Below are 282,246 nucleotides of genomic sequence, written 5' to 3'. Positions count from 1 at the left end.
TAGTAGCAATAGGAATCTCTGAGGTACCTGCCATTATGGAGATTGAGTCCGTTCTCCAAATGCTGAGGGATACCGTTGGGTTCTCGGGGCGCAGGATGGTTGCAGTCTTCAGTCCAGGGTCTGCTTCAAGGGGTGGCAGGGTCCCCTCAACCCCAACCAGAAGGACGCCGGCCACGGAGATCAAGGCCTCCGGTGCTCCTCAGTCCTGATCCCACCCCTCGGGCCCGGCGCCACATTAGGAGCCCCTCCAGGGAACCTCCGGTTCAAGCTGCGAGCTGTAGGCCTGGAGCTCGCAGGCAAAGAGCCGGGAAGAATCCTGCCTGACGGCGGGGCCCGCAACGGGGGGAGGCATCGGCTCCCCCTTCTTCTCATACCACAGCAGGGAGTCAGGATCCGGTGCCTGGTATGGCAGGAGCCCACCCCGGAACGGGTCCCACTCGGCACGGGAGAGGAGACGCAGGGAGTCGGCGGGAGCCAGCGGCTCAGACCTCTCAGCATGGATCCAGCCGTGAGGTGAGGAGTCGCAGCCCTGCCCACCGGCCGGGATCACAGGCCGCGGGAGGAAGAGAGTCTGATGGCTGGGACAGGTGAGCGGCGGGACTGCAGGCTGACGCTGCGCCCGCTCGGCGCAGACCGCAGGAGGTACCGGGGGAACGGGGGCCAGGATCGCTGGTGCTCCATGGCAGCAGCTGGAGCGGTAGTACCTCCGCCCACCCGCTTAGGCCTCTTTCACACTTCATTTTTTTGCATCAGTCATAATCCGCTAAAAGGACGGATGGCGGATCCGTTGTAGAACTGATGACAACGGATGCCACCCGTCCGTTTTTTTGATGGATCCGACAAATGAAGAATTTTGAAGGAATCGCAGCCTGGAAAAGGAGAGAGAGAGAGAGAGAATTTTTTTTGTCCGGCACCCAGAAAGAATTTTGGGTTAAAACAGTGTCTGGAGGATCCGCCAGAGAAAAAAACGTTGCAAGCTCCGTTTTGAAATCTTTGAGGATGGTGACGGACAGCAACTTTTGGCGGATCCGCAAAAAAAAACGGATGCAACGGACGGCAATCCGTCACAATCCGCCAATAATGGAAGTCAATGGGGAAAAAAACGGATCCTCAAAAAAAAATTGCGGATCCGTTTTTTTCAAAACCTGGCGGATTGTGACTGATTGTAAAAAACTGAAGTGTGAAAGAGGCCTTACAGCGGGGACTTCTTCATCTGCTGCTGCCTGTCAGGACTCAGAAGCCCCGGGGGGAGAGAGCGCCGGGGCTGCTGCCATCAAGGAAATGCGGGGGTTGAAGGGCAGTGGTCCGCTGTGCATCCAGGGGAGGGCGGTAGAGGATGCAGTGGTCATGGGAGCGCAAGGGGACCTGGAGAGGACAGGCAGCATTTAACTGTCCCGGGGAGAGGAGGAGAAAGATGCCATGTGCTGCATGACAGCTCAGTAGGAGCTCAATATCACGGGCAGCATTTGGCTGGCCTGGGGGGGAGGGGAGAGAGGCTATTATTGATACTGCGGCTCAGGAGGAGCTCAGGACCACGGGCAGCATTCAGCTGGCCTGGGGGGAAGGGAGGTTCGGAGCTGCACTGGGTTTAGCAGCCTAGGGGTTGTCCGGGATGACAGTCAGCAGCAGCCGGCTTCTCCATGGGGGAGGGAAAGAAGAGGTCCGCATGGACGCGGAAGGATTTCAAGAAATCGGGCAGCAATCGGCTGGCCTCACAGGACTCGGTTTGGGAAGCCGGACGACGTCGCAGAGGGAAACATCTCGGTGGGATTCTATGGATGACGGCGGCCTGCCAAACGAGCCCTCGATCGGCCCAGGGATGGGTGCGGTCTCGTCTTGTCTGGACCCCGGATCTTCGGCTGCTGGGACCACAGCACCCAGGCAGCTAGGTGAGGCAAATAATGATCAAAATGTTAACCCTTCTTTGTCTTTTATTGATAGCAGGGGTAGCGTCGGGTTGGCTGGGGAAGCTAGTGGGGGAACAGGGTCTTTTTTACACGGCTTACGAGAGCTAGTTCGTTCCTGGGATTTGAGTAACGTTCGGGGTGGGGTCTCGCCTGTGTCAGCTTGGTTGGGTGGTGATAGGGAGTCCGTGAGTCAGGGTCAACTTATGGGGTCAATTTTACCAACCTGACTACCAACCGTGACCCACCAACATCAATAGCTTACTTTCCTCGTCCAACTCATCGTTCAAGGAAGACTTCCATTCTTCCCAAATGCTCCAAGATTTCCTGTAATGGGCCCAAGTGCCTTCCGACAACGATCTGGCTAACAATTCCCTTACCACATCAACGGGAGGTTCCATAACTCCGCAGGACACCTCAACCCCCCTGGTGCCGATTGGGGTGCCAGTTCCCGGAAACGATCCCACTGTGAAGTAAAAAGAGCATCAAGAATAGGAAACTTGACTCCAGAAACCGCCTCCGAAATAATCCACAAATTATTACTCAAACCTAACCAAACCAAATGTTGCAGCATCCTCACGACAGCACCCTCCGAGGAAGATAAGGCGTTCAGAGCCCTCACCGTGCCCACCGATTCACACCTGAAGCAAATCTTTTTGTTCTGAATTCTCGACCCCCATAATGACAATGCGACAATTATGAGGAATATCTCACGAACCACCTGACTAGATGACAAACCCAACTCCTTCCATGTTTGAGGCCAGGCCTCCATTAGCCATTCTCCCTGAAGAAATGCACAAAAACCACTGCCATCTGATAGGCCCACCAAAAGACCCAGCTCCTCAGCTAGTGTGACCAGTGCAATTCACATAGACCTGCTGTCACGGGGTCCTTCTCTGGTATCACACAATCAACAGAGCAAGCGAAGAGTGAACAATTCCAAGACCTTTATTCAGGCAAAAATACGAAAAGGTCCATATTCAGTCCACCACAGTCAGGATAAGATAGTCCAGAATAAGAATGCAGTCCAGTATCAGGATAAAATGTCCAGGGAAACGAGATTCCAAAACTCTAGCACCAGAGGATAAAATGGGTCCTTTTCTCTCTGAAGTGCACACCGGAACTGACTTGTCCAGCTGCTGTTCTCCCCACCCCCTTCCTTGTCCAGGGGTAGTCAAACAAGTTGGGGGCGGTTTCCAAGCCTCCCAGAGGAGAGCAAAGGGCCTTAGGGATTAATGCACTACAGGGGGTCATCAAGAGACAGATACAGTGAGGCTGTAGACTTACAATGTAATAAGAAAAACACTGTGAAAATAACTGAAATAGAAAAATAGGAATATACAAAAAATGATATCCACATAACATATCACACCATCACAACCTCTCCCCCCCCCATAATAAGTGAGCACGCCATGAGGTCTACCCAGACCTCTGGCCTGCTCACTTTAGTCCACATTGCTCAGTTATTTATAGTTCCTTGTACAGTGGCAGGGGTAGGTCGGCCTGGGGAGCCTATGGTTCTTCTTGTCGAGACAGTCCATCGGCGTTCTGGTGTTGACTTCCCCGCTTGTATTGGATGGAGAAGCTGTAGGGTTGTAAGGACAAGCTCCACCGCAGCAATCTTCCATTGTCCCCTGATACGCGATTCAGCCATGTGAGGGGGTTGTGGTCTGTATCAGTCGTAAAGTCTCTGCCATACAAGTATGGCTGCAATTTTTTAAGCGCCCATACGATGGCAAGGCACTCCTTTTCAATAGTGGCATAGGCAACTTCCCGATCCAGTAGTTTCCGACTGGCAAAAGCAACAGGATGTTCTCCGGCGGCATTCACTTGGCTAAGTACTGCCCCAATCCCAAAGGTGGATGCATCTGTCTGCTCGAGGAACCTGCGTTTATAATCCGGGGAAGCCAAGACAGGAGCAGTTACGAGGGCAGTCTTTAATGCTGAAAAGGCATCCTCGCATGCCGTCGTCCACGTCACATTCCTAGGCATGTTCTTGTGGCTCACGTCGGTTAGGGGCTTGGCCAAGGTGCTGAAGTTAGAAACAAATTTGCGATAGTAACCAGCAGTTCCTAAAAATGCTAGTACCTGCTTTTTAGTCTGGGGTCTACACCAGTTGCTAATGGCTTCCACCTTGGCAGGCTCAGGCCTTAGTGTCCCACCCCCTACTCTATGCCCAAGGTACTGCACCTCAGCCATCCCTATTTGGCACTTATCAGGGCAAATGGTCAGTCCTGCAGTAAGGATACAGTCCAGTACTATGCCCAAGTGTTTAAGATGTTCCTCCCAGGTTGTGCTAAAAATGGCGATGTCTTCTAAGTAAGCACAAAGTCCTGACATTGTTGTAACAGTCGATCCACCAGTCTCTGGAAAGTAGCGGGGGCAGTTTTCATCCCAAAGGGCATTCCCAGGAACTCATAAAGCCCAAATGGAGTAATGAGGGCTGAGCGCTCCCGGGCGTCCTCCGTTAGGGGTATCTGCCAGTACCCCTTGCTCAAGTCTAACGTGGTCACAAATTGGGCACTGGCCAGACGTTCCAATAGATCATCCATCCTGGGCATGGGATAAGCATCACTCTTGGTGGCATCATTTAGTCGTCTGTAATCAACGCAGAATCGTGTTGTACCATCCTGCTTGGGGACCAGGACGACAGGAGAGGCCCAAGAACTGTGAGATGGCTGAATAACTACCAGTTGTTTCATCTCCTCCAGTTCGTTCTTTTTCATGCCTTGAACAGCCTCTGGAACCCGGTAGGCAGCCTGCTGGATGGGGCGTTGTCCGGGGGTTTCCACATGGTGGCTGGTGAGAATAGTCTTCCCCAGCTTTGAGGAGAAAGCAGCAGCCCTCGGCCTTAGTACGGCGACAATATCGTCCTTTTGTATATCCGATAAATGGGAGCCCAGGGGCACTTGTTGCAGTGATCCTCCCGCTTGGGCAACCTGGAGGAGATCTGGGAGATACTCGTCGGCGGCAGTATCACTAGGGGTTGGCAGACAGCTAGAACAGGCAGAGATCGGTCGTGGTAGTCTTTCAGCATGTTAATGTGGACGGTTTTCTGTCGTCGACCGCTAGAGTCCAGGGCAATAACATAGTGTCATTAATTTTCTTGACAACCTGATAAGGGGCCTTCCCACACTGCTTGAAGCTTGTTGGCAGGGGAAGCAGTAATCATGAGCACTTGCTGTCCTTCCATAAATTCCCGGTTCCTGGCATTGCGGTCATACCAGGTTTTTTGTCTGGACTGGGCCATTTGCTGATGTTCTTTAGCGAAGGTAGCTAGCTGGGCGAGACGGTCTCTGAGCTCTAGAACATAGGGAACGATGGGCATTCCGGTATCTGAGATGTCTCCCTCCAAATATTCTTTCAGAAGAGTGAGAGGCCTACGGACCTTCCGGCTAAACAGTAGTTCGAAGGGAGAGAACCCTGTGGACTCTTGGGGAACCTCCCGATAGGCGAAGAGGAGATGTGGCAGGTACTTTTCCCAGTCTTTTTCAACGTCAACAAAAGCCCTCAGCATATTTTTTAGGGTTCCATTAAAGCGTTCACATAGTCCGTTGGTCTGCGGGTGGTATGGGGTGGTGCGAATGGCTCGAACACCACAGGTATGCCATAGGGACTGGACCAGATCTGACATGAACTGAGTGCCTTGATCCGACAATATTTCACTAGGAAACCCTACCCGGGTAAAGATGGTAACAAGGGCCTCGGCTACCTTTACTGCTGTAATACTGGACAGGGCCACAGCTTCAGGATACCTAGTGGCATAGTCCACCACGGTCAGGATATATTTTTCCCCGACCTTCTGGGGTGGGCCAGAGGACCTATGATGTCAACGGCTACACGTTGAAATGATTCCTCGATTATGGGCAGGGATTGCAGGGATACCTTATGTCGAGCTCCTGGATGCCGCATTCGCTGGCACACATCGCAAGTGCGGCAATAATGGGCTACCGACTGCGAGACGCCCGGCCAGTAAAAACTTTGGGTGAGTCTCTTTTCAGTCCTTTTTCTCCCTTGATGCCCAGCCAAGGGGATGTCATGGGTCAGTTGAATTAGCTGTGCCCTGTACTTCTGAGGGACAATGAGTTGCCTGGTCTTTGCGTCAGGGTTGCCCTGGTCACTGCCCTTTGTTACACGATAATACAGTCCGTTTTCTCGAGTGAAGCCATCCCCATTATGTCCCATATGCCCAGTTTCTGCCTTTCGCCTAAGGGCTGCTAAGGTAGTGTCACCCTCTATTTCTCTCCTAAACTCCTCTCTGTCCCAAGACTCTCCCAATGTAGTAGCAGCGAAAGTATTGCTTACCGACTCTGATGCAGTTCGTGGTGGTTGCTCCCCGGTGGGGTCCGGAGGACGTAGTGCTTGAAGGGCCTGTAGTCGGGTGACTGCTCCCACAAATTGGCACTGTAACTCCCCAATGTCGTTCCCAAGGAGTATATCTGCAGGAAGTCCTCCCATAACTCCAATCCAACACAGTTTCAATCAAAATCAATCAAATCAAATTTATTATCGCCAAGTACATATTACATATATACAAGGAATTCTTTGTGGCAAAGAGGCAACATAATATATAACAACAGATACAACAAGTAACATCTAACAAGACAGATACAGTATATAGTCTACACATGACGATTTAATTGTTGAACAGAGAGTGGATAGAAGCTGTTCATATGGCGGTTGGTGCTGCATTTGGGGACTCTGAAGCGACGTCCTGAAGGGAGTAGTTGGAATGAGGAGTGTCCCGGGTGAGAGGGATCGGATGAAATTTTCAATGCGTGGGATCGAATACTCTTATCATAAAGATCCTGGATTTTAGGCAGGGGGGAACCTATAATTCTCTCTGCTGTTCTGAAAGTCCTTTGTAAGCGGAGTTTGTCATGCGCAGTGGCTCCCCCATACCAGACTATCAGAGAGGAACAAATCACAGATCTGATGACAGCATTAAAGAATAAGATCAGCAGATTCTTAGACAAACCATATCTTTTCAGCTGACGCAGGAAGAACATCCTCTGTTGTGCTTTTCTTATAACAGCATCCACGTTTTTCCCCCATTTAAGATCATGAGAGATGATAACACCAAGGAATTTGGTCTCTGTGACCCTAAGAGCCACTTCGTCATGGATGTAGATTGGAAGTATCTCATGTTGATCTTTCCTAAAATCCACAACCATCTCAGCAGTTTTTTTAGTGTTGAGTACAAGATTATTGGCTTTACACCAGTCACATATTCTTTCCACCTCACTCCGATACAAGTCTTCAGCATTTCCCCTGATGAGACCAATCAGTGTCATATCATCGGAAAATTTCAAGATTTTTACTGAGTCTGCTGAAGAGATGCAATCATTCGTATAGAGAGAAAACAGTAACGGGGACAAAACACACCCCTGAGGTGCCCCGATGTTTGTGACCAAGGTGTCCGAAGTGAATGGTCCAACTTTTACACTCTGTATCCTGGCTGTCAGGAAGTTATAAATCCACAAGCATAAGTTGAGAGGGACTCCAAGAGCTACCATTTTCTTATGAAGTAAATTCGGATCAATGGTATTGAACGCTGAGCTAAAGTCCATGAAAAGAATCCGGACATATGAGTGCAGTTCATCTGTATGATCCAAAATGTACTTCAGTGCCAGATTGACAGTGTCGTTTGCCGAACGATTCTCCTTATAGGCAAACTGAAGCGGGTCCCATAGCTTCTGCGTGAATTTTATCAGGTGGGACATCATAATTCTTTCGAAGACTTTCATAGCTACAGATGTGAGTGCTACTGGTCTATAGTCGTTCAACTCAGAGGATCCCACTTTCTTGGGGACAGGGATAATTGTGGAATTTTTCCAACACTGAGGTACAACGCACTCTTTCAGTGACACATTGTATATATTTGTCAGTATAGGGGCAAGCTGGGTAGCACATACTTTCAGACACATTGGAGATACACCATCAGGGCCAGGTGCCTTTTTGACCTTAAGTCCCTTTAGGATGCGTATCACCTCTGCCTCGGAGATCACTACTTGGGTGTTGCACAATGAATGATCTTTATATGAACAGACTGAGCAGCTTAGAGATGAATAGCCACTGTGTGTAGAGCTTGCCTCAAATCTGCAGTAGAATTCATTTAACTCTGCTGCCAGACTTCTGCTGGGGTTCACTATAGTGGGGTGGCTTTTATAATTGGTGACCTCTCTTAATCCTCTTCATGCAGATCTAGTATCTTTTGATGAGAACCTTTCCTCCAGAATCTTTGCATACTCGTGTTTGGCTAACTTGATCTCTTTAGATAGCGAGTTCCTAAGTTTCTTGAATTCAGTAATATCGCCTGCTTTATAAGCCTCCTCTTTTCTCTTACGGATCAACCTGACTTTATTTGTAAACCACGCTTGTTGTTTCCCCGAAAGTGGACAGATTTGGATGGAATAAACGTGTCTTCACAAAAACAGATATATGAGGACACTGCATCAACCCATTCATCCAGACCCGAGCATGTTTCCTGGAATACCTCCCAGTCCGTGCATTCAAAGCATGCTTGTAGTTGCAATTTTGCCTCCTCAGACCATGTCTTCTTTGTATAAACTGTAGGTTTGGATGTTTTCAACCTTTGCCTGTAGGCTGGAATTAAATGAATTAGACAATGATCTGAAAAACCCACTGCTGCTCTCCTCACTGCCCTGTAGGCCCCTTTTATGACTGTATAGCAGTGATCAAGCGTATTGTTCTCTCTCATGAAGCAGTTTATATGTTGAGTAAATTTGGGGAGATCCAGGTTGAGTTTTCCTTTGTTAAAGTCCCCCATTACGATCACAAATGCTTCTGGAGATCCTTTCTCCCATTCTGATATTTTGCAAGCTAATTCACCAATAGCAGCTTTAACAGATGCTTGAGGGGGAATATATACTGCAACCAGAACCATAGATGAAAACTCTCTTGGAGAGTAAAATGGTCTACAATTGAGTGCAAGGTACTCTAGATCTGGAGAGCAACCTTTTCCCAGTATGTTAACATCACAGCACCAGCTAGTGTTGATGTAGAGACATACCCCACCCCCCCTTTGTTTACCTGAAGCTACACAATCAGGGTCAGCTCTGTAGGTAACAAAACCAGGTAGATCCAGACTACAATCAGGGATGGTCTCATTCAACCAGGTCTCAGTAAAACAAAGAGCAGCTGAATTGGCTATATCAGATCTCATGTTACAAAGTAAGCTCAGATCCTCCATTTTGTTAGATAAGGAACGGACATTAGCCAAGTGGAGTGAAGGAAGAGCTGTTCTGAACCCTCTCCTCCGAAGGCGTGCCAGGACGCCTCCTCTCCTACCTCTCTTGCAGTACACCTCCACAGGTTTCACAGAAGTAATGGATTTTATGTACTCAATTGTTGAATTAGCAATCATGCTCCAAGAAGGGGAGTCCATGAGAAATTGCGGATGATTCCAGAATAATAAATCGTCCCTGAGTTTTTCTCCACAACCATAATCCAAACGCACAGAAGCTCGCTGTATATATTTGCTGGCACCCCCCGCCAGGACAATGGGAATTCCCGGACCCTGGTAAATTGCCTCGGGTCGAACCACACGGGGGTCAGCGATAGTCAAGAATGCCCCCGTGTCTCTAAATCCTGACACTTTGTATCCATCAATAAAGACATCCTGCAGGTGGCGTTGCCGTTGCTCTGAGTAGCTAAAGTACAGAGGCCCGAGTCCGTTCACTCCAGGAGGGGTATCTATGGTGCCGTGGTCGGTGGTCCACTCTGGTGGGGGTGGTGGTAACTCTTCCTCAGGTGTGGTGGAATGTATAAGATGCACTGGACGAGGTGGAGCTGCGTGGGGCTCAAATTCAAATTCAAATAGGCTTTATTGGCAGGACCAAAATACAATTAGTGTTGCCAAAGCAAGAAAAGAAGTGTGGCAGGGGAGTGGATTAGGGTAGTGGGGATGGGGTGTTGGGGGCAAAATTTGGGGAGTGATTGCCCATTTGGAGGTCTTTAGTTCCTCTCATCTTATGACATGTGGTGACATATTGGGCGGCGACCTCCACCATTGATTCTTCTTCCCCCAGTAGGATGCAGAGTTTCCTCTCCTCGTCCATGGATGGGAAGTCTGGGGTATGGGTGGTAAGTTTCTGGAAGTGGGAGTCCCTCACTGCTGAGTATTTGTTGCAGTGCAGCAGGAAATGCACCTCATCTTCCAGAGCCCCCTGCTGGCAGTGCTGGCACAGTCTGTTCTCTCGTGGCTTGTATGTCTGTCGATGCCACCCTGTTTCCACCTCTAGGTTGTGGGCGCTTAATCTGTATATACTCAGGGTCTGCCTGTCTTTGGGGTGGCGTAGCCTTTCCAGGTATGGAGCCAGTGTGTAGTCCCTCCGCAGTGACCGGTAGATGGTGAGTTTCTGGGAGTTCTCCAATTCACTCTTCCAACCCTCTATGAATTGCATCTTGCAGCTCTCTGAGATCTCTTTTATTTGGGCTTTAGTTAGGGTGTGTTGCTGACTTTGGTTGAGCTGGCTGCCGAGGTTCCTGGCTTGCTCTTGGCTCTGGCTCAGCAGGGCTTTATGATGGTAGGAGCTGGGGTTGCTGTTCTGTATATGCGCCTGGTGTGATAGCGCCCTCTTGTGTATTGTGAGCCATAAGGGGAATCGGCCCAGCTCTGCCCGACAGGCTATGTTTGAGGTGCTGCGATGTACCTGGAGGAGATATTTGCAGAGCTCCAGATGGAAGACTTCGGTTGGGCTGGAATCCCACTTTTTCTCGTCTGGATAGGTTGCTGGACCCCATACCTCGCTGCCATATAGCAGTATAGGTGTGATGACGCTGTCGAATATCTTGAGCCAGACTCTCACCTGTGGTTTGAGGTGGTACATTTGTCTTCTGATGGCATAGAAGGTTCTGCATGATTTCCCTTCAGGGTCTCTGCTGCTTGCTTGAGGCTCCCGGTTTGGCTTAGCTCCAGACCGAGGTAGTTATAGCTGCTTGTCTTCTCTAGCGTGGCACCATTTAGTGTGAGGGAGGAAGTGGAGGTTTCTTTAGAACTCCTCTTTTGAAACACCATGACTTTGGTCTTCTTTTGGTTGATGGGCAGCGCCCATGTGGTGCTGAATGTTTCCAGCACGGCCAAGCTATCTTGGAGGCCTCTCTCGGTTGGGGAAAGCAGCAGGAGGTCATCTGCATACAGCAGGATCTTCACCTCTCGGTCGTGCAGGCTGAGACCTGGGGCAGAGGAGGATTCCAGGGCCGCTGCCAGTCCATTTATGTAGATGTTAAATAGAGTTGGGCTCAGGCTGCAGCCCTGTCTTACCCCACGGCACTGCCGGAAGAAGGCCGTCCTCTTTCCATTCACCTTCACGCTGCACCGATTCTCAGTGTATGAGCTCTTGATGACGTCGTAGGTTCTGCCACCTATTCCGCTCTCCAGGAGTTTCAGGAACAGACCTGGGTGCCACACTGAGTCAAAGGCCTTCTTGAAGTCCACAAAACATGCAAATATTTTCCCCTGTTTTTTTCTATGGATGTGGGTCTTGATGAGGCTTTGCAGGGTGTAGATGTGATCCATGGTGCGATGGTTTGGCATGAACCCAGCTTGGCTTCTGCTGAGGGTGTCCCGCTGGGTGAGGAAGGTGATGATCCTTGTGTTAATAATGCTGTTAAATAGTTTTCCCAGAATGCTGTTAACACATATTCCTCTGTAGTTTGCTGGATCATATCTGTCTCCATTCTTGTAGATGGGCGTTATGAGACCTTGATTCCAGCTTTTTGGGAAGTAGCCAGCACTCAGGATGTGGGTGAATAGTTTTGCCAGTGCTGCATGTATATCTGGGGAACTGAATTTGATCATCTCTGGCAGGATACCGTCACTGCCCGCGGCCTTCTTGCATTTCATAAATTTGATACTGTCTTTTATTTCCAGCACACTGATTGGCATGTCCAGAGGATTTTGGAAGTCTTTGATTGTCTCCTCCATGTCTCTGAGTTTAGTGGTTAGGTGCTTCTGTTCTGGGGTTAGGTCTTCTTCTGGTATGTTCTTATAGAGGCCTTTGAAGTAACTGTGCCAGATGTTGCCATTTTGGATGTGGAGGGTGCTCTGCTTGGGCTTTGTGCCGATATGATTCCAGGTCTCCCAGAATGAGTTGTCCTGGAGGGAGTCCTCAAGCTTCTGTAGTTCTTGGCAGATATGCCTCTGTTTTTTCTCCCTGAGAGTGCATTTGTATTGCCTCTGTAGGATGTCATGGGCCGCTCTTAGGTCCCTGTTGTTTGGATCTCTGTGCTTTTGGTTTGAGGCTATCCTTAGGGAGTTGCGTAGTGACTTACATTCTTTGTCAAACCATTTTTGGCCTTGTTTATTTGTTGGTTTCTTGGGGTTGGTTCTTCTGATGCCTGCTAGCTCTGCCATGGTGTATAGGATGTTGTTAAAGTCATTCACTGCCCCGTTGACCCCTTGCTGGTTTGATGCGTAACTACTTGTGTTGAAATTTACAAGTAGCTCTTGGATCTCGGTTCTGTTAGTCATGTTGGTGTATTCAGTGGATAACTGTTTGGGCCACTTGTAGGATGGTGGCAGGTTGTGTAGACTGGTCAGGTGTGGCTTTTCTATGGGTTGTTTGTCCGTGGATCTCATGTACAGCAGTGTCTGGTTGTGGTCTGACAGGTGGGTTTCAGGGGTGACTATGAAGGCATTTATGTTTGCTGGGTCTATGTCCGTTATTGCGTAATCCACCACACTGCTGCCCAAGTGGGAGTTTAGTGTAAATCTCCCTAGTGAGTCCCCCCTGATGCGTCCATTCACTATATACAGCCCCAAGCTCCGGCACAGGTTCAGCAAGGTTCTGCCGCTTTTATTCACCACTCTGTCATAGCTGTTTCTTGCGGTCTGTACTGAGTCATTATAGAAGGATCCATCTCCCATTACATATGTGTTTCCGTCAGGTGACATGTAGTCCTTCTCTATACCCGTCCTGGCATTGAGGTTTCCGCAGAGGAGCACTCTGCCCATGGACTGGAATTGGGCTGCCTCTCTCTGTATGACCTCATAGATGTCCGGCTTATAGTATGGGGATTCTGATGGAGGGATGTAGGCTGCGCAGAGGTAGCTGTCCTGCTGAGAGGTGAGGATGGCGCTGCTTATCCTCATCCAGATATGGCTTTCTCCTCTTTTTACTGCCTTGATGTGCTCTTTGATTTCCTCCTTGTACCATATTAGTATGCCCCCTGAACAACGGCCCTGTTTGATGTTCTTGTTTTTCTGGGCAGAGAGAGAGAATTCCCTGTATCCCATAGGTGTCAGGGATTCCTCCTCTGCCCGGGCCCATGTCTCCAGAAGGATCTGGATGTCAATGTTCTTTAGCTTTTGCTTGAAGTCTGGGTCATTTGTCTTGGACCCAAAGGCTGAGGCATTCAGTCCTTGAATGTTCCAGCTGCTGATAACTAAGGAGGTCATATTTGGTCGATATACCTTATAATGAAGAAAGATTTTCATAGGACGTAACACGTTCTTGTGGTGGGTTTGGGTGGCATTTTTTAAGGGTGTCCCATGAGTTGGCTGCATAGTGTGCTGAGCAATGTCCTTATTTCAGCCATGTTGCTGTTCTCTGTTGCTCTGTGTTGCCATTGTGGGGCATGTTGTCTCCTGTGCCCTGTCTGTGGACTCTCATTGGGGATCGCTGTGCGTTGCCATTGTGGGGCATGTTGTCTCCTTTGCCCTCTCTGTGGATTCTCTCCAGGGATCGCTGTGGTTTGCCATCTGTTTGGTGGGCGTCTTGCTTGTAGTCTCGGAGGTCTGTTTAGAACCATGTCCTTTAGCTCTTTTGCTAGATTGTTGACCCCTTGTTTATTGAGGTGTTTGTCGTCGTATAGGTGACGGAGCGTTATTCTGGGGTGGCTTGCCAGCTGTATATTTGGTGTTGAGGCGATACTGGCAGCCAGCTCTGAGTTGATTTGCTGGATTACCTCTTGGTTTATTTCTTTCCTTGGAAGCAGGGCAGACAGGATTACTTTGGTTCTGGGGAATTTTTGCTGGGCTGCTATTGCGAGTTTTGTTAGGTCCTGAGTGACTGTCTCTTGTTGGATATCGTTTGTGCCGGTGTGTAGTATGAGGTGTGTGGGCTCTGTGAAGTATGGATTACTGATCACCTTCTCTGCTTGTGGGATTGTTGAACAGCGGATTTTTGTGACTTGTGCCCCTGGGAACAATCTCTTAGTGTCCAAGTATTTTCCATTAGAGTCTATTATTAGGACGATGTCGGGGATCGGTGTTCTATTTGGGTCATTTGCTGTTTGTGCATCATTTGGTCCTTGGGTGATGGTTGTCTTTGACTGCTGTGGTGTTGGGGCTGTATTTTTGTTGCAGGGAATGAGGGCACAGTTTTCCTATGTAGGATTGTTGGTTGCTCTGGTTTGCTGTATGGGAGTCTGCTGTATTTTTATTGCTGAGGTTGTTTCGGTCTGGTCGGGGCTGTCGCCGGTCTGTGATATGTCAGGCATCGGGGTAGTTGCTGCATGCGTGGGTTTTGGGGTGTTCATTATACTTTGAGGTGCTATGTCCATGTTTTGTTGCAGATTTGATGATTTTAGCAGGGATATTTCTTCTTTGAGAGTTGAGTTTTCTTCCTGCAGTTTTTTAAGTGACATTTGCATTTCACACAAGTCTATTTTCAACCTCAATAGTTCGTCCTTCAGTTGTTCATTTGCATTTTTCTCACCTTGGCTTCTTTGTAAATCCTCTTTGAATTGAGTAAACTCACTTTCTAATCTGGACAGGCAGTCTCTGAGAATATCCATGGGGGGTTGTGATGTAGATGTGGTGGGTGCACAGCTTGGGACCCTGTCTGCTGTAATCTGAGATGGAATGGTTATGCCTCTTCTCAAGGTTTGTACCTGGGTCCTAATGTGACTGAATTGTTGTAAAAATTCCTCCAGTTTTTGTTTTGTTCCTTGAACCATGATAGTTCCATTATTATAAATGTTTATGGAGAGATTAAAAGTCTCGGGGTCCTCCTCATCCTGTACTCTAATTTGTTTGCCCCTGCTAATGCCCCGTGTTTTGACATTCTTGTAATGGTTTCTGAGAGTCTGGTCCCAGGCTTCATGGTGCCCTGAGTAGAATAACACATTTGTTTTTTCTCCCTGTTCATTAACGTCTATTAGTACTGTCTCTGGAGTTTTTTTGATGTTGGCCAGTTTTATTGCCTTACTGGCTGCCTTGGATCTAGCATTCTCAGGGAAGCTTATCACTAATGTGTCAGGCCCCCTGCTGGGTCCTGGCTCCATGTCTCTCTCCATGCTTACAGTGCAGTTCCTATATTGTTTCAATTTAAAAGTCTTTTATATTTTCCAATATTTTCTAATGCTTAATATACAGTCTATTGTTATCTATTGTTATCAACGGATCCGTTGGACGACGGATGAAACGTGTGGCCATCTGTCACTAATACAAGTCTATGAGAAAAAAACGGATCCAGCATGAAAAAATGATGGAAAGCCAAAATTATAAATATATATATGGTATACCAAATTATAATGTGATGACATAAAAATCTGAATAATAAATATATCAATACATCTTGCCAAAATTAGTATAATATAAACACAAAAAATAGAATAAAAAATATATATCAAAAAGTGCTAAGTGCTAAAATATAAAATCTGAATACATACAATAAATAAATCAATACATCTTGCCAAAATTTGTATATCAGCACCAGAAAAAAATAAATAAAAAATATGTAAAAAAAAAATGCTAAGTGCTAAAATATATCGCTCAAAAAACTTTTTTAAACATTTTTTTCGCTCAAAAAACTTTTTTCTATTAATAATGTGTAAGTTAAATATATAGTGTAGACAATAATATTGTGAAAAGTACTACCATAATATTCTAAAAATTGCACTAAAAAGTGCTATAGTGCTGTAAAACAAAAATTGTGCAAAAGTGAAAAGTATTGCAAGATATAGAATTAAATCCACTGTAAATGATTCAGTACTATAAAGTGCTAGAGGACAAAACATACAATGCACATTGAAAATAAATGAATATACAAGTATAACCAAGAGATAATGTTCTACAAAAAGTACTGCACTGCTATGGATGAATTGCAGAGTACTGCAAAATATGAGGGATAAATACAAATGAGTTTACGTATACTAAAATATGCCAAGATATAAATTACTATAATATGACCCAGTAATATAAGGTGCTATAGTGCTACACCGCCATACACATTAAGTTTGGAGCTGTGACCAAGCTCACCCCAGCGAAGAGCGCTTGACACTGGACGCCAGAGTCCGTGGCTGCACGGGTACAACAGTCCCAGCAGCCAAATCCGGAGGGCAGGAGACTGCAGGCCTCCTGACCCCATCAGACACCTGAACGCACAGCAGCATACCAGAGCCACCACGAAGGAGTGACACCTGTGAAAGGCTCAAGCTGCCTGCCATACAGGCAAGGACTAAAGAACCGTAAGGAACAGAGGACTGAGCATAGCTTTAGACCTCATGGGACAGCGCAGAAAGGAGGACTCCAACCCATCTGGCTTAGTGGATCCTAAATTGCTTCCAGGCTGGCTGGATCTCCATTACCATCTGTACTCAGTGCCCTGGTTTGCAACTCAAAATGTGAGTAAAAGCGTGAAGACTGCACCCTGCTGTGTTCTCCTGTTTATTTGCTGCATCACCTCAGCCCTGCATTACATCCATCATCACCATCTTTTATAATATAATTGCCCTGGGACTTAGCTCTACCTGTGGAGAGCTGTACCAACTCTGCTGCATCACCATCAGCCTCAGCGGTCTTTTTAAGCAGCGTCGGCTATCCCTTGCCGAATACCACAGGTGGTGTCACAAACTACATCTTATATAGGGTCCAGGATCCAGCAGGATGATGAGGAGCTCTCTTATCCAGCGTCCTCTCCCGTTCACGGCATAGCCACGCCCCACCTTGAGATTGTTGATATCTTTCAACAATTTTGGTTCTCAAGTCCTCACAGTTCTCATCTTCTCTTTATGTCCTCCATGCTTAGTGTGGCACAGAGACATACATTGCAAAGATTGAGTCAACTTCTCCCCTTTTTATCTGGTGTCAGGTGTTATTTTCATATTGCCCCCAATTGGTTTTAAATTCTGCCTGGAATCTGCCTTAAAAAGAGCCTCAAAACCTCTGCAAAAAGTGAATATAATCCACAGCAATCCTACACAATGATCCCCCACTTATCGCGGGCATTACATTCTAAACCTCTAACACGATAGTTGAAAATCCGCCAAGTAAGAAACTTACATTTATTTTAGCATTTATATATGTTAAGGATTTACAAACCCCTCCCACACACTTATTTACCATTACCAGTCCCTTATTAATCGGCCCCAGTTCCTTATTAACCTTTTGCACCTTTTTATAAACACTACTTATGTTCTTAAACAAATTCTACATGATGAAGATGATGAATTAGCTGTGTAGTACTGATGATTAAAGGTGATGAAAATGGGATGAATGTACAGTACTGTACTGCACAGCATGGAAGAGCATTACAGCTCTCCTATTGGCACCACTTCATCAGGAGCTTCTTCAGGTGTGGCAGTAGTATCTTCAGCCTCATCCGTAACTTTTACTACCACTAAATGCGTAACCAACCTCTTGTTCGAGTGATGAACATAGTCATGGAGAGATGCTGGTTCTGCTTCTTATGAACCATACGGAGGTCCTATTCCTCAGCCAATCGATGAAGTACATTGCCCATTATGACCATGATTACAAGTCGATCAAGTGTTAGGCCAACCTCCTCCTCTTCTTAAACCCGTTGTTCAAACTGTTCCTCATCCTCTTCTTCACTTGCTGAAGGGTGTTTCCGTCTTCAGTAGTCATGTCACTGAAGCCCTCTCCTCCCGGTATTTTCACCAGCTTCACTGCCTAATCCACCGCAGAGTGATACATTTCATCAAGAGAAAGTCTGACACATCATTTTCTTTATGGTTTTTTGAACATTTTTTCAATATATACAGTGGGGCAAAAAAGTATTTAGTCAGTCAGCAATAGTGCAAGTTCCACCACTTAAAAAGACGATAGGCGTCTGTAATTTACATCATAGGTAGACCTCAGCTATGGGAGACAAACTGAGAAAAAAAAATCCAGAAAATCACATTGTCTGGTTTTTTTTCATTTTATTTGCATATTATGGTGGAAAATAAGTATTTGGTCAGAAACTAAATTTCATCTCAATACTTTGTGATATATCCTTTGTTGGCAATGACAGAGGTCAAACGTTTTCTGTAAGTCTTCACAAGGTTGCCACACACTGTTGTTGGTATGTTGGCCCATTCCTCCATGCAGATCTCCTGTAGAGCAGTGATGTTTTTGGCTTTTCGCTTGGCAACACGGACTTTCAACTCCCTCCAAAGGTTTTCTATAGGGTTGAGATCTGGAGACTGGCTAGGCCACTCCAGGACCTTGAAATGCTTCTTATGAAGCCACTCCTTCGTTGCCCTGGCGGTGTGCTTTGGATCATTGTCATGTTGAAAGACCCAGCCACGTTTCATCTTCAATGCCCTTGCTGATGGAAGGAGGTTTGCACTCAAAATCTCACGATACATGGCCCCATTCATTCTTTCATGTACCCGGATCAGTCGTCCTGGCCCCTTTGCAGAGAAACAGCCCCAAAGCATGATGTTTCCACCACCATGCTTTACAGTAGGTATGGTGTTTGATGGATGCAACTCAGTATTCTTTTTCCTCCAAACACGACAAGTTGTGTTTCTACCAAACAGTTCCAGTTTGGTTTCATCAGACCATAGGACATTCTCCCAAAACTCCTCTGGATCATCCAAATGCTCTCTAGCAAACTTCAGACGGGCCCGGACATGTACAGGCTTAAGCAGTGGGACACGTCTGGCACTGCAGGATCTGAGTCCATGGTGGCGTAGTGTGTTACTTATGGTAGGCCTTGTTACATTGATCCCAGCTCTCTGCAGTTCATTCACTAGGTCCCCCCGCGTGGTTCTGGGATTTTTGCTCACCGTTCTTGTGATCATTCTGACCCCACGGGGTGGGATTTTGCGTGGAGCACCAGATCGAGGGAGATTATCAGTGGTCTTGTATGTCTTCCATTTTCTAATTATTGCTCCCACAGTTGATTTCTTCACTCCAAGCTGGTTGGCTATTGCAGATTCAGTCTTCCCAGCCTGGTGCAGGGCTACAATTTTGTTTCTGGTGTCCTTTGACAGCTCTTTGGTCTTCACTATAGTGGAGTTTGGAGTCAGACTGTTTGAGGGTGTGCACAGGTGTCTTTTTATACTGATAACAAGTTTAAACAGGTGCCATTACTACAGGTAATGAGTGGAGGAAAGAGGAGACTCTTAAAGAAGAAGTTACAGGTCTGTGAGAGCCAGAAATCTTGATTGCTTGTTTCTGACCAAATACTTATTTTCCACCATAATATGCTAATAAAATGAAAAAAAAACAGACAATGTGATTTTCTGGATTTTTTTTTCTCAGTTTGTCTCCCATAGTTGAGGTCTACCTATGATGTAAATTACAGACGCCTCTCATCTTTTTAAGTGGTGGAACTTGCACTATTGCTGACTGACTAAATACTTTTTTGCCCCACTGTATATATACTAATAGATCACAGACTGAATATGAGTCAACATTGTGACGCAGCAGCAAAAAAGGCAAATGCAATTCTAGGATGTATTAACAGAAGCATACAGTCTAGATCACGTGAAGTCATTATTTCCCTCTACTCCTCTTTGGTCAGACCTCATCTGGAATATTGTGTCCAGTTTTGGGCACCACATTTTAAAAAAGACATCAACAAACTGGAGCAAGTTCAGAAAAGAGCGACCAGAATGGTGACCGGTCTGCAAACCCTGTCTTATGAGGAAAGGTTGCAGGATTTGGGAATGTTTAGTTTGCAAAAGAGAAGACTGAGAGGAGACTTAATAGCTGTCTACAAATATCTAAAGGGCTGTCACATTGTAGAAGGATCAACTTTATTCTCATTTGCACAAGGAAAGACTAGAAGCAATGGGATGAAACTGAATGGGAGGAGACACAGATTAGATATTAGAAAAAACTTTTTGACAGAGTGATCAATGAGTGGAACAGGCTGCCACGAGAAGTGGTGAGTTCTCCTTCAATGGAAGTCTTCAAACAGAGGCTGGACAGACATCGGACTGGGATGATTTAGCGAATCCTGCTTTGAGCAGGGGGTTGGACCAGATGGCCCAGGAGGTCCCTTCCAACTCTACGATTCTATGATTCTATATTTTTTGTTTCTAAATATTTGATAGACTCGAAAAAAACAAGAAGTGGGAGAAAAGGTAGTCACTTATTAAAGAGACAAATAGAAGAATATTTACCGTATACACTCGTGTATAAGCCGAGTTTTTCAGCACTTTTTTTGTGCTGAAAACACCCCCCTTGGCTTATACACGAGTCACGGTCCCAGAAAGCCGGCAGAGGAGGGGAGCAGCAGGTCACAGAGGCCACCAGCTTCCAGCACACCATACTCACATGCCTGCACGCCTCTCCGCTCCCTTAGGCGTGCAGCGCATATTCATTACCTTAATGAGCAGTACCACGTGATCACTCGACAGGAAGAGCTGCAGGCTCCGGCAGCCAGAACGAGCTGCAAAGCCACCAGGGAGGTAAAAAGGATGGTTTTACCAGTTATAGGGCGTGCTGGGTCTGCTGGACAATTGTTTCTCCAAGGATCATTGTGGATACAGGGACCTCATTGCCTACTGATCAGGCACCAGGAAGCCCTGGATGAGATCTGGAGTTTCCCCTGTGGAGTCTCTGATACTTGCCTGGAGTTCATCCTGAGCCATGTGATTCATGAATATAATGCCAGTCCTGTAGTGAACATTGGCACTGATGTATAATGAAGCTCTGCAGATTCCCGAGGGCTGGTTAACTCTTCAGCCACTGCACAGGTCTCTGCTGATGTCAGGGGGTGGTCTCACGGGCCCCCTGACTATTGTGCTCAGTGTTATAATTGTGTCCCCTTGATGTTGAGGGCTGGTCCTGGCCTATGAATGGCTGATAACAGGGACCCATAGCTGCAGCACTGGAGTAGCATGGGGGGGGGCGGTCCGCCCCAGGCGGCACGTGTGTGGGGGCGGCGCTGCAGCATGACAGCTCCTCGGCTGCTTTTAGGAAAGGCCCCAGCAGCCGTGTTGCTATGGTAACACTGTAGAGCTACATTACCCATCATGCCTCGGGCGTGCGTTCCTGGTATGACCCCGCTGCAGCGCTGTAGATTGGCAGTCACATGACCGTGGGATCTGCCGAGGCTCCGGCTGTCACATGCCCAAACAGCAAGCGGAGCGGCCGAACAGCACGGAGCATGGCCAATGTGGCCAACAGGGTGTCGTGGTCCGGCCGGGAGCAGCTGGAGGAGGCTGGGGAGAGCACGCCGCTGCTGAACGAAGCCGGCAACCAGCAGGTGAGGGCGGAAGGAGGGATACTGGGAATTGGGGGGCTGTGCAGATAGGTGACCATGGTGAGGCTGTGCAGGGGAGCACATGGGGGGGCTCTGTAGGGGGAGGACATGGGGGGCTGTGCAGGGAGAGGACATGGGGGGATCTGTAGGGAGAGGACATGGGGGGGCTCTGTAGGGAGAGGACATGGGGGCTGTGTAGTGGAGGACATGGGGGGGCTCTGTAGGGAGAGGACATGGGGGGGCTCTGCAGGGAGAGGACATGGGGGGCTGTGCAGGGAGAGGACGTGGGGGGCTGTGCAGGGAGAGGACATGGGGGGCTCTGTAGGGAGAGGACATGGGGGGGCTCTGTAGGGAGAGGACATGGGGGCTGTGTAGTGGAGGACATGGGGGGGCTCTGTAGGGAGAGGACATGGGGGGCTCTGCAGGGAGAGGACATGGGGGGCTCTGTAGGGGGAGGACATGGGGGGGCTGTGCAGGGGAGGACATGGGGGGCTCTGTAGAGGGAGGACATGGGGGGCTCTGTAGGGGAGGACATGGGGGAGCTCTGTAGGGGAGGACATGGGGGGCTCTGTAGGGGAGGACATGGGCTGTGCAGGGGAGGACATGGGGGGCTGTGCATGGGAGGACATGGGGGCTGTGTATGGGAGAACATGGGGGCTCTGTAGGAGGGACATGGGGGGCTGTGCAGGGGGGGTACATGGGGAGGCTGTGCAGGGGAGGGCATGGGAGGCTGTGCTGGGGGGGTACATGGGGAGGCTGTGTAGGGGAGGACATGGGGGGCTGTGCAGGGGGGTACACGGGGGGCTGTGCAAGGGGAGAACATGAGGGCTCTGTAGGGAGTGTACTGTGGGTCTGTGCAGGGGGAGGACACGTGGGTCTCCTTACACTGTTTTATGGTGCGGCTCTATGCAGGGCAGTGGTGGAGGTTCAGTAGGGTCATCAAGCTAATACATACATATATATATATATAGAGAACTGCAAGAAGAAGAAAGTCTAGAAATTTAGAAACAATAACAGCAGAGTTAGTAGTAGACTAAAAATTAGATCTTTGAGTGTAGTGTGGGCTCTTCGGATGCTTCCGGAATATCAACGACCAAAGCGGCGGCAAATTTTTCGACCGCCCCGGGCGCCACAAACAGATGCTACTCCACTGAGCTGCAGGAATGTATAATGTGTATAATGTGCACAGTAATGAATGTTCTAAATATTCACTGTCATTACCAAGAATTATCCGTGTTATATGGCCGGAACAAGATGCAGTGCCACCGACGGCGCGCAGGCAGGTAAATAGGATGTTTTTTTTCTTAACAGGAATCATACATACAAAGATAGGGGATAAGGAGCCATGCAGACAATGACAGGGACGGGGGAACCATGCATACCACGGTAGGGATGAGTGGCCAATGCACACCCGGCTTATACTCAAGTCAATAAGTTTACCCAGTTTTTCATGGCAAAAGTAGGTGCCTCGGCTTATACTCGGGTCGGCTTATACTCGAGTATATACGGTAATAGGTAAAACCTGACAAGAATAAACAATAATTTGCAGTTAGCCCAATCGTGGGGATAAATAGCTGAGAAATAAATAGTGATTAGTATATCTTAATAAATATATTGCAATTCGCCCAGTACAAAGCTGTGAAAAAAATGGTAGTTACTATTTCCATTAAGTATTGCACTCAAACAGTTGATTAACCAAGAGAGATGGCATGTACCGAATAGAATTCTCCTAGAGGCTGCAAATAAGAGCGGCAGGAAGTAAAGGGTTAATAGGTACATAGAAAATATCAAATGGTCATGAGCAATATGTCCCGGCATAAAGAGTGTGATTATATCCTTAGTCCATAGTTAATGCTTGGTATAAACCTGCATTCATAAAATAGTCCAATGTCTATAGCCGTGGGGAGAGCTGCCCCGGCCGATGACGGATACACCAAGTACTTTCTCCAATGAGTGGAGGGCTCGTGCCCTGTGAAATAGCGCGCTGAACAGTACAAGGTGATTTCACCATATATAGTTGTATGTGAGTGTTGCTACTCACAATACCTCCGATGGTCTGCGTAGAATCCGGTGACTGCGTTCTGGCTGGTGCAGTAAAGGTCGGACCTGGGAGATGCGGCGATATGCCGAGGTGTAGTGTGAGACCAGCGCTCCTGCGCTCCAGCTGTCGGCAGGGATCCGGTCACTCTGGTCGATAGCTGCGTCCCGGCAGATGTGCAGTAGGAGCAGGACCTGTGTGACGCGGTGGATCACGTGGAGCCGCGTAACTGCTGCTAGATGGAGATACGGGTGGCAAAAAGGGCCGAAACCAACGCGTTTCGGAAAACTCAGCGTCTTTCTCCAGGTCCGGGACATATTGCTTATGACCATTTAATATTTTCACCCAATTGTGTTCTATGTACATATTAACCCTTTACTTCTAGGAGAATTCTATTCGGGTACATGCCACCTCTCCTTGGTTAATCAACTGTTTGAGTGCAATACTTACTATTTCCATTAACTACCATTTTTTTCACAGCTTTGTACTGGGCGAGTTGCAATATATTCATTAAGATATACTAATCACTATTTATTTCTCAGCTATTTATCCCCACGATTGGGCTAACTGCAGTTTATTGTTTATTCTTGTCAGGTTTTACCTATTAAATATTCTTCTATTTGTCTCATTAATAAGTGACTAGCTTTTCTCCCACATCTTGGTTTTTTCAGCGCGAGTCTATCACAAATATTTATAATCCTTTCGATTTCCTTGTGGTTGGTATCTAGAGTCGCAGCAGCTACAAAACCTTTTACACAGGCGCCACTTTATCGCTCTCCTTCATTTTTTGTTTTTAACAATTTTTCCCTGGATCTGTAGCTGGATATTTCCTGCTTTTGAATTCCCTCCTATATACAGTATGAGCCTGCACATTGCCTCCTATATACAGTATGAGCCTGCACATAGTCTCCTATATACAGTATGAGCCTGCACAGCGCTTCCTATATACAGTATGAGCCTGCACATAGTCTCCTATATACAGTATGAGCCTGCACATTGCTTCCTATATACAGTATGAGTCTGCACATAGTCTCCTATATACAGTATGAGTCTGCACATCGCTTACTATATACAGTATGAGTCTGCACATAGTCTCCTATATACAGTATGAGCCTGCACATTGCTTCCTATATTCAGTATGAGCCTGCACATTGCTTCCTATATACAGTATGAGGCCGCATATAGTCTCCTATATACAGTATGAGGCCGCATATAGCCTCCTATATACAGTATGAGTCTGCACATAGTCTCCTATATACAGTATGAGCCTGCACATAGTCTCCTATATACAGTATGAGCCTGCACATCGCTTCCTATATACAGTATGAGTCTGCACATCGCTTCCTATATATAGTATGAGCCTGCACATAGTCTCCTATATACAGTATGAGCCTGCACATTGCTTCCTATATACAGTATGAGCCTGCACATTGCTTCCTATATACAGTATGAGGCCGCATATAGTCTCCTATATACAGTATGAGCCTGCACATTGCTTCCTATATACAGTATGAGGCTGCATATAGCCTCCTATATACAGTATGAGCCTGCAAATCGCTTCCTATATACAGTATGAGTCTGCACATTGCTTCCTATATACAGTATGAGCCTGCACATAGCCTCCTATATAAAGTATGAGGCCGCATATAGCCTCCTATATACAGTATGAGCCTGCACATTGCTTCCTATATACAGTATGAGGCCGCACATAGTCTCCTATATACAGTATGAGCCTGCACATTGCTTCCTATATACAGTATGAGCCTGCACATAGCCTCCTATATAAAGTATGAGGCCGCATATAGCCTCCTATATACAGTATGAGCCTGAACTTTGCTTCCTATATACAGTATGAGGCCGCATATAGTCTCCTATATACAGTATGAGCCTGCACATTGCTTCCTATATACAGTATGAGGCCGCATATAGCCTCCTATATACAGTATGAGCCTGCAAATCGCTTCCTATATACAGTATGAGTCTGCACATTGCTTCCTATATACAGTATGAGCCTGCACATAGCCTCCTATATACAGTATGAGGCCGCATATAGCCTCCTATATACAGTATGAGCCTGCACTTTGCTTCCTATATACAGTATGAGGCCGCACATAGTCTCCTATATACAGTATGAGCCTGCACATAGCCTCCTATATACAGTATGAGCCTGCACATAGCCTCCTATATAAAGTATGAGGCCGCATATAGCCTCCTATATACAGTATGAGCCTGCACTTTGCTTCCTATATACAGTATGAGGCCGCACATAGTCTCCTATATACAGTATGAGCCTGCACATAGCCTCCTATATACAGTATGAGCCTGCACATTGCTTCCTATATACAGTATGAGTCTGCACATAGTCCCCTATATACAGTATGAGTCTGCACATCGCTTCCTATATACAGTATGAGCCTGCACATAGTCTCCTATATACAGTATGAGCCTGCACATTGCTTCCTATATACAGTATGAGCCTGCACATTGCTTCCTATATACAGTATGAGGCCGCATATAGTCTCCTATATACAGTATGAGCCTGCACATTGCTTCCTATATACAGTATGAGGCTGCATATAGCCTCCTATATACAGTATGAGCCTGCAAATCGCTTCCTATATACAGTATGAGTCTGCACATTGCTTCCTATATACAGTATGAGCCTGCACATAGCCTCCTATATAAAGTATGAGGCCGCATATAGCCTCCTATATACAGTATGAGCCTGCACATTGCTTCCTATATACAGTATGAGGCCGCACATAGTCTCCTATATACAGTATGAGCCTGCACATTGCTTCCTATATACAGTATGAGCCTGCACATAGCCTCCTATATAAAGTATGAGGCCGCATATAGCCTCCTATATACAGTATGAGCCTGAACTTTGCTTCCTATATACAGTATGAGGCCGCATATAGTCTCCTATATACAGTATGAGCCTGCACATTGCTTCCTATATACAGTATGAGGCCGCATATAGCCTCCTATATACAGTATGAGCCTGCAAATCGCTTCCTATATACAGTATGAGTCTGCACATTGCTTCCTATATACAGTATGAGCCTGCACATAGCCTCCTATATACAGTATGAGGCCGCATATAGCCTCCTATATACAGTATGAGCCTGCACTTTGCTTCCTATATACAGTATGAGGCCGCACATAGTCTCCTATATACAGTATGAGCCTGCACATAGCCTCCTATATACAGTATGAGCCTGCACATTGCTTCCTATATACAGTATGAGTCTGCACATAGTCCCCTATATACAGTATGAGTCTGCACATTGCTTCCTATATACAGTATGAGGCCGCATATAGTCTCCTATATACAGTAGGAGCCTGCACAGCGCTTCCTATATACATTATGAGTGAACGTTGCTTCCTATATACAGTATGAGTCTGCACATTGCCTCCTATATACAGTATGAGTCTGCACATAATCCCCTATATACAGTATGAGTCTGCACATTGCTTCCTATATACAGTATGAGGCCGCATATAGTCTCCTATATACAGTATGAGCCTGCACATTGCTTCCTATATACTGTATGAGTGAACGTTGCTTCCTATATACAGTATGAGTCTGCAAATTGCCTCCTATATACAGTATGAGGCCGCATATAGCCTCCTATATACAGTATGAGTCTGCACATTGCTTCCTATATACAGTATGAGCCTGCACATTGCCTCCTATATACAGTATGAGGCCGCACATAGTCTCCTATATATAGTATGAGTCTGCACATAGTCTCCTATATACAGTATGAGCCTGCACATTGCTTACTATATACAGTATGAGGCCGCATATAGCCTCCTATATACAGTATGAGCCTGCACATCGCTTCCTATATACAGTATGAGTCTGCACATAGTCTGCTATATACAGTAAGAGCCTGCACATTGCTTCCTATATACAGTATGAGCCCACATAGCCTCCTATATACAGTGTGAGGCCGCATATTGCCTCCTATATACATTATGAGTCTGCACATAGTCTCCTATATACAGTATGAGCCTGCACATCGCTTCCTATATACAGTATGAGTCTGCACATAGTCTCCTATATACAGTATGAGCCTGCACATCGCTTCCTATATACAGTATGAGCCCACATAGCCTCCTATATACAGTATGAGGCCGCATATAGCCTCCTATATACAGTATGAGTCTGCACATAGTCTCCTATATACAGTATGAGCCTGCACATCGCTTCCTATATACAGTATGAGTCTGCACATAGCCTCCTATATACAGTATGAGCCTGCACATTGCTTCCTATATACAGTATGAGTCTGCACATAGCCTCCTATATACAGTATGAGTCTGCACATAGTCTCCTATATACAGTATGAGCCTGCACATCGCTTCCTATATACAGTATGAGCCCACATAGCCTCCTATAGACAGTATGAGGCCGCATATAGCCTCCTATATACAGTATGAGTCTGCACATAGTCTCCTATATACAGTATGAGCCTGCACATCGCTTCCTATATACAGTATGAGTCTGCACATAGTCTCCTATATACAGTATGAGCCTGCACATCGCTTCCTATATACAGTATAAGGCCGCATATAGCCTCCTATATACAGTATGAGCCTGCACATCGCTTCCTATATACAGTATAAGGCCGCATATAGCCTCCTATATACAGTATGAGCCTGTACATTGCTTCCTATATACAGTATGAGGCCGCATATAGCCTCCTATATACAGTATGAGGCCGCATATAGCCTCCTATATACAGTATGAGTCTGCACATAGTCTCCTATATATAGTATGAGGCCGCATAGAGCCTCCTATATACAGTATGAGTCTGCACATCGCTTCCTATATACAGTATGAGTCTGCACATAGTCTCCTATATACAGTATGAGCCTGCACATTGCTTCCTATATACAGTATGAGGCCGCACATAGTCTCCTATATACAGTATGAGCCTGCACATTGCTTCCTATATACAGTATGAGCCCACATAGCCTCCTATATACAGTATGAGGCCGCATATAGCCTCCTATATACAGTATGAGCCTGCACATTGCTTCCTATATACAGTATGAGCCTGCACATAGCCTCCTATATACAGTATGAGGCCGCACATAGTCTCCTATATACAGTATGAGCCTGCACATCGCTTCCTATATACAGTATAAGGCCGCATATAGCCTCCTATATACAGTATGAGGCCGCATATAGCCTCCTATATACAGTATGAGCCTGCACATTGCTTCCTATATACAGTATGAGTCTGCACATAGTCTCCTATATACAGTATGAGCCTGCACAGCGCTTCCTATATACAGTATGAGTCTGCACATAGTCTCCTATATACAGTATGAGCCTGCACAGCGCTTCCTATATACAGTATGAGTCTGCACATAGTTTCCTATATACAGTATGAGCCTGCACATCGCTTCCTATATACAGTATGAGTCTGCACATAGTCTCCTATATACAGTATGAGCCTGCACATTGCTTCCTATATACAGTATGAGTCCGCATATAGCCTCCTATATACAGTATGAGCCTGCACAGCGCTTCCTATATACAGTATGAGCCTGCACATTGCTTCCTATATACAGTATGAGCCTGCACATTGCTTCCTATATACAGTATGAGTCTGCACAGCGCTTCCTATATACAGTATGAGCCTGCACAGCGCTTCCTATATACAGTATGAGGCTGCATATAGTCTCCTATATACAGTATGAGCCTGCACAGTGCTTCCTATATACAGTATGAGGCCGCATATAGCCACCTATATACAGTATGAGCCTGCACATTGCTTCCTATATACAGTATGAGTCTGCACATAGTCTCCTATATACAGTATGAGCCTTCACAGCGCTTCCTATATACAGTATGAGCCTGCACATTGCTTCCTATATACAGTATGAGCCTGCACATTGCTTCCTATATACAGTATGAGTCTGCACATAGTCTCCTATATACAGTATGAGCCTGCAAATCGCTTCCTATATACAGTATGAGGCTGCATATAGTCTCCTATATACAGTATGAGCCTGCACAGTGCTTCCTATATACAGTATGAGGTCGCTTATAGTCTCCTATATACAGTATTTGCCTGCACAGTGCTTCCTATATACAGTATGAGCCTGCACATTGCTTCCTATATACAGTATGAGGCCGCATATAGTCTCCTATATACAGTATGAGCCTGCAAATCGCTTCCTATATACAGTATGAGGCTGCATATAGTCTCCTATATACAGTATGAGCCTGCACAGCGCTTCCTATATACAGTATGAGGCCGCATATAGCCTCCTATATACAGTATGAACCTGCACATTGCTTCCTATATACAGTATGAGCCTGCACATAGCCTCCTATATACAGTATGAGCCTGCACATCGCTTCCTATATACAGTATAAGGCCGCATATAGCCTCCTATATACAGTATGAGGCCGCATATAGCCTCCTATATACAGTATGAGCCTGCACATTGCTTCCTATATACAGTATGAGTCTGCACATAGTCTCCTATATACAGTATGAGCCTGCACAGCGCTTCCTATATACAGTATGAGTCTGCACATAGTCTCCTATATACAGTATGAGCCTGCACAGCGCTTCCTATATACAGTATGAGTCTGCACATAGTTTCCTATATACAGTATGAGCCTGCACATCGCTTCCTATATACAGTATGAGTCTGCACATAGTCTCCTATATACAGTATGAGCCTGCACATTGCTTCCTATATACAGTATGAGGCCGCATATAGCCTCCTATATACAGTATGAGCCTGCACAGCGCTTCCTATATACAGTATGAGCCTGCACATTGCTTCCTATATACAGTATGAGCCTGCACATTGCTTCCTATATACAGTATGAGTCTGCACATAGTCTCCTATATACAGTATGAGCCTGCACAGCGCTTCCTATATACAGTATGAGGCTGCATATAGTCTCCTATATACAGTACGAGCCTGCACAGTGCTTCCTATATACAGTATGAGGCCGCATATAGCCACCTATATACAGTATGAGCCTGCACATTGCTTGCTATATACAGTATGAGTCTGCACATAGTCTCCTATATACAGTATGAGCCTGCACAGCGCTTCCTATATACAGTATGAGGCTGCATATAGTCTCCTATATACAGTATGAGCCTGCACAGTGCTTCCTATATACAGTATGAGGCCGCATATAGCCACCTATATACAGTATGAGCCTGCACAGTGCTTGCTATATACAGTATGAGTCTGCACATAGTCTCCTATATACAGTATGAGCCTGCACAGCGCTTCCTATATACAGTATGAGCCTGCACATTGCTTCCTATATACAGTATGAGCCTGCACATTGCTTCCTATATACAGTATGAGGCCGCATATAGTCTCCTATATACAGTATGAGCCTGCACATTGCTTGCTATATACAGTATGAGTCTGCACATAGTCTCCTATATACAGTATGAGCCTGCAAATCGCTTCCTATATACAGTATGAGGCTGCATATAGTCTCCTATATACAGTATGAGCCTGCACAGTGCTTCCTATATACAGTATGAGGTCGCTTATAGTCTCCTATATACAGTATGAGCCTGCACAGTGCTTCCTATATACAGTATGAGGCCGCATATAGCCTCCTATATACAGTATGAGCCTGCACATTGCTTCCTATATACAGTATGAGGCCGCATATAGTCTCCTATATACAGTATGAGCCTGCAAATCGCTTCCTATATACAGTATGAGGCTGCATATAGCCTCCTATATACAGTATGAGCCTGCACATTGCTTCCTATATACAGTATGAGGCCGCATATAGTCTCCTATATACAGTATGAGCCTGCAAATCGCTTCCTATATACAGTATGAGGCCGCATATAGCCTCCTATATACAGTATGAGCCTGCACATTGCTTCCTATATACAGTATGAGTCTGCACATAGTCTCCTATATACAGTATGAGCCTGCACATTGCTTCCTATATACAGTATGAGGCCGCATATAGCCTCCTATATACAATATGAGCCTGCGCATTGCTTCCTATATACAGTATGAGTCTGCACATAGTCTCCTATATACAGTATGAGCCTGCACATTGCTTCCTATATACAGTATGAGTCTGCACATAGCCTCCTATATACAGTATGAGCCTGCACATTGCTTCCTATATACAGTATGAGGCCGCATATAGTCTCCTATATACAGTATGAGCCTGCAAATCGCTTCCTATATACAGTATGAGGCTGCATATAGTCTCCTATATACAGTATGAGCCTTCACAGCGCTTCCTATATGCAGTATGAGGCCGCATATAGCCTCCTATATACAGTATGAGCCTGCACATTGCTTGCTATATACAGTATGAGTCTGCACATAGTCTCCTATTTACAGTATGAGCCTGCACATTGCTTCCTATATACAGTATGAGTCTGCACATAGTCTCCTATATACAGTATGAGCCTGCACAGCGCTTCCTATATACAGTATGAGGCTGCATATAGTCTCCTATATACAGTACGAGCCTGCACAGTGCTTCCTATATACAGTATGAGGCCGCATATAGCCACCTATATACAGTATGAGCCTGCACATTGCTTGCCATATACAGTATGAGTCTGCACATAGTCTCCTATATACAGTATGAGCCTGCACAGCGCTTCCTATATACAGTATGAGGCTGCATATAGTCTCCTATATACAGTATGAGCCTGCACATTGCTTGCTATATACAGTATGAGTCTGCACATAGTCTCCTATATACAGTATGAGCCTGCACAGCGCTTCCTATATACAGTATGAGCCTGCACATTGCTTCCTATATACAGTATGAGCCTGCACATTGCTTCCTATATACAGTATGAGGCCGCATATAGTCTCCTATATACAGTATGAGCCTGCACATTGCTTGCTATATACAGTATGAGTCTGCACATAGTCTCCTATATACAGTATGAGCCTGCAAATCGCTTCCTATATACAGTATGAGGTCGCTTATAGTCTCCTATATACAGTATGAGCCTGCACAGTGCTTCCTATATACAGTATGAGGCCGCATATAGCCTCCTATATACAGTATGAGCCTGCACATTGCTTCCTATATACAGTATGAGGCCGCATATAGTCTCCTATATACAGTATGAGCCTGCAAATCGCTTCCTATATACAGTATGAGGCTGCATATAGTCTCCTATATACAGTATGAGCCTGCACAGCGCTTCCTATATACAGTATGAGGCCGCATATAGCCTCCTATATACAGTATGAGCCTGCACATTGCTTCCTATATACAGTATGAGTCTGCACATAGTCTCCTATATACAGTATGAGCCTGCACATTGCTTCCTATATACAGTATGAGGCCGCATATAGCCTCCTATATACAATATGAGCCTGCGCATTGCTTCCTATATACAGTATGAGTCTGCACATAGTCTCCTATATACAGTATGAGCCTGCACATTGCTTCCTATATACAGTATGAGTCTGCACATAGCCTCCTATATACAGTATGAGCCTGCACATTGCTTCCTATATACAGTATGAGGCCGCATATAGTCTCCTATATACAGTATGAGCCTGCAAATCGCTTCCTATATACAGTATGAGGCTGCATATAGTCTCCTATATACAGTATGAGCCTTCACAGCGCTTCCTATATGCAGTATGAGGCCGCATATAGCCTCCTATATACAGTATGAGCCTGCACATTGCTTCCTATATACAGTATGAGTCTGCACATAGTCTCCTATATACAGTATGAGCCTGCACATTGCTTCCTATATACAGTATGAGGCCGCATATAGCCTCCTATATACAGTATGAGCCTGCGCATTGCTTCCTATATACAGTATGAGTCTGCACATAGTCTCCTATATACAGTATGAGCCTGAACATCGCTTCCTATATACAGTATGAGTCTGTATATAGCCTCCTATATACAGTATGAGTCTGCACATAGCCTCCTATATACAGTATGAGCCTGCACATTGCTTCCTATATACAGTATGAGGCCGCATATAGTCTCCTATATACAGTATGAGCCTGCAAATCGCTTCCTATATACAGTATGAGGCTGCATATAGTCTCCTATATACAGTATGAGCCTTCAAAGCGCTTCCTATATGCAGTATGAGGCCGCATATAGCCTCCTATATACAGTATGAGCCTGCACATTGCTTCCTATATACAGTATGAGTCTGCACATAGTCTCCTATATACAGTATGAGCCTGCACATTGCTTCCTATATACAGTATGAGGCCGCATATAGCCTCCTATATACAGTATGAGCCTGCGCATTGCTTCCTATATACAGTATGAGTCTGCACATAGTCTCCTATATACAGTATGAGCCTGAACATCGCTTCCTATATACAGTATGAGTCTGTATATAGCTTCCTATATACAGTATGAGCCTGTACATTGCTTCCTATATACAGTATGAGGCCGCATATAGCCTCCTATATACAGTATGAGCCTGCACATTGCTTCCTATATACAGTATGAGGCCGCATATAGTCTCCTATATACAGTATGAGCCTGCACATTGCTTCCTATATACAGTATGAGCCTGCACATTGCTTCCTATATACAGTATGAGGCCGCATATAGTCTCCTATATACAGTATGAGGCCGCACATTGCTTCCTATATACAGTATGAGCCTGCACATTGCTTCCTATATACAGTATGAGGCCGCATATAGTCTCCTATATACAGTATGAGGCCGCACATCGCTTCCTATATACAGTATGAGGCCGCATATAGTCTCCTATATACAGTATGAGGCCGCACATCGCTTCCTATATACAGTATGAGGCCACATACAGCCTCCTACATACAGTATGTGGCCGCATATAGCCTCCTATATACAGTATGAGCCTGCACATCGCTTCCTATATACAGTATGAGGCCGCATATAGCCTCCTATATATAGTATTAGCCTGTACTTCGCTTCCTATGTACAGTATGAGGCCGCATATAGCCTCCTATATACAGTATGAGCCTGCACATCGCTTCCTATATACAGTATGAGGCCGCATATAGCCTCCTATATACAGTATTAGCCTGTACTTCGCTTCCTATATACAGTATGAGGCCGCATATAGCCTCCTATATACAATATGAGCCTGCACAGTGCTTCCTATATACAGTATGAGGCTGCATATAGCCTCCTATATACAGTATGAGCCTGCACATCGCTTCCTATATACAGTATAAGGCCGCATATAGCCTCCTATATACAGTATGAGGCCGCATATAGCCTCCTATATACAGTATGAGCCTGCACATTGCTTCCTATATACAGTATGAGTCTGCACATAGTCTCCTATATACAGTATGAGCCTGCACAGCGCTTCCTATATACAGTATGAGTCTGCACATAGTTTCCTATATACAGTATGAGCCTGCACAACGCTTCCTATATACAGTATGAGTCTGCACATAGTCTCCTATATACAGTATGAGCCTGCACATTGCTTCCTATATACAGTATGAGGCCGCATATAGCCTCCTATATACAGTATGAGCCTGCACAGCGCTTCCTATATACAGTATGAGCCTGCACATTGCTTCCTATATACAGTATGAGCCTGCACATTGCTTCCTATATACAGTATGAGTCTGCACATAGTCTCCTATATACAGTATGAGCCTGCACAGCGCTTCCTATATACAGTATGAGGCTGCATATAGTCTCCTATATACAGTACGAGCCTGCACAGTGCTTCCTATATACAGTATGAGGCCGCATATAGCCACCTATATACAGTATGAGCCTGCACATTGCTTGCTATATACAGTATGAGTCTGCACATAGTCTCCTATATACAGTATGAGCCTGCACAGCGCTTCCTATATACAGTATGAGGCTGCATATAGTCTCCTATATACAGTATGAGCCTGCACAGTGCTTCCTATATACAGTATGAGGCCGCATATAGCCACCTATATACAGTATGAGCCTGCACATTGCTTGCTATATACAGTATGAGTCTGCACATAGTCTCCTATATACAGTATGAGCCTGCAAATCGCTTCCTATATACAGTATGAGGCTGCATATAGTCTCCTATATACAGTATGAGCCTGCACAGCGCTTCCTATATACAGTATGAGCCTGCACATTGCTTCCTATATACAGTATGAGCCTGCACATTGCTTCCTATATACAGTATGAGGCCGCATATAGTCTCCTATATACAGTATGAGCCTGCACATTGCTTGCTATATACAGTATGAGTCTGCACATAGTCTCCTATATACAGTATGAGCCTGCAAATCGCTTCCTATATACAGTATGAGGCTGCATATAGTCTCCTATATACAGTATGAGCCTGCACAGTGCTTCCTATATACAGTATGAGGTCGCTTATAGTCTCCTATATACAGTATGAGCCTGCACAGTGCTTCCTATATACAGTATGAGGCCGCATATAGCCTCCTATATACAGTATGAGCCTGCACATTGCTTCCTATATACAGTATGAGGCCGCATATAGTCTCCTATATACAGTATGAGCCTTCACATTGCTTCCTATATACAGTATGAGGCCGCATATAGCCTCCTATATACAATATGAGCCTGCGCATTGCTTCCTATATACAGTATGAGTCTGCACATAGTCTCCTATATACAGTATGAGCCTGCACATTGCTTCCTATATACAGTATGAGTCTGCACATAGCCTCCTATATACAGTATGAGCCTGCACATTGCTTCCTATATACAGTATGAGGCCGCATATAGTCTCCTATATACAGTATGAGCCTGCAAATCGCTTCCTATATACAGTATGAGGCTGCATATAGTCTCCTATATACAGTATGAGCCTTCACAGCGCTTCCTATATGCAGTATGAGGCCGCATATAGCCTCCTATATACAGTATGAGCCTGCACATTGCTTGCTATATACAGTATGAGTCTGCACATAGTCTCCTATTTACAGTATGAGCCTGCACATTGCTTCCTATATACAGTATGAGTCTGCACATAGTCTCCTATATACAGTATGAGCCTGCACAGCGCTTCCTATATACAGTATGAGGCTGCATATAGTCTCCTATATACAGTACGAGCCTGCACATTGCTTCCTATATACAGTATGAGGCCGCATATAGCCACCTATATACAGTATGAGCCTGCACATTGCTTGCTATATACAGTATGAGTCTGCACATAGTCTCCTATATACAGTATGAGCCTGCACAGCGCTTCCTATATACAGTATGAGGCTGCATATAGTCTCCTATATACAGTATGAGCCTGCACATTGCTTGCTATATACAGTATGAGTCTGCACATAGTCTCCTATATACAGTATGAGCCTGCACAGCGCTTCCTATATACAGTATGAGCCTGCACATTGCTTCCTATATACAGTATGAGCCTGCACATTGCTTCCTATATACAGTATGAGGCCGCATATAGTCTCCTATATACAGTATGAGCCTGCACATTGCTTGCTATATACAGTATGAGTCTGCACATAGTCTCCTATATACAGTATGAGCCTGCAAATCGCTTCCTATATACAGTATGAGGCTGCATATAGTCTCCTATATACAGTATGAGCCTGCACAGTGCTTCCTATATACAGTATGAGGTCGCTTATAGTCTCCTATATACAGTATGAGCCTGCACAGTGCTTCCTATATACAGTATGAGGCCGCATATAGCCTCCTATATACAGTATGAGCCTGCACATTGCTTCCTATATACAGTATGAGGCCGCATATAGTCTCCTATATACAGTATGAGCCTGCAAATCGCTTCCTATATACAGTATGAGGCTGCATATAGTCTCCTATATACAGTATGAGCCTGCACAGCGCTTCCTATATACAGTATGAGGCCGCATATAGCCTCCTATATACAGTATGAGCCTGCACATTGCTTCCTATATACAGTATGAGTCTGCACATAGTCTCCTATATACAGTATGAGCCTGCACAGCGCTTCCTATATACAGTATGAGGCTGCATATAGTCTCCTATATACAGTACGAGCCTGCACAGTGCTTCCTATATACAGTATGAGGCCGCATATAGCCACCTATATACAGTATGAGCCTGCACATTGCTTGCCATATACAGTATGAGTCTGCACATAGTCTCCTATATACAGTATGAGCCTGCACAGCGCTTCCTATATACAGTATGAGGCTGCATATAGTCTCCTATATACAGTATGAGCCTGCACATTGCTTGCTATATACAGTATGAGTCTGCACATAGTCTCCTATATACAGTATGAGCCTGCACAGCGCTTCCTATATACAGTATGAGCCTGCACATTGCTTCCTATATACAGTATGAGCCTGCACATTGCTTCCTATATACAGTATGAGGCCGCATATAGTCTCCTATATACAGTATGAGCCTGCACATTGCTTGCTATATACAGTATGAGTCTGCACATAGTCTCCTATATACAGTATGAGCCTGCAAATCGCTTCCTATATACAGTATGAGGCTGCATATAGTCTCCTATATACAGTATGAGCCTGCACAGTGCTTCCTATATACAGTATGAGGTCGCTTATAGTCTCCTATATACAGTATGAGCCTGCACAGTGCTTCCTATATACAGTATGAGGCCGCATATAGCCTCCTATATACAGTATGAGCCTGCACATTGCTTCCTATATACAGTATGAGGCCGCATATAGTCTCCTATATACAGTATGAGCCTGCAAATCGCTTCCTATATACAGTATGAGGCTGCATATAGTCTCCTATATACAGTATGAGCCTGCACAGCGCTTCCTATATACAGTATGAGGCCGCATATAGCCTCCTATATACAGTATGAGCCTGCACATTGCTTCCTATATACAGTATGAGTCTGCACATAGTCTCCTATATACAGTATGAGCCTGCACATTGCTTCCTATATACAGTATGAGGCCGCATATAGCCTCCTATATACAATATGAGCCTGCGCATTGCTTCCTATATACAGTATGAGTCTGCACATAGTCTCCTATATACAGTATGAGCCTGCACATTGCTTCCTATATACAGTATGAGTCTGCACATAGCCTCCTATATACAGTATGAGCCTGCACATTGCTTCCTATATACAGTATGAGGCCGCATATAGTCTCCTATATACAGTATGAGCCTGCAAATCGCTTCCTATATACAGTATGAGGCTGCATATAGTCTCCTATATACAGTATGAGCCTTCACAGCGCTTCCTATATGCAGTATGAGGCCGCATATAGCCTCCTATATACAGTATGAGCCTGCACATTGCTTCCTATATACAGTATGAGTCTGCACATAGTCTCCTATATACAGTATGAGCCTGCACATTGCTTCCTATATACAGTATGAGGCCGCATATAGCCTCCTATATACAGTATGAGCCTGCGCATTGCTTCCTATATACAGTATGAGTCTGCACATAGTCTCCTATATACAGTATGAGCCTGAACATCGCTTCCTATATACAGTATGAGTCTGTATATAGCCTCCTATATACAGTATGAGTCTGCACATAGCCTCCTATATACAGTATGAGCCTGCACATTGCTTCCTATATACAGTATGAGGCCGCATATAGTCTCCTATATACAGTATGAGCCTGCAAATCGCTTCCTATATACAGTATGAGGCTGCATATAGTCTCCTATATACAGTATGAGCCTTCAAAGCGCTTCCTATATGCAGTATGAGGCCGCATATAGCCTCCTATATACAGTATGAGCCTGCACATTGCTTCCTATATACAGTATGAGTCTGCACATAGTCTCCTATATACAGTATGAGCCTGCACATTGCTTCCTATATACAGTATGAGGCCGCATATAGCCTCCTATATACAGTATGAGCCTGCGCATTGCTTCCTATATACAGTATGAGTCTGCACATAGTCTCCTATATACAGTATGAGCCTGAACATCGCTTCCTATATACAGTATGAGTCTGTATATAGCTTCCTATATACAGTATGAGCCTGTACATTGCTTCCTATATACAGTATGAGGCCGCATATAGCCTCCTATATACAGTATGAGCCTGCACATTGCTTCCTATATACAGTATGAGGCCGCATATAGTCTCCTATATACAGTATGAGCCTGCACATTGCTTCCTATATACAGTATGAGCCTGCACATTGCTTCCTATATACAGTATGAGGCCGCATATAGTCTCCTATATACAGTATGAGGCCGCACATTGCTTCCTATATACAGTATGAGCCTGCACATTGCTTCCTATATACAGTATGAGGCCGCATATAGTCTCCTATATACAGTATGAGCCCGCACATCGCTTCCTATATACAGTATGAGGCCGCATATAGTCTCCTATATACAGTATGAGGCCGCACATCGCTTCCTATATACAGTATGAGGCCACATACAGCCTCCTACATACAGTATGTGGCCGCATATAGCCTCCTATATACAGTATGAGCCTGCACATCGCTTCCTATATACAGTATGAGGCCGCATATAGCCTCCTATATATAGTATTAGCCTGTACTTCGCTTCCTATGTACAGTATGAGGCCGCATATAGCCTCCTATATACAGTATGAGCCTGCACATCGCTTCCTATATACAGTATGAGGCCGCATATAGCCTCCTATATACAGTATTAGCCTGTACTTCGCTTCCTATATACAGTATGAGGCCGCATATAGCCTCCTATATACAATATGAGCCTGCACAGTGCTTCCTATATACAGTATGAGGCCGCATATAGCCTCCTATATACAGTATGAGCCTGCACATCGCTTCCTATATACAGTATAAGGCCGCATATAGCCTCCTATATACAGTATGAGGCCGCATATAGCCTCCTATATACAGTATGAGCCTGCACATTGCTTCCTATATACAGTATGAGTCTGCACATAGTCTCCTATATACAGTATGAGCCTGCACAGCGCTTCCTATATACAGTATGAGTCTGCACATAGTTTCCTATATACAGTATGAGCCTGCACAACGCTTCCTATATACAGTATGAGTCTGCACATAGTCTCCTATATACAGTATGAGCCTGCACATTGCTTCCTATATACAGTATGAGGCCGCATATAGCCTCCTATATACAGTATGAGCCTGCACAGCGCTTCCTATATACAGTATGAGCCTGCACATTGCTTCCTATATACAGTATGAGCCTGCACATTGCTTCCTATATACAGTATGAGTCTGCACATAGTCTCCTATATACAGTATGAGCCTGCACAGCGCTTCCTATATACAGTATGAGGCTGCATATAGTCTCCTATATACAGTACGAGCCTGCACAGTGCTTCCTATATACAGTATGAGGCCGCATATAGCCACCTATATACAGTATGAGCCTGCACATTGCTTGCTATATACAGTATGAGTCTGCACATAGTCTCCTATATACAGTATGAGCCTGCACAGCGCTTCCTATATACAGTATGAGGCTGCATATAGTCTCCTATATACAGTATGAGCCTGCACAGTGCTTCCTATATACAGTATGAGGCCGCATATAGCCACCTATATACAGTATGAGCCTGCACATTGCTTGCTATATACAGTATGAGTCTGCACATAGTCTCCTATATACAGTATGAGCCTGCAAATCGCTTCCTATATACAGTATGAGGCTGCATATAGTCTCCTATATACAGTATGAGCCTGCACAGCGCTTCCTATATACAGTATGAGCCTGCACATTGCTTCCTATATACAGTATGAGCCTGCACATTGCTTCCTATATACAGTATGAGGCCGCATATAGTCTCCTATATACAGTATGAGCCTGCACATTGCTTGCTATATACAGTATGAGTCTGCACATAGTCTCCTATATACAGTATGAGCCTGCAAATCGCTTCCTATATACAGTATGAGGCTGCATATAGTCTCCTATATACAGTATGAGCCTGCACAGTGCTTCCTATATACAGTATGAGGTCGCTTATAGTCTCCTATATACAGTATGAGCCTGCACAGTGCTTCCTATATACAGTATGAGGCCGCATATAGCCTCCTATATACAGTATGAGCCTGCACATTGCTTCCTATATACAGTATGAGGCCGCATATAGTCTCCTATATACAGTATGAGCCTGCACATTGCTTCCTATATACAGTATGAGGCCGCATATAGCCTCCTATATACAATATGAGCCTGCGCATTGCTTCCTATATACAGTATGAGTCTGCACATAGTCTCCTATATACAGTATGAGCCTGCACATTGCTTCCTATATACAGTATGAGTCTGCACATAGCCTCCTATATACAGTATGAGCCTGCACATTGCTTCCTATATACAGTATGAGGCCGCATATAGTCTCCTATATACAGTATGAGCCTGCAAATCGCTTCCTATATACAGTATGAGGCTGCATATAGTCTCCTATATACAGTATGAGCCTTCACAGCGCTTCCTATATGCAGTATGAGGCCGCATATAGCCTCCTATATACAGTATGAGCCTGCACATTGCTTGCTATATACAGTATGAGTCTGCACATAGTCTCCTATTTACAGTATGAGCCTGCACATTGCTTCCTATATACAGTATGAGTCTGCACATAGTCTCCTATATACAGTATGAGCCTGCACAGCGCTTCCTATATACAGTATGAGGCTGCATATAGTCTCCTATATACAGTACGAGCCTGCACATTGCTTCCTATATACAGTATGAGGCCGCATATAGCCACCTATATACAGTATGAGCCTGCACATTGCTTGCTATATACAGTATGAGTCTGCACATAGTCTCCTATATACAGTATGAGCCTGCACAGCGCTTCCTATATACAGTATGAGGCTGCATATAGTCTCCTATATACAGTATGAGCCTGCACATTGCTTGCTATATACAGTATGAGTCTGCACATAGTCTCCTATATACAGTATGAGCCTGCACAGCGCTTCCTATATACAGTATGAGCCTGCACATTGCTTCCTATATACAGTATGAGCCTGCACATTGCTTCCTATATACAGTATGAGGCCGCATATAGTCTCCTATATACAGTATGAGCCTGCACATTGCTTGCTATATACAGTATGAGTCTGCACATAGTCTCCTATATACAGTATGAGCCTGCAAATCGCTTCCTATATACAGTATGAGGCTGCATATAGTCTCCTATATACAGTATGAGCCTGCACAGTGCTTCCTATATACAGTATGAGGTCGCTTATAGTCTCCTATATACAGTATGAGCCTGCACAGTGCTTCCTATATACAGTATGAGGCCGCATATAGCCTCCTATATACAGTATGAGCCTGCACATTGCTTCCTATATACAGTATGAGGCCGCATATAGTCTCCTATATACAGTATGAGCCTGCAAATCGCTTCCTATATACAGTATGAGGCTGCATATAGTCTCCTATATACAGTATGAGCCTGCACAGCGCTTCCTATATACAGTATGAGGCCGCATATAGCCTCCTATATACAGTATGAGCCTGCACATTGCTTCCTATATACAGTATGAGTCTGCACATAGTCTCCTATATACAGTATGAGCCTGCACATTGCTTCCTATATACAGTATGAGGCCGCATATAGCCTCCTATATACAATATGAGCCTGCGCATTGCTTCCTATATACAGTATGAGTCTGCACATAGTCTCCTATATACAGTATGAGCCTGCACATTGCTTCCTATATACAGTATGAGTCTGCACATAGCCTCCTATATACAGTATGAGCCTGCACATTGCTTCCTATATACAGTATGAGGCCGCATATAGTCTCCTATATACAGTATGAGCCTGCAAATCGCTTCCTATATACAGTATGAGGCTGCATATAGTCTCCTATATACAGTATGAGCCTTCACAGCGCTTCCTATATGCAGTATGAGGCCGCATATAGCCTCCTATATACAGTATGAGCCTGCACATTGCTTCCTATATACAGTATGAGTCTGCACATAGTCTCCTATATACAGTATGAGCCTGCACATTGCTTCCTATATACAGTATGAGGCCGCATATAGCCTCCTATATACAGTATGAGCCTGCACATTGCTTCCTATATACAGTATGAGGCCGCATATAGTCTCCTATATACAGTATGAGCCTGCAAATCGCTTCCTATATACAGTATGAGGCTGCATATAGTCTCCTATATACAGTATGAGCCTTCACAGCGCTTCCTATATGCAGTATGAGGCCGCATATAGCCTCCTATATACAGTATGAGCCTGCACATTGCTTCCTATATACAGTATGAGTCTGCACATAGTCTCCTATATACAGTATGAGCCTGAACATCGCTTCCTATATACAGTATGAGTCTGTATATAGCCTCCTATATACAGTATGAGTCTGCACATAGCCTCCTATATACAGTATGAGCCTGCACATTGCTTCCTATATACAGTATGAGGCCGCATATAGTCTCCTATATACAGTATGAGCCTGCAAATCGCTTCCTATATACAGTATGAGGCTGCATATAGTCTCCTATATACAGTATGAGCCTTCAAAGCGCTTCCTATATGCAGTATGAGGCCGCATATAGCCTCCTATATACAGTATGAGCCTGCACATTGCTTCCTATATACAGTATGAGGCCGCATATAGCCTCCTATATACAGTATGAGCCTGCGCATTGCTTCCTATATACAGTATGAGTCTGCACATAGTCTCCTATATACAGTATGAGCCTGAACATCGCTTCCTATATACAGTATGAGTCTGTATATAGCTTCCTATATACAGTATGAGCCTGTACATTGCTTCCTATATACAGTATGAGGCCGCATATAGCCTCCTATATACAGTATGAGCCTGCACATTGCTTCCTATATACAGTATGAGGCCGCATATAGTCTCCTATATACAGTATGAGCCTGCACATTGCTTCCTATATACAGTATGAGCCTGCACATTGCTTCCTATATACAGTATGAGGCCGCATATAGTCTCCTATATACAGTATGAGGCCGCACATTGCTTCCTATATACAGTATGAGGCCGCATATAGTCTCCTATATACAGTATGAGGCCGCACATCGCTTCCTATATACAGTATGAGGCCGCATATAGTCTCCTATATACAGTATGAGGCCGCACATCGCTTCCTATATACAGTATGAGGCCACATACAGCCTCCTACATACAGTATGTGGCCGCATATAGCCTCCTATATACAGTATGAGCCTGCACATCGCTTCCTATATACAGTATGAGGCCGCATATAGCCTCCTATATACAGTATTAGCCTGTACTTCGCTTCCTATGTACAGTATGAGGCCGCATATAGCCTCCTATATACAGTATGAGCACCCACATATAGCCTCCTGAATGCAGTGTTTACCTCCTATATACAGTATGAGCCTGCACATAGCCTCCTATATACAGTAGCAAAAAAAAAAAGATTGAATGAGAGTAATGGTTTTGGGTCCTTTCTGTAAAAATCGTATGGGTATCTTTTTAGTCTTGGTTTTAGTTTTCTGTTTTTAATTATTTTTTCTGTGCTTATACTCCAGTTCTCTATCTTCGCATTGCAATATATGATCTGGCATGGAATTCATTGTTGAGGGCGTTTCAAGATTTTATGAAGAAACACTCCTCTCACAAGAAATCTACGGCTCTTTTCGTAGCCATTGGGTCTTCAATATTTCATATTATTGTTCACATTTTTATTCATTTTTTCTTTTTTTATTTGTTTATTTCATTTACATTTTTATTTGTTTTATTTTTATATATTTTTTTTCACTCATTTTTTATTTTTTTCACAATTTTCTTTGTGTATTTTTGCTATGTATTATGTATTATACATAATTGTGTGTATAATTACTTTATGATATATGACATTTGATGTATGTATTGAATGCCATGTGTTATTTTTATGTACATTTGTTTTTTAACAGAGACATGATATATAGTTGTTATAGTTATATGATGCACATACACTTTCATATAGCCTGCATACACATTATGCTAATTGTTCAAAAAATTTTTATTGCTTGCATAGTGTGCTTATAATTGACACATATGTGTGTGCCTTTGCACTCTATGTCAGGAATATTCACTTTAATGGTTCCTACACACCGCTATAATTATTTCAGCATCATTATGTTTTATCCCCTCACTTTCAACACTTGCTATCACTTTAAATAGTGATTATTATTCTTCATAATTATTTTATTTTCTTGTCCTCACTTGAGCGCATGCCCAGTTCTGTCCTCCCTAGGAGCCTTCTGACGTGCTCAGTCTGGTATGTGGCTGTCTCTGGCTGTTTTGCAGCTTGAGCCGCTTTCATGCTGATGATAGACTCACTGTTCATAGTGGGGACTCAACAGCGCATGCGCCGATAATGCTGTGGACGTCTAGAACTGGATACTATTGACGTCATTGCGGACACTACAGCGCAGGTCCTGAATTTTACAAGCTTTATTAGGGAAAACGGTTTATTGGTTGACCCCACTATATAAACTAGATCCGGGGCACTTGTAAACCACGCCTCCTGAGGAAGCTGCGGCGTAACACGCGTAGGGGCGGCAGGTTTTACAGCGACATACACAGCACATGTAAGTTGTTACTTTCTAATGCAGTCCTTGTATCTTACTCTGGAATTTGTATAGACAGTTTTTACTCTGTGTACACTTAACGCCTACCAGGCTTATTTCATACAAGGCACTTATGCACTTTATATTCAGCAGTTTACTCTGGGCACTTATTGTATGCAAAACCTTATCTGGGCATACATATTATGTAAATGGGGAGTTTGCTGTTTACTATGCATTCTATTTGTGAAAGGAAAGCAAAGAAACTACATGTTTTATACAGATAAAAACTTTATTAACTGTCAAGGTGCTGGTTTAACCCCTTCACCCCCAAGGGTGGTTTGCACGTTCATGACCGGGCCAATTTTTACAATTCTGACCACTGTACCTTTATGAGGTCATAACTCTGGAACGCTTCCATGGATCCCGGTGATTCTGACATTGTTTTCTCGTGACATATTGTACTTCATGATAGTGGCAAAATTTCATTCAAATAACTTGCGTTTATTTGTGAGAAAAACGGAAATTTGGCGAAAATTTTGAAAATTTCGCAATGTTCCAACTTTGAATTTTTATGCCCTTAAATCACAGAGATACGGCACACAAAAAACTTGATATCTAACATTTCCCACATGTTTACTTTACATCAGCACAATTTTGGAACCAAAATTTTTTTTTGTTAGGAAGTTATAAGGGTTAAAAGTTGACCAGCGATTTCTCATTTTTACAACATATTTTTAGGACCACATCACATTTGAAGCCACTTTGAGGGGTCTATATGATAGAAAATACCCAAAGTGACACCATTCTAAAAACTGCACCCTTTAAGGTGCTCAAAACCACATTCAAGAAGGTTATTAACCCTTTAGGTGCGTCACAGGAATTTTTTTGAATATTTAAAAAAAAATGAACATCTAACTTTTTTTCATAAAAAAATACTTCAGATTCAATTTTTTTTATTTTACCAAGGGTAACAGGAGAAATTGGACTGCAAAAGTTATTGTGCAATTTGTTCTGAGTACGCTGATACCTGATATGTGGGGGGAACGACTGTCTCGGCGCATGGCAGAGCTCAGAATGGAAGGAGCGCCGTTTGACTTTTTCAATGCAAAATTGGTTGGAATTCAGATTGGACGCCATGTCACGTTTGGAGAGTCCCTGATGAACCTAATCAGTGGAAACCCCCTACAAGTGACCCCATTTTGGAAACTAGACCCCCCAAGGAACTTATCTAGATATGTGGTGAGAACTTTGAACCCACAAGGGCTTTACAGAAGTTTATAACGTACAGCGGTACAATTAAAAAATCATATTTTTTCCACAAAAATGATCTTTTCACCCCAATTTTTATTTTCCCAAGGGTAACAGGACCCTAAAAGTTATTGTGCAATTTGTCCTGAGTACGCTGATACTCCACATGTGGGGGTAAACCACTATTTGGGCGCATGGCAGAGCTCGGAAGGGAAGCAGTGCCATTTGACGTTTTTGGCTGGAATTGAGATTGGACATCATGTCGCGACTGGAAAACCCCTGATGTACCAAAACAGTGGAAACCCCCCACAAATGACACCATTTTGGAAACTAGACCCCCTAAGGAACTTATCTAGATGTGTGGTGAGAACTTTGAACCCCCAAGGGCTTCACAGAAGTTTATAATGCCCGGGCATGAAAATAAAAAAATCGTATTTTTTCCACAAACATGATCAATTAGTCCCCAATTTTTTCATTTTTCCAAGGGTAACAGGAGAAATTGGACCGCAAAAGTTGTTGTCCAATTTGTCCTGAGTACGCTGACACCCCATATGTGGGAGAAAACTACTGTATGGACACACGTCGGGGCTCAGAAGGGAAGCAGTGACGTTTTGGAATGCAGACTTTGATGGAATGGTCTGCGGGTGTCATGTGCGTTTGGAGAGCCCCTGATGTACCTAAACTATTGAAACTCCCCACAAGTGACCCCATTTTAGACATTAGACCCCCCATGGAACTTATCTAGATGTGTTGTGAGCACTTTGAACCCCCAAGTGCTTCACAGAAGTTTATAACACTCGGACGTGAAAATAAAAAAATCATTTTTTTTCCACAAAAATGATATTTTTGCCCCCAATTTTTTATTTTCCTAAGGGTAACAGGAGAAATTGGACCCCAAAAATTGTTTTGCAATTTGTCCTGAGTAGGCTGATACCCTACATGTGGGGGTAAAACACTGTTTGGGCACATGGCAGAGCTTGGGAGGAAAGCAGCACTGTTTGACTTTATCAGCGCAGAATTGGCTGGAATTGAGATCAGACGCCATGTTGCATTTGGAGAGCCCCTGATGTGCCCAAACAGTGGAAACCCCCAATTCTAACTCCAACCCGAACCCCAACACACCCCTAACCCTAATCTCAGCCCTAACCCTAGCCCTAACCCTACCCTAACCCTAGCCCTAACCCTAATGTAAAAATGGAAATAAATACATTTTTTTTATTTTATTATTTTTCCCTAACTAAGGGGGTGATAACGGTGGGTTTGATTTACTATTTATGGCGGTTTTTATGTTTGGCAGCTGTCGCACGCTAAAAGACACTTTTTATTGTAAAAATAGTTTTTGCATCACCACATATTGAGAGCTATAATTTTTCCGTATTTTGACACACCGAGTCATGTGAGGTCTTATTTTTTGCGGGACGAGTTGACGTTTTTATTGGTACCATTTTCAGGCACATGACATTTTTTGATCGCTTTTTATTCCGATTTTTGGGACGCAGAATGAACAAAAACCAGCGTTTCATGAATTTCTTTTGGGGGGGGTGCGTTTACACCGTTCCTCGTGCGGTAAAATTGATAAAGCGGTTTTATTCTTCGGGTCAGTACGGTTACAGCGATACCTCATTTAGGTCTTTTTCTTATGTTTTGTCGGTTTTATGCAATGAAAACTATTTTATATAAAAAATAATTATTTTTGCATCGCTTTATTCTGCGAGCTATAACTTTTTTATTTTTTCGCTGATGATGCTGTGTCGCGGCTCGTTTTTTGCGGGACAAGATGATGTTTTCAGCGGTACCATGGATATTTATATGCATCTTTTTGATCGCGCGTTATTACACTTTTTGTTTAGCGGTATGATAATAAATCATTATTTTTTGATTCGTTTTTTATTTTTATTTTTTAAGGGGTTCGCTAAAGGGGTTAACTAATGGGACAGTTTTATAGGGTGGGTCGTTACGGACGTGGCGATACCTAATATGTGTACTTTTATTGGGTTTTTTTTTTATTTCCAAAAAATGGATTTATTGGGGGAATATTTTTTTTTTTTTCTAATTTATTTGGCGATTTTTTTTTTTTAATTATTTTAACACTTTTTTAATTTTTTTTTTAACTTTATTAAATAGTCCCAGGTGGGACATCACTGTCCTGTGACAGATCGCTGATCTGTCACATCACAGATCACTGTGACAGATCAGCGATCTGTCACAGGCAGTGCAGAAGACTTCCTCATGCCTGCGCTTTGCAGGCACTGAGGAAGCTAGCTTCCTGCAGGCGCCCGAAGGCCCCCGTCGCCATCTTGGATTCGGGGGCCTGCAGGAAAGGAGCCCCCCGCAGCAGCGCTGCACATTGCGCTGCCGTGGGGGGCTCGGGGAAGCACGGAGGGAGCCCCCTCCCTGCCGATGCTTCCCTTTAACCCTTCGTACACTGCGATCATGTTTGATCGCAGTGTGCAAGGGGTTAACGTGTCGGGGGCGGTCCGTGACCGCCCCTGACACATTGTGCCGGGTGTTAGCTGTGATAATCAGCTGACACCCGGCCGTGATCAGCGGCGCTCACCACGTGGGCGCCGCTGATCGCAGTAGACGTACTATCCCGTCCATGGGCATAGGGGCCCAGGTCCCATGGACGGGATAGTACGTCGGATGGCAGGAAGGGGTTAATTATATTGTGTTTATGTCTGCTGTAACTTGCATTTAGCATTTAAGCTCTCTTAATTATTCTAAATAAAATATTTAGCTTGAAAAACTCCAATTTTGATCTCTTGTGATGCTTAATAGCTCATTTATGAGATTTCTTTTGCTATTATATTTCCAGTGAGTTGAGCCTTTGAAGAATTTTTTCCAGTATTTGGGATATATTTGTACTTTATCCTATATACAGTATGAACCTGTACATCGCTTCCTATATACAGCATGAGGCTGCATATAGCCTCCTATAAACAGTATGAGCCCACATAGCCTCCTATAAACAGTATGAGCCTGCACATAGTCTCCTATATACAGTATGAGGTCGCATATAGCCTTCTATATACAGTATGAGGCCGCATATAGTCTCCTATATACAGTATGAGCCTGCACATTGCTTCCTATATACAATATGAGCCCACATAGCCTCCTATATACAGTATGAGCCTGCACATCGCTTCCTATATACAGTATGAGGCCGCATATAGTCTCCTATATACAGTATGAGCCTGCACATTGCTTCCTATATACAATATGAGCCCACATAGCCTCCTATATACAGTATGAGCCTGCACATCGCTTCCTATATACAGTATGAGGCCGCATATAGCCTCCTATATACAGTATGAGCACCCACATATAGCCTCCTGAATACAGTTTTTGCCTCCTATATACAGTACGAGCCTGGACATTGCTTCCTATATACAGTATGAGCCTGCACAGTCTCCTATATACAGTATGAGCCTGTACATCACTTCCTATATACAGTATGAGGCCGCATATAGCCTCCTATATACAGTATGAGCCTGTACATTGCTTCCTATATACAGTATGAGGCCGCATATAGCCTCCTATATACAGTATGAGCATCCACATAGCCTCCTATATACAGTATGAGCCTGCACATCGCTTCCTATATACAGTATGAGGCCGCATATAGCCTCCTATATACAGTATGAGCACCCACATATAGCCTCCTGAATACAGTTTTTGCCTCCTATATACAGTACGAGCCTGGACATTGCTTCCTATATACAGTATGAGCCTGCACAGTCTCCTATATACAGTATGAGCCTGTACATCACTTCCTATATACAGTATGAGGCCGCATATAGCCTCCTATATACAGTATGAGCCTGTACATTGCTTCCTATATACAGTATGAGGCCGCATATAGCCTCCTATATACAGTATGAGCATCCACATAGCCTCCTATATACAGTATGAGCCTGCACATCGCTTCCTATATACAGTATGAGGCCGCATATAGCCTCCTATATACAGTATGAGCACCCACATATAGCCTCCTGAATACAGTTTTTGCCTCCTATATACAGTACGAGCCTGGACATTGCTTCCTATATACAGTATGAGCCTGCACAGTCTCCTATATACAGTATGAGCCTGTACATCACTTCCTATATACAGTATGAGGCCGCATATAGCCTCCTATATACAGTATGAGCCTGTACATTGCTTCCTATATACAGTATGAGGCCGCATATAGCCTCCTATATACAGTATGAGCATCCACATAGCCTCCTATAAACAGTATGAGCCTGCAAATCGCTTCCTATGAACAGTATGAGCCTGCAAATCGCTTCCTATAAACAGTATGAGCCTGCAAATCGCTTCCTATATACAGTATGAGCCCACATATAGCCTCCTGAATACAGTATTTGCCTCCTATATACAGTATGAGTCCCCATATAGCCTCCTATATACAGTATGAGCCTGCACATCGCTTCCTATATACAGTATGAGCACCCACATATAGCCTCCTGTATACAGTATGATGCTGCATATAGCCTCCTATATACAGTATGAGGCCGCATATAGCCTCCTATATACAGTATGAGCACCCACATATAGCCTCCTGAATGCAGTGTTTACCTCCTATATACAGTATGAGCCTTCACATTGCTTCCTATATACAGTATGAGCCTGCACATAGCCTCCTATATACAGTATGAGCCTGTACATCGCTTCCTATATACAGTATGAGGCTGCAAATAGCCTCCTATATACAGTATGAGCCCACATAGCCTCCTGTAGACAGTATGAGGCCGCATATAGTCTCCTATATACAGTATGAGCCTGCACAGTGTTTCCTATATACAGTATGAGGCCGCATACAGTCTCCTATATACAGTATGAGCCTGCACAGTGCTTCCTATATACAGTATGAGGCCACATATAGCCTCCTGAATACAGTGTTTGCCTCCTATATACAGTGTGAGTCCCCATATAGCCTCCTATATACAGTATGAGCACTCACATATAGCCTCCTATATACAGTATGAGCCCACATATAGCCTCCTATATACAGTATGAGCACCCACATATAGCCTCCTGAATGCAGTGTTTACCTCCTATATACAGTATGAGCCTGCACATTGCTTCCTATATACAGTATGAGCCTGCACATAGCCTCCTATATACAGTATGAGCCTGTACATCGCTTCCTATATACAGTATGAGGCTGCAAATAGCCTCCTATATACAGTATGAGCCCACATAGCCTCCTGTAGACAGTATGAGGCCGCATATAGTCTCCTATATACAGTATGAGCCTGCACAGTGTTTCCTATATACAGTATGAGGCCGCATACAGTCTCCTATATACAGTATGAGCCTGCACAGTGCTTCCTATATACAGTATGAGGCCACATATAGCCTCCTGAATACAGTGTTTGCCTCCTATATACAGTGTGAGTCCCCATATAGCCTCCTATATACAGTATGAGCACTCACATATAGCCTCCTATATACAGTATGAGCCCACATATAGCCTCCTGAATACAGTGTTTGCCTCCTATATACAGTGTGAGTCCCCATATAGCCTCCTATATACAGTATGAGCACTCACATATAGCCTCCTGAATACATTGTTTGCCACCATATTGCCTCCTATATACAGTGTGAGTCCCCATATAGCTCCTATATACAGTATGAGCCCCTATATAGCATCCCATATCTAACTGCATTTACCTTGGTATCATTCATTTTCTATGAGACTGCTCTGTTCTCATATTGAGCATTTATACATTTAGTAGGGCTTAATGGAATGATTGCGCTTGTTACACATCAACTCTGTAGCTGCGCTCACTTATTAGACTTTGGTTGGGGCAACTTTAAAATATAATAATGATAATGGTCCTGTCTAGTGGCAAGTTTATTTTACTGGCTTCTGGAGAAAGGCACAATACCAGTCATTCAAGGGTTAATTCTTTGGAACACTGAGAGGGACTTTCTAGCCAATGAAACCACAGTTTAAAACACCTGTGATAACTATGGCAACTGCGCTGATGTCATAAACACATACATCTATGATGCAGGAGAAGATTCCAGAACCACAAGTCATTCAGCTGTAGACGGAGCCATACTTGATGTGTCTGGAGACCTGGAGCTTCATCACTCCACAATGGGAGGAAGGGGACACCGCCTAGCCAGCCAGATCAGCCATACCGCCTAGCCAGCCAGATCAGCCATACCGCCTAGCCAGCCAGATCAGCCATAGCGCCTAGCCAGCCAGATCAATGGGGTGACAGATGTTGCAGCCAGATCTCCCTCATGTCCGGTACTCGCCGCCTTCACTTTATGTGTACGGCCTGGAGAGGTCGCATTAGGCTTCTCCAAAACAAATATGACACAATGTACAAATTCAGGTACAATTTGCTGTTACATGTTGGCACTAACCTTCTAAGCCCAAGGGAAGGGCAGTCCTGCAGCCATGGTTCCCTAGAGGTTTCCACCACAGGGGTTTTTCCTCTCCTGAGTGCTGAAGGACGATTCTTCGTGAGTCGGGGGTTCTGCCATTTTCAGTGTCTCTTTCATAGTAATTGGCTGATTCTAAATTTCAGACACTGAAAGAAATAATGATGATGAGATTTGGAATAAAATTCGGTCAATTTAACATCCAATAAAAGTGTTTTGTGTGTTTCTTTCACAATCTTCGGTTGGTGAGATTTTGTTGGGGATCAGGATCCAGCATCTATGATCAAGCCATGAAGCCAGATATGAAGTCAGAGCAATTTAACCCTGCGCTGGAAGACAGGACGGAGCAGAGATGACAAAGTGTGACTGCACAATTAGCACAAGTTCACACTCTTCCTCCCATTCAGATACATTAGGGGATTCAGGGCCGAGTTGGGACTAAAAAGCAGCCCTGGCACACAAAATTCACCAGCCCACATACAATAAGTGTCCTCAACCCAAATCGTAGAACACTGATAGGTCATGTAGGATTTTGCTTTATCCGTTACCAGGGCCGAAACAAAGTATTTTGGGTGCCCAAGGCAGATGAAGCCGAAGGCGCCCATTTTGCATTTCTACCCAGCTAATTCTTCCCTTTTCCATTAGGTCTATGACATCATGTGATTAATAACTGATGAGCTGAATCCTTCTAATTCAGGCCCATATACATTTGTATCTCATGAACCTACAACTCCCAGTATGTCCTTAACAATGGTGAGGAGATGCTGGGAGTTATCAGTCTTTATCAGACTGTGGACTATACAGGAACCATAGTACTGATGAGACGCAGTCAGTACCAAAAGCTAAAAATGTACATCCTGGTACCTTATAGGTGACCTCTTCTCTGATTGAGTCTTTTCTTTCTCTTAGGCCTGTTTCACACTTCAGTTTTCTGGCGTTAGTCAAAATCCGCCAGTGTGCAAAAACGGATCCGTTTCCGTTTTGTGGCAAACGGATGCAACTGGATCCGTTTTTTGTACGGATCCGCTTTAGACGCTAGTGCATGAAATTTAAAGTAAGGCCTGTTTCACGAGAGAGAGAGAGAGATTTAGCTGCCAGAATGGGATTTGGGGTTAAATATCATGAAAGGACATTCATTCGGGCATGCTCAGTATAAAAGGAGGATCCGTTGGCGGATTCCGTCAATTAACGGTTGGCAACGGATCCACCGCCTTTTCTCATCCACATCTCGCTTCTTAAGGCCCCTTTCACACTCCAGTCTTTTGCAATCAGTCACAATCCGTCAAAGTGTTCAGATCCGTCAAGTGGACGGATTCAGCGTATATTGCAAAAAACTGATGCACTGGATCCGTTTTTATGACTGATCCGTTGTAGCAGCCTTGCTGTAGGAATTAAAGAAACAGAATTATGGAGCGAGAGAGAGAGAGAGAGAGGGATTTTGTGCCAGAATAGAAAAAGCAGCCGCAGGGGTTAAAATAAAGGAAGAAAAATGATTCCGGGCATACTCAGTTTTAAAAGACAGAATCCGTCGCTATCCGACTTTTCGACGTACACAAAAAACGTTCATCTGTCCGTTGTCTCCGGCCGACGGACAGAGATTTTCTGACGGATCCGTCGGACGACGGATGAAACGTGTGGCCATCCGTCACAATCTGTCACTAATACAAGTCTATGAGAAAAAAACGGATCCAGCATGAAAAAATGATGGAAAGCCAAAATTATAAATATATATATTGTATACCAAATTATAATGTGATGACATAAAAATCTGAATAATAAATATATCAATACATCTTGCCAAAATTAGTATAATATAAACACAAAAAATAGAATAAAAAATATATATCAAAAAGTGCTAAGTGCTAAAATATAAAATCTGAATACATACAATAAATAAATGAATACATCTTGCCAAAATTTGTATAATATCAGCACCAGAAAAAAATAAATAAAAAATATGTAAAAAAAATGCTAAGTGCTAAAATATATCGCTCAAAAAACTTTTTTAAACATTTTTTTCGCTCAAAAAGCTTTTTTCTATTAATAATGTGTAAGTTCAATATATAGTGTAGACAATAATATTGTGAAAAGTACTACCATAATATTCTAAAAATTGCACTAAAAAGTGCTATAGTGCTGTAAAACAAAAATTGTGCAAAAGTGAAAAGTATTGCAAGATATAGAATTAAATCCACTGTAAATGATTCTGTACTATAAAGTGCTAGAGGACAAAACATACAATGCACATTGAAAATAAATGAATATACAAGTGTAACCAAGAAATAATGTTCTACAAAACGTACTGCAGTGCTATGGATGAATTGCAGAGTACTGCAAAATATGAGGGATAAATACAAATGAAAGTTTACGTATACTAAAATATGCCAAGATATAAATTACTATAATATGACCCAGTAAAATAAGGTGCTATAGTGCTACACCGCCATACACATTAAGTTTGGAGCTGTGACCAAGCTCACCCCAGCGAAGAGCGCTTGACACTGGACGCCAGAGTCCCAGCAGCCAAATCCGGAGGGCAGGAGACTGCAGGCCTCCTGACCCCATCACACACCTGAACGCACAGCAGCATACCAGAGCCACCACGAAGGAGTGACACCTGTGAAAGGCTCAAGCTGCCTGCCATACAGGCAAGGACTAAAGAACCGTAAGGAACAGAGGACTGAGCATAGCTTTAGACCTCATGGGACAGCGCAGAAAGGAGGCCTCCAACCCATCTGGCTTAGTGGATCCTAAATTGCTTCCAGGCTGGCTGGATCTCCATTACCATCTGTACTCGGTGCCCTGGTTTGCAACTCAAAATGTGAGTAAAAGCGTAAAGACTGCACCCCGCTGTGTTCTCCTGTTTATTTGCGGCATCACCTCAGCCCTGCATTACATCCATCATCACCATCTTTTATAATATAATTGCCCTGGGACTTAGCTCTACCTGTGGAGAGCTGTACCAACTCTGCTGCATCACCATCACCCTCAGCGGTCTTTTTAAGCAGCTTCGGCTATCCCTTGCCGAATACCACAGGTGGCATCACAAACTACATCTTATATAGGGTCCAGGATCCAGCAGGATGATGAGGAGCTCTCCTAGCCAGCGTCCTCTCCCGTTCACGGCATAGCCACGCCCCAGCTTGAGATTGTTGATATCTTTCAACAATTTTGGTTCTCAAGTCCTCACAGTTCTCATCTTCTCTTTATGTCCTCCATGCTTAGTGTGGCACAGAGACATACATTGCAAAGATTGAGTCAACTTCTCCCCTTTTTATCTGGTGTCAGGTGTTATTTTCATATTGCCCCCAATTGGTTTTAAATTCTGCCTGGAATCTGCCTTAAAAAGAGCCTCAAAACCTCTGCAAAAAGTGAATATAATCCACAGCAATCCTACACAATGATCCCCCACTTATCGCGGGCATTACATTCTAAACCTCCAACACGATAGTTGAAAATCCGCCAAGTAAGAAACTTACATTTATTTTAGCATTTATATATTTTAAGGATTTACAAACCCCTCCCACACACTTATTTACCATTACCAGTCCCTTATTAATCGGCCCCAGTTCCTTATTAACCTTTTGCACCTTTTTATAAACACTACTTATGTTCTTAAACAAATTCTACGTGATGAAGATGATGAATTAGCTGTGTAGTACTGATGATTGAAGGTGATGAAAATGGGATGAATGTACAGTACTGTACTGCACAGCATGGAAGAGCATTACAGCTCTCCTATTGGCACCACTTCATCAGGAGCTTCTTCAGGTGTGGCAGTAGTATCTTCAGCCTCATCCGTAACTTTTACTACCACTAAATGCGTAACCAACCTCTTGTTCGAGTGATGAACATAGTCATGGAGAGATGCTGGTTCTGCTTCTTATGAACCATACGGAGGTCCTATTCCTCAGCCAATCGATGAAGTACATTGCCCATTATGACCATGATTACAAGTCGATCAAGTGTTAGGCCAACCTCCTCCTCTTCTTAAACCCGTTGTTCAAACTGTTCCTCATCCTCTTCTTCACTTGCTGAAGGGTGTTTCCGTCTTCAGTAGTCATGTCACTGAAGCCCTCTCCTCCCGGTATTTTCACCAGCTTCACTGCCTAATCCACCGCAGAGTGATACATTTCATCAAGAGAAAGTCTGACACATCATTTTCTTTATGGTTTTTTGAACATTTTTTCAATATATATATATACTAATAGATCACAGACTGAATATGAGTCAACATTGTGACGCAGCAGCAAAAAAGGCAAATGCAATTCTAGGATGTATTAACAGAAGCATACAGTCTAGATCACGTGAAGTCATTATTTCCCTCTACTCCTCTTTGGTCAGACCTCATCTGGAATATTGTGTCCAGTTTTGGGCACCACATTTTAAAAAAGACATCAACAACCTGGAGCAAGTTCAGAAAAGAGCGACCAGAATGGTGACCGGTCTGCAAACCCTGTCTTATGAGGAAAGGTTGCAGGATTTGGGAATGTTTAGTTTGCAAAAGAGAAGACTGAGAGGAGACTTAATAGCTGTCTACAAATATCTAAAGGGCTGTCACATTGTAGAAGGATCAACTTTATTCTCATTTGCACAAGGAAAGACTAGAAGCAATGGGATGAAACTGAATGGGAGGAGACACAGATTAGATATTAGAAAAAACTTTTTGACAGAGTGATCAATGAGTGGAACAGGCTGCCACGAGAAGTGGTGAGTTCTCCTTCAATGGAAGTCTTCAAACAGAGGCTGGACAGACATCGGACTGGGATGATTTAGCGAATCCTGCTTTGAGCAGGGGGTTGGACCAGATGGCCCAGGAGGTCCCTTCCAACTCTACGATTCTATGATTCTATATTTTTTGTTTTTAAATATTTGATAGACTCGAAAAAAACAAGAAGTGGGAGAAAAGGTAGTCACTTATTAAAGAGACAAATAGAAGAATATTTACCGTATACACTCGTGTATAAGCCGAGTTTTTCAGCACTTTTTTTGTGCTGAAAACACCCCCCTTGGCTTATACACGAGTCACGGTCCCAGAAAGCCGGCAGAGGAGGGGAGCAGCAGGTCACAGAGGCCACCAGCTTCCAGCACACCATACTCACATGCCTGCACGCCTCTCCGCTCCCTTAGGCGTGGAGCGCATATTCATTACCTTAATGAGCAGTACCACGTGATCACTCGACAGGAAGAGCTGCAGGCTCCGGCAGCCAGAACGAGCTGCAAAGCCACCAGGGAGGTAAAAAGGATGGTTTTACCAGTTATAGGGCGTGCTGGGTCTGCTGGACAATTGTTTCTCCAAGGATCATTGTGGATACAGGGACCTCATTGCCTACTAATCAGGCACCAGGAAGCCCTGGATGAGATCTGGAGTTTCCGCTGTGGAGTCTCTGATACTTGCCTGGAGTTCATCCTGAGCCATCTGATTCATGAATATAATGCCAGTCCTGTAGTGAACATTGGCACTGATGTATAATGACGCTCTGCAGATTCCCGAGGGATGGTTAACTCTTCAGCCACTGCACAGGTCTCTGCTGATGTCAGGGGGTGGTCTCACGGGCCCCCTGACTATTGTGCTCAGTGTTATAATTGTGTCCCCTTGATGTTGAGGGCTGGTCCTGGCCTATGAATGGCTGATAACAGGGACCCATAGCTGCAGCACTGGAGTAGCGTGGGGGGGGCGGTCCGCCCCAGGCGGCACGTGTGTGGGGGCGGCGCGGCAGCATGACAGCTCCTCGGCTGCTTTTAGGAAAGGCCCCAGCAGCCGTGTTGCTATGGTAACACTGTAGGACTACATTACCCATCATGCCTCGGGCGTGTGTTCCTGGTATGACCCCGCTGCAGCGCTGTAGATTGGCAGTCACATGACCGTGGGATCTGCCGAGGCTCCGGCTGTCACATGCCCAAACAGCAAGCGGAGCGGCCGAACAGCACGGAGCATGGCCAATGTGGCCAACAGGGTGTCGTGGTCCGGCCGGGAGCAGCTGGAGGAGGCCGGGGCTGTGCAGAGAGGTGACCATGGTGAGGCTGTGCAGGGGAGGACATGGGGGGGCTCTGTAGGGGGAGGACGTGGGGGGCTGTGCAGGGAGAGGACATGGGGGGATCTGTAGGGAGAGGACATGGGGGGCTCTGTAGGGAGAGGACATGGGGGCTGTGTAGTGGAGGACATGGGGGGGCTCTGTAAGGAGAGGACATGGGGCTCTGCAGGGAGAGGACATGGGGGGCTGTGCAGGGAGAGGACATGGGGGGCTCTGTAGGGAGAGGACATGGGGGGGCTCTGTAGGGAGAGGACATGGGGGCTGTGTAGTGGAGGACATGGGGGGCTCTGTAGGGAGAGGACATGGGGGGGCTCTGCAGGGAGAGGACATGGGGGGCTCTGTAGGGGGAGGACATGGGGGGGCTGTGCAGGGGAGGACATGGGGGGCTCTGTAGAGGGAGGACATGGGGGGCTCTGTAGGGGAGGACATGGGGGAGCTCTGTAGGGGAGGACATGGGGGGCTCTGTAGGGGAGGACATGGGCTGTGCAGGGGAGGACATGGGGGGGCTGTGCATGGGAGGACATGGGGGCTGTGTATGGGAGGACATGGGGGCTCTGTAGGAGGGACATGGGGGGCTGTGCAGGGGGGTACATGGGGAGGCTGTGCAGGGGAGGGCATGGGAGGCTGTGCTGGGGGGGTACATGGGGAGGCTGTGTAGGGGAGGACATGGGGGGCTGTGCAGGGGGGTACACGGGGGGCTGTGCAAGGGGAGAACATGAGGGCTCTGTAGGGAGTGTACTGTGGGTCTGTGCAGGGGGAGGACACGTGGGTCTCCTTACACTGTTTTATGGTGCGGCTCTATGCAGGGCAGTGGTGGAGGTTCAGTAGGGTCATCAAGCTAATACATACATATATATATATATAGAGAACTGCAAGAAGATGAAAGTCTAGAAATTTAGAAATAATAACAGCAGAGTTAGTAGTAGACTAAAAATTAGATCTTTGAGTGTAGTGTGGGCTCTTCGGATGCTTCCGGAATATCAACGACCAAAGCGGCGGCAAATTTTTCGACCGCCCCGGGCGCCACAAACAGATGCTACGCCACTGAGCTGCAGGAATGTATAATGTGTATAATGTGCACAGTAATGAATGTTCTAAATATTCACTGTCATTACCAAGAATTATCCGTGTTATATGGCCGGAACAAGATGCAGTGCCACCGACGGCGCGCAGGCAGGTAAATAGGATGGTTTTTTTCTTAACAGGAATCATACATACAAAGATAGGGGATAAGGAGCCATGCAAACAATGACAGGGACGGGGGAGCCATGCATACCACGGTAGGGATGAGTGGCCAATGCACACTCGGCTTATACTCAAGTCAATAAGTTTACCCAGTTTTTCGTGGCAAAAGTAGGTGCCTCGGCTTATACTCGGGTCGGCTTATACTCGAGTATATACGGTAATAGGTAAAACCTGACAAGAATAAACAATAATTTGCAGTTAGCTCAATCGTGGGGATAAATAGCTGAGAGATAAATAGTGATTAGTATATCTTAATAAATATATTGCAATTCGCCCAGTACAAAGCTGTGAAAAAAAATGGTAGTTACTATTTCCATTAAGTATTGCACTCAAACAGTTGATTAACCAAGAGTGATGGCATGTACCCAAATAGAATTCTCCTAGAGGCTGCAAATAAGAGCGGCAGGAAGTAAAGGGTTAATAGGTACATAGAACACACAATTGGGTGAAAATATCAAATGGTCATGAGCAATATGTCCCGGCATAAAGAGTGTGATTATATCCTTAGTTCATAGTTAATGCTTGGTATAAACCTGCATTCATAAAATAGTCCAATGTCTATAGCCGTGGGGAGAGCTGCCCCGGCCGATGACGGATACACCAAGTACTTTCTCCAATGAGTGGAGGGCTCGTGCCCTGTGAAATAGAGCGCTGAACAGTACAAGGTGATTTCACCATATATAGTTGTATGTGAGTGTTGCTACTCACAATACCTCCGATGGTCTGCGTAGAATCCGGTGACTGCGTTCTGGCTGGTGCAGTAAAGGTCGGACCTGGGAGATGCGGCGATATGCCGAGGTGTAGTGTGAGACCAGCGCTCCTGCGCTCCAGCTGTCGGCAGGGATCCGGTCACTCTGGTCGATAGCTGCGTCCCGGCAGATGTGCAGTAGGAGCAGGACCTGTGTGACGCGGTGGATCACGTGGAGCCGCGTAACTGCTGCTAGATGGAGGTACGGGTGGCAAAAAGGGCCGAAACCAACGCGTTTCGGAAAACTCAGCGTCTTTCTCCAGGTCCGGGACATATTGCTTATGACCATTTAATATTTTCACCCAATTGTGTTCTATGTACATATTAACCCTTTACTTCTAGGAGAATTCTATTCGGGTACATGCCACCTCTCCTTGGTTAATCAACTGTTTGAGTGCAATACTTACTATTTCCATTAACTACCATTTTTTTCACAGCTTTGTACTGGGCGAGTTGCAATATATTCATTAAGATATACTAATCACTATTTATTTCTCAGCTATTTATCCCCACGATTGGGCTAACTGCAGTTTATTGTTTATTCTTGTCAGGTTTTACCTATTAAATATTCTTCTATTTGTCTCATTAATAAGTGACTAGCTTTTCTCCCACATCTTGGTTTTTTCAGCGCGAGTCTATCACAAATATTTATAATCCTTTCGATTTCCTTGTGGTTGGTATCTAGAGTCGCAGCAGCTACAAAACCTTTTACACAGGCGCCACTTTATCGCTCTCCTTCATTTTTTGTTTTTAACAATTTTTCCCTGGATCTGTAGCTGGATATTTCCTGCTTTTGAATTGCCTCCTATATACAGTATGAGCCTGCACATTGCCTCCTATATACAGTATGAGCCTGCACATAGTCTCCTATATACAGTATGAGCCTGCACATAGTATCCTATATACAGTATGAGGCCGCACATTGCTTCCTATATACAGTATGAGCCTGCACATTGCTTCCTATATACAGTATGAGTCTGCACATAGTCTCCTATATACAGTATGAGGCCGCATATAGCCTCCTATATACAGTATGAGCCTGCACATTGCTTCCTATATACAGTATGAGTCTGCACATAGTCTCCTATATACAGTATGAGCCTGCACATAGTCTCCTATATACAGTATGAGTCTGCACATAGTCTCCTATATACAGTATGAGCCTGCACATAGTCTCCTATATACAGTATGAGCCTGCACATAGTCTCCTATATACAGTATGAGCCTGCACATTGCCTCCAATATACAGTATGAGCCTGCACATTGCTTCCTATATACAGTATGAGCCTGCACATAGTCTCCTATATACAGTATGAGCCTGCACATAGTCTCCTATATACAGTATGAGCCTGCACATAGTCTCCTATATACAGTATGAGCCTGCACATAGTCTCCTATATACAGTATGAGTCTGCACATAGTCTCCTATATACAGTATGAGCCTGCACATTGCTTCCTATATACAGTATGAGCCTGCACATTGCCTCCTATATACAGTATGAGCCTGCACATTGCTTCCTATATACAGTATGAGCCTGCACATTGCTTCCTATATACAGTATGAGTCTGCACATAGTCTCCTATATACAGTATGAGCCTGCACATAGTCTCCTATATACAGTATGAGCCTGCACATAGTCTCCTATATACAGTATGAGCCTGCACATTGCCTCCTATATACAGTATGAGCCTGCACATTGCTTCCTATATACAGTATGAGCCTGCACATAGTCTCCTATATACAGTATGAGCCTGTACATAGTCTCCTATATACAGTATGAGCCTGCACATAGTCTCCTATATACAGTATGAGCCTGCACATAGTCTCCTATATACAGTATGAGTCTGCACATAGTCTCCTATATACAGTATGAGCCTGCACATTGCTTCCTATATACAGTATGAGCCTGCACATAGCCTCCTATATACAGTATGAGCCTGCACATTGCCTCCTATATACAGTATGAGCCTGCACATAGTCTCCTATATACAGTATGAGCCTGCACATAGTCTCCTATATACAGTATGAGTCTGCACATAGTCTCCTATATACAGTATGAGCCTGCACATTGCTTCCTATATACAGTATGAGGCCGCATATAGTCTCCTATATACAGTATGAGGCCGCATATAGCCTCCTATATACAGTATGAGTCTGCACATAGTCTCCTATATACAGTATGAGCCTGCACATTGCTTCCTATATACAGTATGAGCCTGCACATTGCTTCCTATATACAGTATGAGGCCGCATATAGTCTCCTATATACAGTATGAGGCCGCATATAGCCTCCTATATACAGTATGAGTCTGCACATAGTCTCCTATATACAGTATGAGCCTGCACATTGCTTCCTATATACAGTATGAGGCCGCATATAGTCTCCTATATACAGTATGAGGCCGCATATAGTCTCCTATATACAGTATGAGTCTGCACATAGTCTCCTATATACAGTATGAGCCTGCACATTGCTTCCTATATACAGTATGAGCCTGCACATTGCTTCCTATATACAGTATGAGGCCGCATATAGTCTCCTATATACAGTATGAGGCCGCATATAGCCTCCTATATACAGTATGAGTCTGCACATAGTCTCCTATATACAGTATGAGCCTGCACATAGTCTCCTATATACAGTATGAGCCTGCACATCGCTTCCTATATACAGTATGAGTCTGCACATCGCTTCCTATATATAGTATGAGCCTGCACATAGTCTCCTATATACAGTATGAGCCTGCACATTGCTTCCTATATACAGTATGAGCCTGCACATTGCTTCCTATATACAGTATGAGGCCGCATATAGTCTCCTATATACAGTATGAGCCTGCACATTGCTTCCTATATACAGTATGAGGCTGCATATAGCCTCCTATATACAGTATGAGCCTGCAAATCGCTTCCTATATACAGTATGAGTCTGCACATTGCTTCCTATATACAGTATGAGCCTGCACATAGCCTCCTATATAAAGTATGAGGCCGCATATAGCCTCCTATATACAGTATGAGCCTGAACTTTGCTTCCTATATACAGTATGAGTCTGCACATAGTCCCCTATATACAGTATGAGTCTGCACATCGCTTCCTATATACAGTATGAGCCTGCACATAGTCTCCTATATACAGTATGAGCCTGCACATTGCTTCCTATATACAGTATGAGCCTGCACATTGCTTCCTATATACAGTATGAGGCCGCATATAGTCTCCTATATACAGTATGAGCCTGCACATTGCTTCCTATATACAGTATGAGGCCGCATATAGCCTCCTATATACAGTATGAGCCTGCAAATCGCTTCCTATATACAGTATGAGTCTGCACATTGCTTCCTATATACAGTATGAGCCTGCACATAGCCTCCTATATACAGTATGAGGCCGCATATAGCCTCCTATATACAGTATGAGCCTGCACTTTGCTTCCTATATACAGTATGAGGCCGCACATAGTCTCCTATATACAGTATGAGCCTGCACATAGCCTCCTATACACAGTATGAGCCTGCACATAGCCTCCTATATAAAGTATGAGGCCGCATATAGCCTCCTATATACAGTATGAGCCTGCACTTTGCTTCCTATATACAGTATGAGGCCGCACATAGTCTCCTATATACAGTATGAGCCTGCACATAGCCTCCTATATACAGTATGAGCCTGCACATTGCTTCCTATATACAGTATGAGTCTGCACATAGTCCCCTATATACAGTATGAGTCTGCACATTGCTTCCTATATACAGTATGAGGCCGCATATAGTCTCCTATATACAGTAGGAGCCTGCACAGCGCTTCCTATATACAGTATGAGTGAACGTTGCTTCCTATATACAGTATGAGTCTGCACATTGCCTCCTATATACAGTATGAGTCTGCACATAGTCCCCTATATACAGTATGAGTCTGCACATTGCTTCCTATATACAGTATGAGGCCGCATATAGTCTCCTATATACAGTATGAGCCTGCACATTGCTTCCTATATACTGTATGAGTGAACGTTGCTTCCTATATACAGTATGAGTCTGCAAATTGCCTCCTATATACAGTATGAGGCCGCATATAGCCTCCTATATACAGTATGAGTCTGCACATTGCTTCCTATATACAGTATGAGCCTGCACATTGCCTCCTATATACAGTATGAGGCCGCACATAGTCTCCTATATATAGTATGAGTCTGCACATAGTCTCCTATATACAGTATGAGCCTGCACATTGCTTACTATATACAGTATGAGGCCGCATATAGCCTCCTATATACAGTATGAGCCTGCACATCGCTTCCTATATACAGTATGAGCCCACATAGCCTCCTATATACAGTGTGAGGCCGCATATTGCCTCCTATATACATTATGAGTCTGCACATAGTCTCCTATATACAGTATGAGCCTGCACATTGCTTCCTATATACAGTATGAGCCCACATAGCCTCCTATATACAGTGTGAGGCCGCATATTGCCTCCTATATACATTATGAGTCTGCACATAGTCTCCTATATACAGTATGAGCCTGCACATCGCTTCATATATACAGTATGAGTCTGCACATAGTCTCCTATATACAGTATGAGCCTGCACATCGCTTCCTATATACAGTATGAGCCCACATAGCCTCCTATATACAGTATGAGGCCGCATATAGCCTCCTATATACAGTATGAGTCTGCACATAGTCTCCTATATACAGTATGAGCCTGCACATCGCTTCCTATATACAGTATGAGTCTGCACATAGCCTCCTATATACAGTATGAGCCTACACATTGCTTCCTATATACAGTATGAGTCTGCACATAGCCTCCTATATACAGTATGAGTCTGCACATAGTCTCCTATATACAGTATGAGCCTGCACATCGCTACCTATATACAGTATGAGCCCACATAGCCTCCTATATACAGTATGAGGCCGCATATAGCCTCCTATATACAGTATGAGGCCGCATATAGCCTCCTATATACAGTATGAGTCTGCACATAGTCTCCTATATACAGTATGAGCCTGCACATCGCTTCCTATATACAGTATGAGTCTGCACATAGTCTCCTATATACAGTATGAGCCTGCACATCGCTTCCTATATACAGTATAAGGCCGCATATAGCCTCCTATATACAGTATGAGCCTGCACATCGCTTCCTATATACAGTATAAGGCCGCATATAGCCTCCTATATACAGTATGAGCCTGTACATTGCTTCCTATATACAGTATGAGGCCGCATATAGCCTCCTATATACAGTATGAGGCCGCATATAGCCTCCTATATACAGTATGAGTCTGCACATAGTCTCCTATATACAGTATGAGGCCGCATAGAGCCTCCTATATACAGTATGAGTCTGCACATCGCTTCCTATATACAGTATGAGTCTGCACATAGTCTCCTATATACAGTATGAGCCTGCACATTGCTTCCTATATACAGTATGAGGCCGCACATAGTCTCCTATATACAGTATGAGCCTGCACATTGCTTCCTATATACAGTATGAGCCCACATAGCCTCCTATATACAGTATGAGGCCGCATATAGCCTCCTATATACAGTATGAGCCTGCACATTGCTTCCTATATACAGTATGAGCCTGCACATAGCCTCCTATATACAGTATGAGGCCGCACATAGTCTCCTATATACAGTATGAGCCTGCACATCGCTTCCTATATACAGTATAAGGCCGCATATAGCCTCCTATATACAGTATGAGGCCGCATATAGCCTCCTATATACAGTATGAGCCTGCACATTGCTTCCTATATACAGTATGAGTCTGCACATAGTCTCCTATATACAGTATGAGCCTGCACAGCGCTTCCTATATACAGTATGAGTCTGCACATAGTCTCCTATATACAGTATGAGCCTGCACAGCGCTTCCTATATACAGTATGAGTCTGCACATAGTTTCCTATATACAGTATGAGCCTGCACATCGCTTCCTATATACAGTATGAGTCTGCACATAGTCTCCTATATACAGTATGAGCCTGCACATTGCTTCCTATATACAGTATGAGGCCGCATATAGCCTCCTATATACAGTATGAGCCTGCACAGCGCTTCCTATATACAGTATGAGCCTGCACATTGCTTCCTATATACAGTATGAGCCTGCACATTGCTTCCTATATACAGTATGAGTCTGCACAGCGCTTCCTATATACAGTATGAGCCTGCACAGCGCTTCCTATATACAGTATGAGGCTGCATATAGTCTCCTATATACAGTATGAGCCTGCACAGTGCTTCCTATATACAGTATGAGGCCGCATATAGCCACCTATATACAGTATGAGCCTGCACATTGCTTCCTATATACAGTATGAGTCTGCACATAGTCTCCTATATACAGTATGAGCCTGCACAGCGCTTCCTATATACAGTATGAGCCTGCACATTGCTTCCTATATACAGTATGAGCCTGCACATTGCTTCCTATATACAGTATGAGTCTGCACATAGTCTCCTATATACAGTATGAGCCTGCAAATCGCTTCCTATATACAGTATGAGGCTGCATATAGTCTCCTATATACAGTATGAGCCTGCACATAGCCTCCTATATACAGTATGAGCCTGCACATTGCTTCCTATATACAGTATGAGTCTGCACATAGTCCCCTATATACAGTATGAGTCTGCACATCGCTTCCTATATACAGTATGAGCCTGCACATAGTCTCCTATATACAGTATGAGCCTGCACATTGCTTCCTATATACAGTATGAGCCTGCACATTGCTTCCTATATACAGTATGAGGCCGCATATAGTCTCCTATATACAGTATGAGCCTGCACATTGCTTCCTATATACAGTATGAGGCCGCATATAGCCTCCTATATACAGTATGAGCCTGCAAATCGCTTCCTATATACAGTATGAGTCTGCATATTGCTTCCTATATACAGTATGAGCCTGCACATAGCCTCCTATATTCAGTATGAGGACGCATATAGCCTCCTATATACAGTATGAGCCTGCACTTTGCTTCCTATATACAGTATGAGGCCGCACATAGTCTCCTATATACAGTATGAGCCTGCACATAGCCTCCTATATACAGTATGAGCCTGCACATAGCCTCCTATATAAAGTATGAGGCCGCATATAGCCTCCTATATACAGTATGAGCCTGCACTTTGCTTCCTATATACAGTATGAGGCCGCACATAGTCTCCTATATACAGTATGAGCCTGCACATAGCCTCCTATATACAGTATGAGCCTGCACATTGCTTCCTATATACAGTATGAGTCTGCACATAGTCCCCTATATACAGTATGAGTCTGCACATTGCTTCCTATATACAGTATGAGGCCGCATATAGTCTCCTATATACAGTAGGAGCCTGCACAGCGCTTCCTATATACAGTATGAGTGAACGTTGCTTCCTATATACAGTATGAGTCTGCACATTGCCTCCTATATACAGTATGAGTCTGCACATAGTCCCCTATATACAGTATGAGTCTGCACATTGTTTCCTATATACAGTATGAGGCCGCATATAGTCTCCTATATATAGTATGAGCCTGCACATTGCTTCCTATTTACTGTATGAGTGAACGTTGCTTCCTATATACAGTATGAGTCTGCAAATTGCCTCCTATATACAGTATGAGGCCGCATATAGCCTCCTATATACAGTATGAGTCTGCACATTGCCTCCTATATACAGTATGAGGCCGCACATAGTCTCCTATATATAGTATGAGTCTGCACATAGTCTCCTATATACAGTATGAGCCTGCACATTGCTTACTATATACAGTATGAGGCCGCATATAGCCTCCTATATACAGTATGAGCCTGCACATCGCTTCCTATATACAGTATGAGCCCACATAGCCTCCTATATACAGTGTGAGGCCGCACATTGCTTCCTATATACAGTATGAGTCTGAACATAGTCTCCTATATACAGTATGAGCCTGCACATAGTCTCCTATATACAGTATGAGCCTGCACATCGCTTCCTATATACAGTATGAGCCCACATAGCCTCCTATATACAGTATGAGGCCGCATATAGCCTCCTATATACAGTATGAGGCCGCATATAGCCTCCTATATACAGTATGAGTCTGCACATAGTCTCCTATATACAGTATGAGCCTGCACATCGCTTCCTATATACAGTATGAGTCTGCACATAGTCTCCTATATACAGTATGAGCCTGCACATCGCTTCCTATATACAGTATAAGGCCGCATATAGCCTCCTATATACAGTATGAGCCTGCACATCGCTTCCTATATACAGTATAAGGCCGCATATAGCCTCCTATATACAGTATGAGCCTGTACATTGCTTCCTATATACAGTATGAGGCCGCATATAGCCTCCTATATACAGTATGAGGCCGCATATAGCCTCCTATATACAGTATGAGTCTGCACATAGTCTCCTATATACAGTATGAGGCCGCATAGAGCCTCCTATATACAGTATGAGTCTGCACATCGCTTCCTATATACAGTATGAGTCTGCACATAGTCTCCTATATACAGTATGAGCCTGCACATTGCTTCCTATATACAGTATGAGGCCGCACATAGTCTCCTATATACAGTATGAGCCTGCACATTGCTTCCTATATACAGTATGAGCCCACATAGCCTCCTATATACAGTATGAGGCCGCATATAGCCTCCTATATACAGTATGAGCCTGCACATTGCTTCCTATATACAGTATGAGCCTGCACATAGCCTCCTATATACAGTATGAGGCCGCACATAGTCTCCTATATACAGTATGAGCCTGCACATCGCTTCCTATATACAGTATAAGGCCGCATATAGCCTCCTATATACAGTATGAGGCCGCATATAGCCTCCTATATACAGTATGAGCCTGCACATTGCTTCCTATATACAGTATGAGTCTGAACATAGTCTCCTATATACAGTATGAGCCTGCACAGCGCTTCCTATATACAGTATGAGTCTGCACATAGTTTCCTATATACAGTATGAGCCTGCACATTGCTTCCTATATACAGTATGAGGCCGCATATAGCCTCCTATATACAGTATGAGCCTGCACAGCGCTTCCTATATACAGTATGAGTCTGCACATAGTCTCCTATATACAGTATGAGCCTGCACATTGCTTCCTATATACAGTATGAGGCCGCATATAGCCTCCTATATACAGTATGAGCCTGCACAGCGCTTCCTATATACAGTATGAGCCTGCACATTGCTTCCTATATACAGTATGAGCCTGCACATTGCTTCCTATATACAGTATGAGTCTGCACAGCGCTTCCTATATACAGTATGAGCCTGCACAGCGCTTCCTATATACAGTATGAGGCTGCATATAGTCTCCTATATACAGTATGAGCCTGCACAGTGCTTCCTATATACAGTATGAGGCCGCATATAGCCACCTATATACAGTATGAGCCTGCACATTGCTTCCTATATACAGTATGAGTCTGCACATAGTCTCCTATATACAGTATGAGCCTGCACAGCGCTTCCTATATACAGTATGAGCCTGCACATTGCTTCCTATATACAGTATGAGCCTGCACATTGCTTCCTATATACAGTATGAGTCTGCACATAGTCTCCTATATACAGTATGAGCCTGCAAATTGCTTCCTATATACAGTATGAGGCTGCATATAGTCTTCTATATACAGTATGAGCCTGCACAGTGCTTCCTATATACAGTATGAGGTCGCTTATAGTCTCCTATATACAGTATGAGCCTGCACAGTGCTTCCTATATACAGTATGAGCCTGCACATTGCTTCCTATATACAGTATGAGGCCGCATATAGTCTCCTATATACAGTATGAGCCTGCAAATCGCTTCCTATATACAGTATGAGGCTGCATATAGTCTCCTATATACAGTATGAGCCTGCACATTGCTTCCTATATACAGTATGAGCCTGCACATAGCCTCCTATATACAGTATGAGCCTGCTCATCGCTTCCTATATACAGTATAAGGCCGCATATAGCCTCCTATATACAGTATGAGGCCGCATATAGCCTCCTATATACAGTATGAGCCTGCACATTGCTTCCTATATACAGTATGAGCCTGCACATAGCCTCCTATATACAGTATGAGCCTGCACATCGCTTCCTATATACAGTATAAGGCCGCATATAGCCTCCTATATACAGTATGAGGCCGCATATAGCCTCCTATATACAGTATGAGCCTGCACATTGCTTCCTATATACAGTATGAGTCTGCACATAGTCTCCTATATACAGTATGAGCCTGCACAGCGCTTCCTATATACAGTATGAGTCTGCACATAGTCTCCTATATACAGTATGAGCCTGCACAGCGCTTCCTATATACAGTATGAGTCTGCACATAGTTTCCTATATACAGTATGAGCCTGCACATCGCTTCCTATATACAGTATGAGTCTGCACATAGTCTCCTATATACAGTATGAGCCTGCACATTGCTTCCTATATACAGTATGAGGCCGCATATAGCCTCCTATATACAGTATGAGCCTGCACAGCGCTTCCTATATACAGTATGAGCCTGCACATTGCTTCCTATATACAGTATGAGCCTGCACATTGCTTCCTATATACAGTATGAGTCTGCACATAGTCTCCTATATACAGTATGAGCCTGCACAGCGCTTCCTATATACAGTATGAGTCTGCACATAGTCTCCTATATACAGTATGAGCCTGCACAGCGCTTCCTATATACAGTATGAGTCTGCACATAGTTTCCTATATACAGTATGAGCCTGCACATCGCTTCCTATATACAGTATGAGTCTGCACATAGTCTCCTATATACAGTATGAGCCTGCACAGCGCTTCCTATATACAGTATGAGCCTGCACATTGCTTCCTATATACAGTATGAGCCTGCACATTGCTTCCTATATACAGTATGAGTCTGCACATAGTCTCCTATATACAGTATGAGCCTGCACAGCGCTTCCTATATACAGTATGAGGCTGCATATAGTCTCCTATATACAGTACGAGCCTGCACAGTGCTTCCTATATACAGTATGAGGCCTCATATAGCCACCTATATACAGTATGAGCCTGCACATTGCTTGCTATATACAGTATGAGTCTGCACATAGTCTCCTATATACAGTATGAGCCTGCACAGCGCTTCCTATATACAGTATGAGGCTGCATATAGTCTCCTATATACAGTATGAGCCTGCACAGTGCTTCCTATATACAGTATGAGGCCGCATATAGTCTCCTATATACAGTATGAGCCTGCACATTGCTTGCTATATACAGTATGAGTCTGCACATAGTCTCCTATATATACAGTATGAGCCTGCACAGTGCTTCCTATATACAGTATGAGGTCGCTTATAGTCTCCTATATACAGTATGAGCCTGCACAGTGCTTCCTATATACAGTATGAGGCCGCATATAGCCTCCTATATACAGTATGAGCCTGCACATTGCTTCCTATATACAGTATGAGGCCGCATATAGTCTCCTATATACAGTATGAGCCTGCAAATCGCTTCCTATATACAGTATGAGGCTGCATATAGTCTCCTATATACAGTATGAGCCTGCACAGCGCTTCCTATATACAGTATGAGGCCGCATATAGCCTCCTATATACAGTATGAGCCTGCACATTGCTTCCTATATACAGTATGAGTCTGCACATAGTCTCCTATATACAGTATGAGCCTGCACATTGCTTCCTATATACAGTATGAGGCCGCATATAGCCTCCTATATACAATATGAGCCTGCGCATTGCTTCCTATATACAGTATGAGTCTGCACATAGTCTCCTATATACAGTATGAGCCTGCACATTGCTTCCTATATACAGTATGAGTCTGCACATAGCCTCCTATATACAGTATGAGCCTGCACATTGCTTCCTATATACAGTATGAGGCCGCATATAGTCTCCTATATACAGTATGAGCCTGCAAATCGCTTCCTATATACAGTATGAGGCTGCATATAGTCTCCTATATACAGTATGAGCCTGCACATTGCTTCCTATATACAGTATGAGGCCGCATATAGTCTCCTATATACAGTATGAGCCTGCAAATCGCTTCCTATATACAGTATGAGGCTGCATATAGTCTCCTATATACAGTATGAGCCTGCACAGCGCTTCCTATATACAGTATGAGGCCGCATATAGCCTCCTATATACAGTATGAGCCTGCACATTGCTTCCTATATACAGTATGAGTCTGCACATAGTCTCCTATATACAGTATGAGCCTGCACATTGCTTCCTATATACAGTATGAGGCCGCATATAGCCTCCTATATACAATATGAGCCTGCGCATTGCTTCCTATATACAGTATGAGTCTGCACATAGTCTCCTATATACAGTATGAGCCTGCACATTGCTTCCTATATACAGTATGAGTCTGCACATAGCCTCCTATATACAGTATGAGCCTGCACATTGCTTCCTATATACAGTATGAGGCCGCATATAGTCTCCTATATACAGTATGAGCCTGCAAATCGCTTCCTATATACAGTATGAGGCCGCATATAGCCTCCTATATACAGTATGAGCCTGCACATTGCTTGCTATATACAGTATGAGTCTGCACATAGTCTCCTATTTACAGTATGAGCCTTCACATTGCTTCCTATATACAGTATGAGTCTGCACATAGTCTCCTATATACAGTATGAGCCTGCACAGCGCTTCCTATATACAGTATGAGGCTGCATATAGTCTCCTATATACAGTACGAGCCTGCACAGTGCTTCCTATATACAGTATGAGGCCGCATATAGCCACCTATATACAGTATGAGCCTGCACATTGCTTGCTATATACAGTATGAGTCTGCACATAGTCTCCTATATACAGTATGAGCCTGCACAGCGCTTCCTATATACAGTATGAGGCTGCATATAGTCTCCTATATACAGTATGAGCCTGCACAGTGCTTCCTATATACAGTATGAGGCCGCATATAGCCACCTATATACAGTATGAGCCTGCACATAGTCTCCTATATACAGTATGAGCCTGCACAGCGCTTCCTATATACAGTATGAGCCTGCACATTGCTTCCTATATACAGTATGAGCCTGCACATTGCTTCCTATATACAGTATGAGGCCGCATATAGTCTCCTATATACAGTATGAGCCTGCACATTGCTTGCTATATACAGTATGAGTCTGCACATAGTCTCCTATATACAGTATGAGCCTGCAAATCGCTTCCTATATACAGTATGAGGCTGCATATAGTCTCCTATATACAGTATGAGCCTGCACAGTGCTTCCTATATACAGTATGAGGTCGCTTATAGTCTCCTATATACAGTATGAGCCTGCACAGTGCTTCCTATATACAGTATGAGGCCGCATATAGCCTCCTATATACAGTATGAGCTTGCACATTGCTTCCTATATACAGTATGAGGCCGCATATAGTCTCCTATATACAGTATGAGCCTGCAAATCGCTTCCTATATACAGTATGAGGCTGCATATAGTCTCCTATATACAGTATGAGCCTGCACAGCGCTTCCTATATACAGTATGAGGCCGCATATAGCCTCCTATATACAGTATGAGCCTGCACATTGCTTCCTATATACAGTATGAGGCCGCATATAGCCTCCTATATACAATATGAGCCTGCGCATTGCTTCCTATATACAGTATGAGTCTGCACATAGTCTCCTATATACAGTATGAGCCTGCACATTGCTTCCTATATACAGTATGAGTCTGCACATAGCCTCCTATATACAGTATGAGCCTGCACATTGCTTCCTATATACAGTATGAGGCCGCATATAGTCTCCTATATACAGTATGAGCCTGCAAATCGCTTCCTATATACAGTATGAGGCTGCATATAGTCTCCTATATACAGTATGAGCCTTCACAGGGCTTCCTATATGCAGTATGAGGCCGCATATAGCCTCCTATATACAGTATGAGCCTGCACATTGCTTCCTATATACAGTATGAGTCTGCACATAGTCTCCTATATACAGTATGAGCCTGCACATTGCTTCCTATATACAGTATGAGGCCACATATAGCCTCCTATATACAGTATGAGCCTGCGCATTGCTTCCTATATACAGTATGAGTCTGCACATAGTCTCCTATATACAGTATGAGCCTGAACATCGCTTCCTATATACAGTATGAGTCTGTATATAGCCTCCTATATACAGTATGAGTCTGCACATAGCCTCCTATATACAGTATGAGCCTGCACATTGCTTCCTATATACAGTATGAGGCCGCATATAGTCTCCTATATACAGTATGAGCCTGCAAATCGCTTCCTATATACAGTATGAGGCTGCATATAGTCTCCTATATACAGTATGAGCCTTCAAAGCGCTTCCTATATGCAGTATGAGGCCGCATATAGCCTCCTATATACAGTATGAGCCTGCACATTGCTTCCTATATACAGTATGAGTCTGCCCATAGTCTCCTATATACAGTATGAGCCTGCACATTGCTTCCTATATACAGTATGAGGCCGCATATAGCCTCCTATATACAGTATGAGCCTGCGCATTGCTTCCTATATACAGTATGAGTCTGCACATAGTCTCCTATATACAGTATGAGCCTGAACATCGCTTCCTATATACAGTATGAGTCTGTATATAGCTTCCTATATACAGTATGAGCCTGTACATTGCTTCCTATATACAGTATGAGGCCGCATATAGCCTCCTATATACAGTATGAGCCTGCACATTGCTTCCTATATACAGTATGAGGCCGCATATAGTCTCCTATATACAGTATGAGCCTGCACATTGCTTCCTATATACAGTATGAGCCTGCACATTGCTTCCTATATACAGTATGAGGCCGCATATAGTCTCCTATATACAGTATGAGGCCGCACATTGCTTCCTATATACAGTATGAGGCCGCATATAGTCTCCTATATACAGTATGAGGCCGCACATCGCTTCCTATATACAGTATGAGGCCACATACAGCCTCCTACATACAGTATGTGGCCGCATATAGCCTCCTATATACAGTATGAGCCTGCACATCGCTTCCTATATACAGTATGAGGCCGCATATAGCCTCCTATATACAGTATTAGCCTGTACTTCGCTTCCTATGTACAGTATGAGGCCGCATATAGCCTCCTATATACAGTATGAGCACCCACATATAGCCTCCTGAATGCAGTGTTTACCTCCTATATACAGTATGAGCCTGCACATAGCCTCCTATATACAGTAGCAAAAAAAAAAAGATTGAATGAGAGTAATGGTTTTGGGTCCTTTCTGTAAAAATCGTATGGGTATCTTTTTAGTCTTGGTTTTAGTTTTCTGTTTTTAATTATTTTTTCTGTGCTTATACTCCAGTTCTCTATCTTCGCATCGCAATATATGATCTGGCATGGAATTCATTGTTGAGGGCGTTTCAAGATTTTATGAAGAAACACTCCTCTCACAAGAAATCTACGGCTCTTTTCGTAGCCATTGGGTCTTCAATATTTCATATTATTTGTTCACATTTTTATTCATTTTTTCTTTTTTTATTTGTTTATTTCATTTACATTTTTATTTGTTTTATTTTTATATATTTTATTTCACTCATTTTTTATTTTTTTCACAATTTTCTTTGTGTATTTTTGCTATGTATTATGTATTATACATAATTGTGTGTATAATTACTTTATGATATATGACATTTGATGTATGTATTGAATGCCATGTGTTATTTTTATGTACATTTGTTTTTTAACAGAGACATGATATATAGTTGTTATAGTTATATGATGCACATACACTTTCATATAGCCTGCATACACATTATGCTAATTGTTCAAAAATTTTTTATTGCTTGCATAGTGTGCTTATAATTGACACATATGTGTGTGCCTTTGCACTCTATGTCAGGAATATTCACTTTAATGGTTCCTACACACCGCTATAATTATTTCAGCATCATTATGTTTTATCCCCTCACTTTCAACACTTGCTATCACTTTAAATAGTGATTATTATTCTTCATAATTATTTTATTTTCTTGTCCTCACTTGAGCGCATGCCCAGTTCTGTCCTCCCTAGGAGCCTTCTGACGTGCTCAGTCTGGTATGTGGCTGTCTCTGGCTGTTTTGCAGCTTGAGCCGCTTTCATGCTGATGATAGACTCACTGTTCATAGTGGGGACTCAACAGCGCATGCGCCGATAATGCTGTGGACGTCTAGAACTGGATACTATTGACGTCATTGCGGACACTACAGCGCAGGTCCTGAATTTTACAAGCTTTATTAGGGAAAACGGTTTATTGGTTGACCCCACTATATAAACTAGATCCGGGGCACTTGTAAACCACGCCTCCTGAGGAAGCTGCGGCGTAACACGCGTAGGGGCGGCAGGTTTTACAGCGACATACACAGCACATGTAAGTTGTTACTTTCTAATGCAGTCCTTGTATCTTACTCTGGAATTTGTATAGACAGTTTTTACTCTGTGTACACTTAACGCCTACCAGGCTTATTTCATACAAGGCACTTATGCACTTTATATTCAGCAGTTTACTCTGGGCACTTATTGTATGCAAAACCTTATCTGGGCATACATATTATGTAAATGGGGAGTTTGCTGTTTACTATGCATTCTATTTGTGAAAGGAAAGCAAAGAAACTACATGTTTTATACAGATAAAAACTTTATTAACTGTCAAGGTGCTGGTTTATCCCCTTCACCCCCAAGGGTGGTTTGCACGTTCATGACCGGGCCAATTTTTACAATTCTGACCACTGTACCTTTATGAGGTCATAACTCTGGAACGCTTCCATGGATCCCGGTGATTCTGACATTGTTTTCTCGTGACATATTGTACTTCATGATAGTGGCAAAATTTCATTCAAATAACTTGCTTTTATTTGTGAGAAAAACGGAAATTTGGCGAAAATTTTGAAAATTTCGCAATGTTCCAACTTTGAATTTTTATGCCCTTAAATCACAGAGATACGGCACACAAAAAACTTGATATCTAACATTTCCCACATGTTTACTTTACATCAGCACAATTTTGGAACCAAAATTTTTTTTTGTTAGGAAGTTATAAGGGTTAAAAGTTGACCAGCGATTTCTCATTTTTACAACATATTTTTAGGACCACATCACATTTGAAGCCACTTTGAGGGGTCTATATGATAGAAAATACCCAAAGTGACACCATTCTAAAAACTGCACCCTTTAAGGTGCTCAAAACCACATTCAAGAAGGTTATTAACCCTTTAGGTGCGTCACAGGAATTTTTTTGAATATTTAAAAAAAAATGAACATCTAACTTTTTTTCATAAAAAAATACTTCAGATTCAATTTTTTTTATTTTACCAAGGGTAACAGGAGAAATTGGACTGCAAAAGTTATTGTGCAATTTGTTCTGAGTACGCTGATACCTGATATGTGGGGGGAACGACTGTCTCGGCGCATGGCAGAGCTCAGAATGGAAGGAGCGCCGTTTGACTTTTTCAATGCAAAATTGGTTGGAATTCAGATTGGACGCCATGTCACGTTTGGAGAGTCCCTGATGAACCTAATCAGTGGAAACCCCCTACAAGTGACCCCATTTTGGAAACTAGACCCCCCAAGGAACTTATCTAGATATGTGGTGAGAACTTTGAACCCACAAGGGCTTTACAGAAGTTTATAACGTACAGCGGTACAATTAAAAAATCATATTTTTTCCACAAAAATGATCTTTTCACCCCAATTTTTATTTTCCCAAGGGTAACAGGACCCTAAAAGTTATTGTGCAATTTGTCCTGAGTACGCTGATACTCCACATGTGGGGGTAAACCACTATTTGGGCGCATGGCAGAGCTCGGAAGGGAAGCAGTGCCATTTGACGTTTTTGGCTGGAATTGAGATTGGACATCATGTCGCGACTGGAAAACCCCTGATGTACCAAAACAGTGGAAACCCCCCACAAATGACACCATTTTGGAAACTAGACCCCCTAAGGAACTTATCTAGATGTGTGGTGAGAACTTTGAACCCCCAAGGGCTTCACAGAAGTTTATAATGCCCGGGCATGAAAATAAAAAAATCGTATTTTTTCCACAAACATGATCAATTAGTCCCCAATTTTTTCATTTTTCCAAGGGTAACAGGAGAAATTGGACCGCAAAAGTTGTTGTCCAATTTGTCCTGAGTACGCTGACACCCCATATGTGGGAGAAAACTACTGTATGGACACACGTCGGGGCTCAGAAGGGAAGCAGTGACGTTTTGGAATGCAGACTTTGATGGAATGGTCTGCGGGTGTCATGTGCGTTTGGAGAGCCCCTGATGTACCTAAACTATTGAAACTCCCCACAAGTGACCCCATTTTAGACATTAGACCCCCCATGGAACTTATCTAGATGTGTTGTGAGCACTTTGAACCCCCAAGTGCTTCACAGAAGTTTATAACACTCGGACGTGAAAATAAAAAAATCATTTTTTTTCCACAAAAATGATATTTTTGCCCCCAATTTTTTATTTTCCTAAGGGTAACAGGAGAAATTGGACCCCAAAAATTGTTTTGCAATTTGTCCTGAGTAGGCTGATACCCTACATGTGGGGGTAAAACACTGTTTGGGCACATGGCAGAGCTTGGGAGGAAAGCAGCACTGTTTGACTTTATCAGCGCAGAATTGGCTGGAATTGAGATCAGACGCCATGTTGCATTTGGAGAGCCCCTGATGTGCCCAAACAGTGGAAACCCCCAATTCTAACTCCAACCCGAACCCCAACACACCCCTAACCCTAATCTCAGCCCTAACCCTAGCCCTAACCCTACCCTAACCCTAGCCCTAACCCTAATGTAAAAATGGAAATAAATACATTTTTTTTATTTTATTATTTTTCCCTAACTAAGGGGGTGATAACGGTGGGTTTGATTTACTATTTATGGCGGTTTTTATGTTTGGCAGCTGTCGCACGCTAAAAGACACTTTTTATTGTAAAAATAGTTTTTGCATCACCACATATTGAGAGCTATAATTTTTCCGTATTTTGACACACCGAGTCATGTGAGGTCTTATTTTTTGCGGGACGAGTTGACGTTTTTATTGGTACCATTTTCAGGCACATGACATTTTTTGATCGCTTTTTATTCCGATTTTTGGGACGCAGAATGAACAAAAACCAGCGTTTCATGAATTTCTTTTGGGGGGGGTGCGTTTACACCGTTCCGCGTGCGGTAAAATTGATAAAGCGGTTTTATTCTTCGGGTCAGTACGGTTACAGCGATACCTCATTTAGGTCATTTTCTTATGTTTTGTCGGTTTTATGCAATGAAAACTATTTTATATAAAAAATAATTATTTTTGCATCGCTTTATTCTGCGAGCAATAACTTTTTTATTTTTTCGCTGATGATGCTGTGTCGCGGCTCGTTTTTTGCGGGACAAGATGATGTTTTCAGCGGTACCATGGATATTTATATGCATCTTTTTGATCGCGCGTTATTACACTTTTTGTTTAGCGGTATGATAATAAATCATTATTTTTTGATTCGTTTTTTATTTTTATTTTTTAAGGGGTTCGCTAAAGGGGTTAACTAATGGGACAGTTTTATAGGGTGGGTCGTTACGGACGTGGCGATACCTAATATGTGTACTTTTATTGGGTTTTTTTTTTATTTCCAAAAAATGGATTTATTGGGGGAATTTTTTTTTTTTTTTTCTAATTTATTTGGCGATTTTTTTTTTAATTATTTTAACACTTTTTTAAATTTTTTTTTAACTTTATTAAATAGTCCCAGGTGGGACATCACTGTCCTGTGACAGATCGCTGATCTGTCACATCACAGATCACTGTGACAGATCAGCGATCTGTCACAGGCAGTGCAGAAGACTTCCTCATGCCTGCGCTTTGCAGGCACTGAGGAAGCCAGCTTCCTGCAGGCGCCCGAAGGCCCCCGTCGCCATCTTGGATTCGGGGGCCTGCAGGAAAGGAGCCCCCCGCAGCAGCGCTGCACATTGCGCTGCCGTGGAGGGCTCGGGGAAGCACGGAGGGAGCCCCCTCCCTGCCGATGCTTCCCTTTAACCCTTCGTACACTGCGATCATGTTTGATCGCAGTGTGCAAGGGGTTAACGTGTCGGGGGCGGTCCGTGACCGCCCCTGACACATTGTGCCGGGTGTTAGCTGTGATAATCAGCTGACACCCGGCCGTGATCAGCGGCGCTCACCACGTGGGCGCCGCTGATCGCAGTAGACGTACTATCCCGTCCATGGGCATAGGGGCCCAGGTCCCATGGACGGGATAGTACGTCGGATGGCAGGAAGGGGTTAATTATATTGTGTTTATGTCTGCTGTAACTTGCATTTAGCATTTAAGCTCTCTTAATTATTCTAAATAAAATATTTAGCTTGAAAAACTCCAATTTTGATCTCTTGTGATGCTTAATAGCTCATTTATGAGATTTCTTTTGCTATTATATTTCCAGTGAGTTGAGCCTTTGAAGAATTTTTTCCAGTATTTGGGATATATTTGTACTTTATCCTATATACAGTATGAGCCTGTACATCGCTTCCTATATACAGCATGAGGCTGCATATAGCCTCCTATAAACAGTATGAGCCCACATAGACTCCTGTATACAGTATGAGGCTGCATATAGCCTCCTATAAACAGTATGAGCCCACATAGACTCCTGTATACAGTATGAGGTCGCATATAGCCTTCTATATACAGTATGAGGCCGCATATAGTCTCCTATATACAGTATGAGCCTGCACATTGCTTCCTATATACAATATGAGCCCACATAGCCTCCTATATACAGTATGAGCCTGCACATCGCTTCCTATATACAGTATGAGGCCGCATATAGCCTCCTATATACAGTATGAGCACCCACATATAGCCTCCTGAATACAGTTTTTGCCTCCTATATACAGTACGAGCCTGGACATTGCTTCCTATATACAGTATGAGCCTGCACAGTCTCCTATATACAGTATGAGCCTGTACATCACTTCCTATATACAGTATGAGGCCGCATATAGCCTCCTATATACAGTATGAGCCTGTACATTGCTTCCTATATACAGTATGAGGCCGCATATAGCCTCCTATATACAGTATGAGCATCCACATAGCCTCCTATAAACAGTATGAGCCTGCAAATCGCTTCCTATGAACAGTATGAGCCTGCAAATCGCTTCCTATAAACAGTATGAGCCTGCAAATCGCTTCCTATATACAGTATGAGCCCACATATAGCCTCCTGAATACAGTATTTGCCTCATATATACAGTATGAGTCCCCATATAGCCTCCTATATACAGTATGAGCCTGCACATCGCTTCCTATATACAGTATGAGCACCCACATATAGCCTCCTGTATACAGTATGATGCTGCATATAGCCTCCTATATACAGTATGAGGCCGCATATAGCCTCCTATATACAGTATGAGCACCCACATATAGCCTCCTGAATGCAGTGTTTACCTCCTATATACAGTATGAGTCTGCACATTGCTTCCTATATACAGTATGAGCCTGCACATAGCCTCCTATATACAGTATGAGCCTGTACATCACTTCCTATATACAGTATGAGGCCGCATATAGCCTCCTATATACAGTATGAGCCTGTACATTGCTTCCTATATACAGTATGAGGCCGCATATAGCCTCCTATATACAGTATGAGCATCCACATAGCCTCCTATAAACAGTATGAGCCTGCAAATCGCTTCCTATGAACAGTATGAGCCTGCAAATCGCTTCCTATAAACAGTATGAGCCTGCAAATCGCTTCCTATATACAGTATGAGCCCACATATAGCCTCCTGAATACAGTATTTGCCTCCTATATACAGTATGAGTCCCCATATAGCCGCCTATATACAGTATGAGCCTGCACATCGCTTCCTATATACAGTATGAGCACCCACATATAGCCTCCTGTATACAGTATGATGCTGCATGTAGCCTCCTATATACAGTATGAGGCCGCATATAGCCTCCTATATACAGTATGAGCACCCACATATAGCCTCCTGAATGCAGTGTTTACCTCCTATATACAGTATGAGTCTGCACATTGCTTCCTATATACAGTATGAGCCTGCACATAGCCTCCTATATACAGTATGAGCCTGTACATCACTTCCTATATACAGTATGAGGCCGCATATAGCCTCCTATATACAGTATGAGCCTGTACATTGCTTCCTATATACAGTATGAGGCCGCATATAGCCTCCTATATACAGTATGAGCATCCACATAGCCTCCTATAAACAGTATGAGCCTGCAAATCGCTTCCTATGAACAGTATGAGCCTGCAAATCGCTTCCTATAAACAGTATGAGCCTGCAAATCGCTTCCTATATACAGTATGAGCCCACATATAGCCTCCTGAATACAGTATTTGCCTCCTATATACAGTATGAGTCCTCATATAGCCTCCTATATACAGTATGAGCCTGCACATCGCTTCCTATATACAGTATGAGCACCCACATATAGCCTCCTGTATACAGTATGATGCTGCATATAGCCTCCTATATACAGTATGAGGCCGCATATAGCCTCCTATATACAGTATGAGCACCCACATATAGCCTCCTGAATGCAGTGTTTACCTCCTATATACAGTATGAGCCTGCACATTGCTTCCTATATACAGTATGAGCCTGCACATAGCCTCCTATATACAGTATGAGCCTGTACATCGCTTCCTATATACAGTATGAGGCTGCAAATAGCCTCCTATATACAGTATGAGCCCACATAGCCTCCTGTAGACAGTATGAGGCCGCATATAGTCTCCTATATACAGTATGAGCCTGCACAGTGTTTCCTATATACAGTATGAGGCCGCATACAGTCTCCTATATACAGTATGAGCCTGCACAGTGCTTCCTATATACAGTATGAGGCCACATATAGCCTCCTGAATACAGTGTTTGCCTCCTATATACAGTGTGAGTCCCCATATAGCCTCCTATATACAGTATGAGCACTCACATATAGCCTCCTGAATACATTGTTTGCCACCATATTGCCTCCTATATACAGTGTGAGTCCCCATATAGCTCCTATATACAGTATGAGCCCCTATATAGCATCCCATATCTAACTGCATTTACCTTGGTATCATTCATTTTCTATGAGACTGCTCTGTTCTCATATTGAGCATTTATACATTTAGTAGGGCTTAATGGAATGATTGCGCTTGTTACACATCAACTCTGTAGCTGCGCTCACTTATTAGACTTTGGTTGGGGCAACTTTAAAATATAATAATGATAATGGTCCTATCTAGTGACAAGTTTATTTTACTGGCTTCTGGAGAAAGGCACAATACCAGTCATTCAAGGGTTAATTCTTTGGAACACTGAGAGGGACTTTCTAGCCAATGAAACCACAGTATAAAACACCTGTGATAACTATGGCAACTGCGCTGATGTCATAAACACATGCATCTATGATGCAGGAGAAGATTCCAGAACCACAAGTCATTCAGCTGTAGACGGAGCCATACTTGATGTGTCTGGAGACCTGGAGCTTCATCACTCCACAATGGGAGGAAGGGGACACCGCCTAGCCAGCCAGATCAGCCATACCGCCTAGCCAGCCAGATCAGCCATAGCGCCTAGCCAGCCAGATCAGCCATAGCGCCTAGCCAGCCAGATCAGCCATAGCGCCTAGCCAGCCAGATCAATGGGGTGACAGATGTTGCAGCCAGATCTCCCTCATGTCCGGTACTCGCCGCCTTCACTTTATGTGTACGGCCTGGAGAGGTCGCATTAGGCTTCTCCAAAACAAATATGACACAATGTACAAATTCAGGTACAATTTGCTGTTACATGTTGGCACTAACCTTCTAAGCCCAAGGGAAGGGCAGTCCTGCAGCCATGGTTCCCTAGAGGTTTCCACCACAGGGGTTTTTCCTCTCCTGAGTGCTGAAGGACGATTCTTCGTGAGTCGGGGGTTCTGCCATTTTCAGTGTCTCTTTCATAGTAATTGGCTGATTCTAAATTTCAGACACTGAAAGAAATAATGATGATGAGATTTGGAATAAAATTCGGTCAATTTAACATCCAATAAAAGTGTTTTGTGTGTTTCTTTCACAATCTTCGGTTGGTGAGATTTTGTTGGGGATCAGGATCCAGCATCTATGATCAAGCCATGAAGCCAGATATGAAGTCAGAGCAATTTAACCCTGCGCTGGAAGACAGGACGGAGCAGAGATGACAAAGTGTGACTGCACAATTAGCACAAGTTCACACTCTTCCTCCCATTCAGATACATTAGGGGATTCAGGGCCGAGTTGGGACTAAAAAGCAGCCCTGGCACACAAAATTCACCAGCCCACATACAATAAGTGTCCTCAACCCAAATCGTAGAACACTGATAGGTCATGTAGGATTTTGCTTTATCCGTTACCAGGGCCGAAACAAAGTATTTTGGGTGCCCAAGGCAGATGAAGCCGAAGGCGCCCATTTTGCATTTCTACCCAGCTAATTCTTCCCTTTTCCATTAGGTCTATGACATCATGTGATTAATAACTGATGAGCTGAATCCTTCTAATTCAGGCCCATATACATTTGTATCTCATGAACCTACAACTCCCAGTATGTCCTTAACAATGGTGAGGAGATGCTGGGAGTTATCAGTCTTTATCAGACTGTGGACTATACAAGAACCATAGTACTGATGAGACGCAGTCAGTACCAATAGCTAAAAATGTACATCCTGGTACCTTATAGGTGACCTCTTCTCTGATTGAGTCTTTTCTTTCTCTTAGGCCTGTTTCACACTTCAGTTTTCTGGCGTTAGTCAAAATCCGCCAGTGTGCAAAAACGGATCCGTTTCCGTTTTGTGGCAAACGGATGCAACTGGATCCGTTTTTTGTACGGATCCGCTTTAGACGCTAGTGCATGAAATTTAAAGTAAGGCCTGTTTCACGAGAGAGAGAGAGAGATTTAGCTGCCAGAATGGGATTTGGGGTTAAATATCATGAAAGGACATTCATTCGGGCATGCTCAGTATAAAAGGAGGATCCGTTGGCGGATTCCGTCAATTAACGGTTGGCAACGGATCCACCGCCTTTTCTCATCCACATCTCGCTTCTTAAGGCCCCTTTCACACTCCAGTCTTTTGCAATCAGTCACAATCCGTCAAAGTGTTCAGATCCGTCAAGTGGACGGATCCTGCGTATATTGCAAAAAACTGATGCACTGGATCCGTTTTTAGGACTAATCCGTTGTAGCAGCCTTGCTGTAGGAATTAAAGAAACAGAATTATGGAGCGAGAGAGAGAGAGAGAGGGATTTTGTGCCAGAATAGAAAAAGCAGCCGCAGGGGTTAAAATAAAGGAAGAAAAATGATTCCGGGCATACTCAGTTTTAAAAGACAGAATCCGTCGCTATCCGACTTTTCGACGTACACAAAAAACGTTCATCTGTCCCTTGTCTCCGGCCGACGGACAGAGATTTTCTGACGGATCCGTCGGACGACGGATGAAACGTGTGGCCATCCGTCACAATCTGTCACTAATACAAGTCTATGAGAAAAAAACGGATCCAGCATGAAAAAATGATGGAAAGCCAAAATTATAAATATATATATTGTATACCAAATTATAATGTGATGACATAAAAATCTGAATAATAAATATATCAATACATCTTGCCAAAATTAGTATAATATAAACACAAAAAATAGAATAAAAAATATATATCAAAAAGTGCTAAGTGCTAAAATATAAAATCTGAATACATACAATAAATAAATGAATACATCTTGCCAAAATTTGTATAATATCAGCACCAGAAAAAAATAAATAAAAAATATGTAAAAAAAATGCTAAGTGCTAAAATATATCGCTCAAAAAACTTTTTTAAACATTTTTTTCGCTCAAAAAGCTTTTTTCTATTAATAATGTGTAAGTTCAATATATAGTGTAGACAATAATATTGTGAAAAGTACTACCATAATATTCTAAAAATTGCACTAAAAAGTGCTATAGTGCTGTAAAACAAAAATTGTGCAAAAGTGAAAAGTATTGCAAGATATAGAATTAAATCCACTGTAAATGATTCTGTACTATAAAGTGCTAGAGGACAAAACATACAATGCACATTAAAAATAAATGAATATACAAGTGTAACCAAGAAATAATGTTCTACAAAACGTACTGCACTGCTATGGATGAATTGCAGAGTACTGCAAAATATGAGGGATAAATACAAATGAAAGTTTACGTATACTAAAATATGCCAAGATATAAATTACTATAATATGACCCAGTAAAATAAGGTGCTATAGTGCTACACCGCCATACACATTAAGTTTGGAGCTGTGACCAAGCTCACCCCAGCGAAGAGCGCTTGACACTGGACGCCAGAGTCCCAGCAGCCAAATCCGGAGGGCAGGAGACTGCAGGCCTCCTGACCCCATCACACACCTGAACGCACAGCAGCATACCAGAGCCACCACGAAGGAGTGACACCTGTGAAAGGCTCAAGCTGCCTGCCATACAGGCAAGGACTAAAGAACCGTAAGGAACAGAGGACTGAGCATAGCTTTAGACCTCATGGGACAGCGCAGAAAGGAGGCCTCCAACCCATCTGGCTTAGTGGATCCTAAATTGCTTCCAGGCTGGCTGGATCTCCATTACCATCTGTACTCGGTGCCCTGGTTTGCAACTCAAAATGTGAGTAAAAGCGTAAAGACTGCACCTCGCTGTGTTCTCCTGTTTATTTGCGGCATCACCTCAGCCCTGCATTACATCCATCATCACCATCTTTTATAATATAATTGCCCTGGGACTTAGCTCTACCTGTGGAGAGCTGTACCAACTCTGCTGCATCACCATCACCCTCAGCGGTCTTTTTAAGCAGCTTCGGCTATCCCTTGCCGAATACCACAGGTGGCATCACAAACTACATCTTATATAGGGTCCAGGATCCAGCAGGATGATGAGGAGCTCTCCTAGCCAGCGTCCTCTCCCGTTCACGGCATAGCCACGCCCCAGCTTGAGATTGTTGATATCTTTCAACAATTTTGGTTCTCAAGTCCTCACAGTTCTCATCTTCTCTTTATGTCCTCCATGCTTAGTGTGGCACAGAGACATACATTGCAAAGATTGAGTCAACTTCTCCCCTTTTTATCTGGTGTCAGGTGTTATTTTCATATTGCCCCCAATTGGTTTTAAATTCTGCCTGGAATCTGCCTTAAAAAGAGCCTCAAAACCTCTGCAAAAAGTGAATATAATCCACAGCAATCCTACACAATGATCCCCCACTTATCGCGGGCATTACATTCTAAACCTCCAACACGATAGTTGAAAATCCGCCAAGTAAGAAACTTACATTTATTTTAGCATTTATATATTTTAAGGATTTACAAACCCCTCCCACACACTTATTTACCATTACCAGTCCCTTATTAATCGGCCCCAGTTCCTTATTAACCTTTTGCACCTTTTTATAAACACTACTTATGTTCTTAAACAAATTCTACGTGATGAAGATGATGAATTAGCTGTGTAGTACTGATGATTGAAGGTGATGAAAATGGGATGAATGTACAGTACTGTACTGCACAGCATGGAAGAGCATTACAGCTCTCCTATTGGCACCACTTCATCAGGAGCTTCTTCAGGTGTGGCAGTAGTATCTTCAGCCTCATCCGTAACTTTTACTACCACTAAATGCGTAACCAACCTCTTGTTCGAGTGATGAACATAGTCATGGAGAGATGCTGGTTCTGCTTCTTATGAACCATACGGAGGTCCTATTCCTCAGCCAATCGATGAAGTACATTGCCCATTATGACCATGATTACAAGTCGATCAAGTGTTAGGCCAACCTCCTCCTCTTCTTAAACCCGTTGTTCAAACTGTTCCTCATCCTCTTCTTCACTTGCTGAAGGGTGTTTCCGTCTTCAGTAGTCATGTCACTGAAGCCCTCTCCTCCCGGTATTTTCACCAGCTTCACTGCCTAATCCACCGCAGAGTGATACATTTCATCAAGAGAAAGTCTGACACATCATTTTCTTTATGGTTTTTTGAACATTTTTTCAATATATATATATACTAATAGATCACAGACTGAATATGAGTCAACATTGTGACGCAGCAGCAAAAAAGGCAAATGCAATTCTAGGATGTATTAACAGAAGCATACAGTCTAGATCACGTGAAGTCATTATTTCCCTCTACTCCTCTTTGGTCAGACCTCATCTGGAATATTGTGTCCAGTTTTGGGCACCACATTTTAAAAAAGACATCAACAACCTGGAGCAAGTTCAGAAAAGAGCGACCAGAATGGTGACCGGTCTGCAAACCCTGTCTTATGAGGAAAGGTTGCAGGATTTGGGAATGTTTAGTTTGCAAAAGAGAAGACTGAGAGGAGACTTAATAGCTGTCTACAAATATCTAAAGGGCTGTCACATTGTAGAAGGATCAACTTTATTCTCATTTGCACAAGGAAAGACTAGAAGCAATGGGATGAAACTGAATGGGAGGAGACACAGATTAGATATTAGAAAAAACTTTTTGACAGAGTGATCAATGAGTGGAACAGGCTGCCACGAGAAGTGGTGAGTTCTCCTTCAATGGAAGTCTTCAAACAGAGGCTGGACAGACATCGGACTGGGATGATTTAGCGAATCCTGCTTTGAGCAGGGGGTTGGACCAGATGGCCCAGGAGGTCCCTTCCAACTCTACGATTCTATGATTCTATATTTTTTGTTTTTAAATATTTGATAGACTCGAAAAAAACAAGAAGTGGGAGAAAAGGTAGTCACTTATTAAAGAGACAAATAGAAGAATATTTACCGTATACACTCGTGTATAAGCCGAGTTTTTCAGCACTTTTTTTGTGCTGAAAACACCCCCCTTGGCTTATACACGAGTCACGGTCCCAGAAAGCCGGCAGAGGAGGGGAGCAGCAGGTCACAGAGGCCACCAGCTTCCAGCACACCATACTCACATGCCTGCACGCCTCTCCGCTCCCTTAGGCGTGGAGCGCATATTCATTACCTTAATGAGCAGTACCACGTGATCACTCGACAGGAAGAGCTGCAGGCTCCGGCAGCCAGAACGAGCTGCAAAGCCACCAGGGAGGTAAAAAGGATGGTTTTACCAGTTATAGGGCGTGCTGGGTCTGCTGGACAATTGTTTCTCCAAGGATCATTGTGGATACAGGGACCTCATTGCCTACTAATCAGGCACCAGGAAGCCCTGGATGAGATCTGGAGTTTCCGCTGTGGAGTCTCTGATACTTGCCTGGAGTTCATCCTGAGCCATCTGATTCATGAATATAATGCCAGTCCTGTAGTGAACATTGGCACTGATGTATAATGACGCTCTGCAGATTCCCGAGGGATGGTTAACTCTTCAGCCACTGCACAGGTCTCTGCTGATGTCAGGGGGTGGTCTCACGGGCCCCCTGACTATTGTGCTCAGTGTTATAATTGTGTCCCCTTGATGTTGAGGGCTGGTCCTGGCCTATGAATGGCTGATAACAGGGACCCATAGCTGCAGCACTGGAGTAGCGTGGGGGGGGCGGTCCGCCCCAGGCGGCACGTGTGTGGGGGCGGCGCGGCAGCATGACAGCTCCTCGGCTGCTTTTAGGAAAGGCCCCAGCAGCCGTGTTGCTATGGTAACACTGTAGGACTACATTACCCATCATGCCTCGGGCGTGCGTTCCTGGTATGACCCCGCTGCAGCGCTGTAGATTGGCAGTCACATGACCGTGGGATCTGCCGAGGCTCCGGCTGTCACATGCCCAAACAGCAAGCGGAGCGGCCGAACAGCACGGAGCATGGCCAATGTGGCCAACAGGGTGTCGTGGTCCGGCCGGGAGCAGCTGGAGGAGGCCGGGGCTGTGCAGAGAGGTGACCATGGTGAGGCTGTGCAGGGGAGGACATGGGGGGGCTCTGTAGGGGGAGGACGTGGGGGGCTGTGCAGGGAGAGGACATGGGGGGATCTGTAGGGAGAGGACATGGGGGGCTCTGTAGGGAGAGGACATGGGGGCTGTGTAGTGGAGGACATGGGGGGCTCTGTAGGGAGAGGACATGGGGCTCTGCAGGGAGAGGACATGGGGGGCTGTGCAGGGAGAGGACATGGGGGGCTCTGTAGGGAGAGGACATGGGGGGGCTCTGTAGGGAGAGGACATGGGGGCTGTGTAGTGGAGGACATGGGGGGCTCTGTAGGGAGAGGACATGGGGGGGGCTCTGCAGGGAGAGGACATGGGGGGCTCTGTAGGGGGAGGACATGGGGGGGCTGTGCAGGGGAGGACATGGGGGGCTCTGTAGAGGGAGGACATGGGGGGCTCTGTAGGGGAGGACATGGGGGAGCTCTGTAGGGGAGGACATGGGGGGCTCTGTAGGGGAGGACATGGGCTGTGCAGGGGAGGACATGGGGGGGCTGTGCATGGGAGGACATGGGGGCTGTGTATGGGAGGACATGGGGGCTCTGTAGGAGGGACATGGGGGGCTGTGCAGGGGGGTACATGGGGAGGCTGTGCAGGGGAGGGCATGGGAGGCTGTGCTGGGGGGGTACATGGGGAGGCTGTGTAGGGGAGGACATGGGGGGCTGTGCAGGGGGGTACACGGGGGGCTGTGCAAGGGGAGAACATGAGGGCTCTGTAGGGAGTGTACTGTGGGTCTGTGCAGGGGGAGGACACGTGGGTCTCCTTACACTGTTTTATGGTGCGGCTCTATGCAGGGCAGTGGTGGAGGTTCAGTAGGGTCATCAAGCTAATACATACATATATATATATATAGAGAACTGCAAGAAGATGAAAGTCTAGAAATTTAGAAATAATAACAGCAGAGTTAGTAGTAGACTAAAAATTAGATCTTTGAGTGTAGTGTGGGCTCTTCGGATGCTTCCGGAATATCAACGACCAAAGCGGCGGCAAATTTTTCGACCGCCCCGGGCGCCACAAACAGATGCTACTCCACTGAGCTGCAGGAATGTATAATGTGTATAATGTGCACAGTAATGAATGTTCTAAATATTCACTGTCATTACCAAGAATTATCCGTGTTATATGGCCGGAACAAGATGCAGTGCCACCGACGGCGCGCAGGCAGGTAAATAGGATGGTTTTTTTCTTAACAGGAATCATACATACAAAGATAGGGGATAAGGAGCCATGCAAACAATGACAGGGACGGGGGAGCCATGCATACCACGGTAGGGATGAGTGGCCAATGCACACCCGGCTTATACTCAAGTCAATAAGTTTACCCAGTTTTTCGTGGCAAAAGTAGGTGCCTCGGCTTATACTCGGGTCGGCTTATACTCGAGTATATACGGTAATAGGTAAAACCTGACAAGAATAAACAATAATTTGCAGTTAGCTCAATCGTGGGGATAAATAGCTGAGAAATAAATAGTGATTAGTATATCTTAATAAATATATTGCAATTCGCCCAGTACAAAGCTGTGAAAAAAAATGGTAGTTACTATTTCCATTAAGTATTGCACTCAAACAGTTGATTAACCAAGAGAGATGGCATGTACCCAAATAGAATTCTCCTAGAGGCTGCAAATAAGAGCGGCAGGAAGTAAAGGGTTAATAGGTACATAGAACACACAATTGGGTGAAAATATTAAATGGTCATGAGCAATATGTCCCGGCAAAAAGAGTGTGATTATATCCTTAGTCCATAGTTAATGCTTGGTATAAACCTGCATTCATAAAATAGTCCAATGTCTATAGCCGTGGGGAGAGCTGCCCCGGCCGATGACGGATACACCAAGTACTTTCTCCAATGAGTGGAGGGCTCGTGCCCTGTGAAATAGCGCGCTGAACAGTACAAGGTGATTTCACCATATATAGTTGTATGTGAGTGTTGCTACTCACAATACCTCCGATGGTCTGCGTAGAATCCGGTGACTGCGTTCTGGCTGGTGCAGTAAAGGTCGGACCTGGGAGATGCGGCGATATGCCGAGGTGTAGTGTGAGACCAGCGCTCCTGCGCTCCAGCTGTCGGCAGGGATCCGGTCACTCTGGTCGATAGCTGCGTCCCGGCAGATGTGCAGTAGGAGCAGGACCTGTGTGACGCGGTGGATCACGTGGTGCCGCGTAACTGCTGCTAGATGGAGGTACGGGTGGCAAAAAGGGCCGAAACCAACGCGTTTCGGAAAACTCAGCGTCTTTCTTCAGGTCCGGGACATATTGCTTATGACCATTTAATATTTTCACCCAATTGTGTTCTATGTACATATTAACCCTTTACTTCTAGGAGAATTCTATTCGGGTACATGCCACCTCTCCTTGGTTAATCAACTGTTTGAGTGCAATACTTACTATTTCCATTAACTACCATTTTTTTCACAGCTTTGTACTGGGCGAGTTGCAATATATTCATTAAGATATACTAATCACTATTTATTTCTCAGCTATTTATCCCCACGATTGGGCTAACTGCAGTTTATTGTTTATTCTTGTCAGGTTTTACCTATTAAATATTCTTCTATTTGTCTCATTAATAAGTGACTAGCTTTTCTCCCACATCTTGGTTTTTTCAGCGCGAGTCTATCACAAATATTTATAATCCTTTCGATTTCCTTGTGGTTGGTATCTAGAGTCGCAGCAGCTACAAAACCTTTTACACAGGCGCCACTTTATCGCTCTCCTTCATTTTTTGTTTTTAACAATTTTTCCCTGGATCTGTACCTGGATATTTCCTGCTTTTGAATTCCCTCCTATATACAGTATGAGCCTGCACATTGCTTCCTATATACAGTATGAGCCTGCACATAGTCTCCTATATACAGTATGAGGCCGCATATAGTCTCCTATATACAGTATGAGCCTGCACATAGTCTCCTATATACAGTATGAGCCTGCACATTGCTTCCTATATACAGTATGAGCCTGCACATAGTCTCCTATATACAGTATGAGCCTGCACATTGCTTCCTATATACAGTATGAGCCTGCACAGCGCTTCCTATATACAGTATGAGCCTGCACATTGCTTCCTATATACAGTATGAGTCTGCACATAGTCTCCTATATACAGTATGAGCCTGCACAGCGCTTCCTATATACAGTATGAGCCTGCACATAGCCTCCTATATACAGTATGAGTCTGCACATAGTCTCCTATATACAGTATGAGTCTGCACATCGCTTACTATATACAGTATGAGTCTGCACATAGTCTCCTATATACAGTATGAGCCTGCACATTGCTTCCTATATACAGTATGAGGCCGCATATAGTCTCCTATATACAGTATGAGCCTGCACATCGCTTCCTATATACAGTATGAGTCTGCACATAGTCTCCTATATACAGTATGAGCCTGCACATTGCTTCCTATATACAGTATGAGCCAGCACATAGTCTCCTATATACAGTATGAGCCTGCACATTGCTTCCTATATACAGTATGAGTCTGCACATAGTCTCCTATATACAGTATGAGGCCGCACATAGTCTCCTATATACAGTATGAGCCTGCACATTGCTTCCTATATACAGTATGAGCCCACATAGCCTCCTATATACAGTATGAGCCTGCACATTGCTTCCTATATACAGTATGAGTCTGCACATAGTCTCCTATATACAGTATGAGGCCGCATATAGCCTCCTATATACAGTATGAGCCTGCACATTGCTTCCTATATACAGTATGAGCCCACATAGCCTCCTATATACAGTATGAGCCTGCACATTGCTTCCTATATACAGTATCAGTCTGCACATAGTCTCCTATATACAGTATGAGGCCGCACATAGTCTCCTATATACAGTATGAGTCTGCATATAGCCTCCTATATACAGTATGAGTCTGCACATTGCTTCCTATATACAGTATGAGTCTGCACATAGTCTCCTATATACAGTATGAACCTGCATATTGCTTCCTATATACAGTATGAGCCTGCACATTGCTTCCTATATACAGTATGAGGCCGCATATAGCCTCCTATATACAGTATGAGCCTGCACATTGCTTCCTATATACATTATGAGCCTGCACATAGTCTCCTATATACAGTATGAGCCTGCACATTGCTTCCTATATACGGTATGAGCCTGCACATCGCTTCCTATATACAGTATGAGCCTGCACATAGTCTCCTATATACAGTATGAGCCTGCACATTGCTTCCTATATACAGTATGAGGCCGCATATAGTCTCCTATATACAGTATGAGCCTGCACATCGCTTCCTATATACAGTATGAGTCTGCACATAGTCTCCTATATACAGTATGAGCCTGCACATTGCTTCCTATATACAGTATGAGGCCGCATATAGTCTCCTATATACAGTATGAGCCTGCACATCGCTTCCTATATACAGTATGAGCCCACATAGCCTCCTATATACAGTATGAGCCTGCACATTGCTTCCTATATACAGTATGAGGCCGCACATAGTCTCCTATATACAGTATGAGTCTGCATATAGCCTCCTATATACAGTATGAGTCTGCACATTGCTTCCTATATACAGTATGAGTCTGCACATAGTCTCCTATATACAGTATGAACCTGCATATTGCTTCCTATATACAGTATGAGTCTGCACATAGTCTCCTATATACAGTATGAGGCCGCACATAGTCTCCTATATACAGTATGAGTCTGCATATAGTCTCCTATATACAGTATGAGTCTGCACATTGCTTCCTATATACAGTATGAGTCTGCACATAGTCTCCTATATACAGTATGAACCTGCATATTGCTTCCTATATACAGTATGAGGCCGCATATAGTCTCCTATATACAGTATGAGCCTGCACATTGCTTCCTATATACAGTATGAGTCTGCACATAGTCTCCTATATACAGTATGAGCCTGCACATTGCTTCCTATATACAGTATGAGTCTGCACATAGTCTCCTATATACAGTATGAGCCTGCACATTGCTTCCTATATACAGTATGAGTCTGCACATAGTCTCCTATATACAGTATGAGCCTGCACATTGCTTCCTATATACAGTATGAGGCCGCATATAGCCTCCTATATACAGTATGAGTCTGAACATTGCTTCCTATATACAGTATGAGCCTGCACATTGCTTCCTATATACAGTATGAGGCCGCATATAGTCTCCTATATACAGTATGAGCCTGCACATTGCTTCCTATATACAGTATGAGGCCGCACATAGTCTCCTATATACAGTATGAGCCTGCACATTGCTTCCTATATACAGTATGAGCCTGCACATAGTCTCCTATATACAGTATGAGCCTGCACATTGCTTCCTATATACAGTATGAGCCTGCACATTGCTTCCTATATACAGTATGAGGCCGCATATAGCCTCCTATATACAGTATGAGTCTGAACATTGCTTCCTATATACAGTATGAGCCTGCACATTGCTTCCTATATACAGTATGAGGCCGCATATAGTCTCCTATATACAGTATGAGCCAGCACATTGCTTCCTATATACAGTATAAGGCCGCACATAGTCTCCTATATACAGTATGAGCCTGCACATTGCTTCCTATATACAGTATGAGCCTGCACATAGTCTCCTATATACAGTATGAGCCTGCACATTGCTTCCTATATACAGTATGAGCCTGCACATAGTCTCCTATATACAGTATGACCCTGCACATTGCTTCCTATATACAGTATGAGCCTGCACATTGCTTCCTATATACAGTATGAGGCCGCACATAGTCTCCTATATACAGTATGAACCTGCACATTGCTTCCTATATACAGTATGAGCCTGCACATAGTCTCCTATATACAGTATGAGCCTGCACATTGCTTCCTATATACAGTATGAGCCTGCACATTGCTTCCTATATACAGTATGAGTCTGCACATAGCCTCCTATATACAGTATGAGCCTGCACATAGTCTCCTATATACAGTATGAGTCTGCACATTGCTTCCTATATACAGTATGAGGCCGCATATAGCCTCCTATATACAGTATGAGCCTGCACATAGCCTCCTATATACAGTATGAGCCTGCACATTGCTTCCTATATACAGTATGAGCCTGCACATTGCTTCCTATATACAGTATGAGTCTGCACATAGTCTCCTATATACAGTATGAGTCTGCACATTGCTTCCTATATACAGTATGAGGCCGCATATAGCCTCCTATATACAGTATGAGCCTGCACATAGCCTCCTATATACAGTATGAGCCTGCACATTGCTTCCTATATACAGTATGAGGCCGCATATAGCCTCCTATATACAGTATGAGCCTGCACATAGTCTCCTATATACAGTATGAGTCTGCACATTGCTTCCTATATACAGTGTGAGCCTGCACATAGCCTCCTATATACAGTATGAGCCTGCACATCGCTTCCTATATACAGTGTGAGTCTGCACATTGCTTCCTATATACAGTATGAGTCTGCACATAGCCTCCTATATACAGTATGAGCCTGCACATTGCTTGCTATATACAGTATGAGTCTGCACATAGTCTCCTATATACAGTATGAGTCTGCACATTGCTTCCTATATACAGTAAGAGGCCGCATATAGCCTCCTATATACAGTATGAGCCTGCACATAGCCTCCTATATACAGTATGAGCCTGCACATTGCTTCCTATATACAGTATGAGTCTGCACATTGCTTCCTATATACAGTATGAGCCTGCACAGTGCTTCCTATATACAGTATGAGGCCGCATATAGTCTCCTATATACAGTATGAGCCTGCACATTCCTTCCTATATACAGTATGAGTCTGCACATAGTCTCCTATATACAGTATGAGGCCGCACATTGCTTCCTATACACAGTATGAGTCTGCACATAGTCTCCTATATACAGTATGAGCCTGCACATTGCTTCCTATATATAGTATGAGTCTGAACATTGCCTCCTATATACAGTATGAGGCCGCATATAGCCTCCTATATACAGTATGAGCCTGCACATTGCTTCCTATATACAGTATGAGGCCGCATATAGCCTCCTATATACAGTATGAGTCTGAACATTGCTTCCTATATACAGTATGAGCCTGCACATTGCTTCCTATATACAGTATGAGGCCGCATATAGTCTCCTATATACAGTATGAGCCTGCACATTGCTTCCTATATACAGTATGAGTCTGCACATAGTCTCCTATATACAGTATGAGCCTGCACATTGCTTCCTATATACAGTATGAGTCTGAACATTGCTTCCTATATACAGTATGAGCCTGCACATTGCCTCCTATATACAGTATGAGGCCGCATATAGCCTCCTATATACAGTATGAGCCTGCACATTGCTTCCTATATACAGTATGAGGCCACATATAGCCTCCTATATACAGTATGAGTCTGCACATTGCTTCCTATATACAGTATGAGCCTGCACATTGCCTCCTATATACAGTATGAGGCCACACATAGTCTCCTATATATAGTATGAGTCTGCACATAGCCTCCTATATACAGTATGAGCCTGCACATTGCTTCTTATATACAGTATGAGGCCGCATATAGCCTCCTATATACAGTATGAGCCTGCACATTGCTTCCTATATACAGTATGAGGCCGCATATAGCCTCCTATATACAGTATGAGCCTGCACATTGCTTCTTATATACAGTATGAGGCCGCATATAGCCTCCTATATACAGTATGAGCCTGCACATTGCTTCCTATATACAGTATGAGGCCGCATATAGCCTCCTATATACAGTATGAGCCTGCACATTGCTTCATATATACAGTATGAGCCTGCACATAGTCTCCTATATACAGTATGAGCCTGCACATTGCTTCCTATATACAGTATGAGCCTACACATAGTCTCCTATATACAGTATGAGCCTGCACATTGCTTCCTATATACAGTATGAGCCTGCACATTGCTTCCTATATACAGTATGAGGCCGCACATAGTCTCCTATATACAGTATGAGCCTGCACATTGCTTCCTATATACAGTATGAGCCTGCACATAGTCTCCTATATACAGTATGAGCCTGCACATTGCTTCCTATATACAGTATGAGCCTGCACATTGCTTCCTATATACAGTATGAGGCCGCACATAGTCTCCTATATACAGTATGAGTCTGCACATAGTCTCCTATATACAGTATGAGTCTGCACATTGCTTCTTATATACAGTATGAGCCTGCACATTGCCTCCTATATACAGTATGAGGCCGCACATAGTCTCCTATATATAGTATGAGTCTGCACATAGCCTCCTATATACAGTATGAGCCTGCACATTGCTTCTTATATACAGTATGAGGCCGCATATAGCCTCCTATATACAGTATGAGCCTGCACATTGCTTCCTATATACAGTATGAGGCCGCATATAGCCTCCTATATACAGTATGAGCCTGCACATTGCTTCCTATATACAGTATGAGGCCGCACATAGTCTCCTATATACAGTATGAGTCTGCACATTGCTTCCTATATACAGTATGAGCCTGCACATCGCTTCCTATATACAGTATGAGTCTGCACATTGCTTCCTATATACAGTATGAGTCTTCACATAGCCTCCTATATACAGTATGAGCCTGCACATTGCTTCCTATATACAGTATGAGTCTGCACATAGTCTCCTATATACAGTATGAGCCTGCACATAGCCTCCTATATACAGTATGAGCCTACACAGCGCTTCCTATATACAGTATGAGGCCGCATATAGCCTCCTATATACAGTATGAGCCTGCACATTGCTTCCTATATACAGTATGAGGCCGCATAGAGCCTCCTATATACAGTATGAGTCTGCACATTGCTTCCTATATACAGTATGAGCCTGCACATTGCCTCCTATATACAGTATGAGGCCGCATATAGCCTTCTATATACAGTATGAGCCTGCACATTGCTTCCTATATACAGCATGAGGCCGCATATAGCCTCCTATATACAGTATGAGTCTGCACATTGCTTCCTATATACAGTATGAGCCTGCACATTGCTTCTTATATACAGTATGAGGCCGCATATAGCCTCCTATATACAGTATGAGCCTGCACATTGCTTCCTATATACAGTATGAGGCCGCATATAGCCTCCTATATACAGTATGAGCCTGCACATTGCTTCCTATATACAGTATGAGGCCGCACATAGTCTCCTATATACAGTATGAGCCTGCACATTGCTTCCTATATACAGTATGAGCCTGCACATAGTCTCCTATATACAGTATGAGCCTGCACTTTGCTTCCTATATACAGTATGAGGCCGCACATAGTCTCCTATATACAGTATGAGCCTGTACTTTGCTTCCTATATACAGTATGAGCCTGCACATAGTCTCATATATACAGTATGAGCCTGCACATTGCTTCCTATATACAGTATGAGCCTGCACATTGCTTCCTATATACAGTATGAGGCCGCACATAGTCTCCTATATACAGTATGAGTCTGCACATAGTCTCCTATATACAGTATGAGTCTGCACATTGCTTCCCATATACAGTATGAGGCCGCATATAGCCTCCTATATACAGTATGAGCCTGCACATTGCTTCCTATATACAGTATGAGCCTGCACATAGCCTCCTATATACTGTATGAGCCTGCACATTGCTTCCTATATACAGTATGAGCCTGCACATAGTCTCCTATATACAGTATGAGCCTGCACATTGCTTCCTATATACAGTATGAGCCTGCACATTGCTTCCTATATACAGTATGAGTCTGCACATAGCCTCCTATATACAGTATGAGCCTGCACATTGCTTCCTATATACAGTATGAGTCTGCACATAGTCTCCTATATACAGTATGAGCCTGCACATTGCTTCCTATATACAGTATGAGCCAGCACATAGTCTCCTATATACAGTATGAGCTTGCACATTGCATCCTATATACAGTATGAGTCTGCACATTGCTTCCTATATACAGTATGAGTCTGCACATAGCCTCCTATATACAGTATGAGCCTGCACATTGCTTCCTATATACAGTATGAGTCTGCACATAGTCTCCTATATACAGTATGAGCCTGCACATTGCTTCCTATATACAGTATGAGTCTGCACAGCACTTCCTATATACAGTATGAGTCTGCACATTGCTTACTATATACAGTATGAGGCCGCATATAGCCTCCTATATACAGTATGAGCCTGTACTTCGCTTCCTATATACAGTATGAGGCCGCATATAGCCTCCTATATACAGCATGAGCCTGCACATCGCTTCCCATGTACAGTATGAGGCCACATATAGCCTCCTGAATACAGTATTTGCCTCCTATATACAGTATGAGGCTGCCTATAGCCTTCTATATACAGTATGAGCCTGTACTTTGCTTCCTATATACAGTATGAGGCTGCACATAGTCTCCTATATAAAGTATGAGGCCGTATATAGCCTCATATATACAGTATGAGCACCCACATATAGCCTCCTGAATGCAGTGTTTACCTCCTATATAGAGTATGAGCCTGCACATTGCTTCCTATATACAGTATGAGGCCGCACATAGTCTCCTATATACAGTATGAGTCTGCACATAGTCTCCTATATACAGTATGAGTCTGCACATTGCTTCCCATATACAGTATGAGGCCGCATATAGCCTCCTATATACAGTATGAGCCTGCACATTGCTTCCTATATACAGTATGAGCCTGCACATAGCCTCCTATATACTGTATGAGCCTGCACATTGCTTCCTATATACAGTATGAGCCTGCACATAGTCTCCTATATACAGTATGAGCCTGCACATTGCTTCCTATATACAGTATGAGCCTGAACATTGCTTCCTATATACAGTATGAGGCCGCACATAGTCTCCTATATACAGTATGAGTCTGCACATAGTCTCCTATATACAGTATGAGCCTGCACATTGCTTCCTATATACAGTATGAGCCTGAACATTGCTTCCTATATACAGTATGAGGCCGCACATAGCCTCCTATATACAGTATGAGCCTGCGCATTGCTTCCTATATACAGTATGAGCCTGAACATTGCTTCCTATATACAGTATGAGGCCGCACATAGTCTCCTATATATAGTATGAGTCTGCACATAGTCTCCTATATACAGTATGAGCCTGCACATTGCTTCCTATATACAGTATGAGCCTGAACATTGCTTCCTATATACAGTATGAGGCCGCACATAGTCTCCTATATACAGTATGAGCCTGCACATAGTCTCCTATATACAGTATGAGCCTGCACATTGCTTCCTATATACAGTATGAGCCTGAACATTGCTTCCTATATACAGTATGAGGCCGCACATAGCCTCCTATATACAGTATGAGCCTGCGCATTGCTTCCTATATACAGTATGAGTCTGCACATAGTCTCCTATATACAGTATGAGCCTGCACATTGCTTCCTATATACAGTATGAGCCTGCACATCGCTTCCTATATACAGTATGAGTCTGCACATTGCTTCCTATATACAGTATGAGTCTGCACATAGCCTCCTATATACAGTATGAGCCTGCACATTGCTTCCTATATACAGTATGAGTCTGCACATAGTCTCCTATATACAGTATGAGCCTGCACATTGCTTCCTATATACAGTATGAGGCCGCATATAGCCTCCTATATACAGTATGAGCCTGCACATTGCTTCCTATATACAGTATGAGGCCGCATATAGCCTCCTATATACAGTATGAGCCTGCACATCGCTTCCTATATACAGTATGAGTCTGCACATAGTCTCCTATATACAGTATGAGCCTGCACATTGCTTCCTATATACAGTATGAGCCAGCACATAGTCTCCTATATACAGTATGAGCCTGCACATTGCTTCCTATATACAGTATGAGTCTGCACATAGCCTCCTATATACAGTATGAGCCTGCACATTGCTTCCTATATACAGTATGAGCCAGCACATAGTCTCCTATATACAGTATGAGCCTGCACATTGCTTCCTATATACAGTATGAGTCTGCACATAGCCTCCTATATACAGTATGAGCCTGCACATTGCTTCCTATATACAGTATGAGGGCGCATATAGCCTCCTATATACAGTATGAGCCTGCACATCGCTTCCTATATACAGTATGAGTCTGCACATTGCTTCCTATATACAGTATGAGTCTGCACATAGCCTCCTATATACAGTATGAGCCTGCACATTGCTTCCTATATACAGTATGAGTCTGCACATAGTCTCCTATATACAGTATGAGCCTGCACATTGCTTCCTATATACAGTATGAGCCAGCACATAGTCTCCTATATACAGTATGAGCCTGCACATTGCTTCCTATATACAGTATGAGTCTGCACATAGCCTCCTATATACAGTATGAGCCTGCACATTGCTTCCTATATACAGTATGAGGCCGAATATAGCCTCCTATATACAGTATGAGCCTGCACATCGCTTCCTATATGCAGTATGAGTCTGCACATTGCTTCCTATATACAGTATGAGTCTGCACATAGCCTCCTATATACAGTATGAGCCTGCACATTGCTTCCTATATACAGTATGAGTCTGCACATAGCCTCCTATATACAGTATGAGCCTGCACATTGCTTCCTATATACAGTATGAGCCAGCACATAGTCTCCTATATACAGTATGAGCCTGCACATTGCTTCCTATATACAGTATGAGTCTGCACATAGCCTCCTATATACAGTATGAGCCTGCACATTGCTTCCTATATACAGTATGAGGCCGCATATAGCCTCCTATATACAGTATGAGCCTGCACATCGCTTCCTATATACAGTATGAGTCTGCACATTGCTTCCTATATACAGTATGAGTCTGCACATAGCCTCCTATATACAGTATGAGCCTGCACATTGTTTCCTATATACAGTATGAGTCTGCACATAGTCTCCTATATACAGTATGAGCCTGCACATTGCTTCCTATATACAGTATGAGTCTGCACATAGCCTCCTATATACAGTATGAGCCTGCACATTGCTTCCTATATACAGTATGAGGCCGCATATAGCCTCCTATATACAGTATGAGCCTGCACATCGCTTCCTATATACAGTATGAGCCTGCACATAGTCTCCTATATACAGTATGAGCCTGCACATTGCTTCCTATATACAGTATGAGCCTGCACATTGCTTCCTATATACAGTATGAGGCCGCATATAGCCTCCTATATACAGTATGAGTCTGAACATTGCTTCCTATATACAGTATGAGCCTGCACATTGCTTCCTATATACATTATGAGGCCGCATATAGTCTCCTATATACAGTATGAGCCAGCACATTGCTTCCTATATACAGTATGAGCCTGCACATAGTCTCCTATATACAGTATGAGCCTGCACATTGCTTCCTATATACAGTATGAGCCTGCACATAGTCTCCTATATACAGTATGAGGCCGCATATAGTCTCCTATATACAGTATGAGCCTGCACTTTGCTTCCTATATACAGTATGAGCCTGCACATAGTCTCCTATATACAGTATGAGCCTGCACATTGCTTCCTATATACAGTATGAGCCTGCACATAGTCTCCTATATACAGTATGAGCCTGCACATTGCTTCCTATATACAGTATGAGCCTGCACATTGCTTCCTATATACAGTATGAGGCCGCACATAGTCTCCTATATACAGTATGAACCTGCACATTGCTTCCTATATACAGTATGAGCCTGCACATAGTCTCCTATATACAGTATGAGCCTGCACATTGCTTCCTATATACAGTATGAGCCTGCACATTGCTTCCTATATACAGTATGAGTCTGCATATAGCCTCCTATATACAGTATGAGCCTGCACATAGTCTCCTATATACAGTATGAACCTGCACATTGCTTCCTATATACAGTATGAGCCTGCACATAGTCTCCTATATACAGTATGAGCCTGCACATAGTCTCCTATATACAGTATGAGCCTGCACATTGCTTCCTATATACAGTATGAGCCTGCACATTGCTTCCTATATACAGTATGAGTCTGCACATAGTCTCCTATATACAGTATGAGTCTGCACATTGCTTCCTATATACAGTATGAGGCCGCATATAGCCTCCTATATACAGTATGAGCCTGCACATAGCCTCCTATATACAGTATGAGCCTGCACATAGTCTCCTATATACAGTATGAGTCTGAACATTGCTTCCTATATACAGTATGAGCCTGCACATTGCTTCCTATATACAGTATGAGGCCGCATATAGTCTCCTATATACAGTATGAGCCTGCACTTTGCTTCCTATATACAGTATGAGCCTGCACATAGTCTCCTATATACAGTATGAGCCTGCACATTGCTTCCTATATACAGTATGAGCCTGCACATAGTCTCCTATATACAGTATGAGCCTGCACATTGCTTCCTATATACAGTATGAGCCTGCACATTGCTTCCTATATACAGTATGAGGCCGCACATAGTCTCCTATATACAGTATGAACCTGCACATTGCTTCCTATATACAGTATGAGCCTGCACATAGTCTCCTATATACAGTATGAGCCTGCACATTGCTTCCTATATACAGTATGAGCCTGCACATTGCTTCCTATATACAGTATGAGTCTGCACATAGCCTCCTATATACAGTATGAGCCTGCACATTGCTTCCTATATACAGTATGAGTCTGCACATAGTCTCCTATATACAGTATGAGTCTGCACATTGCTTCCTATATACAGTATGAGGCCGCATATAGCCTCCTATATACAGTATGAGCCTGCACATAGCCTCCTATATACAGTATGAGCCTGCACATTGCTTCCTATATACAGTATGAGGCCGCATATAGCCTCCTATATACAGTATGAGCCTGCACATAGTCTCCTATATACAGTATGAGTCTGCACATTGCTTCCTATATACAGTGTGAGCCTGCACATAGCCTCCTATATACAGTATGAGCCTGCACATCGCTTCCTATATACAGTGTGAGTCTGCACATTGCTTCCTATATACAGTATGAGTCTGCACATAGCCTCCTATATACAGTATGAGCCTGCACATTGCTTCCTATATACAGTATGAGTCTGCACATAGTCTCCTATATACAGTATGAGTCTGCACATTGCTTCCTATATACAGTATGAGGCCGCATATAGCCTCCTATATACAGTATGAGCCTGCACATAGCCTCCTATATACAGTATGAGCCTGCACATTGCTTCCTATATACAGTATGAGTCTGCACATAGTCTCCTATATACAGTATGAGCCTGCACATAGCTTCCTATATACAGTATGAGGCCGCATATAGTCTCCTATATACAGTATGAGCCTGCACAGTGCTTCCTATATACAGTATGAGGCCGCATATAGTCTCCTATATACAGTATGAGCCTGCACAGTGCTTCCTATATACAGTATGAGTCTGCACATTCCTTCCTATATACAGTATGAGTCTGCACATAGTCTCCTATATACAGTATGAGGCCGCACATTGCTTCCTATACACAGTATGAGTCTGCACATAGTCTCCTATATACAGTATGAGCCTGCACATTGCTTCCTATATATAGTATGAGTCTGAACATTGCCTCCTATATACAGTATGAGGCCGCATATAGCCTCCTATATACAGTATGAGCCTGCACATTGCTTCCTATATACAGTATGAGGCCGCATATAGCCTCCTATATACAGTATGAGTCTGAACATTGCTTCCTATATACAGTATGAACCTGCACATTGCTTCCTATATACAGTATGAGGCCGCATATAGTCTCCTATATACAGTATGAGCCTGCACATTGCTTCCTATATACAGTATGAGTCTGCACATAGTCTCCTATATACAGTATGAGCCTGCACATTGCTTCCTATATACAGTATGAGTCTGAACATTGCTTCCTATATACAGTATGAGCCTGCACATTGCCTCCTATATACAGTATGAGGCCGCATATAGCCTCCTATATACAGTATGAGCCTGCACATTGCTTCCTATATACAGTATGAGGCCGCATATAGCCTCCTATATACAGTATGAGTCTGCACATTGCTTCCTATATACAGTATGAGCCTGCACATTGCCTCCTATATACAGTATGAGGCCGCACATAGTCTCCTATATATAGTATGAGTCTGCACATAGCCTCCTATATACAGTATGAGCCTGCACATTGCTTCTTATATACAGTATGAGGCCGCATATAGCCTCCTATATACAGTATGAGCCTGCACATTGCTTCCTATATACAGTATGAGGCCGCATATAGCCTCCTATATACAGTATGAGCCTGCACATTGCTTCTTATATACAGTATGAGGCCGCATATAGCCTCCTATATACAGTATGAGCCTGCACATTGCTTCCTATATACAGTATGAGGCCGCATATAGCCTCCTATATACAGTATGAGCCTGCACATTGCTTCATATATACAGTATGAGCCTGCACATAGTCTCCTATATACAGTATGAGCCTGCACATTGCTTCCTATATACAGTATGAGCCTGCACATAGTCTCCTATATACAGTATGAGCCTGCACATTGCTTCCTATATACAGTATGAGCCTGCACATTGCTTCCTATATACAGTATGAGGCCGCACATAGTCTCCTATATACAGTATGAGCCTGCACATTGCTTCCTATATACAGTATGAGCCTGCACATAGTCTCCTATATACAGTATGAGCCTGCACATTGCTTCCTATATACAGTATGAGCCTGCACATTGCTTCCTATATACAGTATGAGGCCGCACATAGTCTCCTATATACAGTATGAGTCTGCACATAGTCTCCTATATACAGTATGAGTCTGCACATTGCTTCTTATATACAGTATGAGCCTGCACATTGCCTCCTATATACAGTATGAGGCCGCACATAGTCTCCTATATATAGTATGAGTCTGCACATAGCCTCCTATATACAGTATGAGCCTGCACATTGCTTCCTATATACAGTATGAGCCTGCACATTGCTTCCTATATACAGTATGAGCCTGCACATCGCTTCCTATATACAGTATGAGTCTGCACATTGCTTCCTTTATACAGTATGAGTCTTCACATAGCCTCCTATATACAGTATGAGCCTGCACATTGCTTCCTATATACAGTATGAGTCTGCACATAGTCTCCTATATACAGTATGAGCCTGCACATAGCCTCCTATATACAGTATGAGCCTACACAGCGCTTCCTATATACAGTATGAGGCCGCATATAGCCTCCTATATACAGTATGAGCCTGCACATTGCTTCCTATATACAGTATGAGGCCGCATAGAGCCTCCTATATACAGTATGAGTCTGCACATTGCTTCCTATATACAGTATGAGCCTGCACATTGCCTCCTATATACAGTATGAGGCCGCATATAGCCTTCTATATACAGTATGAGCCTGCACATTGCTTCCTATATACAGTATGAGGCCGCATATAGCCTCCTATATACAGTATGAGTCTGCACATTGCTTCCTATATACAGTATGAGCCTGCACATTGCTTCTTATATACAGTATGAGGCCGCATATAGCCTCCTATATACAGTATGAGCCTGCATATTGCTTCCTATATACAGTATGAGGCCGCATATAGCCTCCTATATACAGTATGAGCCTGCACATTGCTTCCTATATACAGTATGAGGCCGCACATAGTCTCCTATATACAGTATGAGCCTGCACATTGCTTCCTATATACAGTATGAGCCTGCACATAGTCTCCTATATACAGTATGAGCCTGCACTTTGCTTCCTATATACAGTATGAGGCCGCACATAGTCTCCTATATACAGTATGAGCCTGTACTTTGCTTCCTATATACAGTATGAGCCTGCACATAGTCTCCTATATACAGTATGAGCCTGCACATTGCTTCCTATATACAGTATGAGCCTGCACATTGCTTCCTATATACAGTATGAGGCCGCACATAGTCTCCTATATACAGTATGAGCCTGCATATTGCTTCCTATATACAGTATGAGCCTGCACATAGTCTCCTATATACAGTATTAGCCTGCACATTGCTTCCTATATACAGTATGAGCCTGCACATTGCTTCCTATATACAGTATGAGGCCGCACATAGTCTCCTATATACAGTATGAGTCTGCACATAGTCTCCTATATACAGTATGAGTCTGCACATTGCTTCCCATATACAGTATGAGGCCGCATATAGCCTCCTATATACAGTATGAGCCTGCACATTGCTTCCTATATACAGTATGAGCCTGCACATAGCCTCCTATATACTGTATGAGCCTGCACATTGCTTCCTATATACAGTATGAGCCTGCACATAGTCTCCTATATACAGTATGAGCCTGCACATTGCTTCCTATATACAGTATGAGCCTGCACATTGCTTCCTATATACAGTATGAGGCCGCACATAGTCTCCTATATACAGTATGAGTCTGCACATTGCTTCCTATATACAGTATGAGCCTGCACATAGCCTCCTATATACAGTATGAGCCTGCACATTGCTTCCTATATACAGTATGAGTCTGCACATTGCTTCCTATATACAGTATGAGTCTGCACATAGCCTCCTATATACAGTATGAGCCTGCACATTGCTTCCTATATACAGTATGAGTCTGCACATAGTCTCCTATATACAGTATGAGCCTGCACATTGCTTCCTATATACAGTATGAGCCAGCACATAGTCTCCTATATACAGTATGAGCCTGCACATTGCATCCTATATACAGTATGAGTCTGCACATTGCTTCCTATATACAGTATGAGTCTGCACATAGCCTCCTATATACAGTATGAGCCTGCACATTGCTTCCTATATACAGTATGAGTCTGCACATAGTCTCCTATATACAGTATGAGTCTGCACAGCACTTCCTATATACAGTATGAGTCTGCACATTGCTTACTATATACAGTATGAGGCCGCATATAGCCTCCTATATACAGTATGAGCCTGTACTTCGCTTCCTATATACAGTATGAGGCCGCATATAGCCTCCTATATAAAGCATGAGCCTGCACATCGCTTCCCATGTACAGTATGAGGCCACATATAGCCTCCTGAATACAGTATTTGCCTCCTATATACAGTATGAGGCTGCCTATAGCCTTCTATATACAGTATGAGCCTGTACTTTGCTTCCTATATACAGTATGAGGCTGCACATAGTCTCCTATATAAAGTATGAGGCCGTATATAGCCTCATATATACAGTATGAGCACCCACATATAGCCTCCTGAATGCAGTGTTTACCTCCTATATAGAGTATGAGCCTGCACATTGCTTCCTATATACAGTATGAGGCCGCACATAGTCTCCTATATACAGTATGAGTCTGCACATAGTCTCCTATATACAGTATGAGTCTGCACATTGCTTCCCATATACAGTATGAGGCCGCATATAGCCTCCTATATACAGTATGAGCCTGCACATTGCTTCCTATATACAGTATGAGCCTGCACATAGCCTCCTATATACTGTATGAGCCTGCACATTGCTTCCTATATACAGTATGAGACTGCACATAGTCTCCTATATACAGTATGAGCCTGCACATTGCTTCCTATATACAGTATGAGCCTGAACATTGCTTCCTATATACAGTATGAGGCCGCACATAGTCTCCTATATACAGTATGAGTCTGCACATTGCTTCCTATATACAGTATGAGCCTGCACATCGCTTCCTATATACAGTATGAGTCTGCACATTGCTTCCTATATACAGTATGAGTCTGCACATAGCCTCCTATATACAGTATGAGCCTGCACATTGCTTCCTATATACAGTATGAGTCTGCACATAGTCTCCTATATACAGTATGAGCCTGCACATTGCTTCCTATATACAGTATGAGGCCGCATATAGCCTCCTATATACAGTATGAGCCTGCACATTGCTTCCTATATACAGTATGAGGCCGCATATAGCCTCCTATATACAGTATGAGCCTGCACATCGCTTCCTATATACAGTATGAGTCTGCACATAGTCTCCTATATACAGTATGAGCCTGCACATTGCTTCCTATATACAGTATGAGCCAGCACATAGTCTCCTATATACAGTATGAGCCTGCACATTGCTTCCTATATACAGTATGAGTCTGCACATAGCCTCCTATATACAGTATGAGCCTGCACATTGCTTCCTATATACAGTATGAGCCAGCACATAGTCTCCTATATACAGTATGAGCCTGCACATTGCTTCCTATATACAGTATGAGTCTGCACATAGCCTCCTATATACAGTATGAGCCTGCACATTGCTTCCTATATACAGTATGAGGCCGCATATAGCCTCCTATATACAGTATGAGCCTGCACATCGCTTCCTATATACAGTATGAGTCTGCACATAGCCTCCTATATACAGTATGAGTCTGCACATTGCTTCCTATATACAGTATGAGTCTGCACATAGCCTCCTATATACAGTATGAGCCTGCACATTGCTTCCTATATACAGTATGAGTCTGCACATAGTCTCCTATATACAGTATGAGCCTGCACATTGCTTCCTATATACAGTATGAGCCAGCACATAGTCTCCTATATACAGTATGAGCCTGCACATTGCTTCCTATATACAGTATGAGTCTGCACATAGTCTCCTATATACAGTATGAGCCTGCACATTGCTTCCTATATACAGTATGAGCCAGCACATAGTCTCCTATGTACAGTATGAGCCTGCACATTGCTTCCTATATACAGTATGAGTCTGCACATAGCCTCCTATATACAGTATGAGCCTGCACATTGCTTCCTATATACAGTATGAGGCCGCATATAGCCTCCTATATACAGTATGAGCCTGCACATCGCTTCCTATATACAGTATGAGTCTGCACATTGCTTCCTATATACAGTATGAGTCTGCACATAGCCTCCTATATACAGTATGAGCCTGCACATTGCTTCCTATATACAGTATGAGTCTGCACATAGTCTCCTATATACAGTATGAGCCTGCACATTGCTTCCTATATACAGTATGAGTCTGCACGTAGCCTCCTATATACAGTATGAGCCTGCACATTGCTTCCTATATACAGTATGAGGCCGCATATAGCCTCCTATATACAGTATGAGCCTGCACATCGCTTCCTATATACAGTATGAGTCTGCACATTGCTTCCTATATACAGTATGAGTCTGCACATAGCCTCCTATATACAGTATGAGCCTGCACATTGCTTCCTATATACAGTATGAGTCTGCACATAGCCTCCTATATACAGTATGAGCCTGCACATTGCTTCCTATATACAGTATGAGGCCGCATATAGCCTCCTATATACAGTATGAGCCTGCACATTGCTTCCTATATACAGTATGAGTCTGCACATAGCCTCCTATATACAGTATGAGCCTGCACATTGCTTCCTATATACAGTATGAGTCTGCACATAGTCTCCTATATACAGTATGAGCCTGCACATTGCTTCCTATATACAGTATGAGCCAGCACATAGTCTCCTATATACAGTATGAGCCTGCACATTGCTTCCTATATACAGTATGAGTCTGCACATAGCCTCCTATATACAGTATGAGCCTGCACATTGCTTCCTATATACAGTATGAGGCCGCATATAGCCTCCTATATACAGTATGAGCCTGCACATCGCTTCCTATATACAGTATGAGTCTGCACATTGCTTCCTATATACAGTATGAGTCTGCACATAGCCTCCTATATACAGTATGAGCCTGCACATTGCATCCTATATACAGTATGAGTCTGCACATTGCTTCCTATATACAGTATGAGTCTGCACATTGCTTCCTATATACAGTATGAGTCTGCACATAGTCTCCTATATACAGTATGAGCCTGCACATTGCTTCCTATATACAGTATGAGTCTGCACAGCGCTTCCTATATACAGTATGAGTCTGCACATTGCTTACTATATACAGTATGAGGCCGCATATAGCCTCCTATATACAGTATGAGCCTGTACTTCGCTTCCTATATACAGTATGAGGCCGCATATAGCCTCCTATATACAGCATGAGCCTGCACATCGCTTCCCATGTACAGTATGAGGCCACATATAGCCTCCTGAATACAGTATTTGCCTCCTATATACAGTATGAGGCTGCCTATAGCCTTCTATATACAGTATGAGCCTGTACTTTGCTTCCTATATACAGTATGAGGCTGCACATAGTCTCCTATATAAAGTATGAGGCCGTATATAGCCTCATATATACAGTATGAGCACCCACATATAGCCTCCTGAATGCAGTGTTTACCTCCTATATAGAGTATGAGCCTGCACATTGCTTCCTATATACAGTATGAGTCTGCATATAGCTTCCTTTATACAGTATGAGCCCACATAGCCTCCTGTATACAATATGAGCCCACATAGCCTCCTATATACAGTATGAGCCTGCACATCGCTTCCTATATACAGTATGAGGCCACATATAGCCTGCTATGTACGGTATGAGCCTGCACATCGCTTCCTATATACAGTATGAGGCAGCATATAGCCTCCTATATACAGTATGAGCACCCACATATTGCCTCCTGAATACAGTTTTTGCCTTCTATATACAGTATGAGCCTGCACATAGCCTCCTATATACAGTATGAGCATCCACATATAGCCTCCTATGTACAGTATGAGCCTGCGCATTGCTTTCTAGCAGCCTTAGCCTGGTCCGGGACCCAAATGGGAGACCAGCCCGGGGTCATGTGTTTTGCCCAATTTCCCTGCCGATTTTTTTTTTCTTCAAAACACTCAAAGAGGTGTTGGGCTTACGCCACTGGTCATTCTAGGCCGTGTGTGACTGCATTCATTGGGTGGTGGCCGCTAAGCAGCTTGAGCCTGAGCTGAGACCCTAATGGGAGACCAGCCAGCGCTAGCAAAACATCCAAAGAGGTTGTGGGTTTATGCCACCGGCAATTCTAGACCAAGCGTGACTCCATTCATCAGGTGGTGGCCGCTAAGCAGCTTGATTTTGGGCCGGGACCCGAATGGGAGACCAGCTAGGGCCAGCAAGTACGGGGTCATGCATTTTACCCAATTTCCCTTCCGATTTTTTTTTTCTTCAAAACACCCAAAGAGGTGCTGGGCTTGTGCCACCGGCCATTCTAGGCTGTGTGTGAATGCATTCATTGGGTGGTGGCCGCTAAGCAGCTTGAGCCTGAGCTGAGACCCTAATGGGAGACCAGCCTGTGCTAGCAAAACATCCAAAGAGGTTGTGGGTTTACGCCACCGGCAATTCTAGACCAAGCGTGACGCCATTCATCAGGTGGTGGCCGCTAAGCAACTTGAGCCTTGACTGGGAACCGAATGGGAGACCAGCCCGCGCCAGCGGGTCCGGGGTCATGTGCTTTGCCCAAGTTCCCTTCCGATTTTTTTTTTCTTCAAAACACCCAAAGAGGTGCTGGGCTTATGCCACCTGTCATTCTAGGCCGAGCGTGACTGCAGTCGTCAGGTGGCGGCAGCTAAGCAGCCTTATCCTTAGCTGGGAACCAAATGGGAAACCAGCCCGCGCCAGCAGGTCAGGGTTCATGCGTTTTGCCCAATTTCCCTGCCGATTGTTTTTTTCTTCAAAACACTCAAAGAGGTGCTGGGCTTACGCCACTGGCCATTCTAGGCCAAGCGTGACTGCATCCGTCAGGTGGCGGCCGCTAAGCGGCCTGAGCCTGGGCAGGGACCCGAATGGGAGACCAGCCCGGGGTCATATGTTTTGCCCAATTTCCCTTCCAATTTTTTTTTTCTTCAATACACCCAAAGAGGTGCTGGGCTTGTACCACTGGTCATTCTAGGCCGTGTGTGACTGCATTTGTCGGGTGGCTGCCGCTAAGCAGCTTGATCCTTAGCTGGGACCCGAACGGGAGACCAGCTCGCGCTAGCACGTCTGGGGTCGTGCATTTTACCCAGTTTCCCTGCCGATTTATTTTTTCTTCAAAATACTCAAAGAGGTGGTGGGCTTTCGACACTGGCCATTCTAGGCTGAGCGTGACTGCCTTCGTCAGGTGGCGGCTACTAAGCAGCTTGAGCCTTGGCTGGGATGTGAATGAGAGACCTGGTTGGGGTCATGTGTTTTGCCCAATTTCCCTTCCGATTTTTTTTTCCTTCAATACACACAAAGAGGTGCTGGGCTTGTGCCACCGGCGAATTCTAGGCCGTGTGTGACTACATTCGTCGGGTGTCGGCCGCTAAGCAACCTGGGCTTGGACCTGAATGGGAGACCAACCCGCGCTTGCACGTCTGGGGTCATGCATCTTGCCCAGTTTTACTGCCGATTTTTTTTTTCTTCAAAATACTCAAAGAGGTGGTGGGTTTACACCACCGGCAATTCTAGGCCAAGCGTGACTGCATTCGTCAGGTGGTGGCTGCTAAGCAGCTTGAGCCTTGGCCGGGAAGCAAATGGGAGACCAGCCCGCGCCATTCTAGGCCGAGCGTGACTGCATGCGTCAGGTGGTGGGTGCTAAGAGGGAGACCAGCCCGCGCCAGCAAGTCAGGGTTCATGCGTTTTGCCCAATTTCCCTGCCAATTTTTTTTTCTTCAAAACACTCAAAGAGGTGCTGGGCTTGTGCCACTGGTCATTCTAGGCCATGCGTGACTGCATTCGTGGGGTGGCGGCCGCTAAGCGGCTTGATCCTGGGCTGTGAACCCAATGGGAGACCAGCACGCGCCAGCAGGTCCGGGGTCTTGCATTTTGTCCAATTTCCCTTCCGATTTTTTTTTTTCTTCAAAACACCCAAAGAGGTGCTGGGCTTACGCCACTGGCCATTCTAGGCCGAGCGTGACTGCATTCATCAGGTGGTGGTCGCTAAGCAGCTTGAGACTGGGCCAGGGCACGAATGGGAGACTAGCCCAGGGTCATATGTTTTGCCCAATTTCCCTTCCGATTTTTTTTTTTCTTCAAAACACCCAAAGAGGTGGTGGGTTTATTCCACCGGCAATTCTAGGCCGAGCGTGACTGCATTCATCAGGTGGTGGCCACTAAGCAGGTTGAGCCTTGGCTGGGAACCAAATGGGAGACCAGCCCGCGCCAGCAGGTCCAGGTTCATGCTAATTTCCCTTCCGATTTTTTTTTCTTCAAAACACCCAAAGAGGTGCTGGGCTTTCGCCACCAGACATTCTAGGCCAAGCGTGACTGCATTTGTCCTGTGGTGGCTGCTAAGCAGCTTGAGCCTTGGCTGGCATCCGAATGGGAGACCAGCCCGGGGTCATGCATTTTGCCCAATTTCCCTTCCGATTTTTTTTTTTCTTCAAAACACTCAAAGAGGTGCTGGGCTTACACCACCGGCCATTCTAGGCCAAGTGTGACTGCATTCGTCAGGTGGCGGTCGCTGAGCAGCTTGACCCTGGGCCGGGACCCGAATGGGAGACCAGCCCGGGGTCATGTTCCTTGCCCAATTTCCCTTCCGATTTTTTTTTTTTCTTCAAAACACCCAAAGAGGTGCTGGGCTTGTGCCAGCGGCCATTCTAGGCAGTGCGTGACTGCATTCGTTGGGTGGCGGCTGCTAACAACAATATACTGCAAATGTCCAGGTTGCCCACACCCATAACACCTCCTCTCTGTGATACCCCCAGGTCGTGGTCGGAACTGTTGGGGCCTAAGATTGTGAGGCGTGATTGTCTCCGGCTTGCGACTAGGTGGAAGGGCAGATATAATTGGAGGGGGACGGGGCGCGGGAGCAGGCCGTGGTTCATTGTCCAGAAGCCTCCTCCATTGCGGCCGGATAGTAAGGGCTTCATCGGCCAGGGCTGCAGCTCTATCCACGATACACGGCGGGCGCTCCCGGACCCATTCCCGTACCTCTGCAGGGCACTTGGCAAGAAATTGTTCTATAAGGAACGCCTGTATAACATCTTCCACAGTAAAGGCGTTTTCTGCTTCCAGCCATCTCCAACATGCCTCGGACATCTTATGTGCATACATCCTAAACGATCCCCCCCGTAGTGCATGGGAGGTCTTGGAACTTGGCCCTATATGAGTCAGGGGTGATAGCATGGTAATCCAGGATAGTCCGCTTTACAATGTTATAATCCCGATTCCGCAGTGCATCAATGGTTCGGTAAACCTCCGCCAAGCTTCCGTTCAGGAGCCCCACTAACAAACGCATCCAGCTAGAGTGGGGCACCTCCATCACAGCACATTGCTGCTCAAAGTCTTTGAAGAACCCCTCCACATCTCCAGAAGCCTCATCAAATGGCTTAAACTCTGTCCGGGTGATCCGTACAGGCTCCCGGATTGTTGGGGTTACACTCCACATTGCGTTACTCCCTTTTTCAAGGTCCATTGCTTCCTGTCTTCGCTGTGCCCGGCGGGCAGCCTCCTCCTTGTACTCCTGAGAGACGCCGGGGCCCAGAACCGCCATCTCTTCTTCATACCACACCAACCACTGGCTTTTCTGGATGGGGATCCCTGTCTCCAGTGCTCGTCCTTCAGACATCTGGGAGGAGGTGGCCGGGGGCTAGCGCCCACCAGTAGATCGATTAAGGCCTCTTTAGTCAGTCCCTGGTAGTGCAGGCCCAGGTCTCTGGCTCTCTCCTGTAAACTGCATACAGTCCAATTTCTGTACTCACTCTGTGGGTGGTTCTCCATTGGGTTACGCTCTGTTGATCCCACTGCTGCCACCAGTTGTCACGGGGTCCTTCTCTGGTATCACACAATCAACAGAGCAAGCAAAGAGTGAACAATTCCAAGACCTTTATTCAGGCAAAAATACGAAAAGGTCCATATTCAGTCCACCACAGTCAGGATAAGATAGTCCAGAATAAGAATGCAGTCCAGTATCAGGATAAAATGTCCAGGGAAACGAGATTCCAAAACTCTAGCACCACAGGATAAAATGGGTCCTTTTCTCTCTGAAGTGCACACTGGAACTGACTTGTCCAGCTGCTGTTCTCCCCACCCCCTTCCTTGTCCAGGGGTAGTCAAACAAGTGTCATGTCGGACGCTGTTCACACCACAGCGTCCGGCAGGCAGCGGTAGTTCCATCTCCGTCCACTATAGCCTCAGTGGCGCCGGCTTGATTTTACTCAGGTTATCTGGGGTTAATCTAGCTGGAAATCAGGTGGGATGTTTGGTCACGCCGACGGTCTTTAAATAGTCGTGCTGGCCTGTGGGCGTCGCCGATTATAGCTTGTGTTTTGTGCCAAGTGGTTCCGGTCTGGAGTGGAGGTGTTGGAGAGAGAAATTCATAGCTGGTGTCGTATGATCCGTTGTTACCTTTTCGCCTTCCTATATTTGTGCTTTGTTTTGCCCTGTTCACATTATAGTATTGTCCTGTGTGGTTGCGGCACGGTGTGGTTTGAGTTCTCCCTGTCTGTCATTACTGTGTGGGTTTTGGTGGTTTGACAACTCACTGGGTGGAGGGTGGAGGGTTCAGCTTAGGGCAGAGCAGGAGATAAGGAGAGGCTGGAGGCTCAGGCATTTGCACCTTTAGCAAAAACCCTGGGTTGAGGGTCAGACAGGGTTTGCCCTAGTTTGAGGGACTCCGCAGGGGCCCGGGTTTTGTCAGCCTCCTTCGACCTAAGCCTCGCATAACATTATAATCGGCCCAACATTTTTCCATGGATTCCATGACTTCCATAAACCGCCAGTTGGCGGCGCTGTCCGTACAGGTCACCGAGTTGAAGGGGGCAGTTCAGCAGCAGGGCCTGGTTGTAGCTAATGTACAAGCGGCTTCTGCTGGTGCAGGTGCAGAGCCTAAGATTCCGCTGCCTGAACGATTTTCTGGGGAACGCAGCAAATTTGTCATCTTTCGGGAGGCCTGCAAGTTATACTTTCGCATGCGCCCGGTCTCCTCAGGTAATGAGGCTCAGCGGGTGGGTCTGGTGTTATCATTACTGAGTGGGGACCCTCAAGCATGGGCGTTTTCCTTACCAGCCGACTCTGCTACGTTTCATTCGGTTGGGAATGTTTTTTCAGCACTCGGGCTCATTTATGATGACCCCGACAGATTGGCTTTAGCAGAATCTAAAATCCGCGCCCTCCGTCAGGGGGAAAGTATGGCGGAAGACTATTGTACAGAATTTCGCCGTTGGGCAGTAGACACACAGTGGAACGACCCAGCGCTGCGGAGTCAGTTTATTCATGGGGTCTCAGAAAGAGTTAAACAGGCCCTCCTGATGTATGAGACTCCTGCATCGTTAGAATCTGCCATGAGTTTGGTTATCCGTATTGATCGCCGTTTGCATCAAGGGGCGCAGGAGACGCTGCCTCTGGGGGAAAGCAGGGGTGCCAGTGTGGTTGCTGCAGATGAGCCCACGGAACCTATGCAAATCGCTGGGGTATCACATGTGCAGCGTCGCGTTCCTGGGTTCAGGAAGCATGGAGCATGTTTTTACTGTGGTAAAAGAGATCATTATGTAAATGCTTGTCCTGTGCTACCAAAGAAAGTCGCACCGGCGGAAAACTGGTAAGCTCAGAGGGTATGGAGGAGGCCCAACTGAGCGTATGCATATCCTCCATGATGGTATCTCAATGTATGCTCCCTGCCAGGGTTATTATTGTGGGCAGAGAGCTACCAATATCAGTGTTTGTGGATAGCGGTTCAGCCACCAATCTCATGGATGAGGAGTTTGCACGCATGGCAGGTTTCAAGATCGAAAAACTCCCTCATCCTATTCGCGTGGTTACCATTAATGCCGCTCCCCTCCCACAGGGGGAGATTACTGAGTTTGTAGCTGAGGTTAAACTCCACATTGGGGTCCTACATTCTGAGTGGGTTACATGTAAGGTACTCAATAATCTCCCAGCACAAATAGTCCTGGGTTTCCCATGGTTGTCTAAGCACAACCCGGTGATTGACTGGAGAACCCAGGACATAGTCCAGTGGAGCAGTTTCTGCCAGGAAAATTGCTTGGCCACATGTGTGTCCGCCGTGAAGTCCAGCCCTTCGGAGGCATTGCTGGATTTTGCGGATGTATTCTCTGAGAGGGGTTGCTCAGAACTACCTCCACATCGAGCCTATGACTGTCAAATTAGGTTAAAACCCGGGGCTAAATTGCCAAAGGCGAGGATGTTTAGTATTTCTGGTCCGCAGAGACAAGCTCTTAAGGACTACATTGCGGAGAGTTTAAGTAAAGGGCACATCCGGCCTTCATCCTCACCTGTAGCAGCGGGGTTTTTCTTCATTAAGAAAAAAGATGGGGGGTTACGCCCGTGTCTGGATTTCCGGGAGTTAAACCAGATTACGGTCCGTGATCCCTACCCGATGCCTCTGATCCCTGATTTGTTCAACCAGGTGGCTGGTGCGAAGTGGTTTTCCAAACTTGACCTCAGGGGGGCATATAACCTCATAAGGGTCCGTCAGGGGGATGAGTGGAAGACGGCATTTAATACCCCTGAGGGTCATTTTGAAAGCCTAGTTATGCCATTTGGGTTGACAACCGCGCCTGCTGTGTTCCAACATTTCATAAATGATGTATTTGCTCATGTGCTGGGGAAATTTGTGATTGTGTACCTGGATGATATCCTTATTTATTCGAGCGACCAGGACACTCATTTAGAGCATGTCAGGCAGGTGTTACAGCTGCTCCGTGAGAATAAGCTCTATGCTAAGCTTGAAAAATGCGTGTTTTTTGTTCAAGAGTTGCCTTTTTTGGGATATATTGTGTCCGCCGCAGGGTTTAAAATGGATGCCGCGAAGGTGCAAGCGGTGCTGCGATGGGAACGGCCTGGTAATCTAAAAGCGCTCCAGCGGTTCCTTGGGTTTGCCAACTATTATAGGAAGTTTATTAAAAATTTCTCTACTATAGCCAAGCCGCTCACGGACATGACGAAAAAAGGTACCAATCTCGCTATCTGGTCTGAGGATGCGGTGCGTGCATTTGAGCTTCTGAAGAACCGTTTTGCTTCAGCCCCCATTCTGGTGCAACTGGACGTATCTAAACCTTTTACGGTGGAGGTCGATGCGTCTGAGGTGGGAGTGGGGGCAGTACTGTCACAGGGCTCGTCCTTGAGCAATTTGCGTCCATGCGCCTACTTCTCCAAGAAGCTGTCGCCGGCCAAACGGAATTACGACATCGGCAACAGGGAGTTGTTGGCCATCAAATTGGCTTTTGAGGAATGGCGACACTTCTTGGAGGAGGCGGCCCACCAGGTCACAGTCATCACCGACCATAAAAACCTGCTCTATCTGGAGTCGGCCAAGCGTCTGTCTCCCAGGCAGGCTCGCTGGGCATTGTTTTTTACACGTTTTAACTTTCTGGTGACTTACCGTCCTGGGGCGAAAAACACCAAGGCGGATGCCTTGTCCAGGTGTTTTCCGGGGGGAGAACCTCGGGAAGAGCCGGTACCCATCCTCCAGGAAGGTGTAGTGGTTTCGGCTCTCACGACTGAGGTAGAGGCGGAGATTGCGGAGGCCCAGGAGGAGGTACCACCAGGACTTCCCGCTAATAAGTCGTTCGTACCCCTTCATCTTCGTCTTAAAGTGTTGGGGGAACACCACGACTCGGTCCTGGCCGGTCATTCAGGGGTTAGGGGCACCTTGGAACTGGTATCGCGCCGCTTCTGGTGGCCAAAAATCCGGCAGGATGTGGTTTCCTACGTGACAGCTTGCATCACGTGCGCCAGGGCCAAGTCGCCCAGAACCCGTCCTGCTGGCACTCTACAGCCTCTGGGGATACCTAGTAGGCCATGGACAGAAATCTCCATGGACTTTATCACAGACTTGCCTGCCTCGGCGGGGAACACGGTCATCCTGGTGGTGGTTGATCGATTTTCGAAGATGGAGCATTTTGTGTCGTTGCCTTCCTTGCCCAACGCGAAGACGTTGGCTCAGGTCTTTGTACAGGAGGTGGTCAGACTGCACGGAGTTCCGTCGGACATAGTGTCTGATAGGGGTACCCAGTTTGTGGCGAAGTTTTGGAAAGCTTTTTGCTCACGATTGGGGATCAAGTTGTCTCATTCGTCGGCGTTTCATCCGCAGTCAAATGGTCAAACTGAGCGCATGAACCAAAATCTGGAGCAGTATTTGCGATGTTTTGTGTCTGACAACCAAGAGGAGTGGTCGACGTTCCTTCCCTTGGCCGAGTTCGCATTAAATAATCACCGCCAAGAATCATCGGTAGAGTCTCCGTTCTTTTGTGTTTATGGGTACCATCCTCAATTTTGTACCTTGCGTCAGGGGGGCTCTGGGGGCGTCCCAGAGGAGGACCGGTTAGGAGTTCAACTATCATCGGTCTGGAGGAGTGTGAAACAGCGATTGCTGAGCATGAGTGCAAGATACAAACGTGTGGCTGACTCTAGACGCGTGCCAGGTCCAGACCTGTGTGTGGGTGATTGGGTGTGGTTAGCTACTAAAACCATAAAACTCAAAATTCCATCATTGAAATTGGGTCCAAGGTTTATTGGCCCTTTTAAGATTGCTGCCATCATAAACCCGGTTGCTTATCGGTTGGAGCTTCCTGCGGTATACAAGATACACAACGTGTTTCACAGGTCTTTATTGAAAAAGGTGGTAGGCTCTGTGGACACGACGCCGATGCCACCTCCAGTCATGGTGGATGGCGATTTAGAGTTTGAAGTCTCCAAAGTGGTGGACTCTCGAGTACTGCGCCGTACTCTTCAGTATTTGGTGCACTGGCGGGGGTATGGTCCGGAGGAGAGGTCTTGGGTACCAGCCTCGGACATACATGCGGATCGGCTGGTCAGTTCCTTTCACCGCCGTCATCCGGACAAGCCGGGTCCTATGAGTCTTGAGGGCCCTGGGGTCCCTCGTAGAAGACGGGGTACTGTCATGTCGGACGCTGTTCACACCACAGCGTCCGGCAGGCAGCGGTAGTTCCATCTCCGTCCACTATAGCCTCAGTGGCGCCGGCTCAGGTTACTCAGGTTATCTGGGGTTAATCTAGCTGGAAATCAGGTGGGATGTTTGGTCACGCCCACGGTCTTTAAATAGTCGTGCTGGCCTGTGGGCGTCGCCGATTATAGCTTGTGTTTTGTGCCAAGTGGTTCCGGTCTGGAGTGGAGGTGTTGGAGAGAGAAATTCATAGCTGGTGTCGTATGATCCGTTGTTACCTTTTCGCCTTCCTATATTTGTGCTTTGTTTTGCCCTGTTCACATTATAGTATTGTCCTGTGTGGTTGCGGCACGGTGTGGTTTGAGTTCTCCCTGTCTGTCATTACTGTGTGGGTTTTGGTGGTTTGACAACTCACTGGGTGGAGGGTGGAGGGTTCAGCTTAGGGCTGAGCAGGAGATAAGGAGAGGCTGGAGGCTCAGGCATTTGCACCTTTAGCAAAAACCCTGGGTTGAGGGTCAGACAGGGTTTGCCCTAGTTTGAGGGATTCCGCAGGGGCCTGGGTTTTGTCAGCCTCCTTCGACCTAAGCCTCGCATAACAACAAGTTGGGGGCAGTTTCCAAGCCTCCCAGAGGAGAACAAAGGGCCTTAGGGATTAATGCACTACAGGGGGTCATCAAGAGACAGATACAGTGAGGCTGTAAACTTAAGGTACTGTCACACTTAGCGATGCACCAGCGATCCCGACCAGCGATACGACCCGGTCAGAATCGCTGGTGCATTGCTAAGTGGTCGCTAGTGAGCTGCCAAACAGGCAGATCTCACCAGCGACATCGCAGGGTCGGCGGTTGCTACTTACCTGTCAGAAGAGGCGATCCTGACATCCTCCCGTCCGCGTCCATGCGTCGCTCATCAGCGCCACAGGAAGCCCAGCAGTAAGCTGACGACGAGAAACGGTCCAGGACGTTCTCGCTCGATCAGCGATAACCAGCGGGGGAGCCGGTCGGAGGTAGGTATCAGACATAGCGATATCGCTAGCAGTATCGCTGCTACATCACAAAACCAGTGACGTTATAGCAATATTGCTAGCGATATCACTTAGTGTGACAGTACCTTTACAATGTAATAAGAAAAACACTGTGAAAATAACTGAAATAGAAAAATAGGAATATACAAAAAAATGATATCCACATAACATATCACACCATCACACCTGCCATTGTAAGAATCAAGGAACAGCGCCCAAACTTTCAAATTGTCGCAAACTTCTTTCTTCAGTCTAATATAATGGTTCGGGGACTGAACCCCAACCGTCGCCAAAGACAACCTGCGACAAAATGCCCTCCCCATGGGCATGATACAGCAAGCAAAATTCAACTTGCCCAGCAGGGACTGCACTTCCCGTAAAGTTGCTTTCTTCAAATCACTAACCCGATGAACCTCCGCCCTCATCTCCACTACCTTATCCACTGGTAACCTGCACTCCATTTTTAGAGAATCAATTTCAATGCCCAGGAAACTGAGAGGTAACTGGGCCTACCGTCTTGTTCTGCGCCAATAGGATTCCAAAACATTTAGCTAAACCCTCCATGGTACGCAACAACAACGAACAATTAGTGCTCTGCGCTGGACCGATGAACAAGAAATCATCGAGATAATGAATACATGACTTCAGACCAGACACTTCTTTCACGTCCATTCCAAAAACGTGCTGAATGTCTCAAAGTAGGAACACAATAATAAACAACCCATAGGCAAACAGCGGTCCACATAGAAACCCCCATTCCAAAAACAACCGAGAAGGTGCATACTATCCGGGTGAACTGGCAACAACCGAAAAGCCGACAATATCCGTCTTTGCCAGCCATGAACCTTTTCCGCAAGCACGAACCCAATACAAAGCAGCATCAAAGGATGTATACATCACCGAACACAGCTGCGGGTCTATCCCGTTGTTTACCGAAGAACCTTTCGGAAACGAGAGGTGATGAATGAGCCTAAACTTGTTAGGTTCCTTCTTCAGAACGACACCCAATGGGGAAACTCTCAAATTAGCTAGCGGAACTGAATCGAAGGGGCCTGCCATCCTACCCAACGAAACTTCCTTGGATAACTTTTCGGACACCACCTCAGGAAACTGAAGGGCCGATTTCAAATTTTTGGTAGACAGTTTAATCTCAGCATCAACACTAGGAATCTTAAAACCATCCCTAAAACCATCCCTTAATAACAACGCTGCCGACCTATCGGGATACTCATTTAGGAAGTGCTCCATCTCTCCCAGACGAACCGGAGTCACTCCTTTTTTCAGTACCATCTGAACCCCGTTTTTTTCCACCTTTGAAACATTTCAATGCACCGTGGCTTCCCCCACACGAGGATCACTCATGTCTAAACTTACATTTTGTTCCGAATCTGCAGGAACCATCATTAAAGGAGAAGCACAGTCCCATTTGCATTGCCACCGAGTGTCCCAAATCCTGTCCTGAATCCCCGGTGCCCCCCTGAAACCCCTGGTAACTCTGGCCCACTCTAGGCAGAGCCATCACCCTCATCTATAAAGATATGTCCTTATGCTCCCAACGGATGCTAGGCCTAACCACTTTTCTTTGACGGAACTGTTCATCATACCGCAACCAACCTTGCCCCCCATAAACCCTATACGCTTCTCCAATTGAATCCATATAATAAAATAGGCCTGAACAATTGTCTGGGGCCTTCTCCCCTATCACACTAGCCAATATAGCGAACGCTTGCAACCAATTCGAAAAAGTTCTGGGAATTAGACGAAATCTCCTCCTATCCTCGTCCTCCCTCTTACTGTCTTCCCTTCTCACTCTATCCAGGTTGAAGCGTTCTAAAGGAAGTAGAGAGAATATCTCAATGTATTGCTCCTTCCAAATCTTCTCCCTAACCTCGGGTTTCAAATGCGCACCTAGGGGGCCCTCGAAACAAACGTAAACTTCCCCTTTCGCCGCATCGCTAATCCGAACATCTTCATCTTTTTCTTTCTCGACTACCTCTAATGATGTGGCTCCTGGACCCTGCACCCCTAACCCCTCGCCGACAGCTGCCGAGTTGCTAACTGAGCCGGAAGTGTTTACCCCTGCGAGTGAGCCTGATCTGTTTCAAAAATTGATAATTTTATGTCTGGTTTGATGTTCGGCTTTAAATTTAGAGGCTTGCGGGATCTGGCGAAGAATTTTTTGGCACAGCAGGCAATAAAGGGTTGGAGGAGAGGCTGGAAGTCTGTGGATGGGAGACGGCCAGTATCGTATGAAATATTGCTAATTTTGGATGGCCAGTTAGGTTCAGTCTGTTCTTCTCAGTGGGAAAGGGCTCTTTTCAGAGTAGCGTTTTCTTTGGCTTTTTTCGGGGCCTTTCGGATTGGGGAATTGGTTAGTCCAACCAGGAAAAGGAAAGGTGGTCTTTTGAGGCAGGATTTGGACATTTATGGGGATAGGTTAGTTATATTCATTCGGAGGTCGAAAATGGATAGACTGGGTAAAGGTTGTAAGATTGTTCTTTTCGAGGTCAGGGGTTCTCCCATGTGTCCGGTTACATGTTTAAAAAATTTTTTGGGGGACGTTGGGGTACCGGATTCTCCACTTTTGGTTCACAAGGATGGTTCGTTTTTGTCGTGCTCTCAGTTCGTGACAGTTTTTCGAGCTTGTTTGGAGAAAGGGGGCATTCAGTCAGAAAACTATAGTAGCCATTCTTTTTGCATTGGAGCGGCCATGGAAGCGGCAAAAAGAGGTTTGGCCGAGGAGGTGGTTATGAGGATCGGGCGTTGGGAATCAGAGGTTTCGCTGCTATGTTCGCCCTACTTTGGTTTAAGCATGGAATTTTGCGTTCAATGGTGAGTCCTTGACGTGGTTGATGCATGTTGTTTCTTTTCAGAGTTCGCACATCTCCTCTGTTGGATCATGGGGCACTCATTCGATTTTCGGGCGGCATTGAGAGCGGTAGTTCGTCCGGACGGGAGACAGCTGGATGTGCCACGTGATGTAGCCGTCGTGAGATGGATCGGAAAACGGGGCATGGTCTGGAAACAGCTTCTTCCGGAATTCCACAGATTCGTAAGACTCGATCACCCCCCCCAGATTTACTGGTAATACACTTAGGGGGTAACGATCTGGGAAAGCGGCCATGCCGCGAATTGATCAGCGACATTAAATTTGACTTGATGCGCCTGTGGGCTATGTTCCCTAGGTTATTGATAATCTGGTCGGATATTATCCTGAGGAAAGTCTGGAAGGGGGCTCGGTCTGTTCAGGGCATTAATAGGGCCAGAATTAAAGTGAATAGGGCGGTTGCTCGTTTTATGGCACGAAACGGGGCAATAGTAGTGCGTCATTTGGATTTGGAGTCGGGACAAGGGGAGTTCTGGAGAAAAGATGGAATTCATCTCAATGCCATGGGGTTGGATATGTGGTGTCTAGTGGTGCAAGAAGGTATTGAAAAAGGCTTGCAGGTGTGGAGGGAAACAAATGTTTGAGGCGGAGGGTCAAAACATTTGTGTTGGTGGCGCGGGGGTGGTCCTCGAAGTTGGTGAGGCTGGACGCTCTGGGGGGGATCGGAATGAGGTCCTGGACTCCCTCCAGCGCAGGCTCAAGTGGACGACCATTTTAGGTATCCCGAAGATGGGAAAGAGGATCTTGGAGAGGCTAATGGTTCTAGCCAGGCGGGTTGTTTTGGTGCCTCTGAGCTGGTGCCTTACGGCTGGAGGTAAAGAACTTGACCTGGGGCCATATGGGATTTTTAACATCTTGAAATTTTGGTTTCGGGCTTCGAGGATCGCCCCTCCGGGTTGTGATTTACTGTAAAATGTTTGTCTATGTTAATGGCTGCTGTGGCCAAATTATCATCTTTATTTATTTATGAGGGGTAATGAGAGGGAGTAGAGCTAGGGGCTGGGATTGCGGGTATAAGTATAGGAGCTACGAGGAATCTCGAATACCCCTTTGTCAAGTGAGGCCGTACTAGGCCATAGGCCTTTAAAGGGAGGCCAGCATGACAGGGTAGAGAGTGAAGTAGATATGGAGGTGGTTGGTGAATGGAAGGGAGAATAAGGGGTTAATTTTGTGCTGGCATGGCTGGGCTGGGCTAAGACGTAAGAGGGTCACATGGTATAGGGGGGGTCATGGGCTGCTGGTATAAATACGGGAAGCCATTTTAGAGGGACAGCCATTTTGGATACCCTTTAGTAGCAATAGGAATCTCCCACCCACCATCCCCTTTTTTGGATCCGGTCTACGATTATGTGTATGTGTATTCAAATAATTTTATTGTTTATTTGTAAGTTCCTGTCACAGCAGTCGGGCGCGGGGGTGGTCCTCGAAGTTGGTGAGGCTGTGGTGTCTAGTGGTGCAAGAAGGTATTGAAAAAGGCTTGCAGGTGTGGAGGGAAACAAATGTTTGAGGCGGGGGGTCAAAACATTTGTGTTGGTGGCGTGGGGGTGATCCTCGAAGTTGGTGAGGCTGGACGCTCTGGGGGGGGATCGGAATGAGGTCCTGGACTCCCTCCTGCGCGGGATCAAGTGGACAACCATTTTAGGTATCCCGAGGATGGGAAAGAAGATCTTGGAGAGGCTAATGGTTCTGGCCAGGCGGGTTGTTTTGGTGCCTCTGAGCTGGTGCTTTACAACTGGAGGTAAAGAACTCAACCTGGGGCCATATGGGATTGTTAACATCTTGGAATTTTGGTTTCGGGCTTCGAGGACCGCCCCTCCGGGTTGTGATATACTGTAAAATGTTTGTTTATGTTATTAAATGGCTGCTGTGGCCAAATTATCCAACATCCTTGGCTCGGGTCTTTATTTATTTATGAGGGGTAATGAGAGGGAGTAGAGCTAGGGGCTGGGATTGCGGGTATAAGTATAGGAGCTACGAGGAATCTCAAATACCCCTTTGTCATGTTCAGGGCTCACATGATCCCTGGGTGCCGACACTTATGGAAGGTCATCTGTATGGGAGATTTGTATAATTGTTTTTATTCTAGCAGGATCAAACCGGAGGAATGAAAAGGGGTTATCCTAGTAGTGTACAACCCCTTTAAACATCAAAAATCCCACTATATACATAGACAGCTCTGGGAAAAATGAAGAGACCTCTTTGAAATGTTCAGTTTGTCTGATTTTTCTCTTTATAAGTATATTTTTGAGTAAAATGTAAATTGTTCTTTTAGTCTATAAACTTCTGACAACATGTCTCCGAATTTCCAAGCAATAAATTTTGTGTGTGTGTGTATATATGTATATATATATATGTGTGTGTGTGTATATATATATATATATATATATATATATATATATATATATATATATATATATATATTTATATATATATATATATATATATATATAATGTATTTGTGTATGTACAGTCATGGCCAAAAGTATTGACACCCCTGCAATTCTGTCAGATAATATTCAGTTTCTTCCTGAAAATGATTGCAAACACAAATTCTTTGGTATTATTATCTTCATTTAATTTGTCTTAAATGAAAAAACGCAAAAGAGAATGAAGCAAAAAGCAAAACATTGATCATTTCACACACAACTCCAAAAATGGGCCGGACAAAAGTATTGGCACCCTCAGCCTAATACTTGGTTGCACAACCTTTAGCCAAAATAACTGCGACCAACCACTTCCGGTAACCATCAATGAGTTTCTTACAATGCTCTGCTGGAATTTTAGACCATTCTTCTGTGGCAAACTACTCCAGGTCCCTGATATTTGAAGGGTGCCTTCTCCAAACTGCCATTTTTAGATCTCTCCACAGGTGTTCTATGGGATTCAGGTCTGGACTCATTGCTGGCCACCTTAGAAGTCTCCAGTGCTTTCTCTCAAACCATTTTCTAGTGCTTTTTGAAGTGTGTTTTGGGTTATTGTCCTGCTGGAAGACCCATGACCTCTGAGGGAGACCCAGTTTTTTCACACTGGGCCCTACATTATGCTGCAAAATTTGTTGGTAGTCTTCTGACTTCATAATGCCATGCACACGGTCAAGCAGTCCAGTGCCAGAGGCAGCAAAGCAACCCCAAAACATCAGGGAACCTCCGCCATGTTTGACTGTAGGGACCATGTACTTTTCTTTGAATGCCTCTTTTTTCTCCTGTAAACTCTTTGTTGATGCTTTTGCCCTAAAAGCTCTACTTTTGTCTCATCTGACCAAAGAACATTCTTCCAAAATGTTTTAGGCTTTTTCAGGTAAGTTTTGGCAAACTCCAGCCTGGCTTTTTTATGTCTCGGGGTAAGAAGTGGAGTCTTCCTGGGTCTCCTACCATACAGTCCCTTTTCATTCAGATGCCGACGGATAGTACGGGTTGACACCGTTGTACCCTCGGACTGCAGGGCAGCTTGAACTTGTTTGGATGTTAGTCGTTGTTCTTTATCCAACATCCGCACAATCTTGCGTTGAAATCTCTTGTCAATTTTTCTTTTCCGGCCACATCTAGGGAGGTTAGCCACAGTGCCATGGGCTTTAAACTTCTTGATGACACTGCGCACGGTAGACACAGGAACATTCAGGTCTTTGGAGATGGACTTGTAGCCTTGAGATTGCTCATGCTTCCTCACAATTTGGTTTCTCAAGTCCTCAGACAGTTCTTTGGTCTTCTTTCTTTTCTCCATGCTCAATGTGGTACACACAAGGACACAAGACAGAGGTTGAGTCAACTTTAATCCATGTCAACTGGCTGCAAGTGTGATTTAGTTATTGCCAACACCTGTTAGGTGCCACAGGTAAGTTATAGGTGCTGTTAATTACACAAATTAGAGAAGCATCACATGATTTTTCGAACAGTGCCAATACTTTTGTCCACCCTCTTTGTTATGTTTGGTGTGGAATTATATCCAATTTGGCTTTAGGACAATTCTTTTTGTGTTTTTTCATTTAAGACAAATTAAATGAAGATAATAATACCAAAGAATTTGTGTTTGCAATCATTTTCAGGAAGAAACTGAGTATTATCTGACAGAATTGCAGGGGTGTCAATACTTTTGGCCATGACTGTATGTGTGTATATATATGTATTTAATGTATTTAACTAAAAAAACACTTATAAGCAAGAAATGGTTATAAAAGAAAATAACCAAAAAGAAGTGTAACCCATAGAAATATTTTTAATGTAATCAATAAATATTAAAAAAAATTTTTTTACAGTGCATAACTACTACTGGGCACTTGACAAAATATGTGGACCAACATCATGTATCATATAAAGTAGTGTATTCAAGCTGTATCTAGCAAGTTATACCCAAAGACCATGTATCACAAATACTTAGCGATCACAATTCCCACTAATTAAAAACATACATAATTAAAACAAGCAAGATGGCAACACTTACATGGATGTAAAATAAGACAGGTCCCAAGTCCCAGGAGGAGCTCGGCAGAAGACGGAGAACAGCAAAAAGCTCGGCGAGGGGACTGACAGGAAAGAGACAGTCAGGGGGGTGGCCATGACCCGACGGATCGCAGGACAGACGAGGCCCCGGGGGTACCGATTGGACGACGACCTCGGGCTGGTGAAGCGCTGGCGGTAGATTGGTCTAGGACAGCCCCAGCGAAAGATCCGCGAACGTCATCATGACTGAAGTAAAGGTACAGGTACCTGGGCCTGGAGACGGAGAACTGTAAAGAACTGCGGTGCGTGATTGTGGTCATCAGGAGAACGATGAATAAAATCCGGAACTGTTACAACTGAACTCTGCCTCTGTCTTGTCCTTGCTTCGCCTGGTGCCTGTGTTGTCCGGACGTGGTAAGCAGTGGACCACCCCTCAATCCCGGCCCCTACCACACCGGATGTGTTTACTAATTATTTTGTTTCACCAGAGGGATATACTCCATTGCAAGACAATGCAGTCTCTATGTTATGATTTTTTTTAATAAAGTTATGTTAATGTTTGAAGTGTGTGTTGTGTTGTCCTAATAATATTCGTAAATGATATTAAACACATCATCTATATCGTTACAGCACAAACCACACAAATTGAATTAACTTGTTTTTATCCAAACATGTATTTTTAACACCAAAATAAAACATATTTTAACCATATGGCATATTGGGCCACTATAACTGCGCCTACATAAACTTAGAAGAAAAAAAGTATTGTCGAGATGACAATTTGCCTTACAAATTATGGTAGGTTGGGGGTGGTAATGGCGGGAGGACAGCATGAGATGTTTGGCTACTTTGTGTGGCAACCTGAGTGTGACCCTGAGAACTGGATGATGATCCAGGATTAGGGGCCAAGGAAGGTACCTGTTGGGGAGCATGGTAGTGTGCAGTAGGGTAAGGATGTTGGTAATCCTGTGTGGTGGCATGGCCCATTTGTTCATACCCCCCAATATGGCCATGTTGAGTATACCCATGTTGTGACTAGTCTCCAACAGTGGGGCGGCTCAAGTGGCCATATTAGGCAGGTGCAGCTGTATATGAAAATTGGCCATGTGTTGGCCAATGTTGGTGTGGGGCGTGCTGTGGCGATGGGAAATGGTTCAGCAACTGATAGTGCCTGCTCATCCTGGATTCCGGGCATTTGGAATTTGGAGTTGTTGCTGCTTGACATTTGCCACCTATTTAGGTATTCAAATACTAGATTGGGATTATTTGGGGGGGTGCAAGCATCAATTAAAATTTGGATCACCCCTCTGGCCCGCACAGGGAACTGTACGTAGGTAGCGTGCCAGACTGCGTGCATGGGCTTCCTCACCGTCATCATTCACAGAGCGTGAAAGGTAGTCTAAAATCCCCGTGTCCACTTGACGCCTATTACCGGTGGTGGAAAGCTCCCTCCTGCAACGGCCATGGCGTGGGATGGCGGCAGCCTGGGGTGAAGTGTCCAGGTGTAATTTTGGACTGCTACTGTGGCCTCAGTCCTCGTCATCTGGATTGCCCTCCAGTTTTGCAGAAGGCCCTGCTGGTGGTGGTGGTTGGGTTTTTGATGCTGCTGCCGAAGATGGGCCAGCCTCTTCTTCACCTTCACCAACTGGGTCGATGTTCACCTCGGAGTCCAAAGCAGTTTCCATCTTGGTAAGGTTCGAGTCAGTTCTGTTTTTTAGTACAAAGTGGAGCCAAAATAAAATTAAGATTTACCCGTAACGCCATGTGTAACTTTGCATGCACTTACGATCTGAGATCCATAATGGGAGCCATAAAATGTAGTCTGTCATAATATATGTATTTGCATTTTTTTGGGGCCCTCAGCACCACTCCTGGCCCGCTGCTGGCGCACATGTCGGTACTGGTCACGGCAGCTGCGCCACTGTCTAGTGACATAAGACACTGCAAAGTAACACAATAAATGTTCTAACTTTCAATCACAGTGTTTGCCTTGCCAAATTTAGGTTATAGTGTAATGTGGCATGCTACTTGCCAAGTGTAAAGTGTGAAATAGGCAGGATATTACAAACAACAACACATATGATGATGTTATGTTCATTTGTTGCTTCATTTGCACCTTTTTTTTAAGTTTTTGTTATGATTGTACTCAGGGTTGGACTGGCCCACCAGAGAGCCGGAGAATCCTCCGGTGGGCCCTGGCTTCTCCTTCAGGAGAGTTCATAGTGCAAACCTTGCAGTTGCTATGGGGCTCTTCATTGGGGGAGAAAGGTGGGCCCTCAGAATCAAATTCTCTGGTGGGCCCAATGTTCTTCAGTCTGACACTGATTGTACTTTCTAATTTCTTGCTGGACCTCACGAGAACTTTCCTCATAATTTGTGTGCAGATTTGTTTCCAGGTGCATCCTTTCGTGCACGGTCAGAGTAATATGCGTCACGCTGGTCCAATAGTTCTGGCCTCTCCTGAACCAGAACTAGCAACATCTCGAGATTGATGTGTCTGGCCACGCTGCTAGACTCCGTGGAGGCATGTTCCGGGATTTTTCTAGAAGTTGCCAGGGAAATTTGCATGCCAAAGCTTCCTGATAATGGATGAGGCAATTTCCTGTCACCTGGAGAATGGTCGCGTATTTCTCGCAAGCTACACTGATGGTCCGTGTCATGTGTGATTTTTTTTTTTCTCGCACCCACAGAATTGCATTGGCGAGTCTCGGCCGATATACGCATGCAATTGCAGCATGCTCAGATTTCACTCGCACGTAGATTGCAACTGAGGAAAAAAACAGTGATGGGAGCTGCCCCAGAGGTTAACAGTGGTCCGAGGGCTATGCAATGTTTTCTCGCATAGCACTCATCCATATTCAACGCTAGTGTGACCCCAGCCTGACAGGTACAGTTGTGGCCAAAAGTATTGACATCCCTGCAATTCTGTCAGATAATACTCAGTTTCTTCCTGAAAATGATTGCAAACACATATTCTTTGGTATTATTATCTTCATTTAATTTGTCTTAAATGAAAAAACACAAAAGAGAATGAAGCAAAAAGCAAAACATTGATCATTTCACACAAAACTCCAAAAATGGGCCAGACAAAAGTATTGGCACCCTCAGCCTAATACTTGGTTGCACAACCTTTAGCCAAAATAACTGTGACCAACCACTTCCGGTAACCTTCAATGAGTTTCTTACAATGCTCTGCTGGAATTTTAGACCATTCTTCTTTGGCAAACTGCTCCAGGTCCCTGATATTTGAAGGGTGCCTTCTCCAAACTGCCATTTTTATATCTCTCCACAGGTGTTCTATGGGATTCTGGTCTGGACTCATTGCTGGCCACCTTAGAAGTCTCCAGTGCTTTCTCTCAAACCATTTTCTAGTGCTTTTTGAAGTGTGTTTTGGGTCATTGTCCTGCTGGAAGACCCATGACCTCTGAGGGAGACCCAGCTTTCTCACACTGGGCCCTACATACAACCCCAAAACATCAGGGAACCTCCGCCATGTTTGACTGTAGGGACCGTGTTCTTTTCTTTGAATGCCTCTTTTTTTCTCCTGTAAACTCTATGTTGATGCCTTTGCCCAACAAACTCTACTTTTGTCTCATCTGACCAGAGAACATTCTTCCAAAATGTTTTAGGCTTTTTCAGGTAAGTTTTGGCAAACTCCAGCCTGGCTTTTTTATGTCTCGGGGTAAGAAGTGGGGTCTTCCTGGGTCTCCTACCATACAGTCCCTTTTCATTCAGACGCCGACGGATAGTACGGGTTGGCACTGTTGTACCCTCGGACTGCAGGGCAGCTTGAACTTGTTTGGATGTTATCCAACATCCGCACAATCTTGCATTGAAATCTCTTGTCAATTTTTCTTTTCCGTCCACATCTAGGGAAGTTAGCCACAGTGCCATGGGCTTTAAACTTCTTGATGACACTGCGCACGGTAGACACAGGAACATTCAGGTCTTTGGAGATGGACTCGTAGCCTTGAGATTACTCATGCTTCCTGACAATTTAGTTTCTCAAGTCCTCAGACAGTTCTTTGGTCTTCTTTCTTTTCTCCACGCTCAATGTGGTACACACGTGGACACAGGACAGAGGTTGAGTCAACTTTAATCCATGTCATCTGGCTGCAAGTGTGATTTAGTTATTGCCAGCACCTGTTAGGTGCCACAGTTGAGTTACAGGTGCTGTTAATTACACAAATTAGAGAAGCATCACATGATTTTTCGAACAGTGCCAATACTTTTGTCCACCCTCTTTTTTATGTTTGGTGTGGAATTATGTCCAATTTGGCTTTAGGACAATTCTTTTTGTGTTTTTTCATTTAAGACAAATTAAATGAAGATAATACCAAAGAATTTGTGTTTGCAATCATTTTCAGGAAGAAACTGAGTATTATCTGACAGAATTGCAGAGGTGTCGATACTTTTGGCCACAACTGTAGGATCCCATTCCCTATGCTGCTCCTGCTCCTGTGGCCTTTCTCTTCTGCCTCCTATGAAGTCTATCTGCTACTGCACGAACATTCCATTTAGGTCCTGAGGAGTCCATTGTGATGTCAACACGTGGGCGGGCAAGTAAGTTATCAAGGGGGATAACGCTTATTCTGAAGGGCCTGTCACACTAAGCGATATCGCTATGTGTGATACTTACCTGGTTATCGCTGATTGCGCGAGAACGTCCTGGAACGTTTCTCGTCGTCAGCTTCCTGCTGGGCTTCCTGTGGTGCCGACAAGCAACGCGTGGACGCGGGCGGGAGGACGTCAGGATCGCCTCGTTTGACAGGTAAGTAGTGACCCCCGACCGCTGCTATGTCGCTGGTGAGATCGGTCTGTTTGGCAGCTCACAAGCGACCACTTAGCGATGCACCAGCAATCCTGACCGCGTCATATCGCTAGTCGGGATCGCTGGTGCATCGCTAAGTGTGACAGTACCTTTGTCATGATCCAGGACGGGATTTCGCTTTGACCCGTCCTGGTTAGACTATGGGTTAATTGTGCTGCCTCTCTCTGGCAGCAGGAGGCTATTTAGTGCTCACTGGACCTGGGTCCGGTGTCAGTTATACTCCTGCCCTCGGCTGAGTTAGTTGACCTTGTGCGTACGTGTGCCTTGTGCCTGATATCTTGCTTGCTTGTTCGGTTGTGATCTGGTTCTGTCCCTGTTACGAGTTCTGCCTGACCCTCTTGTACTGCGCTACCTCTCGTGTATGACTCTCTGCTTGTGACCCGACTCCTCTCTGCTCGTCCCCTTGGTACCACGTCGCCCTCTTGTGTATGACCTTTGGCTTTGTCTGACTACCCGTCTGTTTGTCCCTCTGTACCTCGTTTGCCCGTACTGCTGTGACCTCTGTTTTGCCTGACTCTGAGTTGTTGTATGGTGTCCTGTCCTATCTGAATACAGGACGCTAAGCCCCGCCCCCTTGCAGTCACATGACCATAGGTCCCGTGCAGACTATTCAGTTTCAGTGTCCGCAGGTCCTATGCCTCTTTACCTTCCAGCGCTGACTGGACCCTGACACTATTAGCCTGAAGCACGCCTGGTCACCTCTGCTGCCCTGCTCCCCAGGTAAATCTTAGCACTGCTTCTGTACTCAGGACACACGCACTGGCTCTATGAGTGAGTGCAGTGCGGTGTCTCTGACATTATAACTGACCCATACCATTTTTTTTTCTCTGCTCCCATTCACCTGTGTGTGTGATGGATCCTATGCGCACTCTTTCTGAGCAGGTTAAGCATCTGACGCAGATGTCTCAAACTCTTTGGAGAACAAAGAGTCCTGGCTCAGTCTCAGCAGCTGATCGCCGACATTGTGCAGGGGGTTCTTTCATTGTGGGCTCGGGATGTTACATTAATTTCCCCTGAGTCTCCAGTGAAGTTACCAGATACCTTTTCTGGAGATAAAAATGACTTTAGAGTTTTCAAGGAGGGCTGTAAGCTTTTTTTTTCCTTAAGACCACACTCTTCTGGGGATGAAAGTCAGAGAGTGGGGGTCATTATGTCTCTGTTAAGGGGAGCCCCCCAAGCTTGGGCTTTCTCCCTTCCTACCACGGCCCCTGAGCGTATGACTGTGGATGCATTTTTTGAGGCCCTGGGGCATATTTATGATGAGCCTGATCGGGTGCGTATGGCTGAGGACAGGCTGATGAATGTTTGTCAGGGGAAACACTCAGCCGAGTGGTTTTGCTCAGAATTCAGACGCTGGGCTGCTGAGGTCTGCTGGAACGACGCCGCTCTCCGGGGGTTGTTCCGTAGAGGCCTGTCTGAGCATCTGAAAGACGCCTTGGCTCTCCACCCCCCACCTGATGCCCTGGAGGAAGCTATGACACAGGCCATCCGAATGGATCGCAGGTTACGGGCAAGGGGAGTGATACAAACCGAGACATCATTATTCTCCCAAGGAAGGGGAGCCAGTTCTTCACTGAAAATCACGGCGATGGGAACCATCAACCTTAAGGAGGAAGAAAGGAGACAACGGCACGTGAGAAAATGCTGTGTTCACAGTGGCGAGTCTGGACATGGGAAAAAGGATTGCCCCTCCCGGCCACTAACCAGCAAGCGACTGAGCCCGGGTGATTATCGTGGAGGTCACCCAGGCTCTCAGGTACCCTTTTCTGCATTTTCTAAAATGTCATTTCAAGTGGAACTTTGTTGTGGGAGTGTCTCCACATCCACTTCTGCCTTCGTGGATTGCGGTTCATCATTGAACTTTATTGACTCTGACTTGGTGGCCAGGTGTAAGTTAGGGACAGTTAGGTTGGAGACTCCGATTCACCTTGTTGCTATTGACAAAACACCACTGGTTAAGAATGACATTGTGTTTTGTACTGAAGAGTTTCTCCTTAAAGTGAGTTCCTTACACCAGGAACGTATTTCATGTTTTGTAATGAACAACCTGCCTGCGGGACTGGTGTTGGGGTTCCCCTGGTTACAGCTGCATAATCCTGTGATTAATTGGGAATCTTGGGACATTGTTAAATGGGGTCCCTATTGCTCTGAGAAATGTCTTGTTTCTGTGTCTGTGTCGTCCGTGGGTCTAGAAGGCATTCCGGAGTGCCTGATAGATTATACTGACGTTTTCTCCGAAAAAGAGGCTGAGGTTTTACCACCACACTGCCCATTTCATTGTGCCATTGACCTGGTTCCAGGTGCTAAATTGCCCAAAGCCCGCCTGTATAACCTCTCGGGTCCGGAACGGGCTGCGATGAAGGAATATATTTCCGAGAGCCTCCGTAAGGGACATATTCGTCCTTCTGTTTCTCCTGTGGCGGCAGGGTTCTTTTTTGTAAAAAAAAAAAAGACGGTGGTTTGCGCCCATGCCTCGATTTTCGTGAGTTAAATAAAATAACTGTGAGGAATACTTATCCCCTTCCACTTATTCCTGATTTATACAATCAGTTGTCCGGAGCTAAGTGGTTTTCGAAATTAGATCTACGGGGAGCGTATAACCTTATCCGAGTCCGGGACGGAGATGAATGGAAGACCGCTTTTCTCACTACTGAAGGGTTGTTTGAAAATTTGGTCATGCCCTTCGGCCTGACCAACGCTCCAGCGGTCTTCCAAAATTTCATAAATCATGTGTTCTCCGATTTGATTGGACGTTTTATGGTGGTGTATTTGGATGACATTTTAATCTACTCGCCTGATAAACAGACTCACATTGGTCATGTTCGGGCAGTTCTCCAAAGGCTCAGGGGGAACTGTCTGTTTGCTAAACTTGAAAAATGTTTATTTTTTGTTCAGGAACTGTCCTTTCTGGGGTTCATCGTGTCTGCTGAAGGGTATCGCATGGATCCTAATAAGGTGCAGGCCATTCTCGAGTGGGTTCAACCGTGTGATTTGAAGGGTCTGCAACGTTTCCTAGGGTTCGCTAATTATTATTGGAAATTCTTAAGGGGTTCTCACAGGTGGTTAAACCCCTCACAGACATGACTCAAAAGGGGGCCGATATCAAGAATTGGTCAACCGCAGCGGTAGCGGCATTTCAGTTTTTGAAAAAATGTTTCATGTCGGCCCCGGTTCTTATCCAACCGGACCCCTCTGAACCATTTATTGTTGAGGTAGACGCCTCAGAGGTGGGGGTGGGGGCGGTATTGTCCCAGGGACCCGCCACTTTGACCAATTTAAGACCTTGCGCCTTTTTCTCAAAGAAGTTCTACCCTGCAGAGAGAAACTATGATGTGGGGAATCGGGAACTTCTGGCCGTAAAATTGGCTTTTGCAGAATGGAGGCATTTTTTGGAGGGGGCTGTTCATCCTATAACGGTAATCACGGACCACAAAAACCTAGCTTACATTGAGTCAGCTAAAAGGTTGACTCCCAGACAGGCTAGATGGTCACTTTTTTTTTCCCGATTCAACTTCTCGATCACTTTTCGACCAGGATCCAAGAATATCAGAGCGGATGCATTGTCACGCAGTCTTGATCCGGTGTCCCCCCCGGAACCTCCATCCTCCATTCTTCAGCCTGGGTTGGTGGTGGCAGAGGTTTCTAATGTGTTGGAATGGGAGATTCGAGAAGCCCAGGCTCTTGCACCTCCAGCTAAGTCGTTGGATAAACTTTTTGTGCCAGGTCAGTTTCGTCTCAAGGTCCTCCAGGAGTTCCATGACTCAGTTCTGGGTGGACATCCAGGGATCTCAGCGACCCGGAAGGCCATTGCTAGAATATTCTGGTGGTCTTCTTTAGCCTCTGATGTTGGGGAGTATGTGTCTGCGTGTGAGGTTTGTGCCCGTGCGAAAACTCCCCATAACCGGCCGGCCGGGGAATTGGTACCACTGCCAATTCCTGAGAGACCATGGACTCATCTGTCCATGGATTTCATCACCAACCTTCCCCCTTCCAAGGGTAATACCGTGGTCTGGGTCGTAGTGGACAGGTTTAGTAAGCAGGCACATTTTGTACCTTTGGCAGCTCTACCTAATGCGGAAACATTGTCCAGATTGTTTGTGGAGCATGTGGTGCGGTTGCATGGGGTACCCCTGAATGTGGTGTCTGATAGGGGAGTGCAATTTGTGTCCAGATTTTGGAGAGCTTTTTGTAGGAGGTTGGGTATTGGTCTGTCCTTTTCATCCGCCTACCATCCAGAGACTAATGGGCAGACTGAGCGGACCAATCAGTGTCTGGAGCAAATTCTGCATTGTTTGACCTCAGCCCGACAGGATGATTGGTGTTCTGTGTTACCATTGGCTGAGTTTGCATTTAACAACCGCACTAACCAGTCTACGGGTACATCTCCTTTTTTTTGCAATTATGGGTTTCATCCTCATTTTGGAGAATTTTCCCGCTTGAATTCTGGGTGTCCTGGGGCGGACGAGACGATCCAGCGGTTGGGGGAGGTATGGCGGGAGGTCCAGAATAACATTACGAAGGCCCAGGACAAATTTAAATTTTTTGCGGACAAAAAACGATCTGTGGGTCCAGTGTTTCAGGTCGGAGATAAGGTATGGTTATCCACCAAAAATATAAGGCTCAAGGTCCCCTCTGCGAAGCTTGGACCCAAGTTTATAGGTCCCTATGTAATTACCGAAGCAGTTAACCCGGTGGCTTTTCGGTTGAGTCTTCCGCCATCTCTAAGGATCCCTAATGTTTTCCATAAGGCCCTTTTGAAACCTGTGAGGTCCAGTGGGGAGGGATCATCATCTTCCCCGACACCGGTTCTGGTAGATGGGCAGGCTGAGTACGAGGTGGAACGAATTGTCGACTCCAGGTTGGTCCGTCGCGCCCTTCAGTATCTGATACATTGGAAGGGCTATGGTCCTGAGGAACGCTCGTGGGTTCTTGCTCGATCAGTTCATGCGGATCGGTTGATCCGAGCCAAGTACCCTGAGAGACCTGGGGGTCCGGTGGCCCCCCATTGAGAGGAGGGTACTGTCATGATCCAGGACGGGATTTCGCTTTGACCCGTCCTGGTTAGACTATGGGTTAATTGTGCTGCCTCTCTCTGGCAGCAGGAGGCTATTTAGTGCTCACTGGACCTGGGTCCGGTGTCAGTTATACTCCTGCCCTCGGCTGAGTTAAGTGACCTCTTGTATACGTGTGCCTGATATCTTGCTTGCTTGTTCGGTTGTGATCTGGTTCTGTCCCTGTTACGAGTTCTGCCTGACCCTCTTGTACTGCGCTACCTCTCGTGTATGACTCTCTGCTTGTGACCCGACTCCTCTCTGCTCGTCCCCTTGGTACCACGTCGCCCTCTTGTGTATGACCTTTGGCTCTGTCTGACTACCCGTCTGTTTGTCCCTCCTGTACCTCGTTTGCCCGTACTGCTGTGACCTCTGTTTTGCCTGACTCTGAGTTGTTGTATGGTGTCCTGTCCTATCTGAATACAGGACGCTAAGCCCCGCCCCCTTGCAGTCACATGACCATAGGTCCCGTGCAGACTATTCAGTTTCAGTGTCCGCAGGTCCTATGCCTCTTTACTTTCCAGCACTGACTGGATCCTGACACTAGTAGCCTGAAGCACGCCTGGTCACCTCTGCTGCCCTGCTCCACAGGTATCTATTAGCACTGCTTCTGTACTCAGGACACACGCACTGGCTCTATGAGCAAGTGCAGTGCGGTGTCTCTGACAACCTTGAGCTAATACTGCTGGTGTGCAGGAGACGGCGCCAGCGTTTTGTCTGCAGGAATACTGGGTGTAATCCTGTGTGCACCAGTCACAGTATATAGTGTTAATCAGTCAGTGAATATAGTGCCCATCAGTCACTGCATATAGTGCCCATCAGTCACTGCATATAGTGCCCATCAGTCACTGCATATAGTGCCCATCAGTCACTGTATATAGTGCTCATCAGTCACAGTATATAGTGCTCATCAGTCACAGTATATAGTGCTCATCAGTCACAGTATATAGTGCTCATCAGTCACAGTATATAGTGCTCATCAGTCACAGTATATAGTGCTCATCAGTCACAGTATATAGTGCTCATCAGTCACAGTATATAGTGCTCATCAGTCACAGTATATAGTGCTCATCAGTCACAGTATATAGTGCTCATCAGTCACAGTATATAGTGCCCATCAGTCACAGTATATAGTGCTCATCAGTCACAGTATATAGTGTTCATCAGTCACAGTATATAGTGTTCATCAGTCACAGTATATAGTTCTCATCAGTCACAGTATATAGTTCTCATCAGTCACAGTATATAGTTCTCATCAGTCACTGTATATAGTGCTCATCAGTCACTGTATATAGTGCTCATCAGTCACTGTATATAGTGCTCATCAGTCACAGTATATAGTGCTCATCAGTCACAGTATATAGTGCTCATCAGTCACAGTATATAGTGCTCATCAGTCAGTGTATATACTGCTCATCAGTCACTGTATATAGTGTTCATCAGTCACTGTATATAGTGCTCATCAGTCACTGCATATACTGCTCATCAGTCACATTATATAGTGCTCATCAGTCAGTGTATATACTGCTCATCAGTCACAGTATATAGTGTTCATCAGTCACAGTATATAGTGCTCATCAGTCAGTGTATATAGTGCTCATCAGTCAGTGTATATAGTGCTCATCAGTCAGTGTATATAGTGCTCATCAGTCACAGTATATAGTGATCATCAGTCACTGTATATAGTGCACATCAGTCACAGTATATAGTGCTCATCAGTCACTGTATTTCGTGTTCATCAGTCGGTGTATATATTGCTCATCATTCACTGAATATAGTGTTCATCAGTCACTGTATATAGTGCTCATCAGTCACTGTATATAGTGCTCATCAGTCAGAGTATATAGTGCTCATTAGTCAGAGTATATAGTGCTCATTAGTCAGAGTATATAGTGCTCATTAGTCAGAGTATATAGTGCTCATTAGTCAGAGTATATAGTGCTCATTAGTCAGAGTATATAGTGCTCATCAGTATACAGTACACAAGTGGCTCTGCTTCGGGGACCTCGTACACACGCGGCTCCGCTCCGTACACCTCGTACACACGCGGCTCTGCTCCGTACACCTCGTACACACGCGGCTCCGCTCCGTACACCTCATACACACGCGGCTCCGCTCCGTACACCTCGTACACACGCGGCTCCGCTCCGTACACCTCGTACACACACGGCTCCGCTCCGTACACCTCGTACACACGCGGCTCCGCTCCGTACACCTCGTACACACGCGGCTCCGCTCCTTACACCTCGTACACACGCGGCTCCGCTCCTTACACCTCGTACACACGCGGCTCCGCTCCGTACACCTCGTACACACACGGCTCCGCTCCTTACACCTCGTACACACGCGGCTCCGCTCCGTACACCTCGTACACACGCGGCTCCGCTCCTTACACCTCGTACACACGCGGCTCCGCTCCGTACACCTCGTACACACGCGGCTCCGCTCCGTACACCTCGTACACACGCGGCTCCGCTCCGTACACCTCGTACACACGCGGCTCCGCTCCGTACACCTCGTACACACGCGGCTCCGCTCCGTACACCTCGTACACACGCGGCTCCGCTCCGTACACCTCGTACACACGCGGCTCTGCTACATCCACCCTGTAAACCCCTCCTGACCTCACACATAAACTTCCCCTCATCCAGCACCATGACAACCAGCACAGCAGAGTCCTGCATACACTGAGGCCCCTGATCATGTGACCCCTGACTCCTCCCCTCCTGTGACCTCATCACAGGTCCTGTGCGCACAGAGCAGCCATATATGTGGAGTGCGGCTCTGCGGGTGGAGGCTCCACACCAGGACTGTAGCAGGTAAAGATCCCAATATCCACAGGTGTCTCTTCTAATTGGGGGGAAACTATCCCCTCTAATAATCCTCGGACAGTTCTGACAAACACTGGAAAGTGCCCCTTTATGGAGGGGACAGAAAGTCTGTTTAGTCTCTTTAGCTTCATAGTATCAGCTCTAATCCAATGGTGAGAGAGCGATTTACCCCGAAGAGTCACAGATTGTGGGGTTGGTATATAATGTTATATTTAGGACGAGGCTGAAGTTGGTCTTTATTCGCCCGGTTTCTTATTCCCGGCTTCAGCCTCGTAGATGACCTCGGGCCGCTGAGCTCACCCCACCATTACATACACAGTGAGGCTGGAGACACACTAGCGGTGTTGATGCCGGAGAGTCGGGCTAGTGTAATGCCGGTGTCCTGTGAGGGTCACACGTTTCTTATGTGAGTACAATCCGATTTTTCACACCAGCATCTGATTTCTATCGGAATGCAGTGCGACTGCGCTCAGGCTGCAATGAGATTGTTACAGAGGGAAATGTCCTGCATCATTTACAATTATTTGTAAAACAAAATATTCTTCAAAACATATATATATCTTCTAGATAGATAGATTTAGTCTGTGTGCACACGTAGTTTTTAGCTGCTGCGCATTGATCCGCGTGGGTTTTGTAAAATCCGCAGGTAAATTTGAGGTGAAAAGACCTGCGGTTTACCTGCGGATTAGGCTGCGGTTTTCCCCTGCGGTTTATCACCTCTACAATGGAGGAGATGGTAAACCGCAGCGGAATCCGCAGAAAAGAACGACATGTCATTTCTTTCTGCGGATTTGAAACCGCAGCACGTGCACAGCGGTTTCCATTTCACATAGAGTAACATGGTACTGTACAACGCAGCAGATTCTGTGATATCATGTGATAAGAAAGAAAACCGCGGACGGCACCGCTTTTACCATGTGACTTCCGGTGGTGTGCGGTATTCGGAGAACTGGGTGCTGGTCTGGAAATCCACAATGCTGAATATGTCCAAAAAGAGAGATCGCACTCCACGAGCTGGTGTAGATATCGCTTGATTTATTGGCACATGCGTTACATGTCGGCCGGGGGAGTGACATCAGGAGTGGAGTAACAGCTGACAACGGCCGTTTTGCGCTGTCACAGTGCTTTAACGGGTCTCGCTGAAGCGCTTTGACAGCGCAAAACGGCTGTTGTCAGCTGTTACTCCACTCCTGATATCTCTCCCCCGTCCAATATGTGCCAAAAAAATCAAGCGATATCTACACCAGCTCGTGGCGTGCGGTCTCTTTCTTTTTGGACATATGTATATATAAATTGCTAATCAGCTCTGTCACAGTTTCCGTCGATTTTGTCGCTCTGCCACAATCCACCACGGCCGGAAGCTGTGACAAAAACGGTACCGCTAGTCCGTCAGGAGATCCGCGGCACTAGCCGCGGCTCATCTCACGCTGCAGGGAGGTCAGCGGCGACGCAGCTGGGAGATGAGCAGCGACAGCCGATCGGAACTACGCCGACCACCATATTGGAACACCCAAATTATGGATATTCCGATATGGCGGCCGGGATTCATATCTTTCACCAAGCCATGCGGCACCAGGGGCGCTCAGCCAATGAGCGGCACAGGATTCAAATCCCCTGCCGGCTGAGCCAATGGGCATTGCTGCGCGGCACCTCGTTGGCTGAGCGCCCCTTACATACTTCAATCGGAGGAGCATTGCCACGGCGCTTCTCTTCTTCCGGAGACCGGGGCAGGAGTGCGCGTGAGAATCACGCATGCGCATAGCGCTATCCGGCATCATTTTACTGAAGACACATTTGCAGTGTGTCTTCAGCAGTATGGTGCCGGACAGCACGGTATGGGCATGTGCATACTCCGGTGCCACACTCCTCCCCCGACCTCCGACAGAACAGGACAGCACTGGAACACAGGAAAGAAGGGGGAGTATAAATTTTTTTTTTTTTTGTATGTGTGAGGTTTAATAGAGGTGAGGGGGACCATGCATACCAGGATAGGGGTCTGAGAGGTAGCATGCATACCAGGAAAGGGGGGTGGGAGCACTATGTATGCCAGGGTTGGGGGGTGAGAGGACCATGCATACCAGGAAAGGGGGTGAGAGGACCATGCATACCTGGATTGGGGGGGTGAGGGGACCATGCATACCAAGATTGGGGGGTGAGGGGACCATGCATACCAGGATAGGGGGGTGAGGGGTACCATGTATACCAGGAGCAGGAATGGGGTGCCATTCATACCAGGATTGGGGTGGGTGAGGGGACCATACATACCAGAATAGAGATGAGAGGGCCATGCATACCATTATAGGGATGACAGGGCCATGCCAGGGGCACTCAGCCAATGAGCGGTGCCACGTGGCTTTTGCGGGGGATTTGAATCCCACGCCGCTCCGGCAGTGTAGGGAGAGCTGCTGCCGAGATATGGTCACATTTGGGGATTTATTAGTCAGTGTGGATTCTACCATCATAAACTACTCAAATCCAGCTAAACCAACAGTCCTTCTAAGGCTGGAGTCACACTAGCGATAAAAAAATCGCATTGCATTCATCCCAATGTTCTATGTTGCTGCTCCCATCATGCTTTTTTTTTATCTGATCCATTCCTCGGACCAAGAGAATTGCAGCATGCTGCGATTGTCACTGATTTTCGGATCGGATTCGACAATGCAAGTCTATGGGTGTGATTAAACGCATTGAAAACGCACCACACGTGTGAATTGCGATTAGATCGCAAGACTTCTCCTTGTCACAGGAAAGAGCATCAGGCATTGGCATTGGAAGTCAATTTGATGCTTAGATGCGAATAAAATCGGTTCATCGCTGGAAAATGGGATGACAGACGGATCCCTGGACAAGAATTCTTTGTGCGATTTCGTACCGTTAAAATGGGACCGATTTTTTTTTTTTTTTTTTTTTTTTTTTTTTCGTTGTGTGTGAATCCAGCCTAAGGACTAATTCTGGAGTATACAGGTTCCAGTGTTAGGTAGACAGGGTAGTGTACGTCACTCTATACACATCAGTGCAAGGCCTGCAGGCACTGTATGTGTGTATATAGAGCATTGCATACATCAAGAGGGTCCATTCCCTTCCTGTGTTCTGGTGCTGCTGCTGCTACCTGTATGATATATTGACTGTATATACCTAGCCCCAGGTGTAATTGGCTTGGAAAATGTTCTGGCCAGGGTTAATAGAGCTTTTTTTATTGCAAAGCAATCCAGAGCCCTTTTTTTTTTTTTTCTCCATTTGCTTTTTGACCGTGCATAATACAGCCAGATCCTTTTCCTAGCACAGCATGAAAATCCTGCAATTTTAAAGGGGTCCCAAAAATCCCTTTTCAGTGCACAGAGAAATATTTATTTTTTATGTGGTACAGTTGAGTAGATTTTTATTTAAGTGTTTACACAATTTCTTGACACTGTTTTGCTTTAACACCCCCCCCCCCCCCCCCCAAAAGCCACATATTTTGCAGTGCGGTATATCTGTAACACACCTCATCCATCCGTCTGCTAAAAATGTTGGTCTTTTTAGCCCTAAATTCAAATTTTTTTTGCTGTCTGTCACTGTACTTATATACAGCACTATTTAGCCCAAAAAAACATGCCACACATTTGTCGGTGTGGTATCTCCATGCTAGCTCATATCTGTGTGTGCTCAAAGTTTGTCCAGTTTAGGCCGGTTTTCCTTTTTTATCCTGTGTGTCACTGTACTACTATTCTTAGGGATAAATTCTTGGACTTTAGGTGCGCTGCCAGACAAATTCCATAGCCACACAAGGTTAAAAAGTTAACCCTTTAATCCCTACGCGTTTCAAAGCATAACACTTCTTCTTCAGGGGTTGACAGAAGTGTTATGCTTCGAAACGCGTAGGGATTAAAGGGTTAACTTTTTAACCTTGTGTGGCTATGGAATTTGTCTGGCAGCGCACCTAAAGTCCAAGAATTTATCCCTAAGAATCTTTGTTGCGGTCACCGCTGTGGACCGTTGGACGTGCAGCAGGCTGACATACTGACTATACAGGCTTTACTTTTTCTTTGAAAAGGTGAGTATAAATACCTTTTTATTCATACGTTTTACCCAGATAAGACCCTATTGCGCTCTTGTCTCAACCTTTTAGTGTACAATCACTGTACTACTATACCATACTATTTAGCCAAAAAGCAAAACATACAGGCCACACATTTGTCGGTGTGGTATCTCCATGCTAGCTCATATCTGTGCGTGCTCCAAGTTTGTCCAGTTTAGGCCGGTTTTCCTTTTTTATCCTGTGTGTCACTGTACTACTATACCGTACTATTTAGCCAAAAAGCAAAACATACAGGCCACACATTTGTCGGTGTGGTATCTCTGTACCAGCTCATATCTGTGCGTGCTCCAAGTTTGTCCAGTTTAGGCCGGTTTTCCTTTTTTATCCTGTGTGTCACTGTACTACTATACCATACTATTTAGCCAAAAAGCAAAACATACAGGCCACACATTTGTCGGTGTGGTATCTCCATGCTAGCTCATATCTGTGCGTGCTCCAAGTTTGTCCAGTTTAGGCCGGTTTTCCTTTTTTATCCTGTGTGTCACTGTACTACTATACCGTACTATTTAGCCAAAAAGCAAAACATACAGGCCACACATTTGTCGGTGTGGTATCTCTGTACCAGCTCATATCTGTGCGTGCTCCAAGTTTGTCCAGTTTAGGCCGGTTTTCCTTTTTTATCCTGTGTGTCACTGTACTACTATACTGCACTATTTAGCCAAAAAAGCAAAAAAATACTGGCCACACATTTGTTGATGTGGTATCTCCGTGTCAGCTCATATCTGTGTATGCTCAAAGTTGAGCCAGTTTAGGCCGGTTTTCCTTTTCTGTCCTGTGTGTCACTGTACTTATTTACAGCACTATTTACCCAAAAATACTGGCCACACATTTGTCGGTGTGGTATCTCCCTAACAGGCCTCATTTGTCAGTGCCAAAAATTTGGCCATTTTAGGCCTACATATTGTATTTTTTTTGCAGTCTGTTAACGTACTTATTGACACAAATCTGATAAGGGAAAACACATTTTTACCTATAGTCCAGATAGGTAAAAGTGTGGTTTTCCAGCACACGTATCACATACAAGTTGCCTCCCAAATCAGCCTTTTGTAGTGAACGTGTATAATATGCTAGTCCAGTTACAATGGGCAAGGCACGTGGTAAGGGACGGGGAAGTGGACGTGATGGTGCAGGCCGAGGCCGTGGGCAAGCTGAAATTGGTCCACCAAAAATACCCACATCTCCCTGGACTTTAGTGTCCGAAGTCCTAGGGGACCGCTGCAAGACAGCACTATTGAAGCTCGAGCAGTGTGAAAAGGTTGTTGGATGGATAGCGGATAATACTTCAAGTTACTTATCCACCACCACCAGCACCCTGTGTTATGATTGAGTCACCGAGGAGGAAAAACAAAAACAAGCTAAGCCCCAGAAAACCAGAGAGGTTGGTAACTAAGCGGATTGCAGACCCCTGATCTTATCCACAACTACTAGCAGTAGCCGTGGAGCGTACCTACGATGATCCTAGATGCCTCGTCACAGCCAGAGAAGTAATAAGCCTGAAGCAAGAAAAGGGGAAATCTAAACTGCCCCAGAGCAGACCCCAAAGCAATAGACAGCCCCCAAACGTATTGTCGGTGAGACAAGAAGAAAATACAAACACAGATAGAAAAATAGGCTGAGCAAACGATGGGGCCCACACTAACTAGGAAGGACAGGAAAGGAAAGATGCTGTCTGCAATCACGCACAAAACCCTGCCAAAAAATGTCCAACACTTTCTGATAACAAAAACCCTGGAGTCGCTAGACTTAAATTCCCTATATCAGCACTCTGGTATATTCTGAAAACAGAGCAAAAAGAGACCAATCTGATCAGGGACAAAAAACAAACTGGCATAAACAGAGACATAAGAATGGAAATTCAGCACAGCCCCAGCAGGGGCTGGCTGACGACAAAAACTGAATAAACCAGACCAAATCTCATGTGAAAAAATAGCAGAGCACACTTGGCTTGAGAAGGCAGGAACAGAACTGGAAACCAGAACCTCAGGGCAGGAAAAAATCACCAGCACAAAATTAGGGAGTCGGCTGTCTTAAATCCAGTCACAGACTCCTGATGTCCAATCACAGTCCTCCTAAATGGCAGAGACCTGCCACCTGAGGAGATCAGCTTCATTACCTGCTGTCACCACCAAAGGGAGCCCGGATGGAGAACTCACGACTTTTCTGTCAACACAGCCAGCTCCACCACCCTCACCAGAAGCCAGAGGTAAACCAGAAAATGAGTTCACAACAACCCTGTCTTCCACACGGTCAAGTCACAGTAGCCGTGAATCTGGACAGCATATTCCTTACCCTGATCCTCTGTCCTCCCACCATGCTGAGTGCCCTGAGACAACTGATCCCACACTTGAACACTCCAAAGAGCTGTTCAATTTTCCATTTGGAAATTCGTGCCTCTTGCACGGTCCACTTGAAACGGGGCAAGATGATATTCCATGTAGCGATGCACAAATATTTGAGCAGCTACGATCACAAGAGGTGGACGACGATGAGACACAATTGCTGGTGTGATAAAACACTCCGGGATCACCTTTGCGGGGGTCAAAGGCCACGTGGGTTTAGCATGAAACTCAGGTGCACAGCCAGGCTCCAGACCTAACTGATACTGGGTCAGGTATATTTTAAGGTGAAAGCCAAAACATACAGGGAATAAAACATAAAACAAATCCTTGCCTGTCCGGCACTAAATAAACAGGGTCCAAGCTACCTACCAACTGGAGGGCTTCTCCCGTCCAGCCAAACCACAGTCACCGTGAGCACTGCTTTACTCTCAAATGTCTCTCACACTGACATGCTCTCTGTGTCCCCCAGCTGAGCGACTGCCACACCACCTGGCATCCTTTTATATCCACCTCCCATTACTCATTAGTCACCAGGTGAGATACTGACCAGAATAGGCCACATAGGAAAGGTATCTGGGTGAGATATACCTGCCCTCATCCACTATTCCCCCATGACTCTCACACCAGAAAGTCAGGAGGAGGACCAGGGTCGGGAAGTGGTGGATGATATAGTAACAGACTCAACCTGGCAGGAGGACATTCAGAGCGAGGACAGCAGCGCACGGTGAGGTAGGTGTTGCACCACTTCAGGCAGGAAGAAGCAGTGTGGTGGCTGCAGAGAGAAGGTGTGCAACCGTTCCCTGTAACACCAAAATGACGGAAGTTGCCAGTCCAACTGTTAGGTCTTCCCCAATCTGGTTAATTTTTAAAGACTCTGCCGATAACCCCAAACAGGCCATTTGCAACACCTGTCATGCCAGCATCAGTAGGGGTAGCAAAACTACCAGCATTACTGCCACCAGCATGATCAGGCACATGGCAGCAAAGCACCCAACTTTGTGGGCCCAACCCCATGCTGCAGGAACAGTGTCTGCTGGTGAAACCACAGCTTCTTCCACTGTTGAGCTTGCAAGACAATCCCCTGTCCATGTTGCATGCGAAGATGCCTACTGCCCTGCACCAGCCGTTGCCCAAAGTCAAATAGCACCATCATCAAGCACGTCCATGTCCTTTTCCCAGCGCAGCCTTCAGTTGTCCATACCCCAGTAATTAGAACGTAAGCGTAAATACGCAGCCAATGCCCCACAGGCCACAGTACTCAATTCTCATATTTCTAGTCTGCTTGCGGTTGAAATGTTGCATTTCAGGCTTGTGGAGACAGAAGCTTTCCGCAACCTGATTGTGGCAGCCATCCCAAGGTACTCAGTCCCCAGCCGCCACTATTTCTCCCGCTATGCCGTCCTGGCATTACACAAACACAAGTCCCACAACATTACCCGTGCCCTCAACTATGCAGTTACTGGGAAAGTACACCTAACCATGGATACATGGACAAGGGCTTGTGGCCAGGGACGGTACATCTCGCTGACGGCACACTGGGTTAACATAGTGGAAGCCGGGACCCAGTCAGATCTTGGGATGGAACATGTCCTCCCGACGCCAAGGATTGCAGGCCCTACGTCAATCAGGGTTGCCCCCTCTGTGTACAGCTCCTGCATTTCCTCTTCCTCTTCAGCCTCTATCTCTGAAATGAGCACGAGTCACAAGCTGGAAGCACTGCAGCACTTCCAAAGCCAAGCGGCAACAGGCTGTGCTGAAGCTAATTTGCTTAAGTGACAAACCGCACAATGCTGTAGAGTTGTTGACAGCTCTGAAAGAGCAGGCAGATGTTTGGCTGACACTGCTGAATCTCCAGCCAGGCATGGTTGAGTGTGACAATGGCAGGAACCTGGTGGCAGCTCTGAGGCGAACTGACACGCGTGCCATGCCTGGCCCATGTGCTTAACCTCGTTCAACGTTTTCTAAAAAGCTACCTGTAGCTGCCGGATCTGCTGGTGAAAGTATGCTACCTGAGTGCCCATTTTAGAAAGTCAGCTACAGGTTCAGTTGCCCTTGCCGAGCTTCAGCAGTGATTGCAGATTCCAGCTCACTGACTGGTGTGTGATGTCCCCACGCGTTGGAACTCTACACTGCATATGTTGGAAAGGATTTGTGAGCAGAAGCGGGCAGTTGTTGACTACCAGCATCAACAAGGCCATCGTTTTTCAAGTTTGACTCCACACATAAGACCTCAGGAGTGGACATGGATGTCAGACATATGTAACATCCTCCAAAACTTTGAGGAGTCCACCAAGATGGTGAGCGGCGATGACGCCATAATTAGCATCACCATCCCGCTCATCTGCCTTCTGAAAAGCTCTCTGCTCACAATGAAAGAGGATGCATTGCAGGCGGAGCGTGAGTACATGGATCAATGAATCATACGGGGTGATTACACACAGCCCAGCTTCATGTCATCCCAACATGGATTGGTTGACAATGAGGAACAGGAGGAGGAGGAAGAACAGGAGCTACTTTCATGTGCTATAGACGGGACTACAACCACAACTGTCATACCATCTGTTCAGCATGGATGGCCTGAGGACAGGGAAGAAGAGGAGGAGGAGGACACCTTGGTCAGTCTTCCTGTTGGTGAGGACACGGAAAGCTTGCCTGTTACCAGTCTGGCACGCATGGCTGACTTTATGTTGCGCTGCCTTTCCCGTGACCCTCATATTGTGAAAATATTGGGTAACAGTCATTACTGGCTAGTGGCACTTTTAGACCCACGCTACAAGAACAACTTTCAATCTCTTGTTCCAGAGGCAGACAGGTGTACCAAAATGGTGCAGTACCAGAGGGCCATTGTTGCTGAATTATTAAAAAAAATTCCCATCTCAAAACGCTGGCAGCAGAGGTAAGTTTGTTGGACAACCAAGGAGTACAGGCGAGAGAGACCCAACTCCAATCCAGCAGAGGAACACTGGCAAGTTCTGTGACAGTTTTCTAAGACCCTCCAATTGCTTTGGCACTGAGGCGCAGGGTAATCTTACAAGGAATGCAATGTTTTCTAAGATGCTGAGGGAGTACCTTGCTGACCGTACCTACATCCTCCGTGATTCCTCTGTGCCTCTTAATTATTGGGTATCCAAGCTGGACACGTGGCATGAACTGGCTCTCTATGCCTTGGAGGTCCTGGCCTGCCCTGCCACTAGTGTTTTGTCAGAGCGGGTTTTTAGTGCCACTGGTGGAATTATCACAGATAAGCGCATTTGCTTTTCAGCAGAAAATGCAGACAGGCTGACTCTTATAAAAATGAACCAGGGATGGATTGGGCCTGACTTCTCGACACCACCAAATGATAGCGAAACAAAAGCTCCAATGTAGTGTTTTTTCGGGAGGTGTATTCCCATGCACCTTTTCACACCCACACATGGGTATACGCTTCCTGATTTTGGCTATTTGTTGTCCTCCTCCTCCTCCTCCTTATCCTCCCTGTCCACCACCACTTGAACACCAGGGTGAATGTATTCCGGCATGCTCCAGCCTCTCTATTTTTAGGCAAGGGTGTTATGATACCCGTCACCAAAACACAAAAAATATGTACACCCCACAGGGGAAATGTTTGACAGCCTATACACTAAGTGTATGGGTATTCCAAGTCTATGAGACCTGCTCCTAGAAATTTGGCCTATTTTTTTAATCAAGCATTCCTCCAAGTTTTATCATCCACCGCCACTAGATCAAAAGGGTTTACGTGTATGGTGCAGCTACAGCCAGTGTCAAATTCAGAACAAGGGTGTATGGTTTTGCTGGGCATAAAATAGTTGTTATGGAAAAGGTTGAGGTGTACCCCACAGGGGAAATAGCGACCACAATATTGTACAGTTTCACTTGTCTTTCGCTAGGGGGACATGTCAGGGTGTCACAAAAACGCTGAACTTTAGGAAGGCAAAGTTTGACCAGCTTAGAGATGCCCTTAATCTGGTTGACTGGGACAATGTCCTCAGAAATAAGAATGCAGAAAATAAATGGGAAATGCTTAAGAACATCCTTAATAGGCACTGTAAGCAGTTTATACCTTGTGGGAATAAAAGGACAAGAAATAGGAAAAACCCAATGTGGCTAAACAAAGAAGTAAGAGGGGCAATTACCAGTAAAAAGAAAGCATTTACACTACTAAAGCAGGATGACACCATTGAAGCTCTAAAAAACTATAAGGAGAAAAATTCTTTGTCTAAAAAATAACTAAAGCTTCCAGAAAGGAAACAGAGAAGCACAGGAGAGTAAAACTAATCCCAAGCTGTTCTTCAACTATATCAATAGTAAAAGAATCAAAAGTGAAAGTGTAGGCCCATTAAAAATTGTGAGGAAAGTATGGTTGTAGATGATGAGGAAAAAGCTAATATATTAAACACCTTCTTCTCCACGGTATTCACGGTGGAAAATGAAATGCTAGGTGAAATGCCGAGAGACAAAGAAAATCCTATATTAAGGGTCACCAATCTAACCCAAGAAGAGGTGCAAATCCGGCTAAATAAGATTAAAATAGATAAATCTCCGGGTCCGGATGGCATACACCCACGAGTACGAAGAGAACTAAGTAATGTAATAGACAAACCATTATTTCTTATATTTAGAGACTATATAGCGACGGGATCTGTTCCACAGGACTGGCGCATAGCAAATGTGGTAACAATATTCAAAAAAGGCTCTAAAAGTGAACCTGGAAATTATTGGCCAGTAAGTCTAACCTCTATTGTTCGTAAAATATTTGAAGTGTTTCTGAGGGATGTTTTTCTGGATTATCTCAATGAGAATAACTGTTTAACGCCATATCAGCATGGGTTTATGAGGAATCGCTCCTGTCAAACCGATCTAATCAGTTTTTATGAAGAGGTAAGCTATAGACTGGACCAAGGTGAGTCACTGGATGTGGTATATCTTGATTTTTCCAAAGCGTTTGATACCATGCCACACAAAAGGTTGGTACACAAAATGAGAATGCTGGGTCTGGGGAAAAATGTGTGTAAATGGGTAACTGGCTTAGTGATAGAAAGCAGAGGGTGGTTATAAATGGTATATTCTCTAACTGGGCCGCTGTGACCAGTGGGGTACCGCAGGGGTCGGTGTTGGGACCTATTCTCTTCAACATATTTATTAACGATCTGGTAGAAGGTTTACACAGTAAAATATCGATATTTGCAGATGATACAAAACTATGTAAAGCAGTCAATACAAGAGAAGATAGTATTGAGCTACAGATGGATCTGGATAAGTTGGGAACTTGGGCCGAAAGGTGGCAGATGGGGTTTAACAATGATAAATGTAAGGTTATACACATGGGAAGAAGGAATCAATATCACCATTACACACTGAATGGTAAACCACTGGGTAAATCTGACATGGAGAAGGACTTGGGGATCCTAGTTAATGATAAACTTACCTGGAGCAGCCAGTGCCAGGCAGCAGCTGCCAAGGCAAACAGGATCATGGGGTGCATTAAAAGAGGTCTGGATACACATGATGAGAGCATTATACTGCCTCTGTATAAATCTCTGGTTAGACCGCACATGGAGGACAGTGTACAGTTTTGGGCACCGGTGCTCAGGAAGGATATAATGGAACTAGAGCGGGTACAAAGGAGGGCAACAAAATTAATAAAGGGGATGGGGGACTACAATACCCAGAGAGATTAGCAAAATTAGGATTATTTAGTCTAGAAAAAAGACGACTGAGGGGCGATCTAATAACCATGTATAAGTATATAAGGGGACAATACAAATATCTCTCCGAGGATCTGTTTATACCAAGGAATGTGACGGTCACAAGGGAGCATTCTATGTGTCTGGAGGAGAAAAGGTTTTTCCACCAACATAGAAGAGGATTCTTTACTGTTAGGGCAGTGAGAATCTGGAATTCCCTGCCTGAGGAGGTGGTGATGGCGAACTCAGTCGAAGGGTTCAAGAGAGGCCTGAATGTCTTCCTGGAGCGTAACAATAATGTATCTTACAGTTATTGTTAGGTTCTTTAGAAGGACGTAGATCTGGGGATTTATTCTGACAGAATTTTATAGGCTGAACTGGATGGACTATTGTCTTTTTTCGGCCTTACTAGCTATGTTACTATGTAAGCCTGGGAAGAGCGCTCAACTTCCAGTAATGCTTTATCTGGGTCATCGAAAAATACCGGTTTTCCTTGAAGCACCACCCGAAGGCTTGCAGGGTAGAGAAGAGCAAAACGATTGCCTTTGTCATGTAATAGTTTACATACTGAAGAAAAAGCATGGCGCTTGGTCACCACCAAGGAGGAGAAATCTTGAAACATATTGAGGGAATGACTCTCATATTTCAATGAGGAGGAGGTTCGGTACACCCGGAGCAACTGAAGATTACCAGGTGTGGACGAGCCTTCGGATCAGAGTGCTCAGGTCTAATCCTGTGCGCTCGCTCCATCACCATAGAGCCAGGCATGTCAGGCACATTGAGTGCTCGTGGAAGCCATGAGGAAGTAAGGTGGTGTAGGTCCTTTACAGATTCAGGAACGCAGATGATCCGTAGATTGTTACGACGACTCTGGTTTTCCAGGTCATCAAATGTTTCCAGAGGGTTGTACTGTGTCCTCCAAGTCAGAAATCCGCTGTTCTGCCACTGAAATTTTATTGGTGTGTTCAGTTAGCTGTGATGTGATTGATTCCAGTGATGATTGAAGTCTGGCGTCAATCACCGGTATGAGCTTCATTGTAATAGAAGCAGCAATTGCTTGCAGGGATTCCTCAGACATGGTGGTGTTAGTCAGATGTTTTAGGAGGAGATTTGGCAACCTGAGCTCTGGTCTTGACCGACTTGGAGCTACCCTGATTCACGAATTTATCCATGGATGGTGGAGCAGAATATGCAGCCATGAAGTATATACTGAGAGAGGAGGGGATACCACGGACAAGATTTGGCTAAAGAAGCTTACATAGTCTTGTTAGGGCTAGATCGAAGGTATGTCCCAAATTGGGCCGGGGTCAACCGCAGTACGGAAGGCGAGCCCTGATGGAAGGGGCCTTTGTCCGTTATTTATCCTAACATGTGTAGGTGTAAGCAGGCACCGTTATAAAAAAGAAGCAATAGTTGCTTAGCGCTGACCTCCGGAAATTTCTCGATAACTGGCTACGTAGTTGTAGGCAAATTTTCAGTTTTCACAGTCCAGATCCCCATAGAATGGGCTTTCAGGCTTCCTTTATTTTGAGGTACTGTTGGGTGCAGTTCTTCAGAATGACCACTTGGTGTCACCGTTGCCCCAGTAATGGCTGACCATAAAGAAAGTGGTTCTTTATTTCTATTTCCAGTGTTTTTTGGAATGTAAACTGTGAGTAAAAAAACCTCCCAGAGACAGCCAGAGGGAATGTCAAGGGTCAGGGGATGTCGGGGACGTTATTCTCCTTAGTCCCCTCTGCTTTTGTAACTTTTGTCAGTCTTAATCCTTGATCTTTAATATATTCAGCAATTTATATTTTTATTTTATATTTCCTCTCCCTCCCTTCTTTTCTTCTTGTCTTCCCCTCTCTTCAGCAACAGCCCTGTATGCGATGTTATCCCACAATCCCGGTCAGTGCTTAGCCCACTGCTTCAGCTCCCAGCGTTGTTGTTCTCTAAGTAATATGGCGCAGGCCAAGGCGGGAAAAAGTCCAGTACACCACCAGCACAACCCCGGACCCTGCTCAGGCAGCCTCAGACCCCAGTGGCAGGCAGATGGCAGTCAGGAGAGCGAGGGGCACTGGAGAGATTCACCGTGCTCCTCTGCAGAAGGCAGGTGATGTGTGCCGCCTGCTAGCAGATGTCAACGTGTGTGGCGAGGCAGGAGGGGAGTGCAAGGTGTCAGAGCCGAGCAGTACAGGCTCCCTGTCAGTGCAGTGGTGCCCGAGCCCCGTGTGTATTCAGCGGGGGAAGATGTGACCATTCAGCAGGGGTGAGGAGGGAGAGGGCCGGCGATGCTGCCAGGTTGTACCTCAGTGTTGCTGTTCCCTGACCGCCTTCTGCAGCTGCTTCTTTCATGACAATCTGCCTCTAAACTTTTATCGCTGACTGCCTCCTTCGGCCTCACTTAATGGTCCTCCACGGCCACTCACAAAGATGGCCACACGCTGGACCTTATCTTCACCCACCTCTGTTTCCTTACTAATCTCACTAACGGACCCTTCCTACTGTCTGACCACAACCTACTGACATTCTCTTCCCTCTCCTCTCCTAGTGCACAACCCCCACTCAACAAACTCCCTCACCCTCGCAGAAATCTCAAAAATCTCAATTTACACTCACTATCTGAGTCCCTTCTCCCTCTTACAGACATAGCTTCCTTACATGACACATATTCTGCTGCCACTTTATCTAACACCACAATAACAGCAGCACTCAATTCGGCCACCCCACACACAGCAAAACTCGTACAATCAACAGGCAACCCTGACTTACCAGCCTGACAAAAGAACTCAGATGGGCATCCAGGGTTGCTGAGCGGAGATGGAAGAGATCCCGTTCTGCCAAACACTTTATTGCATACAAGCAGTCCCTCGTCAGGTTTAAGTCCACGCTCACTGCCACAAAATAAACTTGCTTCTCATCTCATATCCTCCGTCTCACAAACCTAAACAGCTTTTCAACACTTTCATATCTCTACTCCATCCCCAAGCACCTCCTCCTTCTCTCATTTCTGTAGAAAAGACTTTGCCTCTTTCTTTATGCAGAAGATCGTTAACATCAAAGAAAGCTTTCGCCCTCAGCCCCCAATGCCCCTCCTCTTAACTTTTAAGCCCTGTTCTTCCAAAACCAGCTTCTCCACCATGACAGAATATCAGTGTAGTGAAATATGTATTTGTATGGATGTATGACCTGCAATAACTTAGCATCTGTTCTAGGCTGCAGCTCTTCACAAAGGACATGACCTATGTTATCCTGAGAAATAGACAGTTTTCCTGGTTTCAACCCCAGGGGGCTTTCCTGAGAACACACAAAGTGGAAACATTTCACACCTGGTGCCTCTGCAGTGTGATGCCAAATGGCAACCTGACAATTTAATTTGCTATGAGAAAGAAATGTCATACAAAGAGTGTGTAGAATAAAAATAATGTATTCATTGGTAGAGTAGTCATGATCCAGTCACAAACCAGCAATTAGAATATTAACATGAGAGGCTGGTCTAGAAACCTGATCTCCATATTAAATCTATAAATTAGGCCTTTACACAAAGAAAAATGTTCACAGACTGAGAGACAGCCAAGCTGGTGTGAGCCATTCCATATGTCGCCCCCTTAAGGGAGCAGAATACCAGACTGCAAAGTTTAGACATTTCTGTAAGTTTCTCACTTTTATTTTGCATATTTGTATGTCACTTTTTATTTCCATATTTTTTTATTGTAAGCACTGTACCTTTTCTATTAAAGTTTAAAAGTTTAATAGGTTTGAACCATGTATGTGCTAAAGAATCCATAGCCTTAGAGTTTATGATCCTAGTGATTGGCAGACAATAGTAGTAGTGTTTCCAGGACTCGTCACTCGTGTATTCGGTGAGTGGTGGCAGCGTGTATGAAGCTGGGTGTGTGGTCTGTGTCGGGATATTATTTATGCTCCCATTGCAGCATAGGACAGAGGTTGAATGCTGGACTGAGTGAGAGGAGATAGTGTTGCGCCTGCAAGGGATAATCTAAGTCACGTGCTGAGAAGCGGGTACGTGACAAATTGGTGGCAGCGGTGGGATGGAATTTATTTATATTAGAGCATTAGTGCATGGTTTAAGCAATTATTCCCTCTACTAAAGAATTGGTATCCTTGCGAGGAATGCACCAGTTCTGCAAGGTTCAACTCAGTGCTTATTTAGACATACTTGAAAACAGTTTCCTTTCCCTGTTTTTCTTTTCTATCTTTTATTTGGCAAAGGCAGTTCATCAATATGGAAGCCCAGTACAAAAAGCAGAGCAAAGTGGCGCTGATTGACCTCTGTAAGCAGAGAGGAATAGAGACCACCAACAAATCCAAGGAACTGCTGGTGCGCGCCTTGGTCGAGAAAGGACATAGAGCAAAATACTGAAGCACCTGGCCAAAGAGAGAGTCCACCTCGGAGAGACCCAGCAATGCCAGCTCTTGCACCAGAGATACCTGATGGAGGTGCCAGTAATGCCAGTTCTGCGGAGCCTATGGACTTACAACAGCTGGGAACAAGTGATCCAAATTTGGGCCTGCAGCTTATTCTGCAGTACCGACAGGCTGAGAGAGAGGCTGCAGAACGCTGGGAGGAGAGCGTTTTCAAGCTTCAGATGGCTCGAATCGAAAGGGGTAACAGTCCACAGCTGACCGCTCACAGGACATAAATCTAAGGAGACTCCGTTTGGAAAACTTCCCTGTGATGGAGAAAGATATGGACTTAGATGCTTTCCTTTAGGGGTTTGAAAAAAACCTGCAGGCAACACCATCTACCCAGTGAGCAGTGGGCGCAGTATCTAACTCCAGGGTTGAGAGGCAAAGTCCTGGAAGTTTCTGCTGCTCTCCCACCAGAGCTAGATGTAATCTATGAGGCAATAAAAGAGGCCCTGATCAGGAAATACAACCCAACCCCAGAAGTGTATCAGAGAACGTTCCGAAACCTACAAAGTGGATCAACTGACAGCTATGCTGATGTTGTAAGCACCTAGAGGACCACGTTCCACCAATGAATCAGAAGACTTTCTGTTAACAGTTTTGAGGACTTAAGGGATCTTTGAAGCACCAGAAGGGTTAAACTTCTTGAATGTGGTTTTGAGCACCTTGAGGGGTGCAGTTTTTAGAATTGTGTCGCTTTTGGGTATTTTCTATCATATAGACCCCTCAAAGTGACTTGAAATGTGATGTGGTCCCTAAAAAAAAAAAAAAAAAAAAAGTGTTGTAAACATGAGAAATCGCTGTTTAACTTTTAACCCTTACAACTTCCTAATAAAAAAATAGACATGTGGGAAAGGTTGCTTATTAACTCCTTAATGTCCATGGGCGTGCACAGTCTGTCATGGCAGGAGGTAACTTACCGCACCAGGATGGACTGTGCACGGCCTTTAGACTCTCAGTGCCGACAGCTGTCTATGACAGCAGTCTTGCAATGCTCGGGGTGCAAGGACCCTTACTGTCAGTCCCTGCACCCCAAGCGCTGTGATTGGTCAGTCAATCTGACCGACCAAGCACAACAGCGATCAAGCAGGAGAGGCTGAAATTTCAGCTTCTCCTGCCTGATCTCAGTGCAGGAGCTCAGCGCTGCAGTGGCTGAGCATCTGCACTGACAGCTAGGAGTGGCGCCCCCACTGCCCCTAGCCGTTAACACCCCCCACTGCTGCAATTACAGCACTCAGGGGGGAGGCAGAGGGTAGGGGGCTCCCTCTGCCTCAGGTCCGCGTCCCCACTATGTAGTTGCAGGGCCCGACCTGTGCCATGATGACCCGGAGGTGTCATGACAACCTCCGGGTCATCCACCTACAGAAAGCTACTGAGACCATGCTCACAGCATGGTGTCAGCAGCTTTCAGCATAGGTATAATGCATTACAATGCTGGAGCATTGTAATGTAATATACCGAAAGTGAAAGTTCCATAAAAGGACAAGGTAAAAAAACAACAAAACTGTTTTTAAAAATATGTAAAAAAAAATAATAAAAGCCTTAAAAATTCCCCTACAAATACAGGTTTATGTAACAAAAAATTAAATAAACAAAAAAATACACGTTTGGTATCACCGCGTCCATAAAAATCGCGTCCATAAAAATCCCATCCATAAAGCGTCACCCTAGTTAACCCCTTCAGTGAATGCCGTAAAAAAAAACACAAAAGTTGCGCATTATACTTTTTCCAAGTGGAATCTTCATACTGCTTGGAAAAAGTGCAATAACATGCAATCAAAAAGACGGATATAAATAACCATGTAAGGTTATACACATGGGAAGAAGGATTCAAAATCACCATTACACCACTGGGTAAATCTGACATGGAGAAGGACTTGGGGATCCTAGTTAATGATAAACTTACCTGGAGCAGCCAGTGCCAGGCAGCGGCTGCCAAGGCAAACAGGATCATGGGGTGCATTAAAAGAGGTCTGGATACCCATGATGAGAGCATTATACTGCCTCTGTACAAATCTCTGGTTAGACCGCACATGGAGTACTGTGTACAATTTTGGGCACCGGTGGTCAGGAAGTATATAATGGAACTAGAGCGGGTACAAAGGATGGCAACAAAATTAATTAAGGGGATGGGGGAGCTACAATACCCAGAGAGATTAGCAAAATTAGGATTATTTAGTCTAGAAAAAAGACGACTGAGGGGCGATCTAATAACCATGTAAAAGTATATAAGGGGACAATACAAATATCTCTCCGAGGATCTGTTTATACCAAGGAATGTGACGGTCACAAGGGGGCATTCTCTGCGTCTGGAGGAGAAAAGGTTTTTCCACCAACATAGAAGAGGATTCTTTACTGTTAGGGCAGTGAGAATCTGGAATTCCCTGCCTGAGGAGGTGGTGATGGCGAACTCAGTCGAAGGGTTCAAGAGAGGCCTGGATGTCTTCCTGGAGCGTAACAATATACAATCTTACAGTTATTGTTAGGTTCTTTAGAAGGACGTAGATCTGGGGATTTATTCTGACAGAATTTTATAGGCTAAATTGGATGGACTATTGTCTTTTTTCGGCCTTACTATGTTACTATGTAACCATGGTACCTGTTGTGAGTTCATTTTCCCCTTCACCATTGAGGTCTGATGAACTCCCTCTTCTGGTGAAGGAAGGTAGTGAGGCTGATTACCAAGCACCTGAGCAGGATGATGATGACTGGGTGACTGGAATTGCTGACTGGATATAAGGCAGCCGACGCCCTTCTGCCTTGCCGGTGATTTCCCTGAGGGATTCTAGGAGACCAGTCTGATTCCTGCTCCTCAAAAGCTAAGTTTTCTGCTCTGCTTTTTGCATTTGTGTTTTGGTTTTGTTTTGCCTTGTTTTTCTGGATTTCTGCCATTCCCTGCTGGGGTGAGCTGAATTCCTTTTTGCTCTGTCTTCAGAAAATACCTGAGTACTGATATAGTCTTTTTGAAGCCTAGCGTCTTCAGGGCTTTTTTCCCTATCAGTCTGTTGGCTCTTGTTTTGATAGGGTTTTGGCGGATTGCAGACAGCAGCTTTTCTATCCTGTCCTATATAGTTAGCTTTGGCCCCATCATTTGCTCAGCCTATCTTTCTATCTGTGTGAGTGTTTTTTCATCTTGCTTCACCGTCATTATATGTTGGGGGCTGCCTATTGCTTTGGGGTCTGTTCTGGGGCAGTTTAGATTTCCCTTTCTGTCTTTAGGCTATTTAGTTCTCTGGCTGTGATTGAGGGGTCTAGGGCACCGTAGGAACCCCCCACGGCTACTGCTAGTTGTTGTTAGGTTCAGGGGTCTGCAATCCGATAGCTGCCAACTTCTCTGGTTTTCTGGACTTAGCTAGTATTTCTGTTTTTGCCTCCTATGGTGACTCATTCATAACATAATCACCAGCCATACCGCAGATCCTAGGGTACTCAATAGCAGGAAGGAATTGTAAAAAAAAAAAAGTGTGTATATTTTTTCCTCTATATCTCTGAGGCCGTAGGGGGAATTTTTTTTTCTCTCAATGGAGATAAAGCAATTGTCTGATCATGTGGAGCAGCTCGCTGCAGAAGTGCGGGGAATTGCCGCCTACCTTGCTCATTCACATGCTGCTGAACCAAAAATCCCTACTCCTGATGTGTTTTTTGGGGATCGGTCTAAATTTTTGAATTTCAAAAATAATTGTAAATTATTTCTTGCCTTGAAGCCTAACTCGTCAGGGAGCTCCGCGCAGCAGGTTAAAATTGTCATCTCTTTGCTGCTTGGCGATCCCCAGGATTGGGTGTTTTCTTTGAAACCAGATGATCCTATTCTGACTAATGTGAACGCATTTTTTCAAGCCTTGGGGTTGTTGTATGACGAACCTAATGCTATTGATCAGGCTGAAAAGACCCTGTTGGCATTAAGCCAGGGTCGAGATTCTGCAGAATTGTACTGTCAAAATTCCGAAAGTGGGCGGTCCTTACTACCTGGAATGATAATGCCTTGGCAGCTCTCTTTCGGAAGGGTTTGTCAGAAGCCGTAATAGATACTATGGTGGGATTTCCTGTTCCCTCTGGTCTTGACGATTCTATGTCATTAGCCATTCAGGTTGATCTGCGTTTACGTGAACGCAGGACTGCACAAGAGGTGTTGCCACCTGTTGAACAAGTGTCTGAACCTATGTAATGTGATAGAGTTTTGTCCAGGGAGCAATGTCAGGAGTTCAGAAGGCGTAATAAGCTGTGTTTTTTTTTTTTGTGGAGATGCCTCGCATATTATTTCTGTCTGTCCTAAATGAGAGAAACGTTTTGCACACACGTTTTCTGTGGGTGGTGTTCAACCTAAGTTTCTTCTGGCAATTACTCTGATCTGCTCCCTGTCCACATTTTCCGCCAAGGCTTTTGTGGATTCGGGAGCAGCCCTGAACCTAATGGACTTGGATTTTGCTAAACGTTGTGGATTTCCGATGACACCTCTGCGGATGCCTATCCCTTTGAGGGGGATTGATGCTACTCCTTTGGCGAAAAATAAACCTCAGTTTTGGACCCAGGTGGTAATGCGGGTCGCCCCAGACCATCAAGAATATTGTAGATTTTTGGTGTTGCATAATTTGCCTGATACCATTGTTCTGGGGTTTCCCTGGTTGCAAATTCATAATCCAGTTTTGGATTGGAAATCTGTGTCTGTTGTGAGTTGGGGATGTCGGTGTGCCCTTAGTGAGGCTCCGGTTTTTTCCACCTCTCCTCAGTCGCATGATGTTCCTGACTATTTGGCAGACTTTTATGATGTATTTAGTGAGAATGAGTCTGCGTCTTCGCCTCCTCATAGGAGTTATGACTGTGTAATTGAACTGAGCCCGGGGTGTAAATTTCCCAAGGGTCGTCTCTTCAATTTATCTGTACCCGAGCACGAGGCTATGCGATCCTATATTAAGGAGGCGTTGGAGAAGGGTCATATTAGACCATCCTCTTCACCCTTAGGTGCCGGGTTTTATTTCGTAGCCAAAAAGGATGGTTCATTAAGGCCTTGTATTGATTATCGTGCCCTCAACAAAATTACTATTAAATATCAGTATCCGTTACCCCTGATTTCGGATCTATTGTCCAGAGTTAAAGGTGCTTGCTGGTTTACCAAGCTTGACCTCAGGGGGGGCGTATAATCTTATCCGCATGGGGATGAATGGAAGACGGCGTTTAATACTCCGGAGGGACATTTTGAGTACCTGGTGATGCCTTTTGGGCTCACTAATGCCCCTGTCTTCCAGTGCTTCATGAACGACATTTTCCGAGACTTTGTGGATAAATTTTTGATTATCTATCTGGATGATATTTTGATCTTCTCCAAGGATTGGGATTCTCATGTGGAACATGTTCGGACTGTGTTCCGGATCTTGAGGGAGAATTCCCTGTATGTCAAAGGATCCAAATGCCTTTTTGGGGTACAGAGGATTTCATTTTTGGGATTTATTTTGTCTCTGTCAACTATTGAAATGGACCTGGCCAAGGTACAGGCCGTTTATGATTGGGTTCAGCCCACTTCTTTGAAGGCCCTCCAGAAGTTTTTGGGTTTTGCTAATTTTTATCGGAAATTTATAGCAAAATTTTCTAATATTGCCAAACCATTGACTGATCTGACTAAGGCTGGTTTCACATTTGCGTTTTTTAGCGCTGGAAAAAAACGCATATGTGCGCATGCGGTTTTTCCCCTATATTTAACATGGGTGCGCATACCTGCGCGCTTGTAAGCGCATGTATGCGATTTTCATGCGCTGCGTTTTTTTGGGGTGTGCGTTGGTATTTTCCAGACGCAGCATGTTGCATTTTTTGGCCCTGCAAAAAAGCGCATGCGCACGTTTTGCGCTAAAAATGGCCATTATAGCCTATGGATGCGCATATGTGTGCACTGGCATGCTCATGTATGCGTTTTTTTTGCATATGCGTTTTTTTTTTTTAACCATGGAATTTAGGGGTTTGGGTTAGAGTTAGGGTTAGTTAAGGGGGGTTAGGGTTAGGGTTAGGGTTAGGGTTGGGGTTTGGGTCAGGGTTAGGGTTAAGTATGGTTTGGTTAAGGGTTAGGGTTAGGGTTAGGGTCAGGGTTAGGGTTAAGTATGGTTTTGTTAAGGGTTAGGGTCAGGGTTAGGGTCAGGATTAGGGTTAAGTATGGTTTGGTTAAGGGTCAGGGTCAGGGTTAGGGTTAGGGTTAGGGTTAGGGTTAAGTATGGTTTGGTTAAGGGTTAGGGTCAGGGTCAGGGTTAGGGTCAGGGTCAGGGTTAGGGTTAGGGTTAGGGTTAGTTAGGGTTTAGGGTTTGGGTTAGGGTTAAGTATGATTTGGTTAAGGGTCAGGGTTAGGGTTAGGGTTAGGGTCAGGGTTAGGGTTAGTTAAGTCATGGTTTGGGTTAGTGTGAGGGGACATCCAATGTTGGAAAAAAACGCAAACGCGGTAAAAACGCACTAAACGCATACAAACGCTTAAAAACGCTGCGTTTTTTTCATGCATGCTCATAAAAATGCTTGAAAAAAACGCAGCAGTTGTATGCGTTTTTTCAATGCGTTTTTTTGCGGGAAAAACGCGCTGCAAAAAAAAGCAAGTGTGAAACTAGCCTTAGAAGGGTGCTGATGTGTTGAATTGGTCTCCGGAGGCTGTTTCTTCCTTTCAGGAGCTGAAGCGAAGTTTTACTTCTGCCCCGGTTTTGCGGCAACCTGATGTCTCACTCCCGTTCCAGGTAGAGGTGGACGCTTCTGAGATTGGTGCAGGAGCTGTTTTGTCCCAAAAGGATCCTGTAACATCTAAAATGAATCCCTGTGCTTTCTTTTCCCAAAAGTTCTCTCCATCTGAACGTAACTATGATGTGGGAAATCGGGAACTGTTAGCCATGAAATGGGCATTTGAGCAGTGGAGACATTGGTTGGAGGGAGCTAAACATCAAGTCGTGGTCCTCACTGATCACAAGAATTTGATTTACCTGGAGTCGGCCAAACGCTTGAACCCTAGACAGGCTAGGTGGGCCTTGTTTTTTACACGTTTTGATTTTGTGGTGTCTTTTCTTCCTGGCACTAAGAATGTCAAGGCTGACGCTCTCTCTAGGAGCTTCTTTGCTGATTCTCCTGTGGTGACCAAGCCTGCTACCATCTTAGGCGAAGGGGTAGTTCTTTCTGCCATCTCGCCCGATTTGAGACGTGCTCTGGAAGAGTTCCAGGAGGACAAACCTGAGCATTGTCCCAGTGGAAAGTTGTATGTTCCTGACCAGTGGAAGAAGAGAGTGATGTCTGAAGTTCATTGCTCTGCATTGGCTGGTCATCCAGGTATTTTTGGTACTAGAGATCTGGTGAGTCGGTCTTTTTGGTGGCCCGCCTTGTCTCGTGATGTCAGGAATTTTGTGCAGTCCTGTGGGACTTGCTCCCGGTCTAAACCTTGTTCTCGCTCTAGTGGGTTGTTGATGCCTTTGCCGGTCCCCAGGAGGCCATGGACCCATATTTCAATGGATTTCATCTCTGATATGCCTGTCTCTCAAAGAATGACTGTCATTTGGGTGATTTGTGATAGGTTCTCTAAGATGGTTCATCTTGTACCACTCCCTAAGTTGCCATCTTCCTCTGAGTTGGTGCCCCTGTTTTTGCAACAGGTGGTTCGCTTGCACGGGATTCCTGAGAACATTGTATCTGACAGAGGTTCAGTTTGTGTCTAGATTTTGGAGGACTTTCTGTTCCAAGCTGGGAATTCAGTTGTCCTTCTCCTCTGCTTTTCACCCTCAGACCAATGGGCAGACGGAGAGAACAAACCAGACCTTGGAGTCGTATTTGAGATGTTTTATTTCCGCTGATCAGGATGATTGGGTTTCATTTTTGCCCTTGGCCGAATTTGCTTTAAATAATAGAGCTAGTTCTGCCACTTTGATGTCACCTTTTTTTTGTAACTTTGGGCTTCATCCTCGATTTTCTTCAGGGCAGGTGGAGCCTTCTACCTGCCCAGGTGTTGACACTGGTGGAGAGAATGCACCACATCTGGGACCAAGTGGTGGATAAGTTATCTCTCTCCCAGGAAAAGGCCCAGCGGTTTTCCAACCGACATAGGACCATTGGTCCCCAGTTTAAGGTTGGTGATATGGTTTGGTTATCTTCAAAAAATATCGCTATGAAGGTGGCTTCTCCTAAGTTTAAGCCTAGATTTATTGGACCTTACAAGATTTTGGAGATTATTAATCCGGTCTCTTTTCGTTTGGCTCTGCCTGTCACATTTAAAATCCATAATGTGTTTCATAAGTCCTTGTTGAAGAGGTTTGTTGAACCAGTTGTTCCTGGGGTGGCACCTCCAGACCCTGTATTGGTTGAAGGTAACATGGAATATGAGGTAGAGAAGATACTGGATTCCCGTCTGGCTAGACGGAGACTCCAGTAGTTGGTTAAGTGGAAGGGTTATGGTCAGGAGGATAATTCCTGGGTCTCTGCCTCTGATATTCAGGCCAAAAGATTGGTGTGTGCCTTTCATCGGGATCGCCCTGGTGGCGTGGATGAGGGTTCGGTGACCCCTCCTCAAGGGGGAGGTACTGTTGTGAGTTCATTTTCCCCTTCACCATTGAGGTCTGATGAACTCCCTCTTCTGGTGAAGGAAGGTAGTGAGGCTGATTACCCATCACCTGAGCAGGATGATGATGACTGGGTGACTGGAATTGCTGACTGGATATAAGGCAGCCGACGCCCTTCTGCCTTGCTGGTGATTTCCCTGAGGGATTCTAGGAGACCAGTCTGATTCCTGCTCCTCAAAAGCTAAGTTTTCTGCTCTGCTTTTTGCATTTGTGTTTTGGTTTTGTTTTGCCTTGTTTTTCTGGATTTCTGCCATTCCCTGCTGGGGTGAGCTGAATTCCTTTTTGCTCTGTCTTCAGAAAATACCTGAGTACTGATATAGTCTTTTTGAAGCCTAGCGTCTTCAGGGCTTTTTTCCCCATCAGTCTGTTGGCTCTTGTTTTGATAGGGTTTTGGAGGATTGCAGACACAGCTTTTCTATCCTGTCCTATATAGTTAGCTTTGGCCCCATCATTTGCTCAGCCTATCTTTCTATCTGTGTGAGTGTTTTTTCATCTTAGAATCATAGAATCATAGAATCATAGAATCGTAGAGTTGGAAGGGACCTCCTGGGCCATCTGGTCCAACCCCCTGCTCAAAGCAGGATTCGCTAAATCATCCCAGTTAGATGTCTGTCCAGCCTCTGTTTGAAGACTTCCATTGAAGGAGAACTCACCACTTCTCGTGGCAGCCTGTTCCACTCATTGATCACTCTAACTGTCAAAAAGTTTTTTCTAATATCTAATCTGTGTCTCCTCCCATTCAGCTTCATCCCATTGCTTCTAGTCTTTCCTTGTGCAAATGAGAATAAAGTTGATCCTTCTACAATGTGACAGCCCTTTAGATATTTGTAGACAGCTATTAAGTCTCCTCTCAGTCTTCTCTTTTGCAAACTAAACATTCCCAAATCCTGCAACCTTTCCTCATAAGACAGGGTTTGCAGACCAGTCACCATTCTGGTCGCTCTTTTCTGAACTTGCTCCAGTTTGTTGATGTCTTTTTTAAAATGTGGTGCCCAAAATTGGACACAATATTCCAGATGAGGTCTGACCAAAGAGGAGTAGAGGGAAATAATTACTTCACGTGATCTAGACTGTATGCTTCTGTTAATACATCCTAGAATTGCATTTGCCTTTTTTGCTGCTGCATCACACTGTTGACTCATATTCAGTCTGTGTTCTATTAGTATACCCAAGTCTTTTTCACATGTGCTGTCACTTAGCCCTATTCCTCCCATTCTATATATGCTTTTTTCATTTTTATTGCCCAGATGTAGTACTTTGCATTTCTCCCTGTTAAAAACCATTCTGTTAGTTGCTGCCCACTTCTCCAGTTTATTTAAATCTTTTTGAATCCTCTCTCTCTCTTCTCTAGTATTAGCTATCCCTCCTAGCTTTGTGTCATCAGCAAATTTAATCAGTTTACCCTCAATTCCTTCATCTAAATCGTTGATAAAGATGTTGAACAATACAGGGCCCAGGACAGAGCCCTGTGGTACCCCACTTGAGACATTCTTCCAACTGGATGTGCAGCCATTTACGACCACTCTTTGGGTCCGATCACTAAGCCAGTTATGAATCCACCTAACAGTTGCCTTGTCCATTCCATACTTAGTCATTTTTTCAATAAGGATTGTATGAGAGACTTTGTCAAATGCTTTGCTGAAGTCAAGATATACTATATCTACAGCATTTCCTTGATCCACCCAATCAGTAATACCATCATAGAAGGAAATTAAATTAGTCTGACATGACTTATTAGTTACAAACCCATGCTGACTCTGTTTAATCACTTCATTCTTATTCAGGTATTGACATACATGTTGTTTAATAATTTGTTCAAAGATCTTTCCTGGTATAGAAGTCAGACTCACCGGCCTATAGTTGCCTGGGTCCACCTTCTTCCCCTTTTTGAAGATAGGAACAACATTTGCTCTTCTCCAGTCTTCTGGCACTTCTCCTGTTCTCCAAGAATTTTCAAAGATTATGGAGAGGGGTTCAAAAATTTCTTCTGCTATCTCCTTCAGTACTCTGGGGTGTAATTCATCTGGACCTGGAGACTTGAATACATTTAGGTTAGCTAAGTGTTTCCTCACTATCTTTCTGTTTATAGATATCCTGGATTCTTCTATTCCCTTAATAGGACAGTGAATAACAGTTGATGTTACATTTCCTTTCTGAGAGAAAACAGATGCAAAATAGGAATTTAAAAGTTCAGCCTTCTCAACATCCTGTCTTACCATTTCATCATTTTCATCCTGTAAAAATCCTATAGCATCTTTGACTTTTCTTTTACTTTTGACATATCCCCAAAATCCTTTATTATTGCTTTTGACATCTCTTGCAAGCCTCAATTCATTTTCAGCTTTAGATAATCTGATTTGTGCCTTGCAGGTTCTGCAGACAGCATTATATTCTTCTTTAGATATGCCTCCTTCTTTCCATTTTATAAACATTTTTTGCTTCCTTTTTAGCATGTGCTTAAGTTCTGTGTTCATCCATCCTGGTTTCCTTAAATGCTTCCTATTCTTCCCTCTTTTTGGAATTGTTAACAACTGTGCTTTGAGAATTTCATTTTTCAAGATTTCCCATCCTTCCTGGACATTTTTGTCTTTAAGGATATCCAGCCATTGGATCCCTCCAATTCTCTTTCTGAATCCCTTAAAATCTGCCTTTCTGAAATCTAACCTTGACGTCTGAGTCTTCACAGGTCTTCCGCCTCTAGTTATCCAAAATTCTAAAATAGCATGGTCGCTACCTCCTAGGGTCCCAGCCACTTTTACCTCCTCAACCATTTCCTCCCTGTTTATAAGGATTAGATCCAAGGTAGCAGTTCCCCTTGTTTTCTCCTTTACCTTTTGGAAGATAAAGTTGTCAGCAAGAGAGGATAAGAATTTCCTTGACCTGTTAGTTTTGCCTGAGAGAGATTCCCAACAAATGTCTGGATAGTTGAAATCTCCCATGACAACTATGTCATATTTTTTGGAGAACTTGGCCATTTGATGCATAAAGAGTTCATCCATATCTTCAGCTTGCACAGGTGGCCTGTAGTAAATGCCTACAATGGTGTCCTTTCCATTGTTCTGTCCTTGTATTCTTACCCAAACAGTTTCCACAGAACTCCCAGTCTCTGAAGCTTCAATCTCTGTGCAGATATACGCATTTCTAACATACAATGCGACACCCCCTCCTCGTTTATCAAGTCTGTTTCTTGCAAATAAGTTGTATCCTTCTAGTCTTGTATTCCAATCATGTGTATTGTCCCACCAAGTTTCAGTGATTCCAATGACATCATATTTCTTTTCCTGTGTTAGTAGTTCCAATTCTCCTTGTTTGTTGCCCATGCTTTGTGCATTAGTATCTTGCTTCACCGTCATTATATGTTGGGGGCTGCCTATTGCTTTGGGGTCTGTTCTGGGGCAGTTTAGATTTCCCTTTCTGTCTTTAGACTATTTAGTTCTCCGGCTGTGATCGAGGGGTCTAGGGCACCGTAGGAACCCCCCACGGCTACTGCTAGTTGTTGTTAGGTTCAGGGGTCTGCAATCCGATAGCTGCCAACTTCTCTGGTTTTCTGGACTTAGCTAGTATTTCTGTTTTTGCCTCCTACGGTGACTCATTCATAACAAAGCAGTCTCCCAAAGAAAGGGGAGAAGCAAGGTACACAATACCCATATATAGTATATATAGCATAAGTAAAAGTACATATATTCAATATGAAATTGCATCTTCTATAAAAGTGGCATAGTGCTGTGAGTAATGAGATCGAAGTTCAGAATGTCGTGAGACATCTGAATCCCGTTAAATATGGGGGATCAAACCCCCAAAGAATCAAATGAAGGCACCCAGTTGAACCACGAAGCATGATAGTGGAATCAAAAACAGGAATAATCCACACAAAAGATACATGGTATCGAGATGGATAGTTCCATTATCGGTTCAGAGGAGTCATGCCTAGTCACCAAAGATATACAAAACATGACATGTGACAAGGACTACAAATACAATTATGAATATACAAAAGCTTCCATGAACGATTTTAGAGTCCGATATGACTATTGATGAAACAAAGTCCTTTTTTAGAACATTGCAAAGGTCGTGAAAGGTAATTGGCGAGACACTTGAGAACCTCCATCTGGGGTAAGATGTCCACTAGCTCAAGGGAAGCTTGACTGGAGGATTTCACCGCAAACGACGTCCGCCGTTATCCATAATTGAGGATACAGTCATTGATGACCAAAAGACCCTACAAATAAATGGCAAGGTTTAGCCATAGAACCTGGAAAACAGAAGTTCCTCATTAAGACCGGCTGGAGCTGAGCTCCTCAAATTATAAATCCATTGTGCCTCCCGCCGGAGCAGCTCTTTGGTAAAATTGCCACCACGAATATTTCCCAAAACTTGATCCACAACCAGAACCCGTAGATCATTATACCTGCAAGCATGATATTCAAGAAAATGGTTTGCCACCGATGTAATGGGTTTACCTTTATCTCGGTCAATTTTGGCTTTGTTAATATTAGAAACATGCTGCTGCACTCTACGTCTTAATTCTTGGCCTGTCTGGCCCACATAGATCTTCGGGCAGGAGCAAATGAGGGCAACATTCTTGGACTTACAATTCGAATATTGTTTGAGCTTGATTATTCCTGGAAAGATAGGGAGAGTGACTGTATCTGAAGCAACCATAAATGGACAAATGGTACAGTTCCCACAGGGATAAGAAGAACCATTTAGACGCTGACCCGAACCAATTTTAACTGTCGGTCTCTTGAAGTGACTGGTGGTAAGAAAATCCTTAAGATGTTTTGCTCTTTTGGCCACTATTTTAGGTTTGTCTGATAAAAATGGTCTCAGTTTGGGTTAATTGAGTAAAATCCCACAATGTTTCGCCAACACATTGTGAATCTCGCACCATTGGTTATTATATGGTGTAATTAAATTGATGGTGCCTGCCGTACCCCGAAATTTGGGTTGTAGAAGGGATGACCTATCACCACATAATTAATTCTGAAAAGCTTTGGAAATCACCTTACGTGGATAGCCCCTGTCCTTAAAGCGACGAGACAACTCTCTAGCATCGCTGCGGAAATCTTGGTCACTACTGCAATTACGCCTAACCTGCAAGAACTGACCTTTCGGTATGTTGTTCCTTAGATGCCGAGGGTGAAAACTCGAGAAATGGAGAAGGCTGTTCGTCGCAGTGGATTTGTGAAAAAGTTTGGTCTGTATTTCGGATCCAACCTTCATGATTCTTAAGTCCAAGAAATCAACTGCTACATCTGACACAGAGGCTGTTAGGGAAATGTTCAAATGATTGTTATTCAGTTGTTCCACAAAGGATAAACACTCTGCCCTAGATCCAGTCCAAAGAACCAGAATATCGTCGATATATCTGAACCAACGAAAAATGTTTTTCCGAAAAGCTGTCAGGGGGCGCATCTGTGTCTCCTTCCACCAACCAAGGAAAAGGTTGGCGTAAGAAGGTTCACAGTGCGCCCCCATAGCAGTACCGGCAATTTGTAAAAGGCCCGGTCAAAGGTGAAGTAGCTGTTGGAAAGCACAAAATGCAATAGATCCAATAAAAACGAATGGTGTCGACGATCACCTGTAAATCGCTGGTTCAGAAAATAGGAGACTGCTTCGATTCTCAAGGTGTGCCCAATGCAGGTATATAAAGATTCCACATCCATTGTCACAAGAATGGTATCCTGTGGTACCGATATGTCCTGAAGTTGCCGGATTAGGTGAGAGGTATCTTGTACAAAGGAATCTAAAGAAATGACAAAAGGCTGTAAAAAATTGTTTAAATATATGCAGGGACGCTCGAAAAGGCTGCCATTGCCAGCCACAATAGGCCTACCTGGTGGCTCGGAAATAGACTTGTGCACCTTAGGAAGGAGATATAGCGTGGGAACAATAGGGTGGTGTGTAGTTAGGAATGTGTACTCCTTTTTGCTCAAGATGTTGTTTTGTCTGGCCGACATGAGAAGCCAATCAAGTTTATTCTTGAAATCAATTGTGGGGTCAGATGGTAAGACCTGGTAACAAGATACATTATTCACCCTTATCTGCCTCCTTTATAACAAAGGAGGGATTATCTTTTAATTTTTGAACCGCTATTCTCTCCTTTTTTTCCAAATTCTCACCTCGTAGGCTGGTAGTATGTAGCTTGGCAATGTCCTTGCTAACCAAATTATAAAAAATCTGAATGGTGGGAAAAAGTGCAAAAGACGGTGTAGCTTGTGAAGGTAAATGCCACAATTTATCAGAAGCTGTATTAGGGTTCTCATTTTCCTGTAACAGATCAAGGAGGTCATTAAACACTTGCCTTTCATCCAATGGCAGCGAATGAAGTACAGATGGTTGATGACACAGCATTTTGAATGCAAGCTGTCTACAGAAAAGATACAGATGATCTTTGGTTAAAGTAAATTTGTCCAAAGCACCCATAGGAGCAAAGGAGAGACCCTTTGATAAAACCGAAACTTCAATATCTGACAGGACATAACTGGACAAATTGATGATTTGTAAATTGCCATCTCCTACCATTTTAGCCACAGTAGCTACCTCATTGCAATGAAGGTCAGTAGTCGTCATATCCATAGTGATTCCTATTTCTGTCTGAGCTGCCTCTTGTATGTCAGTGACCAAGCCTGGTACCGACGCCCTTTCTTTATGGGGTTTTGAACGTTTCCGATGGCCCCTTCTGGTAGACTTTCTGGATCGCTTGTACCCGATGATAAAAAATCACTCGTGGATGATTCGCTGGTACCCACCCTAAGGTTGGACACTTGGGACTTTTGATTCCTGTCACTGAAATTTTTAAATCTACCAAACCTCCCATTGTACATTTTGTGGATGTACTCTTTTGTCTACTTTTTTCACATTATCAAAAGTCATTTTCGCAATGCATTACTGGGAACGGGACTTCTGCTGAGGCTGCGAGGGACATCAGAAGGTGAGAATATGACGATTTTTTTATTTTAATTCTTTTTCTTACAGGGATGTGGTACCCAGAGCCTGGAGGAGAATCTCCTCTCCTCCAGACCGTGGGTACCATCCGCAAATGTTCTGCTTACTTTTCACGTGGTGGGCACAGCCACATGCGGAAAGTAAGCAGGACAATATATTCCGCGATCCCGCAAAATTAATGAGCATACTGAATATATTTTCCGTGATGCGATTCTGCCACGGGAAAACCCGCATCATTAGCACAGCAATGCGGAATCCCATAGGAATGCATGGGGCGCTTTTTTTTGCGTTTTCGCGGTAAAAACCGCTGCAAAAACGCGAAAAATCGCAACGTGTGAACACAGTTCTAATAAGACTTGTTTCTCACTAACATTAATCACACAGGCACACTGATAGCAGACTGCTGTAATTGGCCGGTACTATAAACATGTTCTCTCTGAACACTGATAACAGACTAACACAGACTAAGAGTCCCGTTACACATAGCGATGCACCAAGGATCCCATGACAACCAGAACAGCAGTGTCCTGTGTACAATAAGGGCTCTGATCATGTGATCCCTGACTCCTCCCCTCCTGTGACCTCATCACAGGTCCTGTGCTCACAGAGCGGCCATATATGTGGAGTGCGGCTCTGCGGGTGGAGGCTCCACACCAGGACTGTAGCAGGTAAAGACCCCAATATCCACAGGTGGCCCTTCTAATTGGGGGAAACTATCCCCTCTAATAATCCTCGGACAGTTCTGACAAACATGGGAAAGTGCCCCTTTATGGAGGGGACAGAAAGTCTGTTTAGTCACTTTAGCTCCATAGTATCAGCTCTAATCCAATGGTGAGAGAGCGATTTACCCCGAAGAGTCACAGATTGTGGGGTTGGTAGAGAAATGTTATATTTAGGGGGTTTTTAAGGAAACGTGTTAGTCTAATAGTACGGTGCCTTTCTTGGTTCGCACACACAGTATAATGTTCCTAGAAATCCTCCATCCCCAATTTTTGTTGTTCTTGGTGTTTTTCATATGGAAGCCTACAAGAAAATGCTAAAGAAAAATCATAAACATAGAAAAATTACTCATCATGGAGATATCATCAGATATCTCCTGTCTTGTTCTTACAAAAAATCTTCTATAAAATCCTCAAACTTCTGTGTGTGACTCAGACCTGAGATCTAACGTGATAGAAGATTACAGTGCGGGGAAGACTGGAAACCTTCATATAGACGGCCGGTGGGGATGGAGTCAGTGACGGACTCTGGACAAATATGTTTCTAGAGCCGTAGTAGAAGATGAAGATGTCGTCCTCATCATGAAGTAGTTATTTCTCCTGTCCCGTGTAATGAATATCTCCTGCAGTATTGCTAATGCCGATTCCAGTGTCGGGAAATGAGACGAGAATTAGCGTTATGGAAGATGAGTCTATGAGGAACGTATTCAGCTGCCGACTCCGAGGAAGAAACTGCTTGTTGTCTGTGGCCTAAATATATAGGTTTTATTAGTAGATGTAGAGAAGAAAACTAAATACTGTAAAATAATAAATCTCTTCATATGTTTCCCTTATTATCTCCAGTAATTGTATTACACAGGATTTTTATGATGTTACATCGGCTCATCTTCTCATTCAGGTCTCTACAATATCGGATCCTCTCAGTGAAGATCTTCTACAGAAGATAATTTTCCTGATTTACCCATCAAGGATGGATATGGACAGAGACAAGATGGCGGAGAGGATATTACACCTCACTCTAGAGATCCTCTTCCGGCTTACTGGAGAGGTGAGAGATTCTGATGACGTCACATTACATCATTCTTATCAATGGGAATAACAGATGGACAGAACTGGAGAGGTGAGGACTCTGGAAATGTCTGTAGTGAGATTTATTAATGTGTCTCTCCATAACCAGGATTACACAGTAGTTAAGAAGACCTCTAGTGAGCGCTGTCAGGATCCTGTGTCTGAGGGATGGGGAAGACCCCTGAGCCCAATCACAAGGCCTCCTCCTCACCCCCTGATACATGAGGACATCAATGACCAGAAGATCCTAGAACTCACCTACAAGATGATTGAGCTGCTGACTGGAGAGGTGACACTGCTGGGAATGCTGGGACATTATACAGTAACACTATGAAGGGATCAGGGGGATGACAGTATCATTGTATGTGTCAGGTTCCTATAAGGTGTCAGGATGTCGCCGTCTATTTCTCCATGGAGGAGTGGGAGTGTTTAGAAGGACACAAAGATCTGTACAAGGACGTCATGATTGAGGTTCCCCAGCCCCTCACATCACCAGGTAATAGACAGGACTAAATACACACGGCCTATAATTATCTGTATGTAAAGAATGAATTCAGTCCCTGTATGTGTTTCCTCCAGATCTATCCAGTAAGAGGACAACACCAGAGAGATGTCCCCGTCCTCTTCTTCCACAGGACTGTAAACAAGAAGATCCCAGTGCTCCTCAGGATCATCAGGTAGATGGAGAGAAGGTGTCATGAGATCTCCCCTATGATGTGTAGTTGGTTGTGAAGGTCTTGTGCTCAGTCTTGTTTTATCCACCAGTATTATATGTTTTATACTTGTGTAATGAGAACGGTGGAGATGGCAGGATTAGAGCTGATCATAGATGTGACTTCTCCATCTGTCTGTGACTTTTACAATATTTGTTTCAGGGTGAAGATGTGACCCATATTAATACTACAGAGACATATGTGAGGGGTGATAAGCGGTGTAAAGAGGAGATTCCCACATATGACTACACAGGTGAGTAGTAACCACTAAATGCAGATTAGTCACAGATTATTTTCATGCAAAACACAATGAAGGAAACCACCTATGCGAAAACATGGTATCCATCCACAGACAGCTGTTTCTTTTTTTTTTTTCTTTATTTTTATTTTTTTAAAACCATTCAGGTTAGTTATAAACAACTCAATATAAGCTCATCAAATTAAACGTCGTTGTTTCAACTCTCATCATCATGGTTCATATTTATTTTAGTATAACAAACCAAAGGGTATACACAAAAGACATCCTGAACATCAATAAACATCACTAAAATTCACTGATATTTGATCAGGTGCTGCCATTTTTTAAATTTCCAGACACCCTCTGCATCAGAACCACCACCGCCTTCGCTGTCTAATTTATAAATCAAGTATAATCTAGATAGGATCAGCCTGACACACTTATTCACAAATACTTGCTTCTCTTTGAAAATTCCTAAATTCCTCACATCCCACAAACTCTGCATCACACAAGTCATAATTAACCATAGGATTCTATTTTTCACATGACCACATGCACCAATTCCAAACATCGCAACACGCCAGTCAATAAAACTCACACCTGCTAACTCCTTACACAACCCACCTACACACTGCATGCGTAATCACAGTCCCACATAGTATGCCACACAGTCTCCCATCCACCACATCCTTCCCTTGGGCACACATCAGTTCTGGTCAGACCTCGTCTCTTCTGAACCTGTCGCACAGGTAAAATATTGTGCAAGGACATCCATACAATATGCCTTTCTCTATTAGACATCCCGTGTGTTCCCAAACTCTTCCATGCAACCGAAACTTCATTCCCTCTCAACCACACAATATTACATTCCACATCATTCTTGCGTATTATTTTCATCACATTCTTAGCCATTCTAAAATCATTTATCGGCACACTCAGTAAATCATGCTTCCTCACAAACTTCTCAATCACCTCATACCAGACCGGACACTTGAAAGCAACAGGCACTCTACCATCCCTCTTTCTCCAACATAAGCCATATAACATCCAACCAGCAGAATAACTTTCCATATACGCTCCCTTATTTCCTTTATTCAGCAAAATAACAACAGTTTTGATATACTGAAGCCCCAGAAAAATCTCAATGTTTGGAAAGGTCATGCCACCATGGTGACACGCCTTGAAAAGACTCTCTCTCTTAAGTTTCTCTATTTTACTGCTCCAGAAAAAAGTAAACACTAATTTTTTTCCACTCTTTTTATTTTCCTACATGATGGTGGAAAAACTGTTGCAATAAAAAGCAAAATCGGAAGAATCACCGCTTTTATGACCAAAATCTTACCACTCAAGGTCAAGTCTCTCAGTCGCCAAAAATGTAACTTGCGCTCTATGCGCAATCCACACTCCTCCCAGCTCTCCTTACCTTCCAAGTCCTTATTAAATAATACTCCCAGCACTTTGATAGCACCCTCCTCACACTTTACCCCCCTCCATTTTAACCCTGTCATCCCCAAAACATTTAAAACTACATTTATTCCAGTTCACTCTAAAGCCAGATGCACCACAGGAAAACTCCAGAAGCAACTTAACCCTACTCATAGACGCAACACTTTCACTCACAGCCACAACATCATCCATATATCCAAGAACTTTCACATGCTTCCCACCACTCCCAGGTACCAACAAACCTCGCATCATTTTATCACGTCTCACCAAGCACAACAAAGGCTCAATCACACATACAAACAAGACAGGGGACATGGGACACCCCTGCCTTACACCAGACTTAATATTCACTTTCTCACTCAACCACCCATTAACAAGAAACGCACTTGACACACAATCATACAAAGACATTATCCCATTCACAAATTTTTGAGGAAATCCCATTCTATCCAGAACTTTAAACAAAAACACATGCGAGACCCTATCAAACGCTTTCTCAAAATCAATTGACAGAACCATACACTTCCGTTTCCTTCCCATACAGTCTCCAATCAAATCCCTTAATAACAATAAGTTATCACTCATACTTCTTCCAGGCACAGCACACACTTGATCCTCAACCAAAACACTACCAATCACCTCACGCATACGACTCGCCAACAATTTGCTATAGATTTTGTAATCTGCGTTCAGCAATGTTATAGGTCTCCAATTCTCTAAACACTTTCTCTCACCTTTCTTATGCACAAGCACAACCACCCCCTCTTTCATTGATTCACACAACTTACCACTCTCCCACATATACTTACATATCTCAGTCAAATCAGCACCCAGAAAATCCCACGCCTTCACATAGAATTCTACCGGCAATCCGTCTTTACCTGGAGTCTTATTCTTTTTAGCACTCTTCATCACATTTTCTACTTCTTCCATAATTACGTCCTCATTCAAAATATCACATTCTCCACTATCCAACTTGTTCTCTAACCCATTCAGCACTTCTGAAACAAGACCAGAATCAATCCATTTTTTATCATATAACTTGCTATAGAACCTATTCACCTCCTTTATCACATTGTCACCTGACACACACAAACCATTCCTATCCATGATTTTATCCATATCAGCCTTTCTCCCATTCATTTTCTTAAAAAAGAACCTCGTGCACTTTTCATCTTTCTCAAGATGTTCTATTTTGGTGCGATAGTTGATTTCTTTCCCTTTTTCATCTATAACACTCTTTAATTCACTCTTTGTCTCAGCCAGCAGATCAGACACATCCATGCCACTTTCTCCACACTTCCTTAACCAGTCTAAGCGCCTGTTTAAATCATTAAATCTACTCCGATAAATAGCAGCTTTTTTATAGCCCCACTTTTTGAAGAATTTTTTGCAACACCCCTTAACCCAGTTCCACCATTCCAGTACACACAAAATCCCTCTTACATACTCTCCACTCTTTATACTTTATTTTCAATTCATTCATCACATCTCATCTTCTAACAATCTTACATTCAGCTTCCAAACCCCACCCCCATACACACGGTCATCAATCGCACTAAACACACCTCTCAAACACTCATGATCAGAAAAAGGTACAGCATTTTGTTCAAAATTCATACACAACATATTTTTGGAAAACAACATTTTATCTATCCTGGATGCAATACCACCCCTATCAGCATGGTACGTTGGCGGTGGTGGGATGCCAAATTTCAGAGCAGCAGCATCTAGAAGGGAAAAATCAGAAATAAGATTGGATAACTTTTTACCAGTTATGTCACAATTCCCTTCTGTGGTGCAATTAAAGTCTCCAACTAAAACTGTAGGCATTTTGCCCGGAAGAAACAAACTTAATTTTTCCAAAAGAGCCAGACGCTCCTTTTTCCTGTCGTGTCCTGATGGACAGTACACATTAATAATTCTAGCCCGCCACCCCCTATAGCTAACATGTGCAATTATACATCTACCCACCTCTACCACCGTGTAGCTATCTAAACTAATCTCCCTGTTACCCATTACTATCCCTACACCATCATTCCTATTAACACATGAGCCAGACCATACATGCTGTCCGTAAGGCCAGTCCTTATCGCTTGGAGCATCCACAATCCCACATTCCTGAAGACAAAAGATGTGAGCATTCATCTGTTTAATATAATCTAGAGCAATTGACCTCCTGAATTTGGATCTAATTTGCCTGACATTCAGGGACGCAATCCCCCAACCAGCTTGGGGAGCCATAACATGACTGTGTTATTTACATGACGACAAACACGCCACTTCCTCTTCAGCCGTTTTCGTCTTCCATCTGGAACTGCAACTCCTTGAATCTGTTTACATCTGCGGGAATGCCTAAAAAAGCATTGGTGTCAGGAGAGAAGACATTCTGAGGGTAACTACGTTCACTCACCGGACTTAAACCAACTTCACCGAGGTCTGCCCAATCCGTTCTGGGCTTCTTCCAGGAATTTCCAGGCTCCTCATCCTCAGAGGACCTCTCAAGAGTGAAATCACCTTGATCTCCACAACTGGCCAACTCCTCCTCAGTAGCAAACCAAGATACACATTCAACATCAAGTAGCTTCCAAAGCTGCCACCTCTGGGCTGGGAGACTCCGTTTGGGGCAGGGCCTCCTCATGTGCATCCATGATTTCAGGTTCCTCAATAAGTTCCGGGTCTGAAACCTGTGGAATGTCAACAACAGCAGCAGGGGGTGCAGCTGCCCCACCTGAGACCACAGCGTAAGACCTAGGACTGATCCTGGCCTTACAGTCCCGATACTTATGGCCCTCCTCACCACAAGCATTACACATAACAGGATTTGTGCAGTCTTTTGCCATATGGTCAGAAGCATTGCAATTCCTGCAAGTTGGCATCTCCTTGCAACTATCCTGGGTATGCCCGAAATTTTTACACCTCCTGCAATACATCGGGGCATCTGTAAAGAACAAAAAAACAGTATTTTTCCCAATTGAAAAATTAAGAGGGGGTAATGGATGCCTCCCGGGCCTTGGGGATCCATCCCAAATCTCACAAAAAATTTGTACTTCCTAGTCCAGAGCCCTTCTCCATTCAGGACCCTGTGGGAGTACTGAACATAAATGCAATGTCTTTTCAAAAATAAAGCAATGTCCTCCAGGGAACCAAAAGGGTTGTGCATGAAAACTACAAGTACTCCCTTAGAGTACAGCACAGTAAAGGTAAGACCTTCCAGCAAAGGATTTGCCACTCCATTTTTCAGGGCAGTAAATAAATTCTGGCAAGCCGCCATAGAAGATAGCACCAGTACATACCTGCCTTCTCTCCTAAACTCCTGTAGGCATATTATATCGGACTTCCGAATCTTCAGGATGTCATAAAACACCATGTTGACCAAACATCCCAGGGAAAAATGCAACTTCTTATCTTCAGCGATGTCAATCCTGAATCCATTTTGCCTTTAGACCACAATATTGTCCTCCATCTGAAAATGTTAAAATTACTTTGCGAAATTGTGAAAGTGGCTGATCGTTACCTTTTTAAAATCTGTAAACTACAAAGCCAAATGACAGCATACGTAGAATGTGCTGACAAGTTAGAAAATCACTTGAAAAAAAATATTATGGGCCTGTAAGAAAATACAAAATCAGAAGATGCAAGAATAATCTGTAAACAGGCCGGGGTCACAACAGGAAAGAAATACACAAATCTGGAGCTGAGCACAGAGGACTGAACCAGAGGAGAACATGGCTGTATGTGGCAGCTTCCGGCTATATGCTTCGAGCTTCAGTAGAGTGTGGTGCTTTCCAGTTGACTGAAGCAGGGAGCAGATTACTCCAGCTGGACAGCTCACCCATCCATTCTGCTAGACTAGATGGTATTACTGGTACCAGGCACCCTAATTTTAGTGGCTGGACAGAGCCTGTGCCACCCAGAGCTTCTGGTTCCGACGTCTCTTCCATTACCAGCGACACCTGGAAAATGACTAAGGCTGCACCTGGTGACAGAAGCAGATGTCGTTGCAGGAGCAGATCCCAGAAGAGATGGGACACACCATTTGCAGAAGCCCTAATATGACAAAAGAGCAGAAAATCAGAGCAGTAGAAATATCCATGAAGTTGCAAAATTTGGGAAATTATAACACTCAGTGAATTAATCCACAGGCTCTTTCTGGAAATTAGCACACAGGGGATGTTGGAGTGATAATTGCAAATATACCTTTTTATTACCCAGAACATAGCACCCACATTGTGCCCCAGGAGACACACACACTGTAAATTAAGTGGCTTCCTCTCATTATAGTAATGCCAAATACATGGATGCTAAATGTGGTTTGGGCTCACTGCAAGGCTCAGAATCGGGGAGATTTGACATTGGGATAGCAGATATTGCTGGATTGGTTTATGGAAGCCTTGTTGCTTTTTAAAAGCCTTTGAGCCAATAATGATGTGGAAACCTCTGTTTTTCTATTGACAGATGATGAACCTGAGTAGTGACTTGTTTTTTGTGAGATGAGTTGAAGTTTTCATTGGTATTATTTTCACCTACATAACATTGGTGTTTTTTTTTTATTCCATATTTGGGAGGCAGAATGAACAAATAAATGAACACCATGCTCTACTGGTTCATCCTATGATGTTTTCTATTAGACTATGAACTGTCATTGTCTCAGTGAATTATTCAATATTTTACATAACTTGCCATTTTTACAAAAAGTTGAAGTAGAAATATTAAAAAAGGAAAAATTCAAGAATATTTTATGCAAAAATAATAGGTTTTATTCTTAGCAGATGACTGTACCAGGAGATCAGAGGGACAGCTGACATCTTCAGTTTTTAAATCAGAAGATTTTGAGATCCCACCGGATACAACTGAAGTGAATGCCATTACTTCAGATATATCATCATCTCTTCACAGCAAAGATCAATCATCTGATTCCTTTAAACAGGTCCTGTCTTCTGATTCATTACCAATTACTGAGGAAAATCAAAGTCGCAAAATAAGCATTAAAAAACGTACTGGTCCTAAAGCAAAGAAGCCATTTTCACGTTCAGAATATGGAAACAGTTTTCCGCTCGAAAAGTCTTTTCTTAAGATTCACACAGCAGAGAATAGATTTTCCTGTTCAGAATGTGGGAAATGTTTTAACCGGAAAACGCAACTTGCTAGACACCAGAGAACCCACACAGGGGAGAAGCCTTTTTCATGTTCAGAATGTGGGAAATGTTTTACTCAGAAAACAGATTTGCATAAGCACCACAGAACGCACACAGAGGAGAGGCCTTTTTCCTGTTCAGAATGTGGGAAATGTTTTAGCCATAAATCAGATTTGCTTAGGCACCAGAGAATTCACACAGGGGAGAAGCCTTTTTTATGTTCAGAATGTGGGAAATGTTTTAAATGGAAAACGCATCTTGATAGACACCAGAGAACGCACAAAGAGGACAAGCCTTTTTCATGTTCAGAATGTGGGAAATGTTTTAGCCATAAATCAGATTTGCTTAGGCACCAGAGAACTCACACAGGGGAGAAGCCTTTTTCATGTTCAGAATGTGGGAAATGTTTTAATCAGAAAACAAGTTTGCTTATGCACCAGAGAATTCACACAGGGGAGAAGCCTTTTTCATGTTCAGAATGTGGAAAATGTTTTAACCATAAATCAGATTTGCTTAGGCACCAGAGAATTCACACAGGGGAGAAGCCTTTTTCTTGTTCAGAATGTGGGAAATGTTTCAATCAGAAAACAAGTTTGCTTAAGCACCAGAGAACTCACACAGGTGAGAAGCCTTTTTCATGTTCAGAATGTGGAAAATGTTTTAACCATAAATCAGATTTGCTTAGGCACCAGAGAACTCACTCAAAGGAGAAGCCTTTTTCATGTTCAGAATGTGGAAAATGTTTTAACCATAAATCAGATTTTCTTAGGCACCAGAGAACTCACACAGGGGAGAAGCCATTTGCGTGTTCAGAATGTGGGAAATGTTTTAATCAGAAAACAAATTTGATTAAGCACCAGAGAACGCACACCAAGATGAAGCCTTTTTCGTGTTCAGAATGTGGGAAATGTTTTGTAACTAAACCATCTCTTCTTAGTCACATGAGCAGTCACACAGGGTAAAAGCCATTTTCGTATTCAGAATGTAAATGTTTTAACTGAAAAATTTACCTTCTTAAAGGTGTTGTCAACTACCAGGTAACCTCGTGTCATTCCTCATGTTTGGCCTCATTAAAGTAAAATCAGTCATAATCGCCTTCCTTGCCAGTGCCATTCCCAGCGCAGTCGGAACTCGCATTCCCAGGGTTCATGTGACGTTACATCACACAAGCCATGCGCCCAATCAAGGCCAGCTTCACTGTCCCCGCCTTCAGACGTGTTGAATATCAACTGTAAGCCAGGGGTATGGCTGCTCTCCAATTTCTCTTTAATGTTTGATTTGTTCAGGGCTCACATGAGCCCCGGGTGCCGACACCTCTGGAAGGTCATCTGTATGGGAGGTTTGTATAATTGTTTTTATTTTAACAGGATCAAACCTGAGGAATGAAAAGGGGTTGTCGAAGTAGTGGACAACCCCTTTAAACATCAAAAATCCCACTATATATATATATACAGCTCTGGCAAAAATGAAGAGACCTCTTTTAAATTTTCATTTGTCTGATTTTTCTCTTTATAGGTATATTTTTGAGTAAAATGTAAGTTGTTCTTTTAGTCTATAAACTTCTGACAACATGTCTCCGAATTTCCAAGCAATAAATTTTGTATTTTTTTCTGACAAAGAAAAATGGTCAAAATATAAAAAAACAGTGCTTTCAGACCTCAAATAATGCAAATAAACAAAGTTCATAATCATTTAGAAACAACAATACTAATGTTTTAACTCAGGAAGAGTTCTGAAATCAATATTTTGTGGAATAACCATGATTTTAAAAACAGCTTTCTTGCCTCTTGGCATGCTTGCCACCAGTCTTTCACTCTGCTTCTGGCTCAAAAATTTAAGGAGTTCTTTGTTTGATGGCTTGTGACTATTCATCATCCTCTTGACTACATTCCATAGGTTTTCAATGGGGTTCAGGTCTGGATAATGGGCTGCCCATGACAGGGTTTTTTTTTGTTTTTTTTAACTGTGTATTTTATTAACATTTTTAAACAGATACAGAAAAAGTACATGAATGTATAGATATGTCTCACAAGCTTGTTAGCAATAACTGTAAACCAGAAATCAGTATACATATCTTAATATCCAATAATACAATGAAAACAGGGAATATGACAAGACGAACAATACAGACAGGGAAATATAAGGAGGGGGGGGAAGGAGCGGGGATGGTGAATATTTCAGGCTTCCATCAAGGCCAAACTTCACTGTTATTCTTTATTGGCCCAATAAGTGTCCCAGAGTGACCAAACACTTTCAAAAAGATCTACCGTGTCATTTGACAAGGCAGATAGATACTCCATCCTTCTCACATCTTGGATCCGAGAATGGAGATCGGCAAGTGAGGGTGGGTGGGCTAACCTCCAGTTACAGGCAATTAGACACCTGGCGGCTGTGGTCATATGCAACATTAACCGCTTCACTCTCTTCCCCAGCTGAACAAGTGGTATATTTAATATGTAGAATTTAGGATCCAGGGGAACCCGAAGGTTAGTTACTTTATAAATAAGAGATTGCACCAGCTTCCAGAAACCCTGGATATTGGGGCATACCCAGAATATGTGCGGTATGTCTCCTCCTGTAGCTCCACACCTCCAACAATTGTCAGGTATAGTTGGGTTTAGTTTATGTAGTAGTGATGGGGTGTGATACCAATACATAATTAATTTATACTGATTTTCCTTATAAACATAGCACGAAGATGTCTTTGAGGCAGTATCCCAGATCCGTTTCCAGGTACACAAGGTAATGGTCTCACCAAGGAAATCTTCCCATTTCCTCATATAGGTGTGATTTGGCTTGTCTTCTGGGCATGGGGCAACTAAAATACGATATATATCTGAGATGAGGCCTTTAGTAGAAACCCCAGCTCTGCATAATCTTTCAAATAGTGTAGGGATAGAGACTTCTAAGGAGGCAAAAAGGGAATGCATCAGGTGTCTTACTTGTAAATACCGATACTAGAAATTGCCAGGGAGATTGAATTTAGCAGATATGTTGGCGTAGGGGAGAAGGACTCTGGAACTTGCGTCTACTATGTCAGCAAAGCAAAAGAGTTTCCATGACAGGGTTTTTTTTTTTTTTTTTATCAATTAGTGTTTATTAAAGATTTTCAAAACAATACAGTGCCATCAAACAGTAATAACAGTAACAGTAACAGAGGTTAACCAAAAATGACCAGAAATAAGTAAGGAAAAGAAAAAGAAGTAGGGGAGAGAAGCGGGAGGAGGGGGTAGGAACGGTAAGGGGAATAGGGGGAAGAGGAAAGGAGTATAGGCATTCACAAGGCACTGTCTAGCAGTTCAGTTATAGACAAGGGTTCCTGGCAAACTATGGCAAAATGAGAATATTATGTCAATGATGCTTACTTATTCCCACTCAAGTAAACGGTCAAACAAGGTGGAGCGGGTTAATAGAGGAATGACCACTATGTAACCAGGGGTGCCAAATATTCTGTCTTTTGGTTTTGGCAGTCATGGAGTGAGCCAAGGCGAGTTCATATTGGCAGTGGACATTAAGTTTATCAATTAATTCACTAATATTGGGAGAATTAGTGTCTTTCCATCTTGAGGCGACTAATAACCTGGCAGCTATTAGAATATGTGATCGTGTACCTCGAAGTATGTGTGGAATTTCCTCCAGGCCAATGTGAAGAATGGCCTGCCTAGGTGACAGATTCAGCTGGATCCCCAAGACCTGTGCAATTAAAAGGTCCATATCTCTCCACCAGGGCCGAAGAATTGGACACGACCACCAGGCGTGTTCCAGAGTTCCCCTGTGACCGCAACCCCTCCAACATTTGTCCGACCCGGCAGGGTCATAGTGAGCCACCTGAACCGGATATTGATACCATCTAAGGTGTACTTTTTTTAATTGTTCGAGATGATTGACGCAGGCAGATACCCGTAACACCTCACCCAGCCCCCCCTCCCAGTCTATCGGGTCAGATAGGAAGTTCAAATCCTGTTCCCACTTGATCATATATGGCAGTTTAACATCTTCTGCTGGGTCGTTTAAGGCTTTATATAATATTGAAATTCCCTTCGGGCCAGAGTCAGGCAACAAGAAATAACCATTAACCCTGTTATTTAAATGTGAGTTGAGAAAAGGCGAGTTTGGGGAATTATGAAGTAGATGACGTATTTGCAAGTATTGATAGAAATATCTTCGGATATTCGGGAAGTTAGAGGCCAAGTGGTCAAAGGGGACAAGGCCAGTGGCACCCAATATCTGCCCTAATGTTACGATTCCAGCATCAACCCAAGGCTGGAGATTAAGAAATGGGATGTGTGTCTCAAGGGCTTTTAGGGATAGGGAATCATGAGATAATTTAATCAGGGAAGGGACCAGTGCCCTCCAGTAGTGGAGCGCAGTTTTCATGGTTGGTAAGGTAGGGGAATAATCAGTGATTGCAATTGATTCAGCCTCAAGAATTGTGCGGGTAGATCTAGTTTTGGCATAGTAGTTCTCTATTTGGAGCCATCTATGGTCTTTGTCCGCCTGCCACCAATCTCTGAGTCCAGTTAGTATGGCCGCTCTATGGTACAGCAGGAGGTTCGGCATTCCCAGCCCTCCCCGTTTGAACGGATAGTACATCAAGGTCCTAGAGATTCTAGATTTTTTGTGTGACCAAATAAAATTGTATGACATAGTTTGTAATTTCAAAATCAAACGTTTGGGGATTTTTAATGGGATACATCTAAGGAGATACAGTATTTTAGGCAGGATCATCATTTTGAAAACATTAATCCTTGCAATCCAGGACGTCATAACCATGTGAAAATGGTCAAGTTGTGACTTAACCTGTGTGATCAACTTAGAGAAATTCTTCTCGACAATCTGTTCAGAACCCGTCAATATAACTCCCAAGTACGGGATACCCTCTGTCATCCATGTAAATGGAAATTCTGCTTCCATTTTTGACTTGGCCGCGCATGGAACCGCCACCGGAAACAACAAGGACTTCGTGGGATTCAACCTGTAATATGACACATTACTGAATTCCCCGAGTTCCAAGATAATAGCTGTCAAGGATGTCTCCAAGTTGACACAGGACAGGACAACATCATCAGCATATAGGCCAATTCTGTGCTCCATCTGTCCAACCCTGATTCCGGTGATATTAATAGAAGTTCTTATGCGCTCAGCAAGCGGCTCCATGCACAGTGCAAAGATAATAGGAGAGAGTGGGCAACCTTGACGAGTGCCATTCGTGATATGAAACGAACCAGATAAAAAACCGGACGTCAAGACCCTGGCACAAGGAGTCGTGTACATAGCACAGATTGCTGAGAATATGGGGCCTGACAGTCCAAACTTCTCCAATACTGCCCGAAGGTACCCCCAGTGCACCCTGTCAAAAGCCTTCTCAGCATCGAGTGACAGGAATGCACTGGGCAGGCCAGACAGCTCGGCTATTTTAATCAGATTCAGCATGCGCCGCACCCCATCTTTCGTCTCACGTCCAGCCACAAAACCCACTTGGTCCGGCGAAATTATAGTTGGAATGATAAGCTTTAGTCTGGACGCTATAATTTTAGTGAATATTTTGACATCCGAATTGAGCAGAGCAATGGGTCTAAACTCACTAGGGCGTGTGAGGGGTTTCCCAGGCTTGGGTATGGTAGATATGGTAGCCTCCAAACCAGGAGCCGTAACAGTACCCGAGTCTCTCCACACCGAGAATAATCTCTGCAAATATGGAGTCAACAGCAGATGAAAGGATTTATAATAATCATTCGTCAACCCGTCTGGACCTGGGGCCTTATGAGATTTAGTTTGTTTAATCGTCGAGTTAATTTCTAAATCAGTGAAGGGAGAATTAAGGTAGTTTAGCTGCTCAGATGTGATACGGGGTAATTTTATAGAGTCTAGATATTTATAGATAGATTGGTGATCCGGTTGGGGGGTAAAAGGGTCATCTTTTAAATTATACAAGCCGGTATAATATTCTGCAAAGGCCTGGACTATGTCCTGAGGGTTTCTGAGGGCCTTCCCATTTCTATCTAAGATATGGTCCACTCTTGATTTAGCTTCCCTCTTGCGTACTCTGCGTGCCAGGAGTGCACCCGCCCTATCACCTGCAGCATATAGATTAGTCTTGAATTTCTTCATGTTATGTGCATATCTAGCCAAGAGATTTTCTCTCAATTTAAACCTAGTTTGATAGATCTCCTCAGAGATGGAAGGCGTGGGAGCAGACTTGTTAATAGTGTCTAAATATTGCAGGCGGGAGAGTAATACCTCTCTGCCACTCTCCCTCCTCCGTTTCAGGTAGGAAGCTTGTTGGAGGAGCACACCTCTAATCACTACTTTATGTGCCGACCATAAGGTCTCATCAGAAACCTCTCCATTATCATTTATCTGAAAGTAATGTTCCAACTCCGAGGAGATTCTACCCAACACCTCCCTATTCAGCAGCAATGCGTCGTTTAATCGCCACCTAAAGGCTGTGTTAGCTTGGTGTGCCAAAGTAAGACTCAGAGTGATGGGAGCGTGATCAGACCATGTTATTAAGCCTATAGTTGCGGATCTACATCTGGACAGAGTTGCACTGTCTGTTAGAAAATAATCAATACGAGAGTATGTGGAATGCCTGGAAGAGTAAAAGGTATAATCCCTCTCAGATGCATGTGAATATCTCCAATAATCATGCAAGTGGAATTCGCCTGTGAGGAGAGTCAAGTCCCCTCTAGGTCGTCTGCTACCAGAAGAGCAATCAAGGTCCACATGCATGGGGAGATTGAAGTCACCACATATTATATTACTACCCTTCACATTCGTAGAGACTTCATGAAGGGTTGTTCTCAGGAATTTATGTTGTCCCTCATTGGGAGCGTAAAGATTTGTCAACGTGTGTAACTCACCATTCAGTAGGCACGTAATAGTTAAGCATCTACCCGTGGGGTCATTATTTTGCGCTATCAATTTAAAAGCGATTGTATTTTTCACCATGGTGCACACACCAGCCTTTTTGGTTGGGCCATTAGCAAATAGAATGTGCGGGAAGAGGGGATGACGAAGCCTGAAATTATCCTCGCCCAACAAATGGGTTTCCTGCAAGCAGATAATATCTGCTTTTGACCGCTTCACCTCCCTCCACATCATAGATCTCTTCTCAGGGGAGTTTAAACCCCTGACATTCAAAAAAAGAATTTGTAAACTCATGGTACCATTATACTAAAGTCTATACTGCCAGTATTATCCAGTGACCCCACCAATGGTGTGCCGAAACTTACATACAAATAACTGCCAGTTCCATAATAGCAATCAAAAATCAATATAGACAGAGAATGCCCGGGGATTTGGAGAGAAAAAACCTGGAGGGAAGAAAGGGGAAGGGCAAGTATGTAGTCACATCGGGGGGAGACTCTTAATGTATGCTGAACAGAGTAAAAAGAACCAAAAAATAAAAAGGAGTAAAAACAAAGGAAAAGAAAAAGAAAAAAACAAAAAAAAACAAAACATAGGTAATCCTTGTAGGAACGTCGGGAACAGTCCAGACAATCCGCAGAACAAAATCTGCGTGGAGGGGTGGAAGAGAGAGGTTCACAATCCAAAGGCCCACTAAGGGGTGCAGTAGGAGAGCTCAGCAGTCCAGACACTGTCCATGTGACTGTCAATCCGTTGACCAGTCCGAGGCTATTTTCCTTCCTGTATCCGCAGGTCTGGGAGCAAAGGGTATTTTCCAGGCCGTAAGCTTCTCCTCTGCCTGTTTGGGTGAGGAGAAGACGACTGTGCGTCCTTCGTATGTGATAATCAAACGCACAGGATTAAACCCCCATCGGTAACGTATGTTGGTGTCCCTCAGAGCTTTACAGACACGGGCATATTCTCTCCTTTTGGCCAGGGTAGCAGCTGACAAATCCGGGAAGACCTGGAGATCCCGGAATTCAGGGGGTAGATCGGGGGGGCTCCTTATCTGCCGCCGAAATGTCTCTTTAGTAGTGTACAGATGAATCCGTGCAAGGATATCTCTAGGAAGAGATGGATCTAGATGCTTGGGCTTGGGTGTTCTATGTACCCTATCCGTCAGTAGATCTCTAGAGGAAAGTGAGGGCAGGACAGCCTGCATAAAATTCTGGAGGAAAGCAGCTAAATCTTTATCTGCAACATCTTCAGGGATTCCTCTCACACGTATATTGTTCCTCCTGGATCTGTCCTCTAAGTCGTGCAGTTTATCAAACGCCCCTTCTAACTTGCCCTTTATAGCTTGGTTTTCATCCACCAGAGCGTTAATTACAGAGACATATTCGGACATTTTGTTTTCCAAATGATCCGTGCGGGCCCCTAAAGCATTAATGTCTCCTCTTATCTCCTTCAACATATCCTGCATATCCTCTTTTAATGAGGCACGTATACATGTGAGGAATTCCTTCATATCCCCCCTGGTCATAGGTGCGGAGCTGCTATATTGTGCTCCTGCTGAGGCCTCACCTCTTTCTGAGTCACGGGAACCACGGGAGGAGTGTGATGATCTGGAGGGAGAAGCCGCCGCCATTTTCCCTGCAGCATGTGCGGTCTGTGACCGCGGGAAGAAATCTGGCAGGCGAGGAGGAGAGGCCTTCTTTTGAGATCTACCTCGGGTCATCATGTGCCCAGTCGTGCTACGATGCCAGCAGTAAGCGCCTCAGCGGTCAGGAGAGTCAGTGAAAGCCGATATGAGCCGCTTTATGTCTGGTGGTGCCGGAGCTCGTCACCTCATTTTAGGTCCAGCATAACAAGGTTAGGTGTGGGACAAGCCCAGAACAGTGCACCCGAGAGTACAACCCAGTGATGATGTTGCAAAAGCAGGAACACAGTCAGGGCTGTGATATTAGTAGAGAGGAGAAACATGCAAAAAAGACGCTGTCTCTGATAAATGTCTTATTGTTCTACTGTGTGCTGTTACTGGAGAAAGGATGGGATTCTAAAGAAGTAGTTTATCTTCTTTTATGGAGGAGGGTGACAGTAGCACACACTCAGCTTTGCCCGCTCAGAGAAGAAAGATCTGTCCCAGCCCCCACACTGTGAGAACAGGTCTATTTTTGCAAGCGTGTGCAGGTAGTAATCACCACTCTGCTCAGGGGGAATCTCCTTAATCTGGCTGTGAGCAGGAAAGGATTAGGGAAACTTCTGGGAGATGATAAAAGCGCTGGCCTTTCTGCTGTTAGGTATTTGGGAAGCAAGGAGTGCAGGGAGCAAATCACAGGCCCCCGCTCTCAGGGGAAGCACAGGCCTGTCACACTCACCAGGCCTCCAGGCCCAGGTTCCAGAGATCCCTTCACAGTCTGTAAAATCTATTTTCTTGTGGTCCACCAGGCGCAGCACACTGTCATGGAGGCTTAGACGTTAAGACAAGATGATTTACAGCAACAGTGTGGCCGATGGATGTTGATTTCCAGGCTTGAGGTCAGGAGCCCCTGGAAGAAGCTTCCTCTCTTGATGGTGCCTAGGCCACACCCCCCATGACAGGGTTTTGATGTGGTGGTCTCTTAATTTTTTCCAGAGCTGTGTGTGTGTGTGTGTGTGATATATATATCCAACAATGTAGACCAGCTCACTCCTGTGAACCACCTGGAACCTCAGCTGACCTGGTTAACTCCGTTGTGCCCGGATCTGGATGTAGGAGTCCATCCATACAAATGTGAACAACGACAAAGCAAAGTCCAGCAATAACGTGAGCAATCCAGGATGCTGTTAAAAATTTTTTCTTTCTTTTTATTCATAAATCCATTAAAATGCAATGGTCCAAGCAGTTCAAAACAGCAATAACGCAGGAAAGTCGTGCAGATAGGACTACGCGTTTCAGCGGTAGAACCCGCCTTCTTCACGGTCCAGAATCTAATCTGCTTTCCAAACATGGAACCTTATATACATCCCACTCCCATCAGGGTAATTATAAACATATGTGAGAGACTTAAAAACATGTGCTGTAAAAGCAGATCAAACATATAAACTATCCATATATTGATCAGTATACAACATGCATAAAGATTATAAGGAAAGAATTCAACATATTGGAGAAAAATACATTAGGAATGTCCAATAACCTGACCATAAGATTTAAGGCCCTGTGCACACGGTGCAGACTCCGTGTAGTTCCGCAGCAGATTTGGCCCTGCAGAACCGCAGCAGAACTGCACGTGATGTACAGTACCATTTAAGGCTATGTAAAACAAAAAAGGCTGTGCACATGCTGCAGACTTTTCTGCGCAGATCTGGTGCAGAATAAAAGAAGCAGCATGTCGCTTCTCTTGTGCGGTTCTGCTGCAGCTCTCCACCTGCTCCATTATAGAAATCTGCAGGTGGAATCTGCAGGGGAAATCCGCACAAATCTTTTATTCTGCACCAGATCTGCGCAGAAAAATCTGCAGCATGTGCACAGCCTTTTTTGTTTTACATAGCCTTAACTGGTACTGTGCATCACGTGCAGTTCTGCTGCGGTTCTACAGGGCCAAATCTTCTGCGGAACTGCACGGAGTCTGCACCGTGTGCACAGGGCCTTAAATCTTATGGACATTCCTAATGTATTTTTCTCCAATATGTTGAATCCCTTCTTTATAATCTTTATGCATGTTGTATACTGATCAATATGTGGATAGTTTATATGTTTGATCTGCTTTTATAGCACATGTTTTTAAGTCTTTCACATATGTTTATAATTACCCTGCATGGGAGTGGGATGTATATAAGGTTCCATGTTTGGAAAGCAGATTAGATTCTGGACCGTGAAGAAGGCGGGTTCTACCGCTGAAACGCGTAGTCCTATCTGCACTACTTTCCTGCGTTATTGCTGTTTTGAACTCCTTGGACCATTGCATTTTAATGGATTTATGAATAAAAAGAAAGAAAAATTTTTTAACAGCATCCTGGATTGCTCACGTTATTGCTGGACTTTGCTTTGTCGTTGTGTGTATATATATATATATATATATATATATATATATATATGCCATATTTTCTGGCGTATGGAAGATGACTTTTTAACCCCTGAAAATCTTCTTAAAAGTCGGGGGTCGTCTTATGCGCCGATTGCATATTGTGGGGGAGTGGTCCTGATGAAGAAGGGTGGGTGTAAGTGGTGTTAAAATCCCCCTTTTACCTCATTGGTGGCAGCGGTGCAGCGGTTCCTCCTTCAGCAGTGTGGCAGCTCTGTGCTGGGGGTCAACGCAGCTCCTCTTTGTCCAGCATGGGGGCGCTGTGCTGGAGGGCGGCTGCGATGGCTCTCTGTCCAGCGTCAAGGCTCCTCCGGCATTTCCCCAAAGCCCGGAGGCCCATTGCTGCGATGCGGTGGCCTCCAGGAAAATGGTCGCCTGAGCCCAAGCAAGCTCAGATTCAGATCTCGTCCTGAGAACTCGGGAGACGAGATCTGAATCAGCATGCACGGGCTCAGATTCAGATCTCGCCCTGAGAACTCGGGAGACGAGATCTGAATCAGCATGCACGGGCTCCTGCGACCATTTTTCCGGAGGCCACCACATCGCAGCAATGGAGCTGCCTGGGCCTCCGGGCTTTGGGGAAATGCCAGAGGAGCCCTGATGCTGCCCAAAGAGCCGCCACAGCCACCCCCCAGCACAGCGCCCCCACAATGGGCAAAGAGGAGCCGCCGCCGCTGCCGAACCCCAGCACAAAGCCGCGACACTGTGTCATGGTCACGTGTGTCGGGACGCAGATGATACCGCAAGGCGGACCCATAACACACGTGACCCTGGATACAGCGCCTCCAGTGGGGCGAATTTAAATAATATGTGCAGGTGGATACGCCGCCTCCACCTGGCGAATTTAGGTATTACACGTAAATAAACATTCTGGAAACCCCGCCTCCAGTATGGCGAATTTAAATAATAAGGGGGACCTGGGAAACATTAACAATGGTGGGCCCTGCTATAGGGAAAAGGGAATTGGAGACCTCCTGAGCTCCCCTGAGCCAGTGTCCCTGCACTCCTAACATTCCCTATGCCGGTTTCGCACCGGGCGCCGCACGCGTACCTTAACGCCCTTGCTCACCCTGACCCTAAACCCTCACTAGGGAATGGGTCGGTGCAGAGACTAATCCCACCACTGCACTAATAACACACATGAGGAAAGAGACAATACAGGGGAAACACCACTTAGCTTTGCTCTGTTGCGTGCGCTCCTAGCAACAGAGCCCTCCACCTGAGTGCATCTTCTCCTCCACCCGGATCCATCACCATAACAGGATCCTTCACCTTAGTGCAACCTTGGAGCAGAGTCCAACACCAGTTGTAGCTGCTTAGAACCAGAGTCCCAAGGATGAGTTCAGCTGCTGACACGAAGTCGAGCATGCTTGAGTCCAGCTCAGCGGCCAAGACCCACATGGTGAGTGCCACTCTCCATAGTCGCCACTCCACCAGCCCATGCAGACACTTCCCGCTGACACCATCACTGCGACTCCACCACGCCATGCCAGCCCTTCGTCCAGACACCATAGCTGCAACACGTCCCCCCTGGCTAAGCTGCGCAGGACTCCTCACCAGCTCCATCCTTCATCCAGGCTCTCCCAAAAACTGAACACAAACTCACAATATCACAGGCAGTAATTGCACCCCCTAGCACACCTTTATAGGGTGTCACACCTGATCCCTAATTAAGTGCACAAAAACCTAAAGTGCAATACTGCTAACCACCACCGGGGACAGTCAAGACACCTTGGAACTTTCCAAAGTAAAAAAAGTTCACCCAGTGATTTAAAACTGTCAGATCACTTCAGATCATGACAGTACCCCCTCCTTAATGAGGGGCCTCTGGACCCTCAAGGCCACCCCTCATTAGGGAAGCACCTACAGCGGGGACGCCCAGATCCTGAGTTCACCCCACCATTACCTGACACTTCAGGTTCATGACAAACACCGCTGGTATTGGCAATACATGTTCATTTTGGAGGCACCACTCATCTCCACAGCGCCGACCTGGGGAACGAGATTATGTATGTGTATGTATGCTAAGAGCTGATCAGACTCCACAACACATTTCCAAGATGTTTTTTGGTGGGACCCATACATGCTCGTTCACACACAGGTCCGGACCTGAACGTTTATTGCACACATACATTTGTCATTTTTTTTTTTGGTGAACTCACTCTGGACTTGACAACAAAGGCGTCCCCCTGTGTCACCACACTCACACCCCCACTATTCACCAAGGGATCACCACCCTCCAACCCTCTTCACCATGAGGACTGCGCCTCCAAGGGTTGGTTTAATGGCGAGGGTTGAGATTTGTCCCTACTCCCCCGCAGCACACCAGCTGCTCACACCAGGAGGAGAAGGAACGCATATGGAGGAAATATACACTCACTGGCCGCCTCCACACGGCCAGGAGGGGGCGGCATTGAAGATTTGGCATGAGCCCCGCGGACTATACACCAATCTGCTCACCACAGGGATGTACCCCTTCACCTCGGGGAATACCAGGCAGCTCCGTGGGGCACCATTCCTCCCACCTGCCTGGGTACCTCCCCGTGCGAGAGCAAGTCCCGCTCCCCAGCAGCGACTCTAGGGGCTTTTGCCAGACCGCAGCCGCCATTTTTTTTTTTTTTTTCTCTGGTTATCTGAGCAGAGGCCCCAGACCGTGATAACTGCTGCTGCAGCGGCTCTAAACACCTTGCCGCTCCCCACTCATCAGTGAGGCCCGGCAGCAATTACTCAGTGGTCTCCACATGGCCAAAGCTCACCAGAAAAAAAAAACTGTAGGGCCTGTGATAATGTCATGGTCACGTGTGTCGGGACGCAGATGATACCGCAAGGCGGACCCATAACACACGTGACCCTGGATACAGCGCCTCCAGTGGGGCGAATTTAAATAATAATATGTGCAGGTGGATACGCCGCCTCCACCTGGCGAATTTAGGTATTACACGTAAATAAACATTCTGGAAACCCCGCCTCCAGTATGGCGAATTTAAATAATAAGGGGGACCTGGGAAACATTAACAATGGTGGGCCCTGCTATAGGGAAAAGGGAATTGGAGACCTCCTGAGCTCCCCTGAGCCAGTGTCCCTGCACTCCTAACATTCCCTATGCCGGTTTCTCACCGGGCTCCGCACGCGTACCTTAACGCCCTTGCTCACCCTGACCCTAAACCCTCACTAGGGAATGGGTCGGTGCGGAGACTAATCCCACCACTGCACTAATAACACACATGAGGAAAGAGACAATACAGGGGAAACACCACTTAGCTTTGCTCTGTTGCGTGCGCTCCTAGCAACAGAGCCCTCCACCTGAGTGCATCTTCTCCACACGGATCCATCACCATAACAGGATCCTTCACCTTAGTGCAACCTTGGAGCAGAGTCCAACACCAGTTGTAGCTGCTTAGAACCAGAGTCCCAAGGATGAGTTCAGCTGCTGACACGAAGTCGAGCATGCTTGAGTCCAGCTCAGCAGCCAAGTCCCACATGGTGAGTGCCACTCTCCATAGTCGCCACTCCACCAGCCCATGCAGACACTTCCCGCTGACACCATCACTGCGACTCCACCACGCCATGCCAGCCCTTCGTCCAGACACCATAGCTGAAACACGTCCCCCCTGGCTAAGCTGCGCAGGACTCCTCACCAGCTCCATCCTTCATCCAGGCTCTCCAAAAACAGAGTGAACACAAACTCACAATATCACAGGCAGTGATTGCACCCCCTAGCACACCTTTATAGGGTGTCACACCTGATCCCTAATTAAGTGCACAAAAACCTAAAGTGCAATACTGCTAACCACCACCGAGGACAGTCAAGACACCTTGGAACTTTCCAAAGTAAAAAAAAGTTCACCCAGTGATTTAAAACTGTCAGATCACTTCAGATCATGACACACTGCAGATGGAGGAGCCGCCGATCCCCAGCACAGAGACCCGCAGATAGCACCGCTGCCACCAATTAGGTAAAAGGCGAATGATAACTCCACTTACACCCTCCCTTCGTCATCGGGACCACTCCCCCGCCATATGCAGATTGCTCCACACCCAGCATATAAGATGACACACTGCATATAAGAAGACTCCCGGACTTTTAAGAAGATTTTCTATTTTATCTGGAAAAGTTGGGGGGTCGTCTTATACGCCGGAAAATACGGTATATATGTTATATTGTATTTATATTTATTATATTATTTATATTTATTTATTATATTATATTTATTTGTATTTATATTGTATTTAACTCAAAAAACACATAAGCAAGAAATGGTTAGAAAAGAAAATGACCAAAAAGAAGTGCAACCCATAAAAGTATTTTTATTGTATTCAATAAATATTAAAAAACAATTTTTTTTATCGCGCATAAATACTACTGGGCATTTGACAAAATAGGGGGACCAACATCATGTATCATATAAAGTAGTGTATTCAATCTTTATCTAGCAAGTTTTACCCAAAGACGATGTACCACAAATATTTAGGAATCACAATTCCCACTAATTAAAAAAACATACATAATTAAAACAAGCAAGACAGCAACACTTACATGCATGTAAAATAAGACAGGTCTCCACCGCCTCAATGCACGTTTCATATTAAAACTTCTTCACATGAGCCATTACTAATAAATGACTCATCCCATTTCCTATCATTGGTCCTACTGAACTGACTACAGTATACCTATAGATACAGTTGAAATGTTGTCAAATCAGGAGGAGACGTCCTCCGATGAACATAAAATTGACACTGTAAAATCAATATCAGTTCAGCTCCTTGAGCCGGGGACAGTAAATCATATACAGTTTGTGCTCAAAAGTTAACATACCCCGGCATAATTTTTGCTTTCTTGGCCTTTTTTCAGAGAATATGAGTGATAACACCAAACCTTTTTCTCCACTCATGGTTAGTGGTTGGATGAAGCCATTTATTGTCAAAGTACTGTGTTTTCTCTTTTTAATCATAATGACAACCCAAAACATGCAAATTACCCTGATCAAAAGTTCACATACTCCATTTGTTAATACCATGTATTGCCCCCTCTAACATCAATAACACCTTGAATTCTTTTGAGGCAGTTGTGGATGAGGTTCTTTATTTTCTCAGATGGTAAAGTTCTACTCAAAAAGCCTCCAGTTCCGGTAAATGCTTGGCCTTGTGTTTTGGCTCGTTGTCATGTTGGAACGTCGAAGTACGTCCCATGTGCAGCTTTTAGGCTGATGTTTGCAAATTTGCCTCCAGTATTTGCTGATAACATGCTGCATTCATCTTTCCTTCAACTTTGACTAAGTCTCCTATGCCTTTGTAGCTCAAATATCCCCAAAAGTTCAGCGATCCACCTCCATGCTTTACAGTAGGAATGGTGTTCCTTTCATCATAGACCTTATTCACTTCTCTCCAAATGTAACATTTATGGTCGTGGCCAAAAAGTTCAATTTTGGTCTCATGACTCCAAATTACCTTGTTCCAGAAGTTTTGAGGCCTGTCTCTGTGCTGTTTTGTTTTGTAGGTGAGATTCTTTTTGGCATTTGTGTAGTAATGGCTTTTTTCTGATGACTCGACCATGCAGCCCATTTTTCTTCAAGTGCCTCCTTTATTGTGCATCTTTAAACAGCCACAACACTAATTTTTAGAGAGTCCACTATTTCAGCTGATGTTGTTTGTGGGTTTGTCTTGACTTCCCGAACAAATTTCCTGGCAGTTGTGGACAAAATTTTTGTTGGTCTACCTGACAGTGGTTTTGCTTTTACAGAGCCCCTGAATTTCAATTTGTTAATCACAGTTCGAACTCTGCTGACTGGCATTATCAATTTCTTGGATATCTTTTTATATCCCTTTCTTGTTTTATACAGTTGAGCTACCTTTTTCTGTAGATCCTTTGTCAATTCTTTTTCTTTACCCATGACTCGCAATCCAGAAACGTCAGTGGCTGGACGAAAGATGCAAGAGTCTGTCTGGATCCCAGAAACTCACTCAGCTTTTATGCACACACACTGATTGCAAGCAAACAGGTCACTGGTGAGGATATTACCTTTAGTAGTCATTCAAACCCATTTGTGTCAACTGTGGTAAAATAGTTAAGACTGTTTTATTCTTTGGGTTAGTACCATTACAGTGATACCACATTTATATCTTTTGTATGTTTTGTCGCTTTTATACATTCATCTTTTTTATCACGTTTTATTACACTTTTTCTTCGGTATGATGATAAAGCATTGGGTTTTTTTACGCTGTTCACTGAAGGGATTAACTAGTGGGATAGTTTTTTACGTTGTCGTTACAGACGCGGTGATACCAAATATTTGTAATGTTTTGCTTTTTTTACATAATTTAATGTATTTATTGGATTAATTTTTTTGTTTGGGGATTTTTAGTTTCAACGGTTTTATTGAAAAGGAAACATCATTAAACATGAAATACATTCACATTAGAGTACAAGGATCCCCTCGCAGGGGGAAGTGCATAGGAAAAAACACAATATGTCATATGTTATCCTTGACTTCGTTATCTTAATTTTTAAATATTTGTAGAAAAACAAATATAACATGACTAATCTAGTCTTAACAGAGTGGGGAGGGAAAGAGGGGATTGTATGATGAGATAATAAAGATGAATAGACGTGAGATACTAGAGAGTTTCTTTTAGAGACCATAGCTGTAAGAGTCAATTACTATGTCAGTACTCTATGTGGATAAGGATATCATCCTGGAGAGGTCGTCACCCCCATGGGCCTGAATCCAGGGGTCCCAGATAGTCTGAAAAATGTCGAGAGAATCAGATCTGATGGCTTCTATTTTCTTGTATAACATTATCACATTAACCCTTCTCTTCACCTGCGTTATTGATATCGTGCTAGTCTTCCATCTGCTAGCTATGTGGTTTCTCGTTGCCATTGCAATAAAGTCAATAAGACGGCAGATCCCAGTATTGGCATTGATTGGTCTGTCTCCCAGCAGTAGTACTGACGGCGACGGAGGCAATTTCTTACTCAGTAAATTGTCAATTAGTTTTACCACATCTTTCCAGAGAGACTTTACTATTGGGCATGTCCACCATATGTGGAGGATATCCCCAGAATCCGTGCACCCTCTAAAACAATTACCAGGGACTGAGTGGTAGATATTGTGCAGGAAGCTAGGTGCATAGTGAACCCTATGGAACAGTTTAAGGGATGTTTCAGTAAGTGAAACTTGATTGCTACCCATCATTATATTCTCGTAACACCTGTACCGCCTCCCATTGCTCCATAGATTTCAGTTTAGAGCCGTCTCTAGGTTGATTAAATATAGAATAGAGTTGGGATATAAGGCCATTACCCAAGAGGTCATATAAACATTTTAACTCGTACGTTGTAGGTTTTAAGTTTGGTGAGCCTACTGTTAGGTTTTGCAAAAAGTGGAAAATTTGTTCCAGTCTGAAAGCTTCAGACCTCAGAACTTGATATTTTGCAAAAAATTCTTGTTTTGACATTAGTTTAAAGTGAGTCAATAAATTTTGCAGCCTAGTTAATTTATTCTGCTGCCACCACAAGTGGTTCCGAGATGTAATTCCTGGCGGAAACATAGGGTTATTAAACAGATTTAAGAGTGGGGAGGGGTGAGATTGTAGTGCGAATTGGAATCTGTTTGCCCTCCAGAGACGCAGGGAGTGAAAAGTATACGGTGAATGTAAAGCCAGATCCTTCGGTAAGGGTCCTGGGGCCCAGATTGAGCTCTCCAAGGAATAAGGTGCTATTCGTGAGTTTTCTATTTGTGGCCAGATGGGGGCGTGTTGTTCTGCGTTGACCCCTGCCAGCTGGGCAATATGGGTGCCCTGTAATAAAGAGAAAAGTTTAGCAGAGAGACTCCTCCCTGTTTTTTGTGTCTGAACAAAATTTGCTGAGATACAGGGCTTTTTATTATTCCAGATAAAACGTGTTGTGTGCGAGTTTATCACTTTGAAGGTCATCAGAGGCACTGGAATGGGCAGAGATCGAAACAAATATAAGAATTGAGGCAAGGCGACCATTTTAATCGAATGGACTCTTCCCAAAAAGGCGAGAGACGGGGAGGACCACTTTGTTTAAAGATTGCGCTAATTTTTGGAGAAGAGGGGCATAGTTATGCATAAATAACGTGGATTTGGATAGTGTAAGGTTGATTCGTAGGTAGGTAATATAGCATGGTGGAAATGGAAGTTTTCTAATATTGAGGCTTGTTCAGTTGGGGAGGTATTAAGGAACATAACTTCTGATTTATCAACGTTGACCTTCAAACCAGAAATTTCCTCAAAGTGTTTAAGTGTATTTATAAGGTTAGGCAGGGACACACGGGGCTTCGTCAGAGTCAAAAGAAGGTTGTCGGCAAACAGACTGACCTTATATTCATGTTTACCTATAATTTGGCCTGTGATATCAGGGTGTAGGCGAATCTTTTGCACCAATGGCTCCATTACCATAGCAAATAGAGCTGGAGACAAGGGGCAACCCTGCCTAGTTCCCCTATGAATAACTATTTGACCCGGAGAAGTCGAGGGTAATTTTAAATATGCTACCGGGTTATTGTAGAGGAGCTTGAGTGAGTTGACTAATTGCTGCGATATCCCCAATTTGTGCATTATATTAAACATATATGACCATGAAATGGTATCGAAAGCTTTTTCTACATCTAAAGCAAGTATAGCTAAGGGGGTTTTACGTTTGTTGGCGTTATGAATAAGGTTTAGGTTTTTGCGCATATTTTCTGGGGCCTGCCTTGATGGAATGAATCCAACCTGATCTTTATGAATGAGGCTAGGCAAGCATTTATTAATCCTGTTGGCTATTATGGAGGAAAAGATCTTGAGATCCACATTCAATAGGGATATTGGCCTGTAATTTTTTGTGAGTAACGGGTCTCTTCCTTGTTTTGGGATAACAGTGATGTGTGCTGTGTAAAATTCCGGCGGCATTGTTTGGCCTGTTAGCATGTTATTGCAATATATTTGAATATGTTTAAGCAGGATGTTTGAGAATTTTTTTATAGTATAGTGCGGTCAAGCCATCAGGCCCCGGAGCCTTCCCAACTTTTAGATGGCTTATTGTGGATGTGATCTCCTCTTCGGAGATAGGAGAGTGTAATGTGGCCACGTAAGTCGGGGTCAGGGAAGGTAGCGGTACATTAGTTAAAAAGTCCTCCAGCTTGGGCAATGAGAGGTTTTCACTATCAGTGTATAATTTTTGGTAATTTTGAAACGTTTTATAGATTTTATTAGGAATAAAAGTAGTTTGGAACTGCTCGTCTTTTATAGAAAAGATAGAGTTTAATCGTTCTTTCCATTTTAATTTTCGAGCAAGCATTCGATCCATTTTATTAGAGAACCGATAAAATGTTGCTTGCGTCCATCTAACTGCTCTTTCTGTGCGGGTCGCTAGCAAAGTGTTTAGTTTTAGATCATAAATTTGTTTAGTTAAGTATAATGAGGGGTGTAACTGGTTGGCGGTTTCTAATTTATAGAGCTCGTTCTCGAGAGTCAATTGCTCCTGGAGACGATCTCTCTTTTTTTGGGATGTTATCCTAATTAACACACCAGTGATGTATTTTTTATGAGCCATCCACACATTACCCATAGAAGTGTCAGGAGTGATATTAGAGAGGAAAAAGGCCTTGAGCTCCTGTTCGACCAATAGTCGAGTCTGAGGATCGGACAGATAGGATTCATTCAATCTCCATGTGTACAGACGCGTATTCGCTACGTCCAGTTTAAATACAGAGAGTACACGATCATGGTCAGACCATGAAGAGGGGGACATGTCTGGAATACATTAGTGATGGTATATTCTCCGAGTTAGTGAGAATCCAGTCTATCCTGAAGTATGAATGATAAACCCTAGAAAAATAGGTGTAATTTCTAGATTGTCCGTGTGATTCTCACCACGTATCAACCAAATTATGGGCTTGGAGGATATTTTCAAGTGAAATGTTATCCTTCCTTGATATCTCAGACCTCCTATCATTAGAGCTATCAAGGGTTGGGTTTAAAATCAAGTTGAAATTGCCCCCTCATATGATAGTATCATAGGAGATGGACCTTAGGGACTTTGAAATAGATTTAATCGTTTTCATTTGTAATGTCGGAGGCGCATAAAAATTAAGAAGGCAGAGTCGCTTCTCCTGTATCGTACCCCAAAGGATTATGTATCTACCCTCAGTGTCCACAGTCGCACCTTCCTGCAAAAATGGGAAGGAATTATGGAGGAAGATGGCGACTCCTCTCATTTTTTTATCATGAGAGGCAAGGTAAAATCGAGTAGAGCTTATGAAAAAATTTGGGCAACGATTTATTGGAAAAATGAGTTTCCTGTAGAAATAACACATCAGGGGAATGTTTCAGGTAGTCAATAAAGGCGCATTTTCTTTTTATCAGAGAATTGAACCCCCTAACATTGTGTGAAAGTGTCCTAAACATTTGGCTTGAATATATAGATTCTAATTAAGTCTCTAATGAAAATAACATCAGAGATGGATAGTTTCACGTCAATTATCCATCCAGGAGCATGCTTATAACACATCAGCACTCTTTTAGTGGAGGGGAGGGAGGGGAGGGAACAAAAAGTGTAACAACAAGAGAAATGGTCACAACCAATGACCAGTATGCGGCTAAAGTGTGCCGGCCCATTATTAATAGGGCCAGAAGCAGCAGCCAGGGCTGTGGAGTCGGAGTCGGTGCTCATTTTGGTGGAGTTGGAGTCAGAGTCAGTATGAAATGGACCGACTCCGACTCCTAAAATATAATAAAATGGGTAGAGTAATTCAATGCAGAATGTGCTGAATATTTTTTTCATAGGAATTTGGGAAAGTTATGAAATGTCCTATAAATGACTGTTCTATTCCTGATCTAAGGTTACATTCACACACAGCATTTTTCCTGCGTTTTTTGAGGATACGTTTTTCAGCTGCAAAAGCAGATCAGCTTTTTAAAAAACCGCATCACCTGAAAGGTTTTTGAGCTCATAGATAATGTTTTCAATAGCAAAAGCAGATTAGAAATCTGCTCTATCTATCTATCTATCTATCTATCTATCTATCTATCTATCTATCCATATCTGTCTATCCATATCTTATCTGTACCAAAAAGAATAAAAGCCGGGTAGCACACAGACTAACACTCCTTTTTTTTTTAGCACCAGTTAGGTACACCTCATAGCTGCCCAAAAGGACGCCCACGACAGGCATTGCTCGTCTTCAGTAACACATCAACATCAACTGATAGTTGGAATAATTAGACTGCATTCATCACCACATCTTCTTAAGGTGCAGGCTTTATTTTCAAGTGTAAGGGTGGGCAGCATGAGGTTCTGCAGCAGCTGAGGTGTGCAGTATGAGGTTCTGCCCCCTCCTAGGCTTGATCCTGGCTTCGCCCATGGTGTGAATGTATCCTGAGGATCTAGGCTTTGTCTTAGCTGGGATAAGTCATAGTGTTTTTATATATATATATATATATATATATATATATATACAGTGTGTATATATATATATATATATATATATATATGTAATCGATATTACATAGTGTATTACATATTTACAATTTATTACAGTTTTTTGTGATCTAAAGTTGTATTCCAATAAATATATATTATGTTCTATCTAAATATCTTGATTATTGTATCATAAAAATGATTAAATGTCTGATGTTCACATTGTACTACAATAAATTTTTCACTTAAATATAAGCAATATATGTGGGAGTCAGAGTCGTGGAGTCGGTCTAAGGGAAATTGAGGAGTCTGAGTCACAGGTTTGGCTTACCGACTCCACAGCCCTGGCAGCAGCAGCCCAAAATGGAGTGGCATACTTACTCCAAGGGCACAGCGCTCGATAACATGAAAAGAGAAAACAATATTAAGTGTAAATTGTCAAAAATCACATCAAATAGTAATACTTATCAGAACAATGTCTCAGCATTTTGAATGTTCGATGAAACTGTTCCAGTACATTCGCCGGTAGCGGTCTTAAGAGATAGACTGTTTGTTGTGCTGTGGTTTATTGGGTCTGGTACGGCGAACTTCTATCCATTCTCTGCGAGGCCTCTGTCTTTGCTGTAAGGCCTCCGAGTCTGGGATCGGGATGTCAGCTTTTTCCAGTGCTTTTCTACCCTCTTCACAATTTCTTGGAGAGTAGGTGGAATTATGCGAGATTAGAGCATGTGGGAATCCCCACCCGTATTTGATATTTGCTTTAATTAAGGCCATTGTTATGTCTTTCATGGCCTTTCTCCTCATTAGAGTCGCCGGGCAGATGTCAGGGAACAAGGAAACAGTGTCCGGAATGCCTGGCAATTTGGTCAGTCTGCGAGCAGCGGATAATATCAGGTCTCTGGATTCTTCATGATGCATTTTGAGGACAACATCTCTTGGAGAGGTGTCAGGTTTGGGACCTCCCAGAGCCCTGTGGATTCTGATTATTTTTAAAGAACTAGGGTCTGCCTGAGGTAAAAGGCTGTGGAAGAGGTTCGAAGCAACTTCCATTAGGTTGGAATTACTTTCCGGAAGTCCTTTACTACTGATATTACCTCGGCGCAAGCGGTTCTCCAAGTCTTCACACTTGAGCTCCAGAAACTCGAGTCTAATCTAGCATCTTGTTCTTGTAGTTGTTCACTATTATGTTCAGTGGCATCAGCAGCGTCATCCATTCTTTTCTCCAAATCATTGGTCCTTCAGGCAATGTCTTGAATTTGTTGCGTGAAGTTATCCACAGCTGATGATAACTCGGCTCTGAACATTTTCTGAATGGTTGCCAGGAGATCCTCCATTGTCATTGGGATCATGTTTGTTGAGGTGGCCAGATCAGTTTGCTGTGATCTTTGAGGGGAGCCCTTGGAGCCCAGTGAAGCTGATTTTGACGCTGACATAGTGTGACTTGTTGGTTTTGTACGTTGAGACAATAGTTGTGTGATTGATCGAGTATTGATCTCTGAAGAAGCAGATTTTTTGGGGCACATTGCTCAGAGACCTCCTGCGTTTTGAAAGTCAGCGCATGACAATTACTTATAGGAGAGAGCGCATACTTGTGCCCGTGGCGACAGACCTAGTGTTCCATTATCATAGTCCACCAGGAACATCCATGCCCTCCGAGTTGGATTTTAGTAAGATATGGGGTAAACTTTATAGGATATAGTATGTCTCTAATGCAGCTCTGTTGCAATACCCCTTTAGTATTTCAGAAATGTGGGGATGGGCGAACCAGAAAATCAAAGCGACAGAAGATATTGGCAGTCCATCCGTGTTGGATTTTCGCAGGATCTGGGGTAGATCTTGTAAGACACAATACAGTGGCATGTAAAAGTTTGGGCACCCCTGGTCAAAATTACTGTTATTGTGACCAGTTAAGCAAGGTGAAGATGGAATGATCTCTAAAAGGGCTAAAGTTAAAGATGACACATTTTCTCTGTATTTTAGGCCAAAAAAATTATATATTGTCATTTTTTACATTTTAAAAATTACAATAAGGAAAATAGGCCAATGCAAAAGTTTAGGCACCCTGCATAGTTAGCACCTAGTAGCACTCCCTTTTAAAAATATCACAGCTTGTAAATGCTTTTAGTAGCCAGCCAAGAGTCTTTCAATTCTTGTTTGATGGATTTTCATCCATTCTTCCTTGGAAAATTCTTCCATTTCTGTGAGATTCCTGGGTCGTCTTGCATGCACTGCTATTTTGAGGACTAGCCACAGATTTTCAATGATGATCAAATCGGGGGACTGTGAGGGACATTGAAAAACCTTTAGCTATCGCCTTTTGAGGTAGTCTATTGTGGATTTTGATGTGTGTGATCATTATCCATTTGTAGAAGCCATCCTGTTTTCAAATTCAGCTTTTTTACACATGGTGTTATGTTTGCATCAAGAATTTGTTGAAATTTCATTGAATCCATTCTTCCCTCTACCTGTGAAATGTTCCCTGTGCTATTGTCTACAACACAACTCCAAAGCATGATTGATCCATCCCCATGCTTAATGGTTGGAGAGATGTTCTTTTCCTGAAATTCTATGCAATTTTTTCTCTGCACATACCTTTGATCATTGCGACCAAAGAGTTTTATTTTAACTTCAAAGATTCACAGGACTTGTTTCTAAAATGCATTGGGCTTGTTTAGATGTTCTTTTGCATACCTCTGATGCTGAATTTTATGGTGAGGGTGCAGGAGAGGTTTTCTTCTGATGACTCTTCCATGAAGGCCATATTTGATAAGGTGTCTCTGAACAGTAGAACAATTACCACAACTGCAGAATCTGATAAATCTTTCTGAAGGTCTTTTGCAGTCAAGTGGGGGTTCTGATATGCCTTTCTAGCAATCCTACAAGCAGCTCTCTGAAATTTTGCTTGGCCTTCCAGGCCTTATCTTGACCTCCACTGTTCCTGTATATTGCTATTTCTGAATTACATATTGAACTGAGGAAAGGACAACTTGAAAGCGCTTTGCTATCTTCTTATAGCCTTCTCGTGCTTTGTGGGCCGCCACCATTTTCATTTTCAGAGTGCTAGGCAGCTGCTTAAAAGAACCCATGGTGGCTGTTTTTTCGCACAAGGTTAGAGGAGGCTATGTGTTTCTAAACCTGGCCTTTCCTAACATTGAGGGTGAACAAGCCATATCTCTTACAGTCTAATTAAGGTCTGAAACCTTGGTCAAAGTTATCTGAGCACACAAATCTCCAAAGGTGCCCAAACTTTAGCATCGGACCATTTTTCTTTTTGTAATTTTTAAAATGTGAAGAAATAACAATGTGTATTACATTTTAGCTTAAAATACAAAACGAATGTGTCATCTTTAACTTTAGGCCTTTTAGAGATCATTTTATCTTCAACTTGCTTAACTGTTCACAATCACAGTAATTTTGACCAGGGGTGCCTAAACTTTTGCATGCCACTGTATGTCTCTATTGTGGCTCTGTTGCAAACTCTATGAACTGTGTACCCCTTTAATATTTTAGGAGTGAGGGGGTGGGAGGCCCAGCATATCAAGCCAGCAGAAGATATTGTGGCACAAAAAAGGAAAGAGTTAATAAGGGTAACAGTGCCAGTTGGCCAGTAGATGGAGCCCCTGTCACTGTAATGTGAGGCAGCTGCTGAGAAATATCTCTCACTGGGATTTATGTCCCTGGTGCTCCTTTAATATAGTTGAGTGGGGGGGGTCCCAGGGGACTTAGCTGAGCCTCTGTTAAGGGGGCTTTACACATAGCGATTTTGTGACGCAGCAGTGATATCGCTAGCAATATCGCTACATGTGATACTTACCTCCGACTGGCTCCCCCGCTGGTTATTGCTGATCGCGCGAGATTGTCCATGTCCATTTCTCGGTCAGCTTCCTGCTGGCACCGACGAGCGAGCTATGGATGCGGGCGGAAGATGGCGGTCATCGCTTCGTCTGAAAGGTAAGTACGACCGCCGAGCATCGCTACATCGCTGGTGAGATCTGCCTGTGTGACAGCTCACTAGCGACCATTTAGTGATGCACCAGCGATCCTGACCGGGTCGTATCGTGGTCGGGATCGCTTGTGCATCGCTAAATGTAACGGGGCCTTTAGCTCTGGGCCAGGGGGGAGATAAACTCACTGCGCCTCCACAGATCACCTTGGCCGTTCAGGCCGTTCACAGAGCTACAGAGCTTGCACCAGGTGTCAGTAAAGTTCCTCTTGTGGTGCTGAGGGATGAGAGTGTCCTGTTAATGACTTTTATTAACTATGTATTGGTTAGGCTTCAATATGTATTTTAAGCTGATCAATTCGTCTACTGCGTGGTTTTGAGCAGCAGGGATGCAGGCAGGCTACACCTTTTTCTCTGCCCGCACTGAGCGTGGGTGCTTCCCTCTATGCTATGGCACGATGTTTAAGATGGCGTCCGCTATGGCGGGAATCATACAGGCCGGCTGTCTCCTGTTGTGAGTTCATTTTTCCCTTCATCATTGAGGTCTGATGAACTCCCTCCTCTGGTGAAGGAAGGTGGTGAGGCTGATTACCAAACACCTGGGCAGCTAGATGATGACTGGGTGGCTGGAATTGAGGACTGGATATAAGGCTGCCGACGCCCTTCTTCCTGGCTGGTGATTTTCCTGCTGGATTCTTGGAGACCAGTCTGATTCCTGCGTCTCAAAGCTAAGTTTTTCTGCTCTGCTTTGTACTCTTCAGTTTTGTTTTTGTTTTGCCTTGTTTTTTGGAAGTTCTGCCATCCCCGGCCGGGGGTGAGCTGAATTCCATTTTTGTCTCTGATCTGTTGATCTTTTTCTCTGTCTTCAGAATATACCTGAGTGCTGATATAGTCTTTTGAAGCCTAGCGACTTCAGGGCCTGTTTTTCCTATCAGTCGGTTGGCTCATTTTGATAGGGTTTTTGCGGATGGCAGACAGCAGCTTTCCTATCCTGTCCTATGTAGTTAGCTTGGGCCCCATCATTTGCTCAACCTATCTTTCTATCTGTGTTAGTGTTTTCATCTTGCTTCACCGTCATTATATGTTGAGGGCTGCCTATTGCTTTGGGGTCTGCTCTGGGGCAGTTTAGTTTTTCCCCTTTCTGTCTTTAGGCTATATAGTTCTCCGGCTGTGACCGAGGGGTCTAGGGCACCGTAGGAACCCCCCACGGCTACTGCTAGTTGTTGTGGATAGGTTCAGGGGTCTGCAATCCGATAGCTGCCAACCTCTCTGGTTTTCCTGCACTTAGCTGGTATTTTGTTTTTTCCTCCTTCGGTGACTCTTCATAACAGAATCACCAGCCATACCGCAGATCCTAGGGTACTCAATAGCAGGAGAGAATTGTAAAAAAAAAAAGGGTCAGAATTTTTTTTTTTTTGTGTGTGTGCATATTTTTTCCTCTATATCTCTGAGGCTGTAGGGGGAATTTTTCTCTCAATGGAGATGAAGCAATTGTCTGATCGTGTGGAGCAGCTCGCTGCTGAAGTACGGGGAATTTCCGCCTATCTTGCTCATTCACATGCTGCTGAACCAAAGATTCCCACTCCTGTGGTGTTTTTTTTTGGGGATCGGTCTAAATTCTTGAATTTCAAGAATAATTGTAAATTATTTTTTGCCTTGAAGCCTAACTCGTCGGGGAACTCCGCGCAGCAGGTTAAAATTGTCATCTCTTTGCTGCGCGGCGATCCCCAGGATTGGGCGTTTTCTTTGAAACCTGATGATCCTATTCTGAATAATGTGAACGCATTTTTTCAAGCCTTGGGGTTGTTGTATGATAAACCTAATGCTATTGATCAGGCTGAAAAGACCCTGTTGGCATTAAGCCAGGGTCGGGATTCGACAGAGTTGTACTGTCAAAAATTCCAAAAGTGGGCGGTCCTTACTACCTGGAATGATGGTGCCTTGGCAGCCCTCTTTCGGAAGGGTTTGTCAGAAACCGTAAAAGATACTATGGTGGGATTTCCTGTTCCCTCTGGTCTTGACGATTCTATGTCATTAGCCATTCAGGTGGATCGGCGTTTACGTGAACGCAAAACTACACAAGAGATGTTGCCACCTGTTGAACAAATGTCTGAACCTATGCAATGTGATAGAGTTTTGTCTAGGGTGCAACGTCAGGAGTTCAGAAGGCGTAATAAGCTGTGTTTTTTTTGTGGAGATGCCTCGCATATTATTTCTGTCTGTCCTAAACGAGAGAAACGTTGTGCACACACGTTTTCTGTGGGTGGTGTTCAACCTAAGTTTCTTCTGGCAATTACTCTGATCTGCTCCCTGTCCACATTTTCCGCCAAGGCTTTTGTGGATTCAGGAGCAGCTCTGAACCTGATGGACTTGGATTTTGCTAAACGTTGTGGATTTCGTATGACACCTCTGCGGACGCCTATAAATTTGAGGGGTATTGATGCTACTCCTTTGGCGAAGAATAAACCTCAGTTTTGGACCCAGGTGGTAATGCGGGTCGCCCCAGACCATCAAGAAAATTGCAGATTTTTGGTGTTGCATAATTTGCATGATACCATTATTCTTGGGTTTCCCTGGTTGCAAATCCATAATCCAGTTTTGGATTGGAAGTCTGTGTCTGTGGTGAGTTGGGGTTGTCGGTGTGCCCTTAGTGATGCTCCTGTTTTCTCCACCTCTCCCCAGTCGCATGATGTTCCTGACTATTTGGCTGACTTTTATGATGTATTTAGTGAGAATGAGTCTGCATCTTTGCCTCCTCATAGGAGTTATGACTGTGCAATTGAGCTGAACCCTGGGTGTAAATTCCCCAAGGGTCGGCTTTTCAATTTATCTGTACCCGAGCACGAGGCTATGCGATCCTATATTAAGGAGGCATTGGAGAAGGGTCATATTAGACCATCCTCTTCACCCTTAGGTGCTGGTTTTTTTCGTGGCTAAAAAGGATGGTTCATTAAGGCCTTGTATTGACTATCGTGCCCTCAACAAAATTACTGTTAAATATCAGTATCCGTTACCCCTGATTTCTGATCTATTCTTCAGAGTTAAAGGTGCTTGCTGGTTTACCAAGCTTGACCTCAGGGGTGGCGTATAATCTTATTCGCATTAAGCATGGGGATGAATGGAAGACGGCGTTTAATACTCCGGAGGGACATTTTGAGTACCTGGTGATGCCTTTTGGGCTCACTAATGCCCCTTCTGTCTTCCAGTGCTTCATGAACGATATATTTCGAGACTTTGTGGATAAATTTTTGATTATCTATCTGGATGATATTTTGATCTTCTCCAAGAATTGGGACTCTCATGTGGAACATGTTCGGACTGTGTTTCTGATTTTGAGGGAGAATTCCCTGTATGTCAAGGGATCGAAATGCCTTTTTGGGGTACAGAGGATTTCATTTTTGGGATTTATTTTGTCTCCGTCAACTATTGAAATGGACCCGGCCAAGGTACAGGCCATTTATGATTGGGTTCAGCCCACTTCTTTGAAGGCCCTCCAGAAGTTTTTGGGTTTTGCTAATTTTTATCGGAAATTTATAGCTAATTTTTCTGGTATTGCCAAGCCATTGACGGATTTGACTAGGAAGGGTGCTGATGTGCTGAATTGGTCTCCGGAGGCTGTTTCTTCCTTACAGGAGCTGAAGCGAAGATTCACTTCTGCTCCGGTTTTGAGGCAACCTGATGTCTCACTCCCTTTTCAGGTAGAGGTGGACGCTTCTGAGATTGGTGCAGGAGCGGTGTTGTCCCAAAAAGATCCTGTGACATCTAAAATGAATCCTTGTGCTTTCTTTTCCCGAAAGTTCTCCCCATCCGAACATAACTATGATGTGGGGAATCGGGAACTGTTGGCCATGAAATGGGCATTTGAGGAGTGGAGACATTGGTTGGAGGGAGCCAAACACCAAGTCGTGGTCCTTACTGACCACAAGAATTTGATTTACCTGGAGTCGGCCAAGCGCTTGAATCCTAGACAGGTTAGGCGGGCCTTGTTTTTCACACGTTTTGATTTTGTGGTCTCTTTTCTTCCGGGCACTAAGAATATCAAGGCTGACGCCCTCTCTAGGAGTTTCCTTGCTGATTCCCCTGTTGTGACTAAGCCTGCTACCATCTTAGGCGAGGGGGTAGTTCTTTCTGCCATCTCGCCCGATTTGAGACGTGCTCTGGAAGAGTTTCAGGAGGACAAACCTGAGCGTTGTCCCAGTGGAAAGTTGTATGTTCCTGACCATTGGAGGAAGAGAGTGATGTCTGAAGTTCATTGCTCTGCATTGGCTGGTCATCCAGGTATTTTTGGTACTAGAGATCTGGTGAGTCGGTCTTTTTGGTGGCCCGCCTTGTCTCATGATGTCAGGAATTTTGTGCAGTCCTGTGGGACTTGCTCCCGGTCTAAACCTTGTTCTCACTTTAGTGGCTTGTTGATGCCTTTGCCGGTGCCCAGGAGGCCATGGACCCATATTTCAATGGATTTTATCTCAGATATTCCTGTCTCTCAGAGAATGACTGTTATTTGGGTGATTTGTGATAGATTCTCTAAGATGGTCCATCTTGTACCACTCCCTAAGTTGCCTTCTTCCTCTGAGTTGGTGCCCTTGTTTTTGCAACAGGTGGTTCGCTTGCACGGGATTCCTGAGAACATTGTATCTGACAGAGGAGTTCAGTTTGTGTCTAGATTTTGGAGGACTTTCTGTTCCAAGCTGGGAATTCGGTTGTCCTTCTCCTCTGCGTTTCACCCTCAGACCAATGGGCAGACGGAGAGAACAAACCAGACTTTGGAGTCGTATTTGAGATGTTTTATTTCTGCCGATCAGGATGATTGGGTTTCGTTTTTGCCCTTGGCCGAATTTGCTTTAAATAATAGAGCTAGTTCTGCCACTTTGATGTCACCTTTTTTTTGTAACTTTGGTTTTAACCCTAGATTTTCTTCAGGGCAGGTGGAGCCTTCTGCCTGCCCAGGTGTTGACACTGTGGTGGAGAGAATGCACCAGATCTGGGACCAAGTAGTGGATAAGTTGTCTCTCTCCCAGGAAAAGGCCCAGCGGTTTTCCAACCGGTGTAGGACCGTTGGTCCCCAGATTAAGGTGGGTGATATGGTTTGGTTGTCATCAAAAAATATCGCTATGAAGGTGGCTTCTCCTAAGTTTAAGCCTAGATTTATTGGACCTTACAAGATTTTGAGATTATTAATCCGGTCTCTTTTCGGTTGGCTCTTCCTGTCACATTTAAAATTCATAATGTGTTTCATAAGTCCTTGTTGAAGAGGTTTGTTGAACCAGTAGTTCCTGTGGTGGCACCTCCTGACCCTATATTGGTTGAAGGTAACATGGAATATGAGGTAGAGAAGATACTGGATTCCCGTCTGGCTAGACTGAGACTCCAGTATTTGGTTAAGTGGAAGGGTTATGGTCAGGAGGATAATTCCTGGGTCTCTGCCTCTGATATTCATGCCGAAAGATTGGTGCGTGCCTTTCATCGGGCTCACCCGGATCGCCCTGGTGGCATGGATGAGGGTTCGGTGACCCCTCCTCAAGGGGGAGGTACTGTTGTGAGTTCATTTTTCCCTTCACCATTGAGGTCTGATGAACTCCCTCCTCTGGTGAAGGAAGGTGGTGAGGCTGATTACCAAACACCTGGGCAGCTAGATTATGACTGGGTGGCTGGAATTGAGGACTGGATATAAGGCTGCCGATGCCCTTCTTCCTGGCTGGTGAGTTTCCTGCTGGATTCTTGGAGACCAGTCTGATTCCTGCATCTCAAAGCTAAGTTTTTCTGCTCTGCTTTGTAATCTTCAGTTTTGTTTTTGTTTTGCCTTGTTTTTTGGGAGTTCTGCCATCCCCGGCCGGGGGTGAGCTGAATTCCATTTTTGTCTCTGATCTGTTGATCTTTTGCTCTGTCTTCAGAATATACCTGAGTGCTGATATAGTCTTTTGAAGCCTAGCGACTTCAGGGCCTGTTTTTCCTATCAGTCGGTTGGCTCATTTTGATAGGGTTTTTGCGGATGGCAGACAGCAGCTTTCTTATCCTGTCCTATGTAGTTAGCTTGGGCCCCATCATTTGCTCAACCTATCTTTCTATCTGTGTTAGTGTTTTCATCTTGCTTCACCGTCATTATACAGTTGTGGCCAAAAGTATTGACACCCCTGCAATTCTGTCAGATAACACTCAGTTTCTTCCTGAAAATGAGTGCAAACACAAATTCTTTGGTATTATTATCTTCATTTAATTTGTCTTAAATGAAAAAACACAAAAAGAATTGTCCTAAAGCCAAATTGGATATAATTCCACACCAAACATAAAAAAGAGGGTGGACAAAAGTATTGGCACTGTTCGAAAAATCATGTGATGCTTCTCTAATTTGTGTAATAAACAGCACCTGTAACTTACCTGTGGCACCTAACAGGTGTTGGCAATAACTAAATCACACTTGCTGCCAGTTGACATGGATTAAAGTTGACTCAACCTCTGTCCTGTGTCCTTGTGTGTACCACATTGAGCATGGAGAAAAGAAAGTAGACCAAAGAACTGTCTGAGGACTTGAGAAACCAAATTGTGAGGAAGCATGAGCCATCAAAAGGCTACAAGTCCGTCTCCAAAGACCAGAATGTTCCTGTGTCTACCGTGCGCAGTGTCATCAAGAAGTTTAAAGCCCATGGCACTGTGGCTAACCTCCCTAGATGTGGATGGAAAAGAAAAATTGACAAGAGATTTCAACGCAAGATTGTGCGGATGTTGGATAAAGAACCTCGACTAACATCCAAACAAGTTCAAGCTGCCCTGCAGTCCGAGGGTACAACAGTGTCAGCCCGTACTATCCGTCGGTGTCTGAATGAAAAGGGACTGTATGGTAGGAGACCCAGGAAGACCCCACTTCTTACCCCGAGACATAAAAAAGCCAGGATGGAGTTTGCCAAAACTTACCTGAAAAAGCCTAAAACATTTTGGCAGAATGTCCTCTGGTCAGATGAGGCAAAAGTAGAGCTTTTTGGGAAAAGGCATCAACATAGAGTTTACAGGAGAAAAAAAGAGGCATTCAAAGAAAAGAACACGGACCCTACAGTCAAACATGGCGGAGGTTCCCTGATGTTTTGGGGTTGCTTTGCTGCCTCTGGCACTGGACTGCTTGACCATGTGCATGGCATTATGAAGTCGGAAGACTACCAACAAATTTTGCAGCATAATGTAGGGCCCAGTGTGAGAAAGCTGGGGTCTCCCTCAGAGGTCATGGGTCTTCCAGCAGGACAATGACCCAAAACACACTTCAAAAAGCACTAGAAAATGGTTTGAGAGAAAGCACTGGAGACTTCTAAGGTGGCCAGCAATGAGTCCAGACCTGAATCCCATAGAACACCTGTGGAGAGATCTAAAAATGGCAGTTTGGAGAAGGAGCCCTTCAAATATCAGGGACCTGGAGCAGTTTGCCAAAGAAGAATGGTCTAAAATTCCAGCAGAGCATTGTAAGAAACTCATTGATGATTACCGGAAGCGGTTGGTCGCAGTTATTTTGGCTAAAGGTTGTGCAACCAAGCATTAGGCTGAGGGTGCCAATACTTTTGTCTGGCCCATTTTTGGAGTTGTGTGTGAAATGATCAATGTTTTGCTTTTTGCTTCATTCTCTTTTGTGTTTTTTCATTTAAGACAAATTAAATGATAATACCAAAGAATTTGTGTTTGCAATCATTTTCAGGAAGAAACTGAGTATTATCTGACAGAATTGCAGGGGTGTCAATACTTTTCGCCACAACTGTATGTTGGGGGCTGCCTATTGCTTTGGGGTCTGCTCTGGGGCAGTTTAGTTTTTCCCCTTTCTGTCTTTAGGCTATATAGTTCTCCGACTGTGATCGAGGGTTTCTAGGGCACCGTAGGAACCCCCCACGGCTACTGCTAGTTGTTGTGGATAGGTTCAGGGATCTGCAATCCGATAGCTGCCAACCTCTCTGGTTTTTCTGGACTTAGCTGGTATTTTGTTTTTTCCTCCTTCGGTGACTCATCATAAGAGTCTCCCATCTCACAGTGATGCAGCAGCGATACAGCGGTCGTTACTTACCTTTCAGACGAGGCGATCCTGACGTCCTCCGTCCGCGTCCATGCGTCGCTCGTCGGCGCCAGCAGGAAGCCCAGCAGGAAGCGCCCGACGAGAAATGGAGCTGCGCGATCAATGACAGACAGCGGGGGAGCCGGTCGGAGGTAAGTATCACACATAGCGATATCGCTGCTGCGACACCAAATCGGTGATGCTTTAGCGATATTGCTAGCGATATCGCTTTGTGTAAAACCCCCTGAAGTTGTATACCACCATCCTCTGAAGTCTCCCAAAATGGCGCTTGTACCAGCTCAACTGCGCCCCACCACAAGTTCAGATCTCTCAACAGGAGCAGTCCGGGATGTTCACTCCACTTCGATTTCGCCTCCCAGGGGTGCCAGATGGGTTCAGGTCTTCACAGGGAGTCAAATCGCAGCAGCAGGCTCTCTCAATTCTAGGTTTACAGCAATTCTGTATTAGAGCTCTCAGCTCCCACGTTCTGTCTCTTGAGCTGTCTTGTTTGGGGATTTTTAAAAATATTATAACACTTTTTAATAACTTTTTTACATTGTCCCACTATGGGACATCATTGAATAGTGACAGATCGCTGATCTGATAGTCTGCAATGCTTATGCACTGCAGAGCATCAAAACAGTGTCTGACAGGCAGGGAGGAGGCTCCTCCTCTTAACAGGCACACACAGGCCACCTTCCCTAAAGGACCCCATGGTCATCTTGCAGCCAAGGGTCCCTATGGAGACCATCAGCATAATGTGATCTCATCGCATTGTGCTGATGGAAGGACACCGTGTGCTCACTTCTTGTGCGATGCTCCTGAATGTCACTGTCACTTTTGACAGCGGCATCAAAGGGGTTAAGTGTCCGTGATCGGTGCCAGCACTGATCATGGGCATTATGGCAGGGAGTCAGCTCTCATATAGAGCTTACACCAGCACCCATTCACGGAGGCGCTCAGCCAGCGTCGGACTGGAGTAGCTTGGGCCCACCAGAGAAATGATTCTTGGGGCTCACTATGTAGCTACATAGAAATAAATACAAGACCACCAATTGTGCGGTAAAATGCACTAATCTCAGGATATAATATAAAGTAGTACACGTCTTAACAAGGCAAGTCTTCATTGTTCAACCACCACAACCCCTTTGTATACCAGACCAATGCCCAAACCCCATAACCTCCCTCTCCAACATCACTGAAGGGGAGCTTAATCACCTCTTCTCCAAATCACACTTCACAACCTGTGCACTTGACCCCATCCCATCCAACCTCCTCCCCAACCTTACCACCACACTTATCCCATCCCTAACCCACCTCTTCAACCTATCGCTAACGTCTGGTAACTTCCCTTCTGCTTTTAAACATGCCACAATCACGCCTATCCTTAAAAAGCCAACCCACGACCCAACCGCTATGTCTAGCTATCGCCCAATATCACTGCTCCCTTTCGCTTTAAAACTCCTAGAGCTGCACGTCCACTCTGAACTTTCCTCCCACCTTTCCTCTTAACTTGCTCTTTGACAATCTACAATCTTGTTTCCACCCCCATCACTCCACTGAGATAGCCCTGGCCAAAATTACTAACGACCTACTTACAGCCAAAGCAAACGGACAATACAGTACTCTATACTCCTGCTTCAAGACCTGTCCTCTGCATTCGACACAGTTGACCACTGCCTCCTACTACAGATCCTCTCCTCCTTTGGCATCAAAGACCTCGCCCTATCCTGGATCTCCTCATACCTCTCAAACCGCACATTCAGCGTCGCCCACTCCCACACTACCTCCTCATCCCACCGTCTCTCTGTTGGAGTCCCCCAAGGCTCTGTTCTAGGACCCCTACTCTTCTCAATTTATACCCTTGTCCTGGGTCAACTCATAAAGTCCCATAGATTCCAGTACCACCTTTGTGCTGACGACACTCATATCTACCTCTCAGGCCCAGACGTCACCTCTCTGCTGTCCAGAATCCCAGAGTGTCTATCAGCCATATCCTCCTTCTTCTCTCGCTTCCTCAAGCTCAATGTGGACAAATCCAAACTCATCATCATCTTTCCTCCATTTCACAGATCTTCCTTATTTGACCTATATATCACAATTAATGACATCACGCTTTCCCCAGTACCGGAAGTCCGCTGCCTCGGAGTAACCCTTGACTCTGCCCTGTCCTTCAAACCACACATCCAAGCACTTTCTACCTCCTGTTGCCTCCAGTTCAAAAATATTTCCAGAATACATGCTTTCCTCAACCCTCAATCTACTAAAATGCATGTGCACGCCCTCATCATCTCCCGCCTCGACTACTGCAACATCCTTTTCTGTGGTCTCCCTGCTAAAGGGGGTTTTACACATAGCGATATCGCAAACAATATCGCTAAAGCATCACCGATTTTGTGACGTTATAGCGATATTGCTAGCGATATCGCTATGTGTGATACTTACCTCCGACCGGCTCCCCCGCTGTCCATCGCTGATCGCGCGAAGTCGAGCAGCTCCATTTCTCGTCGGGCGCCTCCTGCTGGCGCCGACGAGTGACGCATGGACACGGACGGAGGACGTCAGGATCGCCGTGCCTGAAAGGTAAGTATCGTCCGCTGTATCGCTGCTGCATCGCTGTGAGATCTTCCTGTGTGGAAGCTCACTAGCGATCATTTAGCGATGCACCAGCGATCCTGACCGGGTCATATCACTGGTCGGGATCGCTGGTGCATCGCTAAATGTAAAGGGGGCTTAACACCCTCGCATCTCTCCAGTCCATCCTTAACTTTGCGGCCCGACTAATTCATCTCTCTCCTCGCTACTCCTCCACTCTGCAAAACTTTTCACTGGCTTCCATTCCCTCAGCGTATCCAGTTCAAATTACTAATACTGACCTGCAAGGCCATCTATAACCTGTCTCCCCCATATGTCTCTGAACTAATCTCCCGATACCTTCCCTCACGTAATCTCCGATCCTCCCAAGACCTCCTTCTCTCCTCCACACTTATTTGCTCCTCACCCAACCGCCTCCAAGACTTCTCCCGAATAGCCCCCATCCTCTGGAATTCTGTGCCCCAACATGTCCGACTATCAACCACATTCAAATCCTTCAGACGGAACCTGAAAACCCACCTCTTCAAGAAAGCCTACAGCCTGCAATGACGCCACTACCTCCTCACCACTACCGGAGATATCACCTCAACCAACACTGGAACTGCTGCAACCACCCAACCTACTGTCTCCTTCCCCTCCATCGTGTAGCATGTAAGCCCGAAAGGGCAGGGTCCACTCCCCTCTGCATCAGTCTGTCATTGTAAGTTTGTTTACTGTAAGTGATATCTGTAATTTGTATGTAACCCCTTCTTATGTACAGCACCATGGAATCAATGGTGCTATATAAATAAATAATAAAAAAATAATAATTATGTAGCAGGGGTTGGGATAGCCCCCCTTATAGAATATAAAGTAGCCACCTCATAGGTTACAATATAGCCACCTCATAGTATATGAAGTAGCCCCCTCATATAGTTTAATGTAACCCGGTCACAGAATATAATGCAGCCCCCTCATAGAATATAACGTAGCCCCCTCCTAGATTATAATGCAACCAGCCTGAGTATAATGCAGCCCCCATAGGGTATAATGTAGCCCCCTTCATATACAGTAGTATAATACAGCCCCCCAAAGAATATAATGTAGCCCCCTCAGAGTATAATGCAGCCCCCTCATAAGGTATATTGGAGCCCCTCCATAGAATATAATGCAACTCCCCTCATATAGTCTATTGTAGCCCCTCATAGGGTATCATGCTGCCCCCCTCATAGGATAGCACTGAGACACAGAGCACACAGTCTTAGACAAAGGACTGGTTTCTGCTAATTACCACATTCCTGAGGGAGGGGTGAGAGGTTTAGTGTTACACACACACACACACACACACGCGCACACACACGCAGACAGAGGGAGGAAGAAGAGAGCTAGGGGGAAACAGGCTCGCAGCTATAGATGTAGCAGAGCTTAGTGTGTGGAAAATTCTAGAAGGGAACTTTGAATGTAGGCATAATTGTAGTATAATTACTCCCCCGTTACGTAAAAGTGTAGATTTGTGACTTCATGCATGCTAGGGTTAAACACTCCTCCAACCTTCTTGCCATTTTCTCCCCAGTACTACTGAACCCTCCCCATTGAGGTGCAGCTCGTCCCTAGCATAGATCTGGTAGCCAACTGAGAAGTTGGCCAAGTTCTCCAGGAACCCAAACCCCTCCTTACTACACCAATTCCTGAGCCACTTACTTATCTCCCTAATCTCCCATTGCCTCTCTGGTGTGGCATGTGGTACAGGCAGAATTTCAGAGAATACCACCTTGGAGGTCCTTGCTTTAAGCTTGCAGCCTAATTCCCTGAAATAATTTTTAAGGAACTTCCACCTACCTCTAACTTTGTCCTTTGTGCCAATGTGCACCATGACCACTAGGTCCTCACCAGCCCCTCCCAGTAATCTGTCAACCTGATCAGCGATGTGTCGGACTCAAGCACCAGGTAGGCAACACACTGTTTGACGATCTCTGTCTTTGTGACAGTTTGCCTAATAAGTTCCCCTAATAATTGAGTCCCCCACTACCATCACCTGTCTGGCCTGCCCTGCTCTCCTATTTCCCCCATTACTGGAGCAGACATTCCTCTGGCTTTCAGAGGATATGCCTTGCTGCAGCAGTGCTACCGATGTACTGACACTCCCCTCAGCTGCCAACTTAGCACACTTTTTGGGGTGTGCCTGATCAGGACTAGTCTCCCTGGCCCTCTTCCCTCTACCTCCGCCTTCTAACTGTCACCCACCTAGCTGTCTCACTCTCCTGCTGTTCCTTACTGACATCCTCGCCCACATCAATCCCATTGAGCATTTGTTCAGTGAACAGCAGACTCCTTTCCATATTGTCTCTGGATCTCAGTGTTGCCAGTTGCACATTTAGATCCACTACCTGGGCTTCCAAATGCTCAACATGCTCACATCTCGCACAGCAGTATGCACCCTCGACCAGCTGATCAAGGATTTCATACATGTGGCAAGATGTACACTGGATGGCATTGTCATTAGTGGAGCACATTTCATAATGGGGATTGCACCTGACAGAAGTGTTAAGTAAAAGAAATATAAACTATTAATAAAATATAACAGCAATTCAGTAATACCTCCCTTGGAAACTCTCTGAATCCAAAGTCACTGAATCACAAGTTACACACTTACCATCATTCACACTTATGCTTCGGTCACACTCAGCTCATTCACAGGCAGATTTAAAGAGACTTTTTTTCCTTCACCAGCAATCCACCCTACAGCTTAATGCACTTCCAAAAGTGCATTATAAAATGTTGTAGATAAGTCCCAAAAGGCAGTGGCCGCATCTTATAGCGGCAAAATGAGGTGACAGGTTCCCTTTAAATATATTGATGATATGGTTCCATGATAAGGGAAACATGTTTCAATTCTGAGTTAACCCCTTTACCCCCAAGGGTGGTTTGCACGCTCATGACCGGGCCAATTTTCACAATTCTGACCACTGTCCCTTAATGAGGTAATAACTCTAAAACGCTTCCATAGATCCCACTGATTCTGACATTGTTTTCTCGTGACATATTGTACTTCATATTAGTGGTAAAATTTCATTCAAATAACTTGCGTTTATTTGTGAAAAAAATGGAAATGTGGCAAAAATTTTGAAAATTTCGCAATTTTCCAACTTTGAATTTTTATGCCCTTAAATCACAGAGATATGGCACACAAAAAACTTAATAAGTAACATTTCACATATGCTTACTTTACATCAGCACAATTTTGGAACCAAGTTTTTTTTTGTTAGGAAGTTATAAGGGTTAAAAGTTGATTTCTCATTTTTGCAACACCATTTTATTTTTACTGACCACATCACATTTGAAGTCACTTTGAGGGGTCTATATGATAGAAAATACCCAAAAGTGACACCATTCTAAAAACTGGACCCCTCCAAGGTGCTCAAAACCACATTCAAGAAGTTTATTAACCCTTCAGGTGCTTCACAGGAATTTTTTGAATGTTTAAAAAAAAATGAACATTTAACTTTTTTTCATAAAAAAATTATTTCAGGTCCAATTTTTTTTTATTTTACCAAGTTTAACAGGAGAAATTGGACTGCAAAAGTTATTGTGCAATTTGTCCTGAGTACGCTGATACCTGATATGTGGGGGGAACCACTGTTTCGGCGCATGGCAGAGCTCAGAAGGGAAGGAGCGCCGTTTGACTTTTTCAATGCAAAATTGGCTGGAATTTAGATCGGACGCCATGTCACGTTTGGAGAGCCCCTGATGTACCTAAACAGTGGAAACCCCGCACAAGTGACCCCATTTTGGAAACTAGACCCCCCAAGGAACTTATCTAGATATGTGGTGAGAACTTTGAACCCACAAGGGCTTCACAGAAGTTATAACGTATAGCCATACAATTAGAAAATCATATTTTTTCCAAAAAATGATCTTTTCACCCCCAATTTTTATTTTACCAAGGGTAACAAGACCCTAAAAGTTATTGTGCAATTTGTTCTGAGTACACTGATACCCCATATGTGGGTGTAAACGACTATTTGAGCGCATGGCAGAGCTCGGAAGGGAAGCAGCGCCATTTGACTTTTTTGGCTGGAATTGAGATCAGACACCATGTCGCATTTGGAAAGCCCCTGATGTGCCAAAACAGTGGAAACACCCCACAAATGACACCATTTTGGAAACTCGACCCCCCAAGGAACTTATCTAGATGTGTGGTGAGCACTTTGAAGCCCCAAGTGCTTTACAGAAATTTATAACATCATAAAATCATATTTTTTCCACAAAAATTATCTTTTCGCCGAAATTTCTTATTTTCCCAAGGGTAAGAGAAGAAATTGGACCCCAAAAGTTGTTGTCCAATTTGCCTTGAGTACGCTGATACCCCATATGTGGGAGAAAACTACTGTATGGGGACACATCGGGGCTCGGAAGGGAAGTAGTAACGTTTTGGAATGCAGACTTTGATGGAATGGTCTGCGGGTGTCATGTCGCGTTTGGAGAGCCTCTGATGTGCCTAAACTATTGAAACTCCCCACAAGTGACCCCATTTTGGAAACTAGACCCCCAACGCAACTTATCTAGATGTGTGGTTAGCACTTTGAACCCCCAAGTGCTTCACAGAAGTTTATAACGCCCGGGCGTGAAAATAAAAAAATCATATTTTTTTCAACAAAAATGATATTTTGCCCCAATTTTTTATATTCCTAAGGGTAAGAGGACCCCAAAAGTTGTTTTGCAATTTTACCTGAGTAGGCTGATACCCCATATGTGGGGGTATAACACTGTTTGGGCGCATGGCAGAGCTTGGAAGGGAAGGAGTACCATTTGACTTTTTCAACGCAGAATTGGCTGGAATTGAGATCAGACGCCATGTTGCGTTTGGAGAGCACTTGATGTGCCCAAACAGTGGAAACCCCCAATTCTAACTCCAACCCTAACCACAACACACCCCTTACCCTAATCTCAACCCTAACCCTAGCCCTAACCCTCGCCCTAACCCTAATGGGAAAATGGAAATAAATACATTTTTTTGATTTTATTATTTTTCCCTAACTAAGGGGGTGATAACGGGGGGTTTGATTTACTATCTATGGCGGGTTTTTATTTTTGGCAGCTGTCATGCGCTAAAAGACGCTTTTTATTGTAAAAATAGTTTTTGTATCACCACATTTTGAGAGCTTTTATTTTTCCATATTTTGACCCACCGAGTCATGTGAGGTCTTATTTTTTGTGGGACGAGTTGATGTTTTTATTGGTACCATTTTCGGGCACGTGACATTTTTTCATCGTTTTTTATTCCGATTTTTGGGACACAGAATGAACAAAAACCAGAATTTCATGAATTTTTTTGGAGGGGCGTTTACACCGTTCTGCGTGTGGTACATTTGATAAAGCGGTTTTATTCTTCGGGTCAGTACGGTTACAGCAATGCCTCATTTATGTCGTTTTTTATGTTTTGGCGCTTTTATGCAATGAAAACTATTTTATATAAAAAATAATTATTTTTGCATCACTTTATTCTGCATGCTATAACTTTTTAATTTTTTCGCTGATGATGCTGTGTGGTGGCTCGTTTTTTGCAGGACAAGGTGACGTTTTCAGCGGTACCATGGATATTTATATCCGTCTTTTTGTTCGACGGTATGATAATAAAGCATTATTTTTTGCTTTGTTTTTTGTTTTATTTTTAAGGGGTTCAATAAAGGGGTTAACTAGTGGGACAGTTTTATAGGGCGGGTCGTTACGGACATGGTGATACTAAATATGTGTTCTTTTATTGTTTTTTTTTTAATTTCCAAAAAATGAATTTATTAGGGAATATTTGTTTTTGTTTAATTTATTTAGTGAGTTTTTATGAATTATTTTTACACTTTTTTTTTAACTGTCCCATGGGGGACATCACTGTTATGTGACAGATCACTGATCTGTCACATCACAGATCGCTGTGACAGATCAGCAATCTCACACAGGCACTGCAGAGGGCTTCCTCATGCCTGCGCTTTGAAGGCACTGAGGAAGCCGGCTCCCTGCAGGCCCCCGAAAGTCCCAGTCGCCATATTGGATCCGGGGACCTGCAGGGAAGGAGGCCCCCGCCGCAGCGCAGCACACCGCGCTGCTCCGGGGGTCTCAAGGAAGCATGGAGGGAGCCCCCACCCTGCCAATGCTTCCCTAATCCCCCGGTACACTGCGATCGTGTTTGATCGCAGTGTGCCAGGGGTTAACCTGTCGGGGGAGGTCCGTGACTGCCCCTGACACATAGTGCCGGGTGTCAGCTGTGATAATCAGCTGACACCCGGCCGCTGATCACCATGACGTATTATCCCATCCATGGGCATAGGGGCCCAGGTCCCATGGACGGGATAGTATGTCAGGTGTCAGAAAGGGGTTAAATACAACAATTCATTCGTTCAGTCATATATTCTTATTATAGTTCATGGCTATACATTCTTACATATTATTGGTCTAATAAATATATTCTATTAATAAAGTTTAAGTAATAAAGATGGAAACACTTGTAACATAAAAAACACACTGACACCTATGGGTTGAAAAGGTAATTACACCTATGACATAATGTTCTATCACATAAAGAATATGGTTAACAATGTATTATCGCTTATTATTTCAAACATGAATTCCATATTAATATTCTGATAATAAGTATATGGATGTTACTTATTGCTATGGTACACTGTGATATTAGGAAAATTACCAGATTTGGTATAGAATAGGGAATGAATGCAACTTTTGAGAATCTCTTGAAATCAGAATGTCGTCCAGGTAGACAATAACACAGGTATAGAGCAGATCCCTGAAAATGTCATTGATGAACTCCTGAAAAACAGCGGGTGCATTGCTTAGGCCAAACAGCATTACCAGGTACTCGTAGTGACCATCATGGCTGTTGAAGGTTGTTTTCCATTCATCTCCTTCCCGGATTCGGATCAAATTGTAGGCACCTCTGAGATCCAGCTTGGTGAAGATTTTGGCCCCTCCGAGGCGGTTGAACAGTTCTGAAATGAGAGGCAAAGGGTACCTGTTTTTTACCGTGATCTGGTTCAGTCCCCAGTAATCAATACAGGGCCATAAGGATCCGTACTTTTTCTTCACGAAGAAGAATCCAGCTCCTGCCGGTGACGATGATTTTCGGATAAATCCTCTGGCCAAGGTCTCCTGGATGTAGTCGGACATAGCTTGAGTCTCTGCTTGGGAAAGAGGGTAAACTCTCCCACGGGGAGGAGATGTTCCAGGAAGAAGATCTATTGGACAGTCATACGACCTGTGGGGAGGAAGTCTCTCAGCCTCCTTTTTCCCGAGGATATCCGAGAAGGAGCAGTATGAGGATGGTAACCCAGGCAGGGTAGCAGGATGGACAGGGGGTGAAACTGGTTCAATCCGGGTTAAGCATCGTTCCATGCAGGAATCTCCCCAACACAGAATCTCGCCTGTTCTCCAATTAAGGACTGGTTTGTGTTTCTGGAACCATGGCAAACCTAAAGGCAAGGGGTGAGACAAACCAGGGTACACATAGAAACGGATTCTTTCAGAATGCATTAGACCTACTCGGAGTTCCACTAGCTCAGTCTGCAACTGGACGGGTTCGGTCAGTGGCTTGCCATCGACAGCGGTCACCCGCAATGGATTGGGAAGAGACTGGACTGGTAAGCGGTAATGATCCACAAGCGTCTGCTGGATAAAATTCCCGGCGGCTCCAGAATCCAACAGACCGAGTTCAGAAAATGTTATTGCTCCGTAGGACATGGAGACTGAGATCTGCAATGAAGGAGAGGAATAGTCTCTACCTAGGGTGGCCTCTCCTACCGAGCCTAGGCACTGGAGTTTCCCGACTTCTTTGGACAGGAGCGAATTCGGTGTTCGGAACTACCACAATAAAGACACCTTCCCTCTTTGCGACTTGCCTCCTGGTGGCGGCTGGCCAAACTTACTTGGTCAACCTCCATATCTTCAGGAGAAGGAGGTGAGGTAGCCATTTTGGAAGAACTAGAGTCCGGGTGGTAGGACCTCTTGTCTCGCTTGATCTCCATGGAACGCTCCTGAAAACGCAGGTCAATCCGGGTTGCCAAGGATATCAGATCATCCAAGGTGGTAGGCCTGTCCCGTCCCACCAGCTCATCTTTGATTTTTCCAGACAGGCCCTCCCAGAAGGTAGCCACCAAGGCCTCATTGTTCCAGGATAACTCAGACGAGAGAGTGCGGAACTTAACAGCATACTGATCCACCGTGAGAGTTGCTTGGTGTAAGCGAGGCAAGGCAGAAGCGGTCGACGTGACACGGCCAGGTTCATCGAAGGTCCTGCAAAAAGTCTCTAAGAAAGATTGAAGATCATTAACCAGCGAGTCTCCTCTCTCCCATAACGGGTTTAACCAGGCGAGAGCTTCTCCTGCTAGATGTGACATAATGAAGCCCACTTTAGCACGGTCAGAAGCAAACATATGACCCAAGATTTCAAAGTGTAGGGTGCACTCATTGAGAAAACCCTGACACTGAGTGGGATCACCATGGAAGTGGGTAGGAGCTGCCAGGTGAGGACCCTTCTTTGACGGCAGGTGCCAGGGTGCTGGTAGATGAATCAGGGGTCAGCAGAGAATCCATGCAGGTGCACAGGTTACGTAGATAAGTCGTGATCTTGTCCTGTTGATCTCTTAAACGGATCACCTCTTAGCACAGTTCCATAGTCGGAGGCCTCTGGGGTCCAGTGGATTCCATGGCCGGAGCAATCTGTAACAAATGGAAGCGGAGGCAGAGATGGTGAAGTTCACATTCGCTTTTTATTTTTAAAGTGGAACCTCAGGACCACGGTCCGGGGGGCTCCGATGGGGGGGCGTAACTAGTGAACCCCGGGTACCCGTAGTAAAGCCCCTCAGACAGGACCAGAATGAAATACCCGGATGACACAGGTGCTACCTCCAGTTAGACCCTGGACACGTGGGGCGGGTCCTGGATCCGGGTAGTTGGTAGATAGCAGGTTCCAGTAACTTTGTTACAGTCCACGGACTCGGATGGCTGTGTGAAGGGTTAAAGCTAAAATAAAAGCTGATGTTTCGTTTTATCCATTCTCTGAAGGTTTCGTTTCTCCATTTTTGCTGCTGTAAGATAAATTTTTGTAATTAGGATGAAACCAGACTGTTCCCATCAGGTGCAAGTTAAGGGAACCAGGGGTGTAAAACTCTGAAGAATATGCCATTATATTACTTTCTATGCTATTTGAATACTGACATATATGTAGTTTCCGGTTTTCTTGCAATATTATTGGCTTATAAAGTGAAATGATGCTATTGGTAGTTGATAACTTTGCATAATTAAACAAAAGATTATAAAAGAAGTGACTGAAATAAAGGGGAATAGTGATCTGTCTCGGTCCTCCCGTACAGAGACCCCTGTCTCCGTGTGGTCATTTGAGTTGCTAGCAGCACTCTGTGGAATAATTTGGACATCACTGGCTCAACCATGAAGGGTTAATTTAGCCCTCCCTCAATAGCCACCCTGACAGCTGGCCGCCCAACGTGGGGTCCCCGAATAGGAATGCCTCTGCCCCCGGAGGACAACAAGACAAATGACCCTCGGAGTGGACACAGGTGCTGGAAAATTGGGACTGATCATCCCCCACAACAACCACGGTAAGTTGGCAGTTATACTGTTCAGACTGACCGTTGGTGTGGTTTTCCTGTGCTTGTTGCTGCAAAGAGGATCTAAGGTTTGTCCCCGTGGTGGGTTGATTCATGGGTGGAATCATATAGAGGTGCAGTCCCGTGGGGGGCCCAGTGCTCAAACCGTACCTCATAAGGGACGGACACCCCGGATTGACCAGTGATTATGACTCTCTTTATAGTCAAAATATCCTGAAATCCTGAATTCACTGTTAGAGTCAGGCGTGGTGATGTGATCGAAGACTGGGTAGGATACGTAACTCAGGTGTATATAGATAGATATATATAACCAGAGGTGTCCGGAGGGATAGTCTGAGATGCCCTCCTCCTTTCACTGAGTACCGCGTTTGAATTTTGGGTATCCCAGAGGGGGATTATTGACCCTGTGGAACAGACTGAAACGGCCGCTCCAGATCTGTGCACAACTGAAGTAAGGATATTTAGCTCTAAATGAGAGAATCCGTGGAAGGAAAAGAAGAATTTTGTGGCTTGGCACATGAATTGTGTGACGAAGGTGTTAGGAAGAACAGAGAAAGTGAATTCTGATTGTTTCTGTTACTGCTATGTTGAAGAAGGAAAAATTGTCTATTATTATGGCAAGGACTGGATGTTTTGTGGTTCAAGAAAGTGATTGTGGTGTGAGAATTGAGGAAGTGATTAAAGAAGAAACGGATATCGAGACTGATGTGTCAGGCAGACAAATAGTTAACAATGATTTGAAAGAAGAGGTCTCCCTGCTAGATGACAATTGTACAAGGAGACCGGGAGTAGCAGCCACCACCTTTGCTGACGGTACCTATTATCATCAGCCGCCAGTCTTAGTAGTGGTTCACCAGATCCAGAGGAAAAAAAAAAGTTTTCAGAAGACTTTAACCAGCTCTGTATCAGCAGGGAAAGAAAGAAAAAGAAAAGCAAGCTAGCAACTGCAGCTGCTCCAGTTCTCCCTCCAATCCCAGCTCCCCCTCCCACATCGCCCCCACCGCAGCTCGTTCACACACAGCAAACCCCAGCCCTCCCTGCTAATTCTTGTCTGCAATTCTGGCGCTGTGCCAGATTTGGACACTTTCAGAGAGATTGTCATACAGGCCGCTGTTTTAATCGGAGTAGATGGCAGACCCAATTAATATACTTTTATAAACCCCTTCCCTGTGGGACCCTTCCCTGAGGTTACTACTCAGTTTGTGATCTCTCCCACATGTCCAGTAAATTTACTAGGGGCAGATTTATTATCACAGTTCCGCTCCAGAATACAATTCCAAGATGATGGTCAGATGGCTCTTACATTATATAATCCCTATGTAGATGAAGACAGTGAGGAAATCTGTATTTTGCATGCCTTTCCCACAGATGCCACAAGGGGCCCAAAACTGTCCCAACCAGTTTGCCATAAAAAAAAATATGAGCAGGTGTCTTTTGCCATTGCTGCCATTGTTAGCCTCCTTAAGTATCTGGCAGCACTGAACTGTCGGGTTTCGGCCTCGGGACTTCAGTTCTGCCTTGGTCAAGTGATATTCTTGGGTCACTGTCTCCTTCAGGGTGCCAGACACCTCGCAGAAGGAAGAAAAACAGCTGTCAGCTCCCTTCCTTTCTCAAAAGATGAAGCTGAACTCCAGCGTTTTCTTGGACTATGCACTTATTTTGTCAGTGGATACCAGATGCATCCCGCATAATGCAACCCCTTTTCAACGCCTTGAAAAATGGTATAATAAACTATAAGGAAAGATGGCAGTGATGAGGATTACCTCCAATATGATTGTTCCCAACTTCTGACTGAAGAAACAGCTACTCCACCAAATGTCAGTGAGAATTCACTCCCAAATCCTGATCTGGTGCTATACACGGATGGTTCAAGATATGCTGATGAGTTTGGTAGATTCCACACGGGATATGCTGTTACCACAGAGGACACTGTAGTACACGCAGCTGCACTCTCGCCCTCACAGTCAGCACAAGAAGCAGAACTCCAGGCTCTGTCTACTGCATGTACTTTGGCCAAGAACAGACGGGCTAATATATACATGGTCTCACGGTATGCATTTGGTGTTGCTCACGATTTTTGGGGCTCTATGGGCCAATCGAGGGTTTATTACTACTGCCGGAACCCCAGTGAAAAATGCTGAAGCTGTTAAAACCCTCATGGACTCGATCAAATTACCTACTCAGGTGGCCATTATCAAAGTTAAGGTGCACGGTCCTAGGACCAGTCCATAGACTGCTGGCAACACATTTGCAGATATGCAAGCAAAAGCCACCGCTCTTTTACCCGTTGAACCAACCATACCAACTATGGTGACCACACGCTATCAGCGTAAACAGTTACAAGAAGCACTGACCCTACAAGAACCTGATGATCTACAACAGACTGAAGGTTTCTGTAGGACCCCGCGAGAGCGCTTAATGATGATGCAGAGAATGTCTCCAAAGGAAAAGGTGAAGCAATGGAAGACTGATGGGGCACGAATGGATAATGGTCTCTGGAAAAAGGACCAACTCATGTGTCTCCCTAAGCGGATGTACCCTGCTATTGCCACATGGGCACATGAGCCTACATATCGAGGAAAGAATCAGGCCCTCACACTGGTGCAAAAATTCTACTGGGCCCCGGTTCTCCAGTTGGCCGGAAGCATTCCCTGTTACCAACATGACTGCAAAGACCACAGCAAAGAAACTGGTGATGGAAGTTATATGCAGATATGGGGTTCCAGAAGTTGTTGAAAGTGATCAAGATCTGGTCTTTTCTTCTCATGTATACCAAGAAGTTCTGACAATGCATGGATCCACTGTAGCCCTCCATACTCCGTACCACCCACAATCCAGTGGGAAAGTTGAGAGGCTCAACGGAACACTGAAGGGGACAATTGACCAAAATGATGCAGGAGGCTACGGCTCCATGGACAGAGCTCCTACCCATTGTACTATACCACATTTGTACTACCCCTATTACAAAATATGATTTGTTCCTATATAAGATATTGTTTGGTGCTAGGCCCCCAGTTGCAAATTTCCAGCCTCAGCAGTTATCAGAAGAAACTGACCGTGCTGTTCAATGTGTTATTCAGCTTAGCAAGATTTTTGCTAACACCCATGTTCTAGTTTCTTCTTCTTTTCCAGATTCAGCAGAAACCGACACCTGTTATAACCTGAAGCCTGGTGATTTGGTAGTCGTGAAGAGGCATGTCAGGAAGCACGGACTAGAACCATTGTATGATGGTCCCTATCAAGTTCTCCTCATCACCCAACAAGCCAATAGCAAATAAATGGCGCATAATGTTTTGGTTTTCCGCATTTTCCATATTATTATTGGTAGAAGTTAAAAGTTAAAGTTAGAAGATATTCAAAGACTCAGAGATCAATACGATAAAGATAATGATTGTCATAAGCAGAGTTGGTGGTCAGACACCTTTTCCTTTCTCAATCTCAATGGACAGACCATCAGCAGATTTGGCTTTCAGTACCATCTTTATGCTGATGACACACAACTGTACACATCATCCCCTGACCTTACCCCCGCTGTACTACAGAACGCCAGTGACTGTCTGTCCGCAGTCTCCAATATCATGTCCGCTCTCTATCTGAAACTCAACCTCTCCAAAACTGAACTTCTTCTGCTCCCGCCGTCTACTAACCTCCCTAAATATGACATTTCAGTCTCCGTGGGTGGTACCACAATAACACCCCGGCAGCAGGTGCGCTGTCTGGGTGTTATGCTTGACACCAATCTCTCCTTCACATCCCATATACAATCCCTTGCCCGCTCTTGCCGCTTACACCTAAAGAACATCTCTAGAATCCGCCCTTTTCTCACTATGGAAACAACAAAAGCCCTCACTGTTGCATTGATCCACTCTCGCCTGGATTACTGCAACGCTCTATTAATTGGCCTCCCTGTCACTCGACTATCCCCTCTCCAGTCCATACTTAATGCAGCGGCCAGGACCGTCCATCTGGGTAATCGGTACTCGGATGCGTCCGCTCTTCGCCAGTCCTTACATTGGCTGCCCATTCATTATAGGATCCAATTCAAAGTACTTGTTCTCACCCACAATGCTCTCCACAGTGCAGCACCCCCTTACATCTCTTCTCTCATTTCTGTCTATCGGCCTAGCCGATCGCTGCGCTCTGCAAACGACTTTCGACTAACCTCTGCACTAATCCGTACCTCCCACTCCCGACTCCAAGACTTCTCCCGTGCTGCTCCTATCCTCTGGAATGCTCTACCCCAAGAAATCAGGACTATCCACAATTTGCATAGTTTTAGGCGCTCCCTCAATACACACCTGTTCAGAGCGGCCTATCACATTCATTAATCAAAGTCATTCTCTGTGTAAGTGTGCGTGTGTAGCCCATTCACTATCTCCATCCATCCTTCACTCCCGCAAGATGGCTGGACCTTCATTGTAAATACACCATTGTAAATACACACCTGTACTCTGTATCTCCCTCACCTCATTGTAGATTGTAAGCTCTCACAAGCAGGGTCGTCTTATTTCGTCTTATTTTGCTTTAATTATTGTATTGTTAACGTTGTTACTTATGGCTTGTGTTTTGAAACTGTTAAACTGTAAAGCGCTGCGGAATATGTTGGCGCTATATAAATAAAGATTATTATTATTAATCCAGCCAATTGATTTAAGGGAATTGGGGGCTGGATAGCTGGGATCTTGCAAAGCTTGTTACACATTGCTGCCTGTATCCTTGTTGCATATGTGATACTAAAACTTGTTCTTTGGTGTATTCCTGTATGTATTAGGAAATTCTGCACTAAGACAGCTAATGATGATACCAAAGGCGTCGCTGCCCCTGCTCTTCTCTGCACCGATCTCAAAAGGCTACTTGATGAAGATGTTGAAGCCAAGCACATGGCTACCTACAAAAGATCGCCATCACCATCATCAAAAATTGTTATTCGTAAACTGCAGTATACAGGGGGGACGGGTGCGCCGCGACATCCATGACTGATAACACGGCATCAGCCATGTGAAGACCAGTACCCGCAAGCTGTTAGCTTGGGATAGCACCTCTGATGCTGCATATGTGTTAATAAAAATTATCTAGGGGGGACTGTGAAAGGTTAAAGCTAAAATCAAAGCTGAAGTTTCATTTTATCCATTCTCAGAAGGTTTCGTTTCTCCATTTTTGCTGCTGTAATATACATTTTTGTAATTAGGATGAAACCAGACTGTTCCCATCAGGTGCAAGATAAGGGAACCGGGGGTGTAAAACTCTGAAGAATATGCCATTATATTACTTTCTATACTATTTGGATACGGACATATATGTAGTTTCCGGTTTTCTTGCAATATTATTGGCTTATAAAGTGAAATGATGCTATTGGTAGTTGAGAACTTTGCATAATTAAGCAAAAGATTATAAAGGAAGTGACTAAAATAAAGGGGACTAGTGATCTGTCTCGATCCTCCTGTACAGAGACCCCCGTCTCCGTGTGGTCATTTGAGTTGCTAGCAACACTCTGTGGAATAATTTGGACATCACTGGCTCAACCGTGAAGGGTTAATTTAGCCCTCCCTCAATAGCTACCCCGACAGCTGTTGGCAGAACGGGATGGCTTTTGCACAGATGATTGCAGAGATAGCCAGGGTGTCATGATCCAGGCTGGATCTGAAAAGTTAAATGGACAAAGTGAACTTTTTTCCTTTGGCTTGGTGCCAAAGTGGTGTGTTTGCCCCCGGTGGCCATTAGAATTATTACACGTGGTGCCGTTCATTCTAAGTTGCCCCGGTGGTGGTGAGCGGTAGTGCACTTTAGTTTCTTTGGTTTAATGTGCACGTAATTATAAAACAGGTGTGATGCTCTATAAATGAGTGTCAGGTGTGTTTGATATCTGTTGGTGATATTGTGAGTTCGTCATTTGGGAAGGAAGCCTGGGTGATGAAGGAGCTGAACATGAGTCCTGCGGAGCCCAGCCAGAGGGGACGAGTGGCAGCTATGTGGTCTGCAAGAAGGGCTGGTGTGGTGGAGTTGCAGTTTATGGTGTCAGCAGGAGGTGCTTGCTTGGCTTGGTGGAGTGGCGACGATGGTGAGAGTTGCACTCAGCATGCTCGACTTGGTTGCTGAAAACTGGACTCAAGCATGCTGGACTTTTTGGCAGAAGCTGGACTCATCTTTGGGACTCTGTTTACTGGGCAGCTGCAACTGGTGGTGGACTCTGCTCCAAGGCTGCACTATGGTGATGGATCCATTTATGGTGATGGATCCGGATGGAGGAGAAGATGCACGCAGGTGGTGGGCTCTGTTGCTAGGAGCATACGCAACAGAGCAAAGCTAAGTGGTGTTTCCCCTGTATTGTCATCTTTCCTTGTGTGTGTTTAGTGCAGTGGTGGGATTAGTTTCCGCACCGACCAATTCCCTAGTGAGGGTTTAGGTCAGGGCGAGCTAGGGTTAAAAGGTATCCTGTGCGTCGCCCGGTGCGGAACCGGCATAGGGAACATTAGGAGTGCAGGGACTCTGGCTCAGGTGAGTGCAGGAGGTCTCCACTTCCCCGTTTCCCTATCGCAGGGCCCACCATTGTTAATGTTACCCAAGTTCCCCTTTATTATTTAAATTCGCCTTACTAGAGGCGGGGTTTCCAGACTATTGTATAAATACGTGTAATACCTAAATTCACCAGTTGGAGGTGGTGTATCCCGCTGCACGTCTTATTATTTAAATTCGCCCAACTGGAGGCGGTGTATCCAGGGTCACGCGTGTCATGGGTTCGCCTTGCGGTACTCGCTGCGTCCAGACACACATGACCGTGACATTATCACCAACCCTACATTTTTTTCTGGTGAGCCTTGGCCATGTGGAGACCGCAGAGTAATTGCTGCCGGGCCTCACTGAGGTGAGTGAGGAGCGGCATGGTGTGTTAGAGCCGCTGCAGCAGTAGTTATCAGGGTCTGGGGCCTTTCCTTGGGCTCAACCAGAAAATCAAATAGCGGCTGCGGTCTGGCAAAAAGCCCCTAGAGTCACTGCTGGGGAGCGGGACTTGCTCATGCATGCGGACGTAACCAGACAGGTGGGTGGAGTTGGTGATCCCCATGGTGCTGTCTGGGGTTCCCTGAGGTGAAGGGGTACGTCCCTGTAGTGAGCAGACTGGTGTATAGTCCGTGGGGCTGACGCCAAATCTTCTATACCATCGAAGAAGCCGCCCCCTCTTGGTCGTGTGGAGGAAGGCGACCAGCGAGTGTATATTTCCTCCATATTCCTGTCCCCTTCTCCTCCAGGTTTGAGCAGCAGGTGTGCTGCGGGGGAGTAGGGACAAATCTCACCCCTTGCCATTAACCAACCCTGGGAGGCGCAGACCTCATGGTGAAAGGGTTGGAGGGTGGTGTCCCTTGGTGAATAGCGGGGGTGTGAGTGTGGACACAGGGGGTGCCTCTGTTGTCGAGTCCAGAATGAGTTCACCAAAATATGACAAACGAATGTGTGGCTATAAATGTTCAGGTCCGGACCTGTGTGTGAACGAGCATGTATGGGTGGCCACCAAAAAACATCATGTGGAAGTGTGTTGTGGAGTCTGATCAGCTCATAGCAATCATACACATACATAAACTTGTTCCCCAGGTCGGCGTTGTGGAGATGAGGGGTGCCTCCAGAACATACCTTGCAAATACCAGCGGTGCATTTGTCATTAACCAGAAGTGCAGGTAGGCAGGTAGTGGTGGGGTGAACTCAGGATCTGGGCGTCCACGCTATAGGTGTTTCCCTTATGAGGAGTGGTCTTGAGGGTCCAGAGGCCCCTCATTAAGGAGGGGGTACTGTCATGATCCAGGCTGGATCTGACAAGTTAAATGGATAAAGTGAACTTTTTTCCTTTGGCTTGGTGCCAAAGTGGTGTGATTGCCCCCCGGTGGCCATTAGAATCATAGAATCGTAGAGTTGGAAGGGACCTCCTGGGCCATCTGGTCCAATCCCCTGCTCAAAGCAGGATTCGCTAAATCATCCCAGTCAGATGTCTGTCCAGCCTCTGTTTGAAGACTTCCATTGAAGGAGAACTCACCACTTCTCGTGGCAGCTTGTTCCACTCATTGATCACTCTAACTGTCAAAAAGTTTTTTCTAATATCTAATCAGTGTCTCCTCCCATTCAGTTTCATCCCATTGCTTCTAGTCTTTCCTTGTGCAAATGAGAATAAAGTTGATCCTTCTACAATGTGACAACCCTTTAGATATTTGTAGACAGCTATTAAGTCTCCTCTCAGTCTTCTCTTTTGCAAACTAAACATTCCCAAATCCTGCAACCTTTCCTCATAAGACAGGGTTTGCAGACCGGTCACCATTCTGGTCGCTCTTTTCTGAACTTGCTCCAGTTTGTTGATGTCTTTTTTAAAATGTGGTGCCCAAAACTGGACACAATATTCCAGATGAGGTCTGACCAAAGAGGAGTAGAGGGAAATAATGACTTCACGTGATCTAGACTGTATGCTTCTGTTAATAAATCCTAGAATTGCATTTGCCTTTTTTGCTGCTGCATCACACTGTTGACTCATATTCAGTCTGTGATCTATTAGTATACCCAATTCTTTTTCACATGTGCTGTTGCTTAGCCCTATTCTTCCCATTCTGTATATGCTTTTTTCATTTTTATTGCCCAGATGTAGTACTTTGCATTTTTCCCTGTTAAAAACCATTCTGTTAGTTGCTGCCCACTTCTCCAGTTTATTTATATCTTTTTGAATCCTCTCTCTCTCTTCTCTAGTATTAGCTATCCCTCCTAGCTTTGTGTCATCAGCAAATTTAATCAGTTTACCCTCAATTCCTTCATCTAAATTATTGATAAAGATGTTCAACAATACAGGGCCCAGGAGAGAGCCCTGTGGTACCCCACTTGAGACATTCTTCCAACTGGATGTGCAGCCATTTATGACCACTCTTTGGGTCCGATCACTAAGCCAGTTATGAATCCACCTAACAGTTGCCTTGTCCATTCCATACTTAGTCATTTTTTCAATAAGGATTGTATGAGATACTTTGTCAAATGCTTTGCTGAAGTCAAGATATACTATATCTACAGCATTTCCTTGATCCACCCAATCAGTGATTCCGTCATAGAAGGAAATTAAGTTAGTCTGACATGACTTATTAGTTACAAACCCATGCTGACTCTGTTTAATCACTTCATTCTTATCCAGGTACTGACATACATGTTGTTTAATAATTTGTTCAAAGATCTTTCCTGGTATAGAAGTCAGACTCACCGGCCTATAGTTGCCTGGGTCCACCTTCTTCCCCTTTTTGAAGATAGGAACAACATTTGCTCTTCTCCAGTCTTCTGGGACTTCTCCTGTTCTTCAAGAATTTTCAAAGATTATGGAGAGGGGTTAAAATATTTCTTCTGCTATCTCCTTCAGTACTCTGGGGTGTAATTCATCTGGACCTGGAGACTTGAATTCATTTAGGTAAGCTAAGTGTTTCCTCACTATCTTTCTGTTTATAGATATCCTGGATTCTTCTATTCCCTTAATAGGACAGTGAAGAACAGTTGATATTACATTTCCTTTCTGAGAGAAAACAGATGCAAAATAGGAATTTAAAAGTTCGGCCTTCTCCATATCCTGTCTTACCATTTCATCATTTTCATCCTGTAAAAATCCTATAGCATCTTTGACTTTTCTTTTACTTTTGACATATCCCCAAAATCCTTTATTATTGCTTTTGACATCTCTTGCAAGCCTCAATTCATTTTCAGCTTTAGCTAATCTGATTTGTGCCCTGCAGGTTCTGCAGACAGCATTATATTCTTCTTTAGATATGCCTCCCTCTTTCCATTTTATAAACATTTTTTTTCTTCCTTTTTAGCATGTGCTTAAGTTCTGTGTTCATCCATCCATCCATCCTGGTTTGCTTAAATGCTTCTTATTCTTCCCTCTTTTTGGAATTGTTAACAATTGTGCTTTGAGAATTTCATTTTTCAAGATTTCCCATCCTTCCTGGACATTTTTTGTCTTTAAGGATATCCAGCCATTTGATCCCTCCAATTCTCTTTCTGAATCCCTTAAAATCTGCCTTTCTGAAATCTAACCTTGATGTCTGAGTCTTCACAGGTCTTCCTCCTCTAGTTATCCAAAATTCTAAAATAGCATGGTCGCTACCTCCTAGGGTCCCAGCCACTTTTACCTCCTCAACCATTTCCTCCCTGTTTATAAGGATTGGATCCAAGGTAGCAGTTCCCCTTGTTTTCTCCCCTACATTAGAATTATTACACGTGGTGTCGTTCATTCTAAGTTGCCTCGGTGGTGGTGAGTGGTAGTGCACTTTAGTTTCTTTGGTTTAATGTGCACGTAATTATAAAACAGGTGTGATGCTCTATAAATGAGTGTCAGGTGCGTTTGATATCTGTTGGTGATATTGTGAGTTCGTCATTTGGGAAGGAAGCCTGGGTGATGAAGGAGCTGAACATGAGTCCTGCGGAGCCCAGCCAGAGGGGACGAGTGGCAGCTATGTGGTCTGCAAGAAGGGCTGGCATGGTGAGGTGGAGTCGCAGTTTATGGTGTCAGCAGGAGGTGCTTGCATGGCTTGGTGGAGTGGTGACGATGGTGAGAGTTGCACTCAGCATGCTGGACTTGGTAGCTGAAAACTGGACTCAAGCATGCTGGACTTTTTGGCATAAGCTGGACTCATCTTTGGGACACTGTTTACTTGGCAGCTGCAACTGGTGGTGGACTCTGCTCCAAGGCTGCACTATGGTGATGGATCCGATTATGGTGATGGATCCGGGTGGAGAAGATGCACGCAGGTGGTGGGCTCTGTTGCTAGGAGCATATGCAACAGAGCAAAGCTAAGTGGTGTTTCCCCTGTATTGTCATCTTTCCTTGTGTGTGTTTAGTGAAATGGTGGGATTAGTTTCCGCACCGACCAATTCCCTAGTGAGGGTTTAGGTCAGGGCGAGCTAGGGTTAAAAGGTATCCTGTGCGTCGCCCGGTGCGGAACCGGCATAGGGAACGTTAGGAGTGCAAGGACTCTGGCTCAGGGGAGTGCAGGAGGTCTCCACATCCCTATTCCCTATCGCAGGGCCCACCATTGTTAATGTTACCCAGGTTCCCCTTTATTATTTAAATTCGCCTTACTGGAGGTGGGGTTCCAGACTATTGTATAAATACATGTAATACCTAAATTCGCCAGTTGGAGGCGGTGTATCCAGCTGCACGTCTTATTATTTAAATTCGCCCAACTGGAGGCGGTGTATCCAGGGTCACGCATGTCATGGGTTCGCCTTGCGGTACTCGCTGCGTCCAGACACACATGACCGTGACATAGGGTTATCAGGATACAGATAATCTGTGGAGACAGCTAGCATGAGAGAATGCACAGAGACAGCAAACGCAGTGCAGACAGGTTAAGAACAGAACCGGATGTAGCAATGGTAGATACTCGTTGCTCCGGCACTCTCCCTATGGAGGAGAGACCAGAAATAGCAGCCAGTGCGCTGCCATTGGATAATTACCAGATTTGAAAAATGCACGCTGTCCTTTTAAGAAGCCAGGGGAACGCGCGAGCATGCTCTAATAGTTTTGCCTGGAGACCCGCTGGCCGGACGTCAGGAGCTGGAGGAGGGGGAGGGAACGGGGCAGCATGGAGCAGGCAAGGAGCATGCTGCTGTACAGGGACATCGTGCACTGCACGAGGTAACTGGCCTGAATGGGATGCAGCAGCAGACCGGGGTACAGAGCCAGCATGGGGACCGGGTCTAACAAACACCATATAGAGAACACGTGCAGTGTGGGATGTCTATAACACATGATCCACAGGAAGGGGGGCTCACATTTAATGCCCTCTTCACACAGGCATCTGATGGACAGGTGGTGAGTTAACCACATGTTTCTTTCAGTCATGCTTTTGACACAGACAAATGCAATCTACCATTCAAGATCCCAGGAAAGATGGGGAACAAACTTTTCTATGGACAAATGGACAATCTCTTTGTAACTATTTCACCTATTTTAAGTTTTGCTGCAGTGATGTTTTTTGGTAGACAACCCCCATAAACCACTACATTTTTTATAAGAACCATCGTGACATTTTATTTAGAGTATTGCATCTGGTAAAGAGTCCTGAATAAATAAATTTACAAAATAAGTGTATGTTAGACCGGTTTCACACGTCCTGATAGTTCCAGTAAAACGTCATTTTTAAATCAAGGTTACCATCTCACCTCCAATGATGATCAGATCATTAGGGCCACAAGGATCCCTAGAAGCTGGGGGTATACAGGTATATACAGCGTACACACAGGGGTCTGCGACCGAAGCTGGGGGTATATGGGTGTATACTGCATACACAGAGGGGTCTCCGAACAAAGCTATGGGTATACAGCGTACACAGAGGGGTCTGTGACCGAAACTGGGGTTATACGGTTGTATACAGTATAGACAGAGTGGTCTACGACAAATGCTGGGGGTATACAGGTGTATACAGCGTACACGGTGGGGTCTGCAACCAAAGCTGGGGTTATACGGGTGTATACAGCGTACACAAAGGAGTCTGCGACCCAAGCTGGGGGTATATGGGTGTATACAGCATACACAGAGGGGTCTGTAACCAAAGCTGGGGGTATACACAGCGTACACAGAGGGGTCTTCACTGGAGGTGTACAGGTGTAAACAGCGTACACACGTGGCTCTGTTCTGTACACCCTGTACACACACGGCTCCGCTCCGTACACCTCGTACACACGCGGCTGTGCTCCGTACACCTCGTACACAAGCGGCTCTGCTCCATACACCTCGTACACACACAGCTCAGCTCCGTACACCTCGTACACACACGGCTCTGCTCCGTACACCTCGTACACACACGGCTCCGCTCCGTACACCTCGTACACACACGGCTCAGCTCCGTACACCTCGTACACAAGCGGCTCTGCTCCATACACCTCGTACACACACAGCTCAGCTCCGTACACCTCGTACACACACAGCTCAGCTCCGTACACCTCGTACACACGTGGTTCTGCTCTGTACACCTCGTAGACACACGGCTCCACTCCGTACACCTTGTACACACGCAGCTCAGCTCCGTACACACATGGCTCCGCTCTGTACACCTCGTACACACGCGGCTCCGCTCTGTACACCTCGTACACACACGGCTCCGCTCTGTACATCTCGTACACAAGCGGCTCCGCTCCGTACACCTCGTACACATGCGGCTCTGCTCCATACACCCTGCACACACATGGATCCGCTCCATACACCTCGTACAAACGCAGCTCCGCTCCGTACACCTCGTACAAACGCGGCTCCGCTCCGTACACCTCGTACAAAAGCGGCTCTGCTCCGTACACCTCGTACACACTCGGCTCTGCTCCGTACGCCTCGTACACACTCGGCTCTGCTCCGTACGCCTCGTACACACACGGCTCTGCTCCGTACGCCTCGTACACACACGGCTCTGCTCCGTACACCTTGTACACACGCGGCTCTGCTACATCCACCCTGTAAACCCCTCCTAACCCTACATATAAACTTCCCCTCATCCAGCACCATGACAACCAGCACAGCAGAGTCCTGCATACACTGAGGCCCCTGATCATGTGACCCCTGACTCCTCCCCTCCTGTGACCTCATCACAGGTCCTGTGCGCACAGAGCGGCCATATATGTGGAGTGCGGCTCTGCGGGTGGAGGCTCCACACCAGGACTGTAGCAGGTAAAGACCCCAATATCCACAGGTGTCCCTTCTAATTGGGGGAAACTATCCCCTCTAATAATCCTCGGACAGTTTTGACAAACACGGGAAAGTGCCCCTTTATGGAGGGGACAGAAAGTCTGTTTATTCTCTTTAGCTCCATAGTATCAGCTCTAATCCAATGGTGAGAGAGCGATTTACCCCGAAGAGTCACAGATTGTGGGGTTGGTATAAAATGTTATATTTAGGGGGTTTGTGAAGGAAACGTGTTAGTCTAATAGTACGGTGCCTTTCTTGGTTCGCACACACAGTATAATGTTCCTAGAAATCCTCCATCCCCAATTTTTGTTGTTCTTGGTGTTTTCCATATGGAAGCCTACAAGAAAATGCTAAACACATCATATCCATAGGAAACAATCTCTGTACATGGAGACATTGGCCTCAGATATCTCCTGTCTTGTTCTTACAAAAAATCTTTTATAAAAGCCTCAAACTTCTGTGTGTGACTCAGACCTGAGATCTAACGTGATAGAAGATTACAGTGCGGGGAAGACGGGAAACCTTCATATAGACGGCCGGTGGGGATGGAGTCAGTGACGGACTCTGGCCAAATATGTTTCTAGAGCCGTAGTAGAAGATGAAGATGTCGTCCTCATCATGAAGTAGTTATTTCTCCTGTCCCGTGTAATGAATATCTCCTGCAGTATTGCTAATGCCGATTCCAGTGTCGGGAAATGAGACGAGAATTAGCGTTATGGAAGATGAGTCTATGAGGAACGTATTCAGCTGCCGACTCCGAGGAAGAAACTGCTTGTTGTCTGTGGCCTAAATATATAGGTTTTATTAGTAGGTGTAAAGAAGGAAACTAAATACTGTAAAATAATAAATCTCCTCATATGTTTCCCTTATTATCTCCAGTAATTGTATTATTACACAGGATTTTTATGATGTTACATCATCTTCTCATTCAGGTCTCTACAATATCGGATCCTCTCAGTGAAGATCTTCTGTATAAGAGAATTTTCAAAATTTACCCATCAAGGATGGATATGGACAGAGACAAGATGGTGGAGAGGATATTACACCTCACCCTAGAGATCCTCTTCCAGCTTACTGGAGAGGTGAGAGATTCTGATGACGTCACATTACATTAGTCTTAGCTATGGGAATAACAGATGGACAGAACTGGAGAGGTGAGGACTCTGGAAATGTCTGTAGTGAGATTTATTAATGTGTCTCTCCATAACCAGGATTACACAGTAGTGAAGAAGACCTCTAGTGAGCGCTGTCAGGACCCTGTGTCTGAGGGATGGGGAAGACCCCTGAGCCCAATCACAAGGCCTCCACCTCACCCCCTGATACATGAGGACATCAATGACCAGAAGATCCTACAACTGATCTACAAGATAATTGAGCTGCTGACTGGAGAGGTGACACTGCTGGGAATGTTGGGACATTATACAGTATTGCTATGAAGGGATTGGGAGATGACGCTATCATTGTATGTGTCAGGTTTCTATGAGGTGTCAGGATGTCGCCATCTATTTCTCCATGGAGGAGTGGGAGTGTTTAGAAGGACACAAAGAACTGTACAAGGACGTCATGATGGAGGTTCCCCAGCCCCTCACATCACCAGGTAATAGACAGGACTAAATAGATACGGCCTATCTGTATGTAAAGAATGAATTCAGTCCCTGTATGTGTTTTTTCCAGATCTATCCAGTAAGAGGACAACACCAGAGAGATGTCCCCGTCCTCTTCTTCCACAGGACTGTAAACAAGAAGATCCCAATGTTCCTCAGGATCATCAGGTAGATGGAGAGAAGGTGTCATGAGATCTCCCCTATGATGTGTAGACGGCGGTGAAGGTCTTGTGCTCAGTCTTGTTTTATCCACCAGTATTATATGTTTTATACTTGTGTAATGAGAACGGTGGAGATGGCAGGATTAGAGCTGATCATAGATGTGACTTATCCATCTGTCTGTGACTTTTACAATATTTGTTTCAGGGTGAAGATCTGACCCATATTAATACTACTGAAACATATGTGAGTAGTGACAAGCAGTGTAAAGAGGAGATTCCTACAGATAACCACCCAGGTGAGTAGTAACCACTAAATGCCGAGAAGTCACAGATTATTTTCAGTCACCGGCTGCTTTATCGGTGGTGTAGTCCAGCCATATCACAATTGTGTAATCACCATTTTGCCTTTAGACCACAATATTCTCCTCCATCTGAAAATGTTAAAATTACTTTGTGAAAGTGGCTGATTGTTACCTTTTCAAATCTGTAAACTACAAAGCCAAATGACAGCATACGTAGAATGTGCTGACAAGTTAGAAAATCACTTGAAAATAAATATTATGATGGGTCTGTAAGAAAATACAAAATCAGAAGATGCAAAAATAATCCGTAAATGGGACGGGACCCAACAGGTAACAAATACACAAATCTGGAGCTGAGCTCAGAGGACTGAACCAGAGGAGACCAAGGCTGTATGTGGCAACTTCCGGCTATATGCTTCGAGCTTCAGTAGAGTGTGATGCTTTCTAGTTGGCTAAAGCATGGAGCAGATTACTCCAGCTTAACAATTCCGGAAAGAGGGAAGAATAGGAAGCATTTAAGGAAGCAAGGATGGATGAACACAGAACTTAAGCACATGCTAAAAAGGAAGAAAAAAATGTTTATAAAATGGAAAGAGGGAGGCATATCTAAAGAAGAATATAATGCTGTCTGCAGAACCTGCAGGGCACAAATCAGATTAGCTAAAGCTGACAATGAATTGAGGCTTGCAAGAGATGTCAAAAGCAATAATAAAGGATTTTGGGGATATGTCAAAAGTAAAAGAAAAGTCAAAGATGCTATAGGATTTTTACAGGATAAAAATGATGAAATGGTAAGATAGGATGTTGAGAAGGCCAAACTTTTAAATTCCTATTTTGCTTCTGTTTTCTCTCAGAAAGGAAATGTAACATCAACTGTTCTTCACTGTCCTATTAAGGGAATAGAAGAATCCAGGATATCTATAAACAGAAAGATAGTGAGGAAACACTTAGCTAACCTAAATGAATTCAAGTCTCCAGGTCCAGATGAATTACACCCCAGAGTACTGAAGGAAATAGCAGAAGAAATTTTTGAACCCCTCTCCATAATCTTTGAAAATTCTTGGAGAACAGGAGAAGTCCCAGAAGACTGGAGAAGAGCAAATGTTGCTCCTATCTTCAAAAAGGGGAAGAAGGTGGACCCAGGCAACTATAGGCCGGTGAGTCTGACTTCTATACCAGGAAAGATCTTTGAACAAATTATTAAACAACATGTATGTCAGTACCTGGATAAGAATGAAGTGATTAAACAGAGTCAGCATGGGTTTATAACTAATACGTCATGTCAGACTAGCTTAATTTCCTTCTATGACGGAATCACTGATTGGGTGGATCAAGGAAATGCTGTAGATATAGTATATCTTGACTTCAGCAAAGCATTTGACAAAGTATCTCATACAATCCTTATTGAAAAAATGACTAAGTATGGGATGGACAAGGCAACTGTTAGGTGGATTCATAACTGGCTTAGTGATCGGACCCAAAGAGTGGTCGTAAATGGCTGCACATCCAGTTGGAAGAATGTCTCAAGTGGGGTACCACAGGGCTCTGTCCTGGGCCCTGTATTGTTCAACATCTTTATCAACGATTTAGATGAAGGAATTGAGGGTAAACTGATTAAATTTGCTGATGACACAAAGCTAGGAGGGATAGCTAATTCTAGAGAAGAGAGAGAGAGGATTCAAAAAGATGTAAATAAACTGGAGAAGTGGACAGCAACTAACAGAATGGTTTTTAACAGGGAAAAATGCAAAGTACTACATCTGGGCAATAAGCAACAGCACATGTGAAAAAAGTCTTGGGTATACTAATAGATCACAGACTGAATATGAGTCAACAGTGTGATGCCGCAGCAAAAAAGGCAAATGCAATTCTAGGATGTATTAACAGAAGGATACAGTCTAGATCACGTGAAGTCATTATTTCCCTCTACTCCTCTTTGGTCAGACCTCATCTGGAATATTGTGTCCAGTTTTGGGCACCACATTTTAAAAAAGACATCAACAAACTGGAGCAAGTTCAGAAAAGAGCGACCAGAATGGTGACCGGTCTGCAAACCCTGTCTTATGAGGAAAGGTTGCAGGATTTGGGATTGTTTAGTTTGCAAAAGAGAAGACTGAGAGGATACTTAATAGCTGTCTACAAATATCTAAAGGGCTGTCACATTGTAGAAGGATCAACTTTATTCTCATTTACACAAGGAAAGACTAGAAGCAATGGGATGAAACTGAATGGGAGGAGACACAGATTAGATATTAGAAAAAACTTTTTGACAGTTAGAGTGATCAATGAGTGGAACAAGCTGCCACGAGAAGTGGTGAGTTCTCCTTCAATGGAAGTCTTCAAGCAGAGGCTGGACTGACATCTGACTGGGATGATTTAGCGAATCCTGCTTTGAGCAGGGGGTTGGACTAGATGGCCCAGGAGGTCCATTCCAACTCTACGATTCTACTACTAGTCCCTTCTACAATTCTACTACTAGTCCCTTCCAACTCTACGATTCTATGATTCTATGGACAGCATACCCATCCATACTGCCAGACTAGATGGTATTACTGGTCCTGAGCACCCTAATTTTAGTAGCTGGAAAGAGCCTGTGCCACCCAGAGCTTCTAATTCCGACATCTCGTCCATTACCAGCGACACCTGGAAAATGAATAAGGCTGCACCTGGTGACAGAAGCAGATGTCGCAGGAGCAGATCCCAGAGGAGATGGGACACACCATTTGCAGAAGCCCTAATATGTCAAAAGGGCAGAAAATCAGAGCAGTAGAATTATCCATAAAGTTGCAAAATTTGGGAAATTATAACCCTCAGTGAATTAGTCTATAGCTATAGTGAATATTTTGATTCCACAGGCACTTTCGGGAAATGAGCCCACAGTGGATGTTGGAGTGATAATTGCAAATTATACCTTTTTTATTACCCAGCACAAAATGCCCAGATTGTGCTCCAGGAGACACACACACTGTAAATTGGGAGGCAGAATGAACAAACAAATGAACACCATGCTCTACTGGTTCATCCTATGATGTTTTCTATTAGACTATGAACTGTCATTGTCTCAGTGAATGATTCAGTATTTTACATAACTTTCAATTTTTGCAAAAAGCTTAAGTAGAAATATTAAAAAATGAAAAATTCAAGAATATTTTATCCGAAAATAATAGGTTTTATTCTTAGCAGATGACTGTACCAGGAGATCAGAGGGACAGCTGATATCTTCAGTTTTTAAATCAGAAGATTTTGAGATCCCACAGGATACAATTGAAGTGAATGCCATTACTTCACATATATCATCATCCCTTCACAGCAAAGATCAATCATCTGATTCCTTTAAACAGGTCCTGTCTTCTAAATCATTACCAATTACTGAGGAAAATCAAAGTCGCAAAATAAGCATTAAAAAACTTACTGGTCCTAAAGCCAAGAAGCCATTTTCACGTTCAGAATTTGGAAACGGTTTTCCCTTCGAAAAGTCTTTTCTTAAGATTCACACAGCAGAGAATAGATTTTACTGTTCAGAATGTGGGAAATTTTTTAACCAGAAATCATATTTGGTTAAACACCAGATAATTCATACTGGAGAAAAGCCTTTTTCATGTTCAGAATGTGGGAAATGTTTTAACCAGAAAATAAATTTGGTTATACACCAGAGAACTCACACCGGGGAGAAGCCTTTTTCATGTTCCGAATGTGGGAAATGTTTTAACCAGAAAAGAAATTTGGTTATACACCATAGATCTCACACCGGGGAGAAGCCTTTTTCATGTTCCGAATGTGGGAAAAGTTTTAAACAGAAAGCAGATTTGGTTATACACCAGAGAACTCACACCGGGGAGAAGCCTTTTTCATGTTCAGAATGTGGGAAATGTTTTAACCAGAAAAGAAATTTGGTTATGCACCAGAGAACTCACACCGGGGAGAAGCCTTTTTCATGTTTAGAATGTGGGAAATGTTTTAACTGGAAAACACATCTTGATAGCCACCAGAGAACCCACACAGAGGAGAAGCCTTTTTCATGTTCAGAATGTGGGAAATGTTTTAATCAGAAAACAAATTTGCTTATGCACCAGAGAACTCACACAGAGGAGAAGCCTTTTTCATGTTCAGAATGTGGGAAATGTTTTAATCACAAATCAGATTTGTTAAGACACCAGAAAATTCACACAGGGGAGAAGCCTTTTTCATGTTCAGAATGTGGGAAATGTTTTAATCAGAAAGCAAATTTGCTTATGCACCAGCGAACCCACACAGAGGAGAAGCCTTTTTCATGTTCAGAATGTGGGAAAGGTTTTAACCAGAAATCAGATTTGCTTAGGCATCAGAGAATTCACACAGGGGAGAAGCCTTTTTCATGTTCAGAATGTGGGAAATGTTTTAATCGGAAAACAAATATGCTTAAGCACCAGAGAATTCACAAAGAGGAGAAACCTTTTTCATGTTCAGAATGTGGGAAATGTTTTAACCATAAATCAGATTTGCTTAGGCACCAGAGAATTCACACAGGGGAGAAGCCTTTTTCATGTTCAGAATGTGGGAAATGTTTTAATCAGAAAACAAATTTGTTTATGCACCAGAGAACTCACACCGGGGAGAAGCCTTTTTCATGTACAGAATGTGGGAAATGTTTTAACCATAAATCAGATTTGCTTAGGCACCAGAGAATTCACACAGGGGAGAAGCCTTATTCATGTTCAGAATGTGGGAAATGTTTTAACCATAAATCAGATTTGCTTAGGCACCAGAGAACGCACACCAGGGAGAAGCCTTTTTCGTGTTCAGAATGTCTGAAATGTTTTGTAACGAAATCATCTCTTCTTAGTCACCTAAGCAGTCACACAGGGTAGAAGCCTTTTTCGTGTTCAGAATGTAAATGTTTTAACTGAAAAATTTACCTTCTTAAAGGTGTTGTCAACTACCAGGTAACCTCTTGTCATTCCTCATGTTTGGCCTCATTAAAATAAAATCAGTCATACTCACCTTCCTTGCCCGTGCCATTCCCAGCGCTGTCGGAACTCGCGTTCCCAGTCCTCATGTGACATTACATCACACAAGCCCTGCGCCCAATCAAGGCCAGCTACACTGTCCCCGCCTTCGGACGTGTGAATATCAACTGGAAGCCCTGGGTGCCAACACCTACAGAAGGTCATCTGTATGGGAGGTTTGTATAATTGTGTTCAAGTAGTGGACACCCCCTTTAAACATGAAAAATCCCATTATAGATATACATATACAGCTCTGGGAAAATTAAGAGACCTCTTTCAAATGTTCAGTTTGTCTGATTTTTCTCTGTATAGGTATATTTTTCAGTAAAATGTAAATTGTTCTTTTAGTCTATAAACTTCTGACAACATGTCTCTGAATTTCCAAGCAATAAATTTTGTATTTTTTTTTCTGACAAAGAAAAATGGTCAAAATAAAAACAGTGCTTTCAGACCTCAAATAATGCAAAGAAAACAAGCTCATAATAATTTAGAAACAGCAATACTAATGTTTTAAATCTGAAATCAATATTTTGTGGAATAACCATGATTTTAAAAAACAGCTTTCTTGTCTTCTTGACATGCTCTCCATTAGTCTTTCACACTGCTTCTGGCTCAAAAATTTAAGGAGTTCTTCTTAGTTTGATGGTTTGTGACTATCCATCATCCTCTTGACTACATTCCAGAGGTTTTCAATGGGGTTTGGGTCTGGATAATGGGCTGCTCATGACAGGGTTTTGATGTGGTGCCTCTTAATTTTTTCCAGAGCAGTATATATATATATATATATATATATATATATACAGTGGGGAAAAAAAGTATTTAGTCAGTCAGCAATAGTGCAAGTTCCACCACTTAAAAAGATGAGAGGCGTCTGTAATTTACATCATAGGTAGACCTCAACTATGGGAGACAAACTGAGAAAAAAAAAATCCAGAAAATCACATTGTCCGTTTTTTTTTTCATTTTATTTGCATATTATGGTGGAAAATAAGTATTTGGTCAGAAACAAGCAATCAAGATTTCTGGCTCTCACAGACATGTAACTTCTTCTTTAAGAGTCTCCTCTTTCCTCCACTCATTACTCATTACTGTCTTTAGGGAAAAACCGGGCCAAACATTAATCTGCTGGGAGAAATGTATCTTCCATCTAGTAAAACAACCTATACTCTACCACATACCTCCCCTCCCTCCTATGTTCAACCCTAGAGGGGTGGACACATGACATACCCTGTCCAGAGTTCACTGTATCTGCTTTCCCCTGTAGTCTGCCTGCCCGATGTTCTTCTGAAAATTTAAAATTTTGCAGGGACAGGAACCACCTGGTGACTCAGGCATTCCTCTCCTTAGCTTCACTCATCCACGTAAGAGAGGAATGATCTGTCACCAACCGAAATGTTCTCCCCAGCAAATAGTAGCGCAATGACTCCAGTGCCCACTTGATGGCCAGGCACTCTCTCTCCACAATACTGTACCTGGTTTCAGCTGGGGTAAGCTTCTGGCTTAGGAAACTAATGGGATGCTCTTCCCCGTTAACCTCCTGAGGCAGCACGGCACTGAGGCCTATCTCAGAGGCATCAGTCTGCACAACGAACTCTCTTTTGAAATTTGGAGTGATCAGGACTGGTGTACCACACAGTACCTCTTTTAACTTTGTAAAGGCCCCCTCTAACTGATCATTCCAGTGGACCATCACAGATTTACTTCCTTTTAAGCAGTCTGTTATAGGCGCGGACAGGGTTGCAAAGCTGGGAATGAACCGCCTGTAATATCCCACCAAACCTAAAAAGGCTTTTACCTGTTTTGTTGTGAGAGGACTGGGCCAGTTCTGAATTTCCTCCACTTTGTTTACTTGAGGCTTGAGAACTCTCCCAATGATGTAACCCAAGTACCAAGCTTCCTCCAACCCTATGGAACACTTCTTTGGGTTGGCAGTTAGCCCTGCTTGTTGCAGAGAGTCTATCACTGCCTGTACTTTTGCTAAGTGACTTTTCCCAGTCGGTGCTGTACACAATAATATCGTCTAGATAGGCTGAGGCATAGCGGCGATGGGGAAGGAGAACAATATCCATTAATCGCTGGAACGTTGCTGGTGCTCCATGCAACCCAAAGGGTAACACCTTATACTGGAACAGCCCCTCGGGCGTTACAAAAGCCGTTTTTTCCTTCACCGCCTCTGTTAGGGGTACCTGCCAATAACCTTTTGTGAGGTCCAGAGTTGTAAAATATCGTGACTGCCCAAAGCTTTCTAAAATCATTACAGAATCATAGAGACCCATCTTGGGTATTAGGACTATTGGGCTGGCCCACTCACTTTGGGACTCCTCTATGACCCCTAACTGTAGCATAGTTTTCATTTCTTCTGAGATGGCTTGTCACCAGGCCTCAGGCACCCGATATGGCTTTAGTTGAACTTTGGCCTGTGGCTCCGTGACAATGTCATGTTGGATTAGGGAGTGGCGTCCGGGGAGCTCCGAAGAAACATCTGTATTTCGGCTAATGAACTCCCGGACCTCCTGAACCTATCTAGTAGACAAAGTATCTGCAATTTTGACTGCGGGTTGGGCTTCTCCTGCCTCACCCCGAGGTAATGGAGCCTTCTCCATCTGAAACGCAGGGAGTGGACTATCCCCACCAAGGTTTTCTCTATCTTTCCATGGTTTAAGCAAATTAACATGGTAAACCTGTTCTGGCTTTCTCCGTCCTGGCTGGTGTACCTTGTAGTCTACTGGCTCCACCTTTTCCATGATCTCTCGTAGGGTCCCTGACACCTTGTAAGGAATTTGCTATCTACGGTAGGCACAAGTACCAACACCCGATCCCCAGGGCTAAAGGTTCTTACCCGAGCCTCCCGGTTATAGACCCGACTCTGTGACTGTTGTGCTGCCTCCATATGTTCCCGGACTAAGGGTAGGACTGTCTCCATTCTTTCTTGCATTTTTGCAACATGTTCTATCACACTTTTGTGGGGAGTAGGTTGGTTCTCCCAGGCCTCTTTGGCTATATCAAGTAAGCCTCGTGGATGTCTGCCGTACAATAGTTCAAAGGGCGAGAACCCCGTAGATGCCTGAGGCACCTCCCGCACTGCAAACAACAAATATGGCAATAAGAGATCCCAGTCCTTCCCATCTTTGGAAACTGCCTTTATTAGCATGCTTTTCAGCGTCTTATTGAGCCTTTCTACCAGACCGTCTGTTTGGGGATGATAGACCGATGTGCGCAACTGCTTAACATTTAGTAAACGGCATTCCTTCATAATTTTTGACATAAAGGGGGTTCCCTGGTCTGTTAAAATCTCTTGAGGAATTCCCACCCGCGAAAACCTACCCGTGAGTTCCTTTACTATAAGCTTAGCTGTTGTGTGGCGCAGTGGAATGGCCTCAGGATATCGGGTAGCATAATCTAGAACTACCAGGACGTGTTGGTGTCCCCTTGCTGACTTATTGAGAGGCCCCACCAGATCTATTGCCACTCTCTCGAAGGGTACCTCTATAATTAGCAAAGGCACCAGAGGACTCCGAAAGTGAGGCTGGGGACTGGTTACCTGGCACACTGGACAGGAACTACAGTACCGTTTAACTTCTTCATGGACCCCTAGCCAGTAGAACCGCTGCAGAGTTCGGTCTAGGGTTTTCTTTTGGCCAAAATGCCCACCAAGTGCATGCGCTAAGTCCATTACCACCCTACGATATGTCTGAGGTACGAGTAACTGTTCTACCAGTTCCCCACATATCTTCTCCACTCGGTACAACAAATCTTGGTGTAGCTCAAAGCGTGGCAGCACTGTAGCTGCCCCTGGTTGTTGGGGTTCCTCATTGACAAACAGTACATTTTCTCTGGCCCGGGCCAAAGTAGGGTCTCGGAGTTGCGCCGTACCAAAATTGTCACCTGACACATTCAAGTCTGTCAACTCGAGTCCCGGCGGCAAGTCTTCCACCTCTCCAGCCAATACATCTATGGGAGAACTCTTCCGCTCGTCCACCGAAGGGAAGGTTACCCCTACCGCCAGCACTTCTTCCTCCGGGCCACCAGGTTCATGCCCTACTTCTGGAGAATGTAACCTGGTTTCCTCTGGTGCCGGCAGTTGCTCCGTGGGTGAGACAACAGATGGCCACAGCATAGAAAATAAAGGAAAGTCTCTTCTAATTATCTCCTCATAATGCAAATTAGTCACAACCCCCACCTCGTGGCACCGCCTCCCCGCTGGTGTGCTGATCACATCAAGTGTGGTGGGATAGTCTTTTAAGTCCCCATGTATACACAACACCCCAATTTTCCAACCTGTATACTCGCTGGTTTGTATCCAGCTGGCTCATACCAGGGTTACAAGACTCCCTGAGTCCAATAGGGCCACAGCTGGGGTGCCCTCCTCTTCAACCTGACACAAATGTTCCATATTTGGACCTTTCGGCATGCCCATTGCACACATCGGTTCGGCATAGTGAGACTGGCGGTACCCAAAGTTCGTGTCCATGGGCTCAGCCGGGGGGGGCAATCAGCTCTCGTATGCCCTGGTTCCTGGCACCGCCAGCAGATTATGGGGCTCCTTACTTCCCCAGATAAGTCCTGAGCGGCCTTCCTGTGCTCCGCTCGCCGAACCAGGGGTGGAGACTTAGGGAACCTTCCTGTTACCTTCCGGGGAGTCCCTCCCTGTAGCTCTTTGGTAGCCCCATACCTTTCTATGAGGTCTATCATTTGCATGGCATTAGTAGGGGATGCCTGTCCGACCCATGTCTGGAGGGAGTGGGTCAAAGCCCTCCAAAACTTATCAGTCACTATGCGGTCCAGCATGGCCATGGGGGACAACACCTCAGGCTGTAACCACTTTTGTAACAGGTGCAACAGGTCGTAATACTGGGACCGAGCCGGCTTGGAGGGGGTAAACTCCCACTGGTGTACCCGCTGGGCCCGAACTAACACATTTACCCCAAGATGTGCCAGTATCTCACCCTTGACGACCATGTAGTCCGCCCTTTGCTCTGTGGATAGGTCCTGATATGCTTTCAAAGGTCCTGGGGCCAGAAACGGAGTGATGATTTCTGATCAATGGTCCCGGGGTAGCTTCTCTCTCTCAGCGACTCCTTCGAACATCTCCAGGTACGCCTCCACATCGTCCAACTTCTCCATTTTGGGAACTGCTGTACGAACCGCTTTCCGGACATCATGGATTCCCTTGTTAGTTCCTTTTGTCTGTGTTGTTGTGATATGCTGTATCAACAGCTGATTGGTTTCCTTCTGCTGCATACCTGCTGTCGCATGGCCTCCTGCTGCTGCTGCATGGCCTCCTGCTGCTGCATAGCCTGCTGCTGCTGTCGCATGGCCTCTATGAGCGTTTTGACCGTGGCCTCCATTTCTGGAAAGTTCCCCGCCTGGGTCTGTGCCACTTGTTTCACCCAGGACATAGGCTGGGGTACAGATCAAAAATAAGCAAAAACAGCCTGGCCTCACTGCGTTTGTCCGCATTCAGTCCACCAATTGTAGGGATTCGCTCTGGTAGGTAATGGCAGAGCTGCAGTAACGAGGCAACACACAGGCTTAAAGTCTAATTTCAGTGGTTTAATGTCACTTTGCAAACAGCAGGTTAACAGAAAATAAGGGAAAAACATAAATGTACTCCAGCTTGGAGAACCACTGGTCCCAGACTCACCCCTTGCATGAGACGGGCTTAACTAAGTAGCTGCCAGGTCCTGCGGCATCTGCCAGGTGCCATTCCCAGGGTTGTTGAGAGTCTTGCTGCTATAGTCCTGCAGCACGGGGATCCTGTATACAAGTTCCTGTAACTTCCAGACACACACTCATCATGTGCCAAATACCAACCTCCATTACATAGCCCATAACCCCTCCTACAAGTGAGAGAAACATCACATGGGCTGATCACGTGACCATGACATCATCGCAGGTCCTGTCTTTAGGGAAAAACCCGACCAAACATTAATCTGCTGGGAGAAATGTATCTCCCATCATCCAGCAAAACACCCTTTACTGTACCACTATATATATATATGTATATATATATATATATATATATATAGTGCCAAGGAAAAATGAACTTTGCAAATTGGTAAGTCTTGCCCCTGAAATTTGTTCCTTTTGGCATAAAGACTCACCATGTAAAATATGTTGACATTAAATTTAGATTTACCACTTGCTCAAGGCATGTGAATTATTCCATGTTTCTCATTTTCCACAATATTGTACACACAATAACCACTCAGTTTATCATCATATCTTTAACTGGATATACTATTTATAATTCTAAAAACATAGAATGGCAGTAAGCATTCTATTACAGTAAAATATGCATTACACAATTATGTACATTGTACATGTATCAGTACTTAGTGGCAGTGTAGCAGTCAGTTCAGTTTTTCGCGTAACTTGCGGCAGCTGGACTGCATACCAGTGTTGACTTGTTCGGTTCTGGAAACTCACATCTGTGTTTTTCCACTACCTGCAATAAAAATTGTTTCTGTTCCTCTTGGTTTGTAAGTATGGGGTTGAATGTCTGAATAATTGAAATGCCCCGCTCTGCGGCGTCGTTTACCACCTTCAGTGCCAAAACTCTGGCTTGGGCCGCATCATAATCATCACACGATTTACACACAGACTGGTGAAGTCTAAGAAACTCCTGTGACAGTTCAAGCATAACAAATGTTTCTCTGGTGTTGGCTGTGACAAAATCAGGCAACTGCTTTGCAGAAAGGTCAGGTTCATCCAGATGTATACGCTTATCAGGATGGTTATCTCCATTCCTTGACAGCGCAGCAACCATCTGAACTTTGCATTCCTCAGAGACGCCATCATCAAAGAATGCCAAGCCTACCAGATCTTCACTTAAATACCAGAGATGATGCATGAAACTCTTCAGGGCTGCGTTAGCTCCGGCTTCATTTTTCCGATAATCAACCAATTTCTGCAGCAGTTCAAGATCTTGTCTTGGGGCAGACGCAGAACAAGGACACGTAAACCATGCCTTCAAATAAACCGTGACAACAAACTGGTTAAACTGTCACAGTCCGGAAAGTTCTTTCACTGTAAGATGAAACTGGGAACGAAAGAGATATATCTTGAGGCAATAAATAAGCTTAGACATCCATCTTGCACGATGGTAAGCACCTGGTGCACAAATTGTCACATGACTGGATGTATCGCCTAAGAAGAAAATCGCTAACTGCAGTAGCTCCTTGTAATCATCTCTGGGCAGGAAGGTTTGCATCTGATTTCTCAGAAACTCCAGAATTTCGTCCTTGACAAGATCTAAGTTTTCAGCAAGTTCTGTGTCATTGATTGTACTTTCAAAGACTGCTGGATTTATGTTTCTCCATGCCACTGAAAATCTCTGAAAGAGTTTTATTTGTGGACCACTGCTGACTTCAAATAGTATGTCGAAAACTCTGGCGACAATAAGTTTGTGCATATGATGTCTGCAAGCCAAGGACATCAGACGCTTATCCATCTTCTGCTCGAGTAGTACGCATGCCCCTGATTTGTTTCCTGTGTTACTTGAGGTTGTATCAAACGACATACAGCGAACACGATCTGTTAAATTCCAGTCTCTCAGAGTGTTGCATACTGCTTCTGCCTGTGCTTCACCCGTACTTCTTGACTGAGACGGCACTGCTAGCAGTTTCATTATTCCATCTCCCGACACAATCACTGCAAGGCGTTCAACGTTGCCTCTTCCTGTCAACGAGGGCAGCAGCTTGCCGTCCCAGTGAATGTTAATGGTTTATCTGGTGAAAAACTGTTTATGATTTCAGCTGCTCTGTTTTCTCTGTTTCTTCTGCGTGACTGCCTTGTAGATTCCTTGCTTAGAGTTCATTCGGATCGTGTCCTAGTGATTTGGCAGCCGCAGCTAAAATGTAAGTGGCATTTCTGTCTTTGGTTCGGTCTAAGGCCACGCTCAGCTCTGGTGTAAAGAAATTCACAGTACGCCGCTGTTTGGCCTGTGGTGTTTGCGAAATTGGTTCCTCGTCTTCTGATGAAAAACTAGTAGTCTCACTCTCACTGCTGTCACTAGGCTGCTCATGCAGCTCAAGGTCGGTGACCAATAAGTCCTGCTTTCTGTGCTTTTCTTTCAGTTTTCGCAACTCTTGCAGCGAGTTTTGCTGTCTGCGCCGTTCCTCTTTTTTAGCCAGCGTTGTATCGCCAGGACCCATACTTACTGTTCTTCCTTTCTCCCTTTGCGCCTCCAGAAACATTCTACCCTCCTCAATGTTTATGATGCTCATGGCGTCAGCATGATCTTTGTCAAACAGATCGTCTAAAATATCTGTAAAGTCTTCTTCTTTGTGTTTTTGTGAGTCGGTTTTTCTTCCAGAATTTTCCTTAAAGACCTACATGGTAAATGGCAAGGATTAAAGTTTCACAACTATGTTGTATTCCTGACGTGTAGGGATTCGTGCTGTCGCCCAAAATTGTATCACTTCTCTTGCTGTTGCCGTAGCGCTGTCTTGAATAGTTTGACGTTCAACGGTGTGCAGGTGAAAGAATCTGGATAATACTTGTCTGCTTGAAGGCAGTTTGCATCCTGTTATGGAACTTGCTGTCCCTCCAATTAGCCATATACCACCAGCTTTGCCGTTTCTTATTTGTGACGTTCCAGTACCAGTAATAGTCATAGTCATCTAGATGAAACAAGATATAGTAGATGTGATTACATAGTGGATATTCATAATCCCTTTACTACAGGTGTAATACTTCCTTCATTATTCAGTAGCAATGATAAGCCAGTAGTGGGGGTGATGCATATGATTGTCTACTGACTCAATCTAAGCAGCATTGCTGCATTTATAAATATCAACTTAATCATTCCAAACAGTGCGATAACAAACCGTTGTAACAGTACAGATGAAAGTGAACGCTAATACACTGTTACTAATACTCGAACTGATCAATTAACCACTTAACGACCGCGAGCCGTAAAATTACCTGATAGCGGTCATAATGTTACTGCCCACGGTCTGCTGCCAGCAGCAGGAGAAGATCGGCACACATATCAGCTGATTTTTGCAGCTGACATGTGTGCCTGCCAGGCACGAGCGGAATCGCTATCCACCCATGCCTTTTAACCCCTTAGATGGTGTTGTCAGTATGTCACAGCGCCATTATAATCGCAAACGCGATAAACATTTTCTTACCGGCCGATACCGGAAGTCACGTGACGTGATCACGTGACTTCCGGTGGTTGCCATGATAGCACAGGGTCATGTGCCGCTTATTTTCAATGCCGGCATAGCACCATATCTGCAGATCTCAGCTGTGTATGTAGCTTTGATCTGCAGATATGGAAGAGCGATCGAACTGCTGATACATTTAGCCCCCTAGGGGGACTAGTAAAAAAAGAAAAATTAAAAAAAATCAAATCACCCCCCTTTTTCCCCATTGAAAATGAAAGGGTTAAAATAAAATATACATACATTTGGTATCGCCGCGTTCAGAAACGCCCGATCTATCAAAATATAAAATCAATTAATCTAATAGTTAAACGGCATAACATACCATACATAACGCGGGATATGCATGGCGATAAATACTAAACAAACATTTAAAACTGCAATATGATGTGCCATTGAGCAACCAGTAAATGATAACTAATCTTAACAAAAAAAAATATAAAATATCTATGACCAAAAAGGAACAAAATTAGGAGGTAAGACCTTCAAAAACTTGCTATTTAATTTTTACCATGCATTTCCTTGGCACCCTAATATAGATAAATTTAACTCAAAAAACACTTATAAGCAAGAAATGGTTATAAAAGAAAATAACCAAAAAGAAGTGTAACCCATAGAAATATTTTTATTGTAATCAATAAATATTAAAAAAAAGTTTTACAGTGCATAAATACTACTGGGCACTTGACAAAATATCGGGACCAACATCATGTATCATATAAAGTAATGTATTCAAGCCATATCTAGCAAGTTTTTCACAAAGACCATGTGCCACAAATATTTAGGGATCACAATTCCCACTTATTAAAAACATACATAATTAAAACAAGCAAGATAGCAACACTTACATGCATGTAAAATAAGACAGGCCCCCACCGCCCCAACGCACGTTTCATGTTAAAACTTCTGGAGGCATGAACACCGCGTTGGGGCGGTGGGGACCTGTCTTATTTTACATCCATGTAAGTGTTGCCATCTTGCTTGTTTTAATTATGTATGTTTTTAATAAGTGCTAAATGTGATCCCTAAATATTTGTGGCATATGGTCTTTGGGTATAACTTGCTAGATACAGCTTGAATACACTACTTTATATGATACATGATGTTGGTCCACATATTTTGTCAAATACCCAGTAGTATTTATGCACTGTAAAAAATTTTTTTAAATATTTATTGATTGCAATAAAAATATTTTTATGGGTTACACTTTTTGGTTATTTTTTTAATAACAATTTCTTGCTTATATATATAGTATATGTGTGTATATATTTTCTTTGAAAATTGTAGAAAAACATGTAACAGTTGTATGATTAAATGAAAAATGGAAATTATCTTAGAATGTACTGTTTTTTGGCGTATAAGACACACTTTTAGCAAGAAAAATCTTCCTAATAAGTAATTGCATCTTATAGACCATAGGCAGCTTCCAGTGCCAGAGAACAATGAGACAGTGTCCTTCCTGATCACTGAGAGAACTGCTCTATCCTCCAGCCTCACGATTATCTTACTGATTGGTGCAGAGCAGGAGAGGTTCCAAAACCTGCACAGAGGCTGCACTTCCTGAGTGAGCAGCTCAAGGACCTTTCACATCATGTAATCAATCACATGAACTGGAAGGTACTGCAGATGGGGTAATGTGTATATACAGTGTATGTGTATGCAAATGTGGATATGCAGCAGAGTTGTGTGTGTATGTAACTATGCATATGCAGCATATGTGTCACGAAGTAACTGGCCCTGTGTGACACGACCCATCAAACGGTCAGTGACTAAACGAAAAACAAACCAGGGAACACCGGGGACACAATTACAACGGTGTACCTTGTGATAGGGAATGGGGAAATGGACACCTTCTGCACTCTCCTGAGGCTGTTCCCTGGTCTATCCTGACGTCCCTATGTGGCTTCTTTCAAACTGTTGCCGAGCAGGATGCCTAAGCCCTCATTTGTCCTGTACCTATCCCTAAGTAGGGATTTGGCAAGTGCGGACACTGGTCCCATCGCTGCACTAATACGACACCAAGGGAAGGTATACAAACAAGGAAAGTCAAAACGACACGTAGCTTTCTCTGCTGCAATGCACCGCACAGCAGAGTAAGGCACCAGTTCACAGCATTCAGCTGAAGCACCACTGCACCAGAAAGCTGCTGTCTTCAGCACGGTTGGTTTCCGAAAGGACCTGTATAACCAACAGTCAGCTGATGCACCAGGTGACCTTTTAAATGAATGTGGGAGTGGTCACCACCTGCATCAGGAAAACTGACCAGCCATGTAATTACACCAGCGGCAACCGGGGGGGAAAAGCTGATATTAACCCCCGATGGCCTGAAAGGAAAAAAAGTTTTAATGTGAGAATCCAAATCTGACGCAGATCCAAAAATGGATTGTGACAATATGTAAATGTGTGTCTGTATCAGAGGTCTATGTGTATGCAAATGTGCTTTTGAAGTGGATCTTTGTGCATATGTAAATATTTTTTAGTAGCAGAGTTTGTGTGTATATAAATTCCTGGATTGTTTTTCCACTGTATTGCTTTGGGCAGAGCATTCTCCTATGTAAATGACTCCTTTCGTCATTAATTCTATCTCTGATATTGAATTTCCGATTGCCATGGAGTTTCGTAAATTCTTTAATATTGGGAAGATATTTGCAAAGTTGGCCAGAATTGAAGGGATAAGAGCCCTTTTGTAATTTATTAGGCCAAGTAGTCTGTGCTTATGGTTTCCATACTAATGTAAAATGGCTATGCACCAGTTGCTTGCATAAATTGTGCCCTCTCTGATAGGACACTGATGGATAAGTGCCAATTACCATATTTTTCGCACTATAAGATGCACCGGACCATAAGACGCACCCCAATTTTCAGAAGGAAAATAGGGAAAAAAATAATAATGTGTCAAATGGGGGTCTGTCTTACAGTCCGAACTCAGCTTACCTGGGAAGGGATCCAGCACAGGTGGAGGAGTGGTCACAGGGGTCATTCTGTGGTCCAGGCTCGTGCGGTGGCGGCAGGTTGGTTGTGCTGGAGCAGCTGGGCTGTACTGTGGCAGGTGGGCTGGGCTGTGCTGGGGCAGGTGGGCTGGGCTGTGCTGGGGCAGGTGGGCTGGGGCAGCTGGGCTGGGCTGGGGCAGCTGGGCTGGTGCAGCTGGGCTGTGCTGGAGCTGGGGCAGCTGTGCTGTGCTGGGGAAGCTGGCCTGTGCTGGGGCAGCTGGGTTGTGCTGGGGCAGCTGTGCTGGGGCTGGGGCAGCTGGGCTGTGCTGGGGCACCTGGGTTGTGCTGGGGCAGCTGTGCTGGGGCAGCTATGCTGTGCTGGGGCTTGGGGCAGCTGGGCTGTGCTGGGGCAGCTGGGCTGTGCTGGGGCAGCTGGGCTGGGGCAGGTGGGCTCTGTGGGGTGAGGGTGGAGGCTCTCTGTGCTCCAGTGCAGGGGCGGCGGCTCCGGGACGAGATCTGAACCTGCGCAGGCGCCGTCCCCGGACCGGCGGCCATCTTCCCGGCGTCCATGTTCCCGGAGGCCACCGCAACATGGCGGCAGCCAGCAAGGGATGTGCGGGGGCCTCCGGGCTTGGAGGAAATGCCCGCAGAGCAGCCGCCCCTGCACCGGAGCACAGAGAGCCGCTACCCCTGCACCGGAGCACAGCCCGCTGCCACCACCGCACTACAGAGCCCCGCAGCACCCGCACCAGCCTCAGAGGTTAGTACATTGCGACCATAAGACGCACCCCCCACTTTCCCCAAAAATTTAGGAGGGAAAAGTGCGTCTTATGGTCCGAAAAATACGGTATATCTTTCAAATCAGGATCTGCCTGCAAGATAGGCCAGTACCTGCACAGTATATTTATAGCTTCTGGGGTTTGGTCATCATGGGTCCCTATGAAACTAATGATAGAATTTTCCTTTTCTTTTTTGTTTCTTGGGTCCAGTAGAGTGTCTCTCTTTGCTGATTTTGCTTTATTTTGGGTAACCTCTAGCTGTAAATTTTTTAAAGAGATTATGTCACTCTCTACCGAAACTTTCATTATCCGAACCTTTTTGGCGAGCCCTCAAATACTGTCCCACCGCTATTCCTGCTTTTAGCGTTGGGGGTGACAGCTGTTCCAGTGGAGAAAACTTTGTAGCCATTGCTTTCCTCAGAATATCCGTGCAGATGTAGCCATCATCATGAATACTGATCCCCAAATCTAGGAAACTGATGCATTTGTTTCCAATTTCATGTGTAAAGAACTTTCCAATTGTATTCCTATTCAAACCTGCAACAAAGTCATAAAATAATTGGACATCGCCATCCCAAAGGATAAGTACATCATCAATGTACCTACCCCAAAAAAGGTGACTATTGAAAAAAAGTAATTATTCACCAAAAACAATTTAATCTTCCCACCACCCTAAAAATAAATTTTAAAGTCAGTGCACAAGAAGTGACACGTGATGGTGAGTATGTACTCTGTGTTATAAGTACTATATGTCTATATGTATGTATTGTATGAATGCATTGTATGTAGTATGTATGTATGTTGTATGTCTGTAGCATGTTGTATGCATATAATATGTAGTATGTACTATGTATGTATGAATGTAGTATATGTAGTATGTATGAATGTATTGTATGTTGTATGTCTGTAGCATGTTGTATGTATGTTGTATGTATGTAGTATGTATGTTGTATGTATGTAGTATGCATGTATGTTGTATGAATGTAGTGTATATGTAGTATGTATGTATGTTGTATGAATGTAGTATATATGTAGTATGTATGTATGTTGTATGTATGTATGCTGTATGAATGTAGTATATCTGTAGTATGAATGTTGTATGTATGTAGCATGTATGCATGTTGTATGAATGTAGTATGAATGTAGTATGTATGTATGTAGTATGTATGTATGTTGTATGAATGTAGTATATATGTAGTATGTATGTATGTTGTATGAATGTAGTATGTATGAATGTTGTATATATGTAGTATGTACGTAGTATGTATGTTGTATGTATGTATGTATGTATATATATATATATATATATGTATTTTATTTACATTCAACACATTAGCCGGATAATGGGACTACTACTGTCCCATCATTGGCTAATGTGTCAATCACTGTCATTGTAGCAGGCATTGCCCGATGGGACTTGTAGTCCCATCGGACGATGCCTGCACACACACAAGACCCCCAACAGACCCGCAGAGATCCCCGGCAGCCGCCACAAACCCCCGACAGGCCCGTACAGACCCCCAGCAGCCGGCACAAGCCCCCGGCAGGCCCGTACAGACCCCCGGCAGCCGGCACAAGCCCCCGGCAGGCCCGTACAGACCCCTGGCAGCTGGCACAGGCCCCCGGCAGGCCCATACAGACCCCCGGCAGCCGGCACAGGCCCCCGGCAGGCCCGTGCAGACCCCCGGCTGTCGGCACAGACCGCGCATCATGATGCGCACAGACTGCGCATCATGATGACATCATTTCAGCAGCCAGTCACAGCCACAACAGTGGCTCATTGCATTATGGGGACTTCCAATTCCCGTATCCGATATTGAAAGAATATCGGTACTCGGTATCGGAATTCCGATACAGCGAATATCGGCCGATACCCGATATTTGCAGTATCGGAATGGTCAACACTAATGATGGCTTATTTTTTGCAGGACAAAATTACGTTTTCAGTGGTACAGTCATGGCCAAAAGTATTGACACCCCTGCAATTCTGTCAGATAATACTCAGTTTCTTCCTGAAAATGATTGCAAACACAAATTCTTTGGTATTATTATCTTCATTTAATTTGTCTTAAATGAAAAAACACAAAACAGAATGAAGCAAAAAGCAAAACATTGATCATTTCACACAAAACTCCAAAAATGGGCCGGACAAAAGTATTGGCACCCTCAGCCTAATACTTGGTTGCACAACCTTTAGCCAAAATAACTGCGACCAACTGCTTTCGGTAACCATCAATGAGTTTCTTACAATGCCCTGCTGGAATTTTAGACCATTCTTCTTTGGCAAACTACTCCAGGTCCCTGATATTTGAAGGGTGCCTTCTCCAAACTGCCATTTTTAGATCTCTCCACAGGTGTTCTATGGGATTCAGGTCTGGACTCATTGCTGGCCACCTTAGAAGTCTCCAGTGCTTTCTCTCAAACCATTTTCTAGTGCTTTTTGAAGTGTGTTTTGGGTTATTGTCCTGCTGGAAGACCCACGACCTCTGAGGTAGACCCAGCTTTCTCACACTGGGCCCTATATTATGCTGCAAAATTTGTTGGTAGTCTTCTGACTTCATAATGCCAAGCACACGGTCAAGCAGTCCAGTGCCAGAGGCAGCAAAGCAACCCCAAAACATCAGGGAACCTCCGCCATGTTTGACTGTAAGGACCGTGTTCTTTTTTCTCCTGTAAACTCTATGTTGATGCTTTTGCCCTAAAAGCTCTACTTTTGTCTCATCTGACCAGAGAACATTCTTCCAAAATGTTTTAGGCTTTTTCAGGTAAGTTTTGGCAAACTCCAGCCTGGCTTTTTTATGTCTCGGGGTAAGAAGTAGAGTCTTCCTGGGTCTCCTACCATACAGTCCCTTTTCATTCAGATGCCGACGGATAGTACGGGTTGACACCGTTGTACCCTTGGACTGCAGGGCAGCTTGAACTTGTTTGGATGTTTGTGGAGGTTCTTTATCCAACATCCGCACAATCTTGCATTGAAATCTCTTGTCAATTTTTCTTTTCCGGCCACATCTAGAGAGGTTAGCCACAGTGCCATGGGATTTAAACTTCTTAATGACACTGCGCACGGTAGACACAGGAACATTCAGGTCTTTGGAGATGGACTTGTAGCCTTGATATTGCTCATGCTTCCTCACAATTTGGTTTCTCAAGTCCTCAGACAGTTCTTTGGTCTTCTTTCTTTTCTCCATGCTCAATGTGGTACACACAAGGACACAGGACAGAGGTTGAGTCAACTTTAATCCATGTCAACTGGCTGCAAGTGTGATTTAGTTATTGCCAACACCTGTTAGGTGCCACAGGTAAGTTATAGGTGCTGTTAATTACACAAATTAGAGAAGCATCACATGATTTTTCGAACAGTGCCAATACTTTTGTCCACCCTCTTTGTTATGTTTGGTGTGGAATTATATCCAATTTGGCTTTAGGACAATTCTTTTTGTGTTTTTTCATTTAAGACAAATTACCGTATATACTCGAGTATAAGCCGACCCGAGTATAAGCCGACCCCCCTAATTTTGCCACAAAAAACTGGGAAAACTTATTGACTCGAGTATAAGCCTAGGGTGGGAAATGCTCCATAGATTATTCCCCATATGCTGCCCCCATAAGAAGCTCCATAGATTATTCCCCCATATACTGCCCCCATAAGAAGCTCCATAGATTATTCCCCCATATGCTGCCCCCATTAGAATCTCCATATTGTTCCCCCATATACTGCCCCCATTAGAAGCTCCATATTGTTCCCCCATATACTGCCCCCATAAGAAGCTCCATATTGTTCCCCCATATGCTGCCCCCATAAGAAGCTCCATATTGTTACCCCATATGCTGCTCCCATAAGAAGCTCCATATTGTTCCCCCATATGCTGCCCCCATTAGAAGCTCCATATTGTTCCCCCATATGCTGCCCCCATAAGAAGCTCCATATTGTTCCCCCATATGCTGCCCCCATTAGAAGCTCCATATTGTTCCCCCATATGCTGCCCCCATTAGAAGCTCCATATTGTTCCCCCATATGCTGACCCCATTAGAAGCTCCATTTTGTTCCCCCATGTGCTGCCCCCATTAGAAGCTCCTTAAGATTATTCCCCCATGTGCTGCCGCTGCTGCTGCATGTAAAAATAAAAAAATGACATACTCACCTCTCCGTCGCTGGGTGTCAGATTCTCACCTGTCCTGCGTCCATGGCTGCTCACCGCTATCTGCAACGTCATCAGTCAGTGACGTTCAGACTGCAGGGGGCGCGGCGCGCACTAATCACGTCACCGCGCCCTCTGCTGTCTGAAGTCACTGACCGATGACAGACAGCAGCAAGCAGCCATGGACGCAGGACAGGTGAGTATCGCTATACTTACCCGTCCTGACGCTGTGTCTTGAGCCCCCAGCTTCTCCGCGCTCTCTCTTCCTGCCTTCAGCGGTCACGTGGTGCCGCTCATTAAAACTCATGAATATGCGCATATTCATGAGTTTTAATGAGCGGCACCACGTGACCGCTGAATGCAGGAAGAGAGCACGGGGAGAAGCTGGGGGCTCAAGAGACAGCGTCAGGACGGGTAAGTATGACCTGACACCCCCGTCCCCCTTCCCCTCTGACCCCCCGGTGTATATGACTCGAATATAAGCCGAGAGGGGGACTTTCAGCCCCAAAAAACGGGCTGAAAATCTCGGCTTATATTCGAGTATATACGGTAAATTAAGATAATAATACCAAAGAATTTGTGTTTGCAATCATTTTCAGGAAGAAACTGAGTATTATCTGACAGAATTGCAGGGGTGTCAATACTTTTGGCCATGACTGTACTATTCTTATTTACATTCATCTTTTCTATTACGTTTTATTGCACTTTTTCTTCGGTATGATGATAAAGCATTGGGTTTTTTACACTGATCACTGAAGGGATTAACTAGTGGGACAGTTTTATAGGTTAAGTCGTTACAGACGCGGCGATACCAAATATTTGTACTTTTTTGCTTTTTTTTACATATGTTAATGTATTTATTGGATTAATTTTTTTTGTTTGGGGATGTTTAAAAATATTATAGCACTTTTTAATAACTTTTTTTGCATTGTCCCACTATGGGACATCATTGAATAGTGACAGATCGCTGATCTGATAATCTGCAATGCTTCTGCACTGCAGAGCATCAAAACAGTGTCTGACAGGCAGGGAGGAGACTCCTCCTCTTAACAGGCACACACAGGCCACCTTCCCTAAAGGATCCCATGGTCATCTTGCAGCCAAGGGTCCCTATGGAGACCATCAGCATAATGTGATCTCATCGCATTGTGCTGATGGAAGGACACAGTGAGCTCACTCCTTGTGCGATGCTCCTGAATGTCGCTGTCACTTTTGACAGCGGCATCAAAGGGGTTAAGTGTCCGCGATTGGTGCCAGCACTGATCATGGGCATTATGGCAGGGAGTCAGCTCTCATATAGAGCTTACACCAGCACCCAATCACGGAGGCGCTCAGCCAGCGTCGGACTGGAGTACCTTGGGCCCACCAGAGAAATCATTCTTGGGGCTCACTATGTAGCTACATAGAAATAAATACAAGACCACCAATTGTGCGGTAAAATGCACTAATATCAGGATATAATATAAAGTAGTACACGTCTTAACAAGGCAAGTCTTCATTGTTCAACCACCACATCCCCTTTGTATACCAGACCAATGCCCAAACCCCATAACCTCCCTCTCCAACATCACTGACGGGGAGCTTAATCACCTCTTCTCCAAATCACACTTCACAACCTGTGCACTTGACCCCCTTCCACCTCCTCCCCATCCTTACCACCACACTTATCCCATCCCTAACCCACCTCTTCAACCTATCGCTAATGTCTGGTAGCTTCCCTTCTGCTTTTAAACATGCCACAATCACGCCTATGCTTAAAAAGCCAACCCACGACCCAACCGCTATGTCTAGCTATCGCCCAATATCACTGCTCCCACCTTCCCTAAAGGACCCCACGGCCATCTTGCAGCCAAGGGTCACCATGGACACCATCAGCATAACGTGATCGCATCGCATTGTGCTGATGGAAGGACACAGTGAGCTCACTCCTTGTGTGATGCTCCTGAGTGTCTGTCATTTTTGATAGCGGCATCAGAGGGGTTAATTGTCCGCGATCAGTGCTAGCACTGATCATGGGCGTTATGGCAAGGAGTCAGCTCTCAATTGTGGAGGTGCTCAGCCAGCATCAGACTGGAGTACTTTGGACCCACCAGAAAAAATCATTCTTGGGGCCCACTATGTAGCTACATAGAAATAAATACAAGACCACCAATTGAGCAGTAAAATGTGCTAATATCAGGATATAATTATAAAGTAGTACATGTCTTATTTATGTAGCAGGGGTTGGGATAGCCCCGTCATAGAATATAAAGTAGCCCCCTCAAAGGATACAATATAGCCCCCTCATAGTATATGAAGTATCCCCCTCATATAGCATAATGTAGCCCCGTCACAGAATATAATGTAGCCCTCATAGAGTATAATGTAGCCCCCTCATAGAATATAACGTAGCCCCCTCATAGATTATAATGCAACCAGCATGAGTATAATGCAGCCCCCATAGGGTATAATGTAGCCCCCTTCATATAGTATAATACAGCCCTCCAGCTTTCAGAGGACATGCCTTGCTGCAGCAGTGCTACCCCTGTACTGACACTCCCCTCAGCTGCCAACTTAGCAAACTTATTCAGGTGTGCCTGATCAGGGATTATCCTCCCTGGCACTCTTCCCTCTACCCCACCTTCTAACTGTCACCCAGCTAGCTGCTTCACTGTCCTGTAGTTCCATACTAACATCCTCCCCCACATCTGTCCCACTGAGCATCTGTTCAGTAAGCAGCAGACTCATTTCCATATTGTCTGTGGGTCTCAGTGTTGCCAGCTGCACATTTAGATCCAGTATCTGGGCTTCCAAATGCTGAATGTGCTCACATCTCGCCCAGAAGTAGGAACCCTCGACTGGCTGATCAAGGATTTCATACATGTGGCAAGATGTACACTGGATGGCATTGTCAATAGTGGAGCACATTTCATAATGGGGATTGCACCAGACAGAAGTGTTAAGTAAAAGAAATATAAACTGTTAATAATATAGTGTTTAACAGCAATTCAGTAATACCTCATTTGGAAACTCCCTGAATCCAAAGTCACTGAATCACAAGTCACACACTTACCACCGTTCGCACTTATGCTTCGGTCACACTCAGCTCGTTCATACTCGCTCAGGCAGAAGACTTAAAGATATTTTTTTTTCCCTTCACCAGCAATCCACCCTGCAGCTCAATGCACTTCCAAAAGTGCATTATAAAATGCTGTAGATAAGCCCCAAAAGGCAGTGACCGCATCTTATAGCGGCAAAACGAGGTGACAGGTTCCCTTTAAATATATTGATAATATGGTTCCATTATAAGGGAAACATGTTTCAATTCTGAGTTAAATACAACAATTCATTCTTTCAGTTATACTGTATATTCTTATATTAGTTCATGGCTATACATTCTTACATATTATTGGTCTAATAAATATATTCTATTAATAAACTTTAAGTAATAAAGATAGAAACACGTGTGACATAAAAAACACAGATACCTATGGGCTGAAAAGGTAATTACACCTATGACATAAAAATATTCTATCACATAAAGAATATGGTTAACAATGTATTATCACTTATTATTGTTTATTATTTCAATCATGAATTCCATATTAATATTCTGATAATAATTATATGGATGTTATTCACTGCTATGGTACGCTATGATATTAGGGGAATTACCAGATTTGGTATAGAATAGGGAATGAAGACTTCAAGCAAAATATTGGAGTTATGTTAAAAAAGACTTTCCATATTTCTAAATTCAAGAGATTCTCATAAGTTGTAAGAAGGAAATGCCGCTATCCAGAAGTCCCAGAAGGTAACAATGATGTATGATTTCTGAGTAATAATAGACTGTGTCAATTATATTTCATTCCTCCGCTGACAACCACGACTGCAGTATCCACCAGTGACAACCATGATTCCAGTATCTAAACTGATGACCACGACTGCAGAGGACGATGATCCTATGATGCTAGAATGAACTGTGTTATCACGTTTATTTCAAGTTCCAGTGGTTTCCTATCACCTGCAAAACTTTGATGAAAGCTGGTGAACAATAAGGTAATTGGCAGGAAGCTACAACCCTGATGTGATGTAGAAATACTTGGCACTCATATAGGTGTATTCAAGAACTTCTTTATTGGATGAAGAAATTCCAGAAAAATGAGAATACCTGACCTTCAAGCTCTTAATGAGCGCTTCCTGTCTTAGCAGTGGACGCTGCAGACTCTCACACAGCACGCTTCCACACAGATCTCCTCTATCTAGATGACTGATGAAGGTCAGGTATTGACCGAAACGTCTCATTTTTCCGGAATTTCTTCATCCAATAAATAAGTTCTTGAACACACCTATATGAGTGCCAAGTATTTCTACATCACAGCTGACGGATTTGGTTATTCTACTTGTGCACCACCAGAATTCCAGAAGTACCGTGTTTTTCTAATTACTTCTAATCTACAACCCTGACGTGTCCTGTGTATTAGGACTAAGGACTGGATATGGTGCTATGTAAAGCAGGGAAGAGACAAGGTAACCCTTGCTGTGCTCACCAAAGACGTCACATCAGTTCCAAGACCAGTACGGATGACTTGGATGCTTCCAGAATTATCCAAGTTGATCCCATGTAAGTCCAGGTGACACTCCACAGATATGAAAGCAAAATTTCATCTATGGACTTTGTTTTCTTATCAACATTTGAATTCATGGACTTTGATTGACACGTGACACACGGTCTCTACAATTGCTACATGCTATCATTTATTTCAAAGGAATTATCATATAAAGACTTTTACAAATTCCCAGAAGACATCAAGATGAAGAGCAGATGACGTCAGATGATGATGATTGGATTAGGGTTGCTTCGATTTAGATTTAGGGAATTATAATTATACATTTTATATGAATATTAGTCACAGTGACCATAACATGAATCCACAGCACTGTGTTATTGAGGACGTTTAACAATAATCTGATATTATTATTACATTAAATTATTTTGCCAAAGAAGAAGAAAGACGATCTTATTATGATGAATTTCTCTACTTTGAGGTTTCCAATTGTCTGTCACCGTCAGAAGGGGGAATTATTAAATATTACTTATTGGATATTGATTTTTGTTTCTTAGGCTATTTTCACACTAGCGCTTTTGAGCGCAGCGACGGCCTGCGCACGGCCGCCGCTAAGCCCCGCCCCTGTCGCACCTCCACCGGTAGCTCCGCCTACCGGCGCATGACGCTGCATGCCTCCTGTGTCCCCTATCTTTATCACTGGTGCAGTTTGGTTGCGCTCGGCGCACCGTCAAAAAGGCGCATGCGCCGCCAAATGCATACTGCGCAAGGCCTGCGCCCCCAGTGATAAAGATAGGGGATGCAGGAGGCATGCAGCGTCATGCGCCGGTAGGCGGAGCTACCGGTGGAGGCACAGCAGGGGGCGAGGCTTAGCGGCGGCCGTGCGCAGGCCGTCGCTGCGCTCAAAAGCGCTAGTGTGAAACTAGCCTTAGTCTCAGTTCTGTACTGAGCACATTGCCTCGTGGAAGGTTTGCTGACATTACATGTGTTATTCCTGGACAGTCATGGCCAAAAGTTTTGAGAATGACACAAATATTAATTTTTACAAAGTCTACTGCTTCATTTTTTCTAATGGCAATTTGCATATACTCCAGAATGTTATAAAGAGTGATCAGCTTAACAGCAATTACTTGCAAAGTCAATATTTGCCTAGAAAATTAACTTTATCCCCCAAAACACATTTCAACATCATTGCAGCCCTGCCTTAAAAGGACCAGCTTAGGCTACTTTCACACATCAGGTTTTCGGCGCCAGGCGCGTTCCGGCGTCGTGCCGGAGCGCCGGATCCGGCAAATGTTTAGTAAAACCGGATGTGACGGATCCGGTTTTCTGCTGGATCCATCTTGCGCTTGACAGCCAAAATCGGATCCGTCTCATCCGGTTCATCCGGTTTTCGATCCGTTTTTCGACGGATTACGCCGGATCCGGTTTTTAAAATCGCCCCTTGTGGCCTTCCGAAAGGGATTGGCTACTGAAAAACTATATATAGCGTGTTCCTACAGCCCTTCTTTGACAGGTTGTAGAGGAGAATAGCTTAGTTACTCACAGATAACGGTGTTTCTCGGAATCCATGACAGCACCACGGAGAGAGGGGATCCGCCCTTCAGGGACAGGAACCTACAGATAAAAAGGGCGGTACCTCTCCTCCGCCTTCAGTTGGTTACAGAGCATCAGAGGGTCTCCAGGTTAGTTAGACAACAGAAATATATGCACAACATTATAATATTGCTTATTATCAGAAGCACCGTGCCTAAACGGAAACACTCTACTAACAGTAAAACGTGCCCACCACACTCGTGAAGGGGAGGGGAATAAGCGGGTGCTGTCATGGGTTCCGAGAAACACCATTATCGGTGAGTAACTAAGCTATTCTCTCTCACCCATGACAGCACCACGGAGAGAATTACAGAGATTGGTAGCTTAGGGAGGGACCACCGCCTGAAGGACCCTACTCCCGAAGGTCAGGTCAGACGTAGAGGCTAGATCTAATCTATAGTGCCTGAAAAAGGTCGAAGGTGATGACCAGGTGGCCCCCTTACAGATTTGTTCTATTGATACCTCAGATCTTTTATCCCATGAGGTCACCATCACTCCTGTGGAATGGGCTCTCAACCCTTCTGGGATGGTATTTTCACTGGATGAATATGCCAGGGCAATCGCATCCCTTATCCACCTTGCCAGGGTACTCTTAGATGCTTTGAGTCCCTTCCGAGGTCCCTGAAAACACAAAGAGAGCCTTCCTTCCTATATTTCTTGGTGGCCTCTAGATACTGCACTAGGCACCTCATCACGTCTAAGGTGTGGAATTTGTCTTCTCCCTTTTTAGGATTTGGGCAGAATGAAGGAAGGACTACCTCTTGGGACTTATGGAAGTGTGATGACACTTTCGGTAGATATGCCAGGTCAGGCTTTAAAATGACCCTATCATCTAGAATCTTTGTGAAAGGTGGCCCTACTGATAAAGCTTGCATATCGCTCACTCTGCGAGCTGATGTTAGCGCCAAAAGAAGCACTGTTTTTAACGACAGGATTCTTAGGGATGCTGAGTGAATAGGTTCGAATGGAGGGCCTGTTAGCGTGGATAGTACAAGATTTAGATCCCATAATGGTAATCTTTGATTAGCTATCGGCCTGGATCTGGATACGGCCTTAATAATCTGTCACCCAGGGATTACCTACCACATTATGGTTATAAAGGTGCCCAAGGCCGCTACTTGTACCTTTAATGTGTTGACCGCTAGACCCTGTTCTAGGCCCTTTTGTAGAAATTCTAGGATTTTGTCAATGTGAACCTCATCCTGAACCTTTACCCCCTAAGTGGATAAGAATTTTTTCTTTTTTTTTTTTCCACGTTCTCCTGTAGGCTCTCATCGTAACCAGTTCCCTACTTTTTTTTTTTTTGTAATGTGGTTATCAGGTTCTCTGAAAACCCTCTGTCTCTCATCAGTGCCCTCTCAAATTCCATGCTGTTAAATGGAATCTCCCTGCCTGAGGGTGTAACACTGGCCCCTGCGATAGCAGGTCCAGGAGATCCGGGAGGATCCATGGGTCGGTTAGAGAGAATATTCTTTGCCAGGAGAACCAGGTTCTTTTGGGCCAGAAGGGGGCTATTAAAATCATTCTTGCCCCATCCTCCCTGACTTTTCTTAGCACTGCTGGGATCAGCATGATCGGGGGAAAGGCATATGTTAGGCCCCATGTCCATAGGAGTATGAAGGCGTCCAGGGCTAGAGGATTCCCCCTGGGGTCTATGGAGCAGAAAGTTTCCTCTATTTGTTTCTGAAGTCGGCGAACAGATCTATGTCCGGGTCCCCCCACATTTTTACAATCTGCCGAAAAATGGACCGTTTAGGACCCATTCCCCTTGTCGTAATTGGGTGCGACTCAAAGTCTGCCCTTTGATTCTCCGTGTCCCGGATGTGTAGTGGTAACAGAGATAGCAGGTTTGCCTCTGCTAATTTGAGGACTCTGGAGAATGTGTCCATTAGGGCTCGGGACCTGGTTCCCCCCCTGATGATTTATATATGCTATTGTGACTCGATTGTCCGAAAATATGCGGACATGATGACCCCGGAGCAGGGGTAAGAAGTGTGTTAATGCGTAGCCCACTGCTAAGAGCTCTTACTGGTTCGAGGAGGCTTCTAATTCTTGAACTCCCCACGTACCCTGGGCCACTTCGTTGTTCATGTGTGCTCCCTACTCCGTGGGACTGGCATCTGTGGTAACTATGTGTATTATTTTTGTTACCCAGGGGATCCCTTTGGAAAGGTTGTCTTGGCTTTTCCACCAGGTTATGGAATGAGTAGTTTTTGAATTTAGGGTAATACGACCCTCTAGGTGTCCCCCTACTGCAGACTAGTTGGCTAGTACATCCCACTGTAGATCTCTCGTGTGTAACGGAGCCCATTGGACTGCTGGCAGGCAGGCGGAGAGAGAACCTAGTCGTGACATCGCTTTTCTTAATGTCATGGAGGGATTTTGGATGGCTCGTTACAATTTGAGCGATTTTCTCCTTCTTGCCGTCTGGGAGGCGGCACTCTTGAATGTTTGAGTCCAATGTTAGACCCAAGAATTCCTGTACTCTGCTGGGCTCCGATCTTGATTTTTTTTAGATTCAGGAGCCAGCCCAGGCCTTGCAGAGTGTCCATCACTCTGTCCCTCTGTTCCCAGCGTTTTTGAGCCAAGCTGGTTGCTATTAAAAAATAGTCCAGATACGGGATTATTATTATGTCTTGCTCCCTTATATGGGCCATCATCTCTGACACTATTTTGGTAAATACCCGTGGAGCTACAGATATTCCGAATGGCAAGGCTCTATACTGGAGTTCTCTTATCTCGCCCTTTATCGAGATGGCTAACCTGAGATATTGCCTGGAGTTTTTGTGAATGGAGACGTGATAATAGGCGTCGCTGAGATCTAACACCGAGATGAAGCAGTTCGGGAACAGGATTTTGGTGGTGGACCTGATAGACTCCATTTTGAAGTTTTACATTTTTTTTTTTTTTTTTTTAATTTATAATTGTCCGAAACCTGCCGCCTGGCTTGGTCACCAGGAAAAAGAGGGGAGTAAAGCCCCTTGCCCCTTCCCTGCAGGGGAACCTCCTGGAGGGCTCCTTTTTCTACCAGGCTTAGGACTTCATTTCCTAGGGCTTCCTGCTCTTGCATACTGGATCTTAGCGGAGTCATTACATACTTTTGAGGCGGGAGGGTTTTTTTTTGGGGGCAGAACGCATGACCCCGGACCTGCTAGCACGGGCTGGTCTCCCATTCGGGTCCCGGCCCAGGCTGAAGCTGCTTAGCAAATGACACCTGACGAATGGCGTCACGCTCGGCCTAGAATGGCCGGAGGTCCTACTATCCATGGGTTGAGATTCTTTTCCAGGCTGGGAGAAAAAGGGGTTAACCTACCCCCCACCCAGAGCAAACTGTCACCTAGAGGGCTTTTTGTCTCAGGACAAGTTGCAGAGGAGGAACCCTCTCTCTCTTGTCTTGTCATCCCACTTTTGCTCTCTCGGTGGTCTCCGCTGAATAAAACTTTCTATTCCGAAAGGGCCTCTTAGCTGCATTTGAGAGTGCTGCTGCTTTGGACGATAACCGGACTGAGTCTGCCGATGAGTCCGCTAGGAAGGCAGCCGCTCCCCTTATTACTGGGATAGAGTCTAGGATTTTATCCCTTGGCATACCTTCTCTTAGTTGCTTTCCCAGTCGGTCCACCCAAATCATTAGGGCTCTCGAAGTACATGTTGCCGCTATGGCTGGCCTGAAGTTACCTCCAGCTGACTCCCATGCACCTTTAAGAAAGGTATCTGCCTTTTTATCTAGGGGACCCCTGAGGGTGCCCATGTCCTCAAAGGGGAGGGCAAATTTTTTTTTTTTTTTTTTTGAGGCCTTTGCGACAGCTACATCGAGCTTCGGGCCCTCTTCCTCACAGGGATATTTCCTTTTAAGGGAAGGGACCGTGGTGTTTTTCCTGTCCGGTTTATCCCATTCTTTTTGATTAGACCCCGCACATTTTCATTTAGCGGGAACACTCTCCGCGCCTTTTCTGGCCCAGTCCCCCGAACATTATGTCCTGGACTGTTTTTATCAGGCCTAGGGTCCAGCACCCCCATGGTAGACATTACCGCTTTCACTAGTTTGTCTTCCTCGTCTAGGGGGAAGCAGTGACGCCCCTCTGTTCCCTCGTCTGAGGATGAGGAACTGGAATCTGAGGGTTTTGACGTGATTTCTCCCGATGTCGAGGAATCCGACTGGGAAATCACTATTGTGTCTTTCTTTTTGATTTGTCCCTATGCTTAAGGGATGTAAGGGCACTCTGACCTCCAATTTAATTGCAGCTTTTAAGTCAGAGGCCAAATCCGGAGTTTCCTAACAGAGGATTTCTTTTGTACATGGCTCTGTTGTTTTTTTTTTTTTCTCAAGAAATAGGTAGGGGACTATCACAAGTGGGGCACTCCCTGTTCTTTTCCCCTTCTTTCCCTAGTAAGGGAAATGGAACTTTTAATACAGTGGTGAACATTCACGAAGATCACTCACCCAAAGGTATGCGGCTGCAGGTATCGATTCGGGAGATGGAGTCAGGTCCTGAATAGGCTGCTCTCCAGGTGGCGATTTGCTCCTTGCAGCTGACATGCTATGCTGCGTGGAGTGACTACTGGAATGACCATCCGTACTGCGTTCCTTTTGACGATGATTGTGGTGCTGCTGCCTGGCTTGCTGCTCCTGTTGCTGGTCACTATCCCCTTCAGGATCGCCTCCAGCCCGGAGCGCTTGTGCAGCCACCATTTTAAAATTTCCCGGCTGGCATTACCGCTCCCATCCTGCACCGCGGTCCCCGGGAGAGCGCCCCTGCGCATGCGCCGGTTCTGGGGACCCGGAAGCCAGCTTCTACTCCCGGGGCGGCCGCCATCTTGGTACACCTCTGTACCCCGGCGCCGCCCGCATGTTTACCGGGTCCCCGCGAGCCCGGACTTCCTCTCCGGAGCGGCGGCTCCGGCGTCACTCCCGCCCGCTCACCCGGCAACCCGCATCGGCCCCAGCAGTGGCGGCTTCGGGCACCGCACCCTCCCGAGGCAGGGGCCTCCCCGCTGCCATCACCGGTCAGGCCAGCCCCGGATCCTGGACACACGAAAGGTACCGTCCTGTGGGTCCCTCCGTCAGGGACAGGAACCCAACTGAAGGCGGAGGAGAGGTACCGCCCTTTTTATCTGTAGGTTCCTGTCCCTGAAGGGCGGATCCCCTCTCTCCGTGGTGCTGTCATGGGTGAGAGAGAAAGTGCAGGTTGGAGAGAAGAGCAAGTTACTGGCGAAGATGGATGTTGTGATTGGAAATATTTTGAAGAATTTGGCGGATTTTACAGCGGAGGTGAATCGTTTGAGGGTGATTGTTCTGGAGAAGGAGAGAGCGAGACAGCAGCAGCGCATCAGGCATCGTAGACGACGTTTGTGGATCCACCCCATCACAGAAAAAAGAGAATGACGCGTGGGGTCTATTCTACACTCTGCATGGACCTTAGACGAAACCCGGATAAATTTTTTGGATATGTTCGGATGAAAATGGAGAATTTTGATTACTTGGTGGAGCGCATTGCACACCTCATAAGAAAATCGGACACCTATTGCCGCTTCTCTGTTTCACCCGCAGAGCGTCTGATGGTGACTTTAAGGTAAGCCACATTTATTGGATGTGCTCGCATCAGAGCACACTTTCACTGCAATCTTGTTGGTGGTAGTTTGCATCTCCAAGTGTTATAGCTGACTTTTGGTATGTAATGCTGTGATTTTAAACTAATTGATTGTTTTTTAATTCCCCACAGATTTCTTGCAACTGGAGAATCCCTTTCGTCACTGCATTTGCAGTACAGACTCGGGATTTCCACCATATCTGGAATAGTGAAGTACACATGCCGTGCACTGTGGGACTCCTTAGCTGAAGAGTTTTTACCAGAGCCCACAACAGAGAGGTGGATTGAAATTTCAGAAAAGTTTCAACAGATATGTCAGTTTCCGAACTGCTTGGGCGCTGTGGACGAGAAACATATCGGCATTGTAAAGCCAGCCGGATCGGGATCGGAATATTTCAATTACAAGAAATATTTTTCAATTGTCCTCATGGCCATCGCTGACGCGAATTTATTGCTGTTGATATAGGGACGTATGGCCGCTCCAATGACTCTAGTTTTCAAGCTGTCTGCCATGGGGCGTAAACTGTATGGAAACACCTTCCAGTTCCCATCCCCTAGACCGCTGCCGCAAACATCTGGTCCACCTATGCCATTTGTCTGTGTAGGGGATGAAGCCTTCCAGCTGTCAGAACACCTTTTGAAACCGTACGGTAGCATAGGATTGTCAAGAACAAAACGCATTTTT

At 44.6% G+C, this 282,246-nt stretch overlaps 1 protein-coding gene across 1 annotated transcript; it reads left to right on the top strand.

The window, feature by feature from the left end:
- The first annotated feature begins 127,063 nt into the window (after window positions 1-127,063).
- LOC141047160 (uncharacterized) lies at window positions 127,064-252,803 on the top strand. The gene is made up of 14 exons (XM_073542117.1): window positions 127,064-127,231; window positions 177,856-178,005; window positions 178,135-178,314; window positions 178,398-178,521; window positions 178,605-178,702; window positions 178,901-178,991; window positions 185,192-186,520; window positions 186,581-186,597; window positions 246,618-246,839; window positions 246,969-247,148; window positions 247,231-247,354; window positions 247,432-247,529; window positions 247,728-247,818; window positions 251,005-252,803. The coding sequence occupies exons 1-14, from the start codon at window positions 127,079-127,081 to the stop codon at window positions 252,669-252,671; spliced, it is 4,524 nt and encodes a 1,507-aa protein (XP_073398218.1). The 5' UTR covers window positions 127,064-127,078; the 3' UTR covers window positions 252,672-252,803.
- The last annotated feature ends 29,443 nt before the right edge of the window (window positions 252,804-282,246 follow it).

This window comes from Dendrobates tinctorius, unplaced genomic scaffold (assembly GCF_039654945.1).
Source record: "Dendrobates tinctorius isolate UK_male_01 unplaced genomic scaffold, ASM3965494v1 ptg000126l, whole genome shotgun sequence".
Lineage (NCBI taxonomy): Eukaryota > Metazoa > Chordata > Amphibia > Anura > Dendrobatidae > Dendrobates > Dendrobates tinctorius.
This window is presented reverse-complemented; position numbering and strand designations above follow the sequence as displayed.

Bases quoted from the DNA above. Each gene is read 5' to 3' on its own strand.
- LOC141047160 (XM_073542117.1), top strand. From the start codon at position 127,079: ATGGGGCACTCATTCGATTTTCGGGCGGCATTGAGAGCGGTAGTTCGT. The intron at 178,006-178,134 runs GTGAGAGATTCT...CTCCATAACCAG, and splicing joins TCTTCCGGCTTACTGGAGAG to GATTACACAGTAGTTAAGAA. The intron at 178,992-185,191 runs GTGAGTAGTAAC...TTTTATTCTTAG, and splicing joins TCCCACATATGACTACACAG to CAGATGACTGTACCAGGAGA.